This window comes from Pelmatolapia mariae, linkage group LG7, assembly GCF_036321145.2.
Source record: "Pelmatolapia mariae isolate MD_Pm_ZW linkage group LG7, Pm_UMD_F_2, whole genome shotgun sequence".
Classification (NCBI taxonomy): Eukaryota; Metazoa; Chordata; class Actinopteri; order Cichliformes; family Cichlidae; genus Pelmatolapia; species Pelmatolapia mariae.
In genome coordinates this window covers 51892755-52175088 of record NC_086233.1, presented here as the reverse complement: position 1 = coordinate 52175088, position 282334 = coordinate 51892755, and the positions used below count along the sequence as shown (strand labels likewise).

Sequence of the window (282334 nt, the reverse complement as noted above, 5' to 3'; positions counted from 1 at the left end):
CCTTTAACCCTCATTGTTTCACTTTGCTTATTTAAAGGCAGATGTTAAATGTCATCTTTTAGATGAGGTCTAATTGGGATGTTATTTTCACAACATACAGAAGTTCTCCAGTCTTTTTTTTTTTTTTTTAATTTCTGGGTTCTTGCGTCCATGTGCATTTTTCTTCCTGTATTTTTTTTACAGGTTTGCTTAGGCAGCTGACTGCCTGCAGTGTGGTTAAAATATGCTTTGTTGTTTTTTGTTTCCACACTGCTGCCTTCCTCTTTTTCACTTGGAAGAATTGTTTCCATTCTCTGCCTGGAAACAGGCTGCAGGCCAGCAACAGGTTTCTCTGTTCCTTGTGGTAAGATCTTTTGGACAGCTGTCTTTTATTTTTCAAACAAATCAAGACGTTTTTTTGGTTTTTTGTTCTTTTTTTTTGGTTTGGTTTGTTCCTCCCCACCATATTTCATACCCTTTCATTTTTACTTAATATATTTGATTCCCCTCCCCCTTTCTTTCAATTGTTCTTGTTTGAGTAAACAATAGCAGGTTATCACTTAATGGTGAAATTGTTGGCCATTTTGTCCTGTTTGATTATCAGTTATTCAGTGAGTCACAATTTAAAAGCATTCAAATTTCAGAGAATAACTACTGGAACAAGATAACTTCATTGATCTCTGTACGAAAATTGATTTGTCACAGTTGCTTAACACAGTAATAAAAGAGTAAATGCCTTAAGCATAAAACTTAAATTAAGCTTGTATTAAGTTATATTGTTCCAAAATCAGACAAGACATGAGACCAGACAATTAGAATAAAATTAAATTAAGAACATTTTGGTCCTCTTCACAGAAAACACACTCAAGTTTGTCCGTTTGATTTAATCTCACGGTTTCATAAGTTTTGATTTGCTTGTTGCATGCTTGATATCATGTGATCATGTGAGTACTTTCCTTGATGTCTGCATCATGATGAACTTGACATTCTGCACATCATGCAGCTATACTGTAAATCTTACAAACGATCCTCAGATATCCTTGGGCATTTGAGCAAATGCAGCACTCTACAGTAGCAGTGTGTTTTGCTTTCCCACAGGAAATTATGAATTTTCTCCCCAGAAAAAGTGAAGTGGGCATATGGAATTGAGGATGTGAATGTTGGTGTTGATTCAGAGAAAGAACATCCCTCAAGATACACAAGATTAAAGCAAGGAAATAAATGTGCATATGATTTGAAAGTTAAAATACGAATTATCGAGTGATCTCAAAATTGTATCACATTTGATCAAAAAGAATCTGATTTGAATCATGTGCTAAGTTTGCAGCATTCAAGTTGTTAGTTTAACTTGCCTCTTCTCCTTCAGATGATCTTCCTAAGCCAAAACCCACAGAACTACTACAGAAAGGCGTGGAGTCAGTTCACGAGTATTCGGCCTCAGAGGAGAGGGAAGACAGTCGACGCTGGAAGATGCTTCGTATTGGAGACCAGGAACACAGAGTGGACATGAAGGCCATTGAACCTTACAAGAGAGTCATCAGCCATGGAGGCCAGTACCATTGAAGTACCTCTAGTAGCAAGTCTTGAAACTTTACATACAATTTGACAGCATCTCACTGTACTTATTAGAAGTCTTATTTTTAAGGCCCTCTCTAAATAAATTATGAGTGATTCCTAATCTTAATTTCAGCGGCAGCCAGGACATGAAAACTACATTTATAGAGTCATCGGTGAAATCTGACAACAAAGACACTTAGGTATATCTGGCCCAGCTTGAGGCTTAAAAAGCTTTCATCACAGAGGTTACACTTTTACAAAACGTAGATTCACAAGATTATGGCTTCATTAACGGTTAAATCCAGTGATGACACAATCAAAGCCATAGTCTGGCTCCTCCCACCAGAGCAAAGAACAAATGGCATGCTAATTAATGTTATAGACACAGTAAGCCAAAAAAAATGTATGATTGGCTCATATTTTATCCGATCGGTTCTTTGGTAGCAGCAGCGGATGAATGCAGGATAATTAAACTGTATTACACGTTTGACATGATTCGATCAGCTTGTGTGTATTCACAGTATGAATTCCTTTTTCTTTTTTTTAATATTAAAAATGACTTTGTGGCGTTTGAATCTCTCATTGCAGGTTACTATGGAGACGGTTTGAATGCCATAATTGTGTTTGCTGTGTGCTTTATGCCGGAGAGCAATCAGCCAAATTACAGATACATCATGGAGAATTTATTCAAGTGAGTTTTTATTTGAAATTTAGTTCCATCACACATTTTAGAGAGCTGTGTCTGATGGGATATTCTTGTTTCAGGTACGTCATTGGCACACTGGAGCTTTTGGTTGCTGAGAACTATATGATTGTGTATTTAAACGGGGCGACCTCTCGGAAGAAGATGCCAACTGTTGGCTGGCTTAGAAAGTGCTATCAGCAGATTGATAGGAGGTGAGCGAGTTGCACAACTTGGAAAACTGGTTTTTAAAAGACAGATAATATGAGAACATAGATATTTGGGTCACTTCAGACAAATAAGCATCAGATGGTAACACCTGTCCTCACTCTTCTGTACAGGCTACGGAAGAACCTGAAATCCTTGATAATCGTACACCCCTCTTGGTTTATTCGCACCCTGCTGGCACTCACCAAACCTTTCATAAGGTAACTGTAATATTAAAAATGTAATAACAAATCAAAGACATTCGTGGTGTAATCTCTTTATTCTGAATGTTTCTGATTTCTTTTTCACAGCTCCAAATTTAGTCAGAAAATCAAGTACGTGTACAGCTTGTCAGACCTTGCTGACCTGGTTCCAATGGAGTATGTGTCCATACCAGATTGTATCAAACAGTAAGTATGTTGTTTGTAGCACTGATGTCTGTGTCTGTAAGTTAGCTGTATCCCACTGACCTAAATGTGCACACCGCATCATTATAGAGGAGATACAGTCTGCCCAAAGCCCATAAGCATTATTATTATTATATATGCATGATCCCATATTACAATGGCAAAAACGTTGCCACGTCACTACATATTGCTTCCAGTGTATACACAGCTTAGGTTGTTGTTTTGTAAATATTCTATAAGCTGCTGTTAAATATCGTAGTCTTCATTTCTTTGCTAATATGCATAATTATTGAGCTGCACTACAAATTACTCATACTGTCTTCTTCTTTGAGGCTCTGCACGTGACAAATCTTGTATCGTCACGGCATTTAAAAAGGCAGCACAAATAACTCATCTTGACTCAGTGAAACTCAGTAAAATGTTTTTCTCTTTTGGATGTGCGGTTGCTGTCGGCTGTGTGTTTCTTCTTCTGCCTAACCCGATTTCCCTGCCCCCTTCTTAAGGTTTGACGAGGAAAAAAATAGGAAAAGCCGTAAAAGGTATATGCACTTTCACCCAGGGTCAGCTTCCGCATCTTCTGCATTTCATAAAACTAACAGAAAAATGATGAGTTGGCTTTCAGAAATGCACCAAGACACCTAACTTTCTTTCATTTTCATAGTTGGATGATTTCCAGTTACTGCTTGTCCCGAATCAACAGCTTTCCTCTTCAACGCCCCACATGTTCATCTGATTTGATTCAGGATTTACCTTCCTAATTAACAGATTGAGAGTACATTTTAGGTGACTTGGTGATTAACCAGTTAAATAGATTTTCTATTTAACTTTTGTGAAGATCATCCCCCAAAAAAGCTATTGCATTTACATTTATTACCTCAAAGTATATCAGCTACCTTAAAATTGTTTTCAGCACTTTATAGTTTTTGCTTGTTTTCTTTTAAGTCGCAGAGCTTTGCTCACAGCTCATACTAGCTGTCACAAGTCATAACTTCACATGCTATATGAAGATAAGGTTTCGAAGAAGCTGAATGTGTTGCTGCTTGTTGAGGTAAAAAAAAAAGAAAAAAAAAAGCCAGGGCATTAAGTTGCACTTACTCGCATTTATCTTGTGAAAAACAGGCTCGTATTTTGAGGAGGTTGATGTTTGGTAAGTTTGTTCGTGTGTACAAATGAATGGGGTCAAGTAAGGAAGTAGCTGGCCTTAGTCACTGTGGTTTTTGGTTGCACTGCAGCCGTGTCCTCACATGGTTTAGTAACTGGCTCTCACTGAACACACGGTTTGTTCACTCTCACAGCTCTTTGCATGACTCACTGCTTACCCGCTGCCCGCTGATTTTTGGTAATTGCCACGTCTTTCAGTCTTAATATTCTGCTAATTATTGATTCGGTAATGACCGCTTGGATAGAAATGGTATTCAGCAAGACAAATGCTTTTCTGGCAGTATTAAAAATATTTTTACTGCTGAAGTAGAAGCCAAAGTAGAAATTTTTCACTTTTCAATGGAAACAGGAAACTTGTAACAATACAGCTGGTACTGATCAGACATTTTAAGACGTTGCATGTATGCAAATTATATATACATGTGTATATATAATATATGCAAATTGGGATTTGAATATATTTTTGCGTTTTAAATGTTTATTATTGGGCAAATTGGTCTTGTGAGTCTGATCATTTTTATACATTCCTGTGTATAGAAATAACCCTGACACCAAAAAATCTTATTTTGATGGTGTTTTAATGACCACTAAATCTGTCTGCAGAATCGATCAGGACATGCACGGCAAAGCGGAGAGCGCAGCTGCTACTGTCTCGGAATGACCTGGCTCACGCTTCGAGGCGTGGAAGGGGAACAGTGAAGAATGTTGAGGACTGCAGCCATTCATGTTTGTTTTCTGGGTGATGGGACTCGAGGCTTCTTTGCATCAAGAAAGTGCCTTTTTGAAATGATGCTGCCTGTTACATGTTGGAAGTTTTTTGTTTTTTGCTGCATTTCTGTGTCAACCAGTTTGATCTGCAGCACTTCGTCCACATGCTGTCATAAACGTTTTAATCCTTTTTTATTTACTCCTGTATCTCATGTCAAACTAAGCGCATTGGTTTCCCTGTAGCTACTGGTGTATGTACACTATTTGAGGCACTCTTGTTACAAGTGGTTGATGCATGTTCTACTTTATTACATTTAAAATTATATATTTATATTCAAAAGGTGTCAAAGGAAATAAATTAATATATTTTTATGATGGATCTGATTTTAAACTGCGTGTTAGGTCACTGACTCACTGAGTGGCATTGGATAGAACACGTTTAATGGCATCTTGTTCACTGTTCACTGCTGATGTTCTCTGTTAAAATCCTGTCTGGGGAAAGTAAATCAAATTGTTTTTATTTTATTTTTTTTTCTATCTTTTTTTGTTTTTTGGCCCCTCACTTGAATGTACTGTTTTTGCTTGTTGAGGGTGAACACACAAACTATCTGAACCAAGGATGTAGGTCTCTATTTTCTCATTTTCTTCAAAGTAAAGCCATGGATCCATTCTGATTGCTTTGTAGCTTCTCTTGTTGTTATTATTAGTTTTAATTTTTTTTTTTTTAATGCAAAGTTTTCAGGAATAACAAGATAGTTTTTGCATTACAATAGTTCTATAGTGGTCAAAGGTATGTTTAACAGGAAATGAGAATTTACAAGAACAAAAACACAAGGCAATGTGCACTCAGCTATTAATTGTCTATATGGAAATACAAATGTAGCCTAATGCATTAGTTTTGCAATAAATGTGCTTTCAGTTAGGTTAAAACTTTTGCTTGAGACAATGTGAGCTGAGTTAACTACCTAGTAATTGCAAGGACAAAATTAGAGAAACCTCTGTTTAAATGCAATAAAAATACAATACACTTGAAAAGATTTGAATTTCAAATGATCTGTAGTGAAAGTTTAATAGACATACTTTAAGCAATGTTTTTCACCTTTGCGTGTCTCTTCTGCCATACTTGGGCTCCACTAGATGGCACTGCAATTACAGGTTTCACTGACATGAAACTATTAACAGCTCACCGAGAAGGCTTAAAAGAAGTAACAAAAATGACAAGGAACAGTGACAGCCACTGGATTTTACATTTACATGACTGACATTTTGGTATAAATTATTGCTAATCTGAAAAACATCTAATTCATCATAGTTGTTGAAAGAGCAAGGCATTAGACCCCTTTGCTTTGTTACAACACCTCCCTACATTCTTATAATCTTTTTAACTCACTAAAGGCAAAAATAAAACCCCAAAAACATTTTATGTAAATCTAGAAAACAATAGCACAGTAACAACCACAGGCTTTTACATATTACATGACTCGCATTTTAGATGTTTCTCAATATTTTGAGAAAGATTAACTCATTGCTCAGTTGTTAATGCTGCTTGGCTTTATGCGACCACTCCAGCTCTCTGCCTTCCTGGTATCTCCTCAAATCACATTCTGCTAAAGGCAATAACAAAAAATCTTAATATAAATCTTTATACTAATTTATTTAAATCTCAAAAACTACATATCAATACCATGATATTTTCTTAAATAACTCGAATATCACAAATTACACTTTTAAATCATTGTAAGTATTACACAATGGTCACATTTTCCTGAGTGAACAGTGGGTCATGGCCTAAAGCTTTGAAACGCAGGACTGATTCCAGACACCTTATGGCAACATCATCAACGTCTGGATCAAACTTATTTGCAAACAGGTGGTGTTGTTTCAGGAGCCATGGGAGGTCACCAACTCCATACACACAAACAGCTCTTCTGTAAACACCAGTGCATGGGTAATATGGGGCTCCCTTATTTATATCTCCTGCTGAATACGACCACTGCCCGAGGCAAAGCTAGCATGTCTGACATGTCATACTTCCCATTTTGGGGCATTGACCCAGGAACAGAGGGCATCCTCTGCAGGGTGGCCCAAAGGTGCTCATCAGGGCTGTATGTGTCCTTCTCCCACTCCAGAAACTTCTGAACCTCTCTGTCCTCCATCACATGTTCCACAAACGCTCTTGTGACCACAAAGTAGGCATTTCCTGAGACTATGGGGCTGCTGATTGGTGGGTCACTTTTCCTCACATTTGTGTTGATAACACTGTTTGTGATATTGTGATGATACTGCCAACGACCTTTCTTGGAGCCAGAAGTCACCTCAGACTCCATGCTGTTCCTCCCATTAAGAAACTTCAGTGCCCTCACCATCTCTCTGTTTGTTTTGATGGGGAAGTCTGTCCCACAGGTGTTAAGCAGGTACCTCCAGTTGATGTGAGTATTTAGCAGATCTTTCATGCAATTCAGATCTGCCTGTACTCTGAACCACGAGGCATATACCACTCTTTCTAATTTACTGGCTACAAACACATTGGGAAAGCATGAAACTATCGCAGCCACAGCCTTCTTGAATGTTGCAGAGGATTTCTGGTCCACATGTACACAGTAGATGTTCTGAGGAGCATAAACAGCTCGTAGAAGCCGCTCAAACATCTCAATCTTGTCATGGATCACCATGGAGTATGCAATGGGGAAATCTTTCTCTTCCTCACTGAGAGGAACTGTGATGAAACCTCTTTTTTCAATGTAAGCTTGACAGTTCACTGTTGCATTAATGTAGAAGTCCTCAGAAAAAACATTCTTCTTGCTCCTGGATGACAGAAGCCCTTCTAATTCACCTTCCTTACCTTTCACTTCACCGGTGATAATAGCTGAACAACCAGGCAGATCAGCTGAGAACTGAGGAGGTATTTTCAGATCAGATGATGACTGCTCATCAGAGCCAACTCTCCAAAGAGCGAAAGAAAGGAACAAAACCATCAAGATAAGAAAAAGAGCTCTTAACATACGACCCTTTGTAAAATTCATATCCTTGTTTGAAGGGGACTGCCACACAGGTGACTTTGTCTTCACTGCAGGTTACAGTTCAACGAAATGGTGAGAGGCTGCACTTTTTCATTAAATAAGGAGGTGTTTTAAACTAAGGCGGAGACAATAAAAACATTCCCTGGGAGGTTATGCTTATTGCATCTTATGGCATCAGTAGTGCTGATGTCACTGATACACCAGTGCAAATTCAAACAGATGATATTTTCAGGATGATAGTTAATAACACGCTGGTGTGTTTCAAGGTGTACTGAGTGCATCAATTAGAAAAGATTTTATTTCTATTTACAATAAATCATATAAGATTCACTTACAAATTTAATATCAGGTTGAAAAAAAATATGTATACATTCACACAAACTTGTAAATTTTCAGACATTATTCACGTGTCTAGCAAAATTGCATTGTACTGATACGGGCACGTCATAGAAGAAATATTCACCTTAAGTCGAAAGAAACATACCAAAGCAAATTAACTGTTCATTCTCTTTTGATCATTAACTATTTTAACTTTGAATACTTGTCCGTCTTGATACTGAGCATCCATGATATCTCAGTTAGGTTGAGGTCTAGATGCATCTGAGGTATTAACATTTTGATCCTAAAATTAAAAAACACAAGAAAACAATGGCACAGTAACAACCACAGACTTTTACATATTACATGACTGATATGTTAGTCGATGTTTCTCAATATTTTGAGAACAGATGGACTCTCTCATAGCTCAATTATTAATGCTGCATGGCTTTTGGACCCTTGCTTCATGTCACTCCATGTCTCTGCCTTCCTGTTACCTCGTCACCTCACTATCTATTAAAGGCAATGAAAAAAAATCTTAATATAAATCTTTATAATAATTTATTTAAATCTCAAAAGCTACATATCAATGCCATGATATTTTCTTAAATAACACGAATATCATAAATGACACTTTTAAATCATTGTAAGTATTACACAATGGTCACATTTTCCTGAGTGAACAGTGGGTCATGGCCTAAAGCTTTGAAACGCAGGACTGATTCCAGACACCTTATGGCAACATCATCAACCTCTGGATCAAACTTATTTGCAAACAGGTGCTGTTGTTTCAGGAGCCGTGGAAGGTCACCAACTCCATACACAAACAGATCTTCTGTAAACGCAGAGGATCGCAGAGGATTTCTGGTCCACGTGTACACAGTAGATCTTCTGAGGAGCATAAACAGCTCGTAGAAGCCGCTCAAACATCTCAATCTTGTCATGGATCACCATGGAGTATGCAATGGGGAAATCTTTCTCTTCCTCACTGAGAGGAACTGTGATGAAACCTCTTTTTTCAATGTAAGCTTGACAGTTCACTGTTGCATTAATGTAGAAGTCCCCAGAAAAAACATTCTTCTTTCTCCTGGATGACAGAAGCCCTTCTAATTCACCTTCCTTACCTTTCACTTCACCGGTGATAAAAGCTGCACAACCAGGCAGATCAGCTGAGAACTGAGGAGGTATTTTCAGATCAGATGATGACTGCTCATCAGAGCCAACTCTCCAAAGAGCGAAAGAAAGGAACAAAACCATCAAAATAAGAAAAAGAGCTCTTAACATACGACAGTTTGTAAAATTCATATCCTTGTCTGAAGGGGACTGCCACACAGGCGACTTTGTCTTCACTGCAGGTTTCAGTTTGACGAAATGGTGAGAGGCTGCACTGTGGGGAGGTGTGTCAAACTAAGGCGGAGACAATAAAAACATTCCCTGGGAGGTTATGCTTATTGCATCTTACAGCATCAGTAGTGCTGATGTCACTGATACACCAGTGCAAATTCAAACAGATGATATTTTCAGGATGATAGTTAATAACACGCTGGTGTGTTTCAAGGTGTACTGAGTGCATCAATTAGAAAAGATTTTATTTCTATTTACAATAAATCATATAAGATTCACCTACAGTACGTGACCAATTCACTGTTTCACAAGCACAAATTTAATATCAGGTTGAAAAATATATATATACATTCACACAAACTTGTAAATTGTCAGACATTACTCACGTGTCTAAGAAATTGCAATATACTGTACAGATACGGGCACCTCATACAAATATTCACCTGAAGTCGAAAGAAACATACCAAAGCAAATTAACTCTTCATTCTCTTTTGATCATTAACTATTTTAACTTTGAATACTTGTCCGTCTTGATACTGAGCATCCATGATATCTCAGTTAGGTTGAGGTCTAGATGCATCTGAGGTATTAACATTTTGATCCTAAAATTAAAAACACAAGAAAACAATGGCACAGTAACAACCACAGACATTTACATATTACATGACTGATATGTTAGTCGATGTTTCTCAATATTTTGAGAACAGATGGACTCTCTCATAGCTTAAGTATTAATGCTGCATTGCTTTTGGACCTTTGCTTCATGTCACTTCATGTCTCTGCCTTCCTGTTACCTCGTCACCTCACTATCTATTAAAGGCAATGAAAACAGTCTTAAAATAAATCTTTATAATAATTTATTTAAATCTCAAAAGCTACATATCAATGCCATGATATTTTCTTAAATAACACGAATATCATAAATGACACTTTTAAATCATTGTAAGTATTACACAATGGTCACATTTTCCTGAGTGAACAGTGGGTCATGGCCTAAAGCTTTGAAACGCAGGACTGATTCCAGACACCTTATGGCAACATCATCAACCTCTGGATCAAACTTATTTGCAAACAGGTGGTGTTGTTTCAGGAGCCATGGGAGGTCACCAACTCCATACACACAAACAGCTCCTCTGTAAACACCAGTGCATGGGTAATATGGGGCTCCCTTATTCATATCTCCCGCTGAATACCACCACTTCACTGCACGAGCCAAAGCTAGCATGTCTGACATGTCATACCTCCCATTTTGGGGCACTGACCCAGGAAGAGGGGGCATCCTCTGCAGGGTGGCCCAGATGTGCTCATCAGGGCTGTATGTGTCCTTCTCCCACTCCAGAAACTTCTGAACCTCTCTGTCCTCCATCACATGTTCCACAAACGCTCTTGTGACTACAAAGTAGGCATTTCCTGAGAACATGGGGATGCTGATTGGTGGGTCACTTTTCCTCACATTTGTGTTGATAACACTGTTTGTGATATTGTGGTGATACTGCCAACGACCTTTCTTGTAGCCAGGAGTCACCTCAGACTCCATGCTGTTCCTCCCATTAAGAAACTTCAGTGCCGTCACCATCTCTCTGTTTGTTTTAATGGGGAAGTCTGTCCCACAGGTGTTAAGCAGGTACCTCCAGTTGATGTGAGTATTTAGCAGATCTTTCATGCAATTCAGATCTGCCTGTACTCTGAACCACGAGGCATATACCACTCTTTCTAATTTACTGGCTACAAACACATTGGGAAAGCATGAAACAATCGCTGCCACAGCGTGCCTGAATGTAGCAGATGATTTCTGGTCCACATGTACACAGTAGATGTTCTGAGGAGCATAAACAGCTCGTAGAAGCCGCTCAAACATCTCAATCTTGTCATGGATCACCATGGAGTATGCAATGGGGAAATCTTTCTCTTCCTCACTGAGAGGAACTGTGATGAAACCTCTTTTTTCAATGTAAGCTTGACAGTTCACTGTTGCATTAATGTAGAAGTCCTCAGAAAAAACATTCTTCTTTCTCCTGGATGACAGAAGCCCTTCTAATTCACCTTCCTTACCTTTCACTTCACCGGTGATAATAGCTGAACAACCAGGCAGATCAGCTGAGAACTGAGGAGGTATTTTCAGATCAGATGATGACTGCTCATCAGAGCCAACTCTCCAAAGAGCGAAAGAAAGGAACAAAACCATCAAGATAAGAAAAAGAGCTCTTAACATACGACCCTTTGTAAAATACATATCCTTGTTTGAAGGGGACTGCCACACAGGTAACTCTGCCTTCACTGCAGGTTACAGTTCAACGAAATGGTGAGAGGCTGCACCGTGGGGAGGTGTGTCAAACTAAGGCGGAGACAATAAAAACATTCCCTGGGAGGTTATGCTTATTGCATCTTACAGCATCAGTAGTGCTGATGTCACTGATACACCAGTGCAAATTCAAACAGATGATATCTTCAGGATGATAGTTAATAACACGCTGGTGTGTTTCAAGGTGTACTGAGTGCATCAATTAGAAAAGATTTTATTTCTATTTACAATAAATCATATAAGATTCACTTACAAATTTAATATCAGGTTGAAAAAAAATATGTATACATTCACACAAACTTGTAAATTTTCAGACATTATTCACGTGTCTAGCAAAATTGCATTGTACTGATACGGGCACGTCATAGAAGAAATATTCACCTTAAGTCGAAAGAAACATACCAAACCAAATTAACTCTTCATTCTCTTTTGATCATTAACTATTTTAACTTTGAATACTTGTCCGTCTTGATACTGAGCATCCATGATATCTCAGTTAGGTTGAGGTCTAGATGCATCTGAGGCATTAACATTTTGATCCTAAAATTAAAAACACAAGAAAACAATGGCACAGTAACAACCACAGACTTTTACATATTACATAACTGATATGTTAGTCGATGTTTCTCAATATTTTGAGAACAGATGGACTCTCTCATAGCTCAATTATTAATGCTGCATGGCTTTTGGACCCTTGCTTCATGTCACTCCATGTCTCTGCCTTCCTGTTACCTCGTCACTTCACTATCTATTAAAGGCAATGAAAAAAAATCTTAATATAAATCTTTATAATAATTTATTAAAATCTCAAAAGCTACATATCAATGCCATGATATTTTCTTAAATAACACGAATATCATAAATGACACTTTTAAATCATTGTAAGTATTACACAATGGTCACATTTTCCTGAGTGAACAGTGGGTCATGGCCTAAAGCTTTGAAACGCAGGACTGATTCCAGACACCTTATGGCAACATCATCAACCTCTGGATCAAACTTATTTGCAAACAGGTGGTGTTGTTTCAGGAGCCATGGGAGGTCACCAACTCCATACACACAAACAGCTCTTCTGTAAACACCAGTGCATGGGTAATATGGGGCTCCCTTATTCATATCTCCTGCTGAATACCACCACTTCACTGCACGAGCCAAAGCTAGCATGTCTGACATGTCATACCTCCCATTTTGGGGCACTGACCCAGGAAGAGGGGGCATCCTCTGCAGGGTGGCCCAGATGTGCTCATCAGGGCTGTATGTGTCCTTCTCCCACTCCAGAAACTTCTGAACCTCTCTGTCCTCCATCACATGTTCCACAAACGCTCTTGTGACTACAAAGTAGGCATTTCCTGAGAACATGGGGATGTTGATTGGTGGGTCACTTTTCCTCACATTTGTTTTGATAACACTGTTTGTGATATTGTGGTGATACTGCCAACGACCTTTCTTGTAGCCAGGAGTCACCTCAGACTCCATGCTGTTCCTCCCATTAAGAAACTTCAGTGCCCTCACCATCTCTCTGTTTGTTTTAATGGGGAAGTCTGTCCCACAGGTGTTAAGCAGGTACCTCCAGTTGATGTGAGTATTTAGCAGATCTTTCATGCAATTCAGATCTGCCTGTACTCTGAACCACGAGGCATATACCACTCTTTCTAATTTACTGGCTACAAACACATTGGGAAAGCATGAAACAATCGCTGCCACAGCGTGCCTGAATGTAGCAGATGATTTCTGGTCCACATGTACACAGTAGATGTTCTGAGGAGCATAAACAGCTCGTAGAAGCCGCTCAAACATCTCAATCTTGTCATGGATCACCATGGAGTATGCAATGGGGAAATCTTTCTCTTCCTCACTGAGAGGAACTGTGATGAAACCTCTTTTTTCAATGTAAGCTTGACAGTTCACTGTTGCATTAATGTAGAAGTCCTCAGAAAAAACATTCTTCTTTCTCCTGGATGACAGAAGCCCTTCTAATTCACCTTCCTTACCTTTCACTTCACCGGTGATAATAGCTGAACAACCAGGCAGATCAGCTGAGAACTGAGGAGGTATTTTCAGATCAGATGATGACTGCTCATCAGAGCCAACTCTCCAAAGAGCGAAAGAAAGGAACAAAACCATCAAGATAAGAAAAAGAGCTCTTAACATACGACCCTTTGTAAAATACATATCCTTGTTTGAAGGGGACTGCCACACAGGTAACTCTGCCTTCACTGCAGGTTACAGTTCAACGAAATGGTGAGAGGCTGCACCGTGGGGAGGTGTGTCAAACTAAGGCGGAGACAATAAAAACATTCCCTGGGAGGTTATGCTTATTGCATCTTACAGCATCAGTAGTGCTGATGTCACTGATACACCAGTGCAAATTCAAACAGATGATATCTTCAGGATGATAGTTAATAACACGCTGGTGTGTTTCAAGGTGTACTGAGTGCATCAATTAGAAAAGATTTTATTTCTATTTACAATAAATCATATAAGATTCACTTACAAATTTAATATCAGGTTGAAAAAAAATATGTATACATTCACACAAACTTGTAAATTTTCAGACATTATTCACGTGTCTAGCAAAATTGCATTGTACTGATACGGGCACGTCATAGAAGAAATATTCACCTTAAGTCGAAAGAAACATACCAAACCAAATTAACTCTTCATTCTCTTTTGATCATTAACTATTTTAACTTTGAATACTTGTCCGTCTTGATACTGAGCATCCATGATATCTCAGTTAGGTTGAGGTCTAGATGCATCTGAGGCATTAACATTTTGATCCTAAAATTAAAAACACAAGAAAACAATGGCACAGTAACAACCACAGACTTTTACATATTACATAACTGATATGTTAGTCGATGTTTCTCAATATTTTGAGAACAGATGGACTCTCTCATAGCTCAATTATTAATGCTGCATGGCTTTTGGACCCTTGCTTCATGTCACTCCATGTCTCTGCCTTCCTGTTACCTCGTCACTTCACTATCTATTAAAGGCAATGAAAAAAAATCTTAATATAAATCTTTATAATAATTTATTAAAATCTCAAAAGCTACATATCAATGCCATGATATTTTCTTAAATAACACGAATATCATAAATGACACTTTTAAATCATTGTAAGTATTACACAATGGTCACATTTTCCTGAGTGAACAGTGGGTCATGGCCTAAAGCTTTGAAACGCAGGACTGATTCCAGACACCTTATGGCAACATCATCAACCTCTGGATCAAACTTATTTGCAAACAGGTGGTGTTGTTTCAGGAGCCATGGGAGGTCACCAACTCCATACACACAAACAGCTCTTCTGTAAACACCAGTGCATGGGTAATATGGGGCTCCCTTATTCATATCTCCTGCTGAATACCACCACTTCACTGCACGAGCCAAAGCTAGCATGTCTGACATGTCATACCTCCCATTTTGGGGCACTGACCCAGGAAGAGGGGGCATCCTCTGCAGGGTGGCCCAGATGTGCTCATCAGGGCTGTATGTGTCCTTCTCCCACTCCAGAAACTTCTGAACCTCTCTGTCCTCCATCACATGTTCCACAAACGCTCTTGTGACTACAAAGTAGGCATTTCCTGAGAACATGGGGATGTTGATTGGTGGGTCACTTTTCCTCACATTTGTTTTGATAACACTGTTTGTGATATTGTGGTGATACTGCCAACGACCTTTCTTGTAGCCAGGAGTCACCTCAGACTCCATGCTGTTCCTCCCATTAAGAAACTTCAGTGCCCTCACCATCTCTCTGTTTGTTTTAATGGGGAAGTCTGTCCCACAGGTGTTAAGCAGGTACCTCCAGTTGATGTGAGTATTTAGCAGATCTTTCATGCAATTCAGATCTGCCTGTACTCTGAACCACGAGGCATATACCACTCTTTCTAATTTACTGGCTACAAACACATTGGGAAAGCATGAAACAATCGCTGCCACAGCGTGCCTGAATGTAGCAGATGATTTCTGGTCCACGTGTACACAGTAGATGTTCTGAGGAGCATAAACAGCTCGTAGAAGCCGCTCAAACATCTCAATCTTGTCATGGATCACCATGGAGTATGCAATGGGGAAATCTTTCTCTTCCTCACTGAGAGGAACTGTGATGAAACCTCTTTTTTCAATGTAAGCTTGACAGTTCACTGTTGCATTAATGTAGAAGTCCTCAGAAAAAACATTCTTCTTTCTCCTGGATGACAGAAGCCCTTCTAATTCACCTTCCTTACCTTTCACTTCACCGGTGATAATAGCTGAACAACCAGGCAGATCAGCTGAGAACTGAGGAGGTATTTTCAGATCAGATGATGATGACTGCTCATCAGAGCCAACTCTCCAAAGAGCGAAAGAAAGGAACAAAACCATCAAGATAAGAAAAAGAGCTCTTAACATACGACCCTTTGTAAAATTCATATCCTTGTTTGAAGGGGACTGCCACACAGGTAACTTTGTCTTCACTGCAGGTTACAGTTCAACGAAATGGTGAGAGGCTGCACCGTGGGGAGGTGTGTCAAACTAAGGCGGAGACAATAAAAACATTCCCTGGGAGGTTATGCTTATTGCATCTTACAGCATCAGTAGTGCTGATGTCACTGATACACAAGTGCAAATTCAAACAGATGATATCTTCAGGATGATAGTTAATAACACGCTGGTGTGTTTCAAGGTGTACTGAGTGCATCAATTAGAAAAGATTTTATTTCTATTTACAATAAATCATATAAGATTCACTTACAAATTTAATATCAGGTTGAAAAAAAATATGTATACATTCACACAAACTTGTAAATTTTCAGACATTATTCACGTGTCTAGCAAAATTGCATTGTACTGATACGGGCACGTCATAGAAGAAATATTCACCTTAAGTCGAAAGAAACATACCAAAGCAAATTAACTCTTCATTCTCTTTTGATCATTAACTATTTTAACTTTGAATACTTGTCCGTCTTGATACTGAGCATCCATGATATCTCAGTTAGGTTGAGGTCTAGATGCATCTGAGGCATTAACATTTTGATCCTAAAATTAAAAACACAAGAAAACAATGGCACAGTAACAACCACAGACTTTTACATATTACATAACTGATATGTTAGTCGATGTTTCTCAATATTTTGAGAACAGATGGACTCTCTCATAGCTCAATTATTAATGCTGCATGGCTTTTGGACCCTTGCTTCATGTCACTCCATGTCTCTGCCTTCCTGTTACCTCGTCACTTCACTATCTATTAAAGGCAATGAAAAAAAATCTTAATATAAATCTTTATAATAATTTATTAAAATCTCAAAAGCTACATATCAATGCCATGATATTTTCTTAAATAACACGAATATCATAAATGACACTTTTAAATCATTGTAAGTATTACACAATGGTCACATTTTCCTGAGTGAACAGTGGGTCATGGCCTAAAGCTTTGAAACGCAGGACTGATTCCAGACACCTTATGGCAACATCATCAACCTCTGGATCAAACTTATTTGCAAACAGGTGCTGTTGTTTCAGGAGCCATGGGAGGTCACCAACTCCATACACAAACAGATCTTCTGTAAACGCAGAGGATCGCAGAGGATTTCTGGTCCATGTGTACACAGTAGATGTTCTGAGAAGCATAAACAGCTTGTAGAAGCCGCTCAAACATTTCAATCTTGTCATGGATCACCATGGAGTATGCAATGGGGAAATCTTTCTCTTCCTCACTGAGAGGAGCTTTGATGAAACCTCTTTTTTCAATGTAAGGTTGATAGTTCACTGTTGCATTTATGTAGAAGTCCTCAGAAAAAACATTCTTCTTTTTCCTGGATGACAGAAGCCCTTCTAATTCACCTTCCTTACCTTTCACATCTCCAGTGATAATAGCTGAACAAGCTCAGGCCCTCCAAGGTATTTAGGCCCATCTCATCTCACCACACTCCCTGCCAGTGGCTGATGCCCTCAGGCGTTGGTGTGTTGGTGGTTCTTGGTCTCCGGGGCTGGGTGCTCAGGTATGTACCGGCTCACTCCCGATGGCTACTTGGTAGAGCCTGGTGCCCGTGGCTCGGTCAGGCCCCTTCCAGGGGGGTGGGGGGCCCTCAGGCCTCTGGCCTCTGGGCCTGGGCTCGGTCCACTCTGGCGCAACTGACTGCCGGCAGCCCCCTCTGGCTTCTGCTCCGTGGCTGCTAGGTGACCCCTCATCTGGGGCTCTCCTCAGCTCTTCCCAGGAGGGTGGCATGGTTGCCCCTCTGATGGTCCTCCTTGGGCTCTCACACTCTGGGGCCTCTGGATGTCTAGGGCTTGGATCTTCTCCATGCCTGCTTCATGAACTGTGGGACGGGGCTATGGCTCCCCATACCCTCTAGCAGATTGCCACATGGAGAAACCTTTTCAATACAACATCTTGATGCATGCTCAATCATCCAGGTAAATAAATCCCCAATGTTTGATTCTGTTCATGTGGACGTAGCATTTTCAGTAGGAGGAACGTTTCATCACTCATCCAAGTGACTTCTTCAGTCTCAGCTGACTGCAGGTTTCCCCAATGTTATAAACAGTACATTGCATAATGACTGAAATCAGCACCACTGAAGGAACAATGGGCTGGGAGGTCAGTTCCTTGATCATTAATATGCAATGAGTTTATAAAATTCGGGAAAACGTGCAGTCATCTGAGACTGAAGAAGTCACTTGGATGAGTGACGAAACATTTCTCCTACTGAAAACGCTACATCCAGATGAACAGAATAAAACTTTGGGGCTTTTGAATACATACAGGTGTGCACAGACATAAACTACACCTTTCTTGGCTGCTACGTCAAAGCACAGTGTGCGCTGTCAGTCTTGCATGCTGCACAATGACATTCAATATTTAGTATTTACTGTTATTTACACTTAGCTAGATTATTGCGAGGGTGTTGTGTTTATTATGTTGATCTCTTTTTTTTCTTTTTTCTTCTCTCAACAGGTGATCCAGGTGATTTTTGTAAGAGCCCTTTCACACTGTCTCTGTCACTGTAAAATACATATCCTTGTTTGAAGGGGACTGCCACACAGGTGACTTTGTCTTCAGTGAAGGTTACAGTTTGACTAAATGGTGAGAGGCTGCACTGTTTCATTACATGAGGAAGTATGTAAAACTAAGGTGTGGAAAACCTAAAAAAAATCCTAGACTGTTTTGTCTGTTGCATAATTTAGCATCAACACTACTGATGCCACTGATTGACTAGTGTTGAATGCAATCAGATAACATTACCAAGAAGAGAGAGTACAATGCAGTTGTTTGTTTCAGGGTCTTCTACGGGTGTAAATTAGAAAGGACTTTCTACTTACAACAAACAACGCAAACTTCACTTATAATGAATTACACTTTTAAATCATTGTAAGTATTACACAATGGTCACATTTTCCTGAGTGAACAGTGGGTCATGGCCTAAAGCAGCGGTCCCCAACCTTTTTTGCGCCACGGACCGGTTTATGCCCGACAATATTTTCACGGACCGGCCTTTAAGGTGTCGCGGATAAATACAACAAAATAAAACTAGTACCGGTACCGAAAAAAAGAAGATTTATTCATAACACACGTGAAAAGACCCAGGAAAACCGAGTTAACGATAAAAACGATAACAAAATAACGCTGAAAACCGATAAAAACCCTGAAAACCATACATTTCACACCCGAGCCTCAACTCTCGCGGTCCGGTACCAAACGACTCACGGATCGGTACCGGTCCGAGGCCCGGGGGTTGGGGACCGCTGGCCTAAAGCTTTGAAACGCAAGATTGATTCCAGACACCTTATGGCAACATCATCAACCTCTGGATCAAACTTATTTGCAAACAGGTGGTGTTGTTTCAGGAGCCATGGGAGGTCACCAACTCCATACACACAAACAGATCTTCTGTAAACACCAGTGCATGGGTAATATGGGGCTCCCTTATTCATATCTCCTGCTGAATACGACCACTTCACTGCCCGAGCCAAAGATAGCATGTCTGACATGTCATACTTCCCATTTTGGGGCATTGACCCAGGAACAGAGGGCATCCTCTGCAGGGTGGCCCAGAAGTGCTCATCAGGGCTGTATGTGTCCTTCTCCCACTCCAGAAACTTCTGAACCTCTCTGTCCTCCATCACATGTTCCACAAACGCTCTTGTGACCACAAAGTAGGCATTTCCTGAGAACATGGGGATGCTGATTGGTGGGTCACTTTTCCAGACATATGTGCCGATAACTTTGTTGGTGACTTTGTGGTGATACTGCCAACGACCTTTCTTGCGTCTAGGAGTGGCCTCAGACTCCATACTGTTCCTCCCATTGAGAAACTTCAGTGCCGTCACCATCTCTCTGTTTGTTTTGATGGGGAAGTCTGTCCCACAGGTGTTAAGCAGGTACCCCCAGTTGATGTGAGTATTTAGCAGATCTTTCATGCAATTCAGATCTGCCTGTACTCTGAACCACGAGGCATATACCACTCTTTCTAATTTACTGGCTACAAACACATTGGGAAAGCATGAAACAATCGCAGCCACAGCCTTCTTGAATGTTGCAGAGGATTTCTGGTCCACGTGTACACAGTAGATGTTCTGAGGAGCATAAACAGCTCGTAGAAGCCGCTCAAACATCTCAATCTTGTCATGGATCACCATGGAGTATGCAATGGGGAAATCTTTCTCTTCCTCACTGAGAGGAACTGTGATGAAACCTCTTTTTTCAATGTAAGCTTGACAGTTCACTGTTGCATTAATGTAGAAGTCCTCAGAAAAAATATTCTTCTTTTTCCTGGATGACAGAAGCCCTTCTATTTCACATTCCTTGCCTCCAGTCATAAGAGCCAAATTACCAGGCAGATCAGCTGAGAACTGAGGAGGTATTTGTAGATCAGACGATGACTGTTCAGAGCCAAATCTCCAAAGAGCAAAAGAAAGGAATAAAACCATCAAGGTAAGCAAAAGATTTCTCAACATACAGCGCTTCGTAAAATACATATCCTTGTTTGAAGGGGACTGCCACACAGGTGACTTTGTCTTCAGTGCAGGTTACAGTTCAACTAAATGGTGAGAGGCTGCACTGTTTAAATACATTAGGAAATATGTAAAACTAAGGTGTGGAAAACCTGAAAAACATTCCTGGAGTATTTTACCTTTTGCAGAATTGTATTCAACTCTACTGATGCCACTGATAGACTAGATGACACTGATAACATTATCAGAATGATAGAGTTTAAGGCAGTTTGTTTCAAGGCATTCAAACAGTGTAAATTAGAAAAGATTTTCTCTTTCCAACAAACAAGTTTAACTTACAGTATATGACCAATTCACTGTTTCACAAGCACGACTTTAATATCAAGTTGAAAAAAACCCCAAAACATATACATTTACACAAACGTGTACGGTCTTTACTGTTTCACGTGTCTAAGAATTTGCATTATACAGATACAGGCACTTCATAGAATAAATATTCACCTGAAGTCGAAAGAAACATACCAAAGCAAATTACTGCTGCATTCTCTTTTACACATTAACTATTTTAACTTTGACTACATGTCCGTCTTGATACTGAGCATCCCGAAACATTCCTCAGTTACTCTGAGCTCTAGATTCATCTAAGAATGACTAAAACGGGTGTTCTCATCCACATCCTGGTCTGCATCTGTGTCCTGCTCGTGGATGAAGCTGTAACGCCGATAAACGGATCCACCTTTGCTGGTGTACACCACATCTACCTCATCTCCGCTATCTGGCTCGGGCACGCCGTGGGGCATGTTAATGTTTGCACTACCACTCAATCTCTCATAGCTTCGTTTCCAACAAAGCCTCTTCCTAGCATGGGCTTTAACCAAGATAAATACAGCCAGAACCAAACCAATTGCCAGCAGCAGAGCAACAGGCAAGACAGCTGAGGTGTGCTTCAGAGTTCTGGAGGACAAACTCATATCGGTTTCCTGGATGTCTCCTGATTTGGGCTGGGGGGCCTCCACACACAGTGCTAGAAAAACACAAAATTCCTTTAGTAGACTGTCACATTTAAACAGTTCTCTTTCGCTTATGAAAGACAGCAGCTCTACCTGAGCGGCTGTCACAAACACAGCAATTGGTGTAATTGCCTCCAGTCTGACAGCATGGAGCACAACGGTTCTCCACAGCATGAAGAGCAGAGTCAGTGTGACAAGTCAGACAGTGGTCAGGTCCGGGGCCATAGCAATGCCTGCATGACTTGTTGCAAGGCTCACATGTTTCCTACAATCGAGCAGTTAGACACACAGACATAAGGCAGATAAAAGGTTATGAAAGAGGTTATGTTGTGCTTGGAAGAGACTGGAAGGCAAATAGCCCAGCCTGTTTCACCACTATCAGTTCTAACCTGACAACACGCAGTATTACTCACTGTTAATCCTGTTTTACTACATCCTGGTTTTGAGAGGATGTCTACGTACTTTCTTTTGTGTACTGTCACAAGCTAGTGATCAGTAGGCATACAGCGAACATCCGTGGTAGCTCGAATATATATTTGACAGCCAAACTAAAATACTAATTTCAAGGTCAAGGTCAAGGTAACTTTATTTATACCCATAGGCAAGGTAAATTCGCTTTACAGAAAAATGATAGCATTTGGCATCCCTTCAAAAACACACATACCTAGTAAAAATATAAACCTCACCGTAGCATATAGTAATTTAATGTTTTGATTCACAAACAGTTCTTATTTAATTCAGTGACAGCAACAGGGACAAAGCTGTTTTTATAACGCTTTGTCCTGCATCTCGGAAACAGAAACCTCCGTCCTGAGGAAAGAAGCTGAAATTCACCCCTTAGTGGATGGGAACCATTTCTAAGGATTGATAAAGCCATCCTCTGTACCTGCTTAGAGTACAGGGAGGCTAAACAAGACTGTGGCTCACCTATCAGACGACTGGACCATCTCACTATCTGATTCAGTGAGTGTTTCTCTGTGACAGAGGTCTGACCAAACCATGCCACCAAACAAAAGGATAAAACAGACTCAATAAAAGAACGATAAAACAAAGTTAAAATTTTTCGTTCAATGTGGAAATGAGCAAGTTTCCTAAGGCAATAGAGGTGCTGGTGACCCTTTTTACAAACTGATTTGCAATTCTGATCAAAGTTCAGTTTTTCATTGATTATGTTCCCAAGATATTTATATGATTGTACTTGCTCTGTTTTCTGACCTTTAATTAAAGTGACTCCATGCCCATAATGTTGTTTCCTAAAATCAATAACCATATCTTTTGTTTTAGATATGTTCAACTGGAGATAAGACTCCTCACACCACTGAACAAAGTCATCAATGACTGGACCATGGTTAGTTTCACCCTCTTTCAGTAAGCTGACAATAACAGAGTCATCTGCATATTTAATGATGGCCCTGTTTTCATATCTGCTCTGACACATGTTTGTATAGAGAATGAATAATAAGGGCGATACGCACCCTTGAGGAGAACCTGTGGAGGAGAACACTGGGTCAGACAGAACCCCGTTTATTCTCACTCTTTGGAGTGGATCAGTGTTTATATTATTTCACTCATTTACTGAGGTGTGATCAATTAGTGTCTGTAGGCAGATTGTATGCTATCAGTTTAACAGAGAACACCTGCCATTTGCCTTTAAATACAATGGTTATGATACATAGAGTAGTACAATGGCAAAATGATCATTAAATCATAACCCACCTCTTCAGAAAAGTACAGTCCCTCCTTACAGCGTGGATAGCAGACTTTGTCCTGTAGTGTGCTGCCCCAGTCACAAGTCAAGCAGCCCTGAGGAGAGGCATCTGCAAACACACATACAGGCACTGAGCAGATACCTAATGCCAAAGTGAATCCTCAATACTGACAGTTTGGAAATATACAGTACATTCAGAAATTATTCAAACCCCAGTTTAGGGTCAAAGGTGGTGGTGGTTGTAATCCAGTGCATCACACTGTGAGAACAAGCCAGAGTAACTGGAGAGACCCATGCAGATATCCACATATAGAAGGACTCTAGACTGGATTCAAATCCAGGACCCTATGAGGCAACAGCCTTCCCCAGCATATCACCATTAAGTATCCGAAAACCATTTAAAGAATTTTTTTTATCCTTGATCAATCAACAGTCAGTCTACAAAAATAAAAAATAAAGTAAAAACTGAGTTGTTTTCCATTTAATACTACTGGATAAAACTGTGCTGCTAGATACTGTACTACTGCAAGCTGCAGACTTTAGTGTGTCTTCTACTAAGGACACGCCTCGTCTAGCCTCTCTGCCATAAAGCCCAGATCACTGGAGTGCTGCTATAATGCATGTTCCATTTGTCCCATGTCACCAGAGGTTTTCTGGAGGTCACCAGGTTCCTAAGCACCTTTAGTACCACGATCTTGCTCTCACGATTCCTCAGTTTGGAATCGTTTGTCTACAGGAAGAGTGCTTGTTGCTCCAAATGTGCTCCCTGTAAGAATATTGATCTGTGCCTCCACACAGTGTCTACGAGCACTTTAGGGAGGGCTTTTGAGTTCATTTTGCTTCTGCTTTGATTTTGTTTTCTTGTGCCAATCAAGGTACAGAAACATCTCAAAGATGATCAAGAGAAACGGGAGACTCCTGAGTTAAAATGAAAGCAAATGGTCTGAATAGTTACATCAGTGTTACATTTCAGGAGGAATTTTCTATTTCTGTCTGCTGAACTGAAATTAATTTAAATGATTAGAACAAAAAGCTGTATGTTTGTAACACAGTAAAATAAATAAAAAGTAAAAAACATGTCTGAATACTTAAAAATATGGGTTTCTGTTGAGTCACTGGTTTGACATTCCATCTCTACCTACCTATGCATGTCTGACAACTGGTATGACATTGTTTGCAGATGTCGTTAGACTGATAGAAGCGGTGTGGGCAGCGCTCGACACACAGCTTGGTGCCTTTCAGCTCCAGAAGAGGAGGGGGACACGCCCTGCAAGACTCGGGCCCCGGTCCTGTACACAGCTCACAGGACTGGTGACATTTATGACACTGGGAGCCCTCCCTGTAATACCTGAAGAAATAGATAAAAACAATGGGTTAAAAACATTTCCTTCATGTTTGTCAAATATGTAACTGATAAAAAAAAAGTTTTAAGAATAAGTTACTTTACTGCTGAAGAAGAAGAAACCACGTTATACCCTTTCTTCCTAAGAAACTTTAGTTCACTTCCAAAACAAATACTGTATAACTATAGTTTTGGATCACTAAACCATAAAGGTCTGTTTGCAGAAATAGTTTGTCTACTTAAGGTAAACATTTCACAAATAGTAATAGAGCATTAAGCTTTCTACCCAGTGGGACAATGGGTGACACAGAGCTGAAGGAGCCGCAGATATCCTGGAGAACATGTAAGACAATCTCTTGGTGATGCACTAGTGCAAGAGGAACACACGTGGTCACAAGGCAAACAGAGTCCCAACATCTTTCCATCAGCTTCCTGCCTTGTGGTATACGTGCCATCAGGACACGTATTAACACATGTGCTGTCTGGAAAAAAGCGTACAGAGAAGCAATCACTTCAGAGAAGCAACCAGTCTATCCAATAGTTGTACAACTGCATAAATCTGTTTAACTTGAAATCGTCAAATAGTCTTACAAAAGCTATTATTATGAAAGCAGCTGTGAGAGCAGTAAATGCAAAAGCAAAGTCTTTAACTCGGGCCAAAAATTTCATTAGTGATTAAAATGAGAAAAGGCTTTTTCAAGCACCTGTAGAGCTAACAGTTTAAAGTTAAATGATTCTGATTTGTTTGTCTTTGCATGATAAATCAACTTTAAAACGATCAGTTTTGTGCCGATTTTCATTTATACCACAAATCACCTCTGTGTCTGCACATAAACCTGTGGAAAATGCTCACTGTAAAGGTATCTGGGGACAGCACAGGTCTGGCATTCATCGTTGCCTGGCCCCTCACACGAAAGACAGTGTCGGTGGCAACCCTTGCAGGTGAACTGGTCGTTGTGTAGGTAGGTCCCCGGTGGGCAGGCTGTATCACCTGTCACACCACACAGTAACGTGTTTGGATCCAACACGAGTCCTCTCTCGCACTGGGTGCACTCGTTGGCATCCGGCCCAGTGCAGCTAAGGCAAGTCTGGTGGCACTCTAAATACAACCAAGCAAAGCAGATTGCAACACCTTCATGTCACATTACCACATTTACACAAGAGGGTACGATAATCATGTTTTAGAGGCGAATGAATTTCATTTTAAGCAAATAGCTTATTTCATTATCACTCAGTTGTGAGTTTAGTAATTGCTTTTGGCCACTGCATTAACCTCGCTTTATTACACATTTTCTGTTTTATTTTATTTTTAACGGTTATTCAAGCTTTAACATTATTCAAGGTAATTAGTATGGAAAAGAAAGTCTAATATGTGTGAGGAAAAAATTGGACGATCTCGCTTACAAGGTTTTTTCCATGTGTCCTTGGTATTTACTTCTAGTGCACGCTTTATAGACGATTCTGTGTAAGTCTCATTCTAACCACTCCATGGACCTCAAGCACAGAGCAAACATTTAACTTTCTGAGTCTAGCTAACCTAACTTTTATGTCTGTGGACATTAGTGTGTGTGGAGTCCACAGTGTTCAAACCTCAAGGTGGCACATGTGCATTTTGGTTTTTTTAATCATACTTTTACAGAGCTTGCACCATAAATTTGTCTGATTCCCTGTGGTGAGCTTTACTGTATTACGCTGAGCTGTCTGAGGGAGAGAAACTTTAGCAATCTCCACTGTGTTACGTGATGTTGTCACCACTGGCCCAACTCTGGCATATTTGGCTCCTAGTGAGTTTATCCTCTTCCCCAAAATTGAAGGGTCACACTTCTAGCGTTGCGGAGGAGATCCAGCACTGATTGCTGACATACAAATTCAAGTGGTGAGAATAGGACCTGTACAGAGAAACAAAATCAGCAGTTCTGCTGGAAGGAATGTGGTGCTGCAAGCTGATTTATTTTACATTTGATCTAATTTATATAGTAGTATAGGTACGACTGTATAAACACTACAGTATAGTATAAATACTATAATACTGCAGGACTAGGAGTAAACTGCTTTTAAAAAGTTCTGTGCCAGATTTTTTCCGAAACATTGCCTCCAGCACATGAAATAAACACTAAAACTAATACAAACTAAACTAAAAGGCAACATTTTCAAACAGTAAAACCAAAACTGAAAAGAGCAAACCCACTCTGGAAACTAAATGAAACTCTGAAATCAAAGAGTCAAATAAAAACAAATCAGAAAATACAATAATAATAACTCAGGGCTTCTTTTCCATCAATTCCCTAAAAACTATGACATGGAAAGGGTCAGTTTGATCAATTACCCAGAGTATTATGGCATGCAGATATGATTATTGCAACACATCTACATGTTAATTTATCCAACTACTTATTCAAAGGGATATCCCAACTCTATATTACACAGGTGCAAGTCCTGTGAGTCAAAGTACTTTCAGCAACACATTGTGAAAGAACATTAGAGAATATTACTTGTGGGGTTATCTTAACATTATCTTAAAAATTCTGGTGGTGCCAGTAGTACCCTCAGGCTCCTAGTAGATGCACCTATGGTATAGATGTGAAAATCCTATGTTGCTTTGTTCTGAAGTTATCACATTCACAAGATTTTCTGAAAACTTGACTTCTGACCTTGAGGTCGAGGTCACCGAGATTTGAAGTTTTCTGAAATTTTTAGTAGGTCCACCTATGGTATCGATTTGAAAGTGTTAGGTGGTTTCCTTCTTGAGTTATCACATTCATAAACTTGGGTGTTCATGCCAGCCACCCGCTCGGCAGGGTGACAACCACACCCCATCAGCCTTTTACGGCTGAGGATTAAAAACAAATAACTTTGCAACATTGCAGAATTCCTGCTACTAGGAAGGTCAAATCCAAAACTCAAACAGAGGTAATATCATTGGATTTAAATGACATGAAATTTGACAGTTGCAATTCATAGTTGCTATAGTTTCAATTTCTAAAATTTCAATTTCATCAAAATTGAATAAATATTTAAGAAAGAGCAGCCATCTGAAAATTAGAACCTACCTCCCTGATTTGGTCTTTTGTTTCCTAAAATTCAGATGTCAAAATGTATTTTAATCATTTGTTTTGATCAAGAATTTATGGTCTTTGAACTGACGTAGGATCATTAAAACTAGTAAGAATTCTCGCTGTAGAATGATGAAGCCATAACAAGAAAACTCCACATATTTGGTGTTTAAAACCAAACCAGATCTGTGAATCCAGATGCTCACCTTGACACTCCATAGCTGCAGTCTCATAGTAAGTACCAGCGGGGCAGTCCTTTGAGCATACACCTTTATAGAGCTTGGGGCTGTAGGTTGAGCAGGTCTCACAATCATCCGCTGAAGGCCCTGAACAGCTGCCACACGTAGGGTGGCACTGACCGCAGCGGCCCTCCTCCATGTCCTCATAATAGCCCACAGGACAACTAGCCTTACACTCACCGTTCAGCATCAAGTAGAGGAAACTGCAACCTGGAGGGGTGAAAAATTCGTAACGCAAATCCCTCACCTGGATCGAACATTATATCTTTTAAATCTGCTGACTGTGCTAATAACTCACGGAAGCAGGTCCTATCATCTGAGCAAACGTCACAGTGGGGAGGACATCGTCTGCAGGTACCATCATCTGCAGGATACATTCCCAGCGAACAGTTGAGTCTACACATGCCACTCTCCAGGTAGTAGCCGTCAGCACAGGACAGACACTGGGATTTGATCTCATCACATGTGAGACAGGAGCTATCACAGGCTTCACACGACCCCTCTGCTGTCTCAAAGAAACCTCTAAAGAAAAACAACAACAACAACAAAAAAACAATACGGTTGGGAGAAAAAAGAGAAGCAAAGCATGAAGAAGATCTTGTCATCATTGCCAAGCTCCATGTTTGTTTCACCGCTTATCAAACTGCTTACTCTGGGCAATTAGACCAGCACCGGCCTTGGTGGAGAAAAAGTTTATCGGTGCCTTTGGAACAGCTGATGCAGTTATCACTGGTGTGCACACAGGCCTCACAGCTGGGAGAGCAGTCCTCACACAGCTGAGTGGCAGAGTTCGCATATGAGCCAGGTGGACACTGCTCTACACAGGAACTGTCCTGGTCCAGGAAATATCCTGTGAAGCACAAATACACACACATCTACACTCGCACGACTGGCATCAAGAATTAACATCGCGATTAAGATCGTTTACTCTGAAAGGCTAAAAGCAGTAAATATTACCTTTAAAACAAGAAGAACAATCCAGTGCCTGTGGGCCAAAACAGGTCTTACAGGAAACATCGCATGTGTGACATTCACCATATTTCCCTGGATGCAAAAAATATACATACAGCACACAGCTTGTTTTACCCATCCCCACCACAAGAGGGAACCATAACAAGATTTAACTTTAGTGTCTCAGGCTCAAATAGACTCTATAAGAAAGGGCTCTGGGCAGAAATAAACAGAAGTGATTGATAATCAGGAGCTTTTGGACTATTCATTCTGTATTCAAAAGCAAACATTTAGAAAAGGTATTGCTCTAAAACCATTCATGTTCAGTGTCGCCTAAGGATAAAACAGGTACTAGCGTTTAAAAAAAAATACATTAAATTGCAAATGTGCATCTTAATAACAGATCTTGGCTCTTTCAAAGTGACAGCACCTGGTCAGTTTTACAGATATGTGGATGACACCTGGGTTAAAATCGAAACCCAAGAAGTAGAATGTTTTAAATGAAGCTGTTTCCTTACAATAGCAATATATAGCAAGGAAAAATACTTGACGGCTGAATGCAAACTGCTCCTGACGAAACTGGCTTATCCACACACGTAAGCAAATAATAAAACCAATGATGTGGAAATGAAAACAATCGACTTATTAACCGTGTACGGCTGATAACAAGAACAATGGAGTATTGTGTCTAAGTGCTGGTGACACAGACACAAAAGAGAAGGGGCTAGAGAGGTAGATGCTTGAGGCAGATGACCCCAGAGGTCCTTCAGCAGGGTTCAAGCTTGTGGGCTCAGCAGCAAGTATCAACTTCCTAAAGTGTCCTTGAGCAAGACGATGAATCCCTCCACATTTCTGGGACAGTGTACTGACCTCCAGTGTCACCCAAAGGAGAAAAGCAATCATTTCCACCCGAGACTCAGAGAAGTATCGTGTTACAAGTGTTATCTGTGATTCAGCTATGACCTGATATGTCATTCTGTCCTTTTGTTCGTAAATTTGTAAATCTGTAATTTACCTGGATTACAGTGGATCACATAAAACTTCTTTTTTAACCAGCCTAAGTCAGCTTTCATCGTGCTGCTTCTACTTACCATCAAAATACTGTCCCAGTGGGCAGTTAATGTGAGGACACTGTCCATGTACATGAAAATTCCCACCAGGACAAAGGTCGCAGTCTGTTGCACGAGGTCCGTGGCATGTCTGGCACGAGCTGTGGCAAGACTGACAGCGCCATCCGCTGGAGTCGCTGAAGGTTTGCTGAGGACACTGTTTAATACATTGTCCCTCTGACACAGACACAGAGGCACAGAGAGGGACTGATGTTATTATGACATTATTCCATTACAGCATTTCTTCTATACTGACAATCTTAAAAACATGGATACTATAGCAGACAAAAGCACTTCTCTACATGTTCTCCTCTACTTTTTTCCTGTAGAAATAAGTCAAGAGAAACCCCAAGAAGTTACTTTGATTTGTAAAACACTATTTATTCTTTAAATGGTGTTGATAAACTTATTCTCATAAGTGAGCTGTTCACTGCTGTGTAAATCCTTCTCCTTTGCCTGCCCTTATAGGATCACTCTCTCTCCAAATTCCATCTGACTGCCCAGGCACAAAACAATGACCTAGATTTTTTTTTTTTTTGAAACTGGACCTTGTAGCTAGAGAAGGTGGAGGCCGATTAGTGCAGCAGTGGGCTCGCCAATCTTTCTTTACTATAGCTTTGTTTCCAGGCTTTATTTACAGTCTCCGACCTTTTTCTCCCACGCCTACCGAACACAAAAACACAATCCCTTCTTCTTTGTTTGCATAAATCACACATTTGCATATCTTATGTTACAGATTTGCTTAAATGAACATGTTTTGCAAGCCAAATTAACACTCAGAGTGCTTTCATTTGTCTTTAGTTAGTCTCAAAAACAAAGTGATTAAAGAATATATTGAATATACTCTTTTAGTATGGTATGGAACATCTGCATCATTTAGTATACTGATAGTAAGGAAAGCATAGATATATGATTGTTATTTGCTTCTACCGTTGAGGAAGTAACCAGCCTGGCAGGCAAAGCAATGCGTGTTATTCCTGCAGTCTTCACATGGTGCTGGGCAGGAGAGACAGACACGCCTGCTTCTGTCCTCATAGGTGCTCTGAGGACAATGTCTGCGACACTGGTGCCTGAAACTGTAGAGAAAGGTTCATTGAAAATCTTCCATTGCTTTCTTTAACTTGTTTGCACGTGTTGAGAAATAATAATCCCTGGCAATTAGCAAAGTATTTTTCCTCAGTAGAACTTTAAATAGGTCAGTGACTGCATTGCTTGAACTCCCTGCCACAGCTATTAAATGAAAGTAGACTCTGTTTTGCAAAGCAAACATGCTGAACAGAACTATTGTGATATCAAAAAAGCCAATGAAAAGCACCATGATCTGATTGCAGCAGAAACACAAAGTATGCCGCACACAAGCGGTAATCCCAAAATGCATTGTGTCAGTAAGCCGCACACCTGTAGATGAATTGTTGACTTCAGAGCACTCCTCTCCCAACTCATGCAGTTTAGACGAACAACAGTAGGGACAGGAAGCACAATGTAGGCTGGCTTTATTCAAGCATATTGTGGTTCTACTTTCTTCTTAAGGCGAAAAGATAATTGGTGTTGTATTTGTAGCCCGTAGGTATGGGGTGATTTCTGTCATTAACCTATCCTATCAGTCCTTCGGGGCTTAACTGTCTTATTAAACATGAGACAGCTGCCCCAGAAACGAGCTTTAGAAAAAGTGAAGATTAGATTTGCAAAGATGCCACGCTAAAACATTAAAGAAAGAGGGACTTAGCCAAGCAGCGAATAAGCCACTAACATATGTGATGCAGCATCTTGTGTAGCCTATTCCTCCACCTTCCTACATAAGGGAACCTGACCAGTGACAGTCCAACCTGCCCTTCCTACTGCGTTGCCGTGGATCTGGTGCTAAGATGTGGGGGTTGTTTGAGGAGGAACAGCTGGAGGCGCCACGATGCATCCATCAAGTGGTTCACAATAGCAGCTGGTACAAACCAGGCCCCATCTCTTGCCAGGAAAAACTACTCTGCTTTAAAATCTGCAGGATGTTTAAGAATCCCCCTGTGCAAACACCAGGCTATCCATTCCAGAAGAGCACATTTGCATTTCCAACGCAACTTCTGTTTAGGTCTTTTACTCCTGGACTTTGTTAGTAAGGAAGAAAATATACTGCAGGTAGTCTCAGAAAAGAGAAAGCCCCAGGAAATGAATGATTTAAATTATAGTGAGAATGAATCACAGCAATTTTTGGTTTTGCTGCATTTCTTTGGTTCCTTGGGGAGGAAAGTAAATGCCAATAAATACCAAACATCCATCATGCTGTGATTTCTTTTAAAAGGCGGCGTTTAATGCAAGAGTAACACTGGCCTCACTGATTCATGGTTATGCCAAAGCTGTCGAACTTTAACATTTTTCACTACTACTACCAGCAAAATCTCAAAAGGAGGAATTTCTTTTAGTGTTCGAAACTGTCACAATCTGTCGCAGTGTGGCTGTTTTTCCAATTTATAACAGCTCCCTGCTGGATTATACTTATTTTATTTTTATCTGCTACACATGTAGATATATAATAGCTATAACAACATAAAATGCTAAGATGAACAGTCATATTGAATCTCTAAAACCATACTTTTAAAGAAAACTACACAAGCAGATGCAGAAAAATAGACTACCCTAATAAACCTGTGTAGCATCCACAAACGCAGGTGCTGGATTTTCTTGCAGCTCTTCCATCTCTACTTGTTTTTCTCTACTCCTTACACATAAGAACACTTTGTTAAGTCTCTTCTGAGCTCAAAACCAAGGCTCAGGTAACAGCGTATGATTCTGAATGGAAGGTAACCTGATTCACACGATTCCAGGAGGCCTAAACTCGAGGGAGGAGTGCACAATTGGGGGTCTGTTCTGGCTCTATAACCTGTGTTACACACTGCGTCCAATTGATAAGCTGGTGTAAACAGGAATATAAATGCAATTTTCTGTAGAGGCAAGAAAGCTAAGCATATTCTGATAAGCAATTTGTGAAATGGTTGGCCATATAATGCCTCACAGTGTATATAGATTTACCTGACTCGTTTTTTGTTGTTGTTGTTTTTTTTCCCGGCAAAGCAATACCAATTAATATAAAAACAATTACAGGGTCATTGTGAGGTTAATTGTTTCTTGGCAGCATATTTAATCTCCATAAAAAAAAGAAAAACTGTTTGAAAAATCATAAAGCATAGCATGCAAAAGCATAACTGTTCCATGCCAGATAAACAAATAACTAAGTCGAGTTTTCTCATTTTACTATTTGCAACATTTCAGTCCTTTTGGACTCAAATTTCTAAGCGTAAACTGATTAACTAATTTTAAAACTGTTAAAAAATCAGAAAAGAAATTACAGCAAATAATGATTTCAATTTTTTGGGTGTTTTTTACTAATAATTACTAATATTCAAACTAATAGAAAATACCTGTCAAATCCATAAACAATGAAAAGATAATTCCCAATTGACGCCGTTGTCTGTGGATGATTTCAGAGCAGAACAGGAGGAAAACACAGTTATCAAAATATAATAATAAGGTAAGAAAAAAAACACTCACAGAAAGTAACCTTCAACACAGCTGCTACAGATCTCTGGGTCTTCTGGGAACAGAGGAGAAAAGGTGATTAATTAGCATTCATAGGGAGAAACAAACTGTATTGTGCTCCTTTATCAGGGTTTTAATATACATTGCTAAACAGTAATGGTGTGTGGGCCTCATACAGAAAGCATGTTTACCTGTGTAACATGTTTTGCAGCCAATTTCACAGTCAATGCACTCTCCTGTATCAGGGTCTTGCACCTGCCCTGAAACACAGAGGCCCAGAATACTGAATGCCTCTCTGTTAGGCAAAGATATCGCCTCCACAAAAACTCTGTTTTGCACTTACCTATGCCGCACAGTGCTGTTTGGCAGACCCCATTGTGAAGTTTGTAATGTCCTCGACACTTGGCACATATGTTGCCATCTGTGCACAGTTCACAATTGGCTATGCAGGGCAGGCAGGCATAGTGACCCCTGTCAGGATAGAATCCCCGTGGGCAGTGTGTCCGACAGCGACCTTGGTGGAGGAAACGTTCCTGTCCGTCTTCATCTGAGGAGGAAGAGGAGGTCACGGAGGAGCTGTTAGCATACTATTTTCCCTTATCATAAAAATGCTGTTTGCCTTATTCTGAGAGTGAAAAACATTCGGATTCTCGTAATAAATACAGAGGTAAGCTTTAATCTTTCCTTCATCCGACAGCCAGTCGGATGAAGGAAAGTTAAAAAGACACGGCAACTGTGTAAAAGTAAGTGCCTAATGAAAGATGAGGATTGCTGAGGGAATCTGTGGCAACTGCTGGGAGGTGCTGGATTCAGAGATTTCACATGCATATTTAATAAAAACAGAGAATAGCGGCAGGCGAATGGAAGACATAAAGATCATTATAAACTGACTGCAGACTGACTGCAGACAGCAACAGTGCCAGATCACTTCTTGACTGATGCTCCAACTAATATAAACACTGGCAATTAGCGGCAGACCAGAGATCAGAGCTGTAGGCAGAGACAGCCTTGTGTTGGCCCTCATGATTAATGCTCTGCCACCTGCCACTAGCCTAGCAAGGCACCTGTGGCACCTGAGGCATCTCTGAGAGCAGCCGAGTTACAGCATTGTCTCATCTGCTCAGCGCCACACAGAAGATGTGGGGGGAGAGGAGGCTGCAAGCTGCTGCCTCTCTTATCCTTCCACTTCCCTCAATCACAGCATGATCAGAAAAATATGGCACATGACAACCAAGCACAGGTCCACCCAGCAACAATGTATAGTAAGAGAATCAGTAATGTGTGTTCAGGGGAGGGAGAGTGTGAAGGAAAGAGGGACAGACTTGCAGCTTTTGCAGGTTGAGCCTAGTCAACTGCAACAGCACTACTTCCAGCTCTTCCAGATATTTTTCCCTGTTCTGATTAACAAAGGCCTCTTTCTGACATGATCACATTACACCGTGAAAACTCGGGTGAAAAACGATCATACATTCAGCCCTTCCCTATTTCAAAGGTAGCCAGCACGTCCTACAGCCAGCCTCTCTGATTGTTTAACAAGAGTAAATGGTAAACCAGAGCTGAATGCTCCTCATCGAACACAAGCCTTTTTTAAAGAGCTCGGTAATCATTAAATAGACTAGTAAAAAAAAAAAAAAAAAAAAAAAACTGAATTACTGAGTCGTCAACAGGTCTTTGTCATAATCTGGTATCGATGTGCTAAAATAATAACAAATTATAATAAAATCCTTTAAAAAAACTATTATATGAACAATGGCATGCAAATTTAGTGCTCTCATGTCTTCATTTCATAGGTATGTTGGATCTTTTTGCCAATGATGATGAAAACTTAAGTTATTGTCACATAAGATACACGACTTTAAAAAAAAAATCCGTGGGTATATCAAATGCACTGTAAGCTAATGTGTGGGGAAAATGTAATGGATATTTAATAAACATCGCCTTTTTTCATTTGAGAAAGCCATCAACAACAGCCCTATATTCACTGCGTTATACGTGCTAAGGAATTCCTACTCACAAACTCCACAGGTAGTGCATTCAAACAGCTCGTGTCCGTAGCACTCGGAGCAGGTGGGATGACACAGGACACACTGGTTCTTCAGCATAAACTGGCCACTCGGACAGGGCGACGAGGGTTTACATCCAGTAAATCCAACGCAGAAGACCAGGAGAATGACAAACGCGACGAAGGACCTCATGGCTGTGCCCGAGGACTTTCGGTTGAAAGTGAGAAAGACGGCAAACAGTGAGGACTGTCTCCAAAGACGCAGTGTCCGTGCGGCAGGTAAAGCTGGCGGATCGATATGGGGGCTCGGTGTGAGGCACCAGCCCAGAGATAACTTGCTGGACCAGTTCAAGTGAAACACTGGACAATGAGAATGGACCGCGGTGAGCATTTAGTCAATGAGCCAAAGAAAATGAGAAAACACCCAGTCTCTGTGAGTCACGATAGATAGATAGATAAATAATTTCCCCAGCACTGGAATATAGATCCCAAACCAAACGTCTACCTGTTAGGTACGTCTATTAAAATAACACCATGAAATACTGTTGGAGAATTTGTTTCTTGTAGAAACGAGATTTTGCCTGTGTACGACAGAAAAAGATTAAAAAAAAAAGAGAAAAAGATTTCCTAACCTATTGTCTACCCCATTAGCCCAGAGGTCTACTTCACCACCAACATCGTCATCTAATTTGACATCATTAATAAACGTTATGTAGACTGATCCCCCTTTTTTATCTTATTTTTTTGTTTTAAAGTAATTAAAACATAAAATGTAGAAGCCTTGTGAAATGTATGACATATTTAAATATCCACAGGTGTTCCTAATAAAGTGGTAAATGTGTGCAGCAGTCTTCAGTGTGTTTTTAATCTCAGGAGAAAAGCTTTGCAGTCACTGGAGTTTCGTACAGGCTGTGATTACGCTGGCTTTTCATTTTTTACCTCTTTTTTTTTTCTTTATTGGTTCATGCACAGCGGCCTCTGGCGGCCAAATGCTGGATGCGCATGCGAGGGCGTGTGCAGAAAAGGGCTCGTCAGAGGCAGACGTCACGCGGCTACCGGAGGAGGCGTGGCTTGGTTCTGCTGCAGCGGAGAGAAACATGACATGGGGATGAGCGAGAGAGAGGGAGTGAGTGACACAGCCTGATAGGAATAAACGGCTCGTCAGAGGTCTGGACTCCAAACGCTATGATGGGGAGCCATGACTGAAGGCAGAACGGTAAGAGACACGGATGATTTCATCTCCTTTTACATGTACGTGTATGCTATATTTCGCTCACACGGCGCGACACGTAGATTCGCGGCTCATTTGGTAGTGAGCACAAAAGGCTGCCACTGCAGACAGGTGCACCTGCCTTTATGGGAGTACGTGCCTCGATGCATTCAACTTCAGCTCCTGTGCGAATACCTTTAATTTTCTTTGGACGAAGGCAAACGCACCGAGGCCACAGATTTCCTCGACGGTCTGGGATGCTGTAAACATGGACCTCAATGCTTAGTCACAGACCTTTGTGATGTAGCAATATAATATAGGCTTCATCCGAGGCAGCTGGGTATATATTTTGCAGCCTAGCCTTAAACATTTTTTAAACTAACATAAAATAAATATCCTATTAGGTTTATGAGGCTGTGAAACCGTGAAGGTTATAATATGTATATTTTCTGAGTATTCCAGACATGGGATATTAATCATCCCAGTGTTTTTTTATTCTTTTTTCTTTTTGGAGGGCCAGGTGGCTTTACATGGAGATGGTGGTAAAATGCATAACGGCTGGTTGTTTTATATTAAATCACAGCAATCTCACTTTCAGCTGAAGCCAAACAATAAGTGCAAACACCACTGCCTGCTTTCATTCTGGTGCCTGTATGCTTCTCTTATTGTTGGCCTGGTTGACAAAACCTACCAGCTCTGCCTGCCTGTAAAGATAGTGAGGCCACTGATTCATTGCTGTGGTATTTTTAAAACACATTCACGTCCTCTGACAAAGACCTACATAATAACACCTCTTCTATCACTAATTATATTTGAGCTAGGTGCAACACTGGTGTAATAAACGCCACATAAATATGCAAGATTAGATTTCCGATCAAGTCAACTTTGCCGTCTTAACTTTGCCTCCTAGTCAGGTCTTTACTGCCGGGTTTTAAATTGTTTGCTTAGGTTTGTGAGTCGGGCAGCTGACAGCAGGCGGGTGTGATTTGGAGATAGCTTGAATAGTCCAGGGTAGAGCTACAAAGCTTGGGCCCGTGGCTGCAAGACCAGGCCAGGCCAGGCCAATGCCAGCTCCGTGGAGGGCTTCGGTGCAGCAGGGCACTGGGGAGAGGGCACTTGGCACCTGATCAGTTACCACAGTGAATTCTGTTCCTGTCAGTGGCATTTATCTACAGAAAAGCAGAGCAGAGATGACGGCTGTTGTTGAACTCAGTTGGGCTTTCATGTCACCGAGGCAGTGCCGCTTTATCAAACTGCTCTTCGGTTGATACAGAATGACACCTCCTTGCAAACATCGGTGCCAGTTCCACTACCTACTCGAAAACCTCAGCAGAGAAATTACCTTCACAACGCATCACTATGGAAAAAAAAACAACAACATTAGATGCATAATAAATGCAACATTTCAGATATTCAGCATTTTACATTCATGCATATTTTGCATCAGAAGAAAGTTCTAACTAAAGTGTTTCTACACTGGTATTAATCTACACAATCAAAATATATATTTTGTGGACCCGGAAGAAGAACCCATCTCCGTGCCTGATTCCCCAAAGTTTAGTGCTTTAGAGGAGATGAAATGAGTCAAGTGCCCATGGCAATCATGGCCCAATCACTGACTGCGTGGCTCTGAAGTGGGGCCTGTTCTTCAGACGTCTCTACAGGTGGGGAGGCAGTGTTAAGTGGTCTGTCTGCAGGCAGAGGGAGGTCAGCTAGAGGCCAAAGACGCAGGCAGAGGGGCTTCTTTCACACATCAGCATAGCAGGTAGTGGTTAGCTTTCCAGCCACTGCGCTCTGGTCCAGTGTGAGGCCTTTTTTCTTGAAGCCCTAATTCAGCACACTGTTGAATTTGCGTATGAATGAAAATATGACGTGTACCTCCAAATTACAGATCACCTGTCTCAGAAAGCTCCAATAAATCCCTACACAAGTATTTCCTTTCATACTGTGGTAAAGGCTTCATTCACAGAAGTGTTGTAATAAGATTATTGTTCAAAGCCTTTATTGTAGTTTCTATATTTGTCCACGTTTACTAGAAAGGCAAGGGCTTGTGTTTTACAGTTTCCTGTTTTTGATGTCTGAATAACTTCAGAGCTGCACATAAGCTTGCAACCAAAATCCAAAGGGGAGCCACGCAACCTTAAGGTTCTTTAAAAATTATGTCGTGACGAAGCGCTGACATTTTTGTGTCGTTTTTGTTTAAAGTGATAAGCTGAGACACATGCCAATCAAGCAAACACTCCCACAAAGATGGCCCTCTTTCACCTTTTATGTTGTCGAAATGAATCATTTGTCAGTCGATTAACAGGAATGGCATCCACAAGCCAAGTTTAAATGAAAAGCATTTAAATTCAGAGAATTTCAGAGCTTTCCTTTTAATGTCGAATAATGTTTAATACAGTCAGCTTTCCGTGAGTGACTTAAGGTGTTTTCCCTATTGTCTTCACTTTTTAATCTGATGTTTAATTTAGAAAATAACCTCTGAAACTCACTCTACTTCCTTTTATTAGCCACTTAAGAAACAATTTCTTGAATCTACCAGGTTTCAACAGATGGTTTGATATGATGTTTGTTCAAACGCAACCTGTAAGAAAGAGGGTTCAGCTGAGACAGGGGGCAGCAGGAACTGGATTTTAGGCTGTAGCAAGGAGACGTATGCGTGTGAACACGTTTGTGTCTGCTCCTCCTGCACCTAATTGCATTTGTGTTGCTCGGCTTGTCTGGTGCTGAGTCTGGGAGCAGGGTGCTGCTGGAGACGTCTGCCATTGAAACATTCCCCCCTCAAGGCCTAGTGGGCACAGCCATCCCCTGTCCTGCCTCGAATCAGCAGGGGAGCAGTTTCTAAATCAAACAGAACACTGTTGCACAGGATACCCTTGGTGACTCAATTTAGATTCATGCAGGCCCACAGCGTAGGTCATTTCCATTCATTCAGAGAAATAGGTCAGGCTTCTTTTTCTCCTGCAAATTCCAGCTGTATTTGGTAGAAACTCTGTGTTTCTCCATTTTGTCACATATTAAAAGGCAAACGCACTCACGGGTACGGGTAGAGAGTAGCAGCGTGCTGTATTTGACTGTAGTCTTCACGTCATTCATTTTCTTAAGTAGAGAGAGAAAACGCTACGCTGTCTATCACTGTCACTGCCCTGTCTTTCCTCTTTGCTTGTTAAGCCAAAGAATATATCATTGAATGTTTAATGAAACCCATTCACGGACCAATCAGGAGCCAATTCAAAAAAGGTCTGAGAGAAATCGACTGTGTCAGGAATAACTTTAGCTTTTGTTTACTTATGAACGTTTTCGCTGAACTTGTTGATGTCCCCTACATTTTTAGTCACATAGCTGCAGATACTATACATTCATAATTTCACAAGAATCTGTGGTGGGAGGTGTGCTTTGATCATTTCCCTGCAGCTGGTTTCCTCCCACCAGCTTTTGGTGCATCCTTTTACATACTCTAGCTGCGTGGTCTGGACTCCATGTGAGGTCACAGTACGTGTAGGCTGGGGTCACGGAGCATTTTTTTTAAAAGATGGTTTAATTGTTTCTCGTACAAAGAAGGAGTAGTGCTTCAATTTGTGCAGTTTATTTGAATTCGATGATGCTTTTGAAAATATCGCGCTCGCTTTAGTCAGTTTGACAACACTAACTGCTTGTGGTCCGTAAGATTTTAGTGTCTTATGATTGTAATCCTCAAGGTTTCCTGGCAAATTGAACAGCTGGCTCTTGTAACCAGCCATTTGGATGTGGGGGAAGTGGCTAGCCTAGCTGTAGGGAGTTGGTAAAAGGCCAAACAACCAAAATAGCAAGATTTAAGGTGAACTTATGATCTCCACTGGTGATTCCCTAATAACTGTGTTCTGAGAAGAGACAAACTTTTAACTGGAAACAGAATTTAAAGGATCTTCTGCTTATGCCTTGGTGGCACAACAGGGCATTCAGAAGTCCTGCTCGCTCTGTGATAATAGGTTGGTATGGGTTCGATAACATGCAAAGAGTTAGGAACACATTAGGAAAATGTGGTGTTGAAGTGAATAATGTACAGATTAATGAGAAATACAGGGAAAATCTGAGCCTTTGAACCCAAATAGTGAAGCTCTCTTATGTTTGCTGGCATGATTTGGGTCCCCTTTTTCTTTAAAAGGAAGAGTCACTGCAGTTTTTTTCTATTCACTTTCATCCTGTGACAAAACATTTCTATCCTGATCATAATTCTGATGGTCACCAAATAATAAGCAAATCTTTGGAAGAACGGTAGATTTCCACAAATGTTATGAATCAGATTAAACAAGAGGTATTTTGAAATTGTTTCCTTGGGCATCCCTCTTCATCTCGTTTGGTTAGTAAACCTAATTGTCTCTTAAACTGCACTCGAGTTTACTTGAGTGGTATATATTCATTTAATACCAAGATTATGTTCTGTTATGATTAGTTATTCGAATACTTTTTCAGCATCTTTGCATATTAAAACTTAACTGTCCTGTTTGGGGTTCCTTATATTGGACAGAGGCTGTTTAGGAAGGGCTTAGCAAAGGAGAGTATAAAGGTACAAATGCTCCCTAGGGGTTTGTATACCTGACATTTTATTATTTTGAATACTATATTAAGGAGAAGGTTATGTGATACTGCCCTCTCCACCTACTTGAGTGTACATGCACAGCCATGCATGCACCCTCCCACACAATCAATCCAAAAGTGATGAAACTGTACAGTGTTAGTATTGTGTTATGTAGATTTTGATATATAACAGGTGTCAGAATATCTTTTTATCTGTTTCCCTTCTTGTTCGAATGACCATGAAATTTCTTATTTGCCTGTGTATTGTATTGTTTTAATAATAGATTATATTGTTACAAAGACATCTGTCAAACAGGGATTTTTGTAGGTGATTGGGTAGGAGCATCTTCAAAACAGCAGCTCTCGCAGTGCTTTGATAGTACCTATCCAAATGTGCACAAAAAAGGAGAGCCAGTGGTGACAGTGTCAAGGGTGTTAAAGGCTGACTGATCCTTTTGGGGGAGAGAGGGCTGGGTTTGCGCTCCAATTTCACAGAAGAGTTACTGTCTTACAAATAGCTGAAGACTTAATACTAATGAAAGCTGTCAGAATATACAGAGAACTTCATAAGGGGCTTTGTAAGTGCAGGCTGGTATACGTGCCCATCTTGACCTGTCTGTTGCCAAAATCATCTACAATGGGCCTGAATATCCAAACTAGGCCACTGAGCGATGGCAAACGGTGGCTCAGTCTGATGAGTTCTGTGTTGTTTTTTACAGTTACGTCCATAATTGTCAGACGGAGACACAGTTTTTGCAGTTTTACCTCTGTACACCACCACAGTGGATTTTAAATCAAGTAATCAAGTGGTTTCTCAAAAGGAATTAGGAATTAATTCAACATTAATTGTAAAACATACTTTAATGTAATTTTAATCATAAAGACTGCTTTTAATACTTGAAAGTATTTTGCAGTCAATGATTCCCTGAAGTTTAGAACCCATGAAGAACAATTGCATTCCTCTCTTGATGAGCTCTGCCAGACCTTTCGATGCAGCCTTCAGTTGCTGCTTGTTTGTCGATATCTCTGCCTTCAGCTTTGTATATAATAGTGTGCTCTATTGGGCTACGATCAGGTGACTGACTTGGTCATTAAAAAATAGATTTTTTTTGGCTTGAGGAATTCTAGGGTTGCTTTTGCAGTATGCTTCAGGTCATGATCTGTTTGCACTGTGAAGCGCTGTCTTTTCACTTTTACAGTATTTGGATGAATCTGATGAAAGATTACAGCCTCCGATTCATCCTGCTACTTCCGTCAGCAGTCACATCATTAATAAACACTAGTGGCTTTGTTCCACTGGCGCCCATGTCCATGCCATAACACTACCTTCATCATGTTTGACAGATGATGTGGTGCGTTTCAGATCACGAGCCGTTTCTCTTCTGCTCCATATTTTTCTCTTCACATCACATCATTCTCGTACAAGTTCATCTTGGGTTTATCTGTCAAAAGATTTTTCTTTTTAGAACTGTGAAGTTTCTTTTAGATGGTTTCTGTTTAATTTAATTTGGTCTTCCTGTTCCAGTGGTTTGCACCTCTTTCTAAACCCTGTGTATTTCCATTCATGAAGGCGTTTAAGGGGGGGCGAGAGGCAGGGTACACCCTGGACAGGTCGCAGTTAGCCTGATTCAAGCTCACTTTGAATCAATTTCAGATATTAAATCTCCTTTATTTATCATGCAAGAATGAAGTTAACAGGCTTCATGTAGCCATGATGCTGCAGACTGTGTATAAAAAAATCACTCTAATTACTAAACATTTAACAAAATCCTCGTAAAACCTTTTCAATTGATACCATCATTGGTACCATCGCTTCAATCACATATTGGCTTTGCTCCTGTGGTGATGTACAGACGAAAAACTGCAAAAAACTGTCTTTGTCCAAGGAATTATGGACCAAACTATATCATGTGGATATCTGGGTGCAGTGTTACTGTTTACTCTGGGAGTAAATGGCAGAAGGATGCACATTAGGGGAAAAAAGCAAACTGGGAGAAGCAGTATGAAGCTTTAGGTAATGTTCTCCTGGGAAATCTTTCATCCTTTTATTCGTCACATATAGCCACTCATGGCAACAGTATTCCCTGATAGCAGTGGCCCGAAATAGTTTATGTTGTGGACTTGGTTTCCAGACTCCGCGGGTTTCAGTGTAATCATCTGTGGGATGTGTTGGATCCGGTCTGTGAATTTAACATAGACTGCAACATGGATTTGCCTCTAACGTCTCAGTGCCCAGTACAACAGGACATCTTCAGAGGGCATGTTCAGTCCATTCATCAAAGGGTAAAAGCAGCACAAGGGCGCCCTACACTGTATTGTTCTCCCGATTTCTCATGTACCAAGATGAAATCATGGAAATAATCAGGCTAGCAAGATATTTTGAAGTACTGTATATCCTCTTTCCATAACTGTGTGGTCGTTCTGAAATTCAAAGGGTGAATTGAAGGGACATCATTCGAACCTTCTTTATACATTTTTTGGTCATAGACAAGTAAAGTAACAGTGTAGTTGGATAATCTGCAGGAGATGAAAACCTTATAAACCCATCGTAAAAGAGATCCTCAAGAACTGAGACTACTCAAAGACTTGCAGGCCTTTGAGCTTGTGAGAATAGTGAAAGCAAGCACTAACAGAGGACACTCTCCCTCAGCAGAAACTCAAACAGGAAACACCAGCTGGCTTCACTTATCTCACGTGGCATCAGAAGATTCATCATATTCAGACAACAAACATTTCTATATATCTAATCTGTGCATATCTTACCCTACGTGCTTGAAACACTCTCTGCAAGACTTTAGTATACCTGACGTAGGTTGCTAAGTACTATTTCTATCCACAATATGCAAGTTTTTTGTTTGCCTTTGTTTGGCTTTTTTCTTCAAATCAACAAAAGTCAAGTTCCTGCTTTGGAAGTGCTTCAGTCTGTAGTCCCAGCTGTCTGCTTGTGGCATTCTTTCTAAAAGGAACCAGTCGGGAAAAGAGGTATTGGCCGCTGCAGCAGGAAGGCTGAAGGGACTGACATTTTAAGGGGTGATGATCTTGTTCTGTGCCCCTCAGCAACCAGCTCTTTGTTTGGGTGCACGCTGTACACACAGCTGAGCTGTGTTCAGCTCTGCCAGAACCAGAAATTTAATTTCACTCCACAGTCATGTGAAAAGGAAAGTTAAGACTCTGTATGACTTTATCAGTCTCTTAATTCTTGTGAAGGAAATTTGGTCCACTCTTCTTTACGACATTGTTTCCGTTCATTGAGGTTTGTGGATGTTCATTTATGCAGAGCTTTGTTAAGGTCCTGCCACAGCCTTTCAGTCAGTTTGAGGTTTGGACTTTTGGACATTGCAACACCTTTATTTTTTTTCTTTTTCAGCCATTGTGTTATAGATTTGCTGCTGCAATTGTGATCATTGTCCTGTTGCACGAACTAGTTATGGCCAATTTTTAGTTTTAGCAATCAGATGACCTCACATTTGACTCTAGAATACTTATCGTAATCAAATCAATGACTGCTAGGTTCCCAGGTCATATAGCAGCAAAATAAACCCAAAACATCACCTCTTGACCACTGTGGTTGACAGTTTATATGAGGTGTTAGCTCTGATGTGCTGATTTTCTGTTTCATTTGGTCTCTTCTGTCAAGCGGATGCTGTTCTTTCTTGTCTAATCTAAGCTGTGCTGGCATGATCCTTTTCTTTTCTTTTTTTCTAATTGTACTGCCTTGAACTTTAACATTTAAGATGCCAACTGAGGCCTGTAGAGTCTTAAGATCTACCTCTCGGTGTTTGTTTGCAGTTTCTCTGAGCATTACACAGTCTGACCTTGGGGTGTATTTGCTGGGAACATTGTTGCATGGTTTCAACGCACATCTGAATTCTCCACACTAATAAACTGCCAAAACTTATGCTTTTATAGAGGTGCTCACACTTGCTGATGATCATTTAATCAAGTGCATTTGATTAACAGCACCGGGCTGCTCCTTACCCCGTTTAAGTACACCCCCGAGGGTGTACTTAAATTTTTAACAGGACTCCAAAATGATGTATGAGGTGCGAACTCTTGTTTTTGTCTCTGTAAATAATCCAAAACAAGCATAAAGCAGAAAAGTTGTTTGTAAACTTTAATAAAGCCTGATAGTAGGTTGTTTTTTTGTTTTGTTTTTTTACCTTTTAACTGGTGTTATACGATCAAGGTCCCTCAGGTACTGTAAACAGCACATTAATCCATGTTGTGGAATGCATCATTAATCACAATTTACCTCAAATAATAATAATGTGATAATACATTTTAGCGCTAATTGACAAAATCTCTTCACTACATAAATTTGCTGTGGTGGCGGTATGCAGCGCAGTAATGAAATGCAAAGTGACATTATTGCTTCTGGCAGCATCTTTCTCACAGCAGCTAACAGTAATCTGCGCAGAGGTGTGCTTTTTTTGAAGTTTAAAGTATGAGAGAAGAACAAAAGGTAACGGTATGAGTGTACACTGTACGCCACTTCATTATATACACTGTCAAGAGGTCAAGAAATTTTGCCTTGCATTAAACAAAAGTAATTAGGGTTTGACGTAAAACAGAGCGCATCGTTCCACATTGTCAGCTTACCCTCTTCCTCCATATTCTTGTCCATGGAAGTGCTTCTCAGCAGTTGATTTCTCTGAGTGTGGGGATGCTCTCAAATCCCTGCAAAGACGTGTCATCTGTTGGTTTTTCTGATGGCAGGGTAAGTCCCGCTACTGAATAAAGTATTATGGAGGGGCAAGCAGGGACACAGCACACTCCCAGATGCTGATTGGAGAGGGAGGGACAGACATGGCGGGTGCTCGCAAAAATCAAAATGATTTACCTTGATGAGCTGACACCTAGTCAAGACTTCTGCTGTCCAGTGCACTGATTGAAACACAGCATGCATTCCACAGTCCACCTATTATACTGTCTAGATGATGGGATATATGCATTTAAACCAAGCAGGGACCTTCAGGGCTGAAAAATGAAACCAATGTAGAAGTGAGAAAAAACTGCAGTTCTTTAAATAGCCACTTGAGGCAGTGTCCGTGTTCAGAGATTCAAATGGTTTTGGTCTCTATTGCTAATTTCTCCCTTCATAACATCTGCATCAAATATTAGTATTATTCTTTTTTAACCCACATGTTTGGATTTTGTTAAGGTTTTAAGTTAGAGATGTGGCCACTTGAATTGACATGCGTTGACATTTGCTTTGACACGGGCCTGATGGTTTTTCAGGCATTGTTGGTTTTTGCAGTGTTTTCTTCTTCTTTTAAAAAAAATTGCATTAACTCTCTAAATAATACGGTCTGCTGCATGGAACAGCACATCGAAGAAGTCATCGGTCCAGTTTTGGCAAGTGGCTGCTTTAGCACGGATTAGCAGGCATTTGTGTTTGCGCATTGAAATCATACAGTTTATTTATGCAGTTTTCTAACAAATTTGTCCTCATTCGTTGATAGATCTCATCAAAAATATGGTAACTTCTAGCTCCAGGAAATTACGATGACGATGGCCATAAAGCTAACCTGATGCCCATCTTTTATCTACAGTCTGTGACGTGAAGGCGCATGCACACACTCCTGAAGCACGTATGCAGTCACCACAATTGCAAGCTTGTTATGATAGCTGCAATTAAGGAGGGACAGAGATTGAGTCTGGCTAACTGATATGAAGTCTGAATAGCAAGTGGCGCTTCCACCACTCTGCAATGAAATTCGCTAATTGAATTTTGTGCTCTCAAGCAAGGACAGTGAAAGTGCTTAGTGTTTAGTTTGGCGAGACATTATAATATCCCATTACATGCATTTCCCATGCTAGGAATGTGAGCATTGTAATTTTGAAGCATGGTAATGGACTACGTTGATTATTCAGTACCGATGCAAGGTGGAAATGAACTGTTTTCCTGGAACTGTGCTCATTTGTTTCTCCGGCATATAATTACCCTGAGTTAAATGTTTTTCCATTACTGTATTTTGCCAGTCTGTGCATTTATGTATTGGCTTCATCAATAATAGCTGTTGCTGTTGTTGTTTGCTTTTGCTGTTTTCATCTTGTAGTATATTAAAATGTCTTAGCTGTGTCCATTGTTGCAAAAATAACGGGCTTGTTTTTGTGTTTCTCTCAGACCATAACTGAGAGGGTGGCTTGACATTTTGCTGTGCACAGGCATGTGAATAAGTACTGGGTTAGAATGAATGCCATCCTTTATTAGCTGTCTTCTGTGTTTTGGCAGCCCTTTGTGGAAGCACTTGCTCCGTTAGCTTTGAGATTGGTAAACACGCTGAGGGAACACTGCGTGAACATGCCACAGTGTTCCACACAAACAGGAAAACGTGTGCATATTTTGCATTCACACACACTCATGAACTCCAGAGAGGGGGATCATAGGGTGTTTATCTACCAGTGTTGAGCGCAGCAGTTTGGGCCTGTCGGTTCCTGAAACTGCTAACTGCAGCTCAGCTCACACGCTGGTGATGAAGCCACAGTTGGCTTGAGGAAGCTGCTTCTGCGAGCCAGAATATAAGATTTTATTCCCTGCTTGCCTTGAAGAATCCAAAATATTCCATCCACTAGCGGAGGGATTGTACACTTCGAAGGCTGATTTGATTCAATTTGTGTTTAACCAGCGAGCCCACATCTTCCATCCAACCTTGATGCATGGGTCTCATGCCACTGTTTTATAAACCAGGCTCAGGTTTTAGGTTTCAGATGTTCTGCTGATGGGAAACTATATAGTGAACAGGTTGTTTGTGAGCAGAATGCGCTGAGTCAGCCTCTGTGATTGCATTGTTATTTATTTATGAATGTCATTTTCTTTGCAACAGTAACAAATGTTTATCGACCAAAAATCTTTGTTTGAGCCAATCAGTCAGTTTTCTTTAACAAGAAGACACATCGCACAATGAGCAATCAGCAGAAAAACAATACACTGGTTGCCCAAAGATCAGATCAGAAGAAATTGTAAATCAAAGTTGATAATTTATATGTACATTTATAAAGAGAAAAGCAAATGAAAAACAGTCTCCTCTCATGCTGGCGTTGGGTTGAAGACTGACACCAGATGTTCTGCCATTGGCAAGTTTAGCAGTAGATTGTCACCATGTCACACCAAGTCTTTATAAAAAGGTTTCATCCACCATCGTCGGACTAAAAATGTTGAATTCTTTTCTTATTAGGTGGAAACCAATGTTAAGGCGATGAACTTTGTCATAGCTAGCTGAAGGCTGGTGATGTGTGACCTGGTGCCATAAATAAACTTCTAAGAGGAGAATGTATCAGATGTACTGCTACTGCCTTGTCAGTACTGGCCAACAGGGCTGACTACAGTGACCCTGAAACTGGTAGCTGATGGATCGGTGATAGGCCCCTGTCACACATGGCTAAAGGAAGTGAGTATTCCCAAACTGATTCTGGAGTGGTTGCTGGGAATAGCTATGAAACTGTTTGCTAAAGCACCAGTCACGCAAGCTCAGAGAACAGTCAGGGATCCCCCTGGTAACCACTGCTCATTGGGGAAAGCATGGATTCCAATTGCTAAGTGATTGCTAGAGGTTGCTTGGTTGTCCCAGTGACAGCCAGCAACCCATGGCCAACTGGATGGAGAATACACATTTTTCCTACCAACCAGAGCATGTCAGTAGGTTACTGATTGTTCTTTTGGCCTATGAGACTGAGGCCTTAGATAGCTAGCTAATGATAGCTTAGTTGCAAACACCATTGCTTTGACAGTGAAGAATTACTTGTCTTTACCTCAATATTGACACATCCACATGAAAACTACATGTAAATGTGCTTTTGTAGGTAGGATTGTAGGTAGTGCATAATTAAGATCTCATAAATCTAGCACCTTTACAGGTATCCCTATAGCAAAGCCGAGCCCCTCCTGCAGCCTCCTTTGAGTGCACCCTGGGTTGTTTTCTGTGTGTCTTTACCCCCTCACTCTCTCCCTCACTTTCCTTTATGAGCTAGATTGTCTTACCAAAAAAAAGACAAAAGGACCAAAAAATATTCTAGCACTTTTATTTTGGGAAGTTACCACAGCAATATTATAGTGTTTAGCCCAAATTTTGCACTAGTGAGGAGCAACTATGCAGAAGCGCTGCAGAGGTGGACCGACGGTCGACTAGGACAACACCTGCCGTGCTCTCGCTTCCTCTCTCTGTGAGGTTACAAACTCTTTTGTTTGCACTTTCGGCATCTGCTGTTTCGGGAAAGTTAGCAGATGCCAAATGTGCAAACAAAAGTACCAGTGACGTTAACTCTAATGACTTTAAACCTCAGGATCCTAAGATGGATAACGTTATTAGTGTAAAGCAACAGTGCACAGATAGTAGCTCAGTCGGTAAAATAGACAGTGTTAGGTGCTGACACAAACGTGACGGAGAAGAGGGAAAGAGCAGAGCTGGTGAGAAAGTAGGTGAAAAACAAAACTTTGCTGTCTTTACTTTGGCTGTTTATGCAAAACATGCCTTAATCCTACATTCTTTCTAATGGTTTGGCCTTTAGGAAAATTAAAAAAATGATGCCTTAACTCCCTTGATCCGTGTCTTCAGTAAATATTTTCCTGATGAGTTTAATGTCTAGTTTTAAGCTATACCAACGTGATGGTCATTTTATTAATTAATATCATGAAAAGATCATGAGATTATGAAAGATGCAGGAAGAAGTAGTAGGATTTAAGAGTGTAATAACGGACTGAAAAAGAAGATGGCAGAAATGCATCTACAAGGATGCCAGCTGCCGTTAAACACTGAAGAAGAAGAAGAAGCAGTCTCCGGTATCATAGTTGTGTCCAAATTCAGGGGCCGCATCCTTCAGAGGCCGCATTTGTAGGCTGATTACGTCACAGCAACGCAACGAAGGCTGCCCGAATTCGAAGACTCTGACAAATGCGGCCGATAAATGCGTCCTCCTTTTCCCCAGATTTGAAGGATGGGTCGGGTGTATCCTTCGTGGCCCAACCTATCCCAGAATTCATAGCGTGGCTCAGCCAATTCCAGTTTCCAACAATGGCGGCAGCTACTTAGTGTTAATATGACTCTTTCTGGGTCACAAAATAAACTTTTACGATATTTTCAGGCGAGAATGTAGCTGTGTAAACTTCAAATGTTGGCTCGATTTATCAAGACAACACATATTTTCAAAAGCGCTCTGACGTTTTCGGAGATGTCTGTTACCCACCAGCTCGGTAGCTAGTCGGGGGTTCAAGGCTCACTAGAGCCGGTGTTAACACCGAACTCCCGGCTCATCATTTACAGACCTACCGCGGTCTTTCGCTACTCAGGTTAAACATGATATATGAGTCACTTAGATAACTTAAAAATGTTATTGTTTGGCTTTTTTCAGTGTTTTATGTGTTCCTGAGTAAATCGGTTGGGCTGAGATTAAAGTTATAGTTTTTACACAGCTGAATAAATGTCAAGCAGAAAATTGATTAAACAGAAATGTGAAATGATCGAGAATTTACTCCAATGTCCTGTTATATATTAGGGAGCAAGGAGCAGACGGCTGAATGTATTAAACTCCACCGAGACAATCTGCAAATTTAATAACAAGTTTAATAAACTATCATCTTGTCTTTATTTTTAGTTAGCACATACCTTAAACACTTCAAGCTGTAAGCTAATGATAGTTATATAAGAGCAGATGCATGCTGGTGCAATAAGCTGTACATTTTACGTCCAGTGGATGCATGATTTGATTAGTCGACTAATCGCAAAAATAATCGGTGACTAGTCGACTATCAAAATAATCGTTTGTGGCAGCCCTACCGCAGACCCATGCACACTCAGACACAGCTATGTGACAAGTGTTGATCTGTGTGGAGGTGTGACGTGAAATTATGGCTTTGCAGTTTTAACTAACTTGTGAATCTCAAAAGGATGATATTGATATAATGCATCAATGGGGAAATTTGATCATTTTAATTAAAAAGATTGGAATCTTTTCCCCCTTTTTTGGTTTTCTAGTAGGTGGCGATGAACTGAGAAGGCAAAACTGGTTGTTTCTCATAGCTAGCTGAAGGCTGGTGATGTGTGACATGGCGTCGTGAATCACCTTCTCAGAGAAGAATGTTTCAGATCAGCCCAATCAGATCAAACCAAGCTAGATTTAGAGTATGGAGAGGTAATGAAAGACATGCCAGTCTTCCTGCTGAGCCAGAGTGCCATCAGATAATTTGGATACTGATGTTTATATGTTGTTTTAAAGAGCAAAATTTGTTAAAACATGCACCAAACCTGGACTTTGTGTGCGTGTGTGTGTGTTTTCTGTCTTCTTCTGAGAGATAAACATAAAATCTTAATATTTAATATTTGAAATTAATGGGAAATTGACAGCTTTATGCTACAATTCTGCCGAGTGCACAGTATTTTCTGTTGTAATACAAAACTGTGTAGTCCTCTTCAATGTAGTTTCACCTGATGCTAAATGATTTCTTTGGATGTAATAATAAGCAGCTTATAAAAATTACTGACATTCATCTAGTGTCACTTGTAGGTACTGGATTGTGAAATCAGAGCTTTACAAAGGCTTCTTTCTTTTTACCACTTATATATACAATTTTTTCCAGTGACAATGCCATCAATGGACCAAAATAGAGTATTTCTTGCGTAATGTGTATTTTTTTGTTCCCTCCTCTGAATAGTATACCATATGTGTGTTTGCTCTCCTCTGATTAGAAGCAGTGCTTGGTGGTTGTGGAAAGTATGCTGTAAGGAGGAGGCAATCAAAATCCAAAGTGGAAGCAGACAGGGCATTTTTATGGCCATATAACCCATGAACATACTGAAAATTAATGAAATCTAACAGTCTGCAAAGCGTGTAACCAATTGGTCGTGTAATCTGACAGCTACATTAAATCACATTTGCAAAACCTGGAAATCTAAATCAAAACAGGGGCAGGCTTTTGAAAATCCTGTTTGAGAGCATAACTGCACATGCATGCACTGCTGCTGACCTCATATAGGGTTTGCTGCCTGGCTATTTTCCAGTTATGGAGCAGATGCAGTGCAAAGAGTAGAGTGTAAGTGTTTGTACAGTATGTTCACCTCCCACCTGCTGTGTATCAGCCTTGCACGTGGGCGATCAGCGCTCACTATGGAGACAATTATCTCAGCTATAACTCATCCTCTCGCTGTAAAATGGCTACATACACATGCACATCATGGAAAGAAAAGAGGCTGGTGGCACATTTTCACATAATGGCGTAATTTATGGAAAATGACATCTTTAATAGATGACAAATAATCTGTGTGGAACAAATCGCGTTGAATTGATTTTTCCTGTCCATTTAACTATTCGCAAAGAGAGAACTGGACTTTTTCCTTAGGTGTTTTTTTTTTTTTTTTAGATTCACTCACAGTTACCTAATTTCACACATTTTAATCGCCCAATACGCAGTGTTGAACATATCAACGGAAGTAGTGGGTGGGACCCTGTGTGTGAGTATTAGCTTAGTGTTGAGGTAAAAAAATAAGTTCAAAAATAATGCCGCATTTCTTAAAAGGTTCACCAAAATTCAGTGGCTATAAGGGCCGTTAACTAAAGGATTCACGCAGGTAGCTTTATTTACTGGTGGTGTATAGTTCTATAAATCATCTTAAATGCCACCCAATAAAAAGCATCTTTGGTATTTCAGTTATAAACATTAGGAACGAATTACTCTCTGTAGGGTGGATCCGTCAACTGCATGGGTTGGTCTTTTGATAATAGTGTTTTTTGTGCAGCGTTTGCCTTTTATTTAAATTTAAGTTGTTGTCTATCAAAACGTGTAACTGAGCTAAACTCTATATCTAATTAATTTTGTTTTGTAAATGCAGTTAAAATACACACTTTGACTCTATTCTGTAATTTGTGTATCTGTCTGCTACTCGAAAGTTGAGGGAGAGTGAACACAAACACTTAAGTTAAAATGAGATAGTGGCTGTTGCAAGACCACACGTTTTTTTTTGTTTTTTTTTCACTTCTAGTCTGCAAGTAGAAGTGTTCAGACCACAAGATCAAAGTTACAGAACATACAGCTTGCAGCAAACGAGTTTCTCTCTGAGACAGATATATATAGTACTGGCATAAAAGCTTACTTATTAGCAGGCGTCGAAAGTTCAGCATGTACTCACCATATATTGGGACTGATGAGCTTTTTTTGGAAACTATGAAAATTCTTTTTTTTTAACCTCTCACTAGTTTCAGAAGGTATTCTGGACATGAATTAACAGCTACAGTAATACTGTAAAATATTATTGCATATTATTAAAATAAAGCTTTCTAAGGTTGTAACATTTGGTTACCAGGATAACCCTAATTCTCTGAGGTTTTTTTTATCTATGGGAAGCACCTTCTGTGATTGGTCATGCCATACGACGCTTCCCATAGTCAGATAGCGAGTGAGGTTTGAAAGAGAAGAACATTTACTTAGACAAAAGTGATTTTTCTTTTTCCTGTCAGTGTCACCAATCCACCAGTGAAAGAATTATAAACAAAGGAATGCTGGAGCTGAGGCGGCAAAGCATTTCACCATTCATTCATCGTAAGACTGATGGTCTGTTTGTGGGCTCCTAATACCTGAGTGTTTTTTAGCAACTCCAAATTTTAACACTTACATTTTGAACTATTAATCATAAATGGCAGATGAACCCCTCTGGAGTGCACTAGATTGGAGAGGTGGTAATTCATTTGGTCAGAAGTGTGCACTTTTATTGAAAGTTAGTCAGGATCCAGCATGAACCTTTGAGAGTGACTGTTAACAAGTCTAATATATACTGTCTGTGAAGGTTCTCAGTCATCCAGGTTATTGTAGCCTAAGGAGCTTGGAAAGAAAAGTATCTGGACTTCTTTAAGTTGCTTGACAACGCTTCACCTTCTTCAGTTCTAAGGTTAAATGGTAGAGAGTCCCAGATTTAAGCCTTATGGGAGTGTCCCCCCCAAGAGGGAAATAGACCCTCTAACAATCCTCTAACTGATCACACGAGCCAAGGTGTGAAAACGGGTGTAGGTCACAATCACCCAAGGTTTCAGGTGAACTCATTGTGAAACCTAGCCCCACCCTATCATGTGATTTCCTGAGGTCAAAAGGCCCAGGATGTGAGTGGGCGTTAAGGCGTCTGGAAAGGGATCTCAAAACTGGATTATAGATGGCAGACAGTTGATGTCATAAGCCACCGCCTCTGTTCAAAGAGGGTCGTTCACAGTGGACATAGATGGCTTCTTTGACTCCTCTTTTCAAACCATATACACTGAGTAAAATAAGTATTGAACACACCACCAATTTTCTAAGCAAATGTATTTCTAAAGGTGCTACTGGCATGAAATTCTCAACAGATGTTGGTAACAACCCATCAAATTCACACATGCAAAGAAATCAAACCTGGAGGGCAGACATAGATGGCCAGTTAAGGTATGTGTAACAATGAGAAATGACATAGGGAAAATGTATTTAACACATGAATAAAGGGTGATGCAAAAAGGCACAGGAAGTCATGATACCAGCTCAGATCTGTGGTTTGATGGTCTGATTTCTATGCTTGAGTGGAGTCAATGGGTTGTTATCAACATCTGGTGAGAATTTAATGTCAATAGCACATTTAGAAATATATTTACCTAGAAAATTGGTGACATATTCAATACCTGTCTTAAATGCTGTAATTCCATATAACCTGGGGTCAAGGTGCCTTTTATTAAAAATTCAAGTTCAAACTAAAAGTGAGGATTGTCTCAGATTTCAAGGCGACACAGAGTGCTCTTGCCAAATTTTGAGTTTGTAAAAATAAACAAGATACATGAAGTTTATGAACCTTTCTTCTGTTGATGTGAATAATGCATGACACTGAAGGATATTTTAGTAGCACTTAGCTTTCACACTAACTCCTCAGCACTTCACAGCGCTGTGCTGAAAGGGTGGAGAGAGGCGTTGGTTGGTGTGACCCATTGGAGGATAGCGTAATAGTCACTGCTGTATTTGAACTGAAACTTATTGCTTACTGTCCTCTCACTTCTTGTGTACATATGCTATATTACCTAATCACACATCTGCAACCCAACACTAAACTGCTAATGTTGGGAGGGTGACACCAGCATGCCTGTGTACCAAGCTGCTTAACTCAGCTCCACAGATACAACACACAGGCAAACATCTGTGGTGATTAGAGGTAATTCAGAGGAAAATACTAGAAATTCACTCTTGAAAGCTGAAGCACAAACTTCTTGGACAGGCTGCACCGCTCAGTAAGCCATGTGTCAGATAACTCCATTAAAAATGCTCCCAAGGGCACCAACACCATCGACAGAGGTCCAGTTCACTGACTTTAATTAGTGCAAGTAAAGCCAGGACGCCTGTCAATCAAAGCAACCACGCCTCTTACTCCAGTATCCAGAAGTATGCGTTAAATTGGGCATTTTAATTTGGAGTTTTTGGCAGTTGACTCACTTTTAGAGTCAGCCTCAAGTTTTTGGTACTCACGTTGGCTTTATTTTCCAGCCCTGGAAGTTGCCACTAGGCACACACAGCTCTCTTGGGTGATGTCTATAAAAGTTCAGGGCACATGCAGTGCATATGAAAAAGAATCAGATGCCACTCAAGCATTGATTAAGTCGTTAGAGATTTGTTTAAGTGAATTAATTTGTAGCCGTTGTTCACCTGTTATTCCAGTCAAACTTTGTTAACTAATTAGTGTTGTGATAGGCCTTAGTAAGTGAGAGTGATAGAAAGTGGATCATTATTCTTAGCAAATGGGTTCCATTTGTAGCTAGACTTAAGGTTCATAAGTGGGCATGGCACTTTTAAGGATGCTGGGTCAGCTGTCCAAAGCACAATCAAGCATCGCAAGTAAAGTAAATACAAAATTAAATCACATTTTAGTCACAGAGAGGTAGAAAAGCACCTTTATCACAAACCACATTTGTAAAGTGAAAATAGCAAGACCCCAAATCAACAAAAGTATGGTCTAGTTGTGGTCTTGGAAAATGAGTAGTGGTCTCTAAACCACTTCACGACTCTTGCAAAATGATTTATTTATTCATTTATTTGCCTACTCTGGAGTTGGCCACCTGCTTCAAATCCACTCCACCTTGACAAGAGAGAAGTAGCACTCCAGTCATCAGAGACGTGTACAGGTTTGCGTCTTTGTGGAGATGCATTCATTTTGCAGCATGGTAATGAACCTAAAAACACCTTTGTGAGCAATACTTGAAAACCAAGAAGTCCTGATTGTCACAGAGTTTGCTCCACAGACTCGCCAACTGAAGTTTGATGAAATCAAACATTTCTAAAATTTATAAGAAGCTAATAACTCATGTTGGCATTAATTCTTGTAGAATAATAATCTACATTTTTTGGATGCTAATGTTCAGTGGTTTTTTTTGTGTGTTTCAGGATTCTCTTCTCTGCATCCCCAGTGTCTTCCTTTCCTCTGCTGCCTCTGAAGTCATGGACTAGCCCACCGTCTGGTCCTGGCAGTTCTGTGGGTCATCAGATGGCTTCTCAACAACCCTCAGCGAAAATACAGAATGTATGTTTCACCACCTAAAGAAAGAAAGTTGCATCACATCATCAGTGTTGTCACATTCAGCTGGTAGATGACAATAATAACATTGGCTGGATGTGGCTGTCATAGACACCCACTTTGTCAAAAACACATCAGTGAGCAGCACTTCTGCAGTGGGCATCTTGTTTCCTTGAGTGATGGGCATGGGTACTATAGTTGATTTCACTTCCAGCCTTCTCTGTGTGACGTCCATTCACATGTTTCACAGAGGAAAAACTTTACCATCAAAACTGTAAATAACAGAACAGTTATGCATGTTATGCATGTTATATGTCACTACCTTGAGCCAGCTTTCTTTTGATAGGCTGCCTCTTGCATACAGAAGGTTTAAACAAGCAGGTGGGTGGGGCTTCTGTGTTCTTAGCAAGATCTGTGCCTGAGATCATTGTACAAGGAATATTATCTCTCTGACACTGTGGGATTACCTATCCAGTGCTGACCACAGTATTTGAAACTTTGGCCATGTTTAACATGATTATCCACCACTGTAATGCTAAATCTATGGAAGAAAATAAGAAACGGCGTGTAAGATCCACTTTAAAGTGGAAGTAGTGTTTTACTGTTTCATGGCAGTTGATCAAGCTGGAGATAACTTGACCGCTTTGATGTGTACAGTGTCACAATAGGGCACATTTTACACGCTTATGGTAAGACGTGTACACAGAACGCTTAACAGGAAAGTGTTGGAAGTGATGTGCTTTCTGCTTCTGCAAAAAGGCGAGGGTCCTCTCAGGTCAGGGTCAGACATATATGGTCATCATAAAGTGTACACAAAGCTCTGCATTTACTTTTGTGTAGCTTCAGTTTTTTGTTGTGCAAGCACAGATCTCCACAGGTTTGGAGGTTTTCAGGGAAGTACCGTCCAAGTACTACCTCTACTACAAGTCCCATTTTTTACAGGGGGGCAGGGATAGCTCAGTAGGTAGAGTGGTTGCCCCATGATCGGAAGGTCGGGGTTCAACTCCACTGAACAGCTACCCTGAGGTACCCTTGAGCAAGGTACTGTCCCTACACACTGCTCCCCGGGCGCTGCATTGGTGGCTGACAACTGCTTCACTGGGTGAATGGGTTAAATGCAGAGGAGTAATTTCCCTACCGGGACTAACACACACACACACATTACAGTTTACATAACGATATAAATCAAAGTAAAGTAAAGAGAAAAAAAACCTGTTTAACAACAGCAGCGAAATGATTGTACTCATTTACATTCCAAAACTGCTTACTCCTGAATTTACACTGATCTATATCTGGATATTACAGTTTGAAGGAAACGTTACTGGTCAGTTTTCCAAAGTAGTTCATCCATATTCTACAAAAATGACCCTGAGAGGTACAGAAGTTGCATTTGAGTTTCAGTCCTTTTGCTGCATTTGTCAACTTGCCTTCACATTTTGCAGAAGTGTGAAAAAGCCAACAGAGTTGGCGACAGATATGCTAATTGTCATGGTGACTAACAGGAAGCTAGATAGACCTATAGTTACAATGGCCCACATGTTTTTTACATCACGTAGAAAAGCATACATTTGGGTGTTTGAGTCATAATTACCTCCCACAGGGAAAATGACCTCAGTAGTGCTGCTCTTATGGGAAAAGATGAGACCCTGGCTTCTAAAGAATCCGCTCTCTCTCTGTCCTTCTCCACCGTTCGTCAAAGATTTTTCCTTTGCAAAGCATTATTGATACCCTGATAGGCATCCTATTAATCTATATTGAGCCCTTAGAGTGTAATTACGCACACAATTGGTGCCTCTTAAGTCCTCAAAGAAGATAAATATCTCACAGACTGTGTTCAAGGGTTTTGAATTTTCTCTAAGTGGCATTTATGGCTGAAATAAAAAGTTTGCCTGTTGGTTATAAAAAAAGAAAATGTCCAATTTCAAGTATGTAAAAAGCCAAAATCATAAACGTTGGCTCATAGCTTTATTATAAATGTTCACAGTTGAACACTGTAAATGTTGCATTTCCTGTTTCTCTCGGTACAATAATCTACATTCAACACAATGCACACTAAGTAGGTCAGCTAAACTAAAGCTTAAGTGCAGCTTTAACTCATTAATAATGCATATGACAAAGACTAAAGTTGCTGGGTCTTGAAGAATGATGTTTCTAAACCTAATGCCAACAATCAAAAAGCACTCAAGTTATATTCTGTTATGTCACGCGCCTTTAATTTCCATGTGCTGATAATGCTGACTGAGGGGACACTTGGAAATAAAAAATTTTTCTGTAGTGCTCAGCAAAAGATGCCACGATATTCCGCTGTCCCTCATTATGCTTTTTGATTATTTCACTGGTTTTCTGTAACCTCAGAAGTGGGAGTGTCTGCCGGCCCACAAAGCTTATCTGAACCCTGATGGAAAGTCCAGTCCATGTGGCGCACTTGGAGCTAGCGCTTCTGTCCTGCTTGCCTCTCTCATGCGTGGGCAGAGTATCTGGATGGCTCCAACATGCTCTCACTCCTCTTAAGGTCAAAGTTTCACATCTGAACTGTTCTCCAACCTCTGGTCAGTACACAGAGGCCTGGTGTCAGAGCTCCAGCCTGTAGGTGTTTGTTTCTTCACTGACAATGCTCTTAGCTCAGCTTCCCCGTCACCCACACAGAATGAAGGGGAATGAAAGCTATGCGTGGACTCATTCATTCCATAGACCGAGGGAGTGAGCGCGCGTGCATCTCAGTTGTGTTATTTATGACCTAACAAGGCAATGTTTGTTGATGATTAGAGCTTGGGTGTTATAGCCATGATGTAAAAATGCCATCATACTAAATAACATCACACTGAATCACACAACTACACTAATAGTCAGAGGCATCCTTCCTCTGTCTACATCAATAATATCCGTATATTGATGTGTTCAGATACTGGATCATACCCAAAGACCACAGGTTGGCACTCAGTGGCAGGAAGAAGCTCAGTGTTGTTATGCTCATGGGCAGTTGGCCAGATTCTTTGGGCATAAGCAGGTGAGTCCTGGTTGTGGTTTTCATATTGCATCTGTGATGCTGGTTATTATGTTGTGACTGTTAGAAGAGGCTGGGAGGAGTGCTGGGAGTTGAGTGCTCTTCACATTACTATGAACTATGCTCTATAAAGCATTGCACACCAGTACAAGCTGGCTTGGGCTGCTGGCTAGGATTAAAATGAGGCAGCGGGGCAGTCTCTTCTCAAAGGGGTTAGTGAGGAATCCGTTTTTAAAGGTGTGGCCGATGCTGTTGAACAGTGTGTTTAAAGCCTGCTTGTGTTTTTCTTTGCCTTTTTTTTTCCATATTCCACCTCAGATGAGAACGTGAAGGCTGGCGTCCACCAAGGCCACCGCTGCACCTTGGGCAGCACACACACATGATCACATGACTCTGGACATGGACGCGGTCCTGTCAGACTTTGTTCGGTCCACCGGGGCAGAACCAGGTCTGGCAAGAGACCTGCTGGAAGGTAAGAGATGACGCGCTCTTTTCTTGCGAAGTCTAAATATTTATATGTATTGTTTTGATCGGCTGCTCCCAGTTATGCCATGAGCAGAGAAGAGGAAATAAGCGGAACGGAAAATAAAGAAAACAGAAGACGGGCAGAGAGGAGAGGGGCCTGCGTCGGAGAGCAAGCTTGCTGATTTAGAGGCCAGTGTGACAGTTTTACGAGGGCGCTCCCCAGAGAAAGCTTTGTGCCCATTCATTGGAACTCATTGAGGAGCACAGTGTTACTGGCACTTGTATAGCTTGGGTGCAGCTCCAAAAAAAAAAAAAAAAAGGACAGCAAAATGCACACGGCCTCAGAAAGCTGATTGATATCTGGTTGAATCAGCTTCAGTAGATATATATGTTGTGCGTTTCTACTCTTCGTTCGTCCACAGGAAATTCATTTAAATTTCATCTAATTTAGCATAAAGCGAAGCACGCTGAACCATAAGTGCAAACGCATTCTTGTCTGCTTTACAGGAATAAAAGCATGCACCACAGTAATCAGGCATCCATTAGGGTGATGAAATCCTCATGGAGTGCTGGCAGCACGCATGTGTCCTGGAATTTTTTTTTTGTCTGGGTGTATATAGTACATCCAGTTTCATCTCTTCGGATGAAGAGTGAGAGTTTTGAGCGTCCGATTCTATGCTACTGTCAGTTTTTTTCCTGATTCTGTTTTGGCTCTTAACCTCAGTGGACTACATGTGACACTCACAGACACCAAACAAGACAGTGCACTCAGACAAGGCAGACAAGAGCCTGGATGAGCTGTTTCAGTATTGTCCTTTGGTCTGATGTTGTCTTAGCTTTACAGGCTTGAATCAAACAGCTGCTCTGTGACCCTGCGGTCTGAATCAAGATCGTGTGGAGAGACAGAGAAACATGACAGAGCACATGTGGTGCTTCCCCCTAGAGGCCTGTTTAAGTATTGAATCTACACTGTTGAATTGGTTTGGGGCCTTTATTGTATTCAGATTGTGATGTATGTTCATACTGCATGAATTTATTTGGGTTTTTGTTTAGTTTTTTTGCAGACGACAGGCATTATAAATGAAAGCGTTGAAACAGTGCTTTCCAAACCAAAGTTAATAGCAGGCTAATGTGGAAGCTTTTAAAGACAGTGCATTAGGTGCTGAGTGGCTGTGCAGCTGGACCATAAGTTGTATTCCTGTATTTGTGTAGCTCAAGATACCGAGATCCATAGAGCGAAATAAGCTTTGCATTGATTGATGTGAGAGACAGCGATTAGTGGTGTCGGTTTTCATATCCAGACGCTTCGCAATCATCGTGTCTGGAAGTCAGCAAGAGAGGACAACTTCCTGCAGGTCTCTTTTTACAAAGGGATTCCATTAATGGACTCTGACTCACGAACATGCTCCGATTACATGAAGACACACCCATGGGTTTTGAAATGACTGGTTTGCAGAGAGTTCCTGTGGCATTGTTAAAAAATATCACACTGTGGTATAATAAGACTGAGACTTGACTCGTGTCTTTAAAGCCTTGAGGGGATTTCTGTTAGAGAGACAGCACCCAGAGGAGACAACTGTGTCTCTGCATGTGTTGCCAGTATGTGTGTGGGTCTCTTTGTGGGTCCCTCCTTGCACATCAGGATATTGCTGTCATAATGTTAATGGATCTGCTTCCCTTCACTGTCTTTATAACCTCAATATCCAAGTCTGTGTTTTACGTGAAGCAGCGTGTTTTCCTCAGACAAAAGCGCTGTGTGACTTTGCTCCATGTGGACGTTGTATCGTTATAACTGAAGCTCATTCTTTTAAAATTTTAAGATATGGGAATTTATCGTAATTTCTCTGTGCTAAATGGTTTGTGTGGCTTATCTGCAGCATACTCAGCAGCTTTTTTCATTCTGTCCCTTTACTTCCCACAATAGGTAGCATAGGTAGCGTTTTTACCATGAGATAACCCTGTTTACTGTAAGCTGTAGTTAAGGGTGTCTTGTTGTGAATGTTGGCTTCTTTTTTTTCTTTGTGAAAAGCCTTTTTTAAAAAATAAAAAATGTGTGTGTGTGTGTGTGTGTCCTCCAGGTAAAAACTGGGACCTCAGTGCTGCTCTAAATGACTACGAGGAGCTCAGACAGGTCCACACTGCCAACCTGCCGCAGGTCTTTAACGAGGGCCGCTATTACAAACAGCCAGAGACGCGTGACACGCCCACCCATGTCAGCAAGATCGACAGACCGTGTGCACAGAAGCAGGAGGACAATGCACAAGGTAACCAGGCCACCTCAGCGCGACCATCGCCAAGATCCAAAGAAATCTTTTTCTTTCATCTTTCAGTTTGCTTTCCACTCGTCCCTTCACTTTTCATTTGTCTCTCATTTTCAGAGAAGCGTCTCTCGCGTGGAATCTCCCATGCCAGCTCTGCTATCGTCTCCCTGGCACGGTTGCAGGTGGCTAGTGAGTGTACCAGCGAGCAGTTCCCTCTTGAGATGCCCATTTACACATTCCAGCTACCAGACCTCAGCGTCTACAGCGAAGACTTTAGGAGCTTCATAGAAAGAGATCTGATAGAGCAGTCAACCATGATGGCTTTGGAGCAGGCTGGTGAGTACTGTAGGATGTTATACATTCACTTAAAGTCCTTCTGCTCCTACTGATATGGGATACGTGCTTTTCCCCATATTCTCAGTTTAGTGAGAATAAATTGTTCGTCTAACAAAGCAGTAGCAGTGAGAAAATGCTCTGAAAGTCAGTGAAGCAGACAGATGTAGAGGGCTAGACTGAAATTAAGACAGAGAGACGGAGCAAATCAGAGTAGCAGCATCATCTGGAAGGGAGATGACAACAGCTAATTCAAAGCATCCGGGACCCCAAAGGATTCATATCCCAGCCGACGCTTTGAACTACGGAGAGAAACTAGTTAGAGAAGTTTCCAATCTTCCTGCAGACTTTTCCACACCAGGACTGCAGAGACTGTAAAACCTCCTAAATTTGATTCTGTTCAAGGTCTGCGAACACTCAGCCAGAGAAATATTGGGTCAATTAACCGTTAACACATAAATAGGACAGAATCAGTCTCTTTATAGATAAACACAAGATTGATCTGATCTCTTGTGAAAAAGTGAAGGATTTACTGCTGCAAATTTACTCTAAACTTTATAAATCGCGGACTGTGGGTACCAAAGCTTAGCCACTACTAGAAAGTGCATATCTCTGCAATTAAGAAAAGGTACTGTAAAGTACAACCAGTTGTGAATTAGCCTTTCTTCATGGGTGGTTGATTCTCAGCCGTAATATTCCATGTGCAGGGCACATGTATTACTCTTTGATGTAACGTCATAAAAAGCGCTGATCAGTCAAGCTAGTCCAACCTTCTAGACAATTAACTCGAATATTTACTGTGAGAAATAAAATCAGGAGCTGCAAATTGAGAAAACATCTGCATTCTGAGCCCATCCACACTGAGGGGTAAATCATTCAGACACTCTTCTGTGTTTAATGTTGTTAAATAAATGATGCAGTCAGATCACCCCGGGCTCAGAGCAGTGCGGCTAGCTGCAGTAAAGGACTGTGTGGTGCCCAGGGCTGTGAAACAGTCGTCTCTCCCTCAGGGATGCAAGCACGGCTATGATGAAGTGGAAAGCTGTACATACTGTAAAAGTTGGGCTGAGGAGGAACTTGTTTTAAGGAGACGTGCTGGTTTTGAAACAAATTGTGCTTGTTGGAAAAACTGTGTTTTCTTGCCTCTGTGATGTGATTAATAAGTGTATTTTCTGACATCCTCATGTTGCTCTCGCTGTTGTGTGCAGGTCGTCTGAACTGGTGGTCTACAATGTGCACCAGCTGCAAGAAGCTGCTTCCTCTGGCCACCACAGGGGATGGGAACTGCCTCCTGCATGCTGCCTCGTTGGGTGAGTTATTCACTATTCATATTTTACGCTTGAATCAAAAACCCGGTAATAATGGAGCGCTTCTCTAAGCATCAGCTGTGCGAGCTGGTGTCATGTCTATCTAAAAACCATGTCAGTGCTGCAAAGCAGCTGCTGAATATAAGGAATAGTCTGCGAAAGATGGAACTGGAGAAAGCCAAGGAAGCAAGGAAGGGAAGGAGGAAAGTGACCTATACACTGCAGGAGACTTTCAGCTGTAGGGTTTAAAAGACAGCTCCATATTCAGGTATCTGCTGAAGGAGGTGGTTGACTCCTCAGTGTGAGGACTGCTTGCAGCACCGGAGTTAATGTAATCTGCTGTGTCTGTCAGACAACTGAGGCTGTTTGAGGAGTGATGAAGGACATTTTTAATAAAAAGTCATGGACACCTCTGAATGATTTATCAACATAATCTTGTTTTGTATGTAATGGCCATATTGTTTCATCTCCTCTGTCCTACCATTCAGCAACATGTCATGTGTGTGCATTTATCAGGGATGTGGGGCTTCCATGACAGAGACCTGATGCTGAGGAAGTCCCTGTACACCATGATGAAGAGCGGAGCGGAGAGAGACGCTCTGAAGAGGAGATGGAGGTGGCAGCAAACGCAACAGAACAAGGAGGTAGGGAGAGCGTCAGTCTTCACACACTGAAACTCCTAAATGCATTGCATCCTCTTTCATTAATGACATATTAATAAATCCATATGAGCAAGCAAGCATTAGATGAGCCACAGTTAATAGTCTCTGATTTTGCACTTTTCGATTTTTTTGCTTTGATAAAAAATGATCTTTCCACGATCGCAAGTGTGCAATAGCAGCAGTGCTGCTAATACTGTCAAATCCTCTACATTTCCTCCATTTTCTTGATGTTCATGGATTAAAGAGTTTTAAAGTCTATTAGAAAAATGGTGTCACCAAAGATAGCTCAGCCCTAAGAAGTAGTCCAGATGCTCATGTTTTAAAAACGCCCAAGGCGTCCTGGTGGCCCAGTGATCTAAGATGCATCTCATGTAACGCAGCGTCCTGGTTTGCATCTGGGCACGGAGCATTGTTTCATGTCAGCCACCTGTCTCTAATTACCCGTATCTCCTGACTTTCTCTTTTACCAAACACTCATTAACAGTGGAAATATGACAAAATGTCCACAAATGCAAGCTGCAATGGCAAAAAATGGACTGTCTGGGTGAACAATGTGCATATTAATCAGAATTTCCTTTTCTTTGCTTTTTTTTTCCTGCAGTCGGGGCTGGTGTACACCGAAGAGGAGTGGGAGAAAGAGTGGAACGAACTGCTAAAGTTGGCCTCCAGCGAGCCTCGAACTCACCTCAGCAAAAACGGGAACACCAGTGGAGGGTACGGGCTTACAATCGAGCCCACAAGTACATGCACACATTCAATTTCCCAGACACATTACCACTGACCAAAATCCAGCAAAAGTTGCTCCTGAATCACTGCATAAAATGAACGGAACGAAACGGAAATGCAGCAGCAAGCAGTGCCGTTTTAATCCTACATTACAACCCTCCTCCTTTGTTTCCTAACCCTGTGTGGTGAAGTGCTGCACAAAGCCCACAGCTAAAACAAAAGTGACCTTCTCAGTAAAATCAATTTGTCAGGGAAACTCATTGTTTCCACTTGGACAGTTTCTCTTCAGAACCGCTGCCTCCCTTTAGTAACTTTGCTGAATCTAACGCGTGAAACTGTGCCATCTACTGGCTGTCGTCAGTATTAATCATCTGAGCTGTGAGCCTCCCCTGAGCTGTGGGTTACTTTTAGCTGCAGAAAGCTGCTTAAATAAGCGTAACGCAGGGTTTATCTCAGGCTACAGAGGCAGATTTGAAACGTACTCTGGTTTCCTCCTCCTACGCAGAGAAACTTGTGGTTTTGTCTCTGTTTCCATATTCACTGAAATAAACATACATACTTTCTCATGTAGGTGCTCGCTATAGTGAAGTGAAAACCGCTCTGACGGACAGACAGGCTCATCACGGTGTCTGCTGAAATACATACAGTGCCATTTAAGGAGGCTGTGGTTATCTGTGCTCGTCATCACTGACTTTTGTTTGAGTTGAAAGTGAAATGTAAAAAAAACCAACAACAACAAAAAAAAAACCTCCTTGCAAACTGTTTCTTTGTGAGTGCGACATCTGAAAACAGCAGTTTTTCTGTGTTATTCCTCATGTTGGTGCAATCCTGTCCAGTGCTGAAAAAATTCTGTTAAAGGAAATAATTTCCTCATTTAATCTGGTGTTTTTAACCTCTCATTGAGGTTGACTGTGATACGGTAATCAGGTTAGGGATGTTTGATGGTCCTAGTGTGAGATGAGGCCCTAAATAGGATGAGTGGGATCGCATATTAAGAGGCTCTTTATTAGAGTGAATTTGGCAGCGTGGCTGTTTGTGTGGCTGACAACTTAATTGTTGTACATCCTCTGGTTCCCTGGTGGCTGCATGCCTGAGATCTATGGCTCTCCCTTCCCTTTTCTCGTTTTCCTCTCCTGCTCTCTTTTACTGAAACACATGTATGACAGGATGGGCATCGTTGTCCTGTCTGTTAAAGCGAGCCAAATGGGAATGGATTCAAGAGGATCAGATTAGGCATATGATTGGCATGGACATTTGCTATTTTGGCTGGCCTCAATACAGAAGCAGGAAATTGCTACAGTGTTGCAGTGTGTAATGTAATGTTTTTGGGGTTTTTTCCCTTCAGGGTGGATAACTCAGAGGATCCGGTCTATGAGAGTCTGGAGGAGTTCCATGTGTTTGTGCTGGCCCACGTGCTACGCAGGCCAATTGTAGTGGTGGCTGATACAATGCTCAGAGACTCGGGAGGAGAAGGTAGACTTGAACGCATGTCGACTCGCTCCTCTGTGGTACAGCAGTTCAAGCGATAGAGTGAAACTAAATATGGTTCTCTATCTGAATTCCAGCGTTTGCTCCCATCCCGTTTGGAGGGCTCTATCTGCCCCTCGAGGTGCCCCCGAGCCGCTGTCACTGCTCCCCACTGGTCCTGGCCTACGATCAGGCGCACTTCTCCGCACTGGTGTCCATGGAGCAGAGAGACCAGCAGCGCGAGCAAGGTAAGAAGATGTCCAGCATCTCAAAAACCACTTCTATACCCTGACAGAAAGAGCCGACGGCATCCTCAGGTGGGAATCTTTAATGCAAAACCTTTTCTTGACCTCCTGTTCATGAAAATTCAAGGTTTTTGCTGACAACATGCAGTAGTTTGACAGCCATTGCTTTTAACTTGGTGGGTGGAGGACTGCAAGAGGGAAGGCGAGTGGTCTGCCTGTCCTGCTAGAGGTGAATAATGTATGAGACAGCAGTCTAATTACTCGTGATCCATTATTTAAACAGGCCAGTTGGCAGCAGGAACCAGAAAGTGGCCAACATGCAGGAAAGTGGACAGCACGCTTCTTCTTCTTATTAGGAGCTGACCAAATAATTCAAAGCTCACCTGCAGTCACTGTTGTGAGTTTAATTTGTCACAGAAGGGGTGTGTGTTTATATGTGTGCTGCTTTCACAGGAATTTGTGACATGGTGCTGTGCAGAGCATATTGATTGTGTTATGTTGTGGTAAGGAAGTGTGGATTGTCCCTTGTGTTGAGCAAGGCTTGTTTTGTTCATTCAGATGCCAGCGTTCCCACTCTGGGTGCGTTGCTCGCTCTTGAGGTCAGAGCATTTCTCACACGGACGTCTTTAATTGATAAACAGAGTGGATCTCCCTGACAACCAGTCTTAGTAGTCACGGCACTCTTCTGTATCTGACTCAGTGGGTGGAACTCACGTGTCATTTGCGGGGGCAGCTGGCTGACTCCGTCTCTGTCTCTTTTTCTCACTCGCAAGCGAACAAGCAGTTTCATTCTTCCTCTTTCCTCTTCTCTCTCTCTCTCTCTCTCTCTCTCTCTCTCTCTCTCTCTCTCTCTCTCTCTCTCTCTCTCTCTCGTGCTTTTTTGAATATTCAAGGTCCTAATCTGGGTCATCAAACACCAACCTAGTTATTAGGTCCGTCTATGACCACTGCAGGCTAGCAGACAGACATGATTACTAACCTGCCATTCCTGCCCTGCAGTCATCCCCTTTAATGCCCCAGCAGCACATCAAAGCCAGTCCACCCCACAGCCGAGAACTACTGAATACTTACACTAGTGTTTGGGGATTTAGCGGGCTGATGGATTCTCTTCTTGTCCACCAGATGGTGCATATACCCAAAAAACACAGCAGCCTGATCACAACACCACTGCGTGGCTGTACTTTTTCCTTCTGGTACACAGTGTACTGCGATAGGATCAGAAAGTGTTTCGTCTGCAGTCTTTCTCCAGTATGCCATGTGATAACTTGTACTGCATGGCTCTTATACAATTCTGGACTGCTTTCATTATGATTGTCAGCATCTGCAAATGTATGATGTATATGTCCCTTTTATGCACACATTTTTATAATGTGCGTCTGCATTTTAATAGAATTTGTAAATTTCTCAATGCAGTACTGTACAGCCGTGCTGGTTCATATCTCTGTACGGCTGCCAGACAGACAGGCGGTCAGTCTGACTGACAGACCTAATCTTCCACTGCCAACTAGGGCAGAGCCAGACCCAGCCAGCCCCGAAGACCTCACCACATCACCACATATGGGCAGGGTCCCGGGATGCTTGGGGCCCCAGCAAACCAACCCGCTCTTCTGACAGTAAGGCCACTGTGTGGACGTCTCAGGTGGATGCGTACTCTCAATTTCCCCCTTCCACAGCGAAGAGCATCCGAGGGGCTCTTGGCCTTGTGTGTGTTCAGGTGTCAGGGACTGGGTTAGAATAGTGGCTCTTTATTCCGCCCACTGTATGGAAGATTATAGTGGAGTCCTTCCTAGTAACCTGACTCTAAATCACCCTGACAGATCATGCTTCTGCTCCTTTTATAGCATGCCTGCATGACTTCTGGGGTTGCACTGATGGCGGATGAAAAAACAACACGTGAGGAGTGACTGAAGCCAGAGGTTATTGCAGTTTTGTTTAGGTTTTTTTCCTTTTTTTTCTCAGGAGTCAAGTGGTTTGCTTGGGTGAGGAAGTCAGATGAACCTAGAGACCTGTGCACATTTCTATGGTCACCAGCTGTGTAATAATGACTAGCTCCTCAGTAGATGCCACTTGCTGCCTTTCATCATTTTGTTTGTGCTTCTGTGGCTAAAAATCTATGAGAGGAACTGACCCTCTGGAAAACTCTGGAGCTATTTCAAGCTCTGCTCCTAAAACCAAAACACTTCCAGGTTTTCTTTGGCATCACATCATCACACTTCTAACACTCTCTTGAATGAAAAGTAAATGGACAACTTTTATGCAACGACCACCTACAAAACAGTGTCATTTAACTACACAGCTTCTCTCCAGATTCACATCTATTAAAAAAGGACAGTATACAGTACAGTGAAAACATCTTGAGGCACCCCTCATTTCTGTATATTTGCGAAGAAAATGGGAAATAGGTGCAGTGACTTATTGAAATATGTGAAAACATACACGGAAATACAGTACAGCTATAAAGGTGTGACTACCTTCATTCTTCAGCACAGCCTGAACTCTCTTAGGCAAGCTTTCTTGTAATTTCTTTAAGTAGACTTCAGAAATAGTTCTCCAGACATTCAAAGCCGGTCTTTGGATGTTTCCTGCTTTTTCTTCTGTTCTGTCAAGATGATCCCACACTGCTTCAATAATGTTGAAGCCGGGGCTCTGGTGAGGTCAGTCCATGACACATTAATTTCCACTGTGTGCTTCTCTATGCATATATGTTTTTACTGCACTGGCAGTAACACCACCAACACCACTGGCTCCAAACCATGACAGAACCTCCACCTGACCTCCTCTGTGCAGATTTTTACATTTTAGATTCGTCACATTGTAAGACCTGTTGCCTGGATTTGTTTCCTGTCTCTTAAGGACTTGACTTTTCAGAAACCGTTCATGAGCTGTAGATAGTTTTTTTGTTTTGTTTTGGTTTTTTTTGGGGGGGTAAGCCTGTCACTTCTTCTTTTTGTCCTCCACTTGTCCAGTTTCTGAGAGTTTTTTAAGGACACATTGCATACTATGCCAAGACACATCAAGTTTTCACCTAATAGCTCTTTTGTACTTTGTTGGTGCAAAATTACTATTTTATGATACTCAAACTGCGTTATCTTTGGTATTTGGTAAGAAATGGGAACAAATTACATGTTTTTTGTGACAGGCTGCTAGCAACAAAGTGCCTAAAAATACAATTTAAAATAGGTTCTTTGCTAAGTTGTCTGTTATGTGTAGACACAAAAACTGGTTCATCCCTTGTTTGATGCCTTTTTTTTAATGCTTGAGTGATTCACAGGTCAGTGTTAAGTGGCGTAACAAAGGAAAAAAACATTCCTCTGAAAATGGTCAGTTATAAGGATTTGATTAAAAAAAGAGTAAACAAACAGCTAGTGTCTACCAAAAAATGGAAAGACCTTCAGAAAGCCTGGACAACTATTGCTCAAGACCACTTTTTAAAAATATAAGAAGCTCTGGCTCCTTGAAATCAACATGTGAACATGGGTTTTTGACAGTGCCTACAGTATAAATTATAACAATATGGGAATGGCCATTAAAATTGTATTTATTCTAGTTTTCTGTGTTGCTTCAGATGTGATTCACTTCTATTATTCACCATGATTTTCTGGGGAAAAGGCTAGGACTTGTTTATATGCATGACTGCTGTTTACTCTGGTGAATTGAGCCCTTTAAATCTGCAGCTGTGCAGAGTGACCAAAGTCAGGAATTTCAAATTTGTGCATTTTCCAGACAGTACAAATTGTTCTTGAATCTCAAAACAGAGGGAAACATTGGCTCAGTGTTTCTGCTGCCAATCAAACCTTGTAAAAGGTGACTTTGTCTAAGTGAGGGGAAAAAGAGAAGTTGGAGAAGCCACATTGACATCTTATTCTGCTGTTTTGCAAAGACATACAGTTATATGCTTTGTTTGACTAACAAAAAAGAAGGACAAATATGTTTATGACCAGTCAAGTGATTTTCATTTGACTTTTAACTTCCAGCAGCTGTTTCCTTACATGTCACACCCAAGTTTTGTATGTTCGTATCTCCCCGAATCAAACTGCAAACTTAGCAAAGCGAGGCAGGCCGTCAGCTACGCCGCTGAGTGCACAGCTTGCATACCACGCAGCGATGTGATGTCATCCATCCATAAAGTATGGAAATCGGTCATTCAAGGACAACAAAACAAGGCTGCCAACAGGGAGAGTAAATACATTACAGCACACTTTAGCCCCCCAGAGCTCAACTGGCAATGTTGAATCTCTAAATCTGGACCAGGCCCAAATGGGAACAACAGCACACACAGCTCTTTGGAATGGCGAGAAAGACGGACAGCTGCATCGTGGGAGCCCGGACGGCACCTCGCAGACCTCCGCTGCCTGCTGTATGACCCAAGTGGGAACTGAGTGGGAGCTGGTTCACTGTCCTCTGCCTGGCTGTGTGTGTGTGTTTGCGATTATGACTGGATTTTTCTGGGCAAGACATTCTAGGAAAAAACATCTATGAAGAAAACCACTTTTCCTCTCAGCTTACAGCGCTGCCATGCCAGTGCTCATTATCGCCTGACGGTGTGGCTGCAGGCATAGGTCATGCATTTATTTATTTATTTTAAATTTGTGTTTAATATGTTGTGATTTGCAAGCAGTCAAAGGCAGCGGTGACCTCTAAGGACAAATGTCTGTCATCAGTGCTCTTATTAATATATATACCCAGCAGGCATTTATTTGTGACTAATGGTGCCAGATATATATGAGTAATCAGGTTAACGCTGGCGTGGGTGTGGCTGGACTAATTGTGTCTCAAGAGCTTCAAGCGTCACGAGGATGCATGTCCCACCAGTATTTTGACACCTGGCATGATTAATCGCGTACATTTCATTATGCATATGAACTTAAAAAAAGACACGCAAGAGGGCACAGAGTGAGGATTTGACGTGCAGGGACGCAGGAGGGGCAGTTGCTGCTGGTATCTGTGTCTCCGTGAAGCCTGGAGAGCAGAGCAGCCTATTGGCAGTGGAAGAATTGATGAAGCAGGGAGGAGACTGTGTCTTCCATCTGGGTCTGACAGTGAAGGCTGGAATGTCCCCAGCCCGAACAGCCTGCCTCTCTCTGCTGTCATGTGGACAACAACCCCCACACTAGGTAGCCTGAGGAGAGCTGTCATGTGGGCCAGCGAGGTCTAGTTAGTCCTCCTTATGTACGGTTGTTTTAAAAGGCACCCACACACTCAGACCAAAACAAGTACTGTACATGCCTGCACTGTGTACACACTGTAAGCACATTTCCCACAAGAGGAGGCCGGGTAGGTGTCTGTTTTATGTTCTGTGTCCAGTGATTACTGTTGAAAACCTCTTCCTGCTTCTAAGTAGTTGATCATATCAGATAAGCATGAATGGAATTATTTCAGCACTCCGGCTCTTATCCTCTGCTGCTGTGTCTGATTGCAGTCTATTACTGAACCAAATTTAGCTTATGCAGCTTCAGTCAAATGTAGAACGATCAAGCTCTGAAATTGTTTGGATTGTGTGTAGATAAAACCAGAATGCAATGATTTGAAAATCTCGAAAACTAGAAATAGAACGTAGAAAACAGCCCAAGTGTTTAAAGTGAGAAACTGTACTGTTTTAAGACAAAATTTAGCTCATTTTGAATTTGACACGCTTCCAAAAAATCAGCCATGTTTACCACTGTTTAACATCCCGTCTGGGAACTGAGGGGACCAGCTGCTGGACCTCTGGGAGAGGAATGCTGTATGATACAGGATTCTCAATACTCCTGGGTCATCTTTGTCATATTTTTGTTTCATGATGCGTCAGATGTGTTTTCAGTTGGTGAATGGTCTGGAGTGCAGGCTGGCCAGTTCAGCGCTGGGATTCATGCTGTTGTAACAGATGCAGTATGCAATTTTAAAGGCCTTCGCTGAAAACGATGTCATCTGGATTGGAGCGTATGTTCTAAAAACTGTAAAATGGCGTGGTAAATGGCCTGTATTTATATAGCGCTTTACTAGTCCCTAAGGACCCCAAAGCGCTTTACACATCCAGTCATCCACCCATTCACACACACATTAACACACTGGTGATGGCAAGCTACGTTGTAGCCACAGCCACCCTGGGGCGCACTGACAGAGGCGAAGCTGCCGGACACTGGCGCCACCGGGCCCTCTGACCACCACCAGTAGGCAACGGGTGAAGTGTCTTGCCCAAGGACAAAACGACTGAGACTGTCCAAGCCGGGGCTCGAACCGGCAACCTTCCAATTACAAGGCGAACTCCCAACTCTTGAGCCACAATCGCCCCTTTCAAATACCTTTCAGCACTGATGGTGCCTTAAATGTGCAAGCTGGCAGTTCCATAGACAATAATGCAACCCTATACAATCAAACCTGAGGGTTCTCTTTAGTCCAGAGGATGTTGCAGGTGTGTTTTCCAAAAAAACAGAATTTCACATTTCAAAACCCACCTGACCACAGAACAGTCTTCCACTTTGCCTCAGTCCATTTTAAATGAGTTTCAGCCCAGGCTTCTTGTTTGCGTGATAGAGCTTTAACCTCCATTTGTGGAGACAAAGATTTCTGGAAGTGTTCCTGAACCCATATAGTGATTTCCATGTCAGTTTTTAATGCAGTGGTAAGTGAGAGACCAAAGATCACAGGCATCCAGTGATGATTCTTTTTAATATATCGTGTAGTGTAGATAATGAGATCTTTGTAGTCTTTACAATTTCACATTGAGGAACATTATTCTGAAATTATTCCACAATTTGTCGACACTTCTTTTCCCCCCCAGATTGTGAAGCTCTGCTCATCTTTACTTCTGAGAAACTCTGGCTCTTTAAGATGCTCTTTTTATACTAAATCATGCTGCTGACCTGTTGCTAATTAACCTAATTATATGCAAAAAGTTCCTCCAGCTGTTTTTTCTTAGTACCACTTGGCTTTCCACCCTTGCGTTGCCCCCGTTCCTGCTATTTGAAGACGTGTTCCATCAAATTTTAAAAGTTCTTAAAATAGTGCATTTTCTCAGTTTAAACATTTGATATGTTTTCTTTGTTCTGTTATGAATACAATATGGGTTTCTGAGATTCTTTTCCAGAGTGGTTGGTCCTATTTTAGTCATTTTGGGCTGTTATTCATTTTGGTAATGTTAACACTGTGCCACGTAAATGTAAGTGAAAGAATGGGAGAGCATTGAACAAAGCTAGTAAGAGCAGTCTGACCAGAGTTTGTTCAGTGTTGCAGACACGTAAGCACATGTGTATTTCAGCGTATAGGCTGGGATTGCACGTTCAGTCATGATTTTGGAAGCAGTAATTGATAAAACAGTCTCACCATAATGTCTATTTGGTCACTGTTTTTAGAACTTTCAGTTGTATTATATGATAAAACACTTTGGGGCTCGAGACCAGTTTCAACCCAAGTTATAATAAAGAAATTCTTTCCTTTCATTTTCTTCATGGAAAAGATAAGTCTGTTTAGACTAGACTAAACACGCCAGTCTGCATTACATCATAAACAATCAAGTTTGACTGAGGCTCTTCTGTGTTTGAATGAGTCATGTTGAATGACAGTCACAGGTCATGGTCACTTCTCTGCCTGAAAAATAAATGACGGCGTGAATACACCTCCAGTATACTTTACCCCACACTGACAGGCATCTGGGATCATTAACGTGGTATTATTCTAGTGTGTCATTACGGTGTCGCTTGCTTTCGCTCTGACAGTACAATGGCCTTGAGAGAAGTGGTAGCATGCTATTTTGTCTCCAGTGGTAAAGCTGGTCCAAGCTAATGTTCTGATAATCTCATGTCTTCCAGCTGTTATCCCTCTGACCGACTCGGAGCACAAGCTGCTGGCACTCCATTTTGCCGTGGACCCCGGCAGGGATTGGGAGTGGGGGAGGGACGACAATGATAATGCCAAGCTAGCCAAGTAAGTCCTGTACAGTATATCACTCGGCGATCCTTATCGACAAGGCGCACAGAGATGTTGACTGTTAAGGCAGCATCACAAGGCGTGAGAGGGTAAAACTTGCAGGCCAGGAGAGTCCTGCCTGTTCACCTACAAGGTGCTATGTGGAGGATTTAATTCAGATTATTTACTTCAGGATCAAGTCGCTTTAAAAGAATGAGAGCACTGAGAGACAAATTGTGAGGTTCCCATTTGTAGAGCCTCACTGAAACAGCGATAGCCTGAGCTGAAGAAAGAGTTTATGCAAGAAGTTTCTGTTTCACATTCCTGTCAGTCAGGGTGTCATTTTATCCTCCCAACAAGCTGTAGTGTGAACAAAGCAGAAAAGACTTTATATTGCCCTCAATACGTTGTGGGCGTTGTTTGCGCCGTGGTTCCACTTCTGCGTTTGAACAATGAAATACGTTCGTGCAAGATGGCTCAAAGAGTTTGTCAGTATTTTCTACAAATGCTATAGCACACCCACATGTGCCACAAAATTTTGGTGAACTTATGTCACAAATGTCACACACGTGTTGTAACCGCTGCTTGTTGTTAATTCATGTGTTTTTTTTCCCCCCCTCTCCAGTCTCATCTTGTCTCTGGAGGCCAAACTAAACCTGCTGCACAACTACATGAATGTAACATGGATCCGAATTCCATCTGAAACAAGGGTAACCTTTTTTTCTTCTTCACACAAGTGTGTCTTGTTTGTCATGGTTAATTTAGCGCTATGCAGGGACTCTTCCATTCCAGATGTTCTGGAAACCCAATCAGTCGGCTTTATTTACTCTCAGAAAGCAATAATCTTAGACATTTATGTGTTTACTGGCTATAAAAAATAGAAAATAGGCAATTATACTTGTTTGATTTCTTCTTTTTTTTATTTGGAATTCATTGGGAATACATGAAAAGGAAAGTTTACCTCAAAATTAAAAATGCATATTTGGTCTGTAGTGCTGTTTATCCTTCCATGATTTGCTTAATTTTTGGAAAATCATCTGTAGATAAGTCTTTCTTCTCTTTAATAGAATGGAAGTAGAAGGCACTTGCTTCATGGTGCTCAAAGTACCTAAAATAGAAGTGAAAAATTCAGCAGCAGTGTTTCTTATCAGAAAACATGACCCAGATACAGCAGGTGTAGTCTAGTAGAAGAAATAGTAGTTACTACATGAAGGTGCTCACTATGAGCTGCAAGGTCGGTCAAGCGACGCTGATATTTTTTTGCATGTTTTGAGTGCGGTCTAGGTGTCGTTCTGTTAGGCAAAAACTGGCCAACCCCACAATAATTCAGATGGATTCACTGAAAATATGTAGGTAAAGTTTTGCGGCAAGCTTTCCCCTTAAATCTTCATGGTGCTAATCCACACGTGAATTTTGAACAACTGTTCAGTCGTGTGTGTTTGCGTGTCTTTGTGCAGGCTCCCCTGGCTCAGCCAGAGTCTCCCACAGCCTCCGCAGGTGAGGATGTCCAGTCTCTGGCCGAGTCCATGGACTCTGACCGCGAGTCTGTCGGCAGCAACTCGAACGTCAACACTGGCAAGCCAAGCAAGGAGAAGGATAAAGACAAGCAGCGAAAAGACAAAGACAAGAGCCGGGCCGACTCTGTAGCCAACAAACTAGGTAGCTTCAGCAAAACCCTTGGAATCAAGCTGAAGAAGAACATGGGAGGTCTGGGTGGCCTTGTTCATGGCAAAATGAACAAATCTAACTCTGGCTCAGGTCGCAGTGGGGAGAACGGAGGGGAAAAGGCAAAGAAAAAGGAGTCTAAGTCAACCAAGGGAAGCAAGGAGGACTCGGGCCAGTCTGCAAGCTCCACTTCTTCTGAGAAGGCCACTAGTCCTTCCCCTACGGACAGAGACAGACCCTCCAGCTCCTCGCCCACTGAGAGACAGGACAGTGCAGGTAAAGGCTCAGGGGACAAGACCCTGGAAAACTGGAAATACAGCACCGATGTCAAGCTCAGCCTCAACATCCTACGGGCTGCCATGCAGGGGGAGCGTAAGTTCATTTTTGCAGGACTCCTGCTCACCAGCCATCGACACCAGTTCCACGAAGAGATGATCAGCTACTACTTGACAAACGCCCAGGAGCGCTTCAGCCAGGAGCAGGACCAAAAAAGGAAGGAGGCCGAAAAGAAGCCCGCTGTCACCAATGAGGTAGCTGTCAAGAAGCCTGAGCATGAGAGTGTCTTCCAGAGGGAGAGATCAGACAGCTCACCTCCGGAGAGCTGCTCTCCCATCCTGCCTCACCACACACACACCTATAACAACTCCCAGCCCCCGCTGGGTCTCAAGATGCAGGGCAGGAACAGTCCCACTCCCGCAGCGCCTCTTGCCTCTGTCCCGGCCCCTCCTCTCACCCCACCTCCATCCTTGCACCATGTCTCTCACCCGGCCCCAACCCCTGCGCCTTACTCCTCCCCCAGTATTGGTGCTAAGAGACCTGGGCCTGTTCCTGTGTCTGCCCACTACAGCCATACACCGCCCATCCAGAGGCACAGCGTGATCCACTTACAAGATGTCAACATGCAATCCTCCATCTTCCAAGATGACCCCTACAAGCCTGTGGTGGGCACTCTAAAGACATGCGCCACCTACCCCCAGCAGAACCGCACACTTTCATCCCAGAGTTACAGCCCTGCTCGCCTGTCAGGGGTCCGCACTGTTAACACCATAGATTCGCTGTCCTACAATATGCCTGGCGAACACAAGTCCCACACCTACACCAATGGATTCGATGCGGGAGACATTCAGGACTGCCTTGAGTTTGCCGATGAGGACAACTCATCTCACACCTGGCTCAACCAAGATAAAACCAAAGGGCGGAGCTCTGGAAGCCCTTTGTACTGCTTTCAGCAGCGCCGCTGCAAGAGGGAGAACTGCTCCTTCTACGGTAGGCCAGAGACAGACAACTACTGCTCCTACTGCTACAGAGAGGAGGTGAAACGCAGGGAGAGGGAGAGCAAAATGCAGAGGCCTGTATAGCCATCACCGCTACTTCAGCTTGTCAACAAGTCTGCAGGAGACCTGAGGGAACAACACCATCTGCACTCTGCATTTAGAATAACATGATGGCAAACATTATCCTGTTTTGTTGAAGAATGCTTGTGTATTCCCGTCGCCCTTCCCTTGTTAGTAAAGGTTATTACTTTATGATGGGGGAAGCAGAACTTGAAACAGTGAGCAGCTTTGGCCAGATATCGTAGTTTTGTTTGACTTCTGTCTCATTCAATTTAGTCTTTTACTTGTTTTAGAGTAAAAGTCATCTCTGTGATGTAACTTTCTGTATGTGGAAAGGAAATTTCTTTATTTTTCAAAGTGCAGAACATTTGCATCTCGTCAGGAAGGAACATTTTATCTCTTTTAATCAGTTTGAATGCAATACCTCTGCTCGGTCCTTCAAAATCTCTGTGGAAAAAAAATTTGTAGTTGTTTTGCAATCAATATAAATCTAATGAGGGAATAATATTAGAATTTCAAGCAATAAATTGGTGATTCTTTTGCTACACCCTCTCTCAATTTTGTCTATGCACCAATAATATAGTTACTGTAGGTTAACTGTGTCTTGTACATTGTAAAAGATCGTCAGTGTGCTTTTGTAAACCAATTTGAACTACAGGAATTGAAATGTGTAAGCATTATAGATTGTAATGTCGGATTAGGATGAAATGTAAAACTCTCATATGTGAAGTGTACCTTTGTTCTAGCCAAGTTGCAAAGGTTTGCCGTTTCGGAATTGGACTCAAACTATTGTGTAAGACATTGTTTCACATTATTGCCCGTAGTCAACCTCCTAAAAGTCCACAAGCACTGCCAAACTGGCTTCTTAAAAGAAAAAAAAGTACAGTTCAGATTTTCAAAATGTTTCTTTTTTGTGCCAAACACTGAACAATGTGCATAGGATGATTTGCTTCTCAAATATGCAGTGCTTATGGTGTGTTTCTCTGAGTTGCCTGTTGACTGCGCTACTTGGTAAATGTGTTAGATGAGAAGAACTGCGAGTAGTGAGAGCAGGTCGATGTGTGTTTGTCTGAAGTGTTTTTACGTGTCTGTTGCCCCCGACACACACACACACACACACACACACACACACACACACACACACACACACACACACACACACAACACAACACAATGTGCAATCATGCTACTAGCACTATGTGGTGACATGCAGTATAGATGTGTCACCGGTCCAGTGTGAGATTGTTCTTCTTCCATATCTAGAGGCCGTTAAAAAGAAGCACCTGCTGCTATGAGCACCACAAGCCTTTGTGATCATCAGTGCTTTAACCAATCAGAGGGGCTTTTCCAAAAAAACAACAACAAAAAAACACACAAAAAAGAAACCCCAGGCCTCCAAGTGCTTTCTGCTCATTTGACATGACTACTGTAAAGACGCAGTGTTTGTGTTGCTGTTTGTTCTGGTGATGCTTGGATAATGTACCATGCTGTCCTTAACTTAGTGTGTCCTGGCCAAGGATGTCCACTGCTCTCTCAGTTTGCTTCTGTCTCTCTCCTGTACACACTGCAGTGTTGCTCCTCTTTGTTTCTATGTGACGACTAGTTCATGGACTCTCCACCATGTTTAGGACTGTAAGATATGATTTTGTATTTCTTTAAGAGTTTTACACTACTTTAAATTATTGATTTGCACATTAGGTACGAATGTAAATATGAAAAAAAAAGAATAGTTTATTGTTACAAATGTGGTGTGTCTGTGTTATTTTTGTTTAGCTCCAAAGAGTGATCGGGAGAAATCTGGATGGATAAATTACATTTTGAGACTTAAGAATATTTTTATTCACTGCTGCATTCTCAGAGTTTGGAGTCATGTATGAGAATTTGCTCTATATGCAGTTTCTGTTTGCTTTTTTTTTTTTTTTTTTACCTTTTGGTCCTCTTTCTAGAGGCATAAAAGCAGGGGATGTTTGGTTTGGTTCCCTGTTATCATTTAAACTGTTCCAGATTTATCCTACTATAATCACTGCTTAGAATTACCAAACATCCCTAAACTGGTAGATCAGCATATTAGGGCTACAGTCCTAAGAAAAACCTCAGCCTATGATTCACTTTTAGCAGCAATAATTTCTGTGTGACTTTATCAGTCTGTCACATCACTGTGGAAGAATTCTTTTCCAACTCTTTATTTCAAGGTTCAGTTCATTGACGTTTGCATTTGTCAGGTTGAGTTTTTTCTTCAGCCATCCTGTTGCAGATTTGCTGCTGTGCTTTGGGATCTTGCAAGTATTATACTGGGGCATGCAACATCCTGTTGCACGATCCAGTTCTAGCCACGCTTTGGCTGTCAGACAGAAGGCCTTACATTAAACTCTTGAATACTTTGGTACATAGAGGAGTTTGTGGTCAACTTAGTGACTGTCCGAGTCCTGTGCCTGCAAAAACGAGTTCAAAGCATCACCCATGCTCCACCGTGCTTGACAGATGATGTGAGGTTTTTGTGCTAATACGCTGTCTTTGCCAAACATCAGTGCTTTGGTCTCCTCTCTCTAAAGCGTAACTTTCCAGAAGGTATTTTTAACGCTCTTTAGCAACTACTCCATACAAGTCATACTTGTTCAGTCTTTTTCTGATTATACTGTTTAACATGCTAATGGAGGCCTGTAGAGTCAGAGGTGTTTTTTGTTGTTTCTCTGAGCATTGCACTCTCTGAATTTCTTGGGACATCCACTCCCAGGACGCCATGCAACTGTCTTGAATGTTTTCTACTTGTGAATACTCTTTCTCAGTGAAAATTGATGGACTTCAGCTAGTTTGGAAACGCTCTTATAACCTTTCCCAGACTGATGGGCAGAAACGAATGCTTCTTTGAGATCGTTGTTCTTTCCTCCTCTCCATTGCGTTAACTCGCACCTAAATGCCCAACCAACAAATTGCCAAACATTTAGCGCTTATAGAGGTGCTCACACTTACTGATGTTTAATCAATCAAATACATTTGTTTAGCAGCACATGACTTCTACTTTTACCCTCTGAATTCCTATGGAAGCAGCAAGGATGCACTTAGTTTTTCAAAAGCTTTTTTTCACATAAGAATTGCACTTGACCGACTGAAGATATGATATATCAGTTTTCCAAATGAAGGTGAGTTAAACAGTTTCTCAATTACAGATTAACTGATGAGAGAGGGAGATATAGGACACAAAGTATCCTACACTGAACAGTTCAGTTCACTTTTGTCAGAGCTGACCAGTGATATTAGATGTGGGTTTTATGTCTCAATATTAGATATAATTTAGATAATACTTTAAAGTAACTGCACAGAATTTGTATCTGAAGGTTTCACCTTGGCAAGTGGGGAGACTTGATTTCTACAAGAACAAGAGTAAAATATTATTAAATATATTGTAGCTCAAGATGAGAACCAAAGGAATTCCATCAGGTTTATCTTTAATAAGCTACTCATAGTTTATAAATGTAGGGCACTGACCTATTAAATAAGTATGCTAGTTGCCTTATCGGCACTAAAATCCAAATTTGTCAACATCCACTTCACCAATAAAGTCTTTACCTGACATGAGAATGTGCCCTTTAACTTTATGATGACAAATAAACACTGGCAAAAACATTTTAAAAGAATTCTCATAACATTTGCACTGAAATATCTTTACTGTTGGCTGCTAATGTGGGTCAGACTCATCGGTCATATCTGACATTTTCCACAATACAACTCAGCAGTCTCGCCTATTTTTAAACAAAGACATCTTTTTTTTCCATAAACAGGTCGTGAATCATGAGTCAGCGTTTTTTGAATGAGTCAATCCAAACACAACGAGGGGAAAATTCCCACCGAAATCAGGGTTATGGAGTTGGGATTCTTGAGTGAACTCTAAAATAGGTCAGCATTTGAGGCTCGGAGCTGTAATCCCCTCTGGAGACACGCCTGCACTGGCAAGAGGATTGACACCCAGCAACTGAAGAGGATGGCACAAAGCAGCGAAAAAATCTCCAAGCGCATTCTTGAGAAGTGCCCCCCCGCCTTCAGTGATTAAATCCAATGAGGGCTTTCTGCACGTGAGCCGTAAGTCATATATCAAGACGAGCAACATCAAACACCACACACACAAAATGACTCAAAGGATATTCAAAGAGATTTACTTGTCATCACAGCAATGTAGGGATGAAGTTAATTACAGCTCAATTTAATCTTTAAATGCACGGAGCAGGAGGTGCTTGTGAGAATAGTGAAGTAAGAAAGGCTTCATTCCAGTGCATTAAGAAGCTGTTACCAATTAACAAGAGCTCATTTCACACAGAGAGCCAGTGTTTGAGTTCAGTTTCTTCCACTTCTGTCCACCGCTTGTGTCAGAAAAACCTCAAAGCAACACGTATGACCTTAGAGCTTCACTCAAAATTAAACCATAATGCAACCGCGAGACAGCAGAGAAACAAATTCCTGTCAGAGTGACTTGAAGTGCAAACAAATCAGTGCCTGCAGTTTCTCACAGACTTATGAAATACACTAAAAATGTTGAATATAAACCCTTGTTTTCCCATAATGAGGCGAAACCAGGCTTTTAAAATGTGCACAGTCTGTACAGTAGCAGCAGGCTGGAGTTGGTGGTGAGGGTGGGCAGCAGTCCTCTAATGTGTGGGATGAACTGCATACTTCTGAGTGTATAGTCTCGTGACTGAGTCGATGATGAAGTGGGATGGATTCACCTCTCCAGCTTTTGCTCTGTGGTTTTGGACTGTGGTTGCTAATAATGTGAAATGAATATGAATATGAAATGACCTTTTCAGGTCTTTAAGATGAATTACATCTCCACGTGATGCCCAGTGTTAGTCACACAATGACACACAAGGGCCTCTGTCATCACAGCAGTTATACCCCAAGCTCTTGAATTATGAACAAGTACTGAATAAGACAGAGGGCATTGTCTTCTTTCTTGGATAATATCTTCTCAGAATGTCCTTGGAGAGACCCCCTGTTGGTTTTCAAAAGTGACAAAGAGCTCTATCAGGCATACAGCAGGATTTTGGCAGGCCTGCTTTTTCTCTCAGAACTGCACAGCCTCCATGTTGTCAAATTCACTCAGCTCGTTTCTAACTGCGATTCATGCTAAAAACACCCCGACGCATCTGTTTCTTTCCTCAGCATAATTAAAGCCCATTACAAGCCTTAAAGGAAAACAATAGTCCATAAATATTGATTTTTTGGGGTAAGCAGTTGTCTCATTATGATGGTGAAATGAAAATGTGGGACAAATATGCATATCCATGGGTGTGTAATTTGAGTGTTTAAATCCTCTCTGCACACTTCTCTTCAAGTTTGGAAGCACCTCGCAGTATTTTCAGGTCTGTTTCAAAGAGGGGCTGCTGCCTTTGATGTCTCTGCTGCAGTGAGTTGTATGCCCCACACAGCACCACCCCCTCCCCAAAGCTAAGCCTTGTTCTCAGCCAGTGCCAGCCTCCAATATCTGAGCTCATCCCACCCGCTCTCCGCAAGAACTAGCGCCAGCCCTGCCATGCACTGCACTTGAGAGTGGGTGGCATCACATGGCCCTTCAGGCTGCCTTCTGGGGTTTGGCATGTAGGAAGACACACACACACACACGGCTACTATGTGATTAGGCCCGCTGCTGCTGGTGCTGCTGACTGCATCTCTTCCTCTTTTTTTTTCCTGTGGAGTAATTTTATAGATTCTCAAAGTCAGTGATGCCCACACACCTCAGTGGAGCATAGACCCTTTTCCAGCCTGCAGTGCCTCCCACGCCGTAGACTTTGAGTGTTTCTAAGCGCCAATCAGCGCTGGGTAGCACCACCAAAACCGCCCCCTCATCCTTGTGTTCCTTCTCTCTCACACACTGTCCTGCACTTTCACTGAGCAACCGCGGTGAAAATAACTCACGGATGGCACGAAAGCAAAGTTTGCTCAGCATGCAGGATTTCATCTGGAAACCTGATGCTCTGGAGCAGATAATCCAAAGAAAAGGTGCGACTAAAATGATAAATCAGTCAAAGTGAAACCAACTCCTCCACCCCCACATCCTGTCTGCAGGGTAACAGCAGCAGATATGTGCTCCTGCTACTCATTTAGCTGTCTGTACTTTGCCCTGCATCTGTAGCAAAATAACACACTAAGAAGTAGACAACGTTTCATCTTGAGAGCAAACACGTGATTGAGTGACACGAAATACGTGCCTTACCCAAGCCGTCACCTGAGATGTTCTTGTAACACAGAGATATGTGTGAATTAATTCAGTTACTAGTTTCCATTGCGTCTTCAACTCTTGCATTAGCAGGACTTTTGCAACAATGTGGAAAGATGCAGGATTTGTGTAGGAGCTCAGTTTTCCTTGACAGTAGTTCCCTGCCTTTATTCAATGCTTAAAACAATCCAAAGAAGAAAAAAAGAGAGAGTTTAATATAAACACATGATGTTGAACTATGCAGAAGTCCTTCATGTTGCCAGACAAACAGGCTTTGAAAAAAAAAAGCAACATGCCGGCTGTGATGGCCCATCACATGGTGCCAGGGGTGGCAGCTTGTCTGCTTGCGTAGCGTGGTGTGCTGGTAGCTCCAACCTGCTCAGAGACGGGAGGTGTACAGCATGAGCAGGGAGAACACCATGCTCCTCATCAAGAATTTTAATGCCTGCGTTCTTCCTCTTCCTTCCTGTCTCACTCAGCACCGCATGATTCAGTATGAGCAGGAAAGGCCACGCCTGTGATCTCTGCTGATGTTGTTTGGCAAACTTAGCTTAATAGTAGGATAAAGAGATATTGGCAGGGTTTTTGCAGAACAGTAAAATGCAGAAGGTTGGAGGCAGTCTGCTTTCTCTGTGTCATGTGGTGTTTAAAGTACACCAGGAAGATCGTCCATTCTTGTAAGCGCACTGTGTGAATGCGTGTGTGCAGGAAACTTCACACGGTTCACAGTCTATTTGGTCTGAAACACAATAAGGAAGGAAGGAGTCCCCAGCTTTCGATGCCCCACCCACTGTTGATACCCCAGCAGTTACAGTAAATATTTGCATGGGTGAAATGAGGGAACAAGGTGTACTTCCTGTTATAAGAAAAATACTGAAGCGCATGACAGGCTGGTGAGGAAAAAATGCTTTCTACAGTTCTGTGCTGTTTGCAGTACTTTACAATTTTAAATAAGGGATTTTGCCAATATGAAAATGAGGAGTGTGTTTCTGAAAAAGAAAAAGACATTCTCCCTTCAGTAAATAAAACTGAGTTCAACTTATAAGCAGTGAAGCGCTCACTTCAGCTTGTGGCTAATCTTGGATAATAGTTGCTTATCTAGTTCCCTGATATATCTATACCTAGACTAGGAATGACAAGGATATAATTTAATGCATTATTAGCTAGAGGGGTGCATTATATTACCTTTACACAATGCTAGACGTCCTAGTATAGCATTGTGTAGGCCTGCAGGTCTGGTCGTGTCAGCCTGCAGGTGTGAAAAACAAAGAAAATACAGAGGTGCCAAAACCTGCACTTTCTGAAATGGCCACTTGAGTCTGGCACCAAAACCAAGTCAATCACCAAGTAAGAAGACCCATCTTTCCGGTAGAAAACTTTATTATTACAACCTGGTTAAAAACAACTCTTGTAGTTTGTACAGTAGCTAATTTACCCTTTCATCACTATAGTGAGAGTTGAATGTTTATATAATTCACCTGTTTAAATTGGGCTGAGGTGTACATTTTTAGAGGCTGCTTTGACTAGCAGGTGACATGTAGCTAGAGGCTACATGTCACCTGAGCTCATTTGAAGCCACTAAACCAAACCTTTTGATTGTGTCTGTGGTGTTAATGTAATTACCTGACTGATAAAAAAAAGGTTTTTCTGTAGTTAATTGCCCTAACTATGTTCCATCCATTTCTTCCACCTATCCAATTCAGGGTTCTGAGGAGATGTAAAGCTTTTCCCTGCTGTCTAATGTTTGTTTTATGGGACTGCATTTGGATAGGTATTTGCCTACGCAGAGTCTACGCAAAGTGGTATGCAACCAACACAAATGCGCTTGTGTGCAGTCCTCCAAGGTACCAACAGCCTGTTGAATGAGCTGGATGACGCTATGTTGGTTGAACGCTGGTTGGTTGAAAGAAATGGAAGACGCACGAAGAAAAGCTCAAAGAGATTTTAAAAATCTGGCATGAAAAACACATTTCAGCTCTTTTCATATTACAACTTTGCTCTTTTCTGTGGCTCACCACAACTAACAACAGCCCAAGCAGTAGTTGACCACAAGCTAACTGTGACGCTGCCCCCTGGAGTGCTGTGCGATACTGCAAATTTTGGTATCAATCCGATACCTAATAAATAACGGTCCAGCATTTTTTATTTTTAAATTTTATATTTAGATTTTTTCATTTCCCCAAAAAAAGATGGACTACATACTGGACCAAGAAAAACAAAGAATTGAACCAATCACGCTAGTAGCTTCTAGCTACTAGCTGTCATTTTACCAGCAACATGTTACTACTTAGCATTCCACCCTCGTGTCTAAATATGGTTATACTTCTTTCTCCAAAACATCCAAGACACTGGTGGCTAAAAAGCTACCACCATAAGGTGGCTACGTCCATCTTTTATATACGATCAGTGTTTCCTGCCTTTATGCTAAGCTAACTGTTTGCAGGGAGTAGCTTCATAGAGACCTGACAGTGCTGTCGTCTTTTGGGGCACTAACAGTAGACTATTTCCTGAAATTTTAAGCTATTCCTTTAATTAATATCTCTACTAGTAAAAATGTTACACAATCGCTTGTTTTAATATCCTACTATTATGGTCACCATGACTGCAGTTTAATAAAAAGTCACACACTGAAAGTATGCCGAAACAAATTATGGCTGCTTATTTTATGAATTTATTTCCAAATGTAAACTTCACTATTTCATGCATACAAGTTATGACAACATACATTATTCAACAATCTGTTAATTTTCATATTTGCATAGGACATGGTCACAATATATTGTCTAACATGTAAAAAATAATGCCATAAAAAGGTACAGCAGAGCAGCTAAGACCAGCACATTAGATGTGTGTAGAATCCCAGTAAATGTACAACTGTAATACTCGAATGTAGTGATTTTGGTTTGCTGTGAGAGAGAAAAAAGTGACACCTGAAGGTTAGAATGAGGTCATTGAAGAATGTACTGGCCATAGCTGAGTCGAGAGTTATTTACAATATAGATTATACTGGTGCTTAGAGGGGAAGCAGCACCATGGAGTCACTACAACAGGCAACTGATGGTGAGGGGCAGAGAGGGACACACAGAGGTATCAAGAGAGCAACGTTACACTGAGGAGATACACTGAGGACAAACAGGTACAGGAAACAGAACCAAAAGGCTGGTGAGAGGCTCCCTCTTTGTATTCAAGGTGAGGTCACTGACAGCACTGTGAGCTGTATAACCTAGAACAGATTAATCTTTTAAGGGCAAAAATATCAGCTTAGCTTAGACCACCAACAAATATGGTCTGCAATTTTTCATAACATACCACTCTTTTTTTGTCACTCACAAATTCTGAATTATCTTTTACTTTTATGAATAAATTGGATTTGATTCATCAAGTTATTTTTACACTGTAAAAAAACCAAAAACAAAATAAAGTCGCTTACTTGAGCGAAAGGAGGTCCATATCGAGCACAACATCCACTGATCGACAATTACAGCACGTAAAACTGAACCCAGAAGTACAAATGGTGTTGGATTCACAATTACTGCAACATTCATCTTTTCCTTCAAAGCCTTTGGTAACAACAATCAAGAACCACTTTATACTTTTATGGCTGCTTCTTGAAAAGAAAAGAAAAAAAGCCTAAGACAGACTTTATTCATCCTTAACTTTTAAACATTTCCGAGCACAAAGAGCCCAAAAAGAAGAAAGAAGTGGTTAGATTTGGGACAACAGGAAACGTACCTTGTGCACAACTCACAATGTGTAAAACCTCACAGTCGAGACAGACTTCTAGTCATAACCGAAGAAAAAAAATGCATTGGGTTGATGCAAGCAGCACATTAATAGTAAATGCAATGCGTCAATCCTTTGGAATGGTTGGGCGTCTGTCTTCATTAAGACTGATTTTGTCAAAGAAAATACCTGCATTAAGCCATTATACACTGCTTGAGTACTGAACAGCAAGAAAAGGGGAAAAAAATTTAAATAAGAACCAAACAAAAACAAAGCTAAACACTCAAAATGTTTACATAAAGCGGAAAAGAAATATTTAACTTAGAACACCTACATATCAAATACGCAGCGTTGCTTTATTAAATCCTGTACATTACATAACGACGTGTCACACTTTATAAAACTGTACATGTTTGTTTAATGTCTGATAGTAGCTATTTTATTTTTTGTTTGTTTTTCTTTTTTACCCTTAACATTTGTATCCTCTTTATGAAGTTATCGTTATAGTTTTGGCACACAATTGCATCGCGTCATGCTCGAGATCAGTGACGAAGAGTTCTGTGAGATATACTGATGTCTTTAACATGAACTCCTTAAATAAAATTGTTAGTTGTTCACACACTAGGCAACACTTAATTCACTTTTTTATATATGTTACAATCAAGAGGAAAATGTTAACTGGTAAACAGTTAGTATCTTGTTGCGGCTGCAAGTCCTTCTGCTCTCACGGGTGTTGAAATCTCGATTCTTACTGGGATAACAATCATAAAGTTGGATTAAGAAATGCTGAAATAAGGTTTCCTAGTAATTTACAGATGACATCACCCCCATTACATGAGCAAAAGTTGAAAATAAGACTGAGAAGGGATGTTTTAAGATTTTTGTAACAGAAAATCAGCTTTTAAATGCCTTGAAATATTACTTTTTTTTGCATCTACAAGGATGTATGTGCAGGACTTGGCATTATCGAATGATTATATAAAATGTAGCCCAGTGTTTTGGTTATTTATTTTTTTGTTTCTTTCTTTATTTTTTTTTACAAAAAAAAGTCTCTCCGTCTTTACTTTTTCATTCAAGTAGGAACAAATGAAACCAACAAATATTTGTGCTACTCGTCAAGAAAATGCAAGCTACATGATGGATGTTTTGAAAAGATATTAAAGTACAACAAAAGTATTTCAAGAGGTATGAGTTTTGAAAAATATACAACCTTAAATATTTCATGAGACAAAAAAAAAAGCAAAACAAAAGTAAGACTACATTGCTAACTCACAATGCGGTGGTCTCTATTCTTATGGAAAGCTCTGAAAATAATAAAGAAAAATAGCCACTCGAAATCTGAAACCAACTTACACAGAGGTCACTAAGTTTCTTTACTTATAATCACCCCAAACAAACCTAAAACTTTCATTTTCTTTCTTCCTTCTTCTTTTTTTGGACGACAGGCTAACTGCAATAACCTGCATCCTGACATCAACAAAGTATTAGTTGTTCCTGATTAAAGGGATGAACCCCATGAATGGAGCTAAAATTGAGATTTCCGCATCAACGGTGCTTTGAACTGCTCTGCGAAAACCGCCAAATTCAAAAGCTGAAATGACCTGAAGACAATGCAAAATCTCGGAAAACGAAAAGGAAAAAAAACGAAAAGCACGGACTATACATCTTTCTACAGAGAGGTTAATAATTATTTGACAACAAACACAAGTACAGTAAAAAAATGGACATGTACAAAACTGTGTTCAATGGCCTTTTCTTTTGAATTATTCAAGTACATTTGGTACAGTGAGAAGAAAAAGTTTTGAGAAACTGCCTGTGGACGCCTTTATGTCACCGGTGCTGTCTGGATGGATTGATATACTAGGATGATTACACTGTCACAGTCGCTTTAATTCAGATGGTAGGAGCTCTGTTTGCCTTACACAGTCCACTGACACTAAGGGGTCAAAGGTGTTTAAAGGGACATTTCACTCCAGAGTGCTCGATAGCGGGACTGTAGGTTTATGACGACATAATAGGCAGGAGCCGAGCCTGTGCCGAGGCATTCCTGTGTTTCCAGTGTGGTTGGACACTGACCAGCAGTGAACACTAAGCACCCAGGACCACCAGAGGAGGCTGGCAGACTTTATCTGTGCGGTAACTGATGTTACAACAAAATCCACAAACTGTGTCATATCTGCTTGGCAGATGTCAACCCTGAGGAAAATGTGCAGATTATGGATTAAGAGCTGATTACTGAAACCTACTTGAGGGTGAGCAACTGAGAAAATATTTGCTTTTTGCACGAGAAATTTACTCTGCAAACCAGGTCAAACCTAAAACTTAAAAGAAAATGGACACAAAAAAGCCGTTCAACAGCAATTTCAAGAATTAGTTTGTGAAAATCAGCATTTTTTTTTCTTCTTTTCTGTGTAAAATCCTCTCGCTTCTTCTGTCACTCAGAGCTGCTGATCAGTGGCATTCAAAGTGTCATCTTGCAGTCTGGAAACCCATTGAAACATCTGGCAGAGAAATTATGCTGCACGTGGCGTCGCAAGAGAAAACTACTGCATTCGATCGAAATAATGGCTGTTTTCTTTCTCGAGAATGTGACAGAGCTGATTCATCACAACTTTAAAGAGCGATGGCTGCTGTGAGGAACGAGGGGGACAAGGTCTGCCATTCATGGACTTCCACCTGCCAGACTGCCTCAAAGGGAAAAAAAAGAAAAAAGAAAGAAAGATCCACGCTTTCAAGGCAAAGTTAACATGCATATAGTGTCAAGCACGGGACTGCGGGGCAAGACGATGAAGCTAGCGCATGCGATTCGTGATGACAGCGGCCTGGAAGGGTCTGACGGGACAGAGCTAAAAGGCTGACCAAATTTCCAACTGTAGTGCTGAAGCATTAAAGGAAAATGTAGGCATAACACAGACTGGCGGCGCAGCAGCAGCAGTTTTGATAGCCGTGCCTGTTTCCGTGGAAGGTTTACTGTGCCTTTCGCCTGACCTATTGAGGCATGTCTGTCTAGAAACACAAGTCAGCTTTCTCACGGGACATCTGAGCTTCACAGGCAGGACGATGTGAGGCTGGTGAGCACTGGACTTTTGCTGATATGTTCGTTTTGGTTCAGATGTTTTGACAACAAGTTTTTAAAAAGCCCCCCTCGTTGTGAGAAAGAAGTTTGAAAGCAGCTGTTTGAGACCTCCGATTTATGAATTTTGGAGCTGTTACGTCCTCCTTGGAATTGTGAAATCTGACTCCTCAGCAGCAGGGGTTTCTGTCTGTGCTCGGGATGGAGCTGGATACATCCCACCCACACTGCTAGAACTGTTGTTCATAGACTTTTTAGTCTTATCCTATAGTTTGGATCAGCCCACTAATTACAGCCATTTTTCTGCTGGCTGTTTCTACAGTTGGTGGGAGGAGGGGAGTTGGGGAAAGAGAAGGAAATGGGGGTTGTCTGCGACTGGGTGTCTCCTCTTTTGTGCTGTTCAGCTCATGATAAACCTCTCCTTTTTTTTTTTTTTTATCAGGGCCTGCCCTCTCTTGCCTGTTTACAGCAGATAGCTGCTTTCTTCCTTCTGTACTCAATGTTGCAATGTCACAGCAGAGCCCAGCTCAGGCCTGCCTAACACGGTGGCCTACATTTGACCCACAAGTCGGGCAACCTTACGCAATTTAGCAGGCTCGGAGCTTTACCGGTTTTTGACAGGACAGGTAGAGCCAGATGAGTAAGGATTCCCTGGGGAATGGCATGCGAGCACCCCTCCTGCAGGCTGTGAATTGCTTCTTTTGGGTGCAGCTGTTTCCTCCAGGGAAGCCACAAAAGGCAGAGCCAGGAGGAGGGAAGTGAGCCGGCATCTGGCTCTACCTGCGATACTGCCAACCAGCAGCTCGAGGCCTCAGTGAAAGGTGGCTTACAGGACTGAATAAAAAGCTTTCATTCATTCTTGTCTTTGGTACTTTTTCCGATGTGCTTGAGAGATGGCTAAACCTTGTTTCAACTTAAGTCCCTTTGTGTCCATTTTGAGTGAAATGTAGGCTGATGAGGCGGCTTTTTCTTTTTTCTTTTTCTCTCTCTTCCTTTTCAAGCATGAACAGCTGCTTTGAAACTTGACTGTCTCTGTGGTTGGAACGTTTCTCTAACTTCATAAATACAAAGAAAACTCTTAACCCAATCCTTCTACAGTGCAGATTCACACAGTTTACACTGCACACAACCATTTCATGCAGTACATATTTAACCCAGTGTAATGTCAATAGATATTAACATTGCAAAAAAGAAACAGATTTGGGTTTTGTTTTCTGTGGCGGGGCCTTTCTGATTGTTCCATTATTACACAGCAATCACATTAAATATGAAACCCCTCCCCAAACACGAGGGAGAAAACAAATGTTTGTGTATGCGTTACACATGACAGCGGGGCTAGTTTTTTCAAATATGAGAGCCAAAAAAAGAAGAAAAAAGAAAACAAAGAGTGCAAATTGTGTTGAGTGTAAGGCTGCTATATATGTACTGTATGTTTCTCTTCACCGTGTTCATTCTTTCAAGCTAACAAGGCCATCCCTGAGCAGGGCGTAAAATTCAACCCCTGTTGAATTTCAGAATAAAGTGATGAGTATATTGTGCAGTCAATGTGAGTACTGTTTAGTACTGTGGTCTTACAGAAATCACAACTGTCTTCAATCCTGAGGTGTGTGTGTGTGTACCCCTTCTCCTAACCCTTTCAAAAAATCAAAAATAAATTTAATAAAATAAAAGCAAAAATAAACAAACAAACAAAACTAAAATGTTTCGAAGATCTGCCAGGGTGTCTGTTTTTTTTTCTTCTTCTAGACCTTGTTTAGCTGACTGCGACCGTACATTTAACAAGTAGCCGTGATCAGAAGCCAAAAAAACACACAGACTGAATGCAGATATTGCCATCTGGGAAAGGCATTATCTTCTTTTAGGATCACGCAAGTAATTGCACTACAATAAGCAGTTATGTACATTATGGTACACCACAGCAAGCGCAGAAATAGCAAAGGGGAGGGTGGGGAAGGGGGGTAGCTGACAACTGTGCAACAAAAGTGTTATGATGAAAACACGGGCCTCACAGTCTCGAGGCAGAAAAGTGCGACCGGGTTTCAGTTTAAGGCGAGTTGGCTGGGCTGAGGGTGGGGCTGGAGGCATCTGAGCGGCTGTAGTCGCTGAGGGAGCTGGGACGTGTGGAGCTGCCGCCGTGGGGTCTTTTCAGCATTCCTGGCTGGAAATCTGAGTGTCGCCGGGCGTGCTTCATCAGGTGGTCGCTGCGCATGAAGCGCTTTTCGCAAAGGGGGCAACCGAACTTCTTCTCCCCCGTGTGGGTGCGGTAGTGGCGGGCCAGCTCATCAGAGCGGGCGAACTTCTTAATGCAGTCGGGCCAGGTGCATGGGAAAGGCCGTTCTCCTGCAAAAACAGAGGCAGAGCGTCAGACGAACCATATCCACATTTGTGCTTTTTTTTAAAGACAGTTTCAGTTGATCATTTTTCCAGTTTTCATGCAAGCACCAGCCACTAGGGCTTAGAAAATGAAACCAACGATACTTTTAAAAACCACCAAATAATCACAAGACAGTCAATTCTTGTAGACTTTCATGGCAAAAATACCCAACCTCAGAGATGAAATGATCATTTTTAATGCACCTTTTTGGATTTTATTAAGGCTTAAAGCTAGATCTGTAGCTGCTTTGACAGTAGTGTTGATACCGGCAGGAGTAGCACACAGCAGCCTGCTAGGTCTCATCTATGCTAATTTCAGACATGAACTGGACCGGTGTTCTGACAAACCATCCTACTTTGGCAAAATGTCCTACCGTAAGTAGTTTATGCACATTTCTGCTGTCACATAGTAATTCCAGCACAAAGTTAAGTAGGTATGACGGTTTGCCACTTAACTTTGCCCATCAGAGTATGCTTGTAGCTCATATTCATAAAGCCAGGACGGTTTGCCACTTCATTTTACCCGTTAAAGTATGTTTGTAGGTAACATTCACAAAGGTAGCATGGTTTGGCACTTAATTTTGCCCGTCAGAGTATGCTTCTAGCTCATATTCACAAAGGTAGGATGGTTCGCCACTGAATTTTAGCTGTTAAAGTATGCTTCTAGCTGAGATTAACAAAGGTAGGATGATTTGCTACTAAATTTTAGCTGTTAAAGTATACTTGTAGGTCACATTCACAAAGGTAGGATGGTTTGGCAGGTAGGATGGATTCCCAGAACACCGGCTGACCTTGATTGCAGTTTTGGTGCCTTTTGCAGGAATAAGCTGACATATAATATGGCTTGCTTTTCTAAGAATTTCAGGTGAGTGAAATGACAGGATTTTTTTACGTGCTGCATTTATATAGTCTATATATGCAGTATGCTGATCAAGCTTGCTAAGAAATTATGGCTCCAGGAAAATCAAGATGGCGATGGTCATAAACCTAGTCTTTTGGCCATAAATCAAGAAACCAGAAACCAGTGAGTGACTTCAAGGTGGTTGCATTCATCCTTTAGAACGAGTCCATGGTTTTATGCCCATACACATCACCCTGCCAGCAGCCTAGTTGCTGTTTTACATGATTGCATGTTTTCAAGCCCATTTGTGGTTTCCAGCGTCTTTAAAATTCAACACAAACTTTGTAACTCGGGCCAAAGCATAACTTGATGGGATCACTGCGTTATGATGGAGTTGCTATTTCGAGCACATTTCAAGTCTCCGCATGCTGATTTTACCACTGTAGTGAAATAAACAGGAGCCAGCGGTCGCTGTAAAGGTCGACACAAAAGAATCGAAATGAAAATACTTTTAAAAACTAATGGGCGAACAGTGGGTCGGGCTTTTACAGGATATGTGATTTGTGGTAAATGAGTCGAAACATGCCGAAGCCGCTCCAATGCTTACGTTGTTAGCCTTTTAAATACAGTTTAATGTTAATGCAACGGGGCTTTTCACATGTACCAGAGGCTTTGTTGAGTCTCATTCAAATCAAATGAAACTAACTGATGATGAAGTGTGCATATTTCGGCACTCTGGTGACACAAATGGTGCTCGCCACATAATAAACAGCTCACCACAGTGCTAGTACTGACTCATCCTGGAACAACAGTCATAAGGTTATTCCATAATATATTAAAAGCCACAGAGATAACTTCAAACCGTTAAGAAACATGCAACAAACAAAAAAAAAAAGAAGAGGTTTGAGCGATAAGACCTGGATGTAAATCACCTACAAATTGGCAGAGTACTGGAGGAGCAGCCACAGTTTAATTATCTAAGCTCCAGATGCTAATCACGCTCACACTGGTTACCCAGCCCATTTTCTAGCATGCAACTATCTGTGACTCGGCACATGGGAAATTACAACCTTCCCCCTCCTCCAACAGCCAATAAAAGTGGGCTCTGACAGAAATATACTCAAGGCCATATGGTACAGTATACTGCAATATATCCTGCATTTTCCTACCATACCAATATGGAAACAGTATGCAGTGAACCTAAATGCAGCATCCTGCATCTACTGGTCAATACTATATTCCATTTAGCCCCATTTTACTGAGCTCCTGCCCAACAATAGTGAAATCCAGCAGTCTAATTTTACCAGCTTGGCTTCACAGAGTGAAAGGAAACCGCAGGATGTGTTCTTCTAATGGTTAGGCTCTTTCTAGTGAATAAGAATAATCAATCATAATGTGCACGCCCATGGCAGGGATTTGAAGTATGAAAGGGAAAAGATGGAAGGAGATGCGTGGATGTTTATAGGTGGCACATCACAACACGGCTGCCAAATGATTTCTTTGTTCTGTGGTTTCCCTCTGGGCCACAATGGAAAGAGTGCTGTTAAGCATCAAACACTCAAATGCTACCTGATGCCAGAGAGTCTCAACAACAAGAACTCGGTGCACAAGTCTCAGTCCCTTCCCCCCACCTCCCCACCTCCCCATACACTGCATGGTTACAAAACACGCCGACAGACAGCACAAGTCTAGACAGTCCGGTCTGTGTTCCTGCCTCTGACGCCTCACCTCAGCTCCAGACAAACTCAGTCAGCCCTGCCCACTATAGTTCCTGCAGACACACAAGGCTCAGTATATTTAAACACTGTAACTGACATGTATACATTTGCATACGCGCACCAAAACACAGCCCTGTCCCCTTTTCATAGCAACTATTTATAGTTTTTAGCAAAGCTAACAAAGACACACATCCTTTCGTGCGTGATGTAGCGTTACAATGTATAAAAAACGACGCGACTGTGTTTGTTTGAGCTCCTGGAGACAAAGTAAGCAGTGAGGCGCTCATCTGGTTGACATGGCTCATAATGGAGTGATTTCATTTAATGCTTTATTACCAAAAGAAGAGAGCAGTGCTGCAACCCGGCCTTGAAAAATAATTAGTTATTGGCCTAAAAGCACAGCTAAGTTTTGCAGGCTGCTTAAAGCTAAATAAGCAGTGTAACGGATCTGGCAACATTAATATTTAACCAGACACAAGAGAGCCAGACTGAGATATCCAGTCTATCTGCCCTGATACAGTAATGCGTAGTGGAAGCATCAGGTATCCAGCAGCAACTCGCTGAGATGGGTCAAATTATTTGCAGCTCCGTGACTTCTTGGAAAGGGCAGAAAGAAAGACGTGGTGCCCATTTTCACCTCTCGCTGAGCAGCTTTGAGTTTTAAAGCCAACAATATGAATATTAATATAAAAGAAAAACCTGCTGCTTTAATGCCAGCCTTGAAACATCAACTTCCATAGAGGAAAAGAATGCAACGCCCCAATTAAGTGTTGTTTCGTAACACCAGGATTGGGATTTCCATGAAGCTGGTAAACATATTCTGCTAACATTGAGATGGTTTAGGGAACAAAACGCTTTCATAATGAGTGGAAATAATGATAGAGCCTATCAGCCTGTGTGATATGAGGATGTCACTTTTCAGAATTTTTCAATAGACTGCAGCTATTACTCAGCATTTCTGTAGAAAGGAGAATGCGGTAAGCTACTCCGCTTACCCAGCTTTTCTTCCTATCTACTTCCAGTGTTGTCACAGCACAGCACCATAGTGACTGTGACGCCAGGACCCACCGATTGGTTATCCCATCTCTGGCATCATGCCATGCCAAGGGTGTGGTTTGTCTTTCTCCGAATGTGTAGAGGGCGAGCAGAGCGGGGGGTGGGTGGGTAATGAGGGAAGCTTTTCCCTAACGAACACAGTGACCCAGTTACCCATAAAATGAGTTACATCATACATCATGCACGCAAACTGTACCTCTACTAAGCACAAGAGTCCCCCCTCCAAGGCAATGAGATTATGTCACAGGTACTCTTGTTATATAACTGTTCTCTGCGAGTCCACTGGGTCAGTAAATAAACAGCTCATCTCTGCTCCTCTCCCTCCATCTTCCTCTCATTCATATCTGAGAAGTTGGGCTCCTTGGTTTCAAGAGAAATGTTTACGAGAAATGGAATCTGACTTCCCGGTGTAAGGGATGCTGCCTGCAAAAGAAAAGATCAAATCTCTTCTTGACGCGCACCGCAGTGGAGAAACTGAGCTCAGTTGCCGACCGAGAGGAGATAACATTCCTGGTGTGTCCTCAGGCATGGTCCAAACTCACACGGCATACATGTGCAAACTTCATTTGAACTTGCTATAAGAGAACTAGATTAAATACCTGTGCAGGGTGAGAGGAGGGGGAAAAATACATCAGAGATCACCTTGAAGTTAACTGTGCCTGCACAGCGAGAACCAGAGCAGGAAATATCTTTCTCAGGGAGCTTACAAGAAAAACAAGGTGCACCTTACACCTACACAGAGGCAAATAATTCACAAAGAGAAAGTATGGAGCCTTGCTGTAGATCACGGCTCATTACAGTTGGAGCCACCTCACTTCAAGGCTAGTTTTGGTGGCACAGCCAGCTTGGCAACATGAAATGGGACACCACTAACTCCAATGGTAGGGCTCAGCACAATCCTATAATTTGGATCCATGTTTACAACAGAGTATGACCTGAAAACAACCAGAAGCCATCTTTGCTGCCAGCAGACAGCCATTGATGGGGATTCTGGGTAGTACTAAAATGACTGCTGGGGCCCTCATCAGCATAAACCACTGGAGCAGACAGGGTTAACCCAAGTGTGCCCAGCCTCTCCCTCCACACACACCATCATGTGCCAAGGCGATATAAACACTAACATGTGTGCACAGAACAATAAATATACATTAAGGCTCCTGCAGCTCCTCCTTTCTTTTGTTCGCGAAGCGGTATATGCAGGCAACGCTTTAGCAAAAATAACAACAAAGGCTTACAAATTTCTGTGGTCTGCACTAAGACTCTTCTTGATCTGATACACACTTGAGATCAAACCAACTGTTTCTGTGAATGTTAGTCTATGAAAAATTACAGCCGTACCCGAGTGAGAGAACAGACAAATTACCAGAAAATCAAAACATGTTTTCTCAGACGACTCCATTCAGAGTTTGCTGCAGACGAGAATAAGTCACCAGGAGCAACAAAGGACCTCTGGGTGTGTCAGGTGCTTGTGACGAGAATCAGCTTAAGCTTGTCAGGAGAAGCTCAAAAACAAGAGTATTTAACGTATTATCATCTTTTGTCGTCATTGAGAGGGACCTTGCTCGCGGTTGAATAGCGTGCCTATCCTTGTGGGGCCTATAGCTGTCAGGCTGTGAACAATAGCAGCAGACTCTCTTCCAGCAGGAGAAGCACTCCTGTAATGCATTTCAATCAGACAGGCTGCAAGTACTAACCGTAACTCACTCCACTCGGTCCACGCCGGGCTACCGACGTTCACACGGAGACATGTAGCAGGGGTCGAGTGCAAGCATCTGATTCCTGCACACACTTTGCTATACATTACTTCATCCTCTTAACTGTTTAAGAGAAAAGCGGGGAGGGGTTGCCTGCATTCAGCAGCTCATCAGATTTGCCTCAATTAGCTGGAATGGGCACTCTCTTTCAGCCTTGAGTGCATGCTAAAACAACCTGCCGCCTTGATATGTTGCAGGCAACCTACTTATCTTTAAAGAAAGAAAAAAACAACAACAACAACGGTTAAACTGACAACATGCAAACAGCTGCTGCCATTAAAGGGTGTTTATAGTTGGTCCACAGAAGCAGGTGGGAGCATAGACGCGGTACAGTGCCAGCTTATTCTGCTGATAGAGTCTCACACTATAGCTCATTTGAGACAGACATCCTTAACCACCATCAAACAAAGGGCTACAACCCTGCTAGATCCTGAGAGGCCCCACCACACTGAAATAAGAGGACAGACAGATAATACCAACTGTCCCAGTATAATGCCTGATGCTCTTATGGTGAGCGGGACAGAAATATTTTCATGTCTTACAGTGACTGATGAGGCCATCCTTCTCAAAAGACTCCATGAAATACTCCTCATTTTGCACCCAGGGACCACACCCCATGATGATATGGTCTGCCACAAGTCTGATTTATCATGCAGAGAAAGGGGACACACCTTATGTACTGTAGCGAGAAGCACAGCCAGAAACAAAACACTTCCTCTGACATTAGCTCACAGCCATTCCTCTCTTATTCAAGCTGCGATTAATATAACGCAGCGGACGCACTCAGAGTCTAACTCTCATACAGAACACTGCAAGTGCCAGGCTGACAGGAGCAGGTTCTGCCGCTGAGGTCGCAGCCCTTCAGACGTTAATCAGATTAGATGCAGATGCAGCTGAATAAATGACCTACATCAATGGAGGGCATTGACAGTGAATATCCTGGTAACTGACCCCACCCCCACCATGCCGCACTGTATATTCTGTCTTTGCATTACAGATCCCTCCCTCACATGCGAGATGCGGTGGAGGTGGGAAAAAATGAAGAATGCACAGTGTTCCACAGGTCTGTATCCCTCTCTTCCTGCCGCTGGTAATCAACACCACACCACAAGACGTGGCCGGGCTCGGCCTCGCAACACAGAAGGCTTCAGCACCTATTTTGCTTTTCAGGCTGGAAAAGGGCAGGAGGGGCTGCTGGGGAAACAGACAGAGCAGCTTTTATAGAGCTACTCCAGAGCTAACTAAAGAATACACAAGCTCTGTGGGCCACTGAAAGCAGCACAGCTCAGGGTACTGCCTGACAGCGACCTTTCAGTATTATGATTGTCCTCTATGCATGCCTGGGTGCTTAATCACAGTGAAATCAGGTTTATATGTCAACACCGAGGAAGTATCCTACTATCAGCTTTACATGTGCATATACAGGATAGCATATGGACAGCACGTGCGCCAGCGCATGCCTTGGAAATGTCTTCCATGGAGCAGAAACACTGCACCAGCAGAATAACAGAGAAAATGGTGGCTCCACTTTGGTTTTATTTACACCCTAGTAGACAGGATTCCTTATTTCTACTGGACACATACCGTCCTACATGTGACCTTTATAAGGCAACAACATTTTGTGCAGGAGAGATGCCATTCTGAAATCTTACGACAGAAAAAACAAACACTTGAATGTTTGCATCTGTAAATTCCTGTCAAATTGACATTGCTAACATGCTAATCATTAGAGAACAATGTGTACACTATTACAGCAGTACTATATTGTCATGGTTTCAAATATTGGCATTGAACATTTGCTACTTACTATGGAAAATAAAGCAGTAAAGCTGACCAAACACTGGAGAAACGATACTTTCAACCTGTTTATGGTGCTAAATGAAAAGAGGACCCTTGAAACAAAGAGTAACTAAAATATACAAATCTCCCAAATCGAATCTAATACCAAACAGTTAAGTTGCGACAGTGAATTCAAAAACAAAGATTTAAACCTGCTGCTAACACGACAGGAAAAGCCACAGATTTTTTAGGCTTTACCATAAGGGAATCATAACATCAAGGCAATCCATCCCATAGCTTCAATTTGAACCTGAAGTAGCTTGTTACACCACATCCCTCGTACAACATTTGGATGGAGACAAATGGAAACTTGTGTCAAGACTGAAGCATGAGCTTCTTATTACATGTCAGAATTAGAGCTCAAATGGGAGCAATGGTGGAAATCCTGCCGTGTGGCAGGTAGACAGACAGACCTGCCCCAGTAGAGCTTTTACCGATTTCTGTGCCAAGGTTAAGGCCCAAGCAAGAGCAGGAAAACCCCATCTCCACCCTGCTACCTCATCAATGCCACCAGCCACACAGGAACATTGTGCACTCTGTGCAAAAGTGCAGCCAAATATAAAACCACTGGCAGTGAAGTTGTATATATAATCAGAGAGTCCTGTTGCTTTTTCCATGCGGAACTTGGGATAATTTTACATTTAAAAAGCGTAATTAACCACAGTTATTTGACTGAAAATAGACAGCATGCATGAATAACTGGGTCTACCAGGTGCTCCCACTAATTTTTAGGGCACGCTTTGCAGCCATCTCGCAGTATTAGAGATACTCCAACAGAACACAAAAGAGGTTCAGACAAAACATCAATCCAAGTGTAAAATATGGCATTAGACTCTTTGTCTTTGAGGAATATTGACGCTGTTCCTCCCTGTGATTCCAATAGATTCTGAATAGGTCTTCTACACTTACAAGACGGCCTTTTGTACGACCCAGCTGTGGAGGACACAGAAAGTCTGAGCTGTTATTGCCGAAGAATAGTCAAGGCCCATCTCTCCTTTGATGGTAGTCTGGGTGAGATGACCACAACAGAGTAATGAGGCTTCAGAAAGAACATCATGTACTCTCTATGGAAGCAAGACACACTATTAGACACACTATTTAGAAAATAGAGCATCACTCTTAAAAAAAAGGTGCTAAAAAGCCAGAAAGAACATGAAAATAAGAGGAAAAGGAATGCAAGAAATAATTTGAATGAATTCAAATGTTACACCGTAAATAGTATATATGTACATCGGTGTTACATGACTTCATTTTCCATATTGCAGGGCTAATGTATGTTTCACAGAAAAGGCCCACCTCCTGCACCAGGAGATCAGACAAAAAGCTGTCTGGTCACCTTTGACCCTTAAACTGCTGCGCATTCCTCACCATACAACTCAATGCAGCATAATGAGCAATTTAAATTCAGTGTGTACCTCGATGTCTGCTGCATTAGACAGTGAGTCTCAAAAGAAACCTACAATGAACCCTTCATAATCTCCGTTGAGGGGATCAAGAACATCTTTGCTCTCCCTGAGTGGCAAATTTTTCTACTGCCAGCAGTGACCACATAATCTACTGACAAACAATTACACAAAGACAGTAAATGAAAGCCCAAACATCACACTGAGTAACACGGGCCTTGTTGTGGACAGTTTTCATTAATGAAACCAATCACAGTTATTTCAGGGATGCTCAGTATACTGTTTATGAGTGTAACTGGAGTGGCCGCAAAAGGCTCGTCTAAAGAGTCCTAAAAACTTACAGGTTGGAGGAAAAACAGGCTCCATAGCTAATGTAGCTTGTTTAAGACACAAAAACACATTACATTTACAGTACACTAAACTCTAATTACATTTACTATAAACTGTATAAGTAAGCGTATGTAAATGACATTCATAAAATAACACATAAAACATGTAAATATATGATAAAAAATGATGGTGACTCAAGGGGAAGATTTGTTTTGACCTATTTATGGAATTGTGCTGAAGACACTGCTTTACAAAAACAACCTACAGGTTTCATCTTCTCTTAAGATGCTAACGAATAAGACTCATAAGAAATGCAAAAGCTGGGATGATGAGGCTTTGGGCGTTACAGGAGTCAAGTAAGGACGTCTTGTCCCCGGTTCTTTGTTTGGTGTCTATTACAGTGTTTTCCTCCTCAATTAGATAGTGGTGTTTGGCAGGAACTGACTGGGCTGGGATCCATTCTCTCTTGACTCTGCTAGTAGGGGCTGAAGGGAAGCACGCTGCCAGATTTTGGCTCTATGAAAGCACTGCAAGATTGGCTGAGGCATCCCGGCTGAACTCAAATGACCCACATTCTGGGCCTATCCAATCAGACAGGCAGAAACAGTCATTATTTTCACAATTTATGGGACATAAACCAATCGTGAAGCCAGACGCCGAAGTGTATCCAAACAGAAAGGCAGGCGAAAAAAGGAAATGCTTAATAGGCACAGAGACAAGGGCAGGGTTAATACGGAGCAATGAAACTGCACTAAACTCACATGGTTTGGGCTCAGGAGAAGCACCGCTGAATGCTGAAGGCTGGCTCTTTGAGAGTCCTGCTGGAAGTTTGGCTGAGAAAAAAGGCAGCTTAACTGAGATGACTCACGCTCTCTAACTATCCGGTAAAATAAGCAGAAACCATCCCAATTATAAGAAATTATAGACTGCAAACCAATCACAAAGCCATAGGGGAGTGAATCCCAAAAGAAAGGAAATGGCTAATAGGCAAAAGGACAAGGACAGGGCTGAGTGACAGCAATAGAAGTGCATCAGTAGAGAGACCTTTCATTTCCTTTAGGATGCAACTGAAGAAAAAGCTAGAGCCCTTTTTTATGCATATGCATGCACCAAATCTGTGTTTCACTCTCTTAACTTCCCTTGACAAACACTGATTGCATACTGCTACTACAACAGTTGCCACCACCTGCAGCTGATAAATAAAAACTATTATTTTCAATAACAATTTTAGAAAACTTGATTGCAACATGACAACAGCAAATGATTTTATAAATCTTCACAACCTGTGCCTAATTTTAGCCTGATTTTCAGATGTACAGTTCTTCCCACACCCTGTAAGTCTAGTGATAAGGGTGGTGGTGGGGGGGTGTCATCTATTCCACATAGTTTCAATTTTCTGGTTTAATTTCTTTCTCTATTCATAACGATTATTGAGATGAGTCAAGTTCACACAATAAATTTGTATGCGATTCCTGTGAGAAAGGTTTTGTTTTGTTTCTGGTCTGTCAGCTCGATATGTGTGTAGAAGATGATGAACTGCAGTATACAGAGCAGGAGGGGAAAAGCAAAGGCTCCACAGTCGAGGCTCAACTAGCTGAGTCTGTTGCTGGCCAGATCAGCTGGCAGTCTGTCTAGCGGGGGTGTGGCACATCACAACAAAGGGCTTTGGGCAGACAGGCTACTGCACAGCTCTTATCAACCCCCCAATTTGAGTCGATCTACATCCTTCACTATCTCAGTAGCCTATTCTGCGGAATGCAAAGCGCAGATGTGGAGGTATCCTTTGGGAAGGTCACAGGTAGCAAACTGCCGATCCGGAGCGCATTTGCAAGCGTTTCTCTCAGCGGTGTGACGGCGCACTTGCTGGACTGCAAACTTTCAGCATGCCCACATTTATTTATTGCACACTTGGCTTATTCTCTAATGGGGACATTAGGCTGTATTTTGTAGGGTTTCGACTCTCGTGTTGCCGTGGCACAACCCAAAGTTTATTTTAATTAAAGCGAACAGAAGAACGCCCGAAATCTGATCTGTGTAATTTTGTTCTGCATTTGCGCTGCAGTTTGAACACAGTGTTCCATGCGGTGGGGTTTGTTTGTGAGTATGTGTGTGCTCCCGCGCACGCGCGTGTGCGTGAGTAAGGTGGGGGGGTTAAAGGAAAGCCGTCACAAAGCTCTGAGACTTGAGTGGGAGTGGCACTGTTTTCTAACCCCCGCAACCGAAATTAAAAGGACATTTCATAAAGTTCACACAACTGCATTATGAAACTATACAGGCCACTGCTAAACTGAATGTGCTCATAGTATCCATTCAGGGTGGATCCGTGGGTGAATATTTATGAGTCACTGACTAGAAACACAGCAATCACCTCCTCTGTACACATAGCGCTATGAATGTACGAGAATCCACACTTTTGGTATCTCAGTGTTTTAAATCATCCCATCCGTTCTCAGATACATAAGGGAAACCCACGTTCACAGCAACAAACATCCAATGCACCCAATGAAACTGACCTGTGTGTGTCCTTAGGTGGGCTTTGAGGTGGGATGATTTGCCATAAACTTTTTCACAACCTGAATAGTGGCATTTGTGCTTTTTCTGAGGCGGCTCTTGCTCAGTTCGTCCCCTCGGTTTTTTGCCTCTTTGTTTGAGCGAAGGATCGGAGATGGTGGAAGGTGTGGCAGATTTTCCATCATCTCTAAGGTTCGGCATGCTCTCATCCTTTATTTTTGCCTGCTCGGCAACACTGTTGGGAGTCTGCTGGTTAAAATCCGCCAGAATCCGCGCCACCACAAAAAGAGAGGAGTTATCCTTCACCAAAGGCTCCTTAATTTCCTCCCCGTTCTTGGAGGAGGATGGGATTTCTGGTTTAATCTCCCTATTCCCTTTAGGAGCATGAACAATTGCACGACTGGACATTGAAACAAGGCACTCTGCTGCAAAGTGATCCATTTTGTCTTTGAAAGAGCCCCCTCTGCTTCTTAATGACATTCACAAAAAATCAAATAAAAATGATCCCGTGAGAGGGAACGAAAAAGTACTTGTTCCGTGGTTCCCTTTGTGTAGTGGTGGTGGTGGTGGAGAGGAGGAGGTCGTTCTCATCAGAGAGAACTGACTTTATGATCTTACCCGGCTTTCCAATATCATCAACATCCTGTGCAAGAAACGCCTAGGACAGAAATGCAGACAACCTCCCCTTAGAGAGAGCGAGCGAGCGAGAGAGAAAACAACAGAAACCCAAAGTCTTTGTTTAGTGCAACGACGCTGGTAAGAACAAGAAGTCTAGAAACTTGGATGCGTTAACTCCCATCGCGGCTTCAAACAGTCTCCAGCATAGTGCGTGTCTCCCGAGCGCCTGTTCCTGCTCGGTGTATCCATGCTGGGGGCGTGTCGACCGGCGACGATCGGGCAGCATCGTCAGAGTAGCCGCTCATTCATTGGGCGATGCCTGTCCCCAAATGCACCAAACTCGAAAGTTTCACCACAGGTTGCCTCCACGCATTTCACATGATGTATATCTCGCAGGCTGCAAAGTTAATAGATCTTAAAACATACAACAGAATCGTGCGGAGTGGCGCACAAAAGCTTCCAGGCGCTTTGGAGTTTTGTCCATCGATGATATCGGTAAGGAGGTATCTTTAGATCCGAGAGGCATTCTGCAGCAAATATAGCCTGAATATACAGCTAGAGTGATAATATACTCGGCTATAAGAGGAATACGTCCAACATGTGGTATGCGGCCCACAAACATGGGCGTGTCCACAGCGCCACCAACACCACTGGTCTGGAGCAGCGTTACAGTGCCCAGCACCATTGGAAGAGAGCATAGAAGTTCAGGTTTAATGGACTTTCACTTTATTTAAGGTGTTGTTGTTCTACTTTCTGCTTATGATCTACTATAGTTTAAAGGTTAAGCTATAAATCCCTTTTTACACTTTGAAAAACAATTATACAAAACACAAAATGACTGTTTTAAACTCTTGCATGTCACTATTTTCTGTGTAATAAATCTGTAATAGGACACAGGGTTGCACATGAGTGTTTTTGGAACACTGAGTACCCTATCTTGTTTTTAGTTCCCTCCTGTACCACCCCATTAAAAAAGTGCCCCTGTCCACAGAGCCCTTATATCCACAGAAGATGACACCCAGAAACCCTGAGTGTAAAAAAGAAGAAGAAGAATTCCAGCTGCTGGAACAACCTACCTGCCAAGGACTTCCTGAGATAAACTAGTATTAAAGGTCTTTTTTCCTGTTGCCTGGGTTCTCTGTGAAATTTATTCACAAATAAAATCTATTCATGTCACTTGTTTTGGGATATTGTGTGTATTTTTGGGGACAATGCTTTACAGACTGATTTGATTTGCAGTACAGCAGGATCCTACGGTGGCCCTGAAGTGCAAATCCTGTATGCAAAAGGACTGACACTTGTTGCAATATTTGTCAAAAATCTACTGAATACTGTTGGTTTGCAAGTAAATTTTTTAATTTAATTTATTGTTTGTTTGTTTGTTTTTTAATTTCCCCTTCTCCAAACTGGACTTGAAATTAGTTGTTGAGCACCCAGAGTCCAAACCCCCAATATACTTCCCTCTCAGTGATGTAAGACGGAAAAGACCTACTTATTAGCTAATTCATTTTTACTGATTTTCTGCGAAGGCAAAAATACAAGCAGCTTTATTTGATGAGAACTAACTGTTGAAATATAGAGTTTGAGCAATTTCCCCTTTATGCTCTGAATGCGCAATTTTTGTCATGAAGAAAACTGATGAGGTGACTATTTGAAAATGTGATTGCACCGATTTCCTCCGTTACACATTATCTGAACACAAAAACGAGGAAAACAATCAACTAAAAGCGCAAAAGTCATGTGAACAAAGTCTGAAATAGAAGCAACAAGATTCAACAAGATTTTTTAATATTATTTAGTCCCCTTCTTATGACTATCTCTAGTGGGCCTCTGGCCAGCAGCACAGTGCATCAGCAGAGAGTTCAGTGAAGAAATTACTGGTTTAACCAGCTGATGTTAGACAGAGAAAATAAGTTGTTTTCAAAACTGCTTTTTAAACTTTCATTCAAAGACAGAAGAGTGGCATAACAACACTAGTAGTAAGTTGTTTAAATCCTGCTCGACCCTGCTGATAACTTCTATCCTATTCTCCTCTCAGTCTTGCATGTTTGATGACAAAAATTTAATCAGACTTGACTTGCTGACTCAAAAATGACTTTCAGCAGTTGACAGGCTTTATGATTATAATCTATTTTACAGTGCAGTATTTTTTTTTTAATGAACAGCTTGTGTTTTTTGTTGTTGTTGTTTTTTTTGGAAGATGGTGGTTTCTCTCAGCAAACTAGCAATTTACCTCAAAACCTTCCTCTGAGCAACTCTCAGTCTCTGCCAACTGTAATCCAGCCAGCTCCCACAGGCACTGTCTTCTTTGGTTTATTCTCCAGTAAGAGACAAGTGACACCATTATGGTGGAAAAAAAGGGAGTGAAGATACAAAGTTTTTGTCAGTGTTGGACAATTTAATGGCTTTAGCTTTACAGCTGGATCAATCTGATCATTTTTCCAGACACCTGGAAATAAATCCATAAACAGTTATCAAATCCAGGCATGCTGGAAACTATCATGTCACTAGCTACAAAGTCCTGGCAGAAAACAAACCAGCTAATGCTATTGATTATAAGCACAAGGACACACTTGAATGTCCCTGTTAACCTCCTGTGGACCCACATGAACTCCAGTGTTTCATCAAAAAAGTTTCAAGGATCTGTCTAGCTCAGATTTTGAATGTACCAGAATATGTGTCGGATATTATGTGGCATGCTTTAAGAGCAGCAGACAAAGGACACAAAACATCTTTTTTTTTTAAGAAAAGGAGTAAAGTTGCACTCCACCAGTACAGGATTAGACCTGCTTTCCTGCAGCAGCTGATGCTCTCCTGTGAGAATGAATGCACACTTTCAGCATTGTGCACAAAAGCCCACACTAGAAAGTTCCCAGTGTTCACGGCAATGTGGCATTCAGAAGGCCATCTGGCTGTATTATTTTACATATTCTTTCACCACAAAAACGTGGTGTTCTTGTGTTTCATGTGGTGCTTTGGCGATCTTTTCTAATGAGAGCACAGCAAAAGGGGATAGTTCCTCTTTCACAGGGTTATTTCCCAGAGCTGCGTAGAAACTGCAAGTGTTTATCAACTCCCATTTGGGTGTCAAGTGCTCGAAAGCCAAGAGAGACAGTGAGGAAATCAGCTGCAGCTCAAACAACTGAACCCCTCCAAAGGTGACAAGCAGCTGTGGAAGTGATCATATCTTTCACAATCTCACTCAGAGGGGAACAGTGGAGTATCTCTGTCTGTGGCTGCTGCAATGTGATGATTCAAGAGACCTTTTGTACGTTCCCAAATCCCAGCACCAACCCCCAGTGCACTGTGTCCAAACAGCACACTGTCTGGCACTGACATAATGTTCTCAGGCAGGAACAGCAATTTGATTGGCCTCTTCACTTTTGTTTGCAATGGGAGATATCCTCTTCGAGCACAGCGCAGCCTGAACACTGTAACATTCTGGCTCGGCTGTCATGTCAAGGCAAGACCCCGCCCTTCTGAAGACTTTGAAAAACTTACATAAGTATCAAATTCCACGTGGTTCTTAAACTGGGGGGCTGGTTAAAATAGTCACTCTTATGTTGCTTATCATTAAAATGCTGGCTACTCATAAACCTCAGTCATTTATTAACTAAGACCTTTTGCCTTTCTTTCCTTTAATCCAGCTGTGAGTTTCGAAGGGCAGTCCAACTGCTTGGTAAACGTCCCTGAAATGGAAAGAGACTTATCAGAACAGAAGAAGCAGTAAAACACTTAAGGCTGTTATAGTTCCGAGATATCGCCAAACCGGAATTTCTGGTAATGTCACGTTTTTTTATTGACTCCTAAGAAAAAAATCGAGAGACTAAGTCACGATATATAATTTATACAGTATATATTTTGTAAAAAATATTGGTTTGAATGAATGAATAAAGACTGATACGGAGCTGAAGGTGCTATAGTGTGGACACTGCACTATAATGTATCCCTCTTCTTGTTGTTCTCCAAGCCCTTTGTGACAGACAAGCAGCCCCGTGACTAATGATGACAAAAACAGGCTGGGTTTTACCTGTGTAGAAAAAAAAGAGGATTAGTCATACAGACGACACACAGGTGTTAAACAGTAAAGATGTAAGTGTAACACGTGCGAGTCAGCAGGGCGTACACGCACCACGTGAACCTCTCTGTTACAGCCAACCACTTGCGCTTGTGTTTCAACAGGGCACAAGTGAAATGTTGGTCTTTGTTCCCTTTGCCGAGGAGAGAAAAGAACACCCGATTATGTAAAGCACGTATGCGTACAGTAATAACACCAGGTCCAATGAGTCAGCCAGGCGTCGATGAGATGGGTAAACAAGTCCAAACTACATGCTATCATAACAGAGTGCAGCCTTCCTGCTGTCTAGCAGGATATACAAGTTACAGAGTTATTGGGTCCTTATCAACACTTTACTGTCATAACATTACCATTAGGAACACAAGTGCAAACATCAGATTGAGCAAAGACTACCGGGAACAATAAATGGTAAATAACCACTTGGCACACGAACAAATATAAGATCACATCCCTCCTCCTTAGGTATTCAAAAATCTTGATGTTTTCTGAGAACAGGGTGTCCTTTTTTAAGGTAACTTTTAGCATCTCTCACAGATAAGATACAAAATACACTTTCTTGGGCAACATCCAAAAAAGTGTAGTTTGGTGATTAATTTATTCCAGGGTGTTGAACTTTAAGTCTGACAAGTTAAGCCACATTTCTAAATTAAAGGCTCACCAATAACACAGAGATGATTTATTAACTTCATTGCCAAATGTTAGCCAATACAATGAACACCTCTCCTGTGTCCAAACTGGATATTTGCTTTAGGAAGGTCCTGATTAGCTTAGCTTAGCTTAAACCCTGCGGTATTGTGCGAAGGAGTCAGGAGTGGCAGAGAAGCATGTGAGGGTGGTGCAGGACATGTGTGAGGATAGTGAGACAGTGGTAAACTGTGTGATAGGATTTTGTGTGATAGGAATCACTGATTACATCCGTGATTGGCTCTGAGCCCATACTTGTTTAGATTGGTGATGAACAGGCTGACAGATGAGGTCAAGCAGGACTATGATGTACGCAGACGATACATGTGATCTGTAGTGAGAGCAGGGAACAGGTGGAAGATTGTCTGAAGAGGTGGAGGCATGCTCTGACAGAAGAGGAATGAAAGACAGTAGAAGCAAGATAGAATACGTGTGTATGAATGAGACGGAGACAGGTGGAAACATGCACAGAGTAAGAGTGAAAGGGATGGTTTACAAGGTAGCAGTGAGACATTTGGTATGGCTTGGAGAGAGGGGTACTGACAAAAAGACAAAAGGCCAAGCTGAAGATGTTAAAGTGAATGAACAGTATTAACAGGATAAGGCAATGCTGAGATAGTTTGGACATGTGGAGAGGGGATAGTGGATACATTGGACACAGGGTGTTGAATATGGAGCTGCCAGGTAGGAGACAAAGATGAAGACCACAGAGAAGATTCATGAATGTAGTGAAGAAGGACATAGCGGAGAGTTGGTGTGACAGATAGGGGTTAGATGGAGGCAGATTATCCACTGTGGTGATCCCTAAAGGGAGAAGCCAAAAGAAGAAGAAAAAGAAGCAGTATAAATCCTGGACACTGGCTGTATCCAAAGATATGTGCCAAGTCCCACAAATGACCCTATTTGAGCTCTTTTTCCCCCGCAGTTGAATTCATAGTCATTATGCAAAGTAGTTTACACATGTGCGCAAAACGCCCCATGCAAACACCTGTTCATGTGGAGAAATCTTATCTAAAGATAGGGCTTTGTGCACATAAACAACAAACAAATTAACTCATTAAAGCTGCCCATGACAGCTTTCATAGATAGCGTCATTCAGGTGCTGCTTTTCAACAACAACAAGACCAGAACAGTGCTCAACTCCCTTCCTAGCACCTTGCAGAAAGGGGGCTGAGGCTGCGAAGAGGTCACTGCGCGAGCTCTCAGAAGGGTGGGAGGTGTTGTTTAGATGGGAGTCCCATTTGGTTGTCATCCTCCCTCTGTCTTTTTGCCTCCAGGCCGTCAATGTTCAGCCACACAAGAGGCAACCTTCTTTACCACTATGTTAATCCTGCTTTCCTCCCCCGCCTCGGTGCCGCCTCCCCGGCACTCTACTACAAAGAACAGAGAGCTGTCCAGCATCACTGGCAGAACATGATAATTTTTTCTGTTGCGTAATTTGAAAGCAGTAGACAAGTGCTCTGACGTGAGAGTGACGACTGTCTTGCATGCAGACTTGAGTTCATAATCACAAGCTGATTTGTACGTCACTCGCTTGACCCTAGGCCCATGCTTAGCCATGAGTATGCACTGCCATCATTGTTCCTTTGGCATGGTGGCTTTGTCTGCTCAACACAATACAGCTAAAAAGAGCAATGTGAAGCGGACACAGTTTTGTTTTTGCACCCATTTGCTGGTCAGTGCTGGTGCTATTCAAAATGCATTGATTGGTGTGACGGCTGGAGAGGGATGTGCCTCGCGGGCACCGGTGAGGGGACAACACTCTGAAATGCACTATTCATCTGGACGGTGAGTCTGCAGGGGGTCTGCATTAGCTCACTGCGCTGATGCTTTTGAGATGACCGTCTCTTTTGGTGGGACATTCAGCAGAGGCACTTAAATGGCATGCAGTCCATTATTAATGGTCAGTGTTTGAGTGTGTGCAAGATGTACAGGTCATTTTCTACTGACACCGATCGAGATTAAAATTAGAGGAAAAAAATAAATAAATGAGTGTAGAAGCAAATCAAGCATGCTTCCAAGCTGGTGCACTGCATAGGATTAAGTTAAACTCAAACCAAAAAACTTGCTGTTTCTTATGATGGTGAAAAAGGGTTCACTGTTGGGATGAATTACAGGAGCTTCAGTGACAGAGTTCTCAGTGTGACAAGTTTTCAAGTTGAAAAAATGGCTACAAGTTACATTTAAATCTGTGGAAACTGTCATCGGCAGTGCAGCTTTGATGACTGTGATGCTGCATTGGTGCATGCAAGGCAAGGCTAAAGAGTAGCTCTTCCTCAGGTGAGTGAGGCTGTCTATGCAGGATGTGAAAAGACTTGTCTGCAAGAACAATGCACCCATAATTATATAGGGATATTACAGTAATGGCCAGTGGACTGGTACTTACAGTGCTTTTCTGCTCTAAGTGAGTACTAAGCACTTTTTATTACAAGCCACAATCAGGCAAACTTTTTTGTTTAAATCGGCATTCTGTTTGTTGAATCATTATTATTTATTTATTTAAAAACTTTTTTTTATTTTATTGTGTACTATTAATTCTTTTTATTGGCTATTCTGGAACTTCATGTTCGTATTTGTTTTAGTGTTTTTGTGTACAGCCCTTGACTGAGGGGTTTAACATCTGACCCACGGACACTTCAAACGTATGTACTGGAGGACATGAGGGTCAAACCACCAACCTTACAATCAGCAAGTGATGTGAACATGTTGTGTACATCCAGAGATGAGGGCAGGCCTAAATACTTTATGCCAGCAATAAGGGTTACATGGTTCACTGAGAGGGGAGTATCACTGTAGTTCAGTTTGATCACTGGTATCCAGTGAAAGAACATTTCTATCCTGATGGAGTATTCACCTCCAGCATGGCACTCTCCCCATCCACAGGGCTCAAGAGGTCACTGATTGGGTTGATTAACACGGTAAACAATATACTGTGGTGTTCGTAGCCATATGATCTTAACACAGTTGGACACCTGTGGGAGATTTTGGACTGAAGTGAAAGACAGCACTCTCTACCACATGGTAAATGAGGGAATGTCCAGTATTGTTTCAGACAATAAGAGAAACAGTGCCACGCTGCACTGGAGCTCTTTTCATGGCTTGTGGTAGCCCAGTGCCTTACTAATAAAGGTCATGATGTTTTTTTTTTCTGACACTTCTCTTTATATGGGCTGTAAGCTGAAATAAAACATTAGAATTAAATTACCATTTAGAAAGAATCTTAGAATATAATGACAGATCTCACTATCATTTCCCAGAGCTTATGTCTTTGACCTTGTTTTATCTACTCAACAGTTAAAAAAATGAAAGATCAATAAAAATCAATGTGGAAAACAGAACTGAAAGTAGTATATAAACTTACAAAATACACTTACATCAATAAATGTTATACAGTTGGAAAGCCTGTTTATGTCCCCTTAAATATTGCCATATTTGTGAGGAATCCAGAAACGCATTTGTGGGTTGAGCAGCAGAGTTGAGAAACTTGCCAAATTTTCTCTGCCAATGTCAAGCTGTTAATTCTGCTATTGACTCTTGTTTGGTGTTGTTTATTGGATTGGGTGATTTAAGTCTGAAGAAACAAGATGTGCTGGTAATTAAACAGTTTATTCATTTAACAAACAGAGGCCTCAGTAACATGTGGAAGACCAATACACAGCCACAAGAGCCTGGCACATCCTCCTCATGCTGGTCACCAGTTTGGTTAAACACTGCTGTGGGATGGCATCTTTAACCAAGATTAATCTAGCCACCATGGTTGTGTTGGTCACTCTGGCACAAAGAGCACTTCCGAGCTGATCCAACAAGGTTTCAGTGGGGTTGAGATCAGGACTGCGGGCACGCCATTCCATCCTCTCAACACCCAAATTCTGGAGGTAGTCGCTGATGAACCCACTCTGTGTAGAAGACTTCCTAATAAGTGCTGACACAGTAAGAAAACTGTCTTCCTGTTGTGTCTCGGACATCCCCCCTCATATTAAAATTTGGTCTTTTTGACTTTCTATTTGACTGGTTATCTCAAAATAATTCATTTGTAAAAGCCAATAAATAAATAAATAAAATAAAAAAATGTATTCTTATAATAATGATAAAAAACCAGCTGCTGGTGCAAGCCCCCCCGACTTGTGCACTACATGACAATTCTCCATCTTGCCTATAACTAATGCAGGTTTCCATTTTAACTGCAATACCAAACTTTTGTTTGCAGTCGTGCGCCGTTATGATGCTTTACGGGCCTGTAATCTGGACGGAATGCGCACATAAGCCTCCCTTTTATATTCCATTTGGCGCAGAGAAAGTTCAAAGTGAAAACAAAAAAACACAGCGAGGCAGAATTTCAAAACATACGATTTCCAAAGAGGCACTGTTACATCACATGACTGTTTCCACCACTTCGACCAGAGTGCGCTCAGAAGTCAGCGGGTTCACAAGTGGGCGAGGCTCAACACTGACTGAAGTGCACAACCCCGGCACGGAGCGTGAACCAGCCTGACCGCGGGGATGCGCCCGGTGCAAGGGACAAAGAAAAGGAAAGAGGGAAACTTCGGCGTGTCCCCCTTTAAAACTCTCAGACGATCGTTCTGTCGCACTCCCCACAACCACACCGTCAACACGTTGTTTATCCTCGAATGACCCCGATGCCGAAGCGAGAACATCCCGTTCCCGAGATATTAATAGTTCCCCTTGCGTCACCAAACTGTGGCCGACCGCTTTGCTTGACACGCAACTGAACCACAAATTATGCCAGCACCACACTCTCCTCCAAAGCAAACATGGTTATAAAACAGGTAGTCATCGTTCTCCAGCAGCTGTCTGCGGGTGTTACAGCCGTGGTGATTACCATTTTTAAGTGTTACACACGTGGCTATTAAGGTGATGATAGACGAGTCTGGGAGACAATAACTCTGCACATTATAGGGAGTTTTGGTGACAAAGCGGCTGGGTTTATGGCACTCTGAGTGGGTATTTCACCAAACAAATATCGCGAGAAAAAAAGAAGAAAAGATTCAGCTGCTGAACACAAGTGCAATTTTCCAGCTCGTGCCAGTGTTGACGAGCTGAAAGCCATAGCCTACAATGCACAATAAGCCATATGTTAACTCACTCCCCTTCCCCCAATCCTGAAGCCAAGTGAGGCTGTAGCTACAGAGCCTGGCCCGCATCGCTCCAGTGGGAGGCAGGGGAGGGTGGGGAGAGAGGTGGGAGGAGAGTTTCTGTTGCTATGTTCACTGGGAGTCTCCTGTCTGGAGTATCTAGCTCAGGCTGATTTTTTTTTTAGGGGGGGGGGCTGACATGGCAAGTTGTATGTAGGTCAGCAACAGTAAAACAGCATCGGCAGCTCAAAGGCACACTGGAAGTACTGTCTTTGGGAAAAATGGGGAATTTACTCATTGCTGGTAAAAGAAAAAGAAACGTGACAGGCGAGTGCCTTCTTCCAGTCATTTTTTTCTTCTGTATTCAGTCCATACCGAGACTGCATAGTACCTCCACACCTGCATCCACAAGCTCTGCAGCTGAGGCTTTCAGCTCAGGTTGATGCCAAATAAAATGTTCCGCAGAAACGGAAATAATACTGATGCATGAAGCAGTAGAGGGACAAGCTATGCAAAAAGGCATATAAAATAGTACAAGACTCTTATTCCCATCTTCTGTAGCTTGGCGCTGGATCGTATGTCCTCGTAAGTTTATTCAAAGAACCTAACTTTGATAGTTTGTCATGCATAATGAGTTGATGCTTAAGCCTGACTATGGAAAGCAGGAGAAACTCATCATCTGCTGTTTTCAAAGTTAAAAATAAACAATGCTTGAAAAAAAAATCAAGTGTCGAGAGCTTGGGAAATCATACATTCTTTATTAGTGAGTTTAGCTCATTCATGCCAGATCATGAAGGTACGTGCTTTGCTGCACTGGGTGTCTGTATTCTTTCAGATCCACTGTGATTAAAACGGCTTGTTTGCCATAAGTGAAATAATTTCGTTTTTCCAAGACAGCGAAATTATAGAGATTAAGAGGCTTGCGTGAAACGTACTGGATGGGCGTCAGCAGAACTTGCGCTTGCATTCAAAACCAGGAATAACTTTGGGGTCCAACTAAAATTCCTTTGGCTTTGAATGGTGGCTAGATGCACAACATATGCGTGGTGAGGTTGAAAAGGTTAATGAACACCACAAGGACATGACTTCATGCCATTTAGTCATCAGCGGTTTCATTTGATTAACTGCACTTCACTTTCCTGAATTTCATACGAGGATCATCAGGCAGCGTCCAACAAATCTGCGGAGGCCTTCTTGAAAACATGTCTCCGAAATGAAAAACTCTGCCGGCTAGTCCTGACACGACTGAATGAGCGTTTAGGCTCTCACTTTAGGTCTTTAAAGATTTGTCTGCTCCCACAACCCCGACTGATTACCTTAGTGCTATTTGCTTAGCCTCCCACCACCATCTGTGTTTCAGATCATCCAAGGCAGCTCTAATTACAGTCATAGGCTATGGCCCATAGATAATGACAATGCTGCTATGATCAGCAGGATTAGACAGGTGCTTGTCGACTTGCTTTGACTTGGACTTTTTATGGTCTGTAACGCAACCTGAACAGTCAGCGAGCAGAGGAGAATTTCTCTCACTCTTTGTTTTCTAACAGATAACAATGGAGATTATTTTAACAAACAGGTGTTTTTCACATTTATAGAGCTGTGTGTTGTCATTTAAGGCATGAATGCAGTAATGTAATTCTATTTAGTAAACGTAATGGCCTGTCATGTGGTCTTCCAAGAGACTCATAGTAGAGTCTGGTCAAGATAATGGATTAATCTTTTAATGCTCGAGGATTTCTATATCTAGGATTTTTATCCAAGAACAATACTCATCTATTTAAGTGTTCTAACTACTCTGATATGCAAAGAGGTGAAGTCAGCGACCCCTCTTACAGATGGATGACACTGTCTGATAAGCCGCAGCCACCTGAATCATGAGATTGGTGGCGATAATTTGTCTAAAAATCGCAGTTCTCAAAGTGTGGTTCATGGGTCATTAGCAGTCCTTGGTAACATTTAGTGTGGCTTGCAAGTGCAATGACTCCAGAGTGGAAATGGAACAAATACACTGCACTTCTTTAACAGTTTTAAAAAACAAACAAAGTCAAAACTCACCATTCTCTGAATGGACACTAACTAAATGTGTTCCTGACTCTGATCAGTCACCAGAACATTAAGACCCCATAGCCTAAAACGGTATCCCAAACTTATTTTTGCCTAACACTTCTGTAAATAACTTATGTTGGGATTTCCACAAGATGAACTTTCACCCTTAACTCCTCATTTAGTGGCAGAATCTACATTTTAAATCACGACTTGAAAACACTAAAATCTAAATGCCAGGAAACCCGTAATGTGAACATTTATCTCTTCCATTTTCTGACAGTTTTATTCCTTTTTGCATCACACTTGAAGGTAGAAATTATCAATCAAGCCCAAAAAACCAAAAATAAGGCCCTCAAGCCAGAAATAAAATGTTTATTGCAAAAGAGGTGGTTACATATGCAGATTTCAACTTTTAAATTACTGTTCAAGCATTGCCTGAAACCACATTAATGTGTGGTTATGTTGATTAGCAATCTACTGTTGGTTTGGAGCCATGAAAGATAAGCTTTATTTACTGCTGTTTATTCTGATTTTTAAAAACATTTTTCATCGCTCTAATCAACATCCATAAGTGTCCCTTACATAAATGGCCTCACTGTTCTAGATCTTAATGTTTAGTCCATTGAGATTGGAAAAACATAGTCAGAGCTCATGGTTTTCTCATGCCAAACAATAGTGTTTATGCATGATCCAACAATAGAAGCATTTCTGCGGATTACAGAAAGTTGCACTGGCGTTAACAGCAGCCTGTGGCTCAGATGGAGCACTGTAAACACTGACCGTGCTCGGCGTGTGATGTTCAGCAATGCTCGCAGCAGCTGTTTGGTTGACAAGGTAATCAAACAAAAAAGGCAGTGAGCTTTGATTTTGCTTGTTTGTGTGCGATTCTGAAAATCATCTACGTCTATTAAGCTGTGGTCGTGGTCTGACGCAAAGACAGCTGCCTCATGTGGCTTCAGTTCCTGGTGCAAAAGTGCTGATCAGCAGTTGTGCTCCTTTTCTTTTTGTCTGTCTGGTTGTCTGTTCCCATCTTGCATCCCTAGAATGTTATTGTAGGGCAGTCAGATCTTTCTTTGATCCCAACCATGTCAGTCATTCAAAAGGTCAGGGGAAATGTGAGAAAATACAGGGTTTCTTTTTTTTTAGTGTGAATCCCACATCTGGTTGTTTGGATGTTGGCTGATGAGCTGGTTCTGGAAGTTTATGCAGCTGAGCCCAGGACGCAAAACACCCGCTCTTTCAGTGAGAAAGAGCTGTTTCGATGCACCCTGGGAAAGCGCAGATATGCAGTCACGTCGCAAACATGGAGGTTTATGAAACACCTCTGATCAAAGGAAGGAGCCACTGTTCACTTCAGTTTGACAGATTGTGAAATAAAGTCAGTGGTTGGAGTAACTTCCTGCAGGTTAAGAGAGCTGCTGTTTTACAGCCCCGCTGCTGCATATGGATTCCTTGTTAACCTCTGTGTGGGCCCCAGGTCAGCCACGGAAATTCTTTATACCAGTGTGATCTCAGACTAGCACAATAGAGATATGCACACTAGCTATACATTAAAGCTGAAGACAGTTTTACTCTAGCAGAGTGCCCTTAGCTACATGTGCACAGCAGCAGATGACTGGGCGTTTGCTAGTGAAGCTGTTAGCCACAAGCAGACCTATAAGTGTGCCACGCCTCCTCCCCGACTACTTCCCTAAAATACATTTTATGCTGACAACAGAGAACAGACGGGCCAAATACCACAGGGTTGGAGGATTAGATTTAATTCTATTGTAATTCCACATATTTGTACAAAATGCACTTCAGACTTTAACCAGATTATGTTTTTTTTTTACGACGACCGAGAGCACGTCTGCGCTTCTTCAGATCAGCGGGGAGTGTAACTACAAGCAGGAATTAGTGGAAAGAGTAGTAACGGTATTAACTGCTGCTAATACACCACACCAAGTGAGGCAGAATAGAACAAGGAAAATATCAATTCAGCTTTGTAAGAATTGTTCATTTCCTACCAAAAAGTTTTTTTTGTTTTTTTTTAAGAAATAACAAACCAATGTCAACATCTTTTAAACTTTCTTTTTTTTTAAACTCGAGAGGAGCTCAAGGTGCTTCTCATGTACAAGCAAAGCACACAGGGAACATGTCCTAACATGACCTGCTGGTACAAAACCACTTAAGACCATTTCCTGGCCTCAACTTCGGTCAGAGAAACAAAACCTCAGAACAGGTACATGTTATCTCCTTCTACACACGTAATCTAGAGCTCTTTATTTAATTATTTTGTATCCAACTGTGTGCATCAGCCGACTGTGTTTGTCCTCCTCTGCAGTGCTGAGAGACTGAACACACCTGCAGCAAAAAGGTCTCAGGTGAGGGTGTAGTCTATTGCCTGGGCAACCGGGAAAAACACTGGCTGTTTGGAGACTCACAAACACTCAAGTTTTATCGCCTTGTTTGTGCAGGTCGCCGAATATTACACAGAAACGGCAACAAAAACACAGAAAAGCAGATACAAGAGGAAGGAGAGGCAGGTTGGCTTTGTTTAGTGCTTTAAACCCACAGGTTTCTGCAGAACTCTTCTTCCGTGCATGAAAATGTTTGGGTTTCCTTGCTGGGGGTAGTAAGCACGTCTCAGGAAGAAAGAGGGACTTCCACAGCTGAAGTCTTCAAAGTGAAACCTCTCTTCTTCTTTAAGTGGTGTCTCCTTCCAGAAAATCACATGTGGAAGCAGTTTCACCCTAACCTTCTTTACCGCTGCTGGCCTCATGCCATCTGGCTTAAGTGATGAGATTAGTCACATGAGACATTTACAAATTATCAAGTGAAACAACTGAAGGTACATTGAGCCTGATCTGAGGCAGGGGGCACGCGAAACGTCAAATGTGTAGCATATTTTCTTTACCCCTCATGTGACACTTAATGGGAAGTGAGGACAGGTTTTACATGATCAACAGGGATTATACAACACACACTAGAAAGTGGACATGCATGATGTATGTATACTTATATGTATTCAGCATCTTTGTATTACAAAATCAGGGTATCTCTCTTTTTTACTGATTTGATAGTCTTAGGAATAAGGCAAAACTTTCCTGTATATGTTTTGTGAGATGACATTTAATCAGAAACTCATTACATCAGCACATAATGAGCTTTTGTTTAATATATAACTGTGCCATTTTTTTTAACCTATTGTAATAACTCTTTGCACACAGCTTCTTTTTTTGGCACAGAAATATAATTACCCCAGAAAATAAAAGAAAAATGTCAAATATTTGAAATATACACAGTACTTTAAAGCACACTTCAGCATCCTTTCTTTACCATAAGAGCCAAGTTTACATGGGTCATACTGTCAGTGAGTGCCTTTATAACAATAGCATTTGTGTTAAATTCAAACACAGTTCCCAAATATTTTACACCCTTTCACTCATTATGTGTTTTCTGAGAGGGGTGGTCTGGGGAGAAAGTTAGCTCTCGCATAGATGGAACTAATGCTTCCTTTCGTCCCATGATTTTGGTTGTATTGATGGGTCTGATATATAAAACATACAAAGAAACAAACAAAAACATTTGACCCAATTAAAGTAATAACCACCTTGACCACTTTGAACTTTGTTGCTGTGCCTATACGAGGGATCAGAGTGCCCTCTTGTGGCTAAAGCTGGCACCTGGCTGCTGCAGAGAAATGTAATACAGTGAGATACTGTTGCTTGTTAGATTAAAATGATCAGAGAATGTATTGAAATTTCATCACATTATTTGTTTTCTTCTCAAGTTGGATTTACTTTGAACAGTATCAGCATCTTGTTGACACTCTTCCAGGGCCCTGCAGGGGAAACCCACGAGGTCCATAGTAGTCTAATTGTGATGCAACTGAGTAATCATCAAATGCAACATTAACAAGTTCTCAGAAAGCATATATGGGTCTTTAAATGAGATAGTGATTGACTACTACTATTGACTAAATCTATATATTTTTTCAACACACACTTTTAAGTTGTGCTGTGCAAGAAAATATCTATTTTTATGTTCTTTTTTTCATCCAATCAAAGCAGTGAAAGAGTAGAGTCTTATCAAAGATTAAAGACGAAATTTTTCTGTTACATTTTGTAAAAGCTTGCATGTATGTTGAGGGAACCTCTGATTTAAAGAAACTAATAGTTTAAAAAAATCTATTTAAAGAATCCCAGATTGTTGTTTATTTGGAGTTCTGTCTGACTTCAGTCGCATGTCTAAGTAATATATCTGGTTTGGGATCTTTCATCATTCCTTCCTTCTTCTGCTCCATTCAGTGCTATAACTTCTCTCGGAGACAAATAATCTCCCCACACTGGCCAATACAAAGCCACCAGGAGATGATAAAGCTCATTTGTGTCTGCTTACAAGGAGAAATTACACATAATCCATTCTAAGAGGCAGACAGCACCTAGACACATGGCTGGAGTCGAGCAGAGAAAAGGTAACCATTCATTCAAGGTTCATGTTTATTGTTTGAGATTATGACCTGATGAAGTCATCCAACTGTCTTCACTGACACGGCAAGGTACAGTTGTTTCCCAAAGCTCATAGCTGTAAGAGTAAAGCAGATGCTTGGTGAGTGCATACTTTGGATTAGCTGATTAGGTAGCTCATTACTTCACTTGCACACTTGTTGCAGTTTCCTGTGTTGCAATGTGTTTCTGTGGGAGGCCACTTCACTGTGAAAGGGCTGTTTTTTTAAATTTTTTTTTTATTAACAGCTTATTTCACTGTAAGTCGAACACTGAGTTACACAGGCTGTTACATCCAGCCTGTGTGCATCATTTCTTGCCAGTTTCAAATCTTGGTGAGCTTGGTAATCCTTTACTTATTTATCACCCTTAAAACTGTTCTATTTAGTGTCCAGCAGAGGGAGGTGCTGGACATGAAATTCATGCTCCTAAACTGGTTTCTCTTGGGTTTCACTTTAACAAAGTCGACTTTTTTGTTTCTTGATTTACAAGATTTGCTACAAAAAAAAGTTCAGACAACAAACATTACAAGTCATCATCACGTTACATCAGTGGAGCAGGTGTTGAAGTGTTGGATTCTGTATAAGACCTAAAGGCTTTTGATTTTGTCCTCCATATTTTGAGCCATTTTAATGAATACCCAAAAAATATTTGCTCAGGGTAAGCTAAATGCAGTGGGTTTTTTTTTTATAGTGCTGACAAGTGATAGTTTGAATTTCCATTAATTTTTAAAGTCTTATATAAGAGGTCAAACTCTTACTAATACTATGAAACAAGCTGCTCCACATGTGTTGCACAACTACTTAATGTGGTGGGAAAACCTAAATGTAAGATGCTGAGAGATTAAATGTTTTGTTTTATTTAGATCCCCAAATATAAAAACCACTCAATAATTTTTATCCTTCCTTCTGTTTATTATTTCTTAATGAGTCTAAGTACTCTCTGCCTATGCATACCTATGTTTTTGCACCCTGATGGGACCCTCTTGTCTCCCTTGTCAGATCTCATCTGGTGGGATATCTTTTGGCTTTCTGTTGGCTAACTTTAGCTTCACAGCTTGCATGATCTCTCTCTAAGCCTTTTTGGGGGGTTGTGGTGTGCCAAAGTAGATTTACCTTCAATAACCATTTATTAAATCTCTATCCATTAGACTCTGAGGCTTCGTAAGAGCTGGCTGCATTAAGCCTGATTATGGGATGTTCGCCAGTGGAAAAGGGTCTATGTGTCAAGTGTGTCATCGAGTGATTTATATCCCTGGCAGGGATCTCTGTCTTGTCAGTCGGGAGTAAGCCGCATAGAGGAGCGAGAAGCATTGAAACCTTTACTGAAGGTGAAGCAAAATAGTTTTAAAGTGTAAATCCAGGGCTTGGTGCCATTACCTGGTGCTGTAGTGGCTCTTGAGTGTTTCTGTCTGTCTCTAATGTTGACATTGCTGGCGTCCCCTGACCTGTCGCCGCTCTCGAAGGGTTCCTCTCTTGAGTTAAGTCTTCAGCATGGACACTGGCACCTTTAAAAGGTCCTCCCTCAAACGCAGCACATCTGGCTCGCAGAAGGTAAGATGAAGCGTGCAGGCAACAATGTCACATTCAACAGCTATTAACTTTTATTATCTTTTAGACTTTTTTCCACTCTGGGATTTTAATTAAGATTAAAAAAAAGTTTTAAAAGATTTTTTAAAATTGAATTGTAATCTATTATTAATGGAACTTTTATAAATGATGTTGTTCTCAAGAAAAGTAAGTTTATCTTAGCTTTTTAGCAAACTTTTTGCAAACACAAACTGTATGATTACTCAAGTCACTTTAAGGATATACAACATGGTGCCAACACTGTCATCTAGCCTCAGCCCTTCTCATCCAATCATTTTAGAGGTTTTCTCTTTAGCATAGTCTCTAAGAACTGCTGCTCATATACCCAGCCTTTAAAAGTTGAGTGCTATTTAAAACTGCAGCCACATTCTCCAGTACAGTGTTCAATCCTAATGACCCAGCTTTGATAACCACTGACTTTTATATCTTTGTAAAGTCTTTAAAAAGTATTTAAAAGACCCTGAAAGCAAAAATATCCCAGAAGAAGAGCATGTGAACTGCAAATTAAGAGAGTTTGCACTATTTTTGTGGAGGCTTATGAGCACAGAATTTTTAAGGACAAATATAATTCAATTTGAATTTAAATGAAGGAGAAAGTCGGATTAAATAACTACATTGAATGTGGCATGGTTGTGCCAGACAGGCTGGTCTAAGTATTTCAGAAACTGCTGATTTACGGGGCTTTTTCCCACACAACCATCATTAGGGTTCATAGAGAATGATCCTAAAAAGAGAAATTATCCATCGAGCAGCTTTTCTCTGATTAACAATGTGTTGTTGATGCCACAGGTCAGAGGAGAATAGCCAGACTGCCTCAAACTGACAGGAAGGGAAAACTAACTCCAATAACCATTTTTTACAATGGAGATATGAAGAAGACTATTGCTGAGTGCTCAGCTAAGAATAGAAAAAGAGTCTACAATTCTCACAATCTGACCACAGAAAATTGAAAAGATGTTGCCTAGTCCGATGAGTCTCGATTTCTGTTTTAACATTCAGATGACAGGGTCAGAGTCTGGTCTAAACAACATAAAAGCATGCTGTTCAGGCTGCTGCGGCTGGTGGTGGTGGTGTAATGGTGTGGGGGATAATTTCTTGGCACACTTAGGGCTCCTTAGTAGCAAATGAGCATCACTTAAATGCCAGACCCTACCCGAGTATCATTGCTGATCATATCATAAAGCTGAAATCATAGTAAAGGGTGGCCTCCAGTCACCAGAGAGCACCTTAAACGTAAAGTGTGTTGAAAACCTCCAACAGAGAACACATTTAGATAGATGTGTTCACAAAATATTACCTGATAAATTAGATGAAATTAGCAAAGTATTCATCTCCATCTATGTCTAGTTAAATAAAAAAACAGTAATCACTAGAAAATACTGAAAAGAAATATTCATGAATTCTCCGCAGGTTAACGGGGGTGATTAATTTTTGATGAGTTTGTACTCAGACACTTAACATTAGTAATAAAAACTGCAACAACCAGTAAAAATCTGAATCTGTATATCCTACCAGATTCACTCTGGGTTTGCACCTCATATGAGATTGTGATGTATGAGTCACCCAACCACCCTTCACATTCAGTTGTTCTTCTTTGATGAAATTAAATGGCATTTATATAAGCGCACACCAAAAGACTATTACAAAAGATATGGTCAAAGCAAAAAAGAAATTCTTTGAATACATCCCTCTCAACGCAAAAACATGTAGAAACAACATCTGCAGCACTCACATAAAAACAAAGTTTTTAATTTATATGGCAGCTGATAAATTCAGAATAATTCTAAGATAAATTTTAATGACAAAATAATGTGAATTTTAGTGACGGAAAGCATTTGATCCCCTTGGAGCACAGGATTTAGTACTTGGTGGAATAACCGTTGTTGGCAAGCACAGTCTCTGTAGATATATTCGACCACTCTTCTCTTCAGATCTTTTCCTAATGCTCGAGTATGTGAGGTTGCTTGGATACACAAAAGTGTGGCTGTCTCTATAAGTTTTTGGATTTAAGGTCCAGAGACTGTTTAAACCACTCCGAAGCCTTAATGTGTTTCTTCTTGAGCCACTCCTTGGCTGTATGCTTTGTCTCATTTTCCCTGAGACTAAACTCATGATGGATAAGGTTAAAAGGTTCTAGTTTAGTGCTTTCGCTGCAATAAAGTTATCTTGTACCACTGACGGGAAAACACCACCAAAGTTTAATGCTTCCACTGCCACGTGTGACAGTAGGGATGATGCTCTTGGTGTCAAAGTCACCATTCTTTTCCCTTAAGATGCTCTGAATGAAGTTATTCCAAAAAGTTTTATTTCCTAACAAAGGTGGTGACTGTGATCCCGTCTGCATTTTCCCATGCAGTCTTGGGAGTCATGCCTTGCCCTTCTCAAGATCATTAATTCTGCATGAGACAGAGCACCAGACTGAGAGTGACTGACTGTAATTTTGTGTGTCTTAAATTTGAGAATAATCACACCAACAGTTGTCGATGTGTCACCAAGATGCTTACTGGTGATCCATTAGCCCATTTTAGCTTTTGTACTGGTCAACCCAGAGCTCTTTGGCCTTGGTGATGAGGTTAGGCTTAGGGACTGCTTAGGGGCCCAGGTATACTTTTAATCCACACAATAGTGCAATCCACTGTGGATACTGGCTTGGTGACTGTTAATCCCTAAATTGTTGCCAATGAAAAACTTGGTGAATGGTATACTTGACCCAAATAAACAGAAATGCACATTTATTTCAAACGACAACAATTTTTTTTCTCTTTTGTTTAGTTGAAAAGTTATCATTTACTGTTAACATACATCTACAACTGAAATTGTAGTCAGCTCATTTCTTTGTAAGTAGTTCAAATTATGAATTCAGCAGGGTGTCGAATACCTGTAATATCTGTTGAGGCTGCTATGTATATAGAGTAAGGCTTATAAATGTTCACATGTAATCCTTAAAATCGTTGGGTAACCTGGTTATTTTTTAGTTGCGTGATTGATAATTATTACGTTACTTAAACTGTTGTAGCCATAATGAGTAAGTTCCTTCACTTTCACAACAGTAAGATTTCAGATGTCGCTAGTTTTTTTAGGATACCCTAACTTTATTGCGATTCCTTGATTTTGGTCTCTATTTCAACCAGACTGCTTTAGGGAAAAAGTGAAAAACAGCAGCCTTAAAACATGTCTTATGACTCCCTCAACTCTCGGGGATAATCAGTGACATGTTGGACTCGTGATGGCTAACTGGATTTTTCAACTCAGGAGGACAAAGAGTGCATTTACAAACAGGGCTGACTGAAAACAGTTCGCTGCACAGTTAATGCAAATTTGCCCATCCAGACCCTGGAAGTGGAGTGTGCCACTTTGACGAAATATCTTTTCTCCTCGAGTAAAACCAAGTAAAAGGCAGCTTTATATCCAGCCCATGTGGTTTACCATGAGTCTGAAACGCTTTTTTTTAGACAGTTAACAGAGCCTACATGGGTTTTCTTCCTGTCACAATGCATCAAGCTCTAACCAGCATGGCTATTCAATACCAATGAGGAGCAATTAGTTGCTTTGATCTTCAACCCGGGTAACATCACATTCCTTATAGGAACCCAAAATCCTTTCTTTCACTTGTGCTCACAAGGCTTTTGTTGTATGATTTCCATTGTTACTGCAATATTGTGAATATCTGACACATTGATTTTCAACTGATATAGCTACAGAATTTAACCAAACGTGCTGCCAGTCAGATATCCGCATACAGATATAAAGTCATCATTATACCTTCTTTATATGACCCTTTGGGACTGAGTAGTGTAATTAAAGCTTTACAGGAACAAATTAGCTGTGGTCAAGTTGTTGCTAAGCTGTGGGTCAGGAGACCAGGACCATGTGATCCCAGTATAAAAAGGAATGAATGTATGGTATACTGTGAATGTGACCTTTGTATATACATTGTTGCTCTGATGTGCATCTACAGTCAGAGTAATGTATTGTATTAAAGTGCTAAGCACGGTCAAAGTTTGAGAGGAAAACACTGCATCAGTACGGCTAATAAAATATATTTTTTTACATTTCCGTCTCATATAGCTGTCTTTTGTTTTCAGCACTAATTTTCCAAAGTCTGCATGTTAGAATGAATGTTGTTGATTGTTCTGAGGCTTGTCTTAAGTCCTGTTAATTTGCTTGGTGTGACACAATCGGATCCTGCATTATCTCATTCTTCAAGGGTTTTTAAAAAAATTTTTTTTTGTTTTTTCTTTGTTAAGTGCTCAAAGGCAGCTCTTAACGACCCAGCTGGTTACTGACTGGATTTTGGTTTTAATTGCTGTGGTTAATGAGTTTAAGTAAGCTGAAATAACTGCGTCACACTGGCCAAACCCTTCTGGAAATGCGCTTTGTTTTGTCCGGCTATAATTAACATTGGCCCACGTGCGTTTTTTACTGGAGCACGAAGAAAAGTGGGAAACTGGAGGGGGATGCTAGGATTCTCTCTTTGTCTTTCTGTCATCTACCACCAGCCTCTGCTGTTTTTTTTTTACTGGAGCTAAAACTGCTCACTTCAACCATAAAAGGAGTGCTTATCAAATCATTCACATGAGAAAGGCTTTAAGCAGACGTTTGCTACTTAGTGCCAGTTCGCTCCATCTCTAGTTATTAAGAATGCATCTGCAATCCCTTTATAACTTGACGACTGTTTTTATTAAATATCCAAACAGGAGGATAAATATGATTACAAAAGGGCACTGGGAGTCTCTTTTTTTATGAAAAAAAGGGTGTTTTTAAATGCAGATCAACTTAACATACCTGACATTAAACAGGAAGATTAAGGGAATACTGAATATCTGGACTACTGCCTTTTCTTTCTCTCCACAAAAACATAGTGGGTGGAAATAAAGATTAACTGCAATTAGCACTGACTGACCCCCAACTGGAGACCAGTCATGTCTTAACAAGGCGCCTTCCAAAAGAATGCCTGCATCCAATTCTCTCAATTATGCAAATTGGGTTGAAATCAAAGTACTTGGAGGGGGTGAAAATTTTCAAACGAGAAGTTGGGGACCCTCTGAACGAGGCTGCAGTACTTTTAGGTTAGTCACTCTTCTCCATCGTCTCACACTGGCGAAGTTCTTCCAAACTGTGAAGCGAGCACAAAGAAAGGAGTTTTACACAAACTGGGAGATTAGGAGCCAGTTATCAAAGTAGATTTATTGTGCCTTGTTCAAGCGAAGGATGAAAATACCCTCTGGGCATGGAGAAAGGGTCATGGGACTCCCAAAAGGATTACCTTGAACTGGAGTCATGAGACTTGGGCGAACAAAGACCCTGCTCACATGCTCATCATATTAACTGGCCCTCATAAAGTGAAGAAGTTTCATGTCCTGTGGGATTCAATGAGGCCACTTCACTGGGAGTGCAGCACCAGGAGAAAGCTCTGGCTCCCCTGCACTCCCTAGCCTTAATCTCCAGCAGCACTAGGACCTCGAAGCTCCGTCAAGAGGATTGTACGTGAGTCGAAACCCTTTAAAAACTTTATTTAGTTGCATTTCTGATAGAATTATTAGGATTTTACCAAGCAGCGGCCGATGTTGTATCAATTGTAGACCGTGAAAAGTGAGTTCAGATTAGGTAAATGTGAGCAGGCAGCACTGCAGGACGTCTAGGTGCTTATCGATGCATGATAACACTGAGGAAATAAAGATGGGAATATTTTTTACAAAAACTCTAGCTAAATAAAAAGTAGTTGTTTTGAAGCTGCGCCAAATAATCATTCTTGAAAGAGCACTGTAGTAACAGCAGAGAATATATGTAAGGCTGATATCTATGTGTTTGTATAGTTTAAAAGTAATTTATACCAAATTTATACAGTAGTAGTGTTGAACTGAAAAACAAGCGTTAAAAAACCCCACGAAGAATTACTGGTGGAAAATAGTCATAATAGAAAATGGCATACATGCAATAAAAACAGATGAAAAGTAATATGCAAAGAACATGCATCTATTTGCATTCGTGTATATTTTTGGTTTGGATGGGCCATATGAAATCTGCACAGGCAAAAAAACAAACAAAAAAAAAGAAATGCAGAGGTTTCCCTTTTTCTTAAAGCGGAGGCAAGTAGACACTCCGGGAAAGTCTGTGGTTTTGCGGTCCAGCTGCTCTCAAATGTGGTCATTTGAGCAGAAAAACAGGGCGAGAACACTAACTGTTCTGTGTGATGGCTACTTGTGATTATCACAAGACTTCAGTGAGGTTTATATAAGGTCTTTGATCCTTACTCATCTGACTTCAGGCTTACTGGTAAAGTCTAAACAGATTTTTAATATGTTTTTACATAATAATGCTGTCAAGGGTTCAAATTCTGTTTTCTACCCCACTTCCTGGTGATTTCTTGGAAAGCTTTGCTTCCCCTGATTCGGTGTTAATTGGGCTTCCACCGTCAACAATAGCCCTCTGAGAACCTTCGCTTTGAACTCGGGTTATTTTTGATCGGCAACTGGAAAAAGATCAGAAAGCAATCAGAACAGGATTTGACAAAGTGTGGGGGAATAGTACTTTTGTGCTTTTCACTGGCTGCTTATGAAACTTGAACAAACAATGGAGGCAATTTTACCAGCATCAGCTGTGGCGCAATAACATGAGAAATGACAGAGCGTGCATGATTTTAGTGCCACAGCTCCTTCACCATGCTCATGTCTTTGTGCATATGCAGTACAACTTCTGGATTCTTCAGAGAAACGGCTTTTGCATAACACTTTTGTTATGTTTCTTTTTGTCTTCCCAGGCACAGAAAGCATGGATTGAGAGGACCTTTCTTAAAAGAGAATGTATACACATATTTCCCAGCAAAGACACCACCAGGTAATTACTTCAATTCTTCAAATTTACCTTGAAATTGTACTTTAAAAAAATTACAAGTCAGAAATATAAGTCCTTAGATTGTAGGTGCAGGTATGCTGTTATTATCCACATCATTATTCCAGAATAACAACAGCTTTTTTTCTAGCTTGAAGCAAATTCAAGCAATGTTCATTTTGCTTAAAGTGTATTTTAGCATATTTTTATAAAATGTATTGTTGTTGTTGTATTTTTTTTAAAGCTTTCCATATGCAAATTAATATCCATTAAATTATGTTAAAAAGTAAAAAAGCTGAAAACATTAAGAATAAAAAAATGAGATCACATGCATCGGTGTACATTTTTCTTGTTAAATGGGCTGTGTAAGTTATGACAGTGGTGGTTATATAAATAATGTCCTGTAAATAATATAATAGCATTTGAAGCTGGCATTCGGTTCTATATTAACTGACAAATATTTTCCTTATTAATTGATTTATTTCTGAAATCATGACACCCTTGACTTCAGGCTATCCCGCATTTATCAGGATTTAAACAACATGTCTGTAAGTCACGGCGAAAACTCCAGGGCTGTTAGAGGAGCCAGGCAGTGAGCCCTTTATCTGCCAAGGCACATATTTGCCAGAAATGGGTAGAGCAATGAAAGTATATGTGTAAGGTGTGTCTTACTGGCTTCTTCAAGTTGCAGTTCATACCCTCTGATCTGTCTAGATGTGCCTGTGGTCAGCTGACAACACAGCACGTGGCCATCCCTCCTGGTGCCAACTCCTTAGAGGAAACCCACCAGCTGGTGCAGATTGATACCCCAAAGGATAAATGGAGTGTGATCAAGCACACCAGGACATACCCGACGGACGCCTTTGGCATCATTGAATTCCAGGGAGGAGGATTCATCAACAAAGCCATGGTGAGTCTCAGTCAAAAAGGTTCTGCTTCAATCTTCGATCCTGTGGATACAAGCAGTGCCTTAAAAACAGAATGTAATCATTAAAGCAGACTCTTAAAGTGTGGGGACCTTTCCTTTGTAAAGGAGTATTATTTACTCACATTTTTATACAGTTAGTCCTCTCACATCAGAGAAGTGAGTGGATACGATGCAGTGTTAAGGAGCTTTTCCACATCTGTACTACAGTTTTAAAACTGTACTTAACGCACACGACGTAGCTAGAAAAAAGTGATAATTAACCTCCCAACTTTGTTTTTTCTAGTATATCCGGGTTTCATACGACACCAAGCCTGACAACCTACTGCATTTGATGGTAAAGGACTGGCAGTTGGAGCTGCCCACCTTGCTCATCTCTGTACACGGGGGTCTCCAGAACTTTGACCTCCAGCCCAAACTCAAACAAGTGTTTGGCAAAGGCCTGATTAAAGCGGCCGTCACAACTGGAGCCTGGATCTTCACGGGTGGAGTTAACACAGGTAGGACGTTGATGGTTTAGTATAATGCTTTTAATGTTCACTTAATAACAATCAGCTTGTGACATTAGAAGATTACCTTTGCCCCAAATTGTTATTACATAACACTACTCTGCAATTTCCTGGGGGAGATTTGACTAACCCATTGTCACAGGTTTAGGCACTATAATTAGAGCTTTAGTGGAAATTTCATTGCAAATGATGGATATTGCGTGAGGTTACTGCAATATTACCACAGTATGCTCCATAATTCAGCCCCATCACAAAAGAGCTTTTATTTGTATTGCTCTATTTTGCCAATTTTAACTTAGGGGTCATCCGCCATGTTGGAGATGCCTTAAAGGACCATTCCTCTAAGTCACGTGGAAAGGTGTGTGCTATAGGGATTGCTCCATGGGGGATCCTTGAAAACAAAGAAGACCTCATTGGAAAAGATGTAAGGACATTTGCACCAGCATGTGGTCTCCTTAAAAACAAGACCTTTCAAAGTAATGTCTCTTCTTATAACTTTCTCCAGGTGACAAGACCCTATCAGACAATGGCAAACCCACTGAGCAAGCTGGCTGTGCTCAACAACAGCCATTCCCACTTCATCCTCACAGACAACGGAACCTGCGGGAAGTACGGCTCTGAGGTCAAACTCCGTAGACTGCTGGAGAAGCACATCTCTCTGCAGAAGATCAATACTCGTAAGTTGTTTAGTGCGCTGCATTTTTAAATAATCTGTCCACTGTGATGTGTATATGTGAGCTAAAATCTTGTTGGACACATGGATGGAAAGCTCCTCTGTGACATGTGGGCTTCCCTTTGTCATCCTATGCCTGGAACTTGGATAAGGCAGGGACAGCAAAGGGATGCTCAGCTGTCACCATTGACATCACTCCCTTCTTCCTCTGGTTTGTCTGTTCACACATCGCATCGTAGCACAACATAAGCTTCATCTTTTCACTCTCAGACTATTTTAAAGAGAAAAGAAAGGATGGAAAAAAATGATTATTTCTCTCTATGCATTCCAGGTTTGGGTCAGGGGGTTCCTCTGGTGTGTTTAATAGTAGAGGGAGGTCCCAACGTTATCTCCATTGCCCTGGAGAGTCTAAGAGATGAGCCCCCCATCCCTGTGGTGGTGTGCGATGGCAGCGGCCGTGCTTCTGACATCATTTCCTTTGCGCACAAGTTCTCAGAGGATGGAGGGTGAGGTTTCAGTTGATTTGTCTTTTACACTGATATCAATCCTTTAAAAAAACAAAACAAAACAAAAAAATGTGCTTTTTTTATCCTGTCATGCAGCCTGGTTAATGATGATGTCAGAGACCAACTTTTGGTGACTATTCAGAAGACATTCAATTATAGCAAAAGCCAGTCGCAGCAGATCCTGCTCATGGTAATGGAGTGCATGAAAAAAAGGGAACTGGTAAGTAGAAGAACAAAGTGAGTAAAACCATTGTAGGAGTGAAGCCATGTATTTTTAAAACAACGTGTCTGTGTCAATCAATAAATATTTTTGAGTTGTGAAGCATCTGGTCTCCATCGTCATTCATCGCCACTCCACTCATTTGTGTATGTCCATTAACATACTGAATAAACATAATCCCCGCTACCTGCTTGTCATTTCACCTTCTTTTGTGGTCATGTGCGTTATATCGTAATCCGGGACTTTTACAGCTTTACTGTAGAATATCATTAACTGTTAAGGACGCATGCAAGTGCGTAGCTGTCAGATGGTGGTATATACTCCAACTCAGTTCAGCACACACCTGGTAAAAGTTTTCAGCAGAAAAAAAGAAAAAAAAAAATACAGAGCTGAGAGTAATTCTTCAAGATGAATGCCTAAGTAGTAGCAGCATTTGTGCATCTCTTGCAGACTCCCGAAGGCATAATTGATGTGATAAACAGTTTGTAACACTATATAATCTCTATAATCTATACATTTGAGAGGAAAAGATCAACACACACTATCACATGCTTAGCTCGTACTTCATCTACTCACAGGAAGTATACAGCACACAGATGGAGGAGAGGATCCAGCTCCCTAATCCTCAGCCAGGTTGCTCTATCCACTCTGCAGGCTTTCAGTCCCCAGAGTGCTATCAGTTTACCACTTCACTCTGAAACTCTCTATCCCAGATGTATTAGACTGCCTAATGCTCCAAAACACTCACATAAGCAACTTAAACTGCTTTTTGAAAGATCATACTGAATTGTACTGTTTTTTATTAAACACTATTTCGTTTTCCTTGATTCTCTATCGAGACAAAGTGGCAGAACAACCAAGTTGTCTGAGCTCTTTATGTATAAATCTTAAACTAAAGTGCAGTAACTAACCTACAGGTGAATCAGTGTCACTGTCTAGTCCACACATAATCCTTTCATCCTAAGTGCATTCAATGTGAACATCTGGCCTGGGCAGATAAAAACACTGATTTAGAGGGCTACATTTTGCTGTGATGTAACAACAGGATGCAACATTTAACCGAATTATAAAATTATTATCATAAAAGTGTCCACACGCACACAAACAAGGCAGCCTGCAGCTTCCTGAAAGAGAAACAAAAGTGTTCAGTGTTCATACTGATGCAGGCTGCTCATTATTAACGCATCCTGAGGCCAGCGCTGGAAAAACTCTGGCACCGTGCCACATATTCATGCCAATCTAATCCCATTCACCATGGCTGCGCATGTGACAGACCCGTCAGCGTAATTTCATTTGATATCGTCAAGTCTATAACAAGGCAAGCGCTATCGCTGTGTCTGACGATTAAATTGGCTGTTTGCGCTCGAAAGGTCAGCCACAGAGCGCTGGAGAAAGAAGCCCTGCTGAAAATCAGTGGCAAAAATTCATCTTTCATCAATCATTTCATCTGTGTAGTTTGTTATCAGCAACTTAAATTATTACAGTGTAACATTCCCTCGCTTCCTTTTTTATTCTCACATATAGATTACAGTTTTTCGAATGGGGTCTGAGGGACAACAGGACATAGAAATGGCCATCCTTACTGCTTTGCTAAAAGGTATTATCAGACACCAACACCAGTGATTATCCCACTCGAAGCTTGCCTCCTTGTATATTTCCAATAGTTTCTCTTACAGCGTGCCACACATGCCGGCTCTCGTCATGTCTCCGTCTTTTTTCTTGCATCAGGAACAAACGCATCGGCAGCAGATCAGCTCAGTTTGGCTCTGGCCTGGAACAGAGTGGATATCGCACGAAATCACATCTTTGTTTACGGACACAATTTGCCAGTGAGTGTTCCTCACTTTTGAACAGTGTAAATTATTCATTTCACATCAGTGCTTTGTGACTACAAAGATGCCCCTACATGGATTCAGGACTGAAGGAAATAATTTGTTTTTGAAAATCCAATAAAAAAAAAAAAGAAAAAAGTGTGAAACAGAGTTGATGAAAGTGTAGAATGACGCATTTGCCAATGCTTCAAATTCACCTGCTGAAAGAAGCAGCCTACACAAGTGTGATGTGAAAACCCAAAGCAATCAGCAGGTATCCACGGAGAGTGAAGTTTATGAGATGAAGAAATTGTGAAAAGAATTGATTGAAGACCAAAGGAGAGTTTTTAGCTTGGTGATATCAGTTTTTCTTGGAAGAAAACACACTTCACATGCAAATATATATATATAAGCACACATAAATTGTGTCATATTACTCAAACACAAAAACTGGCAACTGATATGATCAAGTTAGAGGCATAGTAGAAATTTATGTTTGATGTGTTTTCTATTATTACTCGGTCAGCCTGCTGGTGCTATTGCCAACACTACAACCACTGCAGCCCCGTCTCAGGAGAAACAGAAAAGTCCTGCGAGCGCTCCTCGCAGCAAGACCCGGGCCAAAAAGGGCAAAGGGAAGGGAAAGGCAAAACCTGAACCACCAGAGGAAACAGATCCAAGGAAGTTGGAGTTGATTCGCTGGGTAGGAATAATGAAGTTTATGCAAATGTTACATGTGGAAATATGAGACAACAGAGTGAACATAGAGAAAATAATTATATTGTATATATTCTATCAGGTGAACTCACTGGAGCAGGCTATGATGGATGCTCTGGTGCTGGACAGAGTGGACTTTGTCAAACTGCTCCTCGAGAATGGAGTCAACATTCACCACTTCCTCACCATTCCCAGGCTGGAAGAGTTATACAACACGGTGAGAGTTCTACAATGCTGAGCAACACCAGCAAAAGGGGAAAAAATATTAATTCACAGAGTTTTGATGGATAAAAATATACAGAACCTACTTCTCCTTCTTCTCCTCACATCTTTCAGAAACTTGGCCCGGCAAATACACTGCATGCTGTGGTTAGGGATGTCAAAAAGGTAAGACAGTCTTTGCTTATAACAATAAACATTCAGCAGAATCATTTCAGTCTATTTCAGGTTCAATATTATTTTAAAGCAGTTAAGGTCGTGCTTTTTTACATATGACTTCTGCAGGGAAACCTTCCTCCAGATTATCAAATTACTTTGATTGATATTGGTCTGGTGCTGGAATACCTCATGGGCGGAGCTTACAGAAGCAATTACACCAGGAAAGCTTTCCGTAACCTCTACAATAATCTATATGGACTAAAAAGGGTATGCATGGATGGAAGGAAATAAATGACAATGGTTTGTTCACCATATTAAGTAACATTTTGCATTAATTGCAATGCTTTGTTCTCTTCTTGCAGCCCAAAGCTCTGAAGCTTCTAGGAATGGAGGTTGGGTTTTCTTTCACAACAACTAAAATAGTTTAACTAATCAAACCCACACAGAAGCACAATCTATCTGGCTGTTGTTGTTTTGTTTTTTTCTTTTTGTTAGGATGATGAACCTAGGCCAAAAGGCAAGAAAAAGGCAAAAAAGAAGAAAGAGGAGGAGGTGGAAATTGATGTGGATGACCCTGAAGTCTGTCGATTCAAGTATCCCTTCCACGAGCTGATGCTGTGGGGGGTGCTGATGAAGCGCCAGAAGATGGCACTATTTCTCTGGCAGCGTGGCGAAGAGGCTATGGCAAAGGCTTTAGTGGCTTGTAAACTGTATAAGGCCATGGCTCATGAGTGCTCTGAGAGTGAACTGGTGGATGATATCTCCCAAGATCTGGAAAACAACTCCAAGTGAGTGATGCAGAATGCTTTTTATACTTTCTGTAACGATGTATGTCTTTTTCTACTTGCTTTAAACTACTTTGATAAGTGCTATATAGAAATAATTGTTGTTATGTCCCTCTCACAGAGAATTTGGACAACTGGCCTACGAATTATTGGACCAGTCCTACAAGCACGATGAACAGGTGGCCATGAAACTCCTAACATATGAGCTGGTTAATTGGAGTAACTCCACCTGTCTGAAGCTGGCTGTGGCTGCTAAGCAACGTGACTTCATCGCTCACACCTGCAGCCAGATGTTGCTCACTGATATGTGGATGGGCTGCTTGAGGATTGGAAAAAGCCCGGGCCTGAAGGTTGACTTCAAAAAATTCTAAAACAATAATATTTACAAGAAGAATGTTAGTAGCTGAAATACTTGAAAAATTATTATCCCACTCAGGTTATTCTGGGAATCATCTTCCCTCCTCTGATTCTGCTGTTGGATTTCCGCCTTGGAGACGACGCCTCTTATCAGGCACCTGCACGCAAAGAAGAGGGAAAAGACAAAGATGATGACACAAAATCCAGCAAGGTCCTTGTTCATACTTTTTTTTTTATTAGACATATTCCTAATTTAAGTGTGAATGATTGTAAGCTAACAGTTTGCTGTGATGCTGCAGGATGCCAACACTGATGCAACTTCCCGAAAAGGAGACGAAGAAGAGGGAAGCACCAAAATCCATAAAATCCCAGTTGGCAAAAGATTCTTTGAGTTTTATAATGCACCTTTCACCAAATTCTGGTTTAACACGGTAAGTTCCTTTCTGATGCGTGAGGCATGTATTTCAAAAAAGGCAGTCAACAACAAAAAACAGCTTTATGACCTTATTGTTTTGACAGATCTCCTATCTGGGCTATCTGATGCTGTACAACTACATTATCCTGGTGAAAATGGAGCGATGGCCATCTATACAAGAGTGGACCGTCATAGCATACATCCTCACACTTGGCACTGAAAAAGTCAGACAGGTATGAGCCTTTACAGAGTCGGAATATCTTAAATTCCAAACGGTTTTATGGGCTTGTAACGAATACTGTGTGATCTCCCAATCCTGGTGTCTAGATTCTGATGTCAGAACCAGGGAAGCTGAAACAAAAGATAAGTGTGTGGATGGAGGAGTACTGGAACATCACAGACCTGGTTGCCATATCCACGTTCCTTCTGGGGCTAATGCTACGGCTACAGCCTGAACCGTACATGGGCTATGGCAGGGTTATCTACTGTATAGACATCATCTTCTGGTACATTCGTGTATTGGACATCTTTGGAGTCAACAAATACCTGGGACCTTATGTGATGATGATAGGGAAAATGGTAATAGTTCAACGAATCACAGGTGGCATGCACACACACAAAAAAGAAAGAGAACGCACTGAGCTTGCATGTTCTCTTTGTTTGATTCCTTTCAGATGATTGATATGATGTACTTTGTGGTAATCATGCTGGTGGTGCTTATGAGCTTTGGAGTGGCTCGACAAGCCATACTTCATCCAGATGAGGAGCCAACATGGCGCCTGGCCAGAAACATTTTCTACATGCCTTATTGGATGATCTATGGGGAGGTTTTTGCAGACTCGATAGACCGTAAGACTAGAATTCATAGTAAGATTCTATTTCCTGATTCTGGGCAGATGATCAGTGTTGCATTATTTCTCTGTTTTAAATTCTGTTTTAGCAATGTCACACACTTTGACATACTTTGTCTCCCTCTGCTGGCACATTTGGAATAGCAATTACTTCAGTAGATATATTAAGTACAACACAATGTTTCACTGCTTAAGAGCAGAATAGATGCCTGAATGTCATCTCCTCTGTCATGATCATCTGCCTCCAAGTTTTTCTTCTCCTGTTAATGTTTCTTCTGTCAAGGTGAAGGCAACAAGCAACTATTTAAAAAGCCTAAATTAGAAATGGTATTGAAAATGGTATTGAACTTTTTCTGGAAGGTGCTGTTAAACACATTTTCTAATGCGTACTGAAATTTGGATGTTTGTCTTCATTCATTTTTGATTTTATGAACAAGGTTATAACAAAAAAATGTAAAAATGTAAAATATGTCAAGGATATAAAGTATGCAACTAGGTATGTTTGAATACTTTTAAAAGTGTGATGAACAATTTGATAAGACCATTTCACCCTTTAAAGAAAAACAGCTTGACCTTGACAGAAATATGACATAAAAGTCTTATGTTTATTGATTTTAACGCTTTCTCCATTTCCCTGCGGAACTGTGGTTTTTGGGGATTTTTCCAAGTCTATGCAATGGAAATCAACCGTAAGTAATCATGAATGTTATTCTAATTATTTACATTAAAGTCTATATAAATGTATAACTTTAACCTCCCATCCTTGCAGCTCCATGTGGTGAACATTTATATGATGAGGATGGGAAGAAACTCCCCCCATGTATCCCCGGTGCCTGGCTCACACCTGCCATTATGGCCTGTTACCTTCTCGTAGCAAACATTCTTCTGGTCAACTTGCTCATTGCAGTCTTCAAGTAACTATACTTCCAATGTCTACTTGTTCTATTGTTTCTAAGAAAACATTTCCTCTAACAGTTTTTACTCACTGGTCTGCATGTCCTGTCCCACAGCAACACCTTCTTTGAAGTCAAGTCAATTTCCAACCAAGTGTGGAAGTTTCAGAGATATCAGCTGATCATGACTTTCCATGACCGTCCCATTTTACCGCCACCTCTCATCATCCTCAGCCACCTCTATATCCTCTTCAACAGGATGTTCAAGCGATGTGCCAGGAAGAAACAGGAGGGAGAGCTAGATGAGAAAGACCGTGGCCTCAGTTAGTCTCCTTTTTTAAACCAAAACAATTTTATCATTATACTTAATACTTAAGTGCAATTAACTCTTTACCCCTTGAAAGCCTCCTAGGAGTATCCTTTGAAACTGCTTTCTAAATTGAGCAGTTTCTATCAAATTTCAGGCGTGGTTGTAGAACAAAATGTATGTGTGTGTGCATCAGAAGTTAGTGGGGATGGTTTCTGTCTATGCAAATACCTATAAAAAACAGAAACTATTCTAATGGTCGACGAACCACATCTTTATTGATATACACTGCGGTGTTAAAATTCATCACTAAGGATACAGGTGAGGTTTTCACATGCCATCTTTATGAGGGTAAAGAGTTTATGCAGTTTTTCAATGGTTAATAATACACACTAAGCGTTTAAACCACATCAAAATATTAATTTCATGATTCTGTAGCCTATAAACATGAGGAAACTGCTGAAACTGATTTTTTTTAACAAAAATTGCTGTCATGTGTTTTCTTCAGAGCTCAGGCTGAATCCAGAGGAGCTAAAATTCCTGTACGAGTTTGAAGAACAGTGTGTTGAGGAATATTTTAGAGAGAAAGAAGACGAGCAACAGTCTTCCAGTGACGAACGCATCAAGGTTACTTCAGAGAGGTACATCACTATCCTTTTAAAAGTAGTTCAAATATTTCAAATTGGTTCCTGTTTCCATAAACACTCTTTTTCTCTCAACTCTTCTTGGCAGAGTTGAGAATATGTCAATGCGTCTGGAGGAGGTAAATGAGAGGGAGAACACGATGAAGGCCTCCCTGCAGACGGTGGATCTGCGTCTGGCCCAGCTGGAGGAGCTCCATGGACGTATGGCAACCGCCCTTGAAAAGCTTGCAGGTGTGGACAGGTTAGAGCTGACTCGAACCTATTCTCGAAACTCATCGGTGTGCGACCCTTCCAATCTCCTTCGCCAAGGCAGCATTAACAGTGCTGACGGTTACAGTCTTTACCGCTTCCACATGGATATGGAAGAGTTTGCATCCAGGCAGAAAGACACAGAAGACACAACAAAAACCGTCCTAGAAAGACAACGGAGTCTGCGGCAGGCCTCAAGTATGTGCACTCTCAACACCAAGGAAGGTGGTCAGAGCTCAGAGTCTGGAGGTTTCGAGAGACCTCCACCAAGCTCATTTGTAGATATTCTCATATCTCCGTGTGAACAAAGGCCCTCTTCTGCAACATCAAGTCAAGAAACAATAACAAACATAAAACAAGGCAGCACGATGTTTCTAGACAGACTACCAGACAAAAACAGACTGAGGCCTTTGTCCCCTCCGAAAAGGACAAAATCGTTGAAACACTATCCAGTTGAAGACCAATTCATTTCTCCTTTGACAAAGAGGAGGTCTATGAGCACCATCATTATGAACCCCCCTGAGGAACCACAGAAAGCTCCTGAACCCACAGACAAAGTCCAGAGTCTGCTAGGAAACTCCTCTTCGCCAAAGAGGACTAAATCGCTGAGGTACATCCCTACTGAAAACCAAAGCCAGACTTCTCCCATCACTAAGAAGAGGGCTATGAGCAGCATCCTCTACACTCCAGCTGAGGCTGGTGATGATATGATGCAAACTGCAGAGTACAGGTCACTGGTAGAGCACATTAATAAAACTCCAAATCAGTGGCCATCAAATTTAGCGTATCAGGTGCATCCTACCACTTTGGGTCAAATGCCTAAAGTATCAACAGTCAGAACACTCACCCAGCAATATCAAACTCAGACTGAGGCAATTCCTACAGAAAGTACGAGGACTCTTCCAGGAACAGAAACTCCTGAGGATCCAAAAACGATCAAGAGAAACCTCTCGAACACCACAGAGTATCTGACAGCTGCTGATGAAAAATATTTACCCTCTCACAGGTCACAGACCTGGAACGCTAGCGACAGAAGAGCCAAGTCCATGATGGTTAGCAAGCAGCTAGCTGCATCTAGCAGTGAGAGAGTCCTTAACGAAAGCAGAAAGGTGTCAACTTTCGGACAGGCAGATGAGGAAACAAAATCAGATGCAGGAAAGACAGAAGACGATGTCCAGAAGTAAAAATGAGAGCCTTAAAAAGAGAAAATAAACCAGTATGAAGTGAAAAAATAGCAAGAAGATAAACAGAAAGCTATGATTAAAGTAGTGGACATGTAGCCTGCCATCAGAAATCATTACTAAGTGAGTTTCTGACACAAAGATACAAACAAAATGACAATGATGGGGGAAAAAAAGCTTTACCAGAGGGTTTTTTTTTTTTTTTAACATTTTCAACCATGCAGTGTAGTTGTGTAAAAAAAAAAAAATCAACATTCCCATAAAGATCCACTTTCTTTTCCATTTTTACTCTTCACTGATGTAACATACAGTAGTTTACAAGGACTATCATTCACATTACAGCTTTCTCCAGTCCTTGTGTTTTCATATTGGACGTGTGAAGGGAAAGTGCTCTGTGTCTACGGTCTCGAGAGGAAATAAAAGCAAGAACACAACTGCTACTTGTGATGACACACAAAATATGCGAACAGCAAAAACTTTCACTTCCTATATATGCTCAACATTTTTCAAATACTGTCTGTAAACATTTTCTATTTCAGATACTGTGTGCTTAATAGTCTGAGGTCTCCCTACAGCTTTCATGCAAATACTGACAACTGCGTAACAATATGTATTAAGTACAAGCTTCCAAGAAACAAACTGTTTCACAGCTTTGTTTTGACACAGAACCCTGTACAAATAAAGGTTCTATTAAAAATAAGTAAAAAACAGTAGGTTGTTTTTTCTTTTGTAGTTGCTATTTTTTCTTTACATATTTTTGTCTTTCTATTGCAATACTGTGACTTTAAATAGGCACACATGTACAATTAGAAATGATGGCATTAACACTGGATACCACAATCTTAATATATATGAATTCACACAGACAATTACAACCAATTCTGAAACTCCATATGATTATCTTACAGCATCGTCATAGTAAATGTAACAATAGGTAGTGCGTATAAAATGATGCTACGTTGTATGAAATACTCTGTTTTTCTTCATTTACCATTTATGAGACCAATATTTGTAACAGATATTTTTAAGAGATCCTACAGACATGTCCACAGTCAGCAGGCACTGCAGGGTGAGCTACAAACCACTGCTGATATTCATGCATCAGTCTTTTTGCATGAACACATGTAAAGCCTCGTTCCTCATTGATCCTCGTCTGGTCAGCAGATCAGGGTAGCATCTCAGCCTCCCCTGAACCTGTAAGTCCAGCTGGCAATAAGGCCCCATGATTATATGACCACGGCCGCCTCCGCAGCGAGGAAGGCCAAAAGGCGGAAACCCTCCAAAACACCAATGTCACGCCACATACGTGAGCACCTTAGAGGAGCGAGCACTTGAAGAATTTAATTCTCTTCGACTTTTTCTCTGTGATCTTGACCGGTTTGCCTGATCCTCCAGCACTGTTGTCAGTCTACAAGAAAAGAGTTGACGGTGAAGAAATGTAAATACGGACTGTGACACAAAGTAGGGGATAGCAACTAATTAATGAAACCTTCTTCAACTTACCGACTTTGAGCTCAGATTATGCAGTATGTCTCTTCCCATGGTATAAAAAGCCTTGTGTGACATAAAAGACAAAAAGAAATATTACACATACATATACTGTGTGTAAGTCATGCTTTATGGTAAAGGGTAAAACATCCAGCTTACCTCTTCAACATTCAAGCCAGACTTTGCACTGGTTTCCAAGAATTTAACTCCATAATCAATGGCCAGCTAGGTGAAATAAAAACATAGATTTATATTTATGCCAAACGCTGAAAATTGGAATAACTTCAACTGAATTAGCTTGATGCTTGCTTTTTGGTAACGACTAGCTTCAGACTCACTTTTTCACCTCTGTCTTTAGACACCTGTCTCCTGTCAGTCATATCGCATTTGTTGCCCAGGATCATCTTCTCCACATCAGATGAGGCATGCTGGCAGAATTAAATAAGACTCATTATTTATGGTTATTTAAAGTATGATACTATGAGTATTAAAAACAACTATAATTTACTTATAAATAACAATCACAGAATTTAAATTACAAAAAAATACTAATAATATAACTAAATTTGGAACTCACTTCTTCAATATTTCTAATCCAGTTTTTTATGTTCTCAAAGGACTTCTCATTGCAGATGTCATAGACCAGCATAATACCCTGGGAAGGAAAATAATAATAATAACAATTTATGAACCCCGACGTGTAAGGGTAAGGTAGATATATAGCAACATAGTGAGAAATAAAAAGCTAACCATTGCTCCTCTATAGTATGCTGTAGTGATGGTGCGAAACCTCTCCTGGCCCGCAGTATCCCTAATTACACATCAAATCAACAATACAGGGAGCAGGTTAAAGTGCAGGTCAGTCAGACTTTCCCATAAAAAAGGGAAAAAGCTCAGTCAAATTACACATACCATATCTGAAGTTTGACTCTCTTTCCATCCAGCTCTATTGTCCTGATTTTGAAGTCTATTCCTGTATTAAAGCAAGTAAGAGCCACGTAAGTTTAATTAGTTACCTTACACCATCCAATTTGTCACATGCCTCACATACACAGGAAACCAGGCATTTCTGCAATTAATGGTAAAATGTGATCTCGTGTCACGTTTTAGAGGAACATATTTTGAGGAATAAGCAGAAATAGCTGCAGTGTAAATTTGCAGCGCCTATCAGGTTTATAACATAATTATCACAATACTGTTTTCAGCATAAAAGCTACAGTGTAGCAGAAGTCAAAAGTCTTGACTGTGGCTTTGATTTCATTCTGTATTTAACCCTGCTAGGGCATACGAGTCTTCAAGGACAGAATAGCATTATTCATTAGTCTCACACTCCCATTGTCTGGTTCATATGCAGTTATTTCCCTTTTAGGTCGTTTGTCCTTCTCCTTAATTTCAGGAAAAAATTCACTAGCTTCTATTACTGACAGATCAATGCAGTAAAACGCTGGACTATGTGGATGCCGGCATTCATTTTATTAGATTTATCCTTGGGGGGCGTCAGCAGAATATACTCACCTATTGTAGATATGAAGGTGGTATTGAAGGAGTCCTCGCTGAATCTGAACAGCAGACATGTCTTGCCGACTCCGCTGTCTCCGATAAGCAAGAGTTTAAAGAGATAATCGTACGTTTTCGCCATTGAAATAAACTTCAGACTTCTGCGTTTCGATATTTTAAGGCCGCAATGAAGCTGGGATCCCCCGTCTGGAAACCCCTCAGCTGTCTGTTGCAGACCCGGGCAGACTAGCGACAGCCCGGTGCCGAGAAATGTGACGTCAGTTCCCGCTTGGCATTGTGGGGCTTTGTAGTTTAAAGGGACGATGAGATTTTAACTATCACTTCTGGACACAGACTTCCAGTTTTGGGAATGCTCCTAATGCCCCTGGTACTTCTCTGATTTCTTGTGCTCCTTCTTCCTGATATTGCTGTCCGCTGGGCTTACATATCACAACTGAGGTGAACTGATGGCCTCTACATGCATGATTCCCACCATGAAGCACAGAGGAAGAGGTGCGATGCTGTGGGGGTGCTTTGCAGGTGACACTGTTGGGTATTTATTCAAAACTGAAGGCACACTGAACTGACATGGTTACCACAGCGTCCAGCAGTGACATGCTATCCCATCCGGTTTGCATTTAGTTGGACCATCATTTATTTTTCAACAGGACAATGACCCCAAACACGCTCAGTTGACTACCTCATAAACCTCATGAAGCTCATCGAGAGAATGCAGACAGTATGCAAAGGCTATTTTGAACAATCTAAAATACAAAAATATGTTATGAATTATTTCACACTTTTTGTTCACTACATAAATGTTCAATACATTCATAGTTTTGATGCCTTCAGTGAGAATCTACAATCTTCATAAATAGTCATGAAAATAAATTTAAAAAAATTAAATGGGAAGGTGTGCCCAAACCTTTGACTGGCAGTGTATATATATATATATTTTTTTAAGTGATAACCCTAATACGAAGATATTATAAATATTTACTATACTAAAATATTCTATATTTTGGGGGGAGATAATATATATATATAGTATATTTGGAAACCTTAAATCAAGTTTTACCTTTTTCTATTTTTTATTTTATTTTGCTATATGCTCTTCACTATTTTCAGCACACTGATTTCGAGTCATTCCCCGCTGCTCTCTCTGAGATGCTATCTGTTTAATCAGCACACGTATGCGCAGAGATTTGCACAGCGAAAATGCCTGTAAGTTACAATGTTTGCTTTTTTTCAACATGGTAGGCCCATACGTGCATTTCAGAGACGATGTCCTACCCTGTTTACACCGTGAAGCCTCGCAGTTGTGTTATTGACATTGTTGCAGCAGCAACACATGGAGTGGGGGTTAGCTAGCTAACGATAGCTGACGACGGGTGGCGACTACTTGCTGAAACACCGTGGTATGAAACTAGTAGTTGTGTGATGTAGCTTAAAACGTAGTCATGTCGGACCAAAAAGTAGTCATCGCCTGCAAACTTTCACGACTGCATTTTTTGCGTTTAACGAATCAACTCTAGTACACAAGAACAACTGTGTTGCTTATTTAAGATGTAAATGCAATAGTTAATGTTTAAAAGAAGGTTTACCAAAGTGAGCTTAAAAAGTTAAAACACGGTTTATCCCACTTATTTGACTGGACCTTTCCCTTCATTTCAGTTGGCCAGAGACCTTCTCCACCCGTCACTTGACCATGAGAGACGACAACATAAAAAGAAAAGACTTGTTCAGAGTCCTAACTCCTACTTTATGGACGTGAAATGCCCAGGTATACAATAAAGTTTATACTATATGGTCACCAGATGTCCCTCTTTATGTGGGTCTTAACAGCATTTTATTATTTCCTTTGATCCTACATATGGACATAGTGTCTCACATTTTGATTGGATCTAGTTTTCAAAAGGCAGTTCTATAAAGATAGCTATTTCGGTAAAGCAACTGGGAAGAAAAGTAGCACACTCCTGCAGGTTTATATGCTACAGTCTTTTGCTGCCTACTACGGCCATGGTAGAAAATTGCAAGTCACCAAAAAACACAAGCTAAGCAGATTTTTGTGAAATTGGCAGAGATAAAAGGAAAGGCTCAGAAACCTCTAAAAACCCAGTGAAACTGGTGACTGACGACTCTCAGTATTTGTTTTTTGTTTTTGACTATAGCTCAAAATGTCATGAGCCAGTTGATGATTCATTTGCACTGGAAGGCAATTGATAACTATGCAGAGCAGCAACTGAAATAATAGTTTTAAAGGTTATTGGGGTAAGAAGGAGAACACTTGTGATTAAAAAGATTAAGTAATTTTATTCTAGATGTATATACTTAAAAAGGGAGTTGGGAAGCTCACATAAAATCTGCTTTACAGTTAGCAATGTGTCCCACACAAATACAGTATTTAATTGGATCTAGTTTAGTTCAAAATACACATGTACTCCAAATCCTCATAGAAGAGTAATAAGTTATGCAGCTGCTGTGATTTTAAGCCATTTCTTATTCACATGTTCCATGGCTGTCTTTTAATCACGTTTTACATATATGGCAATCACAGAAATGTAACAGTAAATATTTAACACCATTTCTTTGCAGGCTGCTACAAGATCACCACTGTGTTCAGTCATGCACAGACTGTGGTACTTTGTGTGGGATGCTCAACAGTGCTGTGCCAGCCCAAAGGAGGAAAGGCCAGACTAACAGAGGGTAAAACATCCAGAACATTTTGTACCAATAGAGATGTAAATACTTGATCGTAAGTGTATGGGCACCATTATACCTGCTGTGTGGCACCTGGCAAAACGTACTGTACAACAAAGCCACCATTTCTACCAGTGGCGCTTTTTGTAATCTGGAATATTGTCATCACCCCTGCAGCCGGGTTGAAGACTAGTGCACAATTGTGGTGGTTTTTACTGCTGTTTTAATAACAGTAAAGGAGCTCAGATTCAGAGATATTGCAACAATTTGAAAAACATGATTATGGGAAAAAAAGAACCTTTGAAAGAAGACAAGTCTTATATGTCATGCTTTTCTGGTTTCCATATCAGCTCTGATGTGGAGGTATTATCAGGTAGTTATACTGTGGGCTCAGTATACTGCAGCAGATACCTGCTGTCACGGTAAGCATAATTAGATGCAACAGTAATGCATTACCACTGCTGTGCAATGCAACCAGTGGCAGGTATACTGGGGCCTTTGAACTGCGCATAAATGAGATGTGAAAACAGATCAAGTAATTATGTTTTTTGTTCCACAGGTTGCTCTTTTAGGAGGAAGCAACATTAGATGGACATTGGAAACTTAATGTCTGACTTTAAGCAGTGCCTTTTTTATAAATCTTCCCATTGGTTAAATGGTGTCCAATGACTAGTTATCATACAAATTTTAACTTGTAGACAAAAAATTACTGGCAGAATTTAATACTCAAATCTCAGTAAATAAAGACAGCAATAAAAAAAAGTTTAAGCATTCTGGGTATTTATTGTACAAAAAAAGCATTTGACTTGAATTTCACCTTCACAGAAAGCATACAAGTCATCATTTAGGTTCATATGAAGACATTTGTGCTGTAAATTTCAGAAAACACACAAAATACACAATTAAATAGAACATAACATGCACAAAACAAACAAATAAACCACTGACAACTTTAGGTGCACCCTACTCCACTTGCATATTTGTGTCCCGAGTTTAATTAAAAAAAAAAAAAAAAAAAAAAAAGGATTGGCAACAGTTTTAAATGTGATGTCACAAATTTACAGTGTATTACTTAATGAAAGGGACCAAAGGCATGGGTTAAACGTTTCCTTTTACAAAACAAAACCCACATGCTCTACATATAAGACTTTGACTACAATCACTGTGTCTGACATTGGATGCCACCTCTGGGATTGTCATCGTCTTCCTCATAAGCTTCACCACTGTAGTGTTTCTGTTGTGACTGCAAATCGGCCTCGCTTAGTTCTACCTCCTCCATGTCATCTGTGACCATCACATCCTCTCTGGGCGGAAGAAGTCTTTCCAGCTGGAACATCAGATGTTCTGGGAGCCAGTTTTTCTCTGGGAACTCCACCTGCAGGATTAAATGAATTCAAGTCAGCTGAAAACGTTTTCCCACCCTGTGGCTTCAGTTTAAATCCAGAATTGTGTTACACTGTTGAAATGATGTTCAACTTACCTGAAACTGAATAATAAGCTGTCCCCTTTCATAAGGTTCTTTGTAAAGTGGCATGCCCTCATTCATAACACATTTGACGTCATTGTGCTTAATGACTTCACCTATTGATTTGAAGAAAGAAAAAAATAATAATTAAAAAAAAAAAAAAAATTATTACCATTGTTCACAATCGGTCACCAGAAAAGCCAGCACTCAAGGCCAGCTGAATTCAAACACTTACCTGGTTGTGAGCTGATAACAAGTGTTCTGTTGTCTAGAGTCTGAATGGTCTTCCGGAATCCACACAGTGCCTCGACAAGTTTGATGTTCATCCTCATTATTAGGTTATTGTGCTCTCTCTGGAAAACTGGGTGATCCTTCTGATCTAACACAATGATGACATCCCCAGGTTCCAGGCCAGGCTCCTGGTCACCTTCTCCGTGAAATGTAATTTTCTGACCGTCTTTCATACCTGCACAAGAGACGCATCATTAGCTAAACTTGCTTTTGAAAACAACAAGAAAAGCATTTTTATAATACAAATGTCTCAGATAGGTGAGGGCTTTACCTTTGTCAATATGAACTTCAAGGATTTTCTTCTTGCGTTCTACTTTCTGGCCATTGCAGTTCTTGCAGCGATCCTTTGAGTTAAATTTCTCGCCCTGTCCCTGGCAGTCTGGACACATGCTTTGGATCTGCTGAATCATGCCTGGTCCCACCTGCTGCACCCTGACTTGCACTCCTCTTCCTTTGCAGTTTGTGCACTTCTCCAAAGTACCCTTCTTGCCACCATAGCCTATGATGAGAAGGAAAAAAGGAATTAAATATTCTGTATTACTCCAAACACTGGTATTTTTGTTTCTCCAATTAAGTTGGTACTCACCTTCACATTTCTCACAAATGACATTCTTCTGGAGTCCGAGCTTTCTTGTTGAACCATTGTACATCTCCTCTAGTGAGACACTAAGCTGATGAACCACATTCTTCCCTAAAGGACAAATAAATAAAAAAAAGCACAACATTCATGTTAAAAAATGCCAGGAATACACATCACTTCAAACTGCATCTAGCTTGAAAACTCAATGAGCCACCTCACCTTTTCTCTCCCTCTGCATTCGTCCTCCACCTCCAAAGAACATATTGAAAATATCCATCGGAGAACCTCCGCCACCCATCCCTCCTTCTTTGATGGCTTGTTCCCCTCCTTGGTCATACAAGTCTCTCTTCTTTGGATCTGACAGCACCTCATATGCTTGAGAGATGTGCTTGAACTGCAGATATAAAACAAATAATTGAATTACTTTTAAAAGCCAGAATGAGTGACTCCACTAAAGCTATAACTTGAGTTTGTGTAGATTTTCAGTCATCCAGGACATAGTTTTTTTGCTTCGATCCTTTATTAGGCTTACTTAACGTACGACTTGTGTGATGAATAAAATAGAATACAACAACAGCACATTTAATTTTAAACATTACTTTCGCACAGTAGCAAAAAACATCAAGTCAGTTCAAGCATGCAGGTCTTCCTGTAGCCACACACAGTCAGCTGCGCATAGATCATTCCAGAAAGTTCCCACTCGTCTTTAAAGTAGCCGGTTTAAAATTAGAAGCGGCTTTAACAGTAGCACGTAAACGGCTGAATTGCTACAATAAAACACGTTTAAAACTCACCTTCTCTCCTTCGTTTGGATTCTTGTCAGGATGATATTTCAAGGCAAGTTTTCGGTAGGCTTTTTTGATTTCATCCTGTGAAGCATTGGGTTTGACACCCAGAAGATCGTAGTAGCCGGTTTCGTGAACCATGGTGACTGTCCTAAAGAGAAAATAACACACACCAGGAACACGTTACACATAAGGTTACAGCTTGAAACACACTGACAGCTAATATTAAACAAATAGCAAACCTCATGCTAGCTGCAAAACAGGGGCTAACCTCTGTTTTATCTCGTTAAACCCAGCGTTAACGGACTGCTAAATTTCCGTATGCCTCACACGTTACGGGAAAGCTATACAACCGGCATTAAAAGACACGTGCATGTCGCCCATATTCGCCTTAGCTACAGTCAACCTTAAATGAAACTGCTGGTATTTCTTCGTGAGAATGATAATTATTATTTTAAATTGAACTCTTTATGCCTTACTTTCCAAATCCTGCCTTCCCAAGCTTTGAGTCGCCTTTGCTGTGAGAGTGCGGAGGGAAAGTGGGAGGTACTTATAGCCGCTTTGCAGTGCAGAACTTTCTGGAGAGCTTCGAGAAGCGGGACCGGATGTTTCGTTGGCGGAGAGAGAGTCTAGAAAGGACCCGAGTAGGGGGACGAGGGTGGGGTGGAGGTTACTAGATCTCCTTCTTATATAGTGTGACCTACTTTTTCGAATGGTTACATAGATGTCTCTATGAGGCCAGTGGGGCAAGGGCTTTCGCAGAAAAAAAGGAACAAATATAGCATGTATGATCTCTAATAAGATACAGCCTGCTTTGTAAATGTCATCTAACCTTCTCTAGAATATTCTTTAATCACACCCAAACGTCTGGCAAAACAGAAACAATACTCCGTCCCATATAATTGCAATATTTGTTATGTAAGCTACAAATGTGTATACTTGTTGTTTATTATTGACAGATTTATTGCAGATTAGGTGCTCCTAAATTCCACATTTTATTACATTTTTAGGAGTGCTAAAGCCTGTTTCGCCCTGTAACTCATGTGCATTAAGCTTGATTAAAATTAAATGCAGAGTGGTGTGATTAAGTTTTTAACATCTCATTGTGTGAATTGGGAAAGGCTGTTTTACATGTGAAAAGCGAAGGTGATTTGAATTCGGGACATGTTCTTGAGCAACTGATTCCAATGCACTACCCACATGGTCTTTCCTGTTTGTTTCACAACCTTTAGCGAGTTGGGAAGGCTTGCTGAACTGCAAGTTTGTTTGGTGTTTTTTTGTTTTCTTAATCCAGTATATTCCCATAAATCACGTTCGTCCAAGTTTTGAAAGCAGCATTTTTGAGCAAGTTCAGAATGGAAAAGAAGGTCGATCATCAACTTGAGGATAGGTAAGCAACTTAAGATGAACTGTTTTTTGGTTTCTTTCACCTGCCTTCACCTTTTTTCTAACAGTTTAACTGTGGGATAGTTTCTAATACTTTCACCAGCATGCATGCACAGTGCATAAATGTGGTGATGGTTTAACCACTTAGTCACTTCTGCCAGAGTTATTGAATGAATGTTCCTCATATTATAATATAGTTTTGCACCCAACCTTGGCACTCAGTCCACAAGTCCCAATTCCTCAAAAAGATTTTACTCATGTGTGTTTTTATTATGGTGATCAAGGATGTGCTGTTCTAGAATCATCCAGATGTGTTAATTTGATTTGATTTTGATTATTTTTGTCCTTTGAATACATTGTCAACTCAATCGGGAGAGAAATGTGATCAATGTTTGGATCAGTCTTTATATTGATTTGCAATGGCTCCTCCCCATCTACCATGACAACAATATTGACAAGTGGGAGCAGACAGTTGTTGTTGTTTTTTTTGACAAACAAAGCAAGGGGCTTTTCCTGTGGCAAAGCCCCGACATTGTGTTGGGTCAACAAAGCTAAAATGAAACCCCTGCCAGAATTTGAGGTGGAGTGCGTGCGAGTGTGCTTGTAGCTCGTATTTCCTCTGTGTGTTTTAGTGTGATGTCGCCAGCTCAGAAGACTACGGAACACACGCAGACAGATAGTGAAGAGCTCACATTTATAGGTGAGTTATGAGCACTGAATAAGAAGACTTTTAGTGCCCAGTGATTGCATTTGCATTTCAGATTTGATTTTTTTCCTTATCGCAGGACAAATAGATGTAAGTCAGGCATTTTCCAGCACACCTCTTGCTCCAGCCCATTCTCTTTGGACCACTGATGCTAGAGGTTCAGTCAAGCTGAGAATAGAAGAAGGATGTGCAGAGGAACCCAACACAGTTCACCAGTTGTTTATAGCCTCAGTTGAAAAATATGGAAACAAGCATGCACTTGCCAGCAAGAAGAACAACAAATGGGAAAAGATAACTTTCCTAGAGTATTACCAGTTGTGCCGGAGAACAGCCAAGAGCTTTCTAAAGGTATATTAAACAAAAGAACTATTTACATTTTAGGTACGTGCTAGACTACACTGTCAATGATCAGACTTTTACAAAGAAAAGTCCAAAACTTTGTTAATGTGTGCAGCTGGGTTTAGAGCGATTCCATGGAGTGGGAATACTAGGATTCAATTCAGCAGAATGGTTATTCTCTGCAGTCGGTGCAATCATGGCAGGGTGAGAAGCGCGCATTACACATCAACAACTGGACCTGGATTAAGCACTAATCGAACTCAGCCAATTACTGCACATAAATACCATATAGGTGTATTTCTCCTGTTGCAGTGAGACATTCAATAACTTCTTTGTTTCTCCTACATCTGTAACAGAGGTATAATGACAGGAATTTATGCCACAAACTCACCGGACGCATGCCATTATGTGGCTAGTGACTCTAAAGCCAACATTATTGTGGTAGAAAATCAGAAGCAACTGGAGAAGATATTGCAGGTACTATACAATGATATGCACATGCAGTGGGTTTGATTCCACAGCGAAAACATCTGTGGAAAATTTTTCTCCCTTGCTATTACAGATATGTGACAGACTACCCAATTTAAAAGCCATAGTGCAGTACAGTGGACAGGTTCAGCAGAAGATCTCAAATCTCTACTCTGTAAGTCTTCAGGACAGCACATAAAATGATACAGACCACTATGACTGTTGAGCCTGTGTTCCAAATGGTATATTTCTGCTTTTGGGTAGTGGGAGGAGTTCATGGAGCTGGGTCTGGATGTTTCTGAAAAACAATTGGATGACATTATCAGCAGTCAGAGAGCTAACCAATGCTGTGTCCTGATCTACACATCTGGCACCACAGGCAAGCCGAAAGGAGTCATGCTCAGTCATGACAATGTAAGCTTTCATGTGGCTATCAATGTGTGCTTGTATGCCTAATGTGTCTATTAACAAATCTTGTTATTGTAATGCAAAAACATACCTCAGAAAAAATACCTCAGAAATTTGTTGTTGTTTGTGGTAAAACAAACAATTTTCTGCACTGAATGAATTTACAGATCACATGGACGGCCATTCATGCCAGCAGGGCTGGAGAAATGCAGCCAGCCGACACTAAACAGGAGTCACTAGTGAGTTACCTGCCTCTCAGCCACATTGCTGCTCAGATCTATGATCTCTGGACAGGCATCCACTGGGGTGAGCTGGTATACTTTGCACAGCCAGATGCCTTAAAGGTAAGTAGTTAAAAATATTTGATCATGTGATTCTAATATGTGTCACAAGAATATGCATTTCGATAACAATCAGTACTACAAGATGTTTAACATGAAAATAGGTGCACTTTCATGGCTCAGATAAAAAAAAAATAGTAATTGTGGAGGTAATAATTTGAATAAGATATTGTAAAAATGCAGTATTGTGCAGACTGAATTCCCACACCCACAATGATGTCCCTCCCCCCCCCCCCCTTCATTCTTTTTCACATTTTGCACATTTGCTCTGTAGGGAAGCTTGATAACTACACTTCGGGAGGCTCGCCCAACATCCCACATGGGTGTCCCTCGGGTATGGGAGAAAATGATGGAGAAGATAAAACAGGAGATTAGTCAGTGTGGATATTTGAAAAAGAAACTGGTTACATGGGCAATGTCAGTCAGCCAGGAAACAAATCAAAAGTGTACGCATGAGTGAGTAGAGTTTTGATTCTCAATAATTATTTATAAAATGTGCATATACGTGTAAATAGATGAATTTTCCCAGAAGAGATGATTTCATTCAAAAGTTTCATTTGCAATTTTATTAGGGATGATGAAAAACCGTTCCTTTTTTACGTGGCTGACAGCCTTGTGCTGCAGAAGCTTCGGAATGAGCTGGGCCTGTCTTGCTGTCAGAAGTTCTTTTCAGGAGCAGCACCGATCAGTAGTGAAACAGTACAGTTTTTCCTGGGTCTGAACATCCGCTTGTATGAAGCCTATGGCATGAGCGAGAGCACAGGACCTCACTTCATGTCAGGTCCAAAAGCTTATAAACTGCCAAGGTAAAAAAAAATGTTTTTTCCAAAATCAACAATTGTAAAAAATACTTGTGATGTTTGTGGTCCTTATGTTTTGAATTATTATAAAGTCTAAAACACAGAGAACTCCTTTTTTGACCTATAGCTGTGGAAAAGTGGTGCCTGGCTGTCGATACAAATTGGCCAATGTAGACTGTGAAGGGACAGGAGAAATTTGCTTTTGGGGACGCAACATTTTCATGGGTTTCCTCAACATGGAAGACAAAACAAGAGAAGCTTTGGATGAAGATGGATGGCTGCATTCTGGGGACTTGGGGAAGGTTGATGAAGAGGGTTTCTTGTACATCACAGGAAGGATAAAAGGTAGCATAATCTCATCAAACAAAACTATTGTGAGAGTGTAACTGGACATTTTAGGTCACTGACTCACACTGTGGAAAGAGCATGGTGTTCTGGGCAAAAATAAGACTTCTTTCTCTGTGAAGTGAGTCACAAACATCTGAAATGTCAGGTTGTCTACTCCTTGCATTTAGAGTTGATCATCACAGCTGGAGGAGAGAATGTTCCACCTGTTCCCATAGAAGAAGCAGTAAAGAAGGAGCTACCCATCATCAGCAACGCCATGCTGATTGGAGACAAAAAGAAGTTTTTGTCCATGCTTTTAACCTTAAAGGTAATCTGCTGTAATTGTTCTAATTTTTCCAGCAACAAAGCATGAATAATGACAAAAGAACTGTTAAATGCCTTTCTCACTTACAGGTATGACAATTATCAATTTAAACCTATAGTCATAATTTCTGTGTGTATGATCTTGGGATTTATCCCTTTTTTCAGTGTTGTAGCAATACCGAAACCATGGAGCCAACAGAGGAACTCAGTATGGAAGCTGTGGAGTTTTGCAGACAGCTGGGCAGCCAAGCAACCACAATGTCTGACATAACTGGTGGAAAAGACAAAGAAGTGTACCAGGCAATTCAAAAGGGGATTGACAGAGTCAACTCTGCAGCCACCTCCAACGCCCAACGCATACAAAAATGGACCATTCTGAGAAAGGACTTCTCTGTTTCTGGAGGAGAGCTGGGTAAATTCAGCAGAACACTGTTAAAAAAAGACTAATACTATGCAATAAAGGTTTATGCTGGTATACCGTAATATCAAGACCATGTAACACAATACAGGTGCAAGTTGTATCGAATCAGTTGCACATTGCAGAGAATCTATAAATGATTTACTATTTTCTTGTTCTAGGTCCTACAATGAAGCTTCGCCGTCCAGTTGTCTTAGAGATGTACCACAAAGTTATAGAGAGCCTTTATCAAGGATAAAGTCACTTTCTACTGTGTAACTGTTAGTATGAAATCATGTGTCATTTTCCTTCATCTCATCCCCTGTGAACACGCATAAAATGTAATTACAGTACGGCACAAAAGTCTTGAGCCAACCCTCATTTCTTTTTATTTTGGTTCCAATGAGTCAGACTTTCTTGTAATTTTTTGAAGTGTTCTTGAGTGGTCAGATTACATAAGAACTGCGCTGAAAATTTGTGGTTACAGGTGTTATGGTATGATGAATCTAAATTTGACACTTGTGGTTCAAATCATCACTATGTACAATGAAGGTCAGGAGAGAGGTGCAACAGTGAGTGTCTGCAGCCATCTGAAAAACACGATAGAGGCTCTGTCATGTTTTGGGGCTGCATTTCAGCCATTGGTGTTGGAGGATCTTTCCAAAATTGATGGAAATATGAATGCAGAAGTGTACTATTGGAGTCTGATTCATAATCTAAGAGCATCTGGAAAGTATTTGGCAATGGCTTCATTTTTCAGCATGACAATGATCCAATGTAGTAAAAACATTCCTAGACAGAAAAAACAAAATACAAAAAACACTTTTCAATTGGGTTCGGTCCTAACCGTTCTTGAAGCAGCGTGGGATCATCTTGACACAGAATGAAACAAAGAGATCAAATCTAAGGAGATTTGAGATATCCTTCAAGAAGCCTGGAGAAATATTCCTGAAGACTATTTAAATAAATTACAAGAACACTTGCCTAAGAAAGTTGTGGCCATACCAATTTGAACTGTACAAACTGCTTTTGCCTTATATCCTTTATTTACATGTAAGTTTGCACATTTTGATAAATAATTGAACCTATTTCCCATTTCACTGCATACTATAAAGAAATGAGGGGTGGCTCAAAACTATTGTATCTATTCTGCAGAATGAAAAAAAGAGAACCACACATAGTGTTTAAATGATATTTTATTTAATAAGTTTAAAGTTACACCATTTTAATGCAACTTTTACCTTGACAACACTGATTTTGACTTGTTTAAAATGATACCAATCATCTTGCCTGACAGGAAAATTGGTGGAAGTGCTTTATAACATTGATGAGAAAGACATGCTTCTACCCAGAAATCAGTTATAACAGCTATCAGAGTCATTTGAATAACACTGAATAAAAATTATGGCATTTCTGATGTCAGTGTAATACCAATTTTACAATAATTACATAAGCAAACAGTAAGTTTTCAAAAAACATTTAGTGAAAAAAATCTCTAATGTGTTTACAGATGGATTATCTAAGCAACTAAATGTGAAGCAGAGTTTGACTTCTTAGCATATGATTTGTTTGTCAAGTGGAATTTGTGGCCGTGTCTTCAAATACCATTGTCAAATACATTAAACACATTTCACCAATAAATAGATAATATTCACCACTGATACACAGGAAAATCACGTATGCATATTCCATATACACAAACCACGGTTAACACAGTTGTTTGGATTGTGCAGAGAGAAAATTAAAACATTCAGGATCTCAAACTCTTGAGTAGTTTTTTCTTTTTTGGTTGAAATGTGCGGATACAGCATGATATGATCAAGTGGCCAAAACCCTAACAATTAACAGACATATCTCATTAATGTCCTTTTAGTCCATATCCTTCATTCTCTGACATATTGCTTCTGTGAATTCTGAGCACTTTGAGTTCCCTCCCAGGTCTTTAGTCAGAACCTTTAAGATGAATAACATAAGCATTATAAATTAGTAAACAGGTGTACAACATATAACCCAAACTGCAATTCTTCAGAAAAGAAGTAATTACCTTTCTGTCTCGAATTGTGTCAAAACAGGCAGTTTCAATCTTCTTAGCATGCCCATGAAGACCCATGTGCCGCAGCATCATGACTGCACTGAGCAGCAGGGCGGTGGGGTTAGCCAAGTCTTTTCCTGCTATATCTGGAGCAGTTCCATGAACCTGATTTTACAGAAGAAGTTGATATTTTTTAAAGAACAACAAGCACAAATAGACTGGATTTTCTGTGCAACTTGTATGTTGATCATGTATCTGAAACTTTACAAAAATGACCCCATACCGACTCAAATATGGCCACACCATTTGCACCAATGTTTCCACTAGGAGTCACTCCAAGACCTCCAATTAATCCGGCACAAAGATCACTGTAATGGTAAACACATTGGGTTACCTTTAGACTTCATAAAACATATACTGGATTTAACATAAATTCATAACATGAATGAGCAATCACATTTTTAATATTGTGTCAATATTTTTGTTGCTTTGTTACAACTCCAGACAAGTGTGCTGTCGCCCATGTGTGTTTCAGCTCTCTGTTTTGTATGCTAACTAGTGGGTGCAGGGGTATTCTTGTTCACAATGAGTACCTCCATGGATTGCCCTTGCTCCACCTAACCACTGTTGATAGAGGATGGACAAGTGTCCGATCTTATGCACTACCAAGCTGCATCACGAATCATCACAGCTGTTTAAAGGGATATCCAATTTTCATTCAAGCAGGCTGTGACTTAGAGTAACTCTTCATTGTTTTGTTTGATGTTTGCTACAAGAATACGGTTTACTACATTTACTATGCTGCCTCTGTAACCTACTTTTGACCATTGGAAAGACCAGTTAGGAGTCAGTTTAACACAGTTAGGTTGTAAGTTTTTTGTTAGAGACACTAGGTTTAGAGGTGCTACTACTACTGTATTTTTGGTATGAAAACATAGGATTTAATTACACTTTTTTCTTCATTTAGAACAGTCAGGATCCACCTCCTCAGCACTCTCCTGTTCATTCTGTTACCTTCCTTTTTCCTAGTGAGCCACAGTTGAAAAATGTCGTCTTTGATTGATAAAGTGCAAAAGAAAAGACTCATAATTTGTCTTGTTCTTATGAGTATTTTAACATAAGAGATTTACTGGTGACAGTTGTGTACCTTAAGATATCTCCATACAAATTTGGCATCACTAGTACATCAAACTGTGTGGGATCCTGCACCATCTGTAAGTTTGGATGAATACGGAATTTAAAACAAAAATACAGCAAAGCATTCTTTTATAGCCATCTAAAACATATTCGGACTAATTTACCACAAAAGCTATTGGGACATACATTAAGGCACACGGTATCCAAGTACATCTCAGTGAATTTCACATCTTTGTACTTTTCAGCGGCCTCTCTACATTTTCGTAGGAAAAGTCCATCTGACATGCGCCTAAATGAAAAAAAGAGAAGCAAAAATGTAGTTTCAAGCAGCTTCACAATGACAAATGAATTAACTTGTGCTAAAATATACTTACATGATATTCGCCTTATGAACAGCTGTAACACTGGCTCTCTGATTGTTTCTTGCATATTCAAAAGCGTACTCTGCAATGCGTTTGCTGGCTTGTTCGGTAATGAGCTTAATACTCTGTACAACGCCATCAACAATCTGAAATAGAAAGAATGAACAGTGAACACGACTACAGTGCTGTGCAAATGTCTTGAGCCACCCTCCATTACTTGGAGATAATTTATCCACATTTCAGGAGTGGGACCACACCTCATATATGAACCGCCTGCACTGCAAGCTGTTTGTTATTGTTTTCGTGCCCTATCCTGCCTCCTGTTTCCAAATTAACTCACCTCTCATTAGTACACGGGGATCTAACTGGCCTGGGACCCACCGCCAATCCCTTCTGAGGCCTTCCCCAGTCTCAATTCATGCTTACGCCATCTGCTGTTATCTTAAAGAAATGCTGTCAAACCTAAATGAAGATGTGGTCCTTGCTAGGTAATTTATATTTTACTTCAGATGTTTAAAGTAGTCTTGACCAGTAGTTCTCTAAGTTTTCTGAAGGTCTTTCAAAGTGTACCTTTGGACTGAAAATAAGTGAAAAAGCAGCCAATGTTCAGTCTTTGTCCCTCACCATTTTCAGAGGAGTGTTTTGTTGTCTTTAAACTTTGTTAAGAAGCAGGAGTACCCAGAGAGAGCCCACACATGAAATTAGTGAAGTTAGGTTAAGTGGTGATTCTAAATTGCCCTTAGGTATGAATTTGATTGCGAATGCTTGTCTGTCCCTTTGTGTTTGCCCTGTGACACACTTGGGACCCATCCAGAGTATATATCACCTCTCGGCCTATGACAGCCGGGATAGCCTCCAGCCCACCTGTGACCCTGAGACAAGTTAAATATGAGCACAAAAGTAACCCATGGAGTGTTTTCCCTGGAAATGTAAAGTATAAATAACTGCTTAACACTTTAGTTTAACAGCAACTAATGTACCAGTAACTAAACCTTGTAACTCATGAGTAGCTGCACAATACTGTCAAATAATAAAACTGAACAATATTTTCTACCTGGGGTGACGTTGCTGGGCTCGAGTTTTTTAACCACTTGCTTAAGGCCTTTTTTTTTCCATGTTTGGACTGGCATCATAACTGCGGGCTATTAACAGGTAATTTCAGTCATTTCTCTTTCTGTCATATGGAGTGTAACTAGCAAGCAATGTTCAGTTGAGACATTTGTTTACTTTTGGCTTGCAAAAGTTACCATTTCCTCATTTGTATTCAGGTTGTACTCAAGTGGTGAAATGTGTTTGTTGCTTCCAACGTTGGTGGAAACAATTTTCAGAAATGTTGGTTTTTTTAAGAAGCTCTGTTTTTTTCTGTAGTAAATTATGATCAGAGGCCGAGACTGATGCTTTCTCTAATGTGCCCAAGTGTGTCTCGCAGATGCCCACACCAGGGATGTTATACAAGTGTCACTGCTTTAGCAATGATATCATGATATAACATTTTTACTTGATGTAAAGATTTTATACCGGTATGATTGCAAATGATATGATATGGGAAAAATCTACTCTAACACACCGCCAATGCAGTAAATGTATACTGGATAGGAAAAAACAAACAGTGGAACACTACTGGTCATGGACTGGCCTCTTCAGAGCCTGGACCTCAACATTTCTGAAGCAGTGTAGGATCATCTCAACCAACATCCAAAGAAAAGGTTTGAATGTTCTTCCAGAAGCCTAGAGAACTATTCCTGAAAATTGTTTAAAGAAATTACAAGAAAGCTTGTCAAAACGTAATGTTAATAAAGGTCTTACAAGATGTTCAATTCCACTGTATTCTCCCTCGGTGTTCTCCCTGATTGTGACCAGGTTCACATCAGTGTAGGGGGTCTGGTAGCCCTCAATGGACACGCAGGGCCGCACATTAGCATAGAGGTCGAAGGTTTTCCTCAACAACAGGTTCATGGAGGGATGGCCAGCAGCTATTGGTGTCTTCAAAGGGCCTTTAGAGTGTTAAAGAATTCAAAAATATTTCATGTCAAACCAAAAGAATATATCTAAAAACCTGGTGATTGGTTTGGAAGTTTTTCTCTCTTAAGCATGCCAAATTTAATTAATGCCCCTAATAAAATTTCATTTCCAAGCTGCTGATGTGGGAACACATGAGGGTGAAGTTCCTGGAATAAAGAGATTAGTACATATTCCCAATATACACACCATTATCTAGAACTGTCTTACTGTTTAACTTTGCCTTAAAAAAAACAACCCACATATATAGATAAATCAATCAGGTTACCTTTCAGGCCAATTTTGTTTTTGTCCATTGATTCTTTGGCATCTGGTGGTATCATCCACTTTCCACCAGGTCCCTGAATGGCTGTAACATTTCTCTCTTCCCACCGAATAGGTGCCTATATCAAAATCACATTCAATTCATTGTTCATTCAACTTTGTTAGCTACAATTATACTAATTATATTTCTATTGTTATATGATTTATGTGGTATCAGTGCTCAAGCATTATATTATTCTCTGATAAAATCTGAAAAATAAATATGCATGTTAATGATTTTTTAAACTGTTTTTCAGTACTAACTTTAGCTGCTTCAAATATCTTCATGACAGCATTGGAGATCTCTGGACCAATCCCATCACCGGGGATTAAAGTGACAGTCTGAATCTGTGAGGCAGGACAAACACACAAGTTTTATTGCACACTGATGAGGTAGTTCAAATTTAATATAACCTCGAAGTTACAGAAAAAACCTTCACACAAAAAAAGTGTAGTTTTACAAGGAAAAATAAATACCCCCCGGATGAAAGTCCTGGATTGTGGAGTCTCATTCTTCAAAGCCCCAACTACCTGTGACAACTGAGAAAAAAACAAAACACAAATCGATTTCTTTCCTCCCAACACTATTCTGCTGTTTATTTATGGAAATAAGAAAAAGCACTGAATACATGTCTGTGTATAGTGTGAGGTGAACTGAACAGATGTCTTGAGTAATGATAATGACCAAATTTGTGCACTGCTGTGTTTACCAGTACAACATATTTGACTGGTATAGCTGTTCTGCAAGTTTGTATTGGTTTTGCAAACGATTACATTGTCAGTGTAATCTGAATATGTAAAACAATGCAACTGCATGAAGCTCCTATGTGAGCAGGGAGAGAGACAGGAAAACAGGCAGACAGCAAACAGCCGAAGGCAACCGTGACTTTGAAAAGATTGCAAAACAGAGTTCCTATTCCAGATGTGGTCACATCAGAAGCGAGAGGAACTGCCTGCGAGCTCTTATTCCAGTGCAGCAAGGATATACAGTATTTAAAGTTAGGTACACTTAACTTACTTCCTGTGGTTTGAGTTTATCCTTGCCATTGATCGATAAACCCAACTTTGTTAGTAGATTAAGAATCTGTAGATGATAGACATGTGTTTCCATAACGCAACCTTAACAAAGACATGTTCAACTAGAGCAACGAAGCCATAAATTGCTTCTACATTGCATTACAGGAGACTAAACATACACTTGGCTAAATAGCTGCTAGCTAAACGTGTCGGGTTGCTATAGCAACTACGGGCATATAGCCTGTGCGTTAGCGGTCAGCTAAGTAGTTAGCAGTGGATGTTCTGCCTCTGGTATGCTGTCAGCGGGACAAACAATAAGTGTTCGCTGATGAACTGAAACAAAATTGATCTAGTGCAACTATGACACATTTCCATAAGTTTCAACGTACATACCGCTGACCTCCACGCCTTCCCTGCCATTCTGAACGAACCAAGGTCGACACAGCAGCTGTAGCAGCTGTCGAGCTTCTTCTTCTTGTTATTTTTGTTGGCGGTATTTTACATCCCCCGAAACGGTGCATTACTGCCACCAACTGGTATGGAGTGTGGACAACCTCGAATCCTATATATATGTAGGATTCGATATATATCTCCAAAAAGTTGATTCTGTTCATCTGGACTTCTTAGATGTCACTTGGATGAGTGACGAAACGTTTCTCCCACAAAACGCTACGTCCAGATGAACAGAAGCAACTTTTTGGAGATTTACTTTCCTGGATGATTGAGAATGCATCAAGACGATTATATATATATATATATATATATATATATATATATATATATATATATATATGTATATGTACACACACACACTGGTTTAAATACACAATTTAAACTAGTGTGCCCACGTGTAAGTCGTGATATGACTCGCCTGTTCCCACTTGAGCTTCTCATTTCTCCTGCCTTCATTCAGATTTTGTAAAAACAGCTTCCTTTGCTTTCTTACTCCCATTACCTTTTTATCCCCCTTCCTTCATTTCCGCCGTATTAAGCCCTTTATCTCTGTCCTACTGACATGAAAGACGTTTTCTGGCCTTTGTCATATGTGCCATTTCATTTCCTTTAACTTCATAATGTGCTGATAGCCATAAAGTGTTTGCTGACTATCAAAAAGTCCGAATAACTGTGCTGTAAAGCGGCCAATGATAAAGCTGAATCTGAACTTACTGTTATTTTTAATTGTCTTATGATTGCATCGACTGAACTACTAAAAGTATTGAAAGTATTTCTCCTGTGTATGCTGATCACGTCTTTATGTCAAATGGAATGTAAAACTCAAAGACAGGATCTCTCTTGGCTCTTACTTTTCTAACTTCTGGATAAAGATAATAAAAAAAAGACTACATTAAACAAAAACTAAATGCAAGCTTCTCATATGGGCATAAATAGCATAATAATAGTGAATGCATCCGGATGGGTGCTTAGCGTTGCAACACTATTACCGCCTGCAGGTGGCGCCAGTGCATTGGTTCAGAGTGAGCAAACATGGGTCTGTATGAATATATGTATCAGTTGTATACATATCACACACGTTTTGTATAATATATACAGATATATTAGTAAAAATAAAAGCGGGGGTACACCATTAAAGCTTCATACGCACTGTATTTTCCACATTTTGATTGCACATATAATAAACTTTATGGTATAAAACAAGTAGAAACAGCTGAAGCAATCATTAAATCACCTTTTTCTTTTTGCAGAAATTGAACTTGCAAAGAAAGCACACAGCATGGGACACAATAACTTCCCGAATTCTCCAGCAATGCAAAATGGAAAAAAGCTATAAATTACTGAGAACCAATAGAAAATCTTAAGCAGCATAAAGCAGCTCTCAGCATAAATGGAGGCTACAATATGGTACAAAATGCACACTGTGCATGTAAAGACATCTTTGAACCAAACTGAGGGCTGTCAGTACGGGTAAAGGTTTTCACACCACCTACATGTTTTGTCCAATACCCAATGCATAGGATGAGTACAAGGTCAGCAAATGCCACACACTGCAAGACAGCGCATGTGTGTCAGGCAATGGTAAATGTCAAGCATTTGGATACAGAGTGGTTAATCTGCAAAAATCTACAGTACATTAGCCATGGTATATCATACAAGCAGAGAAGTTGATAAATGTTGCCGACGAATGTGTTCGAAATAGGCCGGCTCAGATGGCATATTGTTTTGGTTGCTTCTTCAGGCTCATGGATCTTTCAGTTTGTGAAATCACATGAGTGGCTCTGTTGTTGAGGAGTCTGCATTCATGAAGAACATCTGTACAAAATACATAAAAAGTCAAGGAATACACTATGCATCTAACACTGTTAGCAACCAGCTAGATATCTAGGAACAGGTCTGCAGATATTCTCTTACCATTAAATTGCTTATAGGCTTCTTCAATAATGGCATTATTAGATCTCTTTATCTCCCAGTAACTATCTTCCACCCATGGCTTGCAATCAGGATGTTCAACAAGCTGTCCATTCTTGTACAGACCAGCTGATCATCATTCAAAAAAAGTAAATATCAGTCTCGGTATATTATACAAGCAAAGGCAAACACAAATGCATCACAACTTTCAGCGGTGCCACAATCACCAAATTAATCCAGTAAACAAAGTGTGACAACAAGTTCATTAAAAAGATACCTTTTATGGTATCATCAATGTCCTTGCATAACTGATACAGATCGCTTCCACGCCCAACAACTCTTTCACCTGCGATTTAAGCAGATTAATTCATTAAAACACGAAACTAAGTTAATGTTAAGTTAAGTTAATGTTGAACAGTTAAATGTCCAAAGAATGGGGAAAAAAACTTACCATCCAGCACTTTGATATTGGGGAACATCTCGAGAACTACCACTCTATATGAAGAGTTTCTGCACACTGCCATAAAGAAACTTAACATGAGTTCATTAATCGAGAATTTCCATCCACTGGAATATGTTCAAAGTCACCAAAATTACCTGGATTAGTGTAATTATATGTGTTGTCTTTCAGACGTATATTTTCTAGCTTTCTCAAAGAAACAAGGCAGTGTAGGTTCTCAATACTGTTGAAAAGCAAAACAGACATGCTCTTAAAATGCCTAACAACATAGTAAGTTATGCATAAAGCTTTTCTGCTTTTATGTCAGTAACACAGCCGCTTGTGACATATTCACATTTTTAATCACCTGCAGGAAAGAAAAAGACATTCAGTGGTTATTTAGTCTTACCTGGATATAATATTACCAGCCACATTTAAGTTCTGTAAACCGTCACAAGTGCGCAGGGGCTCTGGAAATACAAAAGCAGTGACCAATTTATGAGAAATTTTAAAGCCTTTTCATGACAGTAATCATCTTAATAATGCAAGAAATAAATAATGTTTTTCTTCTAAAATTGTACCTAAATTGGAGACCCTGTTGTTAGACAAATTGAGGACTGAAAGAAGCCGTAGAGATGCTAAAGGAGCCAAATTTGTGATATTATTTCCAGAGAGGTCCAGTCTCTCCAGGTTTATACATTCCCCAATGCATCCAAGATCATGTATACCTACAAGACATACAATTTAAATCATAAATGAAAAGCAAATTTTGCAGAATGAAATGCTAATATATTATTTCTATCTTACCGAGATTTCTTAATTTGAGAAACAATATCGACTCCAGATCAAATTCCCCCGTACGTGACTTGAGCAGCACGGCAGTTATCTTTTCATGGTCTGCATCTGAAAGAATACGAGTCACAAGACTTCAGCAGAGCAAAGCATATTTATTTTTCTATTTGCATGCACCCACTCTGTCATTGTTCGTGAGTCAGCATTGCAAAAGAAAACGCTAGAAGCACGGTGTCTGTTCTGCTTACAGTATAAGAAAATAATCCAGGCAATCATCTCTAATAGGGGACAAAAAAAAATTCAGACAAGCAGTTTCTGAATTTCATATCTGGCTGCACGCTGGGATGTCCTCTTGAGGATAGGGTCACAAACAGATGTGCTGCTGGGTGGTATTATCTCTCCAGTTGTATGCATAAATAAAAGAAACCCAGGGAGTTATATTTGGCTTGATTCCCTGAGGCAGTGTCAGCCAGCTCTTATTAAGAGAGGTAAAAGGAAATGACGGTTGACCAGAGATGATGAAGATAATGATGCTGATGTAGGGCTCTGTTATTTTCTTGGTCATCCTCTTATTATATTTTCAGATATGCAGCACAATTTTTATTTACTTATTTAAAAACTAAATGAGCAATGACAGACATGGATTTATATCCTTAAATATGACAGAGAATGGATTGGGTGTAAGCAGGGACTAATGTTTTGCACTGCACCTGCAGAAAGAAAGGTCATGATGTTTAGATTACCGCACAGTCGGCCAGCAGTAACGTTACAACTTGTTAGCAGAGGGATTAAAGGGACTTTGTTAGCCCATGTTAGCTATATTCGTGGGACAGCGGCTGCGTGAATTAAATCATGAGGATGATTCAGCCGGATGAAAGTGGGTGGGTTTTTGAATATAATTAAAAACGTTCCCCGTCTGTTTTATTTATTTATTTTGTCATGAGATGATATAAGCAAAATGTTGTGTAACAAACAAAAAGGGGTTATGTTGTAGCTGAAAGCACAGCTACCTAGCATAAGCAGCTAGTGGCTAGCAAAGCAACGTAGCAACAAGCTACCCATCACAACTTACCTTGGTCCTTCTCTCGCTTGGAGTCCATCCTGGGCAACTTTGCAACCTTCAAAGCTGCCTAACCCGGTAAAGAGCGACACTTTTAACCAGTGTGGTGGTTAGGAGAGGTAGTGGCTCTGTGGGGTGAATGTGAAATTATCATCTGTCCTGGTGTGCAGTCAGGACACGCTCACTGTACTGCCGTGCTGTAAATAGCACGCAGGTGGATGAGACGGACCTCAGTCTCCGCAGCCGGCAGAGGGATGGGGAAGGCGATCATCTGCGGTGCAGGCTGCTGAAAGAAGCTGCACACCTGCTTAATTAAATATATAAATAAGAAATGCACATATATTATTAGATGCCGCTTCCGTGCAACAGGTTCTCGGGTCAATTAAAAGTTGTCGTCTTGCTACTGTGCCGTCGATAATAACTATGTTGGGGTTTCTGCATTTGTGGTATGCTACTACTATATAGTATATAGCAGAATAGTTATGCATTGTACCAAATGGTAATTAGCAGCGGAGCCAAAAAACACGTTTTTCTCCTCGTAATTACTATACATATAAATATAATATTGGGGTTGTACTGTATTAAATCTGAGGTGGACATATTGTAATATTAAATATCATTGGCATAGCCACCTGTAAGATAATCATTTTATCATTGTATTTACTGTGCATCCTGCAGGTTAACAATGTATATGTTTTTTTAAAAAACGAGCAAAAAAGTGCCCAAATTTTACAATTTAGCAATAGCGGACTGGTTGCAATATTAAAGCACAGATTACATCTTATCAGTAATAGCCTGTTCGCAATATTGTGTAAGATAGAAGAAGAAAAAAGATGGTTAATTAGTATGTAATTAAGTGGCCCCAAGGTGAGGTTACATCATTCCTGTTGCTAGCAGTTTCTAGTTCACAAGTAGGCCTTTTTATTTATTCATTTCTTAGCTCCGGTCCCATTGGTTTGTCTGGACTCCGGTGGACACCATCTGGGTACTTAAGGAGGGGAAACAGATCACTTTGCACTCCTTGGGGTCAGCAGACAACATCCACTGGCTCCGACTTAAACGAAAATCTTTATTACTAAGATATATTCTTGACACACTTCATCTACTTTTGCAGTCATGGAGGACATCGTCTGGAAGGACACCAATACCCTTTGATAGGAGTTTGCAACAATATAAATTCATCTTGTGCGGAGACTTTGTCTCTGCGGACCTTCTAAATGCCTTTCATTGAGAAAGGGCTTCGGACATTCAGTGTTGTGAATGTGTACAAGCAACAAATTACTTGATCAAGATGGGTAATAAACAAACGATATTTACCGACGAGCAGCTTGATGCTTATCAGGTAAGCTTGTGTCCGTACCTGTGTTTGGAATCTGGATGTCAAGCAATTCATTCAAGTGAATAATGTTTTAATGTCTTAATTATGTGCAGCCAATTAAACACATTACTGGAAAACTTTGAAGGCTAAGTGAAGTAAAAATCTCGGTAAAATTAAACATGTTTTTTTGTGTGATTATTGCACTCCTGTTGTTAGACTAACACAAATCATCATTTTTATTTATCTTTTTATTTTCTCACATATTGAAAAGAGGAAAAGTCACTTTATAAATATTGATTATTAACATCTAGGGTGTTTCGTTGATCCTAGTTTCCCCATCAATTTAATTTATGACAGACAAAAAACAATTTCTTACTATAGTGTCGTCAGCTATGGCCACATTTTTTATTTAAATATTGATAAGCAGATAGCAAAAGGTTTTGATTTCATTCCAAACTGGAGGATATCATGTAAACTGATCATCTAAGAAGATCTGACCTTTGTTCCCTGTAACAAAAATCCAGGTTTTCCCAGGGAGAAAGACATCGTCATATGCACAGGTTTATCATGTGATTCGCTGTGGACTTAATAATTGATGCCAAAGCCAGCGATGATGTACCGTGAAACTCTACTCTTAGGACACAGTTTCTCAAGAGCTTCTCTGGTTACTTCAACTACTCCTAGAGTACCATTTCTGTTTGTCTAACAGTTGTTATCTCTAGAGTATCACTTGAATTTATATCTTACTTCGGCTCAAATAGATCATTGGATACTGCATCAGCTTGCTTCATTCAACGGGGAATCTAGGACTCAACAGCTATAACTTTACAAGCATGACTGTAATGGCATTTCTAAGTGTCAGCACATTGTTATCTCGTGTTATGGAGCATAGCAGGTAAGGTTGACTTTAGTAGGTGTATCGGTGAAAGCAAAAGGTGTAGTCCCTTGAGCTCATCTGACTGCACTCTGCTTCTAACACCCAGGGGAATAGCTCAGACAGAATTCATACAAAAGACAAATGTAAACTGAGGTGCCCCTGGTAGAGCCATTGGATAATGCGTGTGCCAGCACATGCATGTCAGACAACAGCAGATTATGTTCTCATGTACGCATCATCGTTTAGGAGAAACCAGACACCCCGCTCAGTGTTTTACAGTAATGATTCTTCACAGATGTGTCATTGTGAGCATTTTATGCAAATTTTGATTGCACCTTAAAGGATTTGTCATCATGTGCAGTGCTATAAAACCTTCAATTCAAAGTATTTGTTTTTCACATGCTGTTTTTCTCTCACTGCAGGATTGCACGTTTTTTACTCGTAAAGAAATTCTGCGGTAAGAGTTTGATGAGGTTTTTTTTTTTTTTCCTTTTTATTCTGAAAAATCGCTCGCAGATATATGTTGCACTGTCATTCATTTAAACCACATAAATTCACCACTTACACCGACCATAAGAAGATGCAAATATGTTGTTATAAGCCTTTCTTTTATTTTCCTGGGGTATTTTTGTGGCTTTCGGACTGCGTGTGCTTTAAATGGGTCAGGATTTGGCAGTTAATACTGTATGTTAAGTTCTTTCATCCATTCTTTCATTACATCACTTTGTATAAAATAGATCACTACACTACAGGTAGCATACATGACCAACATTACCTTGGTATTCCTGGAGTTGGTTGGGTTGTTTGCTTCTGATTTGCTGATTTACAGTAAATCAAAAGCTGGATTTTGGCCTAGAGACACAATTAACTTACCAAGTGGCATGCATATATTTGTGTGTGCCGTTGTGGGGTTTTTTTTATGTCATAAAAATGTTTCCAACTATGAGTTTGAGTGTTAATGGCAACTTATGTCCTGTGACGTATGACCCCAAATATATGTATATTTGTTAACATTATAAGCTTTCACTATACTGTAAGTTTTCACTTCTGATCATTTCGTTGTAATATTTGGGTTTGAATCATAGCTAACAGACCTAGAACAAGATTCAGAGATTTGCTGACATACATGCAACTTGACAGCTGAGCAGACAGAACATGCAATGGATATACAGATGTTTCACTCAGTAAACATAATGTGCATTATGATTCATTAAATATACAAAATGCATATAAATCTGCATAGTGTAGTACAGTGCTGCTATTTATAGTGTAATGGCTCCATTCCCTCCTTCATTCACTATCCAACAAAGGTCGAATGTTGGTCTCTTTAAAGTATGAAACCGAATACAGGCAAATATACCATTTAGTCTATGAATGGAAAAGTATGTGGATTTATCATTTTTGGACATTGCTGTTACATGCAGGTGTTTGTTAGTGACGATCTGGAAGGTTCTGTCCGGTAGCTGTATCTGTAGTATGTTAGGTAAACCTTTTGAAAGTCATGTTGACCTTTTGACTGCCATATTGTTTTCAGAGCCATTCAAAAAGAGTGTCACATTTCTACTTAAACATTAAAAAAACTAAATCAAATAAATATAATTCCATCTAGTGATAGTACTAGTTTTCACGATTCACTGGACGGCTTGATTTCTCTCCTGTTGTCGCTTATCTACTTGATGACAGGCACAAATGACTCGCTTTTCTCGTTAACAGAAGTGAGCACTTATCTTTGCATTTCACTCTTTTGGCTGTGGTTTGTTCTAGATGTTAGATTAGCCTTTTTTTTTTTAAAGCAAGACAGTCTTTACTAATTTGCATTTATTTTTACAACAAAAGAATTTTTTCTCGATGTACTTGTATGTGTACTTGGTCCTCCTCATTGATATCAATTTAACCAAGGCTATTAGTGCTGAATACTAAAGAGGTCATAATAGGGTGCTAAAAAACACTTGTTTCTTTCTTTGGATTGAACTTTATTGACATTGCACAAAAATATTCAGAAAACAAAATGCAATTTGGAAAAGAAGATATATTGTTCATTTTTATTAGAGGAAGTATGTGACATATATGAAAAAACAGTTACATTTAAACTGGTTTACTTGTTTCAGTAAACCTCACTTGGTCCTAGCAGTCTACCAGTGAAACTCAGTCCCCATGACAGGTTTATCTAGTTTAAATGTAGTAAGTTTGTTCTCAAAGACTAGTGTCCCTGTTGATGAATATCTTAGATATGCCCTGAAAGTACTGACTTAAAAGTCAAAGGTCTATTTTCTTTTTCTAGGCTGCATGGCAGATACCATGAGCTGGCTCCACATCTTGTACCAATGGACTACACCAATGAACCTGATTGTAAAGTCCCATTAGCCTTAATAGTGAACATGCCAGAATTAAAGGTACGTTATCTGGTCATTATCTTGCTGTAGGTTGAACCCTTGACCAACTAGGCGCATACCAGAAGGTATTCCACGGCGCTGCAGAATGCTGTGGTAGTCGTATTGGTTCAGGGTGCGTCTCACTCTGTACAAGTCACTGACCCTGGATCCAGCAAAACAGCCCCAGACCATCGCATTTCCTCCTCCATATTTGACAGTCGATTACTCAGAGCACATCACTCCGGTTCTGGCCTCCCTGCACTGGCTTCCAATTGAATTTAGGATTCAGTTTAAAGTCCTTTTATTGGTTTTTAAATCCTTAAATGATCTGGCACCTGCATATTTGTCTGATTTGCTGAAGCCCTATGTCCCCACTCGTTCGCTCCAGTCAGCTGAGCAGCTTTTGCTCTCAGTCCCCGAATCACGGCTGAAACTGAGAGGAGACCGAGCGTTCTTTATTGTGGCTCCAAAGCTTTGGAATAATCTTCTTCTTCACATTAGGCAATCAACATCAAATTTTGATTCATCACTCCATAATGGCTGTGTTTCATTGGCCCAGGCAAGCCTCTTTGTCTTATACTGACGTCTTAGCAATGGCTTTCATGTTGCAACTCGTCCTGTCAAACCTGCAGCTCGAAGTCTTCTCTTCACAGTTGAAACTGAGGCTTGCTTACTACGACCACTTAAAAATGTTGTCGTGTGAGCCACCTATCACGGAAGCTGTTGTCCTCTGATTTAGTTGTGGGTTTGGGTCTGCCAGACCTCTTCCTGTCAGATTTTGCTCCAGTTTCTGAGTGCCTTTTGATGGTGGAGAAAACTCTACTTACTGACACCTTGACTTTCTTTGCAATTTCTCTGTAGAAAGACCTACATTTTTAAGTGTTATCAACCCTCTTTTATTGTTAATTGCCTTTTTTCTCGTCATTTTTGTTAACCCATTTTGTGCTCCCTTAAAAAGGACTTTTTGTATAATTCTGAAACATACATTATTTTTCAGTTATGGGTTACCTTACCTTTGTTTTTTATACCTCTGGCTGTTCACCACTTGCCTTTGTACCATTTCAAGCTATTCATTGGACTTGAACGACCTGAATTGCAATAAATAACTAGAAAAATTGGGGTGCTCTAAAGCTTTAGAAAATTGTTTTCTTATTAAAATATCCTATGTTTGACATTGTAAATGTGTAGGGCTTTTTTGATGAGTGATTTTTATGTTTAGATGTAAACAAAATTCTGCAGTTAAACACAATCATGTTTTCTCTCCAGGAAAATCCATTCCGCAACAGGATCGTGGAGTCATTCTCAGAGGACGGGATGGGAAATCTTAGCTTCAATGAGTTTGTGGACATGTTTTCAGTCCTGAGTGAAATGGCTCCTAGAGAACTCAAGGCCATATATGCCTTTAAAATATACGGTAACATTTCAAAGCATCTGTACGTTATAGAACTTCATTAATTAAAATGTTCTAATTCTAACTTCTGTTGCTGATAGATTTCAATGTGGACAATTACCTGTGCAAAGAGGACCTGGAAAAGACTCTGAATAAGCTGACAAAGGAGGAGCTGACTCCTGAAGAAGTTGAGCTGGTGTGTGAGAAAACCATTGAGGAGGCAGATTTGGACGGAGACCACAAACTTTCTTTTGCTGACTTTGAAAATATGATATCCAGGGCCCCGGATTTTTTAAGGTAAATAAATTCATGTTATTGCAACAACATTTTAGGATTATGATAAATGAAAAACACAATTGGACTCTGGATTCCTCCCACAGTCCAAAGACATGTTTGTTAGGTTAAAATAAAACAACTGGGTGGCATGTCATTACTTAAACCATTTCATGCAGACATGTCTTAAAAAGAAGAAGGCCTGGATTTCAATCAAAATTGAGGTAATTATAATTGGCCCTGTGACAAAGTGGAGGTGCAGTTGCAATGCTCTCCATTTGTCCCATATGTGTTTACCTTTTTTTTTTTGCACATTGTACACATTATTCTGTTTCTATGTATTTGCTATGATTTGCTATTTGTCAAGTAACATTGCTTCACTCACTATCCCGGGTGAGTGAAGTGAGTAATAATCCCCGGGTTATTATTGTTTGTGTAAGCGTTCTGTTGCTGGCAAATCAAACATTCTGCAAATTAAGACAAATACTAAGTTATGTTTCTTTATATTTTATTATGTTACAGATTAAGTCATTTGTTCATACTTACTTTGTTTGTCGTTTCAGTCTTCATGAGGGTCAGGTGTAGGGAAACGCCCGCCTGGCATTTCCTCATTTTAAAATCCTGATGATGTCACACATGACATCAGCAGGTTAGACCAAGTGGAGGGGTTTCTTTTTCCATAGAGATGCTTCCTTTTGTTTGTGTTAAGGTTTAAAGGAATTTGTTGAATGTTTTTCTTTTCATTAATACTGCCATTTAGTTGTGTAAATGTGCATATTAGAAGTGTGAAGAGGTTTTGTGTTTTTAGATCATCTGTGTAGAGTTTTAGATCCCTCAGTTGAGTGAGTGGTACTGGCTGGGCAATTGGAGGGAAATTGATCGCCCTATTTAAAGCCAGTCTCTACCAGATTCAAGAGAGAGGAGAGGTGAGCTGTGTTACCAGCAGTGTTGGGAAGGTTACTTTTAAAATGTATTCCACTACAGTTTACAGAATACATGCCCCAAAATGTATTTTGTAACGTATTCCGTTACGTTACTCAATGAGAGTAACGTATTCTGAATACTTTGGATTACTTAATATATTATCATGCTTTTTACAACTATATGAATGTACTATTGCTGTGTGATTTATTACTATTACTGAAGGTCCGCGGCTCCGAACCATAGTAAAGGGACCTCTGGCTAATATGTCGGGTTCCGTGTTGGGCTCGTAGCCGAAAAATAGCTTTACTTTGTTGTCTGGGTCAAGTTTGAGACAGAGAGAGGCGTTGAAAGGCTGCTCCAATGGAACTTATTGTTTCGGAGGAAAACACGAACATGGTGTACAGTCGAGTCTTAATAGCTTCCTTACAACTGGGCTCGTCAGGCACTCTTCTTGGCTGCAGTGGTTATTATTATATTTACATGCTTCCAGCTCCCGTTTCTGCTCGATGATAACTCGTACTTTCCCACTCTCCTTTTTCTCCCTCCCTCGCTCACAGACACATAACGTGTATGGCAGTCCATTCTCCCTGCAGCACGGACTACACTGCCCATGAGGCTACATTCTTTAGGGCTATGCCTGTAGCATTCTGCCTATTAGCTTAGCATAACAACAACAACAACAAAACGGCGCTCTCTCACCCAAGAAACTCACAGTCGCAGAGAGCGCGCGTCACCCTGTAACCATGGCAACCGTAACGCTACTGCCTGGAACAACAGAACATAGCTGTCAAACAAAACCCAAACAGTCCTGACCCGCGACAATATGAAACAGGAAAATACCGCCGTGTAATCCATTTATTTCAACAAAGTAACTGTATTCTAAATACCACCTTTTTAAATGGTAACTGTAACGGAATACAGTTACTCATATTTTGTATTTAAAATACGTAACGGCGGTACATGTATTCCGTTACTCCCCAACACTGGTTACCAGAGCCATGTTATGTTGAGTTTTGTTAATAGAGTTTATTTGGGGGGAAGTTTTGTTAAGTTACATTAAATTAAGTTCACTGTAAATAAATTGCTCACCTTGGAAACCTGAAATGTCTGCCTAGTCTGCTTCCCTACCACCTTCCTTGACGTTCGAGTCTACTTCACAGGCCCTAGAAATCTCACAAACATTGTGCCTAATCAGGTACTTATTCTGGATGGCATTACTTTGGCCTCAAGTAACACTGTGATGAATATTGGAGCCATTGTTTGACCAGGATTGTCATGATCTGCTGGCGCAGACTGCGCTTTGAACAGAGGACTGAACTGCAGACGTTTATAGACAGGACTGGGCTTAACAAAAAGTGAGCCGTTAATTTAGGCTGGGTGAAAATCAAACAAAAATGCAAAACAAAAGGCAAAATGAGGCTAAGACTAACAACAACTTAAACTGTGAAGTGCATGGAGCAAGGAGGGAGATGAACTTGCGTTCCGGCAAGGGACAACAGGGAAGTGACACAATGAATACATAGGTGATTAGAGAGCGGAGACAGCAAGGAAACATAGCTGAAACAAATAAGACACAGAAACAGGAAGCAAAACTAAACACAAGCACATGAGACAAGGACCATCAAAATAAGACAGGAAACTCATTAAGGCGCAGGCTAAGATACACAACTTGACGTGGGAAAACAATAGCACAGACGGCAGACATACATGAAAGAGCTGAAAGACAGAGCGAGCCAGGGAGCTAGAGATGAGAGAGAGAGACAAAGGAAGAGAGAGCGAGGGAGAGAGAGAGCGACGGAGGCAGACACGAACAGAACGAAAACAAACATGACACAGAGAGAGAATAAACAGAGACATAACCGGGGAAATGGATCAATAAACACAGGACAAGAGGGATGAGACAAAGACTAAAGGAACAGACAAGAAACCATAAATACAAATAAACCTTAGAGGCAATAAAGGAACTAAACTCAAGACTAAACTGTACAAAACTTGAACTTAAAACAATCTTCATCATGCAAAAGATAGAGTCATGAATCCAAAATAAACTCAAAACGCTGGGTCAAAAACAGGACCATGAAAAGGATATGGCTGCTTTCTTTTATTTGTGCAGTATCTCCAAAATTAGAACTATCCCATTACAGAGAAATGATGAAAAACCAGTTCATGTATTCATTACTGCTGTAATTCAGTCATGCTGGTCTAAAACTTCTGTAAAAAGCCTTCAGTTTATCCAAATTCTGCAGCAAACGTAGAAACAGGAACTAGAAACAGAGAGATCACATTTATTCCATATTGGCTTCTCTTCACTGGCTCCTTGTTAAATACAGAATTACATTTGAAATCCTTCTCACTCCTAAACAGAGTTTTGAATAATCAGGCTCTATCATACCCTCCCAGCTGATCACATCAGATTGCTGCCCCTTACTGAGCCTTATTCTGCTGGAGGTTTCTTCCCATTAAAAGGGAGTTTTTCCTTTCCACTGTCACCAAGGGCATGGTCATAAGAGATTGTTTGAATGTCGGGGCTTTCTCCAGAATACTTTAAGGTCTTTATCTTACTTGTTGTTGTGATTTGCTGCTAAAATAACTAAACCTGAATTGAATTGAATCTTATGCATATGCTTAAACTTATTTTGTGCATTTTACATTGTATTTAATTATGTGTCTATTAATGTCTATGTCACCACTGTTGATTGAACTGTTAGCTTGTCTGTCTTGGCCAGGACACTCTCGCAAATGACATTTTAAAAATGAAGAATCTTATTTCTCAGGTTGATTAAAGGATAAAAATGTTTCATGCACAGTAATTTTTACTTTTCTAATAATTAACTTTATTATTTTTTCAGTACCTTTCATATAAGAATCTGAGAGGGTTGGATGGACAGTTTCTAAGTTGGCTGGACCTCAAGACTTTACCTGAGCCATGTCCGGCTCACAGCACAGTGGTTGTCTGTCACTCTCCATCGTTCCTCTCTGACCTTTACTTCAATTGGAACTTGAGAAGATGGATTCTGATGATAGGAAATTTTCTAAACCCTGTAATTGTTTTGAAACCATGAAAATGCAGCATATCAAATGTTTGAATTTGATGCTAAAAACAAGAAGAAGAGATAAAAAAAAAATGAAAAGCTGACTAAGACAAAAAAAATAATCACAGCTACCAAGTATCATAGTTAAATAGTAATGTGACCGTGTATAATGAAAAAGAGCAACTCGGAGAAATGCATTAGCTATTAATTGTACTACATAATCTAATTAAAAGTTCAGAGAAGATGTTGTCTTCTCAAAGAGATCTCTCTCTATGCAAGGACAAAACTAAAAACCGATACTGAATGGCACACTGTATTAAAACCAGACATAATTCAGCAGTGAACATCATTGCTTGGTCTCAGGAACACTTTCAAAACCATTATCAGTGAAACTACATTGCACATGATTCCCTGTGAAGTCTTTCTGCAGTGGCACCTCCAGAGACATTCAGTATTTGCTACAGATAAAACTTGAAGCACAGCAGCAGGATTAAGGGATATTCTATAGCTATGCAATAAATTAAGTATTTATGTTGTTATTGTGCTCATACTTTGCTTGAATATAATGACAGTCATGTTGTACTGTTCTCCAGTTAGATGAAGGGCTTTGTCATCCAAACTTTTTGTGGCAGCTTTCATCATCTGCCATTTACACAAGATGTCAGTTACTGCCATGTTTTGGATATGTCTTTTATAGTACTTCATGTAATGTCTTGTATTTGTCTTCCTTTGAATAAATGTTGTTTTCCAGTGTGCTCTGACTTAATGTACTTGTAATTTACTCATATCAAAATATGAAGATGGGCGCACATTAAAAATCAGGAAGCATGTGCTTCAGCTTAGCCTCTCATGTGAGCTATAATACATTTTTAAGGAGGATGTGATTATTAAGACAGAGCTGCCTCGCGTTCACCAGCCTGTGAACATCCTGCACATTCAGCTAATTTCAGCAGAAAGCTGGAGGAAATGGTTTTGGCTATGTTGGTTGATGATTAACATGTGGTGGTTTCTTGGCTGGAGGATACAGATTTGCATCAGTTACACATGGTGTATTGTGTTTTAGATTTCATGTTTAGCTCGGTAGTTCTTATGAGTCATACTGCAGAATTGATTGATAGGTATAGCCATACATGCAGACCTTCACAGTCACTAAGGAGATTGGGTCGGTTGAGGCTTAAATCGGATTTTTCTTTCTTTTTTGGCAAGTGCAATGATTGCAAAATGGTCTTGACAAGTTGAAAGACGGCCTTGGCGAAGTGCTGAGGTGCTCAAATACAGAAAGGTCACACGTAGAGATACCGTTTGATGTTGTGTGTTTTGTGGAAAGCATTTTGGTATTGGTAACACAAACTGTAAAGTGTTATGAGCTCCTATGCCACCACAGGCCCAGACAACAGGCAGAAAAGGTATACATGGTGCATCTGAGCAAACTCCATGTTTATGTGCAATACCTCATCTGGATAAAACTCAAGTGCAGCAGTAAATGCAATGAATTCTCCTCAACTGTACTCTGCAAAATGAAGAGAGGGGATACTGAGGGCCTTATTTTAACTGACAGTTAAAATCTGTTCAGCTGTTGTGTTCAGTTTAATAAGCAATCACTAGAGCAGCTAGTTAATTCTTCAGTGCCTTATCTGAAGATTCATTTATGAGGACAGCATCAAATATTCAGGGCAGTAGAGTGCTGATTGCAGAGCTTCATTAATGACGGGTGTCACAGGGAACATCTGTTAGTTATGATCTCGGCAGAGCCACTTTCTGCTGCAGTGTGATTATGATGCTGTAAAACAGCCATTACTTTAAGCAACTGTTTCTGAGGGTGAGAGCGGCCCAACAGAGTGTGAAACCCACGCTGGTTTCACTGTTTGAGAGCTCAATTTGATCTGATTTAAGCGCTCTCGTTTTGCTTTGACAGCATAGCAGTGTAGATTTCTCGCTTTTCTTTAAAAATGAAATAATTTGTGAACAATTTCAAACACTTCACTTAAGCCAAATATACATTCAAAAGTGTACATAAACCATAACAAATAATCAGTGACAGTGTTAAGTGAGTAAGCTGTGTGTTTGTTTGTGATTGTTTCGAATATTCTTTGTGGCAACTGAGAAAACTTTATCGAGATAAAGACACTAATGACATGTGGGTGAAAGCTCTCACACTAATAGGTAGACCTTAAATGTAATTAACATTTATTATACGATCAACAATAAAGCTTCAAGCTTCAACAATTTCATGAGCTTTAAACACAATAACAATTTGTTTACACTGTGCTGTTAGTAACAGTGTAATATGCAATGCCTGTCAAACACATTAGTTACCCTTAAGTGTTTCTAAATGCTACATAGGGTAGTTATTTATGTTGTATTGTAAGAATGTACTGTTTAATTGCTATCAACCTTACAAATTTTGTTATGTCAGTGTGCTTTCAGATGTGCAGAAATACAGTCAGGCAGTTATGAGTCTTGTCTTTGATAAGTTTTTACCCCATGTTTTCCAGTGACGCTTTATCATGTAGATCTCAATTGTGAAACAGAAGGCGACAGAAATGCCACAAAGTTAATGATCTGCCAAGCTGAATGTTTGATTATCAAGAGCTTTAGCATATCCTAGTCTGCCCTGCCCGACTTAAACCAGGAACTGCTTATTTCCTAACATCTGTCACTGTGTCCTACATGAAACGGCACAGTAGCTCTACTTTTCTCCCCTTTTTTTTTCTTTTTACTGCTTCAGAGGATAACCATGAAAGATATACACTAAGTATTCCCTTTATTGTAGTTTTACTGGCCCCAGTAAAAGTATAATTAACAAAGTAAAAGCAAATGATAAAAGATAATAAACCTTTAACCCACTTCCCCATTGGTGTCACAAACAGACGTTTGAAAACTGTATGCAAATAAAGTTTCCTGTGAATGTGCAAAACTGGCGGAAGCAGCATGTAACATTTTTAAAGATCAGCTGTAAACACGGTGCCATGAGATGAATTTCCACATACGGTAATTTTCTGTGACAACATGATTTAGTGTTTTAAGGGAATGTTCTTTGAGTGAGCGATGGAAAACCATAATCAGAGTGCATTACATGGCCAGGGCACGCTAAAGGTGGTAGCATTTTCATAGCAGTGATAATAGTTGTACGTTGTTGTATCCTGATTTATTTTTATTTATTATTTGCATCTCGAGCTCCACATGTGGACATGCTGTCATCACTCCACAGCAGCTCTAAACCGCACATCCCCATTTCTTCACAGTGTTATCCTCTTCTCCGTTACCTACAGCCCGTAGACATATCTGCATACATATATGTATCTACAGGATACATGTTGACAGGAAAGTGTAGCATATACGCCCAGGTTTGTGTGCACTGATGAGAAGTAGATGAAAACAGTTCTCCTCAACATAAGCTGCAGTTCAAGGTGAATCACATGCTGTGGACTGAACAGCAGGTTTTTCCCCCTTTACAGTCATACTTTCATTGGGGCCCCCCGAAACCTGCATAGGGCACTGCTGTACATTTTCCCCACCCTAATGATCACCCCGAAACTAATTTTTTAGTAATATTCTAATAACAGTAATGGCATGATAATGATCTTAGAGCCTCTTATACAGTAGATTGCTTTTAATATGACATACACGTAACACAGTTTTTACCACATGTAAAAACCTGTTCGTGGAAAGGAAACTACACACATATCGTTATATTTTTAAATAAATACGTTAAAAAAACCATACATAAGTTCTCATTAAATCGTTAATACATAACAGTGGTTTTCCAGAGTGTATTATCTAGTAGTAGTGTGAAATAATCAAAACAAGTAAACGTTTTCCTCAGTACGCTGTAAAGTAGCCTCTTTACCATTTCTTCTTGTTCTCAGGGAAGAGCCACTTCCATTTGTCGTTCTGTAAGAGGTAAATAAATGCATTTTAATACAGGTATGACACACAAAAAGAATATTTCTTTTAATTAAAGTGCTTTGAAAACATTACAAACCTTAAATCCCCAGGATGAGTTGGTCTGTTTGCGTCTCATGTCCTCCAGAGGCTCGTAAGTGTTGCTGCTGGCTTTAGGGTTGATTGGTTCCTTGTGGCCGCGAATCGGCTCATATGTGAAGTCAGCGGGGGCTTCGCCAGGGACCTCGGCATACACAGAATCTGTGCGCTCCTCTGGTATTGACAATCTAGTGTCAAAGGACGTAGTGTGTGGGCTCCCGGGCCTGCCAGCCAGGTGATAAACTGCATTATCACTCAAGTAGTCCAGGCTGTGGCTGCTGCTTGGTCTGCTGCCCAAGTCTGTCCTCTCTGACTGGGAGCTGCTGCCGTTACCTTGTCTGACTGGCCTGGGGGAAAGTCTCGGAGGGGTGTCGGGAGGTGCGTTCAGTCTGTAAGACTGCTCCCCGTCAGAACTGCTGTCCAGGAGTGGCAGAGACCTGCTTTTGCTGTCTAGGATGCTGAGCTCCGAGTAAACGGATTCTGGATGTGACGGAGGACTACATCTGCCATTGATTTGATCCTTGGAAGTCGAACTCGAATTAGGTCTGGGTAAACTGTCCTGATGCATGTGTTGGTCTCTGGGTGTAACCCTTGGTGACTGCTTCCTGAGCTGGGCGTACAAAACCCCGTCATGCTCGTTGATGGTGGCACTATCTAGGTGCCTGCTCCTTCGAGGCAAGGGCGGACCTTCCTGTTTTACAAAACAAGTTTCTAAAAGTCAGTGAGGTGAAATAAATAATGTAACTATTTTCAGCAGCATAGTTTGGATAGCAGCTCTATAATTTATTGACTGTATTCACCTCGTGCGTCCTGTTGCCCTTTGGTGGCCGTTTAGGCTGCTCATCTAAACTCAAGTTAGTCTGTTTTCGTTGCCTGTTCTTCACAGCGCTGACAGCGGCAACAGGTTTTTCTTTGGGGCTAATCTGGATAACATCATATAGGTTTTCATCCAGGGCCTGAAAGAACAAAACATCACTTAGACCTCTATCTTTCACCTTTGGCATTTAAAGAAAGAACTCAAAAGAAGAGTTTTGTCTCACCTCAAAACACGAATTTGTCAGGTACTCTCCATATGGTTCAATGGGGCTTGTTTTGTAGTAATCTACCAGACTGGGCACTGTGTCGTGTACCTCGGTGTCTCCATAGACTACAAACTGCCCCATTTCATTTTGGTTTATCACAAAGTGTCGACAACGATCCCTGCCTCTGGAACAACAACAACAACAAAAAAGTTTGTTAAGCATTGACGCATTTTATAGTTGGAGCAAACTAAAATAACATATGTTCGCACGACTTTCTGACTTTTGAAACATGAATATACTCCAATAAAATAAGCCACCAAACAAAAGCTTAGAAGTAGCGTTAGAAAATAGATAGATTTGATAAATTTGACACACATTATCTTTAAGACACTTCATATATACATAAGTAACAATTTCTGGAAGCAAAGCACAACAACACTACACAACTCCTACTTTAGTGTACTTTAGACTAAACCACCACTCACCTATAGGACAGGATGTACCCGATGGCCTTTTCACTAAGACGGATCAGGAAACAGCCAAGCTCCCTTTCTTTAAGAATTTCTTCAGCATCCCTGTAGACAGACCAACAACAGCTTTAAATCCTCCAAATCCTAACTTTAAAAAGTGTTTCAAAGACATTTGGAGAACATTTACAGGAACAGCCTGGTAGATTACGGGCATAGCGAGGTGGATTGTGTGCTGCACTGTGGAAATTCTACTTCGTTACAGTCCCTTTCCATAAACTTGCCACTGCCAATCACGTAAGTGTGCACTGAATGTGGGTGTGTGCTGGAGGAAAGGCCAGTAGGTGCCAGTGGGTGTGTTACAAAGTGGACAGTTTCCATCAGAGGAAAGGTTTATTTTTATTTTTATTTTTTTGGATACATTTTCACAATATGACCAAAAAATAAATAAATGAACAAAAAGCCTCATGTCTTTTACATTATTACATTATATGTTTTAAATTATATGTAAAGAAATTTTTTTTTAAATGTGGCTTTAGCAGCTTAGAGGATATGATTTGATTTTAGAAAAAAAAACTGGGTGTAAAAAATGATTATTTCTCAGTTTGCTATTTCCATTTTTTTCCTTTTATGAATCCTTACCGTCTTGTGATGAAGCCCAGGAACCAAGCTGGAAGGAGTCCGTTGCTGACCATGAGTGGCACTTGAGTCTCTATGAACCACTTTGATGTCAGCTCTCTGAGTCTGACTTCAGTCCCGTCTGCATTAGGATCCCCTGTTGTGTCCCTTTGCTCCATCCTCATCCGATCCTGATTAAAAACACACCGTCATCCGCTGAAGACAACCAGCATTTATTCCCCGATGTTTGCTGTGTGGCAGCATTTTAACAGTCTAATTTGCTTATTTTCCAGGAGGCGTCAACCACAGCCTGAAAGCAGCTCAATGTTCTCATAGCTTTAGATGAAAGTCATTGGCTGCTGGAAAAGTCCGGTTACACCTGTCTGTGTAAAGCGATCTTCTAGTTTAATACACAGCATTTATTTGCTGTTACATGATATCTGATGTTTTAGAGAAAAAATATTCAAAATCCACAATGTTCTTGTTTTACTCAAATAATACTTTGAGGTTTTATAATCTATCTCTAAGTCAAACATCACATAAAAGCAAGTTAGTCACTAAAACAGTCAGCAACTAGTTCGAATAAGATTTGTAAGCAGTTCTTACCTTGAAGCAAAATTTTAAATAGGTCCTAATGCAGGGGGATTTTGTCTGTTTTTGATCCTTTGGTCTTGACTGTGAAACGCGGCACACCTTTTCAATTCTGGGATACTGTTGTCTGTAAAGTAAACAGCAATTCCTTTCAATCCCTGGAAAGAAAAGATCAGAAAAATTAATTTAATTATGAATAATTTAATTATACAGTTCATACAATATTCCTATAAAGTATTTAACAGTGGCGAGAGTACATACCTTTCCTTGAGATTGTCACTGTGTGGTTTGAACCTGGTGTCATTTCAGCAAACATTAAAATACTTCTCTTAACTTCTGAACCGTCTCTAATCTCCAACTGAAAGTGTCTTGAGGGAGTATGACACTACATGGGAGATATAGACAGATGACATTTACAATTACACATATTTTTCCACTGGTCTGGAAAGTAGAGGTACATGGCAACGGGCACGGCGCAGTTCAAACAGTTCATTTGCATCAAAAAGACAGCTGAAGGCTGCTGAACAATGTGAGAGCTTCCTGAAGAGAAACGGAAAGTAAGCTTTACAGAAACTGTGGTTTGTGTGCACACGAGTGCATTGGTTTGCAAGAGGAGATGTTTAACCCACGGAGTGTCTGATTACCAGAGTAATGGGAGATAAGTTGCGTCAGCAGTTGATCTTTTGTGTTTTCTGATCTGGGTTTGAAGTAAGTTCAGATCATTGTTGCTAAAGCTGGACCAAATATGTGTAGGAATGGAAATGTTTGGAAAGACTGTGTATGCTTGAATAGATTTGGAGGGTAGAGGGCGGGGCAATAAACAAAGCCCCAGTAAGATGAGATATTTCCAAGCTTGTTTTTCAGGTTCACATACAGTAAATACCTGCTAACTCATTCCCCCCATTGGTTGGGACAGGCGTCATGAATCACTTCCAGCAGTTTTTGCTCTGTGGGGAGCAGTAGGAACTCCCACTGGGGGAGATGCAGTAACGAGAAAAAGTCTGTGTCATAGCGAGCGGGATGAGATGGATTTCACAACTGGATTTTAACATCACTTACAATTTGGAAACATGTTTCCTGTTTATACACAACTGATCAAACACTTGGGTATTGTGTACAGCAATGTCATTTAGTGTAATTTAATTTAATTTAATTTAGATGGAGCCAATAACTGAACTGTTATGTTCCACAAATGAGTAAGAGCTGCTGTACAGTACCATGGCCTAGAATTTCAACACTCTCTTAAGGCGGCTCTTATTGTTCTTTATGAGTCATTATGTGCTCCTCTGTGGGAGTAGTAAGGTTTGGGGTTAAATGTTATCACCAGTCCGTGTTTGTAAAGAATCCAATGAACATTATATTCGACCAATCGTGCCGTGTGCTGTATGTAAGCGGATCGGCAGAAATTTATTTTATCTACAGCACATATAAAAAAGGTGCCAGACAGGAGGCTGTTTAGGCTGATATTTTTTTAGCGTAACACACCTATGAGGGGGATGTGGGTCTTATAAAAGGTCACAAGTCAGTTTAGCAAATGCAAAATGTCATTGCAACGGAAGCACATCACCTTTGTTTACAGTGTCCTTTGAAACCTCGGGGTAAAACAAGGATCCTAACCTCACAAAGAGACTAATACTTCTAATTGTAAGAAAACTAGCAGGTTACTGTTATTACAGTATTACAGTATTGCATTTTGTTTTTTTAAGCTGCAGTTTTATCTTTGACATCTCAAGTGGGGAAACATCAGGTGTATTTCCCAGCATAAGACAAATCATCCACTGTTTACCCATAGCACTGGGGCAAAACTAAATCATATTCACATCTGCAACCATTAGTCACCAAAACATCCTGAACATGTGAAACTTCTGTCAGCTCTGAATCCAGGAGACAAATTTCCTGTAATCACTTCAATATCTCCTTTTTCGCACTCTAGTTAAACAAACTATGGATTCGACTTAGCCACATATATGCTGTAGGTTTTATGAAAAGTGGAAAGGTAAGTCATTTCAGGTGGTGATATTTTATTGGAACATTTCTTTAATTCTTTTTGACTTATCACTTAAAATGTAAATAATGCCACTATTTATGTATTTATTTTTATCCATTATTAGATTGAGAAAAGTGACAGTGAGATAGAAGAAACTTAAAGTAGGCTCACTGTGGTTACATGCACTTTAGCACTAACCCAACACCCTGACACACTTTATGACATCTGTGGCTTTATACTTACTGCTTATTTTGGAGGTGAAAACAAAAATCAACAAAGTATGGCGAGGGTTGTTTGTTGGAGCTTGTATCTCCAAAAATGTTAATTTGTAATGCTCTTCAGCTCAAAATCTCTGTGCATTTTTAACATTAGATAACTCTAAGCACCTCTCTTAGCCTTAATAGGTCTTTGACTGTCCTGTAAGCATGGTAATGCTAAAAACTGGAGGAAGATATACTGATCTTATTTGTCATCTTTTTAACTGTCAGCTAGGCAATACAGGCAGCTACTCTGAGGTGACAAAAAAGCGCCCAGTGGTTTGGATCTCCAGTACATCTCTGACCTGCTCACTGTTATTAACCCAGTCAGACCTGTCAGTCCTTCAGGCGGAGATCTGGTAAATGTTTGTCATTGTCCTAATGCATTGTAAAACCTACTTAGATTTGTTTTTATCTTACGTTTTAGCACACTGAATTTATGTATAATGAAATGTGCTATCTTAATAAAATTACCTGAGCTATTTATTAAGTTTTTTAAAATTTACAGCTGTATCCTGACATATTCAGTGTCTGTTCGAGTATATAGATACAAATTGTGAAACACACACCGCCATAAACAGTACAAAGCAGTTGAAATTAGCATAACAAGAACAAGAATTACAAGATTGGCTGCGTGTGACACGGGCGTGGGTGTGGGCACCGCAGATCATTTTGTGCCGAGGGCAGATAACAGAATGCATTTTTATTTTTCTTTCCTATGTAGGCCTCATATCTTTTCTTCTATCTTTTGATTACAGTTTTTTTTTCTTTACAATTCGTTGGAGGATTGCTGCTCATTAGCCCTCAAAGCTGGCTGCTCATCTGATCACACACCGCCACCTAGCGGCCCACAGAGCCACTACACTCCAACCCAACCAGTAAACCAACCACGTCATCCTCGGAGCTGAACTACATGTCCCATGCTCCTCTGTCAAAGAAACGGACAGTCATGTGGATGGAAACAGGAGTGGGCATCCGCTGTGCTGCAAGAAGAAGAAACTTCGAGGAAAGATGCACGAAGAGGAGGATGGCAGCGAGGCGCACTCCTGCACGGCTTCGCGATTCGTGAACTCCAGGTCCGTGGATGTGGCCGACATCGAGGGAGCGAAGGAGCAGGCCTCCAAACTGTGCGGCTACTTGAACAAACTGTCCGGCAAGGGGCCCTTGAGGGGGTACAAGCCGAAGTGGTTTGTGTATGATCCGAGGAAATGCTATTTGTATTACTTCAAGTCTCCCCAGGATGCCCTGCCGCTCGGACACATCGAAATATGCGATGCGTGTTTCAGCTACGATTTGGACGGGGAAGAGGGTCAGTTTGAGATCCGCACGGCCGACAAAGAGTTTCTACTTAAGGTAGGAACTTTTCTTTCTTTCATTAAACGTGTGTTGACAGCATTGCAACGAGGTCTGCTTTTCATGTCATTTGTCACTTCCTTTCTCGTTTGGAAAAGGCAGACACGCCCTTCTTTTCTTTCCTTTAAAGAAAACAGATTTAGACTCAGCTGTTTTTAGGCAATAAAGTACATATTTCTGCTCGGCAACAACGTGATCTGACGGCGATCAGAAGAAGAAAATCTGTTTGTTTGTTTTTTAAAAGCAATATCAATTTCTCGCACAAACCAAGCGCTTAATCAGCGCATTCTTCCAGCCGATTGCCTGAAAACACCGTCAGTCCTCTGTTTTGTGTTTAGACATTTTTACACAGGAGCTCATCTGCCTTCACAGGTCACAGCATCTCATGTGACGGTGTCCTGGTGCTGTCATATGACTGTGACGGGTTCAGCACCAAGACAGGTGCCTCTGGTTTCACTCAGTCAGTTCTAGTCTGTCTCATTTTTTTTAAGTGTGTATGCTTAATACCAAAAGGGAGAGAGAGAGAGCTGGAACTGAGACTGAAACCAGTGTCTGTGCTCATTCACATGACAGATCCTAATAGTGTCAAGTTTTCCTCATTTTCCCTTTCCATTTGTCACTGCCTTGATTTCCTCATGGAGATGCCTTTTAAAACGTCATCTCTCTCACTTTGCTGTGTTTAAAATGGCGTGCTTAAAGATTTCAAAGATCTAAAGTCTAATTGAGTGTGCGTTTGTGTCCTTCTAGGCTCCCAGTAAGCAGGTGATGCACTACTGGCTGCAGCAGTTGCAGCAGAAACGTTGGGAGTACAGTAACATGCGAGGCACTGGTCAGAGAGACAGCTGGAGCTCCCCCACGCTGGCCTATCCTCACACCGGCCTTGTAGGCAAAGATAACGGTAGGCAGGTTCGCATGCACTCACACATACAGTGGATATGTTATCAGTCGGTCATTTCATCATATCCGGGCAACAACTGAAAGTTTACACAGGCGCTACAAATCACAAGTCTCGCGTATTTTGTTACCAAGTTTCTGCAGGAAAGTGTTTGAGTGTTTTGAAAGGGTAAAAGTTCAGATTGACATCATTCGGCTTGTGTTTTGTTTGAGCAGAAAGCCCTTTGAGCTGTGGCTGTGAAGGCGCTGGTATCGTAACCTCATGTCTATGATGAAGACAGAAATAAACGAATATAACGTAGGCAGTCAAGTAATGGTCTGTGACAAAAATGATATGTTTATTTGTTTTCCAATTTTTTTAAATATAAATTGTTGAAAGGAGAACAACCAGACTCATTTGAACTTATGGGAAGGGAACAGTAACAGAAGAAAATCCAAAGTATGCAGACGAGGGTCTTTCACTTCACAGGGTCAGGGTCAGAATTTGTCATAAACACCATGAAAGCATGGTGTCATCTTGCCTTATATCAGTACAGCCTGCTGCGGGTGGCGTTAATAAAAACTGAGCATTGTTTATACTCAGGAAGGCCTTCCTGAGCATTGTTCCTGAGCATTTCCATCCCTTTATTACCACAGCAGCCATCAGACCACAGTCACTGATGGTGGCTTCCAGTTTGATAGTGTGACATGTCTCAAAGCTCGCATCATGCCAAGCTGATGATTTAAGCGTTTGAATGGTCCTGAAGATCTCAGTGAGTACTCAAACGGCCACAGTCACCAGATCTCAATCCAATAGAGCACCTTTAGGATGCGCTGTAACGGGAGATTTGCATCATGTGTGCGCTGTAATTGTGTGATGCTGTCATGTCAGCATGGACCAAAATCTCTGAGAAATGTTTCTTGTTGTTATGTAGCTCCAGAAGCAACATTGTGGCCAGCGTGGTCCTAGCAAGGTGTACCTAATAAAGTAGCCACTGACTGTATACGCCAGTGCTGATATGTCTGAATGAGTATCTGTTGGACTCTACATAAAATATGAATCTCATTTATTATCCAATAGAAGTGGAAAAGAAAATATGTACATTGTTGTTGGGCAAAGGACACAAGCATTTTTAAGCCTGTTTACATTTGAAAACAGTGATTCTTCTACATGTTTTGTGATTAGCTGAGTGAATCGACCTGTGAATCCTGCTTCCTTTTCCTGTCCATGTCTTTCTTTCCCAGAATGTTCTCGGTGCACATCTGTCTTCAAAAGCCACAAATGCCTTGGTTATCACCGCTTATCAGTGCTGTTGTCGCCGTGCTTCGTCTAACACTCCGCGACTTCTTGATTTCTCTGTTGATTCCGAATGAACACTCTTTTGTTTCTTGTTCTCGTATTCATTTGCGTTTTGCTTTTTCTTTCTCGCCTTGAACCTGCTCGGTGCAGTGAAGTGCACGAGCAGGTTCAAGGCGAGACCGAAAAGCTGTGAGATCAGCAATGTCTCGCGTCAGCTCAAACGATCCTTCGAGCTGTGTTTTTATGTCGCCGTTTTTGGGTGAAAGACCAACATGCTAAGTAAGTCTTAGCAAGTCTAAGTAAGTGCCGACTTTTGAAGCTCTAAAAGGAAACCGTGCTGCAACGTTCAGAAGTTAAAACTGGTTCAGAAGTAGACATAGTAACACATAATAAAGACATAATAAATTAGACATATAAAGGGGGTTGGTTTTTATTTTCATTCTTGGAGATGCCACTTCAAAGACTTCAAAGATTTTATCAGAGCCACACGAGTCTGATCATAGGTGCGTGGCGCTGGCTGCACTACATGGTGGCCATAGTCTGTGTGTGAAGTCTCACAGCATTATTAATGTCACTACCTCGATGATTTAAAGCCAGATGTGGCATGGGTCGATGAGAAATGGAGGCCTGCCGCACGCACATATGGAAGTGATTTGTCACTCACGAGGTAGGCCAGTGCATCTGCTGCTTAATAAACCCTTTTATTTTTTAGTCTAACTGGAAGCATAATATATGAAAAAGAAGCAGTATTTATTGAAGCTTAACAACTAGAGCCTGACATCATGAACTCATCAGGAAAGTGTTTACTGAAGTCACAGACAAAGGAAGCAGAAAGAGGTGTTTTCCCACAGACAGCCAGACTTTATTTTTCCAAGTATGACTCAGACACCCCCTGCTGGCAGTTTAAACCACTTCTGCAGTAGCATCACTTTTTTGACACATCTAACACATAAAAAAAGCTTCTTTTTACTAATTAATTTCATGTTAAGAAGGGGGTTGATGGTCTCAGAAAGAAGTAATCATTAGAAAGCAGGTATTAACTTGCAGAGGTTCACCCTGCTGTGCATCTTATTCTTGGGAAGTCAGTCTTTGGTGTCATTTTGATTAGATTTTTGTTTAGTTAGAACAGATAATTAAGTTCTATTGGTCTTTGGGTTTTTTTTTTTCAGATGCTTTCAGCTTTGAGAAGCCATGTGAAACCATGGAGAAGGTCCGCAGTGATTTTTCCATGGACGACGAAACAGAGGGCGCTGGAATGGTGGGAGCCCAGACAGCCAGAGGGCCCTCCACGAACCCCCTCAATTTCTCCCTGAAAAACTTTGGCACGGAGCTCAGGTAAGTGTAACGAAAGCTTTCCAGGAAATAATCTGTACCCAGACGGGGTTTAAAACGCAAGTATACAGCTCTATAAAACCTTGTTCTTTTTTTTTTTTTTAAGGTCGCCGCCAAACAGGCACGACTAGTTTGTCTGCTGTGTTGAGCAAAGAAAGCACTTCTTAGTTCATCCAGACACTGGTTGCAGTAGAGGAAATGGTTACATCCATGGTTCACTTGTTTTTCTAGTATGCAACCATCAGCAGTTCCCCTTTTTGAGATGTACAACACATCTATTGAAAAGAGGCAACATGCTGCAATCCTAAAAATGTGACATGTAGACTGGAGTTTGCTTTGTATGTGTCCCTTATTAAGGGAGTCTTGGAGTCCCAGAGTTTCACTGCTCTTAACCCCACACCACGGTGTCTTTTATACACAGTAACAAAGGTATCAGTATAGTAGCTGCCTGATATGTGACTGAATCTGCGAGAATTGCAGCTCTCGGAGCTAAAGACCCCTCCCCCCGATTAAAAAAGAAGTGGCTTTAGAATACTCCAGTACTGTGACGTTAACTGCTTTTGTCACGTTTATACCCATAAAGTTTGAGAAAAGCTTTAGTCACTTTGGTTTTGCCAGGTGGAAGTCAGAAATGTGTGGTTTAAACACATCTCATATCTATAAAAATATATATAGAGAGCTGATGTGTGAGGCAGACTTGCGCTTCATTGTGTTGCATACAGCAGAAACAGTTGTTGACATGTTGCAAACACCCCACAGTGTGAGGTGTGAAAAACAAGTTTCACACCATTAGCGTTACTTTTCCCTCTAAATGTTAGTTTCTTTCAAAAATGCCTTTGTGTTCATTATCTTTGTTTTTCTCTGTTTGTCTGATGCTGTAATCCTGTCGGCCTTTTGCAGCAGCACCAGTTTTCCTCTGTGGTTCATCGTAGATCTCTGTGGATTTGTCTCTTTTCATACTGTGTTTTCTTTAATCTCTAAAGACCCCTTTTTTTTGTTGCAATGAAATGTGTGAGAAACCTGTGAAATAAAAAAAAAAAAAAAGAAAAAATAAATGATCTCCTGATTTCTGTCAGGAACTCCATGTCTCACCTGCGTGGGGGACGACGCAGCGTGTTTTACACCAGCAACAGTCCCTCGGAGGAATGGGAGCTCGTGGATCCGCCAAAGGACTTTACTGAACAGAAACATCATCCAGACACGCACAGACGTACGTCCACTCCCACCCACCCTTCTGCCAGAGTTTAACACTCATCCTCAGCTTACATTTCTTCCGAGGGTCACAGATAACAGCTGATGAACTTGTGTTTTCCCTCAGATTCCTTTGGGTCGGCGTTTACCTTTGATTTTGTGCGCAACCCCTCGCGGCCTAAGAAGCTTTTGCTGGGATCTGGAAAGTTAGGCCGCAGTGCCGAAAGCTCGCCGGTGGAATGTAACGGCAGCAAGTCTTTGGAAATGCAGCTTCGCCTCCAGAGCCAGCAGCAGCAGGAAGAACTGAGTCGCTTGCAGCAGGAAGAGGCTAAACTCAAGGAAGAGCTGGCCACCCAGAAGGTATAGTTGGATCTCTTCTACTATTGTTATTTATAACAGTATAACGCATGTCTATGGATTGGATCGGATGAAAATGTAATATTCTGTTTCTACTGAAAGTGAATGATCCCTGTTTGTAGTGTCTGTTATACACCACAAGCCTAGGTTTGTGGTGTCTGACCAAGTGCCTTGGTATAATACTGATACTCTCACTATTACGAGAAGTCAGCAAATGATTAGTCATGTTTTAGCAAGAAGCAAAGAAACAGCAGACAGCATTCACAGCTGTCGCACTCCTCCCCATTATTTTCTGTTCTCTTTTTTTCCCTCTATTTTAAGGTTGGCTGATTGGTCAAAACAGCTCTGACTAGGCAGAAGAGTGAATACTTACTTCGTGAATACCCTCTTTACCTCTGTGCTTTACTTCCTGGTCAAAAGATTGATAGTTGTTTTCGTATGAAATCTGTACCAGGTGCATGATGACGAAAAAAAGTGTAACAAATTGATGTTTTCTGTAAATAATATACAATGCTGAATCTACAGTAATGATGTGTTATCATCCAGGAGCTGGTAAGGCTACTGCAGCAGACTTTAAGGACCTCCCAGAGCGAAAGGCCCGCCGGGTGCCGTCCAGCCCCGTCTCCAGATTCGTCAGCAGCCTCAGACCAGGCCCGAACTTCAGTACCAACTCAGGAAGAAGTTGCACAGCTGGAGGATCTGCTTAAGGAACGAGATGGTCAGATTCAGTCCATGTGCGGTCACATGGAGCGTCTCGCTCTGGAGAAGGAGAGTCTGCAAAAAGAGCTGAAGAGCCTGAAACTTAAGGTGGGGGAGATAAACGACCAGCTTGGAATGATGATGGAGACCATCCAGGCGAAGGACGAGATCATCATGAAGCTGTCACAGGAAAACTCTGAGCACAGCGGAAATGCAAACGACGCTGGATCACCAATACCTCACAAAGAGCTGCAGGAGCTGAGCATCCTCAAGGTAGAGATGGCAAAACTTTAAACAAGATTCAAGTGATCTTAATCTTAAACTGCCATCAACATTGATTTTTTTTTTCTGTAGCTTTTGAAATTCTGCCTGAACATCTTGACACCCCGTCTGTCTTATTATCCACCTTCAGGACAGTCTTCAAGGCTACAAATCCCAGAACAAGTTCCTGAACAAAGAGATCCTGGAGCTGACGGTGTTACGCAGAAATGCAGAGAGTCGAGAAAAGGCTTTAGAAGCAAAGGTACTCTCTTGTGTTTTATATTTAATGGTGCATTATCCTGTTAATAGAAACAGGAAGTTTGAGTAGTTTTAGGGGAAGTCCAGTGTGAAGCTCAGCTGGTACTTCTAAAACTTAATTAAAAATTTAAAGCAGGTACAGCTGTGACTTTATTTTGCCCTCTTTTCCACAGTGTACGGCGCTTGAGGCCAAGCTGTGTCAGGTGGAGAGTAAGTACTTGGTTCTGCTTCAAGAGGTGAAGAACCCGGTATGTTCGTCTTCAGAGCAGAGCCCAGCCCGGGAGGTCATCTCCAGATTGTTAGAAGATGCACTGCAGGGCGAGAACACGGACCAGCAGGAGCACACGATCTTCAAACCAAACACTGTCAGGTATGTGCCGAAAGCCTCGTGAGTAGATGCTTTGGAGTTGATTTGAAAAGAAATTACTTAAAAAAACGGCCATTAGATCAGAGTTTTGGGGATGGAAAAAGAGAAATCTTGAGTTTTGATAAGAAGTTGCGAGAGCCCACACGGCTGTTTTCTGACATTTATAGCAGATGTGAAAATAAATGGCCAAATGTAGGTGTTGTTACCACAGCTACGTGTCATACTCAGTGCTGTGGCTTACTAAAAAAATTCCACTGTCAGTCATATGAGGGTCAAAAGCAGCAGATCTTTATTAAATAATGTTGAGCAGTTATAGCATTTCTACCAGAACCAGCACCATACCACTTCATCAGAGGACGCACTGTTTTTTTATTTTGTTGTTGTTTTTTGTTTTACTGAAAGAGCAAAATAAACTGTACTAAGAGTCCCTATGCATGTTTTTTGACTGTGAGAACGAGCTCTGCTAATCTGTATTTCAGTTGCTGAATTCTTTGCAAGCCCAGGCATGCCCTTTTTGGCTCATCAAAAATGTATTCTTACACATTCTGGAAACCCCTCAGTGATGTAAACATGCAGAAGTCAGGAAGTGAACATGTTACTGTTGCAGCTTTGAGCAGCTTTTGGAATTCACCTGCATCACTGATGGATTGTCTCTCTGTCTTGATGCAATCCTAGCGAGTATGACGTGTACGGCTTCAAGACCGTCCCCGAGGAGGAGGAAGAGGAGGAGAAGCTGATCGCAAAGGTGAGGGCCTTGGAGCTGAAGTCCCTGTCCATGACGGATCAGGAGGTTTCCGTCGGGGTCAAGTGGGAGAACTTTCTGGCCAGCACCATGAACAGAGACCTGGTTCACTCCCCTGAGCTAAAGGCCCTGATTCGTTGCGGCGTGCCACATGGGCACCGCTCCAAGGTGTGGCGCTGGTGTGTTTCTTTCCACGTGAAGAAGTTTCGAGACCACTTGCCCCCAGACTATTATGACACCTTATTAAACGTAGCAAGGGAGAAGCCCAACCCGGCCTCGAAGCAGATCGAGTTGGACTTGCTGCGTACTTTGCCCAACAACAAGCACTATGCCTCTCCGAGTGCAGGTGGCATCCAAAAACTCAGGAACGTCCTGCTGGCTTTCTCATGGAGGAATCCAGATATCGGCTACTGTCAAGGACTGAACAGGTACTAGAGCTGATCTACTTTCTTTCTGTCTCTCTTTTTCTGGCTTGTAACCAATAACCTTTTTCTTGCATGTTATTTCTTCAGGCTGGCAGCAATTGCCTTGCTCTATTTAGATCAAGAGGATGCTTTTTGGACCCTTATAGCTATTGTGGAGGTCTTCATGCCAAGAGACTATTACACCAAGACTCTCCTTGGCTCACAGGTAACAAAAAAAAGTTGAATTTTATTGTACCATGAGACAAGAAGGGACAAGGTACTGCTTATTTATTAGATTTGACAAACCTCCCTGGTGTCAGTGATATCATATTCACGTGACTGCTGTTGAGCTGGAATCCAGACATCAGCAGTCTTTGTTTTTCTTTCTGTCTGCTAAATTTGACCACCTTAGAAAATAAAGCCCCCATAAAAACACAAGCCCTGGTTTGATTCGTACAGGTTGACCAGCGTGTATTCAAGGATCTGATGAGCGAGAAGCTACCGCGGCTACACGCCCACTTTGAGCAGCACAAAGTCGATTTTTCCCTCATTACGTTTAACTGGTTCCTGGTGGTGTTTGTGGACAGTGTGGTGAGCGACATCCTCTTCAAGATCTGGGATGCGTTTCTGTTTGAAGGACCAAAGGTAAGAGGCTTGATTCTGCTCTCATAAACCTGAATTCTAGCCTCAGCAGGAAACTGTTTTAAAGTTAATGACTAACCGGTGACGAGAGATCACTTATCAAGCTACGTGCCGGCACACAAACATGCATGTTTGCCAGATGGATCCAATTGCACGCTATTAAACCAATTATTTATTGCCACCAAGGAACCAAAATTCTTTAGTTTAATAAATCGTTATTTTTTGTGTACGTAAGCTAAATTTTAATGGATTGTTAACATGACCCCACTCTACACCCCTACAGAGTTTTGTATTTTTTCGAAACTTTTCAGCTGAATGACATGCAAAAACATTACTTCCTTGGCGAAGGTAAAAAAAGAAAAAGAAAAAAGAAAACGCATGCAATAACCGATTTTGACATAGCATCCCCTTATAGAATTTTTAAGGGAAGCATTTTAGCAAACTTGTTAAAGCAAAAATGTGCCCTATTGTGTGTTGATTAAATGATACAAGTTAAAACACTAAAGCTGTAGAGCCTATCTCTTAACATAAACCTATTATTAACCCAGTCAAACAAAACTGCCTCAGATTAAGGCTGTATTGACTATATTTGGAGGACCTACTTAGGGAACAGAGGAAAGGTCAGATGTTCCTGAGTAAATATTTTCATGCTACAGTCACACAGGACTTTACGCCATTTTTCTCCACAGATCATATTCCGCTTTGCTCTTGCGCTCTTCAAGTACAAAGAAGAGGAGTTTTTGAAGTTGCAGGACTCCACGGCCATCTTCAAATATCTCAGATATTTCACACGCACAATCCTGGATTCAAGGTACAGTAGCTGCACTGTTTTCATATTTCCAGTCCTGTGAAAGAATGAAGTTTCTGTGGACAGAGTATCTGCATCACCTTGAAACAGCTTCCCAGATCTCCCTGAACTGTAGCTAAATTGTACGATCACATCACCCACAGTGTATCGGCTTTGTGCCTGTGCAAACTTCATTTCTCACACTGCAGGTGTTGTAGCAGCTCTGTGAGACGGTGCTTGAGCACAGCCATGATTTGGACTAAATGCAGCATGCTGAGATGCAGTTGTTAAATAGATTGCTATAGGTAGCAGCCCTTACATTTAAAATTGCACTGTGCATGCTTGTTTTATACCATTTTATTGGTCATTGAGACTCTGTTTTGGAGCTAGCCTCAAGTGGCCATTTATGGAGCTGTAATAATATTAATAAAGTTTTATGTATCAGCTCCAGAGGTGTATGCTTGATGCTGAGAGAAGCATGCATGGGTTTACTAAATTTCAAAGACATAAAAAAAAATCCAGGCTCACAGGATTATCCTGTTTTTCTTCCTTTTAAAAAAAATATCTTCCAGGAAGCTGATGAGCATTGCCTTTGTGGACATGAACCCATTCCCCATGAGGCAAATCCACAATCGGCGCGCCTTCCACCTGGAGAAAGTCCGTCTCGAGCTGACGGAGCTGGAAGCGATCCGACAGACCTTCCTCAGGGAGCGAGAGACGAGTCAGGATAGAAGGAGCTTTGTCAGCGATGACGAGGAGGAAAACTGACCTCGGGCTTGTCGCATTTCTAGGCTGAGTGGCTAAAGCACGGAGACAAAGAGATCATCTCCGCAGAGCGCCGCTGTTCTGCAGTGATGAACGGAGCGCTTTCCCCACACCTAATCGTTGGAGTTGGTCTCTGCATCAGAGCTGGATCTATCAACTTTATACGTTTTTAGCAACAACCACATCAAAAGAACAAAATGTCACAAGCCCGAAAGGGCCTATCAGTATTATCAGTATTCCTGCCATTTCTTTTTTTATTAAATCTCGTAAATCCTCTGTTTTCTGTATGCTTACGTGTTCATGCAATGGCCAAAACAACCTGCAGCACAAATCAGTATTTTCAAACAAATGGCTGTGATCTATTTCCTTTTTATAGCTGACTTTTAAATGTGTTTAAGGAATTATTGTGTCATTCATTTGTGCTGTCATCTTCTACACTCTCACAATTTTTTCCTCCACTAAATTGCCATTGAGACGTGCGTGCACACAAATCACTTATGCTGAAATGAAAATGTTGCTGAAGCCTAAGTTTTAAGGCCTTCAAGCATGTATGTAACATTTCCAGTTGTAGTTTCCTTCAAGGGATGCGTCAAAAGCCACATTTCCATGGTATTATCAGTTCTAGAAAGAGCATCTGGAACTTGCTGAGCAGCAATGCACTTATTTCTAAAGGCCATCAAACTAACGTGAGCCAGTATTGTCTGTTTTTTTTTTTTTTTAGCGTTATTAGTTTATTTTTATTTGGGAGGTTTTTATTGGCTATCGATTTTGCTATTCATGTTGTTTAAAGTAGTTTAGGAACAAAGACATATCTAAAAAGCCCAAACTGTATTGCACTGGATTTAATCAGTAGAGTATCTGATATTGGCAGGATCGGTTAATCCATTCACACTGTTGTGGGTTACGCAGTTTTTGCATGCTCTTGGTTTTTCTGTGTTTGTGTTACATGTTTAAATGGTCCAGTTTCCTTGTGCGCAATTTGTTTTTATTTTAGATTTTCCTCAGCCCAAACTGCTGGTTTAATGCTGATTGTAATTGCATTTGTTGTCCTCAGTGTGGCAGTGTGACATTGGTTTACCTCTTATTTACGCTTGGCTCACAGGTACCCTCCTCGCAGTTTGACTGCACTCGAAGTGGCTGTAAAGTCATGATGATTGTTGTATTAAAAGGAAAAAAAAAAATGGAAATATGATGTTAAATATATGAGGGAAGCTTTTCACCATATTGCCAAATATCTCTGCCATTTTCATAGTCAGGTACTTTAAAGTTTTCTCTTCACTGGGATCTCCTGTTTCCACCACAAGCGTGGAGGAAAGCTGATATTCCAAGCTTCAAACGCTGTTTATATTTGATCAGTCAGCTGTTAAGTGAAACTTTTCAGTCTCCTTGAATGGGATTTTGTGCACTGATGTGTTGTTTACACCCTGCTCGAGTTTTAGTTTTAGATTGCCTTGAGGTGTTTACAGAAACGAGAGATCTGCTGTCAGTTGCAGCTTTGTCAGCTGTTCCCATCCCCTCTGATCCAATGAACAAATGGCAACAAAAAAATTATTTTGATGATGGAAACAAATGAAAAAGAGGCATATATTTGTATTTCTTCCTTTGTGAGAGCCGGTCTCTCACAAAGATCTTGATTGGTTTACAGTTAAGCTTGCTTTTTTAATATATAAATGTCCACACATTGTCAGAAGGCTCATACAGTAAGTTTTAATGTTTACTCAGTTTCTCTCTTAAGGCTTGTGCCCCCCCCCCCCCCCCCCCCCCCCCCCTCACAGAATAAGCTACATTTAAAACAGTTTTCTCTGTATTTTCCCTTTACTTTGTTTCTTTTTCTGTGTGTTGCTTTTCCCAGAATTGTATTGCACAATTTTATTGGTAGTATGACTTCCGAATATCATATCAGCACTTCACCTTTTTGTATGCATATCTCTCATCTTGCTCATTGTTAACCTGTTTCACCTAATGATGCAAAAAAAGTTTGTAATATTAGTTCAATAAACAATTTGCTGGCTGAATGTGTTGTCTGCAGGTTTTTTCTGAATTTCCTAATTCAAATGCTCATTCAGACACGTCTGTTAGGACGCACCGAGCAGTTATCCGAGCTATCTTTACTGACAGCCTTCCACGCTCCCGCTGCAGTTTCATAATAGAGCCATCAGAGGGAGGGACTTTACGCGCACACAAAAGCCTGATGGTGCTGCCACCGGTGACAGAAAACAACAGCCATCCACCCCGGAGGAGCTGCTTTCTGACTCAGCTGCAGCTATGGGACAAGGAGACCAACTGTAGGAGACGTGGACACTGATGCACGTTTATCATCAGCTCTGCAGCTGACTGAAGGTAAGTTTTTAACTGCAGCCAGTTTTGTTGAGACACTTGCGAAAAACTCACGAAACTTGCCAGAGAGGAAGTTTGTGGTATTTCAGCTTGTGAACATCTTTTTTTTTCTCTGTCTCTCTTCACATTTGTGTATACATACGTGTTCACTCCCATGCTGCACAGTTACCATTTTATCTCTAAATCCTTATTCACAATTGTCACAATGGTCATGTTCTGGTATTTACAAAGCCTGTGTAACTGCCATTCTCAACCTTTTTAGCCAGACATAATGTTTCACAACAGATCCCCTGCCCTAATTAGCCAGAAATGTTCTTTTCATTTGTAATCCTCATTATACACTGTTATACTGCCCAGACGCTGTTGTGCGAGTTGTAGTTTAAAGCCTGTAATACTAGTGAAGAACAAAGAGGACCCTTTTTTCTATGCTGTGTTATGGTGTTAAGGCTTTCCCAAGAGCAAGGTGAAAGTAGCTCTAATTCAGTAAACGAATACCTTACAGCAAGCTGCAACTTGTAGTAAACATTTTCATCACTGTGCTCAGAAACCAACTCATCTTTGTGTCAGCAGGGTTGGACTTGTGGTGTGCAGGAAGAGTACTCCTGGGGAGGCACAACAACTGGCTTTACTGGAGCATATCAAGGAGGCTGTTTTACATATCTGTTTTACATATTAAGGAACTACATCAATGAGGACGCCCGGCATGGCGGTATTCAAGCAAGAGAACGTGGAGGATTTTTATGAAATTGGAGAAACACTGGGAAGGTGAGGATTTGTTCACGATTTGTTTTTATGAAGGATGTAAATGAGAGGTTATTTGATCCCCACCTCTTAGAAGATGATCCTTCACAGTTTGTGTGAGTCAGAGGGTGAGTCAGTTTCCCTTGCAAGTGCTTGAACCGGTGGTCCTCCTCCTATGTACGTAGGTATGCAAACAGCTGGCCTGTCTAAGCTTGAACTGGGGAGTGTCGTTGGGTTAATGGGCTGAATTTTACAGCAAGAGATAACGTTCCAAAGCTAAATGCACTCGAAGAAAAGAAATCAGCTGTGTTTGAGGGTCAGATTTGTCAGTCCAGGAATGCAAATGAATTGTGAGCGATTTGCTTTGCATGGTCTGACTGTGGGGGGGTGGACCAGGGTGTCGAAGTGCTGTGAATAAACCCCGTAAAGAGCAGACATGAAGGAAACTGAGGAAATAAGTTACAGGAAGTTGGTAGATTACAATATGGATTGAGGAAGCTACGCCAATTTTGCACGGAAGGACAGCTTGGGCATGTGCACCACTCGATAACAGATTGAGCGGGTGTAAAAGCAAGCATCTGACCTGTAGCCTTTCACCATTAATCCCAATATGCACTGTGTCCCAGTCTTTGTTGGGACATAGCTGCTTTGACACACCCTGATCCAGACCTGCTGTTGAAATGACTCCTTCAGATCTATGAAAAAGAACCCAAACAAAAAACAGAAGAGGAAGAATTTTCAGCAAAGGCCTCGTGTAGCATGAAAAGTTCAAATGTATAAATATGAAATATTTTTACAGTAATCGGGCTTTGACTTTGCAGTAAAGCACTCACGTCTGATGGTTAAAAATAATGATTCACGAACAGTTAGCTGATCAATAAAATGAATGAATTATCTAATACTTTACGTAGTTTGCAAAGTAAATAGATTGTAAGCACCGTTAAAAAAAAAAAAAAAAAGTACTGTCATTGATAATTGTACATGAAGTTGTAACATTGGAGGGATTCTCCACAGAGAGGCAAAGAGCAAGAAGGCAAAACAAACACGGCTGTTTGCACAGAGGCAACTCAAAAGCTGCTCATATCACCACATACTAGTAGATGATTTATTAGGTTACATCAAGCCATACGTTGCAAGTTGGAAATTCCTTTAAAAGACTTTTTAAAACTTATATTAAAAAAAAAAGCTGAAATACTCTTTAAACTTTTGCAAGACATGTCAGACATGGTGGGAATGTGTTGCTCAAAGCTGAGTCGGTTTTCATGAGAAAACCTTTGCCTGAAAAGCAAAGGGGACTCCGCTGTGGGCTGAGTGCATGTTTAACATCAGCATGTCGAAAATATGTGACACTTTAAGCTACTGTGGTTAAAAGCCCTGGTTACCTTTCTGAGTAACCAAACCTGTTACATTTTATCTTTCTGCAAAAGACTTTTCACTCACACTCACAGTTTTCTGGTGAGCCTTGGGGGACGTGTTTTAGCCCACCCACAGTTTTGAGAGCCTCACGGGTTCAGAGCCCTCCACTCACATACCTCAGTGGAACTGTTACTCAATTGTCCTTTAAGAGGGTGGGGAAATTTGGCGGAGGGAGGCAAAAACTGTGTGACGTATTTGAGATGTCCTGTGCTGTGGTACTGTTGCACCATTTCTGGAAATTGAATTAATCATATTGACAGGTTTTAATGTCTCACAGCCCCGAGAAGCTGTACTGAGTGGCTGTTTCCACTAATGACACAGAGTTTTGGGTAAACCTGTCAGCCCTTTGACATGCGGGGCATGCTGTGACAAGTGTACCTGTCTTTCCATTCGACTGATGACACTTATGCCATCATACAGTGCAAAGTGGTAAAGTCCGAACCAAAAGATGCCTTTAACAGGAAGCGGTGAGCTGTAACTGAGCATCAAGGTAAGGCTGAGAAAAAGGACTTCATCGGAGATGGTGTTTGTGTCCCTGTTGGCTCATAACAACTGATAGCTTTTAGTAGATAAGTAGTGCTGTGGCCATAAAACAACCGTGAGAAATAGCATTATCTTTGTGAGTCAGTGTCAAGAAACTACCATCTGTTAAACCCAGCCCCCCCCCCCCCCCCCCCCCCCCCCCAAAAAAAACCATGCAGACTTCCCCCAAAATTTGAATTCTGAATTTACTTTACACCATGGTTTCACTCTGACTTCCTGAATGCTTTCATGTTGACTTCTAATGGTAATCCCTTGACTTTTCATCTAGCACCACCGTGTCTTTATTGCTATGTATGAAAGGTACAGCGAGTGACGTGATCCCAGGGTGAACTGTATGACTCTGACGATGCCTTAAATTGAATCTGGTCAGTTTGTTAATTTGTGGCTTCTTACAAAATACCTGCAAAAACTCACAAGACACCTATACTCTGTCCTGACAGTGAGATGGATATTTAAACATTAGTTATACTGACAGGAATGAAAGATTCCTGCAGCACAGCAGCATGTTTGTCACTGCTTAAGTTGACATTGAGGTGAAAACTCATCTGTCCATTAACACAGGTTCACAGAGTTTTTGCTCTCCAATCTGTAAACACTGCAGGAGCATCTTCCTGATATGCAAAATATTTTTCCAGTATCTATGTGGGTTCATTTAGGAGAAAATGATTCAGACTAACCATTTTACAAGTTTTCTTTATGGAATATCCAGAGGGCAGTGATGCAAATTTTAGGTTGCGGTGCTCGAACAATAAATGTGTTGAAGTGAAAAGAGCCCACAGAGCAGGCACACAGCTGTTTCAGATTACCAAAAAGTACTAGAATTTCTCTGTCTCTATAGCTCTGAGACATTCCTGCTGTTGTGTAAGTTGGGAAAAAAAGAGAGAAGGGAGTTTATTTGCTGCAGCCTAACTGAAGGACCTCCATGTTGACCTTTTGGACATCCCCCAGAGTTCCAATACTGACAGAAATTGTCCCACAAACAACACTAATGCCTCACAGATGCCGGTGTGTGCGTGTGGCTGGACTTAAATACCAGTGGGAATCTAGAGATTACTTTAGGGATTAAATGCAGAAAGATTTCACTTACAGCATAAAAAGCAGAAAATGTGGCCGACAAATTGGGTTTTCAAGCACCGGTAGAATTTTAAAAGTTGGAGCTGCGTCCCTGCAGCCCTCATTGGCATTTGATTAGTTGCCTGGTTAGAAACAGCTTTCTGGGTCAACAGCGAATCTGGCACTCTTCATCATCCTGGTGGTTGCTCAGTTGAGAAACATGTTTAAATATTTGGTTGGCGCCACTTGTCGGAGCATTCCTTCAACCTTGGCTGTGGCTAATGACCTTCAGCTGTTGGATGTGGAAATTCTGCGGAGAGATGGCACTTTCAGCCCCACTGGTCGGCTTAGGGCTAAGACAGACGGCACGCCTGGCCTGTTGTGGAATACCACCCCCCCAGCATCTCTTTCCGCTGTTACTCTGCACTTCGTAACAACGCTGGAGTAAAGCCCCTCTGCTGACATTTGTGTTGGGTGCTTTTTCACACATGAACTGCAACTATCATCTCAAGGGCTTTTTCTATTTGCCATTAGTTATCAGGCAAATCAAGGGGACTGCTCATGCCCCAGTGACAGATCAGTTCCTCCCCTTGGGGTAATTGATGGATGTTTTTACAAGTGGAATTCACCGAGTGACTTCCCCACCTCTTCAGTTAACACATTATCATCTCTAACAGGGAGGACTTGAGGGTGGAGACGTCCTGTGAATAGATCAGGCAGAGGGAGGATTTGAGATTCCATGAAGCTGTGCTTTATCACTCCACCCGCTCTGTTTTTATTTTCCTTTTAAGGAATGTGCGTGGGATTCTTTGTGGATTATTGCCTTAACGTATGTTTCCCCGCTCTCTCTTTTTTCCCCCTGCATTTTCTGCTGGGACATGTTCACACATGAATTAAATGATCTCAATAATAACTGCAAGTGCTTTAGGCTTTTAATGTGTTTCCAGAACCTGAAAGCTATAGGGAATACATCAAATCAATCTAAAGTTAAAGAGTCCCTTGTCTTATTAGACGCACAGGTGAAACAACCACATGTAGTTCAGTGCAAATCCCCTTGCATCAAGCACTGCAGCACTTTAAAGAAACTCATACGCTTGTTTTTTTCCCCTTGTGTATCAGAGATGTTCAGTTTTTTTGTTGAAGTGCTGCTGTATCAGACTGCGTCATATTTGTTTAAAAGTTTTAGACTTAATCTCTTCATTGAGGTTGTAATTGAAAGTCTGGGTTTATGTGGTCCCGCATTTACATAGTTTTATATTGTTATTTTTGAGCATGTTTCATAAGAGGCTTAGCATAGTCAATGTAACAGCTCCTAGGTGTGATCACAGAGCACCGGACAGGGTGTGCCACAAAAACGTGAAAACTGGCTCAACCATCTCGTACCGGTGTAGGGTTACAGAGTCAGTAGCTGGTTTAAAACCACAAAGATAGTATTTAATCCCTTAATTTGTTTCTGGGTGCACATTGTAAACACCCTGAAAATACAAGTGTGAACTGTAGTGTGTTGTGGGTGTACAGATCTTCCTTGCACACCTCCTTTCCGCCCTTCTTTCTTTTCCACTCCTGCAGTTCAAGCGGGGGCTCTCACTCACCAACAGCAGAAGAAATGTGACAGGTAAAGCAAGACTCTGTTTAAGTCTGGCTATTCTTAGCCCTCTAGACACAGATTGGACAGCCTCTCACAGCCACTCTGGAATTTCTGTGTGGACAGTTATGTCCAAAATTCATGAAATGCCTGCCAATTATTGTCTTTCCCCCTCTTTGGGAATTTTTCCCTCCACAGTGTCACAATGTGTCTGTGCTTCAAACATGAAAATTCTTCAGTCCTCAAACTTTAATGTGTTTTACCCAACCATTCCCTCCTATTCAGTAAAACTCTTGCCAGCTCTGTCACCACATAAGCCCTTGTATGTCGTGTGGCCTCACGCAGAAGGATGAGAGGCTTGTGTTCACAATAGGGTGGGCAGGTCATCCCCCAGCAACAGGAAACAAAGCAGCAGTAGTATGACAGCAAGCTTACTCAAGTGCTGGTCTGATATTAAAGCCACAGAAATTCCCCTCATATGGAAACTGGTCTCATATTTCTTGTTCAATCTGTCAGTAGACAAGTTATGAGTGTTATGATTTATGTTAGGGATGAGTGAAAACAAAGGAATATATTCCACCAACTGGAGTCAGTACTGAAGCTCATTAATAATAAGATGCTATTAAAGATGTCGTAAGCTCATGTCTATCACTTCTATCTAACATTCAAAACAAGGACGCAATGATTCACTGAACAATATTGTCAAAGACACACACCTCTGTTGTGATTTGCTTTTCTTTCAGTGGAGTAAACACTTGAGTTTACTCCACTCAACTTGGCAGGAAGTTAAAAGGAGTAGGAGGACAGGGGTTCTCTCAGCACCACCAGATTGTCTCATTGTCTCGCCAGGAAACAGGAAGTGATGGACCATACCACAATTTTTCAGTCATCTGTGTACCACAGCTTCCTCACCAATATCCTGTGGCTAAATGCAAAGAATGTTATTAGTTCTATTCCTTTAAAAAAACAAAAAGATGGTAGATACTACAAATCCTGATACACGTAAATCAGTTGTCACGTTGAATGATAATGGGTGTAACAAGAAGAGTGTTCAGAGATCACATCCTCCACCAAAATGCAGGATGTTACTGCTTTTCCCGTGCTCTGTATGCTTTCTTGGCACTTTTTGTGGTGATTGCTTCTTTTTTGTCTGCAGTGGGCAGTTTGCGATTGTCAAGCGATGCATAGAGAAGAGCACAGGCAATAAGTACGCGGCCAAGTTCATCAAGAAGCGCCTGAGTGGGGCCAGCAGACGGGGTGTGAAAAGAGAGGAGATTGCGAGGGAAGTGGACATCCTGCAGCAGCTCCAGCATCCCAACATTGTAGCGCTCCACGATGTTTACGAGAACCGCACAGATGTTGTGCTTATCCTCGAACTGTGAGTCACCGCAAGATTCTGCAATGCATTGCAATATCCACACAGTCACAACAATAAAGTTTTATCATGCTTTACTTCTTGAAAACTCCAAACATCTATGTACAATAGATAAGAGCCTGCATAACATAAAATGTGTTTTATTGGGTTTATGAAAAGCTATGTCAGTGCAGTCTTTTGAATGTTTGGCAGGAATACTGTAAAACAGCAAAAGTCCACTCATCTGTGAGTTTATTTCTGTTTGTTGAAGCTGTGTTTGCTGAAAACAATTTGCCCCTGATCACGTCTGCCAGAAAGTACCAAATGTCTCTTGCAAAGTCAATAATGCTTGTGCTGAAAAGAGGCCAAAAAGGGCCCCCGTCTGGGGTCACTGAGTGCCTAGAAACATGGGAGGCCTGATTAGGACTAATTGAAAAACTCAAACAAAAAAATATGACTGATGGCTACAGAATGACGCACTGTCCTTCATTCTCATTTTCTCTGTATGAATGGTAGAGAACATTGTGCTTATGGGCCAAGGTTTCATACTATTTTTTCAGTTATGTTTATGGAAAAATACATTGGCCCATAAGTAGGGCAAATGGACTAAAAACAGACGCAAGTTGGCACCACAGACAAACATATCTCAGGCATCCAGGGCTTGTGCATCCAATTTCCTGAGAACACACTTTAGATAAAAGTGCTAGCGAGGGCTTGCTCCAGATTGTCTGAGCCCACAGTCACCGAGTGTCAGTTTGTGTGTGTTTGTGTGTATTGCAGGGTCTCTGGAGGAGAGCTGTTTGACTTCTTAGCTCAAAAGGAGAGCCTCAGTGAGGAGGAGGCCACTCAGTTTATCAAGCAGGTCCTACATGGAGTGCAGTACCTCCACTCCAAGAAGATTGCACATTTTGATCTAAAGGTAAATGTGCTTCTCCTGTGCTGCGCATCTTAAACTGCATTTGTTTTCTGTGAAACAGTTAAACTCTTTACCTCCATAACAACTGTATTACTACGCACAAGCAATGCTAAAAAGACCTTATATATATATATATATATATATATATATATATATAGATAGATAGCAGGTGTTTAATGTACGTACTGCACAGTTCTGCTATTCTGATTCACACATCCTTCCTGTTTTTTGTGGCCACCATCCAAACTCTCAGATACCAACACCTCAAGGTTATCTCTTTAGTTTCAGAGCTGTATCGCCCACGTTTCTATCTGAAAGTTGCTCCCTGTCTGATTATTTTCTAGCTGTTTCTAGCGTTCCCAAGCTCTATTGTCATCAGATCAGTCAGCTATAACACCCATTAACCCTCTTGTTTAACCCCATTTGACTTGGAATTTTACTTGAGAAATTCTTATCCCCCTTTTTGATTAAAATAAAGCTTCAGAACAGCTAAATAAACACAACCCAACCCCAGCACCCTAACCCTTCAAAGTCAATGTGAATGGTTCTTGATTTGCAGGCCTATTATATTGCACAGAGCCAAAGGGCAGTGCTGGGAAACAGGGAGCCCCTTTGACAAGTTTCCACAAGAGCCCACATCTTACTAATTGAATGCAGAACTGGGTGATAGTGTTCCTTTTTTGTTGTTGTTCCCTTTATGCCCCATAGGAATCTGGAGAGCATATAACAGTAGAAATGTAAGAATGGCTCGTTGTGAGTCCTCTTCACTGCTGATGCTTTTGCGTTGATAACTGAAGGTGGATTAGGTACGCAAAATAACAATGCACTAGGTGCTTGATTCATTCATGCCTGAAGCCTTGATTTTCAGTTCACACTGACACACCCTTGCACTAATTAGCGTGACTAATTGTTTTTCTCTAATGCTTCCACAAAAGGAGGATTTCTCCAGGTAACTAGCTAGTTTTGTCTGTATTACCGAGCCCTGCTATTAGTGGAAATCTGCTGACATACATGCTTTGTTTCTTTATTTGCATTGCTGCAGCCTGAAAATATAATGCTGCTGGACAGGGATGCCACCTTACCCCGCATCAAAATAATAGACTTTGGACTAGCACACAAAATACAAGATGGGACAGATTTCAAAAACATTTTTGGCACCCCTGAATTTGTTGGTAAGTTTTTCTTTCTTTTCTGTTTTCTTTTTTATTGAGCTTGAAGATTTTAATGAGATGCTCGATGTTCGGCCAGACGCTGTTTGTGATGTTGAGTGTGTGTTGTCTATTTTCAGCTCCAGAGATAGTCAACTATGAGCAACTGGGCTTGGAAGCAGACATGTGGTAAGAGCTTTTAATTACCTCTGACTCTGCTGACATCTGCACAACAGGTTGCAGCGCATAACTTTGGATTAATCTTGCGCCTTTTTTCACAGGAGCATCGGAGTCATCACATATATACTGTAAGTTGAGATTCATCACGTCCGGGAATTTTAACGTATCTACGATTATCGACTGAGTCACGCATGCAAACGTTTGTGCTGTTGTTTCAGTTTGAGCGGCGCGTCACCTTTCCTCGGTGACACAAAGCAGGAAACGTTAGCAAACATCTCAGCGGTGAACTACGAATTTGATGAAGAGTTCTTCAGCAGTACCAGTGAGCTGGCCAAGAACTTTATCAGAGGGCTCCTGGAAAAGGAAACGAGGTAAAAGGGGAAAAAAGAAGAAAGAAATTAGGTTACTAACAAATAGGTCAAGGCCAAAGGTCAGGTTTGAAATTTCATTACAAAGCCCAGTACCAGGCGGGGCTATGCTTTACTAAATCCTAATGAAGTGCACTCCTGAGAATAAACAGCCAGCCAGTAAGGATTTAATTCTGCTACACGGTGTGATATATAAAACGAGAAAAGAAAACTATTACAAAATATTGCAAAAACACTTTCTTTGTAAAATGTGATCCTCTTCTTACTTTCTGACATGTGTTTCCATTTAAGTGTTTACGTGCACCTTCGGGAAACTGAATATTCCTGTGGAAGTTTGGTCTCGCTGTAATCCTTAGAGTCACCGTCTGCTGCATGACTGACCTACGTGCCCTGTCTGATGGAGTTGTTCTGGCATATTTACACAGCTGCATTTTCTTTTTTAGAAAACGGATGACAATACAAGATGCACTGAATCATCCTTGGATTAAGGTATGGACATGATTGATGCTGTAGTGTTGCATGGTTTGTATCATCTGTGACTGTTGTCAGCACTTCATTCCCCCCTGCCCCCCCTTCTACGAGGAGTAAAACCTATTGCAGCGAATGTCAAAGGTAACACGCGGGGTAGCAGGCTCTTTTTTTTTTTTTTTTTTTGCTAGAGAGGCAAATCTGTTTTTTTAAAGTGCAAAGAAATTTGACCACTGTCTCAAAATTCCAGTGTTCACTCCCACTAACTGTGTACTTGTCCTGGATAGATGTTTCCATACTGTTCCACAGTTAAAGTATGTATATTGTTCCTGTTTGGGAATTTTTGTTTTGCCCTTCACATCTCACACTCATCTCATCCATCTTCATGCCATCTGCAATATTCCTTTTGTCTACAAAGTCAGTGGTCTGACTCTTGCAATATCTCGCTAATTGTATTTTAATGGAATGGAAACTTAAGATTGTGCTGTGGTGAAGCCGTCTACCCCCCACTCAGGCTGATGAAATGCATGTGAGTGGTGTTTTGCTGTGAAGTCCTCATCCTGTTTTGATGCAAGCATGGATCCGGGAAACCTTACACGCTCACCAGGAATGTTTGCTGTTTTTTGGCACCCCTTATCAGCCGTGGCTTACGCTCTGGGGTCACACACTAATCCTCCAGTGCCACGTCTGCTGGGATTTTTCACTGCTATATATGTTTTCGAGATGCAACAATAAGACATCCTCTCACTCAGTCTCCCTCCCCCACCCCTACCCTTCTGTCTGAAGTCCTGCGGCCACATGGAGGAGGACAGCGCTGCCTCTGAGAAGAAAGCAAAGCAGTTGAAGACAAAACTACTTAAAGAGTACACTATCCAGTCTCACTCCAGCATGTCCCAAAACAACACATATGCCAACTTTGAGCGTTTTGCCCATGTGGTGGAAGACATCGGATTAATGGAGACGGGATTGTCCGAGGTGGCGGAAGCTTACCACACCCTACAGGGTGACATAGAAGCACTGCTCTCCATTTACAATGACAAGGAAGCTTGGTACAAGGAGGAGCGGGACACCGCAAAGAAACAGCTCTCGCAAGACTGCCACGAGTTTCGCAAAGTGGAGGCCACCAGGAAGCTGGTGCAAGAAGACATGAAGGCAGTAGATGTTTGTCTGGAGAGCATCAGCAAGAGGTACAACCACAGGCAGGGCCAACTGGATGCTCTGAGGCAGGAGCTGAACTCTGAGCTCCAGTGGCTCCAGGATCTGATGGGCTCTTTGCATTCTGAGGGAACCAATGGTAGCATCCATAACAGAAGTCTGAGCACACATGTAAAGAAAGCACTGGAGGACCTGCTGCATCTGACTTGTGAAGGAGAAGTCTGCTCTGAGGCTGAACAGCCCCTCACTGAGTCTGGCTGACATAAACCATTGAAAAATCTTCTAAGAGTCAACAATTTTTCTTTTTTCTTTTTGTTTTTTTTTTGTTTTTTTTAAAAAAAATTGCGCTCTTTAAATTGTATTTATTTGTAGATTTTCTTTATTGTTTAAACAAAAACAAAAAAAGATAAAGAGTTAAAGGAGAAGACCGTTATCTCAGCTAACATGTCTGCATGATTAATCGTTAGCTAAGCTTAGCAGAAACACTGAAAACAGCGATAAAGCTAGCCTGGCTTTGTCCGAAGGTTAAACAAACATAAACACACATTATAAACACTATATTTTCTGCATGTTCTCCCTCCGTGGATACCCTCCAGGTTCATCCCACAGTCCAAATACATGCACATGTACATGTGATTCTAAACTGGCTGTAGGTGCCATAGTTGTGTCTCTCAGTGTTAGCCTTACGACAGGCTGATGACCTGTCCAGAGTATACCCCGCTTCAGCTGGGATAGATTCCAGTCCCCTGAACTGAATGAAGAAAATGGATAGACATGATCAATTATAGAAATCTTAGTGCATTAGGTTTTGTCATTATTTTAAACAAATATCTATGTTCTGGGAGGAGACGCTAAGGCAGACCTAAAACATTCCGGAGAGATTATATCTCTTAGGTAGTCTGGAATGCCTCAGGTTCCTACAGAAACCCCCATTTAACCCTAACCCTAACCCCCAGGTGACTAAAGAGAGGGGGTTTTGCCTCTGCTCATGGACTGCTGCCCCGAGCGTTGACATCTCTTTTGTTGACTTTTGACAGAGTCAGCCTGCCTTTTTTCTTTAGTAGGCCAAAGCTAAGCTGAGCTTAAATTTCTTACTGGCTCTGGAATGCTTTTTAAATGACAGACAAGTATTGATCTTAACAGCAGGTACAGCAGCAAACATGATCAGTCCTTTAACTGGGATAAGTGGCACAATATTTTATTTTATTTATTTATTTATTTTTTGTGACACATGGATTTATTAAACTACGTTTATTTATTAATTTGGTATTTTCTGCCTGAGCATTTAGCAGTTTATTTTAGCTGATTTAGTAAAACTAAACGAAACAAATGTACTGTGCAATGGTTCTCTCAGTGGAGTGAATGATAAGTTCAAATGTTTTTTTTTTGACTGATCTAAGTTTTTTTAATTGCAATTTTCTTTTTTATTGAATTAATTTATTATTTATTATTATTATTTATTAAATGATAGTTAATCCTATTTAATACTCCATGTGTAAATGATAGTGTTTTAAAAGAAATGATCTTTTTTATGGATTTAAATGTGCTCTGTTGCTGAAGGTTGAGTTATTTATTTCGAAAGCATTTTCTATTTCTTTCTTTGAGATGTTTTTGCGCTAACCATAAAAACAACATCTATGATAAGATCTTATCTGTTTAAAAAATTTTCACTTCCTTTGCCAGTATTAGCGTCTCAACACTCAGCACTCTTTTGTCTTTGCGCGCTGACATTTTACACTGTTGTCAACCATGAAATAAATGTTAATTAGAGATTATGACTTTTTTTTTTTTTTTAAATTTCTGTCATTCATGATCTGAAATATCTTCATGGTTTAGCTGATTATATTAGACAAGCACATGCGCACAGCTGACGTGAGGGACAGTTCTGCTTTCTGACATCTCACTGTGTTTCTGCAGCCTCTGAACCCCAGACAGGCCTTGGTGAAGAGACTATCAGTGGTCAACTTGGAGAACTTCAAGAGACAGTATGCTCGACGCAGGTGGAAGGTAAAATGCAGCCCTGGTACCAACTTGGACTATTACTTAAATGAAGATTGCATTAAAAAAATGCACGTCTTGCATTGTAACCCATTTCTTTTTACTTTTGTCGGTTTCAACAGCTGTCATTCAGAATTGTGGCTCTGTGCAACCACCTAACACGAATCATGAAGAACCATAAGATTGAGAAGCTGCCTGAGGAGGATGGGGTAGGTTGCCGTGCAATGGTTTACATTAAACTGACACACATTGAGCTGCTCTCATTTATATTGCTTCAGCCAACAGCTGGTTAGTTTAACTTTGCAAATACACTCCCGAGATACTTTATTGGGTACATCTTGTTAGTGCCAGATTGAACCCTTTTGACTTCTGGACTGCCTTAATTCTTCATGGCAGAGATTCAGAAAGATTTTGGTCCATGTCGACGTGATTGCATCACACACTTGCTGCAGATTTATTGGCTGCAGATCCATGATGTGAATCTCCCGTTCCACTACATTCCAAAGGTGCTCTATTGGACTGAGATCTGGTGATTGTGGAGGGCATTTGAGTACAATGAAGTCATTGTTATGTTCATGAAGGTAGTTTAGGATGATTTGACCTTTGTGACATGGCAGCCATGAGGAGATGGGTACTCTGTGGAGATGGACATGATCAGCAACAATAATAAAGCGGGCTGTGTTGTTTTTTTTTTTTGTTTTTTGTTTTTTTTTAAACGATGCACATTTTAAACTAAAGTGTGCAAAAAAGTTATCATTAAACTACCAGCCTAAACTGGTAATCCGTGCATGCATGGATCCGTGCTTTCATGTTCTTTACTCTAAATTCTGATTCTACTATCTGAATGTTGCAGCAGAAATCTGGACTTAACAATGGGCAATGATTTTTCAATCTTTTGTTGTACAATTTTGGTGAGTCTATGTTTCCTGGTCAATAGGAAACATTTTTTTCTGGCCATTCTCTGTAATTCCTAGAGATGGTTGTGCAGGAAGAATCTCAGGAGTTTCTGAAATACTCAGACTAGTTCGTCTGGTAACAACAATCATACTACATTCAACATCACTTAAATGACCTTTCTTCCCCGTTCTGATGCTCCTGTTGAACTTCAGCAGGTCGTCTTGAGCATGTCTACATGCCAAAATGCATTGCACCATACTGCCATGTGGCTGGCTGATTAGATATTTACTTAATAAGCAGGTGCACTTACTAAAGTGGTGATGAGTTTCTATTTATTGTACACTATTTCCACAGCATTTACAGATGTAGATGTCTAACTATTTCTCTGGGAGTATCTTTACAACAGACATTGTGTTCCACAGTGTTGCAGTGTAGCAAGCACAGTTTTATCCTGCTATATGCTGCTGGAGCTAAAAGAAAAAATATATATAGATATGTCAAAGAATGCTTAGATTCTTTGAGCTGTCTCCAGCTGTGGAGACTCACAATTGTCACAATCACCACAAACAGTAACTATGTTACAACTGTTTCCTAACTGGGATGTGTTGGTCTTGTCAGAGGAATTGTGAAAGCGACCAAGAAGAAGAAACTATGAAGAGGAGACCAAGGACCAGAAAGAGAAGCAGCACTTCCTGAGAGCAACCCTCAGAGTGTCCGTCAGACATGCAGAACAGTGACTTTGCACCTTTATTTAGGGCATGCTCTGCAACTGTTATACGCCACTAAGCACGGTTACAATATATTTTGACATGACAGCTGTAAAAGTAGATTTTTTGTTTTATTTTAGAGTTTAGGGCAACTTCTTCATTCTGAATCAGCACAACTTCTGCTGTATGTCGGATATCGTTCCGGCATATTTAAACATGTGCTAATCTTGCACTAGCAGCTATAGCTTGATTGCTGTTGCTGTTGACAGGAACTGTTGTGTATGTTAGCATATATGTGAGCATATATATATATGTATGCTATAGACAGCTTCTGTCTAAAAAGTTCTCAAGCTGTTGTTTGGCACAGTATTGATACAGATTGATTGATATATATTTTAACAGATGTTAGCATCCAGAGTGTTAAATTAAAGGGTTTAGCGCTGCAGGATAGCAACATGACAGCAGATCTTCAAATGTTTACGTGTTGTGCTTAACGATGTTTTATCATTTACTGTTAACCTCAAGATATAAGCCCCTAAAGCCTCTGTATACTATATGTTTACATAGGATATTTTAATTTGTGCGAATTTTTCTGAGACTGTAACTGTGTTTCATTGACGAGTTCACTGACTGCATGTATCTACGGTATGCCTAATATGTGAATCTAATTCTGCAGTTAAGTTTTAAATGGAATTGATAGTTCTTGCAATACTTTCATGTATTTATGTTATAAATAGATATACATCATGTCTTAAGTTCACTTTTGCCTTTATCTTAGCCTTCAGTGTTTTCAAGAAGCATTTTACTTTCTTTATATGTGTATAAAGTGTAAATTGAGAATGTGTTAAATAAATTAATGAACATTGTTACTTTGGCCATTTTTATGAAACCAAAACTTGTTGATTTGATCTATTTTCTTAACGCTGTGGAAGGGACTGGTGCCTGTCTGGGCTGGTGCTTTGCATAAGGCAGGTTACACCCTGCACAGGTCACCAGCCTACAGGGCTTACACAGAGAGACACACAAGCCTTCATGATCACATCCATACCTACAGCCAATTAACATATCATGAATGCCTTTAGACTGTGGGAAGAAACTGTGTGCACAGAGACAACATGAAGTTCAAACCCACATCCTCCTTGCTGTGAGGCATCATTGACAACTACACCCCGAGTCCTGGATATTAAACTCTCACCATCTCCTTTCTTTTAAGGCCAAGCAAAGTGTAAAATGATTTTCCCACACAGTGAAAGTGTGATTGTGTCTAGATGACCCAAACACACTAAAGTTATAAAAAATACAAAGCAGCTCTTGACGAGGAATGATTCTCTGAATATCAGTGTGTTATCCACCTACTTTGTTGGCCGCTGCCATTTCTTCTGGCCACTGCTTGGTTATTTAGCCTCACAACAGTGGCGCTGTTTGGACTCAGCTGAGCTGAAAGAGATTGAAGGGATAATTTGGCCTGACCTACACAATTTGGGCCAGCTCAACACAAATACTGAGAAAGGTGTCATAATCAACAAGTGGGTCAGTCTGAAAACAGTGTGCCTTTTTCACCTTCTCTATAGCAGCACAAAACATTTAGATTCACATTTAATCCACTATGTCAGACAAAACTCCTGTAGTCTGTTTCCATGTTAGCACATCTCCCGTTATTGTTTAATGACAGCCTGTGAGTTACTGGCATTTGATGAGATGAGAGAAAACATTTAGTGCACGTTTGGGTCACTCGTCTCTATTCGCCCTGATGGGCCAAGCTGGTGACTGTAAATATTCCTGCCACGTCTCACTGAAATAAGAGCCGAGTCCTTTGTAGACAGTGATATGACATGCTTTCCAGTCAGCCGTTACAGTGAGGTCTGCATCTCATGTAGGAGAGCCACAGCTGGTATGGTGGGATCAGTTCTGTGGGATCATGGAATTCCAGCCGACTCACGTTGGTATGATCCGGTTGATGATCCATTCACACAGACAAATAAGGTGGGCTGTCAGCTCAAACTGTGTCCTTCAGGGTGTCTTTGGAACAGTGCTTGACTCAGAGATGTGTCAGTGTTAGCACATGATGAGCATAATAGGCCCTTTTCAGCTACCCAGCCATTCTGACATGGAAACACAGGTGTAATTATTTACATCATGACCCTGTTCCACTTAAATGGGTCAGGCCCCTGGTGCTACTGTGGCCCATTATTAGTATTCTTCTTATTATTTTTAATGGAACATGAATGCTGCTGTTGGTGAGCTGTAGATAAATAATTTACCATAAAAAAACACAGTGTGTCTGCGATGTTGAGGCCATTGCCTGCAGCAAAAAAGTGATATGCTGTGCTTTTCTTTTACTATGGTGCCATCTAGTGGGCATAACAAAAACAACAGCCATATACCCTGAAATAAATAGTTAGAAGAAATTATTTTAGGGAAAAGTAAAAAGAAATCAATTAAACCAAAGAAAACCATACATATACAGTATTGAGTAAAAGGTTTCAGCAGTCCCTCATTTCTCTTTTAATTATTTTTTTTTTATTCTCTTCTTTGTACCTTTTATTTATTTGTTTCTTTGTTAAGCCACTTAACACTGACCTATTAATCATTTAAGCAAAAAAGCAACCAAACTCAAGGGATAACTAGTGTTTTCTGTATGTCTACACAAAAAGAGGACTTAGGAAAACTGTAAAATTGTATTTTAAATTGTATCTCTATGCATTTTGCTACGAGCAGCCTGTCACAAAAATATTGCTTGATCCCATTTCTTGAGCTCATTCTACAAAAAATGCCAAAGATATCACAGTATTTTTGCAAGGTGATTCCCAAAGAGAATTTAACTGAGAATGTGGCATATTTCATATGCTCATGTAGCATAGTGTGTGGTCTGCTCTTAAAAAAATGTGGCAACTGGACAAGTGTAAGGCAAAAGAAGAAGTGGCAGGCCTAAAAAAACTACCTACGGCTGATGAACAGTATCTAAAAGTTATGTTCTTAAGAAATAGGAAATGATTTAGCAAAGACCTGACACAGGATCTGAGCATCCGGCCCTTCAGTTGAAAGTACTGTCAGATTTTTATTCACCACACAACACTGTCTGGAAAGCATCTGATTGAAAACAGCCTGGTTTTTCACACACTATCATTCATGGACTGGCCTCCCCAGAACCTGAAGACTACTTAAGATATTCATGCATCAGGAATTTTTTAAAAATGGGTTTATTTTGTAAATTAGACATCAAAAAAAGCACACAGGCATTTAAACAAGCTACATAAAAATCATATCAAGTGATAGGTTGGTGCCTAAAAAGCATTTACATATCAGATAAAACAAAATACTACAGCTTTATTGAAGCTAACATGTTTTCTTATTCTTTATATCTGCTTTATGATATATTACAGCTAGTTTCATTATAGGAACGAAGCACTGTGCTGACTCCAGTAAATTATGGTCTTCTATGATCTTATTTTCCTTGATGCACCTGATGCTTTGTGGTCAGTGCGCATCAGAAGATCTGATGGCAGAGGCTGTGTAGCTGTGGAGACAGACCCGAGGGCATTAATCATGAATGCCAGCCTCTCACTTTATCTGTGTGATCATTAGGCCGTACTTTACTGATGATCACTCTCTGGAAATGAGCTCCTGGAGGCTGCTTCCATTATTCATACCTACAAGAGCACAGTCTGCCCCCTATTCTTGGAAATGAGACTTAATAGGTGGGTGAGTGTGTGGGTGGTTGTGCTCTTGATATGTCACTGAGTGGCGTGTCTTTGTCAGTGATCTCATCTCTCTCACTGCTTCATCTTTAGCAATGTGCATCACAGGTACATTTGCAATTAGACCACAGGGAGGTGACAAGTGTTGCTCATTGTGATACCGAGAATAACAAGTCTTCCCCTTTAAGGAAATTTGATTGGCTGACCTTTTCATCAAAGTTAGTATGCTTTGCACCTGGACAAACAACTGTGGCTCACACAAATATCTATCATCATGTTGCTTTTTTTTTTGTTTTTGCCAAAGGCATGTTATTATGTTCTTAATACAAATTACACGTTCCACCTTTCTACATATCAACAATGATTATCCTAACCCACTTTAACAAGTTGATTCAAGCCTCCTGTGAAGTTAAAATAGACGTCTGATTGTGTGAAGTGGTTGTTGAAAGTGTTGTGAACCTTTATATATGAAAGTATTCCCAAAGGCACACTACTATAAGGAACACTTTGCCTCCTGTCATGTGTAGATGTCTGGAAACAGACCAGAATATGAAACTAAAGGACTTCCCAGATTATATTTCACATATTTCAGGTAAGTCTATACAGGAATCAGTTCTTCTCCTCAGCTACAAGACTAAGTGCAGACAATTAGCTGGCAATATGTGGATGATGGTGGTGGTGTCAGGGCGTGATGATGTTTTGCTCACATAATTAGTCTCTGAGGCCTTGTGTTGAAAAAACAACAGACTTGTCACCATAGCTATCATTCCTGCATCAAATGTTTAAGTATCACATTTATGAGCCCAATCATTTCTGCTGTGAGCATGCACTGAAAGTGTTCATAGAATAGCGTCCTTGATAACTACTTACAGTTTTTGTGATGAAGCTTTCACTTTATGTTCAGTCTTTTAAACTTTTTGTTTTCTGAAGATGTATTTCAGCATTTTGCTGCTGACGTTTGAAATATTTAAAAAAAGGTGCTGCTGGTAAAACCCACGCGGAATGGCAGTGGTGCTGTTTGAACATTGTTTATTTTTTCCTGAAAGGGCTAAGGATAACCTTCTGGAGACAGGAAAATCAATAGCACTGTACTGAACTGCAGAGACCCCTGGTGTCTGCATCGATGTACTTGGTGGTCATTTGGCTCTGGAGACCAGAATATTCCCAGTGCAATATCAGTAAAAAAGCAAAAACAGCATCTGACTTCATGAAGCAATGATTTATACCGTATATCAATGAACTGTGAAATCATACGTAACAACAAACCATACACCAAATTCAATTTCAGGTTTGTGTAGTGGAAGATGAGACAAGAAGTTCATATTAAACTGCATATGGAGGGTAGATAAGCAAACTGAGGATTGCGGAGGAGCAGCCATGGATCGTCGCAGTTCTTTCACCATTTGTATAACCTGCTCTTCTAATAATTGGACGGGGGATATTTTGGGTTCACAGGTCTCCTAATTAAAAGCGCTCAGCCCTCTGACAGATGAGACCATTATTTCTGTGGAGTGTGAATGAATCAGCAGCAGTTCATAATAACGTAATGAGTCAATCTGTTGCTTTGCACAGCCCAAATCAAAATCTGTGACAGTCTCTTGCGAAGTTGCTCAATATCCTCAACAGGCTGCTCACCCGCCAGCGCAAGAATGCGCACATTTTTTAGAGAATCAATCATTTATTTATAGATTTTGTACCTATATGATCACGTGAGCATCAAACGTGTACGGCTGTATTTCTCTGTTTAGGTCTGACATGCTGCTAGGTCACAATATGCTGATGGCAGTTCAGAACATGTAATTATGTAATACCTGTGATAATGGTGTGATTGGGACTGTCTTTTAACACTACAGTCTAAAAGAGCAGAGCCACGGTGAGCATCAGCACAAAAGGAATGATTGCATTACAGACGGTTTGAATGCTTAACAATTTCATGAAGCTTTTTAAACGATTACCATCATCAGTGGCAGTCCTGCAAATATCTGCCCTTTATTCACTACCTGCACTGCTGCAGTTGGCCTTTCTTTTGATATCATCAACTGAATGGATTGTTAGGTGTTGGCAAGTGATTTCACACTCACCACATCTGGCTCTTTCTGGATGGGAGGATTATAAATACAGTAGGTGTATAAATAACCACTGCTGGGTGAAGCACTGCCACCTTAGCTGTGATTCAGTCTCACCCCCTTGTCATTTTAAACCCAGCTGGAGCTCAAATCAGGGCCTTTTTACAATAAAAGAGCAGCTAGAAAAATGAAGCCCTATTTATTATTCCTTGTGGCTTTTTGTGACTGGAACCACAGACCCCTTGTCCACCCCCTTTCTTCTCTCCCACTCGCCTTTGAATGCTTCTGACAAAAGGCTCCAATCTCTGCTGCTGCAGTAATGATTAGCTCTTTGTAGTTCTGCCCATACATACAAAAAAAAAAAGAAAAACCCTCAGACATCAATCAGTTTTGTGCAGCATAACCTCTGTGGACCTTTAAAAAGGAAAGCAATGAGGTTTCTTGTCCATGGTAGAATTGGTCTATAATGTTATCTGGTAACTCTTGTACCGCTTTGTTGAACATAATTGAATAATTAAGGATCTAATTTGCCATCACTTTGAGGTATTCTGGTACTTGGTTATTTTTTGTGCACTTACAACTTACCTTTTCTTAAACTCTCTAGTAGAGTAGGCAATTCTTGATCTTTCACAGTTATTAAAATTATTTTAAATGAGAAATTCGAGTCTTACTTTTTGAGCATGTTCTCGTAGTACTTTTAAACTCACCCATCTCAGTCTGCAGAATCCTGCACCTACTTACTTTTATATTCATAGCACTTTGCTTTCCATGCACTTTCACAGCACATTACATCACATCACAAGTTCATTATTGGCAGGGTGTTTATATTGAGAGTTCTGTCTTTTGTTGATGCAGCTCTTCCTATCATTCATAACAACTTCCGTTTTCTGGGCGATCTGTGCCAGCTGTCAATGGACATGAACGCTGTCAGGTCATCTGTGCACGTGAGTCCAGACCATTAGCCTTTTCCTGAGAGATGAGCTCTGGGGCAGCAACACTGAAACAAAGCAGTGCGGCTAATCGACCCAATCAACCCTTTCAGCTCGGAAAAAGAGACACGTGCTTCACTAGTGTGTAATTTAGTGAAGCACAAATGAAAATGGGGTAGATCGCTACCATTTTTAATCTCATTAACTTCCTGAATGGTTGTTTTTGAGGCCGTAGAACTCCCACATGCTTCTATTTTCAGACCTCGTGGACATGACATGTTCTTACTGACAGAAACAAAACTCGACATGCCATGAGCTGAGTGAAAGTGAATCCACAGTCAGTGGTAACAGTGGTTTCACAAAATGTTCAGAAGCAAAAATTGGGCCTAACAAATAAAAAAAAAGCATCTTAAATACATTTTTTGTTTCTTTTTGTCAAACATGAGGCATTTGCTTGCTGGATAGCAAATAATGCAAATATGTTCTAAATACATTTAGAAGTGGAGCTAACTGCTTATATCTCGGCCACACACAAGAGTATAAAAGACTTGCTTCTTGCCTTTTTCATGAACTAATCTGCAAATCAAATCTGATATCTGGCACATGCAGAGCCATTCTCTCTCCTTCTTGCAGGTTGTGAAAAACTGTGCGCTTGGAATTCCTCTTTGTCTACAGGCATGTAAAAACACAGTGTGGCAACACTTTCTGAGAAATGTGAAGTGATACTGAGCCGTGCAAGCAGTAATTTCACTTTGCCTGTACAGCACAACTGAGGTAAAGAAGATGAAACCCTGCCCTGCAAACAATAAATCTTTTTATTCCCTCAGGAAGTAGGCTCGCTTTGAGTGACTCACCCTATAATTGGCCCAACTACGACATTAATCAGATAGCACCCTTTTCTTCTTTCTTTGGGGGTCTTTGATGCATAATTGAGCGGGTTTAGCTCTTGGGTGAGAATTATTTTCAGGCCATTGTGTATATTCTTTTTGCTTATACGTCACCCTTTGAAAAAAGCCTTTGGTGAAAACCAAGTGTATCCTATTGAATACCTGGATTTTTGTCAGGTTTTGAGACCTCTACATCATCAGTGTGATTGTTTTTCCCTGAAGAGCCTGAATAAGTTGTAGAATGCAACAAAAATCTATAAATTAATACTCATATATACAGTTTGATGTTTAAATTCTTCTAATAAAGATTTGTCAGAAGGTTCAATAAACACACTAGTTTTTTTTTAAAAATGCGAATTTTCTTGCAATTATTTCATGGTTTAGGCTTTACAGTGTTAAGCAATTTCCCAACAGAAGAATCTGTAGCCATTTGTTTTGCATCAAACAAATATAACCACATTTATTTTGAAAGTATAAAATTTCACACTGTAAAGGCCACTTTTCAGGGTAAATTGACAACCTTCCTGTAAGATTTACACAGACAAAAAAGCTTGTCCATCTCTCCGCTGGTCCAACATACTGTCCAGTTCTGTGGCAAAAAAAAAAGAAAAGAAAAAGAAAAAAAAAAAGCTATTGTTCTGCTTCACCACAGAAAATAGTTGGCGAGATCTGAATAACTTATTCAAAACAGGAAAACGGCAGGAGAGTGAGAATTCCTGATTTGTACATCCCACAGAGGACAGGGGAGCAAGGTTTCCAAACGGTTCTCTCTCTTTCTCTTTATTAAACCAGCTTACAGGCACAGCTTGACGTTACAGGCACTGTTTGCCTTCTACTGGGAGACTCGAAAGAAATCTGCAGTTGACATTCTTTACACTGGCACCAGTCAGGCCACGAGAGCATCCCCACTGAGACAGCATCCTCCGTTTGTAGAAGCGGGGAGACTTTGCGCTGCAGACCTTGTCGTCAGAGGCCATTTGTTGGCTCACCGTAGCTCTGTCGAGGTGTCCTTACTTTGAGCATAGTGTTCACATTCTTACTCACTAACCGTGACGTGGTGCTCGCTGAGGTAGAACAGTTGTACCAAAAGAGTTATTTATAAAGAATACAAATGAGTAACAGTCACATCAATAAACTTAAGAGTGGAGTCATGGGAGGGGAGGGGAACAACATCACATTTCACCCACATTTTCAGCACAACAATATGTAGATCACTGACATATCTTCCTTCCTTCCAGCACAAACCTTTCCTTCAGTTCTTTCCCTTTCACTCGTAATGGCAGCTTCACAGATACTCAGACTGTATTTTTTTTTTTTTTTTTTACATCTACAAGCCAGTGCGAACAAATTCAGTTGTGAAAATACTTTCTCCGGTATCACGGCATGTGAAATTTATCCTTCCAACTCTCACACACGCTGTTGAAGAGTGCAAAAATAAAAAGAGAGAAGAGGGGGGGAAAAAGAAGAGATAAGTCAACAAAAAGGGAAATAAAGCAGATAGTTGTCATGTTAGAGAGGGTACACCGCCGTACAGAAAAGTCACATTGTTCATCGACACCGCTTCCATATTAAAAGAGGAATCGGTAACATCCCTTTTGAAGGCTCTCATCTCTCCTGAAGGCTGGAATGAGCTAAGTGAGCTGATTGGCTCCCTGCAGGGTGGGCAAGGCGAGGCTCCTCTGCGCGCTGCTTACGGCTGGACACCGAGCCCTCTGTGTGGACTAGGACCAGCTGCTGTCCGTCAAACGCCCTGTCCCCTTACGTGTGATGATGCTGTCCGTCGATTTTAGAAGCCTTTCTAGACAGGGCGCGTTGATTTTGCCCGGCGGCGGGCCTCTGGGCACCAAGTTTGTCTTAGTTTGGCTGTCTGTGCTGGAGGACACGGCGCTGTCCTGCGTTAGGTCTCTGTCACTGGGGGTCAGCAGGGGCCTGGGACCAGCCTGGGCCTGCTCTGCTGTGGGAGAGCAAATGGGTGACGTGTGGAGCCACTTCAGATTATTGGCAGAGTAAGCTCCAGGAGGAGTGAGATCTGTGACTCTCAGGGCTTTGGCGGTGGCTGGAGGATCGCTAGTAGTGATGGCGCTCGCTGCTGCAGATGTGGTCACTGGAGACAGCTGTTGAGTATGACAAAAAAGTTGCTCAGTTTCAACTGCGTGACCATGTATTATTCAGCGATGATTCTAATTGATTACCAAGACCTAATTTTCATTTGCTGTCCATCTAGTTATTATAAGGACCCTGAAATATAAATAATATATTCATCGTGCAGAAATCTGAGTGAGGCCCAGATAATGGAAGGGCTGAAAGCAACACTAAAACGGTAAATGGTTAGTTCTTTTATAGCGCTTTCCTACTCAAGCACTCAAAGCACTTAATACCACAAGCACTTTTTTCCTCTAAGTGCTTTCCATCGAACGTTCACACTCTGATCAAGCCACCAACCTTCCGATTAGCAGATGACCTGGTTTACCTCCTGAGCTACAGCCACCCCTAAACACACTGCAGGAACCTCTAATCGCATAAAAATGGCCCGAGAGCAAATAAGCCCCAAAATCTGGGTGGGGCGCTGCAACAACCTGAACACACATGTACACAGTGTATTAGCGCCTCAAAATTATTTAATTTCCTCTGTTTAATATCTAACATTAGGGGTAAACACTGGCATTAATGAGTTTTGTTTCCATGTTTCTAAAATATTCTATCTGAACCGTGATTTGGCCTCCACTAATTCTTGAGGATCTTGTTGTTTAGTTACTAGAAGCCCCAGCTTGTTGAAAAGCTACTTATTTTGTCTGCCATCTGGTGCCGGACACTAAGTGTCCAATGAGATGTTTTTATCCAGAAAGTAAATAACACGCTGAAGAGTGTGGCAGAAAATTATGAGCACGGTTCTGAGGGCGATAATTCTCTGTGTATTTGTTTAAACACACGATCTTTAGATAATCCGTGAGAATTCCCCCAGTTTTCTTTTCTCACACGTCGCACAGAGCAAGAAATAGTCCACGTTCAGCCATGCTCGCGCTACTAGAAATACTCGATTTGGGAACCTGCTCCGATTGAGCTGCACCACCTGCATAATTTACACACTGTAGCAATCAGACTTTGTAGTAGGGATCTGGTATGAGCAGTATCGATCATAGTGGGTGTAGTCAGTTATAAAGAATAAAAAAAACCTAATGTAGATCATAAAATCCTGTTCATGACAGGGTGTGTCAGGACTAATTCCTCACCAATTAAATGCAAAGGAATGTTCTAAAGTATCCTGACCTTTCTTATCCCCTTAGGGACACTCCTCCAAAATTGCCTTTTCTCCTCTGTCATTGTTCTTAGTGAACCTGAGACTGCAGTAATACCTCAGTAAAAATAGCTTTTAATCCTCCTGTCCCTGTTCCAGACCTGTGATTAAATAATAATAGATATTTTAGTCGCTCTTTCACTGCGTCGTCACCATATGTTCTTGGCAGTGGGATTTATCTAGGCGAAGAGCTCTTACACAACAGCTTCTTTCTTTTTTTTTTAACTTTACCTTGAGTTTCTTGGTAGGAGCAGCTTCCTCTGTTTGGGTGACAGTGAGTGGGTGTTCTTGAAGCTTTACATTAGGGAACCAGCTCTTCAGCATTTCTTCCATTTTAAGAATGATATTAACGTATTTCTCCCTGGAAGCAGAGGTGGAAAAAAAAGAAAAGAAACAGAGAGTGAGAGAGAGCTATTAACTCAAGCTATCACGCGCGAATCTGAGTAATCGAGCAAAAATCTTGGTAACCTCTTCTCTGAAATCTACCTCCCCATCAAGCTCGCACAGGAAATATGCACTCTTGAAAAGCAAGCGAACACATTCACTCGCTCAACAAAGCCTGCTCTCCATGTGTGTGGGGAGGGGAACATTGTCTTAAGTACATTTCTCACACGCTTTGAGCTCACACGTGGACTGGCGTATAATACTCCTGCTCGCCTCTAAATATAAACGCCAAAGCCACAACGTTCTCCCACAGCGTCAGTGTAAAAATAAAACAGTTGACGCAGTTCACGTCGGAGGTGGGCGCAGTCAGAATCCCCCTTAACTGCTGCCCGTCAGAACCAGATGGCGAGTGGGGATTAGCCTGGGCCGTATGATCGGGACCTTCCTGCTATATTCAGTCCAACCCATGTTAAATTCATGTGAAAGATTATCCGCCACAGTGGCTGCTAAAAAAAAAGTCACTTTGATCCTATCTACCATTGTGTTGCTCCAGGGCCTGCCAGCTGGCAACACAGAGCAGACACCAGGAGAGACACGAGGGAGGGGTTTAGTCCACCTTCCAGCCTCTGCCCTGGCTGTCTGCAGGGAGGCTGCCACACCCACTCTTTGTTTCCCTTATGGAGGCAGCAGCTGGTGGGTGAGGGCTCCAATTAGTCTGCGCTAGGCTCAGGAGCACTTTGTCTAATATCAGTATACCTTGATGCAAAGCCTCGTGCTAACTGCACCCCAAAGATTCCTATTCAGTTTCACAGCTAAACTGTACACGATGCCGGGATTTCGTTTCAGTGTAATCAAATAGTATTGATACGATCGCTGAGTGCAATCGCTCTGTGAAATTATGCTCTAAAGTGATTACTCAAATCAAAAACTCAAAACTTTCCAGCTTCTTAAATGTGACAGTTTCCTGTTTCCAGATAATTGAAACATATATAACACGAGTTTCTGAAATTTTTTGATAGCCACGTTCATCAGATATGGAAGTTTTCTATTCAGCGGTTAAGAAAATGCACAAATGAATGGACAGATATTCTTTTTTATATGTGGAGGAAAAGACTTGCACTAAAAATCAGATCATAAGGACTTGAGAATTGGTAGGTTTTTTTTCCATTTAACAATGTGAAATATCAAAACATTTTAAATTTGACTGGGAAACAGGGACTATAAGAGTTTCTCCTTGAAAGGAGTGATATCATATTCCATTATGCTGTCTGGCCGGTGGAGAGCTAATCACACAGACACAAGTGGGCCGCTCTCACAGTGGAGCCTGATACATTTTTAACAAGATGCCCAGCTTTAGTGAGAGGCAGCCATCTCTGCAGTAAATTTATCCTGAATGTGTGGGGGTAGCAGCAACCTGCTGTGAGCCATGTGTCAGAAACATAACGGAGACCACTTCGACCCACAGATAGCAAGCAGTATTGGGTAGCCCTTGTATATGTATGCTGGGGGATGCACTGTGGTTCTCACACGGGTTTGAAACCACAAGTGAAAAGAGCACACAGATTTTCTACGCTGACACATTTATGTCAAAGTACCGATTATCATTGTTTCATGTAGGGCAGAATGTGGGTCACATTTAGGACACCTACCCCATGTAGGGGTTCTGCAGAACACCCATGATCCTCTGAATCCGGTCCATGGCGACACTCTCCTGGAAACTGCTGAGTCCTGGCAAGAAGAAAGTTGTAGCATGAGCCACATGAACTGTGTTGACAGCAGGGCTGAGTCTGTTCAGCAGATGGGTAGTGTGAAATGTGTGTGTGAAGGAACAGACTCCCTGCTTCTGTGGCCAGGAAGTGCTGGGTCACACGAGGTTCGGGTTTGACTAAGATCCCAAACTAAGCAGTTTTTGTGCCCGCCTGAACGCGGTGCTCTCTTTCAGAGATCCTCATAATGCCTATCTGACTCAAGAACTGCATCACTTTACACATACACACACACACATGCGCACATATACAAGGAATGCTTGTGGTTAGATGACAGTCCTACGACAACACATGTTTCAGACATCTCATACTCATATCTCAGGGACACCTATTCCACAAAGACTTGCGTAGTCTATGCACTCTATTGTTTTGTTTTTTTTCTGAGACAAAAGAGACCGTGAAAAACAGACTCAACTAAGACATTTTGTGTTAAATCAGGTTAATATCTTGTGTGTGACGCAGAAGACATATTAAATGCTGACTTACTTTCTTTGTATCTCCCTGAACGAAGGCCATTCAAGATTGATGACAGTGGATGAATGTAGCATTGTAGCTCCATGCACTGAAAATAATAACAGATTTATTAGTGTTAGTGGGTAATAAAACACCTTTAAAAACCTTTTCTGATAAGCTCATAATAAATCAGCCTCCCCCCAGTTCATTTTGTTATATAAGTTGACAACAACCTTCGATGACTAACTAGCTTTGTTTGACCTATGACAGAAAAAGTCTAGTTCTTTAGAAATGGATAGCAAATAGGGGAAGGTCATTTTTACTGGAAATGTCATGCAGGAAGCACTCTGTAAAACCACTACGGGAGTCAGTCTGGGTGATAGGGTACGCGCTAGTTTTGCTGACACTGTCAACCACTGTCTGTGGAAAGCACACATGAACCACAGAGGCGCTCACCTTGCTGCTAAAAATTCTCTCTTTCTCTGACATGTTGGAAATGAGCTGCCGTTCTTTGCATTCTTCCTCTGTAGAGCCGCGAGGTCTCTTCAGTGCCTGCTGAGTGTTGTTGCCATTCATTCTTTCTCCTTGCTGTGTTTTACACAGTCCAGTGGCTGTGTCTCTGTCCCATTTTTCCATGCAGCCGGGAGATCCCCGGCTGGAGACCTCCCTGACCTCGCTCCAGTTACCGTCGCCCTCCTTCAAGTCGCTGCTCCAGCGGCAGCTGCTGTCAGTCGGGCCCAGGTGCGAAGCGGCACAGGGGGATAAAGGAGCTTCTGTCTGGCTGTGCTTTCTGGTACAGTCAGGCTCCTGCTCGTTCTCATTATCCTCATTGTCGCTAGCCAGCCAGTCAATAGAGTTGTCCGAATCTGTAGCAGACATCCTCAGCTGCAGGGTCTAAATAGCACTGACCATCACCGACCTGACAAAGAGAAAGTCACCGTTATTACATTGCAACAACATGAAACATATTAAAGGGAGCAGCAATAACAGATGCGGAGACGAGAAACAGTGAATTAAAAATGAACTACATCAAGGCCTTTAGCCAAAATAATCAAATGTAGTGTTCTCGAGCAAAAAGTCAAGAAAAAACAAAAAAACTCCAGCCAAGCAGACATAACAATAAAGACAGAGGAGGGACAGCAGTGTACTCTGAGCAGATGGTGGCAGTGAGATAACAGTTGTTGGGACCACAATGACCTGTTTGTTTTGCAGATGCAACACCTGAGCCAGTAAACACAGGCCAGCCACCATCAAAAGCAAACAGCAAACGGTCCCGTGCCCCATCCAATACTCGGGGGTGGTGGGTGGAGGGCTCACATCATTTGTCCCTCCAAATTGTTTTCACTGCAACCCTCAAACGTCTTCACATCACAAACAAACAAATTTCTAAATTTCACGATTGCTACCCTGACTATCCCCCCCCCCCACTCTGATTCTGTCAGCTGGCCTGCCAGCTGCTACCACCACATTCATTCATACACTTCGTTCGCTTGCTTATTCAAAGGGGCAGAGGTCTGCCACCATGACGACTAGTGCCTCGACGAACCGCAGACCTCCCATCAACACAAGTGACACTTGTGGGGTGAAAAAAGAGATTTAACAAAATGGGAAGCGTTCTTCAGCAATGATCGCCTTCTGAATAAAAAAAACAATCCAACTAAAGGCTCTTCACGGAGGCTTAATTGCAGTATATTTCCTCTGTGTTTATTACAAGGGGGGAAGTGAGAACAGCATTTTCAGCACAGAGATTATTTTAGGATTTCCAGAGTTAAGGACTGCCATGTCTCTTGCTTCCTGTAAAATTTGAGGGCAGAGGGGTTAATTGCTCCCTGATTCTTTGTTGCCTTCTGATCTTATTGTTACAGAGGAGGGGTGGAGCGGACATTTACTGATATACTGAATAAAATGCAAAACATATAGATGATGTCATTGCTCTAAATCAAAGCAATGATTTACAGGAGCACATGAGTATTGAGCGCCATAGAAGAGATTCAGCAAAGTCCCAAAGAATCTTGAATCTAATTCCAAGATACTGCAATGTCAGTCTGTTTTGTGTTGTGTAATACTGTATTACACAACACAAAACATGCACAGACACTGCAGTAGCAAAAAGAAAATCTAATTTCTCTCTATAATTGTATAAAAGTCGCTCTTCGTATTAATATACTAACTCTAAATGAATCCAATAGCACTGAGAAAATATATCAACATATATGTGCCATGACTAGCTCCACGCTACTACTAATTTCTTTCTGTGATAAAAACAGCATACACATGGCAAGCTTACTAAATATTCACTTGCCCTGGGCCTTTGCATGCGCATATAGGCCTACAGTTGTATTCTGATAACACTTTAAATAATAGTAGGTATTGAAAACAGCTAACACCGTGGATTTCTGAATCAAAGGAAAGGTGGTCCCATAAAGCAATTTAAAAAATATATATACCAGTTAGCTTCCGCGACCTCGACGTCTACATCTACCTGTGTAGGTGGGGCACCTGAATAGAGATGCCCACCGCTTAACACGTACGCCGATATGCTTGAAATATAAGAGAATATTTCAGATATTCACACGTCGTTATCTCTCGCCAGAGAAAACGAGCATAGGAAGATAAGGTGGAAGGTCTGATCTGTCCGCCTAAATGCGGGTTTCACATCAGTTGGGTAACAGACACAATAGACTTCCTCATCAGTCACAGTAAATTTGGCAGCATGCTGGATTATTAAAATATAAATATATATATTTAAACAATAAAGAAAGAATGGAAACAGAAATATCAGTCCCTGTCACAAGAAGGCTACCATATCGCAGCATTAAACACAACCGCAAACTCTTTGTTTTTGTGACCAGGTTGTCTGTGTGAAATGCCTCTAGATGATTTAAAATAATAATAATGTTAATAGGATACGTTTAGTCCCCTCAGAAACGCACAGTAAATGATGTTTATCGGGAGGCTCTGGACATTAAAAGGACATGCGGATGGGTGCCTACCTTCCCAGGATGGAGCGGCTGGTCGTACTCTTCCTTTGTTTAGCGGTAAATCCAGTAGGACTGTCGGCAGAGAGCAGCTGATGTGCTGGACGTGCGGCGTGAGAGAGAGGAGGCAGAACATCCAGTGATCGGCCCGTGTTGCTTCTCCCAAGGCAACGTGTCTGGGAGGGCGGGACTAGCGGGAGCATGCGCTCCCATTTGCTCCTCGAGCGGCTCCGACTGACCAATCGGCTCCTCCGTTCAGTGCAGCCGCGGAGCAATAGGCGAGGCCGGTTTACATATGCAAATGACATGGAAATGACACAAACACGTGGACACGCGGATCGGTTTCATTTCAGCAGCTGGGTGAAAAGTCAAGCCAGGACTGGCTGTGGTCATTCTACAGGCATTCTTGGGCATTATATCATCTGGATGATGATGCTGGACTTGAGGCATGTCAGTAAGCTGAGCGGCTCTGCTAAAGGCGCAGTCAGCAATTTCAGGAACAAGTGTGAGAGTTAATGAGTTTGCCCAAGGACACTTCGGTAGAGTGTAGCAGGCACTTATTTTTGCACCTTTAAAATATGTTTGCTAATGGTGGTGGTGGGGGCATCAGCAAAGTAATTAAAGGGCAACTGGTAAGATCGATTCACATGTATTTATTATAAGGAAGATTCTGTCCATGTAATAGATATTATTAGGTCATTTCTGACATTTAAATCTGTAATATAAGGCTACTTTGTTATCGTTTAACTTTATAAAATGATAACACACTTAATTAGGATGACCTGCAAAGTAACTCGATTTTAGAAAATATAGGAGAAATAGACGAGAGAAAGTACCTGCTGTGAAACTATACAGTACTTGTGTAAGTACATAATACTTTCTGCATGCCATAAGACATTACATAAGATGTGAGTGACTAAGTAAATAATACATTAAGATGAATCATAGTGGAATTAGTCATTAATTGCTTCATTTTGCTTTTCTTGAGAAGGTAAATGCACGAAACCAGAACCACTTTTCCACCTGCAAAGCTGCTTCTTCTTGACCATAGCGCTGTATTTTTTTTATTATTTATAATTTATTTTTTTCTAGGCACAGTGATGGTAAAACTGATGACTCATAGGACCTCTGTTTGACTGCATGAGAGAGTAGGATTAGGTGCCCTCTGTCAGAGGCCAGACGAGAATCCTGAGCTTGGAGCCAGTGAGTCACGAACCCTTTCACAGCAAACAGTGGTGGGGGGGGGAGATCACGTGCGCCTGGGAGACGCCCACTCAAAAAGCACAAACGGCCTGGTCTCCTCATCTCCCTCAGTTGACAATGCGGATAGACAGGATTTGAAACAACACATTTTCCCCCCTTCTCTCTCCAGAGTAAACAGGTCACATGCGAAAAGGCTCCGCGAGATGTTTGCAGAGCCGAGGACGCTGCCCAGACAGTTTTAACAACCGGGTGCAAATCTGTCTGAGATATAATGCAGAAGGACTTCTTGGACTGTCATCTTTGCTTTCTATAATGAGCTTGTACCATGGTAATTAGATTGAAAAGGCAATTTGTGGTCAAGTGATCATAGAGTAGCATATGTGGCTACTTTTGCTTTATGTGCTGCCGTCACAATGAAGAGCAGGCAGGATGAGGGCACCAGCAAACACTAGCTTTGCTCTCTACGGATGAGCCTGTAATCACATCCTGCTGTGAAGAATGCATTCTAAAACCAGTCAAGGTGACACACCTACTGGCACGGTTAGACATTCATTTTGAATTTTAATTGTCCTGTAAATCACAGCGGTCTCTCACACATCCCACAAACAGCCTGCTGTTGTTCTGCTCCCCAGGCTCTGATCCCCCGGTGACCCCAGACTTTGTGACGACAGAGAGCTTCCTACAGCTTTCCAGCAAACTCTCATTTCCCTTATTTGTCTTAGAGGCTGTCACTGTGAAATATATATCACATTCACCTCAAAGCACAGGAAACAGACATATCTACATGCATTTGATGTTCAAAGAGCTTTTATTGGGCTCATACATTCAGCATTCTGAACCACGCACGCATGACATACATATAGAAACCTTAGCCACAGATTGTCGTGAATGTTTCAGTAAATCTTTTGTGTGATCGCCAGGAATGTTTAAGTGTTTAACAACAATCCAATTCTACGGAGCCGTTCTCCAATTTTCACAATCTGTCATTCGCATAAAGAACAACAGCAGCATTTTGCAGTCTGTTCACAAAAGGGAACTCTTTTTATCTGTGCGTTTTCCTGTCAGGATCCAAGATGAGTCACACGACACAAACTGGCACTGCGATTTTCAATTTGTCAGAGAGGCAGGCTGAAAACATATCCCACAGAGACTGGATTTCTCCCGCTCTCATTCATAAAAAATAAGAGCCCAATCAGAGACTCACACCCACTTTATTATAGGGCATAAGCTGAACATCTGTCCCTGTCTAACCCTGTCTTCTCAAAAAAATAAAAAATAAAGACTCAGCACGTGTGCGTGGGGAGCATCAACCGCACCTCACCCTATGGACTAAAGGCAGCTCTGAACTCAAGTACATGTGTGCACGATTTACGGTATTGTAAAATCTGTTTCTCATTTTCAGGCAGCATCACATGTCTAATGCAATGACTTGCCATCAAAAGGACTAGCCACTAACCTAAACTGACCCATGTTACACTTGCATAAAGTGAGGGAATGTGAGAAACTTTGGCCTTACCAGTAAATATGCTGCAAGTGGACGCAGGCATACATGTGAGAGTGTTTGGGTGCCATTTGCATGGGAGCGTATTTGCGTTTGTGTCTGTTATATCAACATCTGTCGCGTGAACTGTGTATATGACTCAGCTGGGTGTACCCTGGCTTTGAACCATATGCTTTCCCAAACTCAAAACCTGACCTATGGTGACACACACATGCATGGTTTCTTTAAATTGGGACGGCAAACAACAGACTTCCCACACCATTGTTCACATTATGCCTGCTCACCACTAATAGCAGGAGTGCGACCCAGGCACAGGTTTTGGTTTGGAGCTCAGATGGAGGAGAAAACCGACAGGAATGTCCATAACTGTGTTAACGACAACTAAAGCTGTTGCAGGGAACACAAATGTAAACACAAAGGTGCACCAGACATTAAAAACGTCCTCTGGCTGGACATAATTGACATCGGTACAAAATATTGGGTCTTTGCAGTGATTCATAGACTTGTAATAACAGGATTACATAACTTTTTTTCCTGTAATGTTTGCAAAGCTTTGGACTACCTCCCTCAAGTCTCAGCCACCAATTGAGCGTGTCAGCTTTGAGGAATAAAACCTAATTTTCCCATCAATCTAGCTGAAGATGAACTTTGTGACTTGGATCCCGTTCTCTGCTTATGTGTTTTACAATGATCTTCACAGATGTTCCACGTGACAATAACAGAATGCCTGAAATTGCTTTAGACTTTAATCTGAATCTGGGCAATCCTTCACCATGTCTGGACCCTGTTTAGCTTTAATCTTGGTTAGAAAACATGTCTTCCACTTCTCCCTAGTGTAGCATATTACTCCTCCAGATATGTCATCCTGTTACAGTAAATGCTACTTCTACAAATAAACCCCACCCACACACTAGAAGTGTAACTGCATGTACTGTGGGCATGCTGCAGCGGCGGGGTGGCGGTGGGGGGGTGTCAGTTGTATGCGCAGCCAATCGCATTTAGTTTTGATATTAGAGGTTATGCAGTCAGAGAAGGAGTGATACTCATTGCATTTTTGTTGCTTTAAAGGGTTGGACTTCCGGCGCCCCGTCATACACCCTCCCTCTTCCTTTTGCACCTTCTCCCTCTTCCAACTTCAGTCACATGTGCTTCATCCAGAGAAAAAGCTCCCTGACCATTTTCCACACAGACAGTTCACATGCAGGCAGTTGAGAATGTCTGGCAGCAAACCACTGACAAATATTTTATGGCTCTGTGTATGTGTGTGTGTGTGCGTGCATGTTTATACTCTGTCTAGTGTCTGAACGGCTGCCAGAGCAGCTCAAGCGACAGTGGGATATCTATCTGCAGGGCTGAATGTTACATGTGACTGGGGTATATTTTAACTAGGTTATGTAAGTGCTCCAGCCTGCATTCTCCACGCACAGATGAGGAGGGCTACACATGATGCAGAGCACTGTGAGCTCACCACAAGCATTGAATAATTCCTGCACTAGGCTGGAACTTTGGCCAGTTTACACCTCAGAGAAACGGTCTTTAAAGTATCGGGTTCCACTTCAAAAAAAGCCCTACAAATATTAGCCTCCTGTGATTCATTGTTACTGCAGCCTTTCTTTGCCATGCAGCCATATTGATTCCAGATGATGTAACATTGTGAGTTAGTAGCAGCAGCGTAATAGCCTATAATCTTAATGTGAAGGTTAGGGTTATGTAAGGGGATTTTTGAGAGATTTAAAAAAAGCACGAGTCCAAAAAAAGTTACCCGACAAAAGCTTTGACAACTCTATTCACACTCGTCTACTGTTGTTAAAAGATGTATTTGTGGGTTGTGATCACTTGTTAAAAAAACAAAACAAATAAAGCACATAATTGGACTTCCATTACATAGGTTGACCAAGTCTGTATTTGAGGCTCCCTGTGGAGAGCTGATGAGACGGGTGACAACAGGCTAGCCGCCAAATTTATGTCCAACGTAGAGCTGCCCACGCTCCCGCTGCTGCCACTTTTATGGAATCATCATGTGGGCGTTTTAGTGTGAGATCCTATCTAGAAGTGATGCGATATGGGCTGATAATTTCTTTGTAGCCAACTATCTAACCTCACTTGGAGGATCATAGCTCTTTCATAGCAATGAGTTTCGACCCCAAACCTCCTCACATCCTCTTCTGACAGCAGCATGTGTCTTTTCAGAGATGTGAAATATCAGTTTAAATGATAAAAACAATTACTGCTGGACTATTAACCTATCTGACTCAAGTGCAGTTCCTCAGGATTTGCTCTGGTTGTGTTTTTATTAAAGCTTTCAATGTCCCCAAGTCCTCTAGGGTTCGAGTGACTTTTGTCATCAGACAGTGAGCTCTTGGGAGCTCCACATACATTTTTGGTGACTTTAGAATTTAAGTTACAATTGTAATGTAATGCAATTCGAAGTCTTATTGGCCATTATTATGTAAATTCCCATTTAGGTCACAAACAAAACAGCCAAGCATGTGAATGCTGATTACGAAAGCAGACCCTAGTGGGCCCTAATGGCTTTGCAGATGCAGGAAGTATAATCAAGGGTTAATCTAGGCTTAAGTATTTTGGTACACAGTGGGCTTACCAGCCAAGAGAGTGCGTCTCGAAGGTTAGCCAACACAGGACTAGCTAATACAAGAATGCTATCTATATAAGATAAGATAAGAAGGGGATGTTCAACAGAAAACAGTGGGTTTTATCATTTAAATACAGAGAATAAAAGGTTCTGATAAAGGGGACCATGGGGTGCCAGAATGAAAGAATAAGACAACAGTAACAAAAGATAAGGGGTCAAAGGGACTGGTCAGGTGATGAGATCAAGGTTCACACATGCAAAAGTAAAACAAAAGGTGACACAAACACTATGTCAAGCACTCTAGGGAATAGGGAATGTCCTATGGGGGCTCTTTGTGTTTAGCGATTCCATGTTAACATGAGCACCATGTTAACATTAACTGTGTGACTGTGTGTCCTGGCCCTGGGTGCATCCCTCCCTTTGCCCTTTGTCAGATCATCCTGTTGTTGTCAACCGCTTGTTTCTTACACTTCAGTTCTAAATTCTTGTGGACTTTGTGAACTTTGCCTTAATCAGCCAAGGTTTAGCTTTTTTATTCTATTTTAGTCTCTGTGCCCTGTATAAGTATTTTTGAACATCCTACAGTTAATTATAAATAATTAACATGAACTTTTTGGTCAATATTTAACTATAGAGGAAACATAAACATAATACCTCTTGTATTTGTCTTAATGAATTAAAGATATAGTCATTTAAACAGGGGATATAGAACAGCCATGTCAGTTGTCAAATGCCGTTATAGGAATATCAGGTAATTAAAGAATCAATTACAGCTTCCTCCATTACATTACAACACTTAGAAATTAGCATTAAGAATGTGTTAAAGTCTGGCGCTGGCTGTTAAACAGCAAAGCAAAGATTTTATTGCATTTCTCATTATGCGAATCATTAGTGAGAAGGCTTTTTAAATATGTAGCTGTGGAAGCATACTTCAGGGGTTACTTTGGACAATGCCATGGTGGATTTGAGCATTTAATTCCTTGAACGGTCTTCTTCAACCGTTAAGCCAGTGTGATTTAGTTACGTTTAATGTCGGTAATATATTGCTCTTATGAGCTGAAATGGAGTCACAGGAAGCAGGATCTCAGAGGGAAATTTCACCTTGAGATAACTCATTGTCACAACTCCCTGGTGTAGCAGAGTAGCACACATGCATTAGTCACCCATTCAGAGTGCTTTACAGTGTGGTTGAAGAGTCAGGCTGAAATTTCCACACAGAACAAACCTTTAATAGCAGGGGTTGTTTGTGGCTAACACGTGTCCTTGGCCGTGCCCCAGGAGTGAGGTTTGTGTTTTGCTCACCAATAGGAACAGAAAAGCTTCAACTTGCCTTATGTATATTTTTTTATTATGCTGCTGCTGCAGTCATATACTTGCATAACATTGTGAGGCCCACATTAGGACTTGTGCTCTTTTGTTTGGATGTCATCCCAACCTTTTAAAGTGGGAAAAAAAGTACCTGGCATCTCTCCAGCCTTCTTCTTCTGAGGAGGAGTAGTGCTGAGACTCAGAGGGCTACAGAGGGGTGTTACACTCCTACTCTCCTCCATCAGCTTCTTTGCAACAGAAACAACAAGATGGCACATTTAAGCAGTGACTGTACCCTATACTTAGCCAAGGGGCACCTGCTGGACCTGCTCTAATGCATGGTCATAAAAGAGTTTGTGTAATGGCTTTCAAATGCCAACAACATAACAGTAAACTTAGTCTGCATCAAGCTCATGTGCACTCAAAATGTGGAGTATATATATGTACAGTACTGTGCAAAAAGTCTTGCGTCACCTCCTCATTTGCTTATATTTTGGTTCTGAGGAACAAGAGTGTTTTAATTTTTAAAAGCGGCTTTGAGCAATAGCTCTCTTTATCTGTCAAAGTTTTTCTTTGTACGGTCTTGATGCATTCTCAATCATCCAGGAAAGTAAATCTCCAAAAGTTGAATCTGTTCATCTGGACGTAGTGTTTTGTGGGCTCATCCAAGTGACTTCTTCAGTCTCAGTCGTTACATCTCTCTTCACTTGCATCCCAGTCACGGAAGCGTTGGAGGTAGTCCGTAAGAGATTACAGGATGATACCAACCTCAGCAGCAGGACCACTCTCAGCATCGACCAAGTGTGTTTGCTTTTGGAACTGTGTCTTCATTCCACCTACTTCACATACAAGGGTCAGTTCTACAGGCAGAAACATGGGTGTGCCATGGGCTCCCCAGTTTCACCCATCGTGGCCAATTTGTACATGGAAGAAGTGGAAAAGAGGGCTTTGCTATCCTACCCTGGAACACCACCAAGCCATTGGTTCAGATATGTGGATGACACCTGGGTGAAAATCAAATCTCAGGACGTACTACATTTCACGGATCACATTAACTCGGTGGACCGACACATCACATTCACCAGGGAGGATATGAAAAGTGGCAGGTTAGCCTTCTTAGATTGTGAAATTTCCATCAGTAATGGGGGACATCTAAAAGCTGACGTGTACCGTAAACCTACACATACGGATCAGTATCTAAGGTTTGACTCTCATCATCCACTCGAGCACAAACTGGGTGTCATCAGGACGCTACAACACAGAGCGAACACCATCCCCACTGACACAGCGACCAGGGAGGCAGAAGAACAGCACATCAAGAAGGCCCTGAGTAAATGTGGTTATCCCAGCTGGACTTTTGTCAAAGCTGAAAAGACACCTAAAGAAAGCTCCAGCCGATCCAGGAGAGAAGGACAACCGCTGCCCAAGCGAAAACCTGTAGTGATCCCATATGTGTCAGGAGTATTGGAACAGTTGAGACGCATTTTTTCTAAACACCGGGTCTCTGTGGCTTTTAAACCCCAAAATACGCTGCGCCAAAAACTGGTCCACCCCAAGGATCGGGTCCCCCCACACAAACAGAGTAACATAGTGTACGCTGTTAAGTGCCAGGAGGATTGCCAGGATTTATACATCGGGGAAACCAAACAACCTCTGGCGAAGCGGATGGCACAACACAGAAGAGCTACCTCGTCAGGCCAGGACTCTGCAGTCTATTTACACCTACAGGCCAGTGGACACTCTTTCAATGATGAGGATGTACACATCCTGGACAGAGAGGAACGCTGGTTTGAGCGCGGAGTCAAGGAGGCCATTTACGTGAAAAGGGAAAGACCATCTCTGAATCGAGGAGGGGGCCTAAGGGTACATCTTTCGCCATCTTACAATGCTGTGATTGCAGCCATTCCCCAACTCTCTGTGAATGGTACTCATGGCCATTGATCAGTGTTCTTTGATCAGTGGGTTTTGGTCAGTGATTGCTGATCAATGGTCATGGGAATTTGCATAATTATGATTAAGGAACTGACCTCACAGCCCATTGTTCCTTCAGTGGGCTGGTTTCAGTCATTATGCAAATATACTGTTTATAAAGTTTGGGGAAACCTGCAGTCAGCTGAGACTGAAGAAGTCACTTGGATGAGTGACGAAACGTTTCTCCCACAAAACGCTACGTCCAGATGAACAGATTCAACTTTTGGAGGTTTTTCTTTGTACATTTTCTTCTTTTCAACTCATTTTCATTCCAGTCCTTGTACCTGATCATTTTTAGTGGAACCACTTAACATTGATCTATGAATCATTAAAGCATAAAAAAGTCACCTAACTAAAGGGATGAACCTGTGTTGAGTCTACGTACAACAGACAATTTAGCAAAGAACCCATTTTAAATTGAATCTTGATTCATTTTTTTTTTTTACCAGCAACCTGTCACAAAACTTTTTTTTCTCATTTTTTAGTTGACTCTACAAATACCAAAGATAACAGAGTTTGATGGGCATAAAATAGTATTTTTGCACCATCAAGATGATTTCCAAAGAGTGATTAGGTGAGTATCTTTAAAACAACTGAGGACAAAAGAAGAAGTGACAGGCTTAAAAAAAAACTATATGCAGTAGATAACCAGTATCTGAAAGTCATTTACTAAACAAACAGGGAATAAAACAAGCAAATTTAGCTGACACAAGACCTGAGAAATGCATCTGGCCCCTCAGTTAATCCATCTACTGTTCATTGAAGTCTCATCAGAAATTGTCTCAATATGGCTGACAAAAAGCCAATATTAGGAAATGGAAAGAGGGAAAAAAGGCTGAGTTATGCCAAATTACACAAGAACTAGACTAAAGCCAGTGGCAACAGTTCTTATGGAGATACAGTTTTGGTTCAAATCATCAACATGTGTGGAGGAGGTCAGGAGAGAGGTACAACAATGAGCATTTACAGTCAATTGTAAAACACGGTGGAGGCTCTGTCATGGTTTGTGGTTGCATTTCAGTCAGGGGTCCAGAACTATACTTCGCCAAAAGGAACCTACTGGACCAATAATGTTGAGGTCCAGAGCCTGGACCTCAACATTATCGAAGCACTGTGGGATCATCTAGACAGAGAACTGAACGAAAGGCAGCCAAAATCCAAAGAAGAGCTTTGAATCTCATTCAAGAAGTCTGGACAGCTAAATATAAAGAAATTAGGGATGAAATAAGTCTGAGTTACAGCAACAAAATGCTTCTGATTCATGTTAGCAGTTTACACGAGGCAGGAAATTGTCAAGAGACAGCTAGAGCGCAAATCTTAAAGAGGACAAGGTTAGATAAGGCAAGCAAGAGGACGGGTGACGAAAGTGTGGATGCTACGAAAACTACATGTGGAAGGAGCATGAGGAACCTGAGGGACTGAGGGCCTGACTTGCTGCCGCTGTGTCCAGAGATTGCAGCGCTCTATGCTTATTCTGGCATACACGTGACACTCTTGCAGTCTCCTGTCCTCAGCTTTCTCTCTCACTCACACATACCTCCTATCACTCTATATACAGTTCGTGAATCTTGTTCCAGCCCCCTCACTGCCATTTCTGACACTTTCACACCCCTGTTGTAATTCCTTCAGTGATCTTCCAGCCAGACTTCATCTCAGAGCCCATGTCCTCATCCTGTTTACCCCACAATAGCACACATGCACAGTAGCATCCTTGTTCCATGTGAACTTTAACATTGTAGTGCCACACAAACAGTGATGTGTGGCATGTTTCAATTTGTTAACTGCAAATGCAAAAATGCAGAAGTTTGTGAATCTTCTTAAAAATAGACAGCACATGGCTTATTACCAGAAGCGATGATGTAAGCTGCAGTGTGCCACTGTTTTTTTTTTCTTTTTCTGTTAACACATTATGTGCTTCAGAAAGCAGTAACACTCAAGAAATATACTCAAGAGTGTGCTGAATGAGCCAGATGGCAATTTTTAGCTGCCAGTTGCAGCAGATAGCGAACAGGGTGACATTTTTCTTTAGACTAAATCTCCAGGCCCGTGACTCAGTGTTTACTTTAAAAAGTTCTTATGACCCCCAGAAACTTAATTTATCCACATAAGAGTTTGCACTGTATCCATTTGTAGTCTTTCCTGTCTTCTGTGCCCATACAATGGATTTTAGCTGAAGACTCTACAGTCTACAGATAATTATTTCTAAATTAAGAGACGCAGTGATGCATTATAACAGAACACAAAAACAGTCGTTGCAGGTAAAGCACAGGTTAAATCAGATCAAATCAGGCATCTACATTAGTAATGACAGATAGAGAGAGGCAGAGTACACAAGCACATAAGCACAGAGTCTAAATTTTACAGCTTATAAATTTTTCATCTTGTTATTTGATGCACATAAAATCTCAGCTCAGTGCTACTGAATACCAGTATGTATATATTAAAGTGTTTTGTAAGTGTGTATGTTAGATCGTTTTACATTTCACATAAGAAAGTTATTGCTGTGCATCAGTTTTAGTGTCCCAGTATTGTTTATGCCGGCTCACTGTGACACCGTTATGACTTACTGAGCTATTTGTGTTTTTCCTGCTTTTGTATTTAACAATATTAACAACAGCTCAGAACTAGTATAAAAGTAAGCGCTGACATTGTAGCGCTGAGATGAGGACTAGTCACACCAAATCTTGTGCTTTTATTTTATGGGGTGTCTGTAGCCCATTAGGTAGAGCAGATCATCTATTAATCGGAAGGCTAGTAGTTTAATCCTTGGCTGCTCCCATAAGCATGCCAAAGTATTGTTGTGCAAGATACTGAGCCTTAAATTGCTTTCCCATGAGTTTAGCAGAGTGGGAATGTTAGATAGAAAGCACTTGGGCAAAGAAAAATTGCTTGGATGAATGAGTCATGTGATCAAGTAGAAATGCGCTATAAAAGAATCAGTCCATTTTAACCCAACACTTAATAAACACCAATTTTCTGACACCGTAGTTGACAGATTTGTGGGAGATAGTAAGCCCCTTGGTCCCTTTACATTGCAGCTCTTTACTCAGTACACATGTATAGAAGTGCACACAACTTTGAACTACAGTTTGATCTCTGCAACACAATCTATTTTATTCTATGCGAATGCACTATCTTGTACAGATGCAAAACTATTGTGCTGTTGCAGTGAATATCGTTGAGGTGTCCCTACTGCAGTGGGTGTTACCAGAACCATATTTTGCCATGAGGACACACAGACTCACAAGACTCACAAGTAAAATATTGCCAGCCACGTTATTGGAGTTGCTAAACGTTTGAATTTCCCATAATTCCATGGGCATATCAAAGAGAAAAATGGGCAATTATCTGGGCGGAACAATTAAACAGCGCTTACTTGATACCGACACGAAAATATAGCCCCATCAGACCAGTTTTCATGAAAATGCAAATATTGGGCAGATGTTGGGTGTCATATTTATTTACAGCCAGACCTGCCATCTGCAGGATACTTTTCGGTGAATAGAAATGATGGCAGCAAATAAAAGAAAACAACTGAAGAAAAGCTGAGATGGCTTTTGCTCTCATTTCATTAGTCATTGTTAATTTGATCAAATTGTTTTACCAGGGAATTCTACTCTCCAGTTATATTGCACATATTGTACATGCGCTCCTTATTTTACCTTGAGTTTTTTTTTTAAAGAGTTCCCACTCGAGGCATACTCAAATGAAATCTAACATGTCTGAAGAATAATATGGACCTTAGTTTCACTCTACCATAGTTTAAAATAATTGAAACCTTAAACATTTTCAAGAGACAATCAAGTAAATATCACATGCATTTTGGAGGTAATTCAGAAGATGTCCTCAGGTGACCTCACTACTAGGGTTGGTGTTGTCAATATGTTATCAGGCTGTTACGTACAGTGCATCACATGCCCAAAATGTTCCTCCCGTGGTCTGGCTTGTGGACTGGGTGTGGAAAAATGGAAAATTCCAGGTTTTCTGGAGTGGAGCATTTGCGTGTGTGTGTTTACTCCTCCATCTCTCCAGAGACATTAACTAGGTCAAGCGCAAATGAATCTGCCAACAGCCTAAAGAGTAGTGGTGACAGGGAGGAGGGAGGCAGTGGTGAGGTGTTGTGTGGACTTTGGGCAGAAAGCTCATTGTCAGGATAAAACACCGTTACAGTAACTAATTTTAGCCTGAGCCCTCTCCTGGTCCATTACCTTCCAAAGGGCGAAATCCACTCAGTATTGTTTGGAGCCGAGCTCAGCAGATCTCAGTTTAACAGTTTGAAGGCCACGCGGGTAATTATGTATAGCCACAAACTAAGCCAGTCAGGGATATTCAGCATTACAGCAATTTATCCTGCAATTAATCTTCTTTCCTCTAGGTCTCTGGGATTTTGAATGATATATTTTCGTTTCCCTGAAAGCACTAAATTTCCCCTGTTATAGTTGTTAAATGTGCCTCTGCTTATGATTTCAAACTGTGTTGGGCGGCCAGAGTTAAGCCCAGCCTCTCTGTGGTATTTTCATATAGTCAATGAAACGTGACCATGCAGTTAGACTGTGTGTTATTTTTCCAGATACACCTTCTCAACTTCCCCTGTGATAAATATCTTTATGTGCACTCCTCTGATTATGCTTCCCTTTTGCAAAGATCAACACCTGGAAACAGCGAAGCACATTTGCAAAGGGCAACAGCACTATGGCATGCATAATGAACATACTGTACGGACCTGGAAGGGAAAGTCATATATTTATCCAAGGAGGATAAATAACGATCTGTGGAGCGTTTCTCTCAGATGCACGTGTACGGCGGTAAAGGGATTTGAATGGAGGGGAAGTGGCGCCAAAACACAGCAAAGCACAGTGAGTCTGATAACTGATCCTCAGGAGGAAAAGGTTCAGCCAAATGCATTAGTATAATTCAAGGATCTGCTTTTCCGCAAGGTCAGTAGGTTCAGAGAGTCACAGATGGCTGAGCCTGGTAGTTGGTATTTCTGAGCAAAGAGAAAAAGCAACCGGGGGATGGGCTTTCAGCGGGTCACCGAGTTTGTGTACATTTCTGCATACTGGTGAATGTATGTGAAGCCATCTCACAAGTTATTTTAGAGCTACCAATTAGCGAAGTAGCTTGTATTTATGAATGGAAATGTGGATGAAAACCTTCTAATTTCCACTGACGTGATCTCAAAAACAGATGTACGTCAGCGTGGAGGTTTATAGCAACAGATACGAGTAATGAGCTTCAGCACCTCAGAGGGAAACCTATTAAAAGCCCTGCCAGCAATCAGCAGCTGTACCTGCAATGACTGCGCTGCGTATCTTAACAACTTCTCTCTCACAGCTGATCCGGAAACACTTGAGAAATAACACGGCTGTGCAGTGGCTGGTGCTTAACACATGATGACCTTTCATTGTTCCTGGTCTCAGTGGAGCTTTGCTGCTCATCTCTTAAGAAAACATTAATTCTGGTCCGAGCTGCAGGTGGACTGACTGGCATTTCGTCCTTCTGCTCTTTATAAACTCTCAGTCTGCATGGCCTCCTATAAAACTTTGGGTCGTTTTTAATCACTGAGTCAACACGACCTATTGTATAATCTTTGAAAAAAAAAAAGGCACTCAAAATATTAATATATTTTGCATAAATGGACTTGGACCTCTTTTCTACCATGTTATGGTGAAGCCGCTATTGCCTATGAAACTATTTATTCCCCTCTGCTTCTGCAGGAAGGTAATGACGAGAAAAAAAATTGAGCTATTCATACACTCATACACCTGACTTGACGGGTAGCATTGGCTTTTGAGCAGAATGCAACAGGAAACCCGTGTGAAATATGTGTTCTTGTCTGACCTGTCAGAGTTCATTTTCTAAAATGTTCACAGCCAAAATGTCACAGCTCATTGAGAGAGTCACAAAAATTAGGTCAGAGGTCCCAGGATTCCCTATGAAAAGCATCACACTGTTGAACCATGCAGAAGACAGGCTGGTAGCAGATCTGTTTTTATACATGCCAGATTATTAGCTTTTAATGCATTATTTAGCAAAGCAAGATTATCCTCTACAGAGATTATAGACAGTAACTGGCTTCTTAAAGAGATTTAAAATTGTTTTTATTTAAAATGGTTACATGATACAGTGTTTTACAGATTGCTCTGATTAGCTGATTTGAAAAAAAAAAACAAACCCTGAAATATTCTTACTGCTCTGTCTGTTTTAATTTTAGATCTCAACTTTCAGCTTATTCCCACTTACTAAAGGTCAATCAGACCACTCACATTTGAAATTCTTTATTACTAAAGTAGAATAGAGTTAGAGTTTGGTGTATAGACTCTGAGCTCATCACATTACATATAGAAGGTGGGGAGTGATGCGCAAACATCATCATGGTGGTGGGAAGACCAAAGATCAGCCAGCAATGCTGGGCAGCAGCAATGAGCTGTCAAAGGGAGAAATGGGAGAATAATGCAGACCACTGAAGAGAAGGGGGAGTGCAGGGTGTTAGGTGGGGAGTGTTTTGGCATATAATGTGAGGAGAGTGAGCATGAAAGTGCAGCTTGCCTGAACAAGCTTGCAGGCTATGCTCCATTAGTTTAAATGAACTCTACCTTGACCAGCTCCAGAAATAGCAGTCCCATTTCAATGCATTAGTGATAATAACATTTAAATCCACAGAAAACGGCATTCGGCATATTAAAAAAAGTGTTTGTACAATTTGTACTAACTCCGTCTGAGATGGAATATCCTGAAAGTGAATAGAAGTTTTCTTGCAGTCTTATCCAAAGCTTTTTGTCCAATAAAGATTTCTCATGAAAGCGGTTTGGATGTTAATGATCTGACAGACAGGTTTATGGCGCTCTCATGTTCCATCGCATAGTTTTGGTCGGATCACCCAGAAGAACAGACGTTATTGAGGACATGCTCACAGATGAATTCATGCCACAGGCTGCAGCTAGTGTGTGTGTATCAGAATATGTTTTATTCTTCAGGTGGAGGTAATTGACCTTGGCTACTAAACCCAAGGAACTGCAAGAGGCTGTTGCCGCGTTTCTTTTGTTCTCCAAGGTTAGGAAGCCATTATGGCTCTCTGTGTTTTTAATCCTCTCCATCTATGTTTCCCCTGCAATTTTAGAGCTGACAGCAAAAGAGTGAACACATTATGAACTCAAGTTGAAAGCCTGTCATTATAAGTAGCTCGCTCATGTGTGCACGCTGTGACTCACATGCAAGCTTCATTCAGCCTCCCACTCCTATTTGCACATGTCATCTGCTGCTCTGTCCTCTAACGTCAGAGGAGGCTGGCTGTCCTCCTACATTCCCCGTAGAGTGCGACCAGTTGGAGAGGCAGCCTGGTCTGAGGATGAAACCTCTTTGTAGAGTCTGTGATCGACAGCAGACACAGAGAGCCCTCATACTGCCTGTCTAATTATCAGGCCACATGGGGGGACAAGGAAACAGCATGCGGTGTGCGATATCGGTTCAGTGTACAGCTTCACATCCTGCGCTGGTTTTAATTCTGTCCTTGCCTCACGCCTGGCCAAAGACCACCATCACCATCTTCACTGTCTTCCCCTTTAGTGCTCCAGTTCCTGCCTCACATGTGCTCTGGCCAGAGCTCGTCAGCCTGTATAGATGCTCTGACAGACAGAAAGAGAAATAGCTCCTCAAATAGACCCATCGTTTGGCTCACTGGGGAGCACTAGCCCCACTTCTGTGTGCTCTTGCCTCCTATTTCTTTTGTGCCTCAGGCCACAACAAGTTAGAAAGGAACCACAGGGAAATCAAATTTGGAATTATTAGATCACACTGGAAGTATCGAGGGACGAAGAAAAATGTTCGCATAAATACATATTGTTATGAAAATGGGTTGATTTCTGGAGCTTTCATCTCTCTGTCAATAACAGGGGGAAATCTGGAGCCACTTAGTGGGAAATAACACTGCCTGCATTTACCTCACGTCACCTTTTAAAATGGATCTGCAGTAACCTGCAGGTCTCTTGAAAACTGCATAGTTATAACGTAAGAGTAGAAACTAAATTCAGAGTATCACTTTTTACAGAGAACGAGCAGTCATTGACCTCCTGGATGCTGTGCGTGTGGTGATTAGATTAAGCAGGACCTCCCTTTTTAGTCAGACGTTTTACAGTTGGCACTACGTGTAATGAGAACAAAGGAGAGCTCACGGAAAGAACATCTGGAGACTGAGTGTGCAAAATGCCAGCCCAATGTAGAAACTGAATTTAATTTAGAGTTATTATCCTGTGTTCATCAGTGAAGGTTTGAAATGTAATATCACAACTGTGCATTCAGTAAAAACTCGCTCCGAGGCAGGAAGATTGAGTTTTCGCAGCAAAGTCTGCCTATAAAACCGGGATAAAATCTTGATGAGGTTTCACAGCGTGTGAAAGTGGGAGGCGAGAGACTGCCAATGACTGAGTCAAACCTCCATCTGTGTTGCGACTCCCGTTTCTTTTGGTTTTTTTCTTTTTCTTTTTTCTCTTGCTGTCATGTTGTGACAGACGCAAAACCTGTCTCTTGCCCGGACTTCACGTGTCCTTGAGCTGGCTTCCTTTTGCAAAGCTGCTCCGCTGCATATCCTCTATTTCACTGTATTTCCCTCTCTGCTATCTCATGTACACAACACCTCACAGCGTCAGTGCAGGAGCGGAGTGAAGAAGCTATCTCTCAGGTAAGAACTGAATGTGAAACTGGAAGCAGAAAGGTACAACATGGTGGAGAGCAATACCTAGAAATATACACACATAGCTACAGTACCACAGCTACCTAAATAATTTAGAACTGTGGCCTGTGCTGCTGGGTAGACATGAGAGAGCTACCTCAGGACTGAGACCTCAGGCATGGAGTGTTTGAGTTCCTTCAGGAAATGTGGAGAATAAAGTATCCCAGGACAAGAGAGGGGCTTCAAAGCTTTGCTATATTATTAATATGCTCTCTCCATCTGCACAGTGGGGCCTGAGGACAGACTCACACCTACTGCCAGATACAACATAAAAACGCTGAACTACACTCATGCAACTTTCACTAAAATGCCATTCAAAATTAGACTTATGAGGCAGTAAATTTAATTAAACTCTTAACAGGGAATTCAAACATCTCATTCTCACAGATATATTTGTCTCATGTGTCTCTAACCCTGCTAGTACGTCCAAACACCTTTCTACACAAACTGAAACCAACTATAGTGTCCAAAATTTAAAAATAAAAAATGTGTCTAACTAAGGAAATGCAAGTTGGTCTTTTAAATAAGGGTAGCAATTACCCAGTGTATACATCATCTATAAGAAATTAAAGTCCTGCACTTGAAACAATAAAAAAATATGGGAGAAATATAAGGAAATTGTTCTTGCTCCATGTTTGACCAGCATTTTAATATTAGTGTTGCAGTTTAAGCTAACTGTGTGTGCTACTTTTTAATTTGCTGTGTGAGAAAATGTCCTACTTTAGTAACTGTATATATTTCCTACACAGTGTTTTCCCCAAAATGTGTTGAGTTAAACAACACCAGTTCCTAAAAAGCTGGGAAAAAGCAAATAAAAACAGAATTCAGTCATTTTCCAACTCCTATTCAATTTTCAATAGAGCAAGTTAAAAGATAAAGTCCGGACCGGGCCGTGTTTACCACTGTTTGGTGTTTCCGCTTTCTTAATAGCAGTCGGTAAACATCTGGGAATTGGGGAGAGCAGTTGCTGGACTTTTAGGAGAGGAATGATGTCCAGTTCTTGTCTCACAAAGGATTTTAGCTGCTCAATAGTCCACGGATGCCTTTTTAAAATTTTTTTCCATCTTTTAATGTGACAAATGCTCAGCACCCGGGCTCTTCGATTATGAAGCCATGCTATTGTAACAGCTGCATTATGTGGTTTAAGATTGTCTTACTGAAATATGGAAGGTCTTTCCTGTAAAGGATGTTGATGTGGGAGCCTATGTTGCTCTGAAATGTGTAGTTACCTTTCAGCTTTGATGGTGCCCTTCCAGATGTGCGACCAATTCCATACAGGCATCGCTGAGTGTTAATAACAAGCTGATTTACACAGCATCTGTGTTGTGTAAATCAGAAAGAATTTCAAAATTCAATCACACAACAGTTTTCCACTTTGTTTCAGTCCATCTTAAATGAGCTTTGGCCCAGAAAAGATGACAGCGTTTCTCCATCATCTTCCTACATTTGTGGATGACTCAGGGAATTGTGTTCACAATGATTTCTGGAAGTGCTCTTGTTTTTAACACTGTGTCTCCTGAGGGCCAAAAGATCATCCAGTCATCCAGAAATCATCCAATATTCAGTCTTGTGCTTTGCGTACAGAAATTTCTGTCACAATTTGTAGATGTATTTTATTGCAGATTGGTAAGCCTCTGCCATTTTTCCTTCTGAAAAACTCTAAGGTCTTCTTTTATGACCACCGATGTTACTGACTAGTTGTTAATAAACATAATTATTTGCAAAATGTTCTTCCAATGTTTTATTTGAGTTTTACTTAATTTACCAGCTATTTTTGTGCCCTTCTCAACTTTTTGAGACGTGTTGCTGCCATCAAATTCAAAATGTTTCATATTTTTTGTGAAATACATAAATGGCTCTTTAAACACTTTATATATTTTCCAGGGTATTTTGTGAATACAATATGAGTTAATTAGATTTGTAAATTTGAACCATTGGATTCTGTTTGTATTCACACTTGCAGACCCTTGGCTAAATGTAACTGATCTAAAACCTATTTAAACCTTGTCTTACACAGAAAAAGCTATATTTCCACTGTCCACATTGCATTACTCATCTCTAAACCAGGGATGGGGAGTTAACTATCCAAGAGGCTGCATGAGAAACTGGGACTGTTCTGAAGGGCTCTACCAATAAGCTGAAATCACTCAATATTAATTTGATATCTTTATGAGCTGATTGGTGTGGCCCTCCTCAACAGTCCCAGTTTCTTATGAAAACAATTAAATATTGCCCATCTTTGCTCTGTAAACTGCATAGATGAGAGGAGAGGAGAGGAGAGGAGAGGAGAGGAGAGGAGAGGAGAGGAGAGGAGAGGAGAGGAGAGGAGAGGAGAGGAGAGGAGCCAGCTCTTAGGTTATACCACTGACTCTTATACAAAGACCTTTGGACTGTTTAAATGGCAATACATATATTGATTTGTGTTGTTGCCTCTAATATAACACAGCAGTCCAGCAGCCAATCATTGAAATAGCATGCACTGGATTTAGAATGTTTTTTTTTAATATACTGAAAGAGTGAAAAATTCCCAGAGCCCCTCCTTGAGTCAACTCAGGACTAGCGCTCAGTCACCGACTCCCAAACACACAAAGTGGGAAGCTCAGAAACATCAAAAACATGAGTCCTCTCTGGTTTCCTAGTCCACCCCCTCCCAATCCCAAAGTAATCTTGGTGGGTACTGGAAATGCCTCCCATGGCTGACCTTATATGGCAGCCAGGAAACCGCTGATTTGGGGATTTAGGGCTGCCTTTCACCTCAATTGCTCCAGCCCTCCCCACCCGTTATTACGGTCAGCATCCTGTCTCTGTGAGCTCATATTTCACACAGGGTAAAGGCCCACTCTACTGGCTCCACAAAGGCCTTTTCCAAGCATGACTTCTTAAGATAACATCATACATTCTTCTTTTTTTTAATTTTTTTTCTTTGCCAGCTGTCATCCTGAGTGCTGTTATAGACAGGGAGTGTCCTCTGCTAATGGCAGGATACAAGTTGAGATGCTGAGATGAGTTGCACTTTTCCCTATAAAAGAATTTCTGTGTATAGTGTTCATATATGTTTGCAAGAAGGCACAGCCAGAGAAACAAAATAAATGTAAACCCCTAAGAGGCAGCATGGTTTTGAATATTTTTGGGTTATTTGTGAAAGTGGATAAAAGGGTGATATAGTTTAAATGTTGAATCTGACAGTATTGGATGGTGTTTAAACACACTTTAAAAAGCCGCTTCTCAATTTTACAGTTACTGTGGAAGGAAACAGGATGAATGGAGTGAAACTGAACTTTGACAGCTAATGTATATTCAAACAAGCTCTTTTCTACGCATCAGAGAGCACCTTGGGGTTCAGTATCTTGCCCAAGGATACTTTGGCATGCAGACTGAACCCTCCACCTTCTGATTAATAGATAATCTGATCTCTCTCTTGAGCTACAATCACCCCAGTATCATGGATATCATGTATATTCATATGTAAGGTTGTACAGTTGGTTGGCTATTCATAAGCAAAGAAAGAGTTTGTGCAAGATTGGATTATTTAGACACTCTGCTGCCATTGGTGTTTAGGGTGTTAGCCATGTATGACTAAATACTTAGAGTCAGATAAACTAAATAAAAATGATTCTAGTTCTAAAAAGTGATGCCAATGTGCAGTTACTTTAGAAATGAATTCTTTGTAATTGCAGGAGGGGATAGATCATCTGATCTCAAACACGAGTTAAATGGAACAGAAGTCTGGGAAAATTAGCCTACTGCTCACATCATCTATAAGCTCAGTAAACGGTTTTCTGAGAAGTTTATGGCCTCAGTTGCAGGTTTTAATTTTTTAATTTTCCCCATTATAATCAAAAAGGAGGCTAAAGGAATGTTTGCTTTATGGTGTACATTACTTTGTGATTGACACGTCACTGCAGTATGAGGATGCAGCTTTCCAGGGTTCTCAGTCAGATACAACCCTGACTGAGGTCTGTTGTTTTAGAAAAAACTAAGACAGCAACCGCTGAAATGCTCAGCTCAAGGATGAAGCAGTGAGTCACATCACTCACTGGTCACAAAAGATGTCCCTCTGTCTTTTATATAACATATATTATGTATCCAAAGCAGACAAACACAAACTAGGCAAAGAAATGTTAAAAAAGGAAAATCCTATTTAAACTTCACAGTTTTCTAGTGTTTCACGCAGGATCTCTTTTGTTGCAATAATGAATCCCATTATGCATTTTCCTATTTATTTCAATATTTCCAGTTTTTAAATCATTATATTGCTTTTTTTTTTCTTTTTCTTTTTCTCTTTTTTTCTTTTTTTTTACTTTTTGACTTTGGGGCTGCTGGTTGGTTGAATTAACAACTGTCACTTTGAACTTCACTTGTTTGTGAATATATTCAAACCATTCCTTTTAAAGGTGGACACAGAGACCTGCTCGAACCCTTTGCATCATTACATTGTAGAGGCTTAGTCAAGCTTCCCATCAGAGGAAAAGCAATTTGAAAAATATACTCGACTAGAAACTGGGCCAAGTCACAGCTGGTCCATTTAACACCAGTGCAAACTTTTGCCAAGACCGTCAACAGTTGTTATTACAATGAAACAACTGATCACAGCAGACGAAAAGCAAGTCGTCTCCTTTCCTAGCCTGCCAAGTGAGTGCAATCCTAAATCACCAAATAAGGGCTAGGGTGAAAAAAAAGTGAATTTCTTTTGCTTAAAAGAACACAATCTTTGTTCAGGATCTTTTCCATTACTTTAACTTTCCCTTTTTGTCAGTTTTAGAGGTCATTAAGTAAAAGCTGGGGGACTAAAATAAACAGAATAATTTCATGGCAAAGGAGCACGGAGAGCAAACTTCGCAAGAACGTGTTTCTGGAAGCGTGCGCCTCGGTGTTATTCACATGTTGATTTTCAACTGTTGTTTTTAATCTGCTATTGTTACCTCATCTGTCAGGGACCAGCAGCATCATGCTGTATATTTTAAACACAAATTATACTAACAAATTAATTATTGGAATTGAAAATGACCTTTTTCTCTTTTGATGGACATTAAAATGTAAGAGACTGCCTAACGCAACACGAGAAAATGCCACATCATTAACATCACGGTCTTTCATCTCTCCACGTGACGCCACAAGAGCAGCTAATTAAAATGATTAGCTGGGTCCCTCAGCAGAGGATTTTTAATGAAATTTGTTATTCTAATGGAGCAACATTAACAAATTCAATCAATCCCTTGCAATTTGCTTTTTATATGATATTCCGACAGGATCACAGAGTTGAAATCTCGCTGTGCCTTTCGTTCGGTGAGGCCTCAGAGTACACCGAGTTCCAGCTCCCTTCTTAAACGTGCAGGTTTTGGCAGGTAAGAACATAAGCCTGCAGAAAGTGAGGCTGATGCCATACTGTTGTTATGAGCTTCCTCTTGTATGATTAAGGAATAAAATAGTAAATAAAATAAGTTTTTCAAACACTTAACATACACATTTTGGGGTGCTTGTGCTTTTCATGCTATTTTACCAACAAATATTTCACTTCACACACAGCTGCCTTACATTGATGCATCAGTTATTATAATAATAGCCCGGTAATATGATTATATAATCATACAGGAGGTCAGTGTGTTGCGTAATGAGTATGTTCTGCTGTTAATGTTTGCCTATTTTCATTTGAGTGACATTCATGCCTTATACCTTTGCTGAGATCCTTTTGCAGATGGGCAACCTGTTGAGTGGATTATGTGACCAAAGGCCATTCAGTTCAGTCTTAAAATTGCACAATATTCAGCTTGAGACGCTGGAACATGAAAGTTGTATCTGGCTGTTCTCATAAAATGGGGATATAATTGCAAAGCGTGGTCTGTTTGAAGATGTAGTTATCCACAACACCCAAATCCACTGTGTTCTCTCCCAGGACTGCTTAAACAAGTGGAGACATATGCTTGTGGGGGTTCACATTTGATCTCGGGGGATTTATATTTCACTAGCATTCTCATGAACAGTCCTCTCATGAAGTGAGAAGACTACAAATTCAGTGGATATTTGGGTTTATACATGAAAAAACACAGAAAGTGGTTGCTCAGTTTAGACTGTAACTTCCTCTAAAGATATCTAAAATAGAAAGCATAAACAGCCATTTTTGCTAATTACTTTTCCCAGAATCCACAAGTGTAAAAGCTGGACCTGAATACCTTATTCAGATAGACTGAAGGGACTGCATACACTCATATGAAAAAGAAAGCTGTTCACAGGACTTTCTCTGAAAGTCATCTCTCTTGGGTCCAGCACAGCAGTTCGGTCGGCTTGAGGTCCGGACTTTAACTGGGCTATTCTTTCCTGTCTTTTCTTTTTCAGCCATTCTGTTGTAACCTCACCTTTGGCTCTGGACCTGGTTTAATTTCGTTGATCAATAATTTTCGTCATAGTTTTGGTCAATTACTTTTTGTTTCCCAATAACTAAATAAAAACTGATGTAAAAGGAAAAAATATGATAAAATGTATTGACATTATGAAAATAATTTGGGGAGATAATTAGGTAGGAGGTAGGAGGTAATCTCCTTGTGCAGTCAGGTAATACACCCACATTTAATGGGAAATGGTGCAGCTAGCCCCATGCTCCCCAAAATGTCAGCCCTTTGGAGGAAGAGAAGAGTAGACATATGGAGACATTTCACATTGGACGTCAAGGTTGAACCACATTGAGGAACTCTCACCGGTAATAACAAACATGAAAAATAATAACATGAAAAACTTTCACACTTTATATATATATTTTTTTGTCAGCTGAATCAAATCAAAGTTTTGTGATAGTTAGTGGACTAAAACTAAAAGTATTTAGATGCCTGAATTATGACTTAAACAATATGACTTGAGTTCAAATGTGTCTAAAACTAAATCAAAAGTTGCTGCAAAAACTAACACTGCCCTAAACGACTTTGTTATACAGAGGAGTTCAAGGATGACTGCAACCATGTGACCAGGTCCTGTGGCTGCAAAACAACTCCAAACCACCACCCTTCCACCGCTGTGGCTGACAGTTGACATGATGTGTTTGTTGTGTTTGGTTTTCTCCAAACACGGTGCTGTGCATTATGGCTAAATATCTCTCCTTTGGTGTTGTCTGCCCAAAGGAGATTACCCCTGAGGTTTTGAACATGCTGCCATGTTCTTTTAAGTGAGAAAAGGCTTTCTCCTGGCAACCCTTTCAACTCTAGTTTTCCTGCCATGAACTTTAACATTTAACACACTAACTGAGGCCTGTAGTGTGATTTTGCTGAGACATCCACTTTTGGGAAGAAGTGTTAACAAGCACCTGAATGCTCCAGACCAGCAAACTGCCAGAACTTCTGCTTTTATAGATATGCCCACACTTGCTGATGATCAGTTCATCAAGTGGATTTGACTAGCAGCGCCTGGCTGCTGCTTACCCTCTTAATTTTTAGGGAAGCTGTAAGGGTTTACTTAGTTTTTCACACAGGACTGCAAAGAGTGAAAACTTTCTTTTTTTCACATGTAAAGGAAAAATCACATTACATCAGCTGTAGCTGCTAAAACACATGGACACGTGTCCAGGTCTTTCTTTATTATCTTCCCTCACAATCATCCAACCATAAAAACACTGCCCCTGGTAGAAACAAGCAGAGCAGTGATGCTTTGATACAGTCGTGTTTTTACATGTCTGGCACTCAGTGCTGTTAGTGTGCATGACTGCTGCAGGCAGCCGGATGTGCCTTAGGACTTTTTCTCCCTACTTAGCTCCTAACAGTTTCAGCCAGTATTTGATGGTAAATAATACACTTTTTGTTGTCTGGCCTCCAAACAGTGCACCTGTGTTTCAGTCCAGAACGATAATTATAGTTGGCTTGGGGCTTGCTTTGTTGGAAACCAAGACTAAAACAGTACGTGCTAGACTATCCTCTCCCACATGTAGATGAAAATAAAACTTGACTTGACGATTTTTAGGTAGGCATAGTTACAGCTAATGAAGTCTAACAGTTATGCAATGATTTCCACCCCTACCAGGTTTATGTTCAGTTTTTGTTGAACTGGTTTTAGAGATGTTTTTATTTCACTCTGTGGTCATTCTGGAGTTTGTGGTATTACTGACATGTGCTGCATTATACTTGGAGGAATAGTCTTATTAGTTTCACTCTGTATTTTCCACCTGGTCGTCCAAGGTCCCAGCTGCACTGAGTCCATGATTCTGTGGTCTGAGAGCCACTGTTGTAGTCCAAACCACATGGACCACATTCCCCTGCTTAATCAGTTTTCCATGGCCAAACAAAAAGAAAATAGGAATAATTAGATAAGGACAACTCTAGTGGGTTGTGTGCTTTTCAGATGTTCTTGTCAAACTCATATATACAAATATACATATACACTCTTTAATTTAGCATAATCTCCCATAATCTGTGTGTCTCAGAAATCACAGAATCTTAAAATCCAGATTAAATAACATTCAATATTTGGACTCACTCAGCCTTATGACTTATGACTATGGAAATAAAACACTACGTGGAAAGTTTTTTCTTCCCCCTCAAAATCGTTGCAGAAGTTCCCACAAGTGTTTTTCTTTCACTCTTCTGCCCATTCAGTTAATCCCAAACCAGCCTGATAGGGTTTAAGTTCAGGTCTTTCACACGTTGGAGCTTACCATCTAGTTCTTTTCTTTCTGTGTTTTGAGTCACAGTCTTTCTGTAACATGAAACTCTCGATCAACCAGTCTGTCTTCCTTTTGTTGCCTGCCTTTTTCTCACCATTTTCTGCTTTCCTACAGTACAGTATTATCGTAATAATGCATCAATTAGTGTAATAACAGTTTGTTACCAAACCACCTAGGTATAGACTGATGGCTTGCAAGAAATCAGAAAATTTGGGGTGCCTGCATCACCTTTCAATGCTTAATTTTCAGTACAAAAGCTGTATGTTTAACAAGTTCCTAATCTCCAAAAAGTTCACATGATTTTGGATGGTGACATGACACTTAATTGCTTAAGCTTTGGAGGTTTACATCTTATCTTTGTATCATATCAAATTCACTCGACTTGAACTGCTTCAGTTAATTAAAAACTGGAAAACTGGGTGTCGGAAACTAGCGATTAAGGAGTACCCTGCTGCCGCAGTCACCTGTCATAAATTTGTCACATGGTATTTACAGACACGCCTGTTCAGCCTAATTTTGCAAGTGTCACTATTGCGTAAGATGACAACTCAGGCTTAAGGCATTTTTCCTTGGGAGAATCCTTCCTCTCTGGATGGAGATCACGACCACACACGTGTTTGGGGTTTTTTTTGTATTTTACTTTTTAATGCTGGAGTGGTTGTAAAAAATGTAATCAAACCATCAAATGCTATTAAAGGAATAGTTTGACACTTGGGGAAAATGACTATTCAATCATTTGGAGACACACAGAGATGATTGATAGCACTCCCAAGCCTGTGCTGGAAATAAGACAAGGCAAAAGAAGATCTGTCATTCAGTGTGACAGCAGCTACTTTGCTGGAAGAAGAAACTTCCTGAAGTTTCCATTTGTTGCCTGTCAACTAGTCCTGGCCAAGAGACAGGTCACATGACCCCTTATGCAAACTCAAATTTTGTCATTATTTGGCACATGGGAACTCTGGACAATGTCAGGAAAACAACTTGGGACATAGCTTGAGATTGCCTCAGACACTACTGTGTTTGGTTTAGTGTGTTTGGCAGGTGAACTATCTGGATAGAGAGAGCAGAGTGCAGAGAGCAGAGCAAAGGCCATGGATACACGGCACTGATACCTGCAGCTGCTCTCACATGGGCACAGACTGACCCAATCGAACGTTGCACAGACTTTGTACAAGCGAGCTGGCAGGTCAAAGATTGTTTTGTGTCCAGTCCATCTATGCCTATCCATTTGTGTTGTCACATTCTCAAAATCAACAAAAGTTCAGGGCTGCGGTGTGAAAACAGTTTGTGTTTCTGCAGTTGCTAAATATCTTTTTTTAACCTTTAGATAGAATCGATCTGTTCCTTCCTGTTTCTAGTTCGTGTAGCTCCTGGTGGCGTCTTCATCTTTACTACACGTTTTTCCAAAAATGTCAAACTATTTCTTCAAGATTTAAAAGAAATTTATATTCAATGTGTGTCATATAAAAGGTATAACAAAGTGAAATTAAATACAAATCATACAAAACATCACAGTAGAGTCATTACACAGTAAGTTACAGGAATGCTCCTATATGGTCCCAGTTAGTGTGGATGTGAGCCGCTACCATCAGGAATTCTGCAGGACCTTCTGCAGTGTCTTCCTGATTGGTACCCTCTCCTCAGGCTTGCTGTCGGGGATCAAGTCAGCGCTCCTCTCAGCAGTCAGTTGAAGGACTGGCTTCATCTCCTTACAGTGCTGCAGCCCTGCCTGAGTGATATTCCTACAAAAGTCCACCTTTACCTCCTCCAGACTGTCTCCGTGAGCCACCACGCCCTCCAGGCTGCAGTCAGTAATGCGGACGCAGTTCTCTAGATGGAGGTAGCGCAGCTTCCTGCAGCACTGCAGCACAGAAATCACATCCCGGTCAGTGATGTGTCCACAGCCAGACATGGTTAGCGACAGCAAGTTGGGGCACCTGTGGTAGAGACATCCGTAAGACATCTCGCTTAACTGAGGCAGGTTTTCACTTATATGATAGAGTACAAAACCTGTTCTGTGTCATCTTTACTCATAACGCCTTGGGATATATATATACAATTGGGATAATAGCAGGAAGAGATTAGTCTGTTTGCAAAGGCAAAGTCTAAAGTAAGCAATGCAGTTTGACGTTTCTTTTCAAAGGGATACTGCTCTGGAAGCAAATAGAATCAGATAGAGGGACAGAATAGAGATCAGAGGGCCAGATCTGAGCTATGTACGTATAAGATGCAGATGACAATACTGTGAGATGGACACATGATGTGTTTAATGACAGAGCTGTTAAATACCTAGACCTTCTGTGTACACCGAGTCCCACTGGGCCATGTGTGCTTCGTTTCTTTAAAAAGCTTTTGTGAGTAAGTGCAGAAAAAAAGAGCCGACAACAATTTTAATTAGAAAACCGCTTCTGAAAACAAAATGTCAAGTGTTTCTGTGAAATGCATGCACTGCTGGATTGTCATTCAGTGCACTGCAACCTAGCGGCAGGCCAGAGCTGGTAGACAGGCACCGGGATGGCAAGGAATAGTGAGTGCCATTCATGTTGACAGATGCAGATTACATAAAGACTTACATAATCTTACCACTTCACCACATGTGAGCCCGACATATTCCAGCTGCCTGCAAGTGTTGAGGGCAGTGCCCCAGTAACCTCTGAGCATGCAGTCGATCCATGTGCCCTGCTGCATTGTTGCATGGGCTCAGAGTGAGACTTTAGCAGAGCATGTGATCAGACGCTATTGACATTAACAAAATATTGAGGAAGTCGAGCAGTGCACTAAAAAGAAACAGTTCCATTTAGAGACTCGTTTGTCTTTGTTAATGACATAGGATAGGAAGTGGATAGAAGCAAGAGATAAGAGGAGTAGCATTTTTTTTTAACCCATTACATAATCTGCCCTCTCATGGAACTTCCACTGTGCGCAGACTCTTTTGTGTGTTGTTCCAATATTTCCATACCCACTTATCTGAATCTGTCTTGCACACACACATAGAATATGTGCACTTACATACATAAAGGCATTTAGTTGTTGGCGCATTAAAGCACCGCCTCATAGCACCTTGTTTTTTTAAGTGGAAAATAATTTCTTTTTAATGGATTTCTTTGTTTGTTCCGTCTGTAAGCTAGTTTTCAAATTCATCCCCATAATATTTCATATGTTCGCCAACTGTAGGAACGCAGCAGCTGAACGAAAAAAAGAAAAGCAAAAACCTTGATCTTTTCAAAGTAGCGAGGGCAAATATAACTGCTTCCACCTAGCAGTGTGTGCCTAAAATGTTTAGAATTTTTTTATGACTTTAATTTATGTTTGAGACATGATGTAGTTCCCATTGAAAGAAACAGCAACAAGAGCAGACTGGTCTATGTTGAGCACAAGCAGAACACCACACCACCAACCTGTAATCATGCCTGTAATGAGCCGTTTGGTTTCCTAACGGTTAATTTGTCTGGTCAAATTATCCAGCGAGCTCTAAAAGGAACTGAGACGTAGTGTACATTTACTGTTCGTGTCCTTCAGTTGCTTGAGGGGAAAGGTTTGCGTCAAAAAAAGCCTAAAACATTGCTGGAACCTTCCACTTTCTAGATTCAGTAGTAAATATTTTCCAAAGCAGCTGTCAGATAAATCTCTTAAGCACTTCATAAGCAAAAGTCATGCATGCTCTCGTTATATAAGAGAAAGCATCAGTTTATCCAAATTGTGCACAGTAAAGATCGGAGTAAAACTACTCAGAAATGTTTAACCAGTCTCATGCCAAAGCTTCTTGTGCCACCCACTGCACAGCCCACACTATACTGCAAATCAGGCATGTTAATTAATCTTGTATAATTCTAATACTGTGACCTTAAGAAAATTGATTTACTGTAGTTTTCTTGCTCTGCAGAGTATTACACTGAAAGTACACTGCAAAAGAGGCCCAAAGACATGCTATGTTTTATAGTTTTTTCCATGTAGATAAAAAAAGAGAATATAGACACGAGGTTGGCGTCAGAGTTTGCGTGGAGTCTTATCCAGGAAGAGGCAGGCACAGACAGAGCACATGTTCATTCCTCTGACGGCAACAAAGAGCCAATTGTAGGCTCCACCTGCCTGCATAAATCTCCACTATGCAGCTGACTGGGAGGGTCTGGAGCCAAGTCACTCTTTATCACCCCCACAGCCTCTGTGTTCCCTCCCACTTTGTCACGTGCGCTTCCTTTCTTCTGACAATTTGGGAGGGTTTATCAGTATGCAGAGAGTGTGCCTTAAGGACACAGAGATGCAAGCCTCAGACGAAGTGGGTGGTTCTAAGCTCTGACTCATCTCACAGCTCTCACATCACAAATCTCAAATTTCACAATACAGGAAGTCCTCACAGGGTTGTACACCACGCCACTGAGACTGCCCCTTTCCCCTTCCTCTTGTCCCGGCCAGCTGTGGTGGCCAAGCTCCCTCACATCAACTGTTATTACTGGCTGCCTTGAAGAAATTATCCAGAGACCTCATTACGCCTCTCCGGGCCGATTCCTGCCTGGACCCGGCCACGCACACAAGGCCAAAAGCCAAAACGGCTACTTTTCAGCGACCTATCAAGTCCAACTGTCACGTCATTCATTAAATATAATTTGATATGTGACCACAGTTATGTTAGTTAATAGAATCAGTCTTGTGTCCCACAGATGTGTCATTTTTCTGTCTCCACAGCCAGTTGCGGATACGCCATCTGTTTCTAATGATCATGTTCCATGCTGCCTGCAGCTAAACATGGCAGTTAGACTGAGCGACGTGCCTTTAAATGAAAACCATTTGGTTCCCTTATGTGGGTGTAAATGACCCTGAAAGCAACATCCCCTCCCCCAAATTGTGTGAGCATCCTCAAGACACATAAAGAGAGACGCAATTTGTTCTCGTACGAGTGTCAAGATGAACACAAGCTGCACAGGCTGTGCCAATGTCATGTTAATTCTACTCTACTTTTAAGGTGTTTAAAATGCTTGAGGTATTATTACAGGATATTACAGTGTCCTCTCTCCTCTTTTGTTAGTTGTCATTCTGATCACACAACACAGTAGGGGAGAGCCACACACAAACACTCACATATAGCAGACATGGGCCAGGAACGTGCTGACCAGGCTTTCGTGTTTACTGCAGATGTTCTTCTGAAAAGAGCTCTTCAACCAGTCCTCGATGTTGCACACTTGCAGGACCATGCTGGAGTACCAACTAATAGTTAAGTAACGCAGCGAGGGTCCCAACACAAAGTTGTCCTTCCTGAGCTGACAAGGGGAGCTGAAGTGGAGTAGATTCCAGAGACAGGGGTCCAGGAAGACCTCACGCAGCTGATGACAGGTGAGGGACAAACTCCTCCGGCTGTCCTTGTCCAGGAAGGAGAAAAGGTGAAGGAGACACTCACGGTTGAGCTGAATGAGATGCATGGTGTGTTGTCCTGAGACATAGAGATAGGCTTCGTCCCTGGGGCAGTGGTAGGCCTGCTGGTAAGCAGCAACAATGAGCCCACAGCCCGTATTGTGTGGCCTAGATACATGATGCCCCCTCAGGCACACCACACAGGCCTGCACATATAAGGCCGTAGAGCACGGGCTATTTTGGGAAGACAACTGTGGTGCAGTCAAAGATGGAAGTGTTTGAGCCATACGCTCCCTTTCCATCTGTCATGGCTCTCAACAGGCAGCGAGCGCTGGATTCAGCCAGATGTTTACACTGTCCTGGCCTAGTTCTCAGATACACACTAAGAGGCATAAAAAAAGAGAAGCACCTTCACTGGGTAGTGCAGAAACACCCGTGCAACAACTACGGTTAGGTGTCAAATTAAAGGGAACACCCCCCCCCAAACCTGAAACACCTTAAGAATTATGAAAAAATTCTGTGACACTTTTAAAAACAGAGGTAGTGAAAAATAATGGGATGATATATCAGTTTCAAATTTTTACATTAAATGATTCTTTGCAAAATGTACCAATGTTTAAAAAAACTGTATTTAATGTACTTAAAGGGATCTGCATTCCCTGCATTGTGATCAAGACCATCAGAGAGCCACATAACCTGGAAAACGCTTCATGTGAGTGAAAGTCATGAGCCGTGTTACACAGGACTTTGCCTCAAGGAACAGACAGTACTACAACTCAGGGTGTGTTTGTTCAGTTAGCTCGCAGAGGACGTACCGAGTTGGCAAAAGGCAAAATACCATTCAGCCCATGTCATCACTCCACACTTCCTTGCCAGCTTTTTCTACGTCACTCTTTATCGGCGATCTCTATAAAAAAAGCAGGACACTGTGAAATTCCACTGCTGGAAGGCGGATCACATTCTGTACTCTGCGTCACCGTGTCACGACGCCCTTTACAAGATCTCCAACTTTGTTTTTTCACATTTGTGATCTAATCAAAAAATGTGAAAAAACAAAACAAGGGGGGCACTTGTATCACTGATGGGGACAGAATAACAAACCACAGCCACCTGTGTGCAGGCGATGAAGAGCAGCTGCTCCTCAGCATACAGGAGTGCCTGTTCCTGCCAGAGCGAGGCGGCTCACTGGGTGGCACGTGTGCCGGGGGGGTGACTCTGCGAGTGTGTGTGTGTGTTTGTGGGGGGAAGACAACAGAAAGGCTCTCATTTTAGAAGTCCTACTTGGGTCATATCAAAGCCAGTTAACCATTACAAGGCATAATAAGGGTGTTGAGACAGTTGTATACTGGAAATACACATGAAATATATTTTAGTATGCATGTGTCTACTGTACACACGCACACAAAAGGAAAAAAACTGTTCCTAACATATGCATCAATAAATAGTTTGATAACATTTAATTTGCATAAAGTACATGAACTTGTTTAGAAAATAGATTTGCAGTATAAGCTTAAAAGTAGAGGCTAGTATAGAAACATTAGTGATGCAGTTCTTTAATTCCTCCAGAGCTGCTTGCTATGTTAATATCCCTACTCCTGACTAATGAACAGATTTCTATACATGTTTTTCTTCAATATTCACTCCTGCAAAATCTTAACTTTGAACTACACCTTATTAGTTTTGGTCTTACCATCTTTCCTTGTGACAGTGCAGTAACCACCACCTAACGTGAACTGTGGCGTCTTGTTTGACTTTTACTGCAGGTCAGCTGGTTGCCGTCGATGATAAAAACAGCACAACACAAACATCTTAATAAAATGTTCTCCATTGTATTCTGTCATGTTCATGTTGCCTGGTACACATTTGAAGAGAATGTCACTTCAGGTCCCCGTGTATGGCCATTTCAAATCAACATAAAATGTTACATGATACTCCAGCATCAGTACAGGCAAACTTTTTGAGAATGATCACTTCTTTTTACATTGGTTCCGGTCAAGAAGTTAAAACAACTTTCTAAAGCCCTAATGAGCACCAGTCAGTCATTGCATTCTAAATCTTAAAATATCCTCTAATGACTGGAAAACAGAACTACTGGGCTCTTAAGGTGAAAAATGACATCTGAAACTTTAAAAACAATAGAAATGCCAAATATTACACAGTGTTCTTGACAATGAATCTCTTCAGTCTAGGCTAAACATTGGACCAACTGAGGTTTTCCAAGGCTAAAGCTTCATTACGTTAAACTTTAAACGATCACCTTTGGAATCTATTGGATATGGAGAAGTCTACCTCGGTATGAGGGCACATCATCGAGAGTAATACATGCAAAAAGTCCCACTAAACAAATTAAGCAGCAAGTTAAAACATGACGCTTTCAAACAAATCATAACACAAGAGTGAAAATGTGAATGTTATGTGAAAATTATAATCAAGCACGGTGACAAAGTGATTGAGGTGAAGTTGAAACAAAAGTCACGAGCTGGTCTGAGGCAGTGAAATCTCAAAGAATTATTTATTGTGCAACAGTTTGTAGAGCTTGGTGAGATTCTTCTGTTGCAGCCTTGTCTGAGGTATCTACATCTGCTGCAGCTTTCACTGATACTGTGTCACCCTCAGCCAGTGTAGCCATGTCTTTGTTCACATCTTCCTCCTCTTTCTTGCCCACGACGTCCCCGTGTGACGATGCTGCGTCCGCTAAATCCATATCTGTAGCTACTGTCTCGGCTACGACTGTGTCCTGAGAAACTATTTCTGGAGAAACACTGTCCACAGCTGCAACGTCCACGGCAGGCTTATTTGTGGCTGTGCTGTTTGATGCGCTTGTGTCAGAGGGCACCTGACCAGTCCTCTCTACGTAGAAGAGGATGTAGGCTTTGGCCTTCCTCACTGTATCCTCATTGGTCAGAGTCACTGTGCTGTCGTTGAAGTGGTACCAGCGACCCTCATGGCTGCCGTATGCTGTATAATGCCCCGACCCAACCCTGTGAACACAAACACACGTCATATTCTGCTGCCTGCTTTCATGTAAGACTCCATCTATCGTTGCTGAAGCAAGAGAGGAGAATTCAGCTCGACAATATAGCAGCAGTGCAACACTGCCACCTAGAGGCCAAAGACAAAAGCACTTTGATTCCGTTTGAATCTAAATGTGTTTTCAAGGACTTGCAGCCTAATGCCTTTTAGCGGCTACATGAATTTTTAAACTGCAGCTTTCACAAAGCGGATGTGATCCGGCTATACAGTAACTCAAAGCTGGCAGATAATAATGCACAGATCCATAGCCCAGTCTTGATTGCATGTTAGGATTCAGTTCCTTATTCTTCTACAACACAAAAAACTACACTTGTACAAAAAAAAAACATGGATCAAGCTGGCCCTTTTATCCAGAGGAAATAATTAGTCATCAAGTTAAATCAGTTATTAATTATAGCTTTGATTCATGACCTCTAAACATGGATGCTTATTGACTAAGAAAGCTGTGTAATTACCACATTTTACACCATCTAACAAATCAGGAAAACCAGACTCAACAATGTTAAACTACTCACCCAGATCCATGATGCACCACGACAGCAACAAGGTCATACAGGCAGCTCCCTGGTAATGACTTCTCTGGCTGCAAACACAACAGAGCAAAAGGAAAATGATGTGGAAATGCCCTTAACACCTGGAAGTGGATACAAGCCACAGACTGGCAGACAGATAATAATCAAAACAGTTTACACTCCTTCAGTTATGAGTAGAGATGTACGCAATTAATGGACTATATGTTTAAATGTTGCTGCACTATCTAGTCAGTACCAGAATTACGAGTCAGTTAAGCCTGCTTTTCTTATTTTATTCATGTACAACGGCAGTTACTGGTTGAGCTGGGATACAGGGAAACTGACCACTTCCACTTCACCACTCTTTCAATGGCAGTTGAACAGAAAAAAAGCAAGTAACAACCATGGTAACAAGGCTGTTTTGCAGTATTTTGATGTTTTAAAAAACAAACAAACAAAAAATAAAACAAAGAGCAGTTGTATATCAGCTTCGCCGGAATAAACTGGATTAGAGCCATCAGCCGAGGCCAGGTGTGACCACATTCTTCATGTGGAAGCTCTGAGAAAAGAAGGTCACTGCTGCTAGCACTGCTGAACTCGCAGAGCCACAACAATCTCACTCAGTGTGTATTTGCAATGGTTTAAGATGTGCCACACATTTAGTGAGGATTAAAACATGATTTTATTAACAAGGAAAATTATTTCTATGAAAAATGCTAAAATTTCTCTATTTAAATTCTGTTCACTTTTTAATGTTTTCTGAGCATTTTCTGTCGTTTTGACTAGATCAGTTTTTCCTGTTATTTGGCTGCCAACATCCCTAGCTCTCACTCATTACTTGTATTTGTGTACATGTGTTGTTTGACCTTCTGTGTGAAGAATAATGTACAAGACTATTTTTATCTGTTGACAGAGCAAAAGGAGCAGATCTGCAACTGAGCTCTTAGACTGAAAAAAAAAAAAGTCACACAAACATTAAAAACTTATGTTTGCTAATAATTTTAAAGTACAAACCCAATTCCAAAATAATGTAAAAAAAAAAAAAGAAAAAAAAGAAAAGAAAAGAAAGTTTTACTACTGTTTACGTTCAACTCCATCTTGGATTGCTAACTCAGGGTTGGTTGGCTCTGCCGACTTTCCTAATGGGAAATAAAAGCTGAGTGGGCATTCCACATTCAAATTCCATATGGGAACTCAGAAATCCTGAATTCTGGCTTATTCACAAATGCCCCATTAAAAGAACAGCTGGAGAAGCAATTAGCAACTTATCCAGTTAATTGGCAACAGATGATTGGGTAGAAAAAGAGAATCTTAGAGTGGCAGAATTTCTCAGAAGTAGACAGAGGTTTCACCAATCCACAAAAAATGACATCTAAAAAAAATGTGTAACAACTCTTTATCTGCAGTACATAATAATGAAAGGATTCACAGAATTTGGAGACAAAGAGACAAAGCTGAAAATCAATATTGGATGTGGTGATCTTCACTCATCTCAGTCAGCAATCCATTAAAAACAGACATGATTCTGTCATGGAAAACTCCATCATACAGAGAAGCAGCCATATGTGACTTGATCAAGAAACCTTGCAGTTTTCTCCGAGCCAAAGCTCATTTAAAATGGACCGAGGTAAAGTGAAAAACTGCTCTGCGTTCAGACAAATCGAAATTTGAAATCCTTTTTGACAGTATGGGAGTGCACGAGTGACTGGAACTTGAAAAAAGGACTTGGAAAGACACCATCAACGCTGAAAGGTACATATGGGTTTTAGAGCATCCAGATGACATCTTTTTCAAGGTTGGCCTTGCACATTTCAGCAAAACAATGCTAAACTTTATATGTAGCCCTGTCTCTGCTCCTTTGAGACGTGTTGCTGTATATAAAATATATAAAATTAGCTTATATATTTGCTTAAAAAGGTACATTTTCTCAGTTTAAACACTGGATGTGCTTTCTATGTTCAATTATGAATCAAATATGGATTTATGAGACATTGGCATTTTACAGTGTCCCAACTACTTAGGAATTGTGGTTGTATGTTAGGAGAAGCTCTTGCATTATAACAAAAAACTGACATACTTATTGCACAGCGGTCAGAAAAGCGATTTGCTGTGGAATAGCACCCCCTGAAGCTCTGGAGCATTCAGACAAACAAGATTAATACTTGTCACAAGTACTCTGAATTCCAGACCTTACATAAAGATCTAATCAAAAGCAGTTTATGCCCAGTATAAAACTGTTTGTGCTCTGAAATGAAATGAAATAGACACTCCATGTCCCCGAATCAGACATAGGTGTGAATCAGCCACCACAGCATCTTGCAAAGTTGTGAACACAAGCACGGACCTCCTACGTAACCAGCTGGAGATCTATCAGAAAGTCACAAATGCAGGTGGTAACCACTGATCCAATAATGAAAAATTCATTCGCTACAGATGGTAGTCCAACAACCCAGCTCTGTGCACTAGTGTTAATAATTTAGCATATTTCTTTAATACTTTATCAATCAGAGCACTCGTGTACATTTCAGGACACCAACCTCATCAACCAATCACAATCAGTGTCACTAACAACAACCACAATGTGTTTTTACCATTGTGTTGATATAAATTTTTATTTAGATAAATTTTTTTTTAATGTAATTTTTTTAAGGTAACAAAACTACAATGCTTCATTACAAAAAATTCAAAGTAGCATAAGTAAACTACGTTCCTGTTGTGATCTTTCCTACAAGACTGACTTGAATACCAGCAAATTTCCAGAATGGTAATTTCTGTGAACTTGTTTTTCTGTTGTAAGAGCAGAAAAATGGAAAAAGATGATCATCACTGGGTGTACAAGTGTTTACTGATACAGCACTGTGAGCTTTTAGGAGCCAACAAAATTGCAGCAAATGTCTGCAAACATTTACTGCAGTTTTTATGAACTTTAGCTGATGTGCTTTTCTCACCAACCTACTCTGGCCTCTGTATTTTCTGCCATTAAAAACATATCTTATTATCTTATCCTCTCCTGATTAAACTGCAGATCAAAATTTGTTGATCTGACTCTGAAATGTAGCTGTTGTGGAAAAACAAAGAAAAATAAAAAGTCCGTCAGTGTAGGGCTCACCTCAAGTAAGTAGCCTCTCATGTCCAGACCTTTCAGTGGAAATTCTACATAGGTATCCACCTTGTTTCTCAAAAAGGCAGTCCAGTGGAACCGTTTTAGGTGCAGGCACAAAACCTATGAGTAGAAAGAAAAGTGCAATTTATTTAAGAAGTAAAAGAAAACATATGTTTTTATAGTTTTATAGTAGACACAGTGAAGTGTATATAAAAATATTAAAAAAAAAACCTTTGGCAGCTTCTGGATCCAAAACTTCTTGGTGGATTTCTGTCTCTTTTTACACTTATGGCAGTAGTACAGCTCTGTGTCATCGAGTTCTTCCAGGTCGGTGAAGCTATGTAAGCAGTCTTACAGTAAAACAAAAACGAATACACACAAAAAAAATTGAAAAGCTCTGAAGAATTTTAGTATCACAAACTTTGAAACTAACACTGCAAAAAAGGTCATTCATCATTTTTGACTACAAGAAACTTACCACGTAGAGTGCATGTTGGCACTGGCTCTTGGTCCTTATTTCTCTTTTGTCTGAACTGACTGGGAATGTCCAAAGACAGATCTGAGTAAAAAAAACAAGGGGAAAAACATGACATGTCACGCACCATCAGGCTATATCAAGTTTAACTCTATAATAAATGGGTTTTCATTCATTTATTTGCTTTATGACGTAGAGCAACAATAAAAAGATTTGCTACAGAAACCCACATATATTTTTGTGTTATCTTGCCAAACACTGATACATGAACTTTGCTGTATGGGACAACAAAAGCAGCTCGGTGTGTGGTTTCACTGACAAAAGTTTGTCTTACCAAGAAATGGATCAAACTTTCGAGATTCTGTCCCACAAATTAGGCAGTTGACTTCATTCTGAAGTATACCACCAAAAATGGATGTCACAACACTTGCGGTCCCATTTCTGTAAAGAATAAAAAAAAAAAAAAAAAAACATGCAGTAGCTTTTACATTCAAGTTATAGTGACTTACTGCTAAACATGGTAGTATATTGTTACAACTAGTCTGTTTTACCTGGAAAAAAAGTAGGAAATATTAACTATATGCAAAAAAATTCAGGATCCCGCTGAGACAACAAAAGCAAAATCAGTGTATGGTTAGAAGGACTCACGTGCAGCATTTGCCATCTGTACTAGAGAGTCTGACTCCATCCTGAGGTGAGACTGGATGAGACGCCCCATTACGGCTGTACTGTAGCTCCCTGTGGAGGTGGTCCAGTAGGTAACGCATGAATTCATGGGCATCCTGCTGCTGATAACCTCTGCACACACAAACACAGCTTTAAATTGCATTCATGCAATGACTCACAATGGTTTATTGCAGTTTTTTGATACACAATGCACCTTTGTTAGTAGTGTGACTAAAAACGGTAACACTTAGGAACAAGAACAGAAGTGAAACGGAAACAGTTTCCTGCTCTGCATTAGCAGCTTAACTTATGGAAAACAGTGTTTACAATGTAGGTGTACCTGAAACTTGGCATGATTTTCCATATGGCATAAAACAAGGAGTCTGGACTGAAGGCGGTCTGGTTCCCTTGCCATAGGGAACAGAGAGTTTTCCTGAATTCCTCCACCAAAGATCTGTTCAACATAAAGCAACTTTAATTGAGACTTAACCGAAATTATTTTCTGGATTTTTAATTATACCTGATTTTTTCCTTCCTCATTTGCCTACCTATCTTTTTTCTTTTCAGCAAAAACATTAGAACTGGATGCCTTACAGAACCACTCACAACTAACAATGTTGCCAATTTTACTTGCTGAAATTAACGTTAATTATTGCCCATAAATCGTCCCTCCTTCAGAAGAGGACCTTACACACTGTTGTCCCCTTGGCTGCGGGTGTGGTACATCCTTCTTCCTGCCGTCTTACCACTGCGTAGAGCCACAGCAGGCAGCTCCTTGAAATAGCAGCTGAACTGCTCGATGTTGCTGTCAAAGAAACAAATTTTGCCATCAGTCGTCTCAAACGTAACATCAGCAAACAGCCAATAGATCACAAATTAAAGGAAAGAGCAGGAGAGTGTAAAATAAAATGCTGGACGATTAAACGCTGGGAGAACAGGTTCAAAGCACCTTCGCACTGATTCTAAAAGTCTCTAAACCTTTAGTTGAAATAGTCCCTCGATTAGAGTTTTCATTATGGTAAGCAATGTCCCAGTATGCCCCATGAACTGAAGCCCCGTTATCTTGAAAGGGAACAACCCCACAAATATGGAAATGCTTCACTGTAGGATAAAAAGGCAATCACTCACAATGTCTATCTATTGATCTGCAGTCATATTTTCCTCAGAGGAGACAAGTGGGCCCAAAACATGCTAGTAAAAATACCCCAGTATAACACACCTACCAGATCACCTCACTATAGGGATCGAGGATCCAAGTTCCAAATACACTATGTGCACAAACGTATTGGGTGACAACACCTGCAGGAGCTTCTGTATCTATTTGCAGATACAGTATAACAGGCTTTTGACAATTTTGCCCGTTCATCCAGAAGAGCCTTTGTGAGGTTAGACACTAATGTTTAACAAGAGGGCCTGGCTCGCAATCTCCACTCTTATTCATCCCAAAGTTATTCAATAGGGTTGAGGTCGGGCTCTGCGAGACAGTCGAGCTCCGTTCTCTAACTGTTCCCACACAGTTGGATACGTTTTTCACAAATGTTGGTAAAGGAAGAGTGCATGGATAGGTGCTTGATTTTATACAGCTATGTTAAAGGGTCTGAATTCACTGATTAAGAGGTGTGGCTCAAAGTTACAATGTATGTACATGCTTTCAAACAAAGTTAACTTCACATTTGAAGGGATGATGCTGGAACCTAACATACATCCAACCTTTGGACTTTTAAAGCAAGAGTAAGTGTGGAAAACCTGAAAAACATGCTGTGGTCCACGCAAGGTTTTAACCTTTGTTTTCATGTTTGTTGGCAATCATGGAGGAAAACTACAGCTGAAACTGTCTTAATATATCTAATTATTTATTCACTGACTTTAAAGAGGCAGCAGAAGTTGCCAGATGATGACAACCTGACAAAATAAAATTCAAAGCAACAAATTTGCTTATTCATGACATTTTTCAGATTTTCAAATTACTAATCAATATATTGAAAATGAAAAAAAGAAAGAAATTTTGCAAGAATACTAGCTTCGTTGTCTGTAAATGTGGAACCCCACTGCTCTAATCCTTTAGCATTGTGGCTAAATGTGTATTATCTGGGAAACCTGGCCTTTGACTGTGTCTTGTTTCCAAGCAGCCTCTGTAATCCCCCTAACTGTGCCCCAGACTATATTAATAAAGGATGACTGCTCGTGGGGCCCTGGCTCTACAGGGGTAGAGCCACTGAATCGTGCCACAGACTCGGTTCACCGCCCACATACCTCGTCCTCAGTGCACTTACCTGAGGGACTGCAGAATGGCATTCATGAAGCATGTGTTTCCCAGGTTGCGCAGGCCTGTAGCACCTAAAGCCACGCCATCCTGAGAGAGACGAGTGACAAGAGTATATGTGCATGTTTAAAGCCATATGGAAAAATTCTATGTTTTAAGCTAACATTTAAAGTCAGTTGGCGTACAGCTCTATAAAGACGCTGTGACTCATTTAATTGAAGCCCTGCACCACAGTGTAAAAAAATAGTCTTGTAAAAGGAAAATTTGAGCAAGTTTTAAGGAGTGGTGCAGTCTTTTCTGCTGGGAGTGTGATTCTAAAGTAGCTGCTATCTTTACTTCTTTTTTCAAGGCAGCAAACATTTGCCTTGAACTATTACTTACACTGTCTTTTAACAGCTTGCCATCCCCTGCTGGGCTGTCCTGAAGTTTCCTTTTCCTCTGTCGCTCACCCATTAGTGCTGAACTGTAAGCAGAAAAGATTACTTGTGTCACCCGGATAAAGCAGATTACTTTGTGCATGTCTTAACTTGCCTAGCATACTCTTGGAGTAGGGCTGCAGCTATCAATTATTTTAGTAATCGAGTAATCTATCGATACTGAAATGTTTTTAAGTTGAACTGTTTTACAAAATCTCTAATGAAAAACCAAACTAAACTCTCTGATTGTACAAACATGCCATATTGAATTAAATATGTAAAGAAAACATTTTCTTTACAGCAGAACTATAGCAATAATCTCAAGTAGAGTCAAGGGTCAAACTTGAATAAAACAAGATGTATATGCAAACTTGTCCAAAATAAAGACAATGTTGGATAACACCTCCCACCCACTCCATGACATGCTGGTCAGTCACAGGAGCACGTTCAGTGAAAGACAGAGTACCAAAAAGCACCACTGAACGACACAGGAAATCATTCCTGCCTGTGGCCATCTCCCTGTACAACTCATCCACTTAACACACTGTATACTGCAATAGCTACACCCTTTTTGCACACGCTCTCCTCTTATTCAGCTATTTATCAATAGTGACTTATATGTATATAAGTCATGTATATATTGTGTCTAGTGTGTGAATTGGTGGATGACTGGATGTGTAAAGCGCTTTGGGGTCCTTAGGGACTAGTAAAGCGCTATACAAATACAGGCCATTTACCATTTATTTCTTACTTAGTGTATTGTCTTTGTTACTGTTTATACTGGAGCTCTGTAACCAAAATAATTTCCCCTAGGGATCAATAAAGTATTCTGATTCTGATTCTGAAACTAAACTAAGGCATAAAAAATTACATTTACTGTATTTTTGAAAGGCTCTTCCTATGTTTATGTTTTAGAGTTGTTGAAAGAGACGTTTTGTAGACATTAATTAATACTGATAATATTTCAGTGTCCAGCTTAACAACCACCAGGACAATGACTCAGAATTTACTGGCCCATGTACATTTTTCATTGTCTTGTTAAAAAAAAGCTATTTAGTTAATACAATATTTTATATTACTTCACTTCCAATCTGAACAGTGTTACAAAAGCCTTGAAATTATTATAGTTTACTACACTCCATCCCCCCCTTTAGACTCATCCATGTTTGCTGCAGGTTTCGCTTCAATGTAAAATAGGACAGCTGCCATCAGCCTTCAGTAAGCTGTATAATTTAAACATGGTGTTAGACTAAGTTAACAGTTCATCTGCAGATTTTAATACAACTTCTGGAGGCTTACTGCAGATTTTTCGCGGTGTAAAACAAATGGCGGTGGATGGAGCAGCTACAAAGTTCGTCTGAGTTTGTTGATCAGGTGCTTTGATGACGACCTCCTGCTAGCTGTTTCCCAGTAAGGATTTTATTGGTGATCACCGTTTCTATGATCACTGTTCCTGTGTTTTCTTTCACTCAGTCTGAGCTCAGCGTGGCTCCACCTCTGTATACAAACTCCGGCTACGCGTTCAATTATGTCAGCATCATCATCACTGCTGCTGTTGTGTTTTTGTTCAAAACTGGGAGCTGTGTGGGCTTAATATTGTCAAATTTTTTATTCATATGCTGGTCCTTAATATGTTTGAATTTCTGTTTTTCGTGGCAAATGCGTGTGGTATACTCATATTTACATCATTTAACACAACGGTGTGTGTGTGTTAAATGAACCATTGAAGCAAAGAATTTGCATTGACAATTTTTTATAATCGAACTACTCGATGAATCATTGCAGCCCTACTCTTGAGATATCAAAACAAATTGTCCTTTTTAAACAGTAAAAGGCAACCATGACAGTAAAATGAGGAACATATTATTTAATACTTACTTTTCTAAACTCTGAAGATGTTCCCGCAACTTCTGCACTTGTCCAAGTTTGGTGTCGTTCACAACAAATTCATCACATCTGTAACTATTAAATACACATTAACGACAAAATATTATTATTAAAAATATACTAATATTGTTCCATCTTTCTCAGGTAGCATAGAAATGTGGAAGAAATTATTACGATCGATACAGATTTTAATAAAGTTGGATCATTTTATTTTATTTTTTTAAATGACAACACAATCCTCTGACTGGTAAAAATTTTAAACAGATGAGTCAGACTGTAGTCAGAGAGAACACTTACCAAAACACACTGTAGCTGCTGCAGTCCATGCAAACAGAATGATGGATTTTCTCTTTTTCATGTTTCTCACCCTTCCTTTGACTAACACAAAGGATTTGATTCTCTTCAAAGTGTTTCTTTGCATGCCCATTGACATATCTGTGAGGAAAGAGACAGCTTTATAAACACACATCTGGAATTTCCTTGAAATGACTCAACAGTTATGCTCAAAAATGTATTTATTTTTGGTTAAAAGGTTTTACGCAATTACGCAAGGGGAATGTTTTAAAATCAGAAGTGTTTTTTCCCCTCCCAGAAGTTTAACAAGTGTTTGTTGTGTTATAAAGCTTACAAATGTGAATTGAATTCTGGAAACCCGTAAAAAATATTTTTTTTTACGTTTTATTAAACAGAATAAGCACAGGCTAGGGCCAGTAGGACCGATCACATTAAAATCACAACTGAGGGTTTATCACAGTCATCTCAGTGACCACCGGCTGCAGTCTACACCGCTTTATTTATTGTGTCCTTAAGTGACTGAATGATTGAAGTTGTTTGTCCCAAAGTCAATAGCTTCCTTAAAAAAATTACTAAGAGGGCGCTTTAGCGGACAAAATAAAACCCAAACTCACCGTCCACAATGAACCATCAGACAGGTAAGGCAAATCCATGGACTTTTATTAGACCTGCAAACTGAACATAAAAGATGATTCCGTTTAATGAACTCGCATATGTGAATAAATAATTCTCTCAACAGTCACAAAGATACGGCGAATTGTGATTTGCCCTTGCGATATCTGCTGTTGACTCGTGGCTAGTGCTTACCTAGCAGACAGAAATATGGCAGTCTGCTCCCAAGTTGGCATTCAAAAATATTGCGCACCGAGCTACGCTTATGTACAACGAAATTAATTTTACTGAAGTAAAATGAAAGACAGAAAAACACTCCTCTTACCGTTGCAACACCAGGAGGACGGAGTACCGTTAGGGAACCTGGAGGAATCAAAGGCACCGCTTATGTTTGAGCTCAGATGAGGGCACTCCATCAGCTCACGATTGTGAGTGAACCGACGTTATAACCAGCACTAACACACCAACGGTACCAAGACCCGGGAAGCTAACAATAGTTAGCCAATTAACCTAAAACTAGCTAGCTAACGTTAGCAGATCTACTACTTCTGGTGGCGAACGCACGTTTTCCTGCTTTTGCTTACGCCGACGCGTTATGTAGCTATTGTATAGCTTGCATAATTTCACATTAAAACTGTTTACACAAATAAGAAGAGCCGCTGCTTCCACCCGCACATACTGTAAGATGAAATCGTAACCTTATCTTTGGTGTTAAGAGGTACCAGATAACTGCTGGCGCTTGCCACAAACAAATGGAAATGGAAATAACTTGAGGAAGTGACGTACTGTCTGCCGGCTCACACACACACACACAAAGATTAAAAACTTAACCAGAGAATTTTTCCCACCACTTCCGTTTTCGCTTTCCCCCCCTTTTAACTGCTGCTTAAAGCTGGCCAAAGCCACGTTGTAAATCGACCTTACTCTGGGACAGCAGCTCTTTCTGTCGTGTTTACTGATATTTTGATGCTTCAGTTTTTAACAAAACAGCAGCTATTTTCATTTTGAAATTGCAGGTAAACGCATAAGTAGCTTATAACACTAGTAAAGGTTATGTTCTTTGTAGTTACACAATTATTAACAACCATTTTTGCCACGTCCTCTATAACGTTTTGTTTTGTTATGTTTTTCGTCGCAGGTCATTAGTAAGTTTCCCTTGTTTAAACCTCGGTCGCCAACACGCATGCGAGCTTATGATGACGTCTATTTCCGTGTTTCGGCATCGTGTGCTGTCCTGTAGGTGACAAAAGGGACTTTAACATTTAAAAACTTTAACAGTGTCACCACGTAGCTCTGCAATTAATCGCTGGGATTTCAGTTGTAGTAAATCTGAGGATAGAGATTGTTTGCCAAATTATTAGGGAAGTGTAATAATTTCTTTCTTGGACCTCACGACCACTTTACATCAATTTTGTAAAACGCGACGATACAAGATTATCAATATTTAAGATTTTTTTTTATGTGGATATCATTCTGGTCAACTGGGATGTTGATGAAAAATTACTATTATTCAATCATACCTAAAATTTACTTAATGATTTTGTTACCATTTAATAACCGAGTAAACGTGGACAGATGCTACTTCTACCTGTTAAGCTTCATGGTCTGTTAAAATTAAATATCACTGATTAAGTAACCTATGAAAAAAGTGAACTTTTACCATTAACAATTAACAGATGAACCTATTACACAGTGTCTTTAAATGTAGAAAGTAGTCGATAACTAGGGACTTAATCCGCTGACCACATTAGCTGAAACTGCAACATGTGCCTTTTGAATATTGGAGAATAGTTATTAATATAATCTACATATAGCTAAAATACTTTTTCTTTAAGGCCTGTTAATTCACTAACATACATTTAAACAATTTTGCACTTAAGTTTGGTCCTTCTAAAAGAGGAGGATTAAACTGATTCAACCTACGTTTTTTCTATATCATCAGCAGAGATGTACTGCAAGAGTTTTATGCACATAGACATACTCCTATGAGCCAGGGTCAGCCACATGGCCAGCATAACTTGAGGTTCCTGGACAAAGGTTTGTGGGCCTCCATCTGCTTATAATTTCTAAATAAGTCCTCAGATCACACCTCCAATGCTTAAACAGCACTTACTTTAGCACTTCCATTAAGCACAACCTTATTTAGGACTATGCTCCACATGAATGCATTATAAAGTGAAATAACAAAGAAAAACTAGATCTTGACACTGGTCCCCTTTGCAGGTGTCAAGTAATAAGCAGTAATGCAGGGTTCATCTTTGTTCACCTTTAAAGGTCCCAATGCATACACCCCATTATTAAAGGTTATTATGCACTCACTTCTACATTATTAGTTACACATTTCTAGTACCAGGTTGGACCCCGTTTTGGCTTCAGCGCTTCCTTAATCCTTTTTTGGCATAGATTGAACATTTATCACAGATTCTGGTCCATGGACAGATCCATGCTTTGGGGTTGTCTACCCCAAATTCTGACTCTGCCCTTCAAATTTCACAGCAGAAGTTTCATCAAACAAAGCAACATTTTCCAACTTTCTGTTGTCCCAGTTTTTAATGAACCCATGCCAGCCTCTCTTTCCCACTTAGCTGTCAGCAGTGGCACTTGGTGAGGTCTGCAGCTGTAGTACATCTGCTTCAATGTTCGACATGTTGTACATTCAGAGATGCGCTTGTAGATATCTCAGTTGTAACGACTAGGGTCTGAGTTACTGTTGCTTTCCTATCAGCTCGAAGCAGCCTGACCATTTTCCTCTGACCTCTGCCATCAGCAAGGCATTTTCACTCTGAGAACTGCCACCGTATAAATTTTCTTTTCCAGGCCATCCTCTGTAAACCCTAGAGATGGTCTGTGGGAAAATTCCAGTAGATCAGTAGTATCTGAAATACTCAGAGCAGTCTGTCTTGCACCAACAACCATGCCACATTCAAAGTCCCTTAAATCACATTGTTTCCACTTCTGACACTTGGTTTGAACTTCAGCAGGACATCTTGACCATGCATGTGATTCTCTTATTAGAGGTTTGCTTTAAGAAGCAGATTTCATTTATTTATTTATAAAGCACATTTAATAACAACAGAGAGTTGACCAAAGTGCTGTACAAAGTAATAATTAAGCAGTGGTATTAACATCAACAACAGGTAAGAAAATTAAAAGAAAATTAGGATAAAAAGAATTGGTAACTCTCATGTAGTATCGAAAGCCAAAGTGAAAAAATATGTTTTAAGATGGGATTTAAAAAGAGTGACAGTTGGGGCCTTTCTAATGTGGAGAGGTAGATCGTTCCACATTTTCGGCACCACAACCGCAAACACCCGATCCCCTCTATGAACCATCCTAGACTTGTGTAAGGTAAGGAGTAAATGATCACTTGATTGAAGGGCTCTAGAGGGCGTACAAAGCTGCAAAAGGTCAGACAAATAGTTTGGTGCCTGGCCATTTAGCGTTTTATAAGTCAAAAGTAAGATTTTAAATTTAATTCTAAAACTCACTGGGAGCCAATGAAGGGAAGCAAGCACCGGAGTAATATGTTGATGTCTCTTCACATGAGTCAAAAGGCGGGCGGTCAGATGAATAGTAATTTTCACCCTTATTCTCACCCTAATAAAGTAGCAGTCTCACATGTTGTTTACTGATTTTTTTAAAAAAAAGGGCTGCTGCTCCCCACATAGCTTTCTGAAAGTGTGCTGTATTTTTTCTACCATAGTCATGGAAATTAAACAAAATAATGTTGATTATCTACCCTAACCCCTGATTCTGTGAGTATAGTGTAGCTCTCTCCTAGATGGTAAGAAAACCCCAAAGTTCATCGGTACATATTACAGCCAGAATCAGGCCCAGAGCAGATACTGTATGTGTGTACTTGCATATTCCCACATGGAAGTCAGGAAATACTAATGAATGAAAAAGAGTTTTTGGAAACTGATATTAAAATATTGCAAAATATGGGATTAACTCTCTGCAGATTAGAAATAGTTCTATCCTGTTTGCCCAAAGCTAATTGCTATCCACATGTAGGTGCAAATGACGAGATTGCAGTATGGGACATTCTAGCCAATAATGAATCTGGAATTAACAATGAAAAAAAAAATTACATCCAGATAAAAGAAACAGCATCTTTTATTGAACCAATCAGACAACGTTACAGTTGAATTTTATCACTTTTCAACTTTGCTCCAACTCAAAGAGTACAAAAGCACCTTAAAAAGAACACCCTGTAATGTAAAACAGCTCTCAGGATATTTCCAATGTTTTATGAACATTTATCCCTCCTGACTAACAAAAAATAGAAAAAGAAATTAAGATCAATTTCCACCAGCACATTTATTAAAATCAAACATTGCATGTTCTGTGAATACTTTTTATACCCTGAATACAATACAAAATAAAGCAATACTAAATGAAGAATATGAAGATGTGAGAAGATAGGAAGGAATCGTTTTTTTATATTTAGATCATTACTGCCTGTGCAAGAGTTACAAATGCTGAGTAAGAAAACATAATCACAGAGAGTGCATAAGACATCATTGTACAAAAAACTTTTCTAAATATACGTGCTGGGCTTTGAATTGGCACGTGCATTCAGACTTCAGACGGTTTTTCATCAAATCACCAGGTGTCAATGCAGTTTTGGAAACAGTGAAATGGTTATGAGCTCAAACTACTAACAGCCTTTCAAGCAACAAACGAACGTGAACTTGTTTCCTGTCGCCTGCCTATGTTTGAATGCTTGTGTAAAACACTGCCTGGGTTCTAATGACCCCAAATTATTGATGCAAGTCTTTTAGGGTGTTTTTTTTTTTATTATTTAACTACTGCTACAATCACAACAATCTATTTTCTATTCATTTAACAATGACTAATTCTATTGATCAAAGCTTAAAAAGTAATTAAGAGATAGAAATTAAATAAAACACAATATTTCAATAATGTAATGACTATTATAAGGAAATCAAAACTAGTGGACGGATTATTGCCCAAAACCAAGCTGGTAAAATCTAAATGTTGCTCTTTGAAGTTTTCTATGACATTTCAATGTCTCTCTCTGCCTGAAGAGGCGCGTCAGCCTGGGGCTCTTTACTTTTCCCAGCACCCTTCTTCTTTTTCCTAGAGGAAGTAAAACGAATATTAAAGTAATTATAGCAAAATTGGCATTATCTGTAGGGAATGATCTTTCTTTTTGTTTAAGGCAAACACAAATGTTCTTACTTTGACTTAAGAGTTAGGAAAACCACCGTTCCGATGATAGCAACAATGATGAGTGCAAGCAAAACTCCACAAATGATCGCTGTTAAAGAGGATGGCAGTTTAACAATAAGGTTTGCGTAAATGGATATGGTGCTAAATAAAAAGCTAGTGAGAAGTTGACTCATAATAGTTAAAACAATAGATGTAGCTCACTAAGAATCTGTTGTTCTCACATTATGTCCTTTAAAGTTAAAGTGTGTCTACTGACCGATTGGAGTGTCTGGCTCATCCTCCTCTGCCTCATTACCATCATCTTCAAACAAAAAACAAACAAAAAACATATTATTGTACTGTGTGTGTTTTTTAATTAACACTGACTCATTAGTTAATATTCAATAACATAGAGATATAGTAACATGTAACAGTGACAGTAAAAGAGAGGTGTGTGTGCTCACCATGGATGCCAGCACAGGTGGAGTTGCAGCTGTTAAAGTCAAAAAATCTGTTTCCATTTCCGAGGCATCCAGTCCAAAGGAATCTTTTGCATTTGTCATAAACAGAGTCATAGTAGTATCTCAAATAATTTCCATTGCATGTACCTTCCATCTTTTTAAAGTGGCAAGCTTTCCTTGCTGTGGGGAGAAAACATCATCGTCACTGATCACTGAAAGTAGCCATAACAATGGCTGTCAATTAGGTTCATTCAGAATATTAACATGGAAATCATGGCCTTGATTAATTATAACTGTAAGGCAAATCACCCGAGTGATTTACTTATTTTTAGGAAGATGTGCTCTTTCACCACTTGGTGGCGCATTGCAAATACTCAATAGGTCCTGTCCTTCCTACAGCTTCTTAGGACGTAAAGAAAATGCATGTGGACAAAACTATTAAAAAAGGTTTTTGTGCTGATAATATGCGACACAATGATCATTTTCTTTTTTCTTCTGTCAGTTTCTCTCTCTGTCAGTTACACTGAAGGAGTTGTCTGGTCCTGCCATGATTCTTTAGGCCATAAGACATTACTAAGATTTATGTTCCCAAGTTCTTCAGAAAGTCAGGAAGAAAGGTGTTTTGTGTGTGTTTTGTTTACTTTTACAGTTTTTAAAGTTAATTTGGATTGCATTTTGCATATTCACT

At 40.8% G+C, this 282334-nt stretch overlaps 23 protein-coding genes, 1 long non-coding RNA gene and 1 pseudogene across 34 annotated transcripts in view; 10 read left to right on the top strand and 15 right to left on the bottom strand.

The window, feature by feature from the left end:
• bnip2 (BCL2 interacting protein 2) overlaps positions 1-5375 on the top strand; it is an 11565-nt gene extending 6190 nt beyond the window's left edge. The window contains exons 5-11 of one of the 2 annotated variants that reach the window (XM_063479637.1): positions 1346-1528; positions 2125-2227; positions 2302-2433; positions 2560-2646; positions 2737-2835; positions 3336-3371; positions 4597-5375. In XM_063479637.1, coding sequence (XP_063335707.1) covers positions 1346-1528; positions 2125-2227; positions 2302-2433; positions 2560-2646; positions 2737-2835; positions 3336-3371; positions 4597-4654 — 698 coding nt within the window. In that variant the 3' untranslated portion in view covers positions 4655-5375. The remainder of the gene's footprint in view (positions 1-1345; positions 1529-2124; positions 2228-2301; positions 2434-2559; positions 2647-2736; positions 2836-3335; positions 3372-4596) is intronic. The other variant, XM_063479638.1, reaches the window with a different exon arrangement.
• Positions 5376-6445: 1070 nt separating this feature from the next.
• On the bottom strand, positions 6446-7601 carry LOC134632412 (beta-1,3-galactosyl-O-glycosyl-glycoprotein beta-1,6-N-acetylglucosaminyltransferase 3-like; annotated as a pseudogene).
• Positions 7602-10332: 2731 nt separating this feature from the next.
• On the bottom strand, positions 10333-11493 carry LOC134632411 (beta-1,3-galactosyl-O-glycosyl-glycoprotein beta-1,6-N-acetylglucosaminyltransferase 3-like). The gene has a single exon (XM_063481115.1). The coding sequence runs from the start codon at positions 11263-11265 to the stop codon at positions 10333-10335; it is 933 nt and encodes a 310-aa protein (XP_063337185.1). The 5' UTR covers positions 11266-11493.
• Positions 11494-12573: 1080 nt separating this feature from the next.
• Positions 12574-13734, bottom strand: LOC134632410 (beta-1,3-galactosyl-O-glycosyl-glycoprotein beta-1,6-N-acetylglucosaminyltransferase 3-like). Its single transcript, XM_063481114.1, has one exon. The coding sequence runs from the start codon at positions 13504-13506 to the stop codon at positions 12574-12576; it is 933 nt and encodes a 310-aa protein (XP_063337184.1). The 5' UTR covers positions 13507-13734.
• Positions 13735-14814: 1080 nt separating this feature from the next.
• On the bottom strand, positions 14815-15975 carry LOC134632409 (beta-1,3-galactosyl-O-glycosyl-glycoprotein beta-1,6-N-acetylglucosaminyltransferase 3-like). The gene has a single exon (XM_063481113.1). The coding sequence runs from the start codon at positions 15745-15747 to the stop codon at positions 14815-14817; it is 933 nt and encodes a 310-aa protein (XP_063337183.1). The 5' UTR covers positions 15748-15975.
• Positions 15976-19380: 3405 nt separating this feature from the next.
• LOC134631831 (beta-1,3-galactosyl-O-glycosyl-glycoprotein beta-1,6-N-acetylglucosaminyltransferase 3-like) lies at positions 19381-20526 on the bottom strand. Its single transcript, XM_063480387.2, has one exon. It carries the CDS (start codon positions 20494-20496, stop codon positions 19381-19383), a length of 1116 nt encoding a protein of 371 aa, XP_063336457.2. The 5' UTR covers positions 20497-20526.
• A 466-nt stretch (positions 20527-20992) lies between these two features.
• LOC134632408 (proprotein convertase subtilisin/kexin type 5) lies at positions 20993-35952 on the bottom strand. Of its 2 annotated transcripts, none has more exons than XM_063481110.1 (16): positions 35583-35952; positions 33912-34115; positions 33760-33828; positions 33581-33623; positions 30974-31119; positions 30026-30220; positions 28941-29027; positions 28635-28833; positions 28282-28505; positions 27951-28193; positions 25545-25790; positions 24978-25173; positions 24492-24697; positions 23358-23458; positions 21735-21906; positions 20993-21655 (listed from the first exon to the last, which is right to left on the bottom strand). In XM_063481110.1, the coding sequence occupies exons 1-16, from the start codon at positions 35761-35763 to the stop codon at positions 21273-21275; spliced, it is 2895 nt and encodes a 964-aa protein (XP_063337180.1). In that variant the 5' UTR covers positions 35764-35952; the 3' UTR covers positions 20993-21272. The 2 variants fall into 2 exon arrangements, with proteins under 2 accessions (XP_063337180.1, XP_063337181.1); XM_063481111.1 differs by having other exon boundaries at positions 33581-33620.
• Positions 35953-36656: 704 nt separating this feature from the next.
• On the top strand, positions 36657-79965 carry otud7a (OTU deubiquitinase 7A). Its single transcript, XM_063479636.1, has 13 exons — positions 36657-36786; positions 56708-56843; positions 60160-60313; positions 62385-62570; positions 62685-62903; positions 64109-64210; positions 64724-64851; positions 65471-65583; positions 66941-67068; positions 67161-67310; positions 75095-75209; positions 75817-75901; positions 76649-79965. Exons 3-13 carry the CDS (start codon positions 60229-60231, stop codon positions 78212-78214), a joined length of 2877 nt encoding a protein of 958 aa, XP_063335706.1. The 5' UTR covers positions 36657-36786; positions 56708-56843; positions 60160-60228; the 3' UTR covers positions 78215-79965.
• Positions 79966-92934: 12969 nt separating this feature from the next.
• klf13 (Kruppel like factor 13) lies at positions 92935-105856 on the bottom strand. The gene is made up of 2 exons (XM_063479635.1): positions 105022-105856; positions 92935-93534 (listed from the first exon to the last, which is right to left on the bottom strand). The coding sequence occupies exons 1-2, from the start codon at positions 105497-105499 to the stop codon at positions 93239-93241; spliced, it is 774 nt and encodes a 257-aa protein (XP_063335705.1). The 5' UTR covers positions 105500-105856; the 3' UTR covers positions 92935-93238.
• Positions 105857-106027: 171 nt separating this feature from the next.
• On the top strand, positions 106028-107000 carry LOC134631379 (uncharacterized). Its single transcript, XR_010094390.1, has 2 exons — positions 106028-106132; positions 106629-107000. It is a non-coding gene; the product is annotated as an uncharacterized LOC134631379 (long non-coding RNA).
• A 16204-nt stretch (positions 107001-123204) lies between these two features.
• On the top strand, positions 123205-142576 carry LOC134631374 (transient receptor potential cation channel subfamily M member 1). 2 transcript variants are annotated; one of them, XM_063479631.1, is made up of 27 exons: positions 123205-123578; positions 130375-130451; positions 131160-131355; positions 131657-131870; positions 132179-132303; positions 132385-132556; positions 132884-133058; positions 133155-133278; positions 134803-134875; positions 135007-135107; positions 135616-135792; positions 135889-136023; positions 136143-136193; positions 136311-136451; positions 136547-136576; positions 136680-136972; positions 137091-137319; positions 137406-137537; positions 137626-137757; positions 137846-137974; positions 138069-138320; positions 138416-138608; positions 139261-139281; positions 139362-139506; positions 139603-139808; positions 140301-140433; positions 140525-142576. In XM_063479631.1, exons 1-27 carry the CDS (start codon positions 123519-123521, stop codon positions 141867-141869), a joined length of 5061 nt encoding a protein of 1686 aa, XP_063335701.1. In that variant the 5' UTR covers positions 123205-123518; the 3' UTR covers positions 141870-142576. The 2 variants fall into 2 exon arrangements, with proteins under 2 accessions (XP_063335701.1, XP_063335702.1); XM_063479632.1 differs by having other exon boundaries at positions 123206-123578; positions 138416-138590.
• Positions 142577-142671: 95 nt separating this feature from the next.
• LOC134631376 (ras-related protein Rab-8B-like) lies at positions 142672-145100 on the bottom strand. Its single transcript, XM_063479634.1, has 8 exons — positions 144870-145100; positions 144267-144327; positions 144105-144165; positions 143932-144009; positions 143693-143782; positions 143514-143579; positions 143370-143420; positions 142672-143274 (listed from the first exon to the last, which is right to left on the bottom strand). Exons 1-8 carry the CDS (start codon positions 144991-144993, stop codon positions 143182-143184), a joined length of 624 nt encoding a protein of 207 aa, XP_063335704.1. The 5' UTR covers positions 144994-145100; the 3' UTR covers positions 142672-143181.
• An 881-nt stretch (positions 145101-145981) lies between these two features.
• rps27l (ribosomal protein S27 like) lies at positions 145982-148298 on the top strand. Its single transcript, XM_063479633.1, has 4 exons — positions 145982-146075; positions 146526-146634; positions 147447-147557; positions 148111-148298. The coding sequence occupies exons 1-4, from the start codon at positions 146070-146072 to the stop codon at positions 148137-148139; spliced, it is 255 nt and encodes an 84-aa protein (XP_063335703.1). The 5' UTR covers positions 145982-146069; the 3' UTR covers positions 148140-148298.
• A 32-nt stretch (positions 148299-148330) lies between these two features.
• On the bottom strand, positions 148331-151257 carry dnaja (DnaJ heat shock protein family (Hsp40) member A). Its single transcript, XM_063479630.1, has 8 exons — positions 151152-151257; positions 150682-150823; positions 150107-150281; positions 149894-149998; positions 149579-149806; positions 149252-149482; positions 149032-149132; positions 148331-148926 (listed from the first exon to the last, which is right to left on the bottom strand). The coding sequence occupies exons 2-8, from the start codon at positions 150811-150813 to the stop codon at positions 148711-148713; spliced, it is 1188 nt and encodes a 395-aa protein (XP_063335700.1). The 5' UTR covers positions 150814-150823; positions 151152-151257; the 3' UTR covers positions 148331-148710.
• A 743-nt stretch (positions 151258-152000) lies between these two features.
• On the top strand, positions 152001-157297 carry acsbg1 (acyl-CoA synthetase bubblegum family member 1). The gene is made up of 14 exons (XM_063479619.1): positions 152001-152062; positions 152691-152758; positions 152844-153112; positions 153219-153307; positions 153460-153580; positions 153666-153746; positions 153836-153985; positions 154147-154323; positions 154595-154776; positions 154893-155126; positions 155248-155465; positions 155636-155775; positions 155937-156183; positions 156351-157297. The coding sequence occupies exons 1-14, from the start codon at positions 152028-152030 to the stop codon at positions 156425-156427; spliced, it is 2088 nt and encodes a 695-aa protein (XP_063335689.1). The 5' UTR covers positions 152001-152027; the 3' UTR covers positions 156428-157297.
• Positions 157298-157414: 117 nt separating this feature from the next.
• Positions 157415-163554, bottom strand: idh3a (isocitrate dehydrogenase (NAD(+)) 3 catalytic subunit alpha). 3 transcript variants are annotated; one of them, XM_063479620.1, is made up of 11 exons: positions 163040-163153; positions 162499-162561; positions 162286-162369; positions 161987-162101; positions 161506-161693; positions 159712-159845; positions 159524-159626; positions 159348-159412; positions 158484-158568; positions 158213-158365; positions 157415-158121 (listed from the first exon to the last, which is right to left on the bottom strand). In XM_063479620.1, exons 1-11 carry the CDS (start codon positions 163130-163132, stop codon positions 158038-158040), a joined length of 1167 nt encoding a protein of 388 aa, XP_063335690.1. In that variant the 5' UTR covers positions 163133-163153; the 3' UTR covers positions 157415-158037. The 3 variants fall into 3 exon arrangements, with proteins under 3 accessions (XP_063335690.1, XP_063335691.1, XP_063335692.1); XM_063479621.1 differs by lacking the exon at positions 163040-163153 and adding an exon at positions 163432-163554 and having other exon boundaries at positions 157417-158121; XM_063479622.1 differs by lacking the exons at positions 157415-158121; positions 158213-158365 and adding an exon at positions 159150-159225 and having other exon boundaries at positions 163040-163336.
• A 1061-nt stretch (positions 163555-164615) lies between these two features.
• lrrc61 (leucine rich repeat containing 61) lies at positions 164616-168048 on the bottom strand. Its single transcript, XM_063479623.1, has 9 exons — positions 167706-168048; positions 166649-166744; positions 166423-166569; positions 166251-166311; positions 166000-166085; positions 165854-165919; positions 165680-165748; positions 165406-165531; positions 164616-165306 (listed from the first exon to the last, which is right to left on the bottom strand). The coding sequence occupies exons 1-9, from the start codon at positions 167731-167733 to the stop codon at positions 165200-165202; spliced, it is 786 nt and encodes a 261-aa protein (XP_063335693.1). The 5' UTR covers positions 167734-168048; the 3' UTR covers positions 164616-165199.
• Positions 167380-178570, top strand: cib2 (calcium and integrin binding family member 2). 5 transcript variants are annotated; one of them, XM_063479626.1, is made up of 8 exons: positions 167380-167510; positions 168634-168719; positions 168808-169035; positions 170311-170345; positions 172170-172281; positions 173527-173674; positions 173752-173947; positions 177697-178570. In XM_063479626.1, exons 3-8 carry the CDS (start codon positions 168985-168987, stop codon positions 177716-177718), a joined length of 564 nt encoding a protein of 187 aa, XP_063335696.1. In that variant the 5' UTR covers positions 167380-167510; positions 168634-168719; positions 168808-168984; the 3' UTR covers positions 177719-178570. The 5 variants fall into 5 exon arrangements, with proteins under 5 accessions (XP_063335696.1, XP_063335695.1, XP_063335698.1 ...); XM_063479625.1 differs by having other exon boundaries at positions 167380-167514; XM_063479628.1 differs by lacking the exon at positions 168634-168719.
• Positions 178571-181725: 3155 nt separating this feature from the next.
• LOC134631830 (SH2 domain-containing protein 7-like) lies at positions 181726-184155 on the bottom strand. Its single transcript, XM_063480386.2, has 6 exons — positions 183995-184155; positions 183371-183460; positions 182904-183069; positions 182664-182819; positions 181865-182554; positions 181726-181773 (listed from the first exon to the last, which is right to left on the bottom strand). Exons 1-6 carry the CDS (start codon positions 184153-184155, stop codon positions 181726-181728), a joined length of 1311 nt encoding a protein of 436 aa, XP_063336456.2.
• A 3597-nt stretch (positions 184156-187752) lies between these two features.
• On the top strand, positions 187753-199880 carry tbc1d2b (TBC1 domain family, member 2B). The gene is made up of 13 exons (XM_063479618.1): positions 187753-188158; positions 188906-189056; positions 191501-191666; positions 192740-192873; positions 192982-193214; positions 193758-194183; positions 194323-194433; positions 194603-194799; positions 195472-195966; positions 196051-196168; positions 196402-196587; positions 197274-197395; positions 197944-199880. The coding sequence occupies exons 1-13, from the start codon at positions 187817-187819 to the stop codon at positions 198137-198139; spliced, it is 2877 nt and encodes a 958-aa protein (XP_063335688.1). The 5' UTR covers positions 187753-187816; the 3' UTR covers positions 198140-199880.
• Positions 199881-200359: 479 nt separating this feature from the next.
• dapk2b (death-associated protein kinase 2b) lies at positions 200360-215833 on the top strand. Of its 2 annotated transcripts, none has more exons than XM_063479616.1 (12): positions 200360-200476; positions 201044-201238; positions 206968-207189; positions 207946-208084; positions 209124-209253; positions 209370-209418; positions 209511-209537; positions 209628-209780; positions 210221-210266; positions 213318-213407; positions 213521-213607; positions 214914-215833. In XM_063479616.1, exons 2-12 carry the CDS (start codon positions 201162-201164, stop codon positions 214989-214991), a joined length of 1098 nt encoding a protein of 365 aa, XP_063335686.1. In that variant the 5' UTR covers positions 200360-200476; positions 201044-201161; the 3' UTR covers positions 214992-215833. The 2 variants fall into 2 exon arrangements, with proteins under 2 accessions (XP_063335686.1, XP_063335687.1); XM_063479617.1 differs by having other exon boundaries at positions 201041-201238.
• Positions 210678-211661, top strand: LOC135933288 (death-associated protein kinase 3-like). The gene has a single exon (XM_065471382.1). It carries the CDS (start codon positions 211044-211046, stop codon positions 211659-211661), a length of 618 nt encoding a protein of 205 aa, XP_065327454.1. The 5' UTR covers positions 210678-211043.
• Positions 215834-223009: 7176 nt separating the features above from the next.
• Positions 223010-231607, bottom strand: LOC134631365 (circadian-associated transcriptional repressor). Its single transcript, XM_063479615.1, has 6 exons — positions 231474-231607; positions 228937-229399; positions 228514-228589; positions 227911-227989; positions 226109-226238; positions 223010-224696 (listed from the first exon to the last, which is right to left on the bottom strand). Exons 2-6 carry the CDS (start codon positions 229357-229359, stop codon positions 224304-224306), a joined length of 1101 nt encoding a protein of 366 aa, XP_063335685.1. The 5' UTR covers positions 229360-229399; positions 231474-231607; the 3' UTR covers positions 223010-224303.
• Positions 231608-258955: 27348 nt separating this feature from the next.
• On the bottom strand, positions 258956-262817 carry fbxl22 (F-box and leucine-rich repeat protein 22). Its single transcript, XM_063481109.1, has 2 exons — positions 262480-262817; positions 258956-259340 (listed from the first exon to the last, which is right to left on the bottom strand). Exons 1-2 carry the CDS (start codon positions 262815-262817, stop codon positions 258992-258994), a joined length of 687 nt encoding a protein of 228 aa, XP_063337179.1. The 3' UTR covers positions 258956-258991.
• A 1745-nt stretch (positions 262818-264562) lies between these two features.
• On the bottom strand, positions 264563-276768 carry usp3 (ubiquitin specific peptidase 3). Its single transcript, XM_063479613.1, has 15 exons — positions 276336-276768; positions 276013-276073; positions 275402-275539; positions 275096-275179; positions 273183-273264; positions 272812-272891; positions 271230-271343; positions 270879-270992; positions 270521-270670; positions 270207-270313; positions 269876-269956; positions 269629-269747; positions 269404-269517; positions 266298-266365; positions 264563-265730 (listed from the first exon to the last, which is right to left on the bottom strand). The coding sequence occupies exons 1-15, from the start codon at positions 276424-276426 to the stop codon at positions 265262-265264; spliced, it is 1872 nt and encodes a 623-aa protein (XP_063335683.1). The 5' UTR covers positions 276427-276768; the 3' UTR covers positions 264563-265261.
• Between the last annotated feature and the right edge of the window lie 5566 nt (positions 276769-282334).

Coding starts and splice junctions, on each gene's coding strand:
- LOC134631376 (XM_063479634.1), bottom strand. CDS start 144,993: ATGGCGAAAACGTACGATTATCTCTTTAAACTCTTGCTTATCGGAGAC. Junction 144,328..144,869: donor CACCTTCATATCTACAATAG/GTGAGTATATTC, acceptor GCTTTAATACAG/GAATAGACTTCAAAATCAGG. Junction 144,010..144,104: donor CATACTATAGAGGAGCAATG/GTTAGCTTTTTA, acceptor TTTCCTTCCCAG/GGTATTATGCTGGTCTATGA.
- idh3a (XM_063479620.1), bottom strand. CDS start 163,132: ATGGAAACACATGTCTATCATCTACAGATTCTTAATCTACTAACAAAG. Junction 162,562..163,039: donor ATAAACTCAAACCACAGGAA/GTAAGTTAAGTG, acceptor TTTTTTTCTCAG/TTGTCACAGGTAGTTGGGGC. Junction 162,102..162,285: donor AGATATTTGAAGCAGCTAAA/GTTAGTACTGAA, acceptor ATTTTGATATAG/GCACCTATTCGGTGGGAAGA.
- tbc1d2b (XM_063479618.1), top strand. CDS start 187,817: ATGCACGAAGAGGAGGATGGCAGCGAGGCGCACTCCTGCACGGCTTCG. Junction 194,800..195,471: donor TTCAAACCAAACACTGTCAG/GTATGTGCCGAA, acceptor ATGCAATCCTAG/CGAGTATGACGTGTACGGCT. Junction 196,588..197,273: donor TTCTGTTTGAAGGACCAAAG/GTAAGAGGCTTG, acceptor TTTTCTCCACAG/ATCATATTCCGCTTTGCTCT.
- usp3 (XM_063479613.1), bottom strand. CDS start 276,426: ATGGAGTGCCCTCATCTGAGCTCAAACATAAGCGGTGCCTTTGATTCC. Junction 275,180..275,401: donor AGCAGCTACAGTGTGTTTTG/GTAAGTGTTCTC, acceptor TGTATTTAATAG/TTACAGATGTGATGAATTTG. Junction 270,314..270,520: donor ACAGATGGCAAATGCTGCAC/GTGAGTCCTTCT, acceptor TATTCTTTACAG/AAATGGGACCGCAAGTGTTG.
- otud7a (XM_063479636.1), top strand. CDS start 60,229: ATGACTCTGGACATGGACGCGGTCCTGTCAGACTTTGTTCGGTCCACC. Junction 60,314..62,384: donor GGCAAGAGACCTGCTGGAAG/GTAAGAGATGAC, acceptor TGTGTCCTCCAG/GTAAAAACTGGGACCTCAGT. Junction 75,902..76,648: donor GAATTCCATCTGAAACAAGG/GTAACCTTTTTT, acceptor GTCTTTGTGCAG/GCTCCCCTGGCTCAGCCAGA.
- acsbg1 (XM_063479619.1), top strand. CDS start 152,028: ATGGAAAAGAAGGTCGATCATCAACTTGAGGATAG. Junction 153,581..153,665: donor AACTGGAGAAGATATTGCAG/GTACTATACAAT, acceptor TTGCTATTACAG/ATATGTGACAGACTACCCAA. Junction 156,184..156,350: donor TGTTTCTGGAGGAGAGCTGG/GTAAATTCAGCA, acceptor TTCTTGTTCTAG/GTCCTACAATGAAGCTTCGC.
- lrrc61 (XM_063479623.1), bottom strand. CDS start 167,733: ATGGACTCCAAGCGAGAGAAGGACCAAG. Junction 165,532..165,679: donor CATTGATGATACCATAAAAG/GTATCTTTTTAA, acceptor AATGATGATCAG/CTGGTCTGTACAAGAATGGA. Junction 165,307..165,405: donor AGCCTATAAGCAATTTAATG/GTAAGAGAATAT, acceptor TATTTTGTACAG/ATGTTCTTCATGAATGCAGA.
- rps27l (XM_063479633.1), top strand. Junction 146,635..147,446: donor TATGGACGTGAAATGCCCAG/GTATACAATAAA, acceptor ATTTCTTTGCAG/GCTGCTACAAGATCACCACT. Junction 147,558..148,110: donor AAAGGCCAGACTAACAGAGG/GTAAAACATCCA, acceptor TTTGTTCCACAG/GTTGCTCTTTTAGGAGGAAG.
- dnaja (XM_063479630.1), bottom strand. CDS start 150,813: ATGGTTCACGAAACCGGCTACTACGATCTTCTGGGTGTCAAACCCAAT. Junction 149,483..149,578: donor TGAAGTTCATATTGACAAAG/GTAAAGCCCTCA, acceptor TCTCTTGTGCAG/GTATGAAAGACGGTCAGAAA. Junction 149,133..149,251: donor TGTTATCAGCTCACAACCAG/GTAAGTGTTTGA, acceptor TCAAATCAATAG/GTGAAGTCATTAAGCACAAT.
- LOC134631830 (XM_063480386.2), bottom strand. CDS start 184,155: ATGAGGATGGAGCAAAGGGACACAACAGGGGATCCTAATGCAGACGGG. Junction 183,070..183,370: donor GGGTACATCCTGTCCTATAG/GTGAGTGGTGGT, acceptor TTGTTGTTCCAG/AGGCAGGGATCGTTGTCGAC. Junction 181,774..181,864: donor ACTCATCCTGGGGATTTAAG/GTTTGTAATGTT, acceptor TACCTCTTACAG/AACGACAAATGGAAGTGGCT.
- cib2 (XM_063479628.1), top strand. CDS start 168,985: ATGGGTAATAAACAAACGATATTTACCGACGAGCAGCTTGATGCTTAT. Junction 169,036..170,310: donor AGCAGCTTGATGCTTATCAG/GTAAGCTTGTGT, acceptor CTCTCACTGCAG/GATTGCACGTTTTTTACTCG. Junction 172,282..173,526: donor TGAACATGCCAGAATTAAAG/GTACGTTATCTG, acceptor TTTTCTCTCCAG/GAAAATCCATTCCGCAACAG.
- fbxl22 (XM_063481109.1), bottom strand. CDS start 262,817: ATGCATCTCATTCAGCTCAACCGTGAGTGTCTCCTTCACCTTTTCTCC. Junction 259,341..262,479: donor CTGGCCCATGTCTGCTATAT/GTGAGTGTTTGT, acceptor TCTCTACCACAG/GTGCCCCAACTTGCTGTCGC.
- dapk2b (XM_063479616.1), top strand. CDS start 201,162: ATGAGGACGCCCGGCATGGCGGTATTCAAGCAAGAGAACGTGGAGGAT. Junction 213,408..213,520: donor ATGCTCGACGCAGGTGGAAG/GTAAAATGCAGC, acceptor CGGTTTCAACAG/CTGTCATTCAGAATTGTGGC. Junction 213,608..214,913: donor AGCTGCCTGAGGAGGATGGG/GTAGGTTGCCGT, acceptor TGGTCTTGTCAG/AGGAATTGTGAAAGCGACCA.
- LOC134631831 (XM_063480387.2), bottom strand. CDS start 20,496: ATGACTGGAGGCAAGGAATGTGAAATAGAAGGGCTTCTGTCATCCAGG.
- klf13 (XM_063479635.1), bottom strand. CDS start 105,499: ATGTCATTAAGAAGCAGAGGGGGCTCTTTCAAAGACAAAATGGATCAC. Junction 93,535..105,021: donor CCACCTAAGGACACACACAG/GTCAGTTTCATT, acceptor CTGTTTTTGCAG/GAGAACGGCCTTTCCCATGC.
- LOC134632410 (XM_063481114.1), bottom strand. CDS start 13,506: ATGGTGATCCATGACAAGATTGAGATGTTTGAGCGGCTTCTACGAGCT.
- LOC135933288 (XM_065471382.1), top strand. CDS start 211,044: ATGGAGGAGGACAGCGCTGCCTCTGAGAAGAAAGCAAAGCAGTTGAAG.
- LOC134632408 (XM_063481110.1), bottom strand. CDS start 35,763: ATGAGGTCCTTCGTCGCGTTTGTCATTCTCCTGGTCTTCTGCGTTGGA. Junction 33,624..33,759: donor CTGCAAAACATGTTACACAG/GTAAACATGCTT, acceptor CTCTGTTCCCAG/AAGACCCAGAGATCTGTAGC. Junction 28,506..28,634: donor TGCTGGTCTAATTGCCCAGA/GTAAGCAGTTTG, acceptor GTTTTTCTTTAG/AGGTTTCTTTGAGACAGCAG.
- LOC134631365 (XM_063479615.1), bottom strand. CDS start 229,359: ATGTCTGCTACAGATTCGGACAACTCTATTGACTGGCTGGCTAGCGAC. Junction 228,590..228,936: donor AGAGAATTTTTAGCAGCAAG/GTGAGCGCCTCT, acceptor TATTATTTTCAG/TGCATGGAGCTACAATGCTA. Junction 227,990..228,513: donor TTCAGGGAGATACAAAGAAA/GTAAGTCAGCAT, acceptor TCTTCTTGCCAG/GACTCAGCAGTTTCCAGGAG.
- LOC134632411 (XM_063481115.1), bottom strand. CDS start 11,265: ATGGTGATCCATGACAAGATTGAGATGTTTGAGCGGCTTCTACGAGCT.
- LOC134631374 (XM_063479631.1), top strand. CDS start 123,519: ATGGACACTGGCACCTTTAAAAGGTCCTCCCTCAAACGCAGCACATCT. Junction 131,356..131,656: donor GATTCATCAACAAAGCCATG/GTGAGTCTCAGT, acceptor TGTTTTTTCTAG/TATATCCGGGTTTCATACGA. Junction 135,108..135,615: donor TTTACGGACACAATTTGCCA/GTGAGTGTTCCT, acceptor TTACTCGGTCAG/CCTGCTGGTGCTATTGCCAA.
- LOC134632409 (XM_063481113.1), bottom strand. CDS start 15,747: ATGGTGATCCATGACAAGATTGAGATGTTTGAGCGGCTTCTACGAGCT.